At 41.6% G+C, this 288358-nt stretch overlaps 2 protein-coding genes across 4 annotated transcripts; both read left to right on the forward strand.

Annotated features, from left to right (window-relative positions):
- The first annotated feature begins 21922 nt into the window (after window positions 1–21922).
- On the forward strand, window positions 21923–216337 carry LOC110500322 (sodium/potassium/calcium exchanger 2). Of its 3 annotated transcripts, XM_021577626.2 has the most exons (11): window positions 21924–22270; window positions 39644–40802; window positions 149679–149720; window positions 153433–153541; window positions 162749–162763; window positions 196191–196289; window positions 201237–201322; window positions 208829–208963; window positions 209290–209379; window positions 210495–210661; window positions 211959–216337. In XM_021577626.2, the coding sequence occupies exons 2-11, from the start codon at window positions 39888–39890 to the stop codon at window positions 212206–212208; spliced, it is 1908 nt and encodes a 635-aa protein (XP_021433301.1). In that variant the 5' UTR covers window positions 21924–22270; window positions 39644–39887; the 3' UTR covers window positions 212209–216337. The 3 variants fall into 3 exon arrangements, with proteins under 3 accessions (XP_021433303.1, XP_021433301.1, XP_021433302.1); XM_021577628.2 differs by lacking the exon at window positions 149679–149720 and having other exon boundaries at window positions 21923–22270; XM_021577627.2 differs by lacking the exon at window positions 162749–162763.
- A 16915-nt stretch (window positions 216338–233252) lies between these two features.
- Window positions 233253–272501, forward strand: sepsecs (Sep (O-phosphoserine) tRNA:Sec (selenocysteine) tRNA synthase). The gene is made up of 12 exons (XM_021577629.2): window positions 233253–233333; window positions 233726–233850; window positions 234608–234762; window positions 234891–235009; window positions 237670–237828; window positions 240967–241120; window positions 241360–241462; window positions 242874–243003; window positions 245283–245374; window positions 266158–266251; window positions 267044–267134; window positions 271726–272501. Exons 2-12 carry the CDS (start codon window positions 233737–233739, stop codon window positions 271967–271969), a joined length of 1455 nt encoding a protein of 484 aa, XP_021433304.2. The 5' UTR covers window positions 233253–233333; window positions 233726–233736; the 3' UTR covers window positions 271970–272501.
- Window positions 272502–288358: the final 15857 nt, after the last annotated feature.

The following is a 288358-nucleotide window of genomic DNA, read 5'->3' on the forward strand; positions in this document are numbered from 1 at the left end:
CTTTGCTTGACATCATGGGAAAATCAAAGAAATCAGCCAAGACCTCAGAAAAAGTATTGTAGACCTTCCAAGCGCCTGAAGGTACCATGTTCATCTGTACAAACAATAGTACGCAAGTATAAACACCATGGGACCATGTAGCCGTCATACCGCTCAGGAAGGCGACACGTTCTGTCTACTAGAAATTAACATACTTTCGTGAGAAAAGTGCAAATCAAATCCAGAACAACAGCAAAGTATCTATATCCACAGTAAAACGAGTCCTATATCGACATAACCTGAAAGGCTGCTCAGCAAGGAAGAAGCCACTGCTCCAAAGCCGCCATAAAAAAGACAGACTACGGTTTGCAACTGCACATGGGGACAAAGATCGTACTTTTTGGAGAAATTTCCTCTGGTCTGATGAAACAAAAATACAACAGTTTGGCCATAATGACCATCGTTATGTTTGGAGGAAAAAGGGGGAGGCTTACAAGCCGAAGAACACCATCCCAACTGTGAAGCACAGGGTTGGCAGCATCATGTTGTGGGGTGCTTTGTTGCAGGAGGGACTGGTGCACTTCACAAAATAGATGGCATCATGAGGGAAGAAAAAATATGTGGATATATTGAAGCAAAATCCCAAGTTAAATCTTGGTCGCAAATGGGTCTTCCAAATGGACAATGACCACAAGCATACTTCCAAAGTTGTGGCACAATGGCTTAAGGACAACAAAGTCAAGGTATTGGAGTGGCCATCACAAAGCCCTGACCTCAATCCTATAGAAAATGTGTGGGCAGAACTGAAAAGGCGTGTGCGAGTAAGGAGGCCTTTACAAACCTGATTCGGTTACACCAGCTCTATCAGGAGGAATGGGCCAAAATTCACCCAATTTACTGTGGGATGCTTGTGGAAGGCTACCTAAAACACATTACCCAAGTTAAACAATTTAAAGGCAATGCTACCAAATACTAATTGAGTGTATGTAAACGTCTGACCCACTGGGAATGTGATGAAAGAAATAAAATCTGAAATAAATCACTCTCTACTATTATTCTGACATTTCACATTCTTAAAATAACTGGTGATCCTAACTGACCTAAAACAGGGATTTTATACAAAGATTAAATGTCAGGAATTGTGAAAATCTGAGTAAATGTCTTTGGCTAAAGTGTATGTAAACTTCCGAATTCAACTGTATGTATCTCTATGGTAGCCTATAGCTCAGAATTTTTTTTAGAACTATCATGTTGATCTCATGGAATGTCAGTCCTTGCATCTATGGCTCCATCTATGTATTTGGGTTACATTTCTCCAGCCCTATGCCTCAGCTTCCCAGGAAAAGTTGTGGGGCTGCTGTTTGGCTGAATCACAAATTAAGGATTGTGGCTTTAATATATTCCCTATTGCAAATCCAGCATTAGTTAGGCCTCCAAGGTAGAAAAAAAAATACTCAGGAGTCGAAGGATTGATTTGATTAAATCCAGACATACCAAGTCCTGGATTAACCTATTTCCTCTGTCCAACTAGTCCAATAGGGCTGTGCGCACTAATTTCACTTAAAGGCCCAGTGCAGTCAAAAACATGATATCCTGTGTTTTATTTATATTTCCACGCTGAGGTTGGAATAATACCGTGAAATTGTGAAAATGATGATAATGCCCTTTTACTGTAAAAGCTGTTTTGAAAGACTGCCTGAAATTTCAGCCTGTTTTGGTGGGATGGAGTTTTGGCCTTCCATGGTGACATCTCCATGCAGTAAATTGATTAATAGACCAATAAGAAAGGTGTGTTCCAAACTTGTCTGCCAATAACAGCTAATTTCAGTTTTCCCCTCCCCACTCAGACCACTCCCAGACATTCCTAGCAAAATTCTTGCTTGAGAATTTGCCCTTTGCTAAAAATATATTTTTGTTTATTTTTGAACATTTTAATTGAAAGCAATCACAGTAATCACATTTAATCTTTGTATAAAATCCCTGTTTTAGGTCAGTTAGGATCACCAGTTATTTTAAGAATGTGAAATGTCAGAATAATAGTAGAGAGTGATTTATTTCAGATTTTATTTCTTTCATCACATTCCCAGTGGGTCAGACGTTTACATACACTCAATCCATGTCATGATCCCAAGGAGCACAGAACCTACACACCCATGTTTCCAAATAACCCAGAAAATATTTGATATTGAGATAGAAACGACTGCATTGGACCTTTAATACACAGTCTCAGTAATCCATGTCATGATCCCAAGGAGCACAGAACCTACACACCCATGTTTCCAAATAAACACAGCCATCTGTAGGAGGTCCAACATGTCAAAAGACTGTTTGGGTCAAAAGGGAGTTGGTGTAAATACCGTGCATACCACAAACTCACTCAACTCAGGAAGTGAATATGAAGTAAAGAAAAAAATCATAATGGGCATTTTTTCATTGATATAATTGATTTGAATTATATGCATTCCCATGTGTTGAATTAATTAATTGCAAATAGGTTTTACTCACTGTCCTCATTCCAGGGTTGGACCGTCTTGTCTGAATGGTGACCACAGAAAGGAGGACTGCAATCAGGACTGTTTTACCTTAAGTGCACTTGATTACACAAACTCACTGGGCATCTCCTTAGGGCTGCCGTGTAATCTGCTGAGATTTAAACCTGCTGCTTCTGTTTAATAAATCCCACTGCGATTAAAATAGGATTAGAGCTCTGCCAATAACATTGGATCATGAAACATTTTATTTTTGCCTGGTTCTCCCTAATTTTTCAGTCATTGACATCGTCCACGACAGGGACAAATTTCCAGTTCCTGCCCCATACTTCCTATCTTCTGTCTGTGGCCCAGCAGGTTGGTCCATAGTAGTGTCGGGTGATGAAGATTAACCTTATAATACGGTGCACACTCTGAGTGTACAGAATATTAGGAACACCTTCCTGTTATTGAGTTGCACTCCATTTTATTCTCAGAACAGAACAGCCTCAATTTTGGGGCATGGACTCTACAAGGTGTCGAAATTATTCCACAGGGATGCTGGCCCATGTTGACTCCAATAATACCCACAGTTGTGTCAAGTTGGCTGGATGTCCTTTGGATTGTGGACCATTCTTGATACACATGGGAAACTGTTCAGTGTGAAAAATCCAGCAGTGTTGCAGTTCTTGACACACTCAAACCGATGTTTGTACATTCAGTGTATATCTGTATATAAAATGAAAGCTTTAGAGTGATATTTTGAATACATAACTAATACGTTATTGTAATGATTGATTTTATAGTCAGATCTGTGTAAACGTGGATGTCATTAACTATATTGGTGCACTTACTTGTAACTATGTCACTGACATTGTCAGTGACTTAGAAAAAAAATAGCATTTTGCTTTTATGCTTTGAGTGTGGACCGCAAATGTGAAATTTAAAATAGGACAATGAAATCGATAAGACGGTGCTATTCCGGTGGGGTATACTTTTCCCCCTTACTTTTTTTTACATTGAACATGCTTAGTACATGCTTAGTACATTACTTTTACTTCTAATAAGCCTGTCAAACAATAACTTCAGATGTATACAAGTACATAATGTCTTGTTCTTAACTGACTTGCTTGATTAAATAAAGGTTAAATAAAAGTTATAGAACAGTTTTCTACTTAAATAATAAAAATGACAAGGAAGCAAAACAGTTTATCACACTGAGCTCATAACAAGAACATACAAGGCCAACCATGCAATGCCATAATAAAATGAGGTATTGATGGGTATAGAACATGTTTCTACTTCAAATACAATTCTATGGATAAAAAAAACATTCATAAACAAAATGGAAAATTAACTAATGCATTTGATCTATATTCAGTATGATTTTGCTGCAAGAAGGCCCTGGCCTGTATATTGTGTTGATAATATGAAACCTATTTGGCATGCCTGTCATATTATATGGGTGATCTTGTAGGACGCTCAAAGTGACCTCAGCATTTCTGCATGCTGGTGTAATATTAGGATATAATGACTTCCATAGAGGCAATCCACTATAGAAGGAAGTAGGTGAGCAGAGACTCGAAAAAAGCATTTGTTGGTCAATGAGTGCTGAGCGAAACTATAAACTGGCAGAAACAGCAACTGTTATAGTGATTCCCAAATATACCCCCAGGGGTACGCGCAATGCAGTCGGGGGTACGTCAAATAAAAATGTGATCCACAAAAAAACATTAAAAAATATATATACAGTGGGGCAAAAAGTATTTAGTCAGCCACCAATTGTGCAAGTTCTCCCACTTAAAAAGAAGAGAGAGGCCTGTAAATTTTCATCATAGGTACACTTCAACTATGACAGACAAAATGAGAAAAAAAATCCAGAAAATCACATTGTAGGATTTTTAATGAATTTATGTACAAATTATGGTGGAAAATAAGTATTTGGTCACCTACAAACAAGCAAGATTTCTGGCTCTCACAGACCTGTAACTTCTTCTTTTAAGAGGCTCCTCTGTCCTCCACTCGTTGCCTGTATAAATGGCACCTGTTTGAACTTGTTATCAGTATAAAAGACACCTGTCCACAAACTCAAACAGTCACACTCCAAACTCCACTATGGCCAAGACCAAAGAGCTGTCAAAGGACACCAGAAACAAAATTGTAGACCTGCACCAGGCTGGAAAGACTGAATCTGCAATAGGTAAGCAGCTTGGTTTGAAGAAATCAACTGTGGGAGCAATTATTAGGAAATTGAAGACATACAAGACCACTGATAATCTCCCTCGAACTGGGGCTCCACGCAAGATCTCGCCCTGTGGGGACCTAGTGAATGACCTGCAGAGAGCTGGGACCAAAGTAACAAAGCCTACCATCAGTAACACACTACGCCGCCAGGGACTCAAATCCTGCAGTGCCAGACGTGTCTCCCTGCTTAAGCCAGTACATGTCCAGGCTCATCTGAAGTTTGCTAGAGAGCATTTGGATGATCCAGAAGAAGATTGGGAGAATATAATATGGTCAGATGAAACCAAAATAGATAAAAACTCAACTCGTCGTGTTTGGAGGACAAAGAATGCTGAGTTGTATCCAAAGAACACCATACCTACTGTGAATCACGGGGGTGGAAACATCATGCTTTGGGGCTGTTTTTCTGCAAAGGGACCAGGATGACTGATCTGTGTAAAGGAAAGAATGAGTGGGGCCATGTATCGTGAGATTTTGAGTGAAAACCTCCTTCCATCAGCAAGGGCATTGAAGATGAAACGTGGCTGGGTCTTTCAGCATGACAATGATCCCAAACACACCGCCCGGGCAACGAAGGAGTGGCTTCGTAAGAAGCATTTTAAGGTCCTGGAGTGGCCTAGCCAGTCTCCAGATCTCAACCCCATAGAAAATCTTTGGAGGGAGTTGAAAGTCTGTGTAGCAACAGCCCCAAAACATCACTGCTCTAGAGGAGATCTGCATGGAGGAATGGGCCAAAATACCAGCAACAGTGTGTGAAAACCTTGTGAAGACTTACAGAAAACGTTTGACCTCTGTCATTGCCAACAAAGGGTATATAACAAAGTATTAAGATAAACTTTTGTTATTTACCAAATACTTATTTTCCACCATAATTTGCAAATAAATTCATTAAAAATCCTACAATGTGATTTTCTGGATTTTTTTTTCTCATTTTGTCTGTCATAGTTGAAGTGTACCTATGATGAAAATTACATGCCTCTCTGATCTTTTTATGTGGGAGAACTTGCACAATTGGTGGCTGACTAAATACTTTTTTGCCCCACTGTATGTTTGAGGTGCGAATGAGCACTGATGTCTCACTTTCCCTTGTGCTGCAGTCTAATCAGCTCTAGGATTTACCGGTAAGAGACCTTCCTGTGGATTTATCGTTCCCCTAATCTCTTTAGCTGGATGACAAAAATGAATATTCACATTTCATCCCTCTCTGCTCATTGGTTTTGCTTCTCCATTCCAAATATGTATACTGTACGTCTAATATCTCAGACTGAGCAAACATTCCCCACTCTGCTCCAACTTCAAATCTCTGGTGAATAGCTGTGGGCGTCGATTGTACACCTAAACAGGCAGCTAAAGTGCAGGAATATACATACAGTATGTTAGAGGCAGAAGGCAGCATATACATTTATAAAAAAATATATATAAAAACACATTTCAGTTAATTGTAGTATGTGGTGTTCATCCAGTAAGCACAGCTGGTCTCTTACAGGCCTATCCAAGCCTCTTTGGTCAGTATTGTGGTTGAGTAGGGGGATTAGCATACAGCCATAATTTAATCCCATACCAGAGTCCCCCAGAAAGAAATCCTGTTTGGATGACCCTACACTTTTACTGTTTCGACCACCAAGCCACAAACCTTTGGCAATAATTGTGGTTAGTGAGGTTAAATTTGCTTTGGTGGCTGCATCGCTCTCTCTCTCTCTCTTCGTTGGGAAAGCTTAACAGACCCCTCCCCGCATCTATCCCCCTTTACCATTGCTGACAAATGCACACAACTATGTGGCACACAAAAGCACGGATTTAGCCGCTGGCCCAAACTAAGGGTGGTATGGGGGGTAAGGCCAGGGTGGATCATTCTGTTGTTTTGTTTCGTGCAGATTTCAGACAAATCAAAACAAGTCCCATGACCAGTCATCACTTTTATGCTGGAGATGCAGCCAGATATGTGCCACTCAATGAGGAGGAGGCTGGGTGCCCATTGTGGAAAAAGAGCTGACTTAATGTCGGGATCTCATTTGATAGGAAAAATCATTGCCACAATTGAAGAGGGGTTGGTTGTAGTCAGGAAGTGTTGTGCACACACATGCCATTGGCCATTGTTACTTTACATTACAGTTATATTCACCACATACGATGCATGGATATTGTTACCCAGTAGTGGAAATGGTCTAGATTCAGTGGGAAAACCATAGTAGGGGGGTCAGGGGACAGACCTTGAGAAAAGGTTTTCTAATGTAACAACTAAATTCTGCATTTAATGGATTGAATAGAATAGTTACATTAATTATTTACTTACTTATTATAAATATATATTTTTGGCTTGTTTAACATTCCAAGAACATCAAATCAATATTCGAGTGGAAACATATTTCAGGTACAATGTGTACATTTGTCATTTGACAGATATTTCGAACACAAATCTAGGTATTTACACTACCTTTATGAATCAAATCAAAATCAAATTTTATTTGTCACGTAGACATGGTTAGCAGATGTTAATGCGAGTGTAGCGAAATGCTTGTGCTTCTAGTTCCGACAATGCAGTAATAACCAACGAGTAATCTAACCTAACAATTCCACAACTACTACCTTATACACACAAGTGTAAAGGGATAAAGAATATGTAAATAAAGATATATGAAGGAGGGATGGTACAGAACGGCATAGGCAAGATGCAGTAGATGGTATTGAGTACAGTATATACATATGAGATGAGTAATGTAGGGTATGTAAACATAAAAGTGGCATAGTTTAAAGTGGCTAGTGATACATGTATTACATAAAGACGCAGTAGATGATATAGAGTACAGTATATACATATGAGATGAGTAATGTAGGGCATGTAAACATTATATTAAGTGGCATTGTTTGAAGTGGCTAGTGATACATTTTTACATCAATTTCCATCAATTTCCATTATTAAAGTGAGCTGGAGTTGAGTCAGTATGTTGGCAGCAGCCACTCAATGTTAGTGGTGGCTGTTTAACAGTCTGATGGCCTTGAGATAGAAGCTATTTTTCAGTCTCTCGGTCCCTGCTTTGATGCACCTGTACTGACCTCACCTTCTGGATGATAGCGGGGTGAACAGGCAGTGGCTCGGGTGGTTGTTGTCCTTGATGATCTTTATGGCCTTCCTGTGACATCGGGTGGTGTAGGTGTCCTGGAGGGCAGGTAGTTTGTCTCCGGTTATACGTTATGCAGACCTCACTACCCTCTGGAGAGCCTTACGGTTGTGGGCGGAGCAGTTGCCGTACCAGGCGGTGATACAGCCCGACAGGATGCTCTCGATTGTGCATCTGTAGAAGTTTGTGAGTGCTTTTGGTGACAAGCCGAATTTCTTCAGCCTCCTGAGGTTGAAGAGGTGCTTCTGCGCCTTCTTCACGACGCTGTCTGTGTGGGTGGACCAATTCAGTTTGTCCGTGATGTGTACGCCGAGGAACTTAAAACTTACCTCCCTCTCCACTACTGTCCCATCGATGTGGATAGGGGGGTGCTCCCTCTGCTGTTTCCTGAAGTCCACGATCATCTCCTTTGTTTTGTTGAAGTTGAATGTGAGGTTAATTTCCTGACACCACACTCCGAGGGCTCTCACCTCCTCCCTGTAGGCCGTTTCGTCGTTGTTGGTAATCAAGCCTACCACTGTAGTGTCATCCACAAACTTGATGATTGAGTTGGAGGCGTGCATGGCCACGCAGTCGTGGGTGAACAGGGAGTACAGGAGAGGGCTCAGAATGCACCCTTGTGGGGCCCCAGTGTTGAGGATCAGCGGGGTGGAGATGTTGTTAACTACCCTCACCACCTGGGGGCGGCACGTCGGGAAGTCCAGTACCCAGTTGCACAGGGTGGGGTCGAGACCCAGGGTCTAGAGCTTGATAACGAGTTTGGAGGGTACTATGGTGTTAAATGCTGAGCTGTAGTCAATGAACAGCATTCTCACATAGGTATTCCAGTGTGGTTGCGATTGTGTCGTCTGTGGACCTATTGGGGCGGTAAGCAAATTGGAGTGGGTCTAGGGTGTCAGGTAGGGTGGAGGTGATATGGTCCTTGACTAGTCTCTCTCTTTATGACCACAAAGCTGACTGAAATTAACAAGTATTTCAGTCACGGACACTTACATACAGGCCATCTATTGTGAATTGGTCCAGTGTGGCATGAGCATGGAGCTAGCATAGCCAGGTCATGGCCAAGTCCCGCGGAGATCACATACTAAAAACGGATACACACAGGAAAATGTTGAGCATGAAAAACCCAGCAGCGTTGCAGTTCTTGTCACAGTCAATCCGGTGCGCTTAGCACCTACTACCATACCCCATTCAAAGGCATTTACATCTTTCGTCTAGCCCACTCACTCTCTGAATGCAACACATACACAATCCATGTCTCAATTGTTTCAAGGCTTAAAAACCCTTCTTTAACCTGTCTCCTCCACTTCATCTATACTGATTGAAGTAGATTTAACAAGTGACATCAATAAGGGATCAAAGCTTTCACCTGGATTCACCTGGTCAGTCTAAATTATTCAGCCCCCTTAAGTTAATACTTTGTAGCGCCACCTTTTGCTGCGATTACAGCTGTAAGTCGCTTGGGGTATGTCTCTATCAGTTTTGCACATCGAGAGACTGAATCTTTCCACAGATTCTCGATTGGATTCAGGTCTGGACTTTGACTTGGCCATTGTAACACCTGGATATGTTTATTTTTCAACCATTCCATTGTAGATTTTGCTTTATGTTTTGGATCATTGTCTTGTTGGAAGACAAATCTCCGTCCCAGTCTCAGGTCTTTTGCAGACTCCATCAGGTTTTCTTCCAGAATGGTCCTGTATTTGGCTCCATCCATCTTCCCATCAATTTTAACCATCTTCCCTGTCCCTGCTGAAGAAAAGCAGGCCCAAACCATGATGCTGCCACCACCATGTTTGACAGTGGGAATGGTGTGTTCAGCTGTGTTGCTTTTACGCCAAACATAACGTTTTGCATTGTTGCCAAAAAGTTCAATTTTGGTTTCATCTGACCAGAGCACCTTCTTCCACATGTTTGGTGTGTCTCCCAGGTGGCTTGTGGCAAACTTTAAACGACACTTTTTATGGATATCTTTAAGAAATGGCTTTCTTCTTGCCACTCTTCCATAAAGGCCAGATTTGTGCAATATACGACTGATTGTTGTCCTATGGACAGAGTCTCCCACCTCAGCTGTAGATCTCTGCAGTTCATCCAGAGTGATCATGGGCCTCTTGGCTGCATCTCTGATCAGTCTTCTCCTTGTATGAGCTGAAAGTTTAGAGGGACGGCCAGGTCTTGGTAGATTTGCAGTGGTCTGATACTTCTTCCATTTCAATATTATCGCTTGCACAGTGCTCCTTGGGATGTTTAAAGCTTGGGAAATATTTTTGTATCCAAATCCGGCTTTAAACTTCTTCACAACAGTATCTCGGACCTGCCTGGTGTGTTCCTTGTTCGTCATGATGCTCTCTGCGCTTTTGACGGACGTCTGAGACTATCACAGTGCAGGTGCATTTATACGGAGACTTGATTACACACAGGTGGATTGTATTTATCATCATTAGTCATTTAGGTCAACATTGGATCATTCAGAGATCCTCACTGAACTTCTGGAGAGAGTTTGCTGCACTGAAAGTAAAGGGGCTGAATAATTTTGCACGCCCAATTTTTCAGTTTTTGATTTGTTAAAAAAGTTTGAAATATCCAATAAATGTTTTATATCTTTATGTTTGAAGCCTGAAATGTGGCAAAAGGTCGCAAAGTTCAAGGGGGCCGAATACTTTCGCAAGGCACTGTATCTACCCATCCATCAATCAAAAACTCATTTTAATTAACTTGTCTAACGGGTGAAGACATTCTCAGGAAAAAACTTTGGAGTCGGATGGCTAGGGAGCCTGATTGTGAGAGGCATTGCCCAATCCATTATGAGGAGTGAGCGCCAGTGCATAATGGTCGAGCAAAGCAATTAAACTCTGTAACACTTTGCAAATAAATCAGTGGGTTTTTGCATCGGACAGCATTCAAACCAAAGCTGAATTAGAAGTCCCTGGGAGACCATGTTGGTTTCTCCAAGGGAGAAATGTATGTTATTACACACAAGATGTGTAAAGAATCCTTGATAGCACTTCATATTAAGTCCATAGATAATGCATTAATTAAACAGACACATAATGGGTTATAATGCAGGCAAAGTGTAGTAGGCCATAGCTGAAGTCTGTCATCAGGCTATCATTACTCCTGGGAATTATTATGAAAACTCCTAATGAATGATTTTGAATAAATGTGCCATTTAGGTTGTTATGGAGGATACTGCGACACTGATAAAGGTGTTATTACCAATGTTCCCTCAAAAAAAATTCTGCTGTGCGCAAGCTTTAAAAAAAACTTCCAGCACACAGGCTGTACACTTAAAGTTTAATCTTTAAGTTACAGTTTTAACAGTGACCATGTAGCCTACTGTGGCTATTTAATCATAATATCATAATCCTACCATCAAAAACAATGGAGAAAATGCATCCCATAATATTTTAACATGGAAATAGCTGTTCTATCATTCAGCCTACAGTAGCAGCCAATGTGTGGTGTTCAATGTAGGCCTACATGCCATGGGATTTTACAAAACAAAATGCATTATTATTCCCATACCATTATTACAGAATCCTACTCCGAAGCGTTCTGCCTACAGCAAAATCTCTTGCATAGTTTGTTTTGTTTCAGTATGCCACATTGAAAGTGGCTAATATTTGGTTGATTTAACCACAATTGCCACAGTAAAGGGAAACATTGATAGTGTTAACTAACAGGGAAAACTCTAGAAAGATAAGTGATGTGTCATGGCTGATAAAAGGTGCAGCGTGGTACGTGTTCCGGATATTTTATTAAATCAGAAAACTTGAACAAAAATAACAAAGAGGAAAACGAACAGTTCTGTAAGGAAACTAAACTATACAGAAAACAACTACCCACAAAAACCCTGTGGGAAAAAGCTACCTAAGTATGGGTCCCAATCAGAGACAATGATAGACAGCTGACCCTGATTGAGAACCATCCCTGGCCAAAACAAAGAAATACAAAAACATAGAAAAAGGAACATATAATGCCCACCCAAATCACAGCCTGACCAAACCAAAATAGAGATGTAAAAAGCTCCTCTTCCTTGGCCGAGGCACCGGATACACTGGGCCGTGGTGGCGCACTGGAGGTCTCGAGCGCAGCGCTGGCACCACCCATTCTGACTGGATGCGCACTTCCACCCGGCAAATGCGGGCCGCTGGCACCGAGCACACTGGCCTGTGAAGGCCCGGGGCCTGACCAGTCACCTGCTCGCCATGGTAAGCACGGGGAGTGGGCTCAGGTCTCCAACCTGACTCCGCCACACTCCCCGTGTGCCCCCTCCCCAAAAAATGTTTGGGGGCTGCCTCTCGGGCTTCCTTGCCAGCCGTGTTCCCTCATACCGCTGGTTCCCTTTTCCTGCTGCCTCTGCTCTCCTGGCTGCCTCCACTTGTTCCCATGGGAGGCAATCCCTTCCAGCCAGGATCTCCTCCCATGTGTAGGATCCCTTGCCGTCCAGGATGTCCTCCCATGTCCAATCCTCTCTTCCACGCTGCTTGGTCCTTTGGTGGTGGGTAGTTCTGTCACGGCTGATGAAAGGAGAGGACCAAGGTGCAGCGTGGGACGTGTTCATTATATTTGATTAAATCAGAACACTTGAACAAAAATAACAAAGAGGAAAACGAACCGTTCTGTAAGGAAACTAAACTGTACAGAAAACAACTACCCACAAAAACCCTGTGGGAAAAAGCTACCTATGTATGGTTCCCAGTCATAGACAGCAGTCCCTGATTGAGAACCATACCTGGCCTAAACAAAGAAATACAAAAACATAGAAAAAGGAACATAGAATGCCCACCCAAATCACACCCTGACCAAACCAAAATAGAGACATGATGTTCAATCTCGTGCTTCTCTTCATGGGCTGATATTTCTACTGCACTCTGTGTAGCAGTCCCGGGGGAGCTGCCCGGCAGTCTCCGTTACCGTGCGCCCGCTAGCATGCACAGTTTAGAGGGAACGTTAGTTAAAACTTGTCTACTGCATGCATATTGTATACCTCCTGTTGCTGTTTTCGATAATGAGCTGAGCAACATTCATAATTAGGGCTGTCAAACAATAAAAACATGTAATCGAGTTAATCGCAGGATTTGCAGTGAATAATCACGATTAATCGCAAATGCAGAATTTGCTTAAATTTAACTGTAATTTAAGATATATATTTTTAAAGTATTATAAGAAAATTCAAATCTTGATTTTGTCCAAAATAACAGACATCATTGTTATTTTTAGCTGTATAGACGATGCATTTTGGATGTGTATTTTGAACGCTTTCAGTGAATGCAATTATTCATGGTACTACAAAATGTGTTCACTAAAATGACAAAACGTTAACTTGAGTTAATTGATTAACTCTGACAGCCCTAATAATAATAATTGTTATGATATATTTTAATATGATTTTAAAACACTTTATGGGATCTTTTATTTGGGGCAATCTGGGATTGGCACATTCATTTTTGGACATTAAATTAATTATATATACCCATCGATTCATTATTGAATAACATAACTTAGAAATGCTTCGTTCAACTGTCGTACCCCATCAGAACCCAATATATAAACTTTTTTAACTCCAATGTTTGTAAAAAATTGTAAATGTGAACAAACAATGTATAGCCTCAATTAAGGTTTAAATTTGAGAGTGGTTACATTTGTCCAGCCCCATCGCTCAGCTTTTTTTGGTGGGGTGCCTACTTTGTTATTGTTTGAACTGCATATTGCCAATCTGTGATTGGTACATACATTTTGGGGTTTCTAAATGAATGATAATGTAGCAAACGGTAGGGAAGGGACGTGAACCTGGGTGCTGGCGTGAAAGGCAAACACCCTACGCATCACGCCAATAGAGTTTGCCCACTTGGTGGGAATTGTACGTGGCTCATATAGCAAGGATCGCTACTCTTCCCAATCAAGGATCACTACTCTTGCTACTCTTCCCAATCCGAACGGGAAGGCATGTCCCCGTGCTATGACGTACCGCAATCCCACTTCATGGACACAATCCCTCTTCTGACACCAGTGTAGCAAACGACAGGGCAGGGAAGTGAATCCGGGTATCTGGCGTGAAAGGCCACACCGCGCCAATAGGGTTAACACACTTGGTGGGAATTGTAACGTGGCTCATATAGCGAGGATCGCTACAATACCCATTGATTCTTATATAATGTAACGGATCTCCTCCTCTTCGTCTGAGGAGGAGTAAGGATCGGAACAAAACGCAGCGTGGTAAGTGTCCATATTGATTCATTCAAAAATACAACTGAACACTGGAACAAAATAATAAATGTGAAATATACAAAACCGAAACAGTACCGTGTGGCCCAAACATTCACACGGAAACAAACACCCACGAAACCCAGGTGGAAAAAGGCTACCCAAGTATGATTCTCAATCAGAGACAACTAACGACACCTGCCTCTGATTGAGAACCATACTAGGCCGAACACAAACCCCAACATAGAAAAACAAACAGACTGCCCACCCCAACTCACGCCCTGACCATACTAAAACAAAGAATAAAATAACAGAACTATGGTCAGAACATGACATATACATAACAACTGTTGTATTCCATCAGAACTCCCAAAATAAGCTTGTTGTACTCCATTGTTTGTAAACCATGTACTGCTAAACAAACACTGTATAGCCTAAAATCATGAGCCAGGATTAAATACAAAATAAAAAAGCTTGTGTTCCAGCATTGTGGATGTTGCATTTGCACAGATGAGGATCTGTGAAACCCACTCAACCTGAAGTATACCCACTTGAACTGCCGAATAGCTAGCTTTTTGGTGACGCGACTAGTAAGACTTTTCAGGAAGGCAGTCTTGTGTTCGAGCTTCGGTATGAGCTGAATCAGGGGGAAGCAGTACTCACTGAACAGGCAGCATGACGTCCTTTACACATTCACGGTAAATGCGGATAAATTGGGAATTACCTTTAAAAATGGCATTGTCTGCTGTGCAGAGCACTGGCCAACAGATAGAATCCCGGCCAATGTTAAAACTATTTTGATTTCATGTCCTTGCATCCATAGTTCTGTCTATTTGAGAGTCCTTACATTATTCCAGCCCCATTCCTCAGCTGTTTACAAAAACAGTGGCAAGGTGTCTACTTTGTTGTTGTTTGAACTGCAGATTGCACCTTTGAGTAAAGTAGGGTCACCATGTTGAGAAGTTATACAATTCTTTGAAAACTGCACCTTTATGTCATTTCATTGGCCAGATTATCAAATGTAGGCATGACGTGCCAGCAATAAATGCTGCCACCACACATCCAAGTACAACTGATCAAATTATGAAAGACAAGCATTGTCATTTTGAAATCCGTAAAGTGAGTGAGGAAGAAGTGTTGTCTATCAACAATGACAAGCCACTGGGGTCTGACAAAATTACTGAGGATATTAGCGGACGATATTGCCACTCCTATTAGTCATATCTTCAATCTAAGACAACTAGAAAGTGTGTGCCCTCAGGCCTGGAGGGAAGCTAAAGTAATTTAGTAAATAGTAAAGCCCCTTTGCTGGCTCAAATAGCCGACCAATCAGCCTGTTACCAACTCTTAGTAAACTTTTGGAAAAAAATGTGTTTGACCAGATACAGTGCTAACAGACAGTTCAGCATGCTTATAGTGAAGGACATTCAACAAGCACGGCACTTACAAAAATGACTGATGATTGGCTGAGAGAAAGGTATGATAAAAAGACTGTGGGAGCTGTTTTGTTACACTTCAGTGCAGCTTTTGACATTATCAATCATAGTTTGCTGCTGGAAAAATGTATGTGTTATGGCTTTACACCACTTGCTATATTGTGGATAAAGAGTTAACTGTCTAACAGAACACAGAGGGTGTTCTTTAATGGAATCCTCTCCAACATAATCCAGGTAGAATCAGAAATTCCCAAGGGCAGCTGCCTAGACCCCTTACTTTTTTCAATCTTTACTAATGACATGCCACTGGCCTTGAGTAAAGCCAGTGTGTCTGTGTAAGCGCATGACTCAACACTATACACATCAGCTACTACAGCGAGTGAAATCACTAACCAGACACCTAGGTATTTGTAGATGTCCACATATTCTAAGTCAGAACCGTCCAGAGTAGTGATGTTGGACGGGCGGGCAGGTGCAGGCAGTGATCAGTTGAAGAGCATGCATTTAGTTTTACTTGTATTTAAGAGCAATTGGAGGCCACGGAAGGAGAGTTGTATGGCATTGAAGCTCGTCTGGAGGGCTGTTAACACAGTGTCCAAAGAAGGGCCAGAAGTATACAGAATGGTGTCATCTGCGTAGAGGTGGATCAGAGACTCACCCGCAGCAAGAGCGACATCAGTGATGTATACAGAGAAGAGAGTCGGTCCAACAATTGTTCCCTGTGTCACCCCCATAGAGACTGCCAGAGGCCCGGACAACAGGCCCTCCGATTTGACACACTGAACTCTATCTGAGAAGTAGTTGGTGAATCAGGCGAGGCAATCATTTGAGAAACCAAGGCTATTGAGTCTGCTTGCTGATGAGGATGTGGTGATTGACAGAGTCAATGAATACGGCTGCACAGTATTGTTTCTTATCGATGGCAGTTAAGATATCGTTTAGGACCTTGAGCGTGGCTGAGCTGCACCCATGACCAGCTCTGAAACCAGATTGCATAGCGGAGAAGGTATTGTGGGATTCAAAATGGTCGGTAATCTGTTTGTTGACTTGGCTTTCGAAGGCCTTAGAAAGGCAGGGTAGGATAGATACAGTGCCTTGCGAAAGTATTCGGCCCCCTTGAACTTTGCGACCTTTTGCCACATTTCAGGCTTCAAACATAAAGATATAAAACTGTATTTGTTTGTGAAGAATCAACAACAAGTGGGACACAATCATGAAGTGGAACGACATTTATTGGATATTTCAAACTTTTTTAACAAATCAAAAACTGAAAAATTGGGCGTGCAAAATTATTCAGCCCCCTTAAGTTAATACTTTGTAGCGCCACCTTTTGCTGCGATTACAGCTGTAAGTCGCTTGGAGTATGTCTCTATCAGTTTTGCACATCGAGAGACTGAAATTTTTTCCCATTCCTCCTTGCAAAACATCTCGAGCTCAGTGAGGTTGGATGGAGAGCATTTGTGAACAGCAGTTTTCAGTTCTTTCCACAGATTCTCGATTGGATTCAGGTCTGGACTTTGACTTGGCCATTCTAACACCTGGATATGTTTATTTTTGAACCATTCCATTGTAGATTTTGCTTTATGTTTTGGATCATTGTCTTGTTGGAAGACAAATCTCCGTCCCAGTCTCAGGTCTTTTGCAGACTCCATCAGGTTTTCTTCCAGAATGGTCCTGTATTTGGCTCCATCCATCTTCCCATCAATTTTAACCATCTTCCCTGTCCCTGCTGAAGAAAAGCAGGCCCAAACCATGATGCTGCCACCACCATGTTTGACAGTGGGGATGGTGTGTTCAGCTGTGTTGCTTTCACGCCGAACATAACGTTTTGCATTGTTGCCAAAAAGTTCAATTTTGGTTTCATCTGACCAGAGCACCTTCTTCCACATGTTTGGTGTGTCTCCCAGGTGGCTTGTGGCAAACTTTAAACTACACTTTTTATGGATATCTTTAAGAAATGGCTTTCTTCTTGCCACTCTTCCATAAAGGCCAGATTTGTGCAATATACGACTGATTGTTGTCCTATGGACAGAGTCTCCCACCTCAGCTGTAGATCTCTGCAGTTCATCCAGAGTGATCATGGGCCTCTTGGCTGCAACTCTGATCAGTCTTCTCCTTGTATGAGCTGAAAGTTTAGAGGGACGGCCAGGTCTTGGGAGATTTGCAGTGGTCTGATACTCCTTCCATTTCAATATTATCGCTTGCACAGTGCTCCTTGGGATGTTTAAAGCTTTAGAAATCTTTTTGTATCCAAATCCGGCTTTAAACTTCTTCACAACAGTATCTCGGACCTGCCTGGTGTGTTCCTTGTTCTTCATGATGCTCTCTGCGCTTTTAACGGACCTCTGAGACTATCACAGTGCAGGTGCATTTATACAGAGACTTGATTACACACAGGTGGATTGTATTTATCATCATTAGTCATTTAGGTCAACATTGGATCATTCAGAGATCCTCACTGAACTTCTGGAGAGAGTTTGCTGCACTGAAAGTAAAGGGGCTGAATAATTTTGCACGGCCAATTTTTCAGTTTTTGATTTGTTAAAAAAGTTTGAAATATCCAATAAATGTTGTTCCACTTCATGATTGTGTCCCACTTGTTGTTGATTTTTCACAAACAAATACAGTTTTATATCTTTATGTTTGAAGCCTGAAATGTGGCAAAAGGTCGCAAAGTTCAAGGGGGCCGAATACTTTCGCAAGGCACTGTATAGGTCTGTAGCAGTTTGGGTCAAGAGTGTCACCCCCTTTGAAGAGGGGGATGACCGCAGCTGCTTTCCAATCTTTGGGAATCTCAGACGACACGAAAGAGAGCTTGAACAGGCTAGTAATAGGGGTTGCAACAATTTCGGCAGATCATACAAGAAAGAAAGGGTCCAGATTGTCTAGCCCGGCTGATTTGAAGGGGTCCAGATTTTGCTGCTCTTTCAGAACATCAGCTGACTAGATTTGGGAGAACGAGAAATGGGGAAGGCTTGGGCGAGTTGCTGTGGGTGGTGTAGATTTATCGGTGGTGACAGTGTTTCCTATCCTCAGTGCAGTGGGCAGCTGGGAGGATGTGTTCTTATTCTCCATGAACTTTACAGTGTCCCAGAACTTTTTGAGTTTGTGTTGCAGGAAGCAAATTTCTGCCTGAAAAAGCTAGCCTTGGCTTTTCTAACTGCCTGTGTATATTGGTTTCTAGCTTCCCTGAAAAGTTGCATATCACGTGGGCTGTTCGATGCTAATGTAGAACGCCATAGGATGTTTTTGTGTTGGTTATTAAGGGCAGTCAGGTCTGGAGAGAACCAAGGGACATATCTGTTCCTGGTTCTACATTTCTTGAATGGGGCATGCTTATTTAAGATTGTGAGGAAGGCATTTAAAAAAAATAACCAGGCATTCTCTACTGACGGGATGAGATCAATATCCTTCCAGGATACCCCGTCCAGGTCGATTAGAAAGGCCTGCTCGCTGAAGTGTTTCAGGGATCGTTTGACAGTGATGAGTGGAGGTTGTTTGACCGCTGACCCATTACTGATGCAGGCAATGAGGCAGTGATCGCTGAGATCTTGGTTGAAAACAACAGAGGTGTATTTGGAGGGCAGGTTTGTATTTATAATATAATGATTTGTATATAATCATTGTAATATAATATATATAATATAATATATAATATAATGATTATAATGATTTGTATTTGGGACAAATCATTCACTAAACCCTAAATCTCAACTACATTTTGTCATAAATAATGTGGAAATTGAGCAAGTTGAGGTGACTGAACTGCTTGGACTAACCCTGGATTGTAATCTATCATGGTGAAAACATGTTGATACAACAGTAGCTAAGATGGGAGAAGTCGGTCCATAATAAAGTGCTGCTCTGCCTTTTTAACAACACAATCAACAAGGCAGAACCAACAGGCTTTAGTTTTGTCACACCTGGACTACTGTTTAGTCGTGTGGTCAGGTGGCACAAAGAGGGACCTCGGAAAATGACAATTGGCTCTGAACAGGGCAGCACAGCTGGCACTTAAGTGGACACGGAGAACTAACATTAATAATATGCATATAAATCTCTCATGGCTCAAAGTGGAGGAGAGATTGACTTCACCACTACTTGTTTTTGTAAGAAGTGTTGACATGCTGAATGCACCGAGGTGTCTATTTAAACTACTAGCACACAGCTCGGACACACATGCATACCCCACAAGACATGCCACCAAAGGTCTCTTCACGATCCCAAGTCAAGAACAGACTATAGAAGGCGTACAGTACTACATAGAGACATGGAATTCTATTCCACATCAGGTAACTGATGCAAGCAGTAGAATCATATATATTTTTTAAAACAGATAAAATTATCCTTATTGAACAGACTGTAAAATAGACACACATACACACAGACACGCACTCATGATAAGACACGCATATAGTAAATATGTGATACTGGAGTAGTGGCCTGAGGGAACACACTAAATGTATTGGGTATATAGTTATGAAATGTAATGTCATGTAATATTTTAAATTGTATATAACTGCCTTAATGTTGCTTGACCCCAGGAATAGTAGCTGCTGCCTTGGCAGTAGCTAATGGGGATCCTTAATTAATAAATACAAATACAAACATTTAAATGTGCTTCCTGTAGTGGAATATTCCGTGATCGTATCTATTTTTGCATTTAAGCCTCTGTTTTGGATTTTTCGTCAGACTCAATCTCTCCTAGTATCAGGAGTATGGGCATGGAACAGTCATGTCACCATTTTGACCTGATCAAATGAAGTCCAATACTCTTGTTAGTCATACTGTTGAATTATAGTTTGGTAACACCTCCTACGAGTACCCTGTTTATAATGTATTGTCATAATTGTCATTAATTGTCATAATGCCTTATGCTACATATAATGTAATGCATAACATAACTGTAATGTTATAGCTGCTCGTAAACATGTACAATCATTATTATCATTATACAGTAGATGATGAACAATCTTTTGATCTATTTGTTAATTTTCTTACTTTTTAACTACATTTTTGGGAAGGGCTCGTAAGCATTATTACGGTAAAGTTTACACTTGTTGTATTCAGCACATATGACAAATACAATTCGATTTGATTTAGAATTGAGCTTCATAGAACATTTTACTGAAGTGTTCTTTAATTTGCATTCTCTTTATGAAAGGCGTTTTTTTGTTAATGTGAAAAGAGTTGTGTATTTAGTAGGCTATGCATGAACAAAAATAAAATAACAAGCCACTATGGAAGTGCACAATATGTTGTTTGGAATAGTAGACAAGAGTTTAAGGCTTTGAGGGGAGAAAGCAAGCCGTCCATCTCAATTTGTAGGTCTGAGCTTCTTACACCGTGGGTGGGTCAATCGGTGTGAATTGTCCATGAACGCATCTGTCTTTCAATGGTAAGTGGATATTGATAACAGGAATGCAGACAAGTTACTGTCTGTCTCTGTGCCCATTTTGGGTTAATTGCAGGTGGGAAGGGAGGGTAATCAATTAGGTCAGTGAATCGTGATATATTATCTACCACGAGGGCATTAGTGTCACACATACCTTGTCATGCTGTGCAGAGATTGCTGTCTTATCTAACACGGCTTGTTTGGAATGTCTGCTAATGCTAAATCCTGCTGGGGGGTTTGATGTAAGAGGAACTGAAAGTAAACATGAGAAGCAGGTTTGTAGAGATGGATGTAACGTCTACTGAGGGCTGAGCAACAGACAGATCCTACAACACCAAATCCCACACACTGTTTGACCTTGAAGTCATGACTGCAGTGCATTCCTTTATGGATCTCATGTCCCAAAATCCTGATGTTTCAACCTAGTTTCAGATTAATAATATCCAGATTACCCAATGTGGTAGGCTATACCACATCAATTGATGTAATTTCAAAACACTTCAACTCATTGATGACTCACAAATTCAAAACCATCTGTGCCCATATCCACAAAGTGTTGATTTAGGATCAAGTCCCCCGTCTTATTCATTATAATAAAAGGAAAAACAGATCATAGCTCTTACTCTGCTTTGTGAATAAGGCTCTGCTTTAGCTCCATTGGTGACTACCCTTCATTGCCTATACAAAAAAGATTGCAGTTTGAAACTGCAGTAAAAGTGAACTGCAGTCAATTGGGATATTTTGGGATATTTTGGAAGCATTAATTGCAGAATAACTACTGCACTCTAACTGCAGTTACACTGCAAAATTACTGCAGTAAAAATAGTTAAATTTGGACGCAGTATTTGCAGCATACAGCAGTTATACTGCACTAACTGCCGTAGTACTGCACTCTGACTGCAATTTTTTTTCGTAAGGGTGACCTTCATATGAAGGATCACGTGCAGACCACTAAGTAACATCATTGCACGTTATTTCAAACAAATCCATCCATCTATGTCAGCCCTATCTGTGTAGTTGAAATGGTGCCATTGCTGTAACCACGGCAACTCCATCCAAGTCTAGTATTTCCGTGGTATATGGTATCATTTGACGGTTTACACTGTACGTAGTCTACCAGACAAATGGTTTGTCCGTCTGATATTGTAGGCTATAGCCTCCGTATTCACGTGGTTAGACCGACCCTACATTGGGTTACAGTCTCTTCTCTTACATTAGCAAGGTACTTTCGGATTTCTCTGTGATATGGGAGGGATGATGCTGAGGTGAGCGCAGCTTGCAACCAGTTTGTCAGAGCTCCGCATCAATCGTCGGATAGGATAGTAACATCACATTTGCTCAATGAGAGCATAAGGACACGAGAGAGGATACTGAATTTCGACCTGGTGCGATAACATTCCGTTCTATGTACCTCTATATAAGGTAAGACATTCATAATGACTCACACATTTGTCAATGTTAAGCGTTTACGCATACATTTTACACAGACAATGTTAACGAACAGCCTAATAATTACGCAGCTTTGGAGCACTATTGTTAACCGGCAGGGCGATTTTATTGAAGGACAGAGGCGCACGTTACAACAGCTGTTTGCTGGTCCTAGTATAAATGATGAGATAAAATGCTGATATTTCATTGCACGATGCAGGCTATAGGCGTACGCAAGACAAGGCCAGTATGTTTGCGTTTAGGCTATTTAATTTAAACGCAAATAGCCTAACGTTACTGACTGACTTAAACGTACATTTCCAGCAATGTTTGTTATTTAGTTGTAAAAATAAAGATTCTGCCGCAAGTAGTCTGTTGGTTAACTACGTTTGCGTCACGAAAAAAAATCGACGCAACAAAAAATGTAACATTCTGACAATAATTTATCTAGAAAATGATCGTCTCAACGCGCATATTATCCATGATGCTCTGCAGCACAAATATGGAGGTACTAATGGTACAACCCTAGTACAAAACAAACAAGTCTAAGCATCTAGGTGCCAGCCTCTTTCTCATATGGTAATGCGGTCAACCTGACTTAACAACCTCCTTGGACTGTGGCGTTGACGCAGGTGTAGGCATGTGAGTAGCCTGTGTCGCAGTCTTGTTGTGTACTTTTGTGGGTGTGGCTGAGTAAGTGTCCTGAGAATGTGACTGTGATCTCCTAGGCGAGGACTGCTGAGTCAGGGTGTCACTTAATAACAGTTCTGGACTACTCATGACTGGTGGTTCTGCTGATGTTGCTTTACTCAACAGTAACTGATATGTGTGCCTTTGACAGATGATGTCCTCTGCAGTCTGGACAGTGTAGGACACAGGACCAGTCGACCAAAGCAGGAACCCACTTTGGTTCTTTGAGGCAGTTCCTAGCTAAGACAGTTTTTCCAGCTCTGTCCTTTGCTCTGTCCTTTTCGTTCTGAGGTTGGAGTAGGTCGAAGCTTGTGCGTAGCTCTCGCTTCATGAGTCGCGATACAGGTGAAGCCTTGGTGGTTGCGTGAGGTGTGTTCCTGTAGGATAGCAGGAAGCTGTTCAAGCATTGGTGCAGTCTCCTTTGACCATGAGACGCTTTCAAGGCATGTTTCATCGTCTGTACGAACCTTTTTGCCAGCCCTTTGGTAGATGAATGATACGTCGCGGACCTGTTGTTTTGTATGCCATTCACATGTAGGAACATGGCCATTTCTTGGGACACTAGCTGCATTCTGTTGTTGCTAATGAGTGGTGATCCGAACCGACTAAACACTTCCCCAAGCTTCTTGATGTTATTCTCAGCAGTAGTAGACCTCATGATGGCAACCGTTTGCCATGAGGTTGCACGACCATGAGAAACATTCTGTCTTCGAATGGAACTGTGAAGTCGGTGTATGCGTTGCCATGCCTCCCCCGGCCAACCCCACGCATAAAAAGGTGCAAGTTGAGGTATGTTGTGACCCTTCTGACATGAGGAACATGTTTTAGCTTTCTCCTCAATGCTTCCATCCAGACTTACCATTAGGCAGGAGGGGCAATTGCTTTAGGCCTCACATCATCAAGAGGCCTCGTGAGCTGGGCATAGTTTAAAAAAATAATAATAGTGGTAATCTTTTTTTTATGAGGCCCCCCCTGCTCCACTCGAGGGGGGTTTTGCCTGGCCACTGTGCCCAGGTTAATGAGGCCGCATTGTTGACAAAAAAAGGCCCCCCCAAAAGTTTATGAATCCATTCAGCCAAATTCATAATAGATCAATAATTTATTTCCATGCATATTTCATATCAATATTAATATAATCCAAGTTTTAATAGTCAGGCTTGGGTTGGTTACTTTCTAAATGTAATCCGTTAGAGTTACCTGTCCAAAATTGTAATTACCAACATAACTTTTAGGTTACCCAAACTCAGTAACGTAATATGATTACTTTCCCCTTAAGAGGTGCAGGTTAGTAGCTGGCACAGCCACAAAGTCATAAAATCTGCTTTTAAACCTAACCTTAACCCGAACCTTAACCATACTGCTAACCCTAAACAGATGGCCCATCTAACCGAAATCGCTCAGATCCAATTCCAATTAATTTAATACCCTTGATCTTCAAGAATAGGACTTGGAAATATCGAATAGCCAACCTGTTTTATCTGAGCATAACCCCAAAACTAAGGACTAATTAGCCGACTCTGTTGTTTATGATTTTGTTGTCTCGGAGGACTGATTAGGTTCATTGCTTCGAGTGGGGGAAAAAATACTGCTCTTGGAATGGCATGCTTTGAGCACTACCGAAAAGTGCTAATTGCATAAGAAAAATGTATTCCAAATGCTGCATTTGCTATAGGCCTGTTGTTTACATTTTTGTTTGTGACACTTTGATATCTCAATAATCTGCAGCTGTTAGTCTATCAAAGTGCAAGTTGGAGTTTGAGCATCTGTCCGTTAGGTCTATGGATTTTTTTTAATAAGCACAAATTAGATTAAGCAATAAAATCATACAGTATGGAGCGCAATACTATGAGGGAGAAGGGAGAAGGGAGAGACTCAGAAGGGAGGAACTCAGACTCTTATTCCATAGGCTGGGATACGCACTATATGCGGCTGCTGCTAGAGCTAATTTTTCACTGGCTGTCCACTGGGGGGCGTAATCATTATTCTGATTCTGTTGCAAAACATTTCTTAAACCGACCGAAACGGGAAGGGACCTACCTGAATTTGTCCAATAGAAACTCTCCTTTTGCTCTGTTAGCTTCCGTTTGGTTCGTAAACAGTAAAAGTTTTCCCGTCATGAATACAACCCTGGTAGCAAAAACAATGATTGACAAGCAGTTTAAACTTCTTCAATTCAACCATTATTGGGTTAACAAATTAACATCCATCCACAACATCCACAATCTGTAAGGTGCAAATAGTTAAATGAGAGAGCAGGAGTGTGATTCACGTCAATGTGGCCTAGTTATCAATAATAAGTGATACCCATATCGCCGGTAGGCTACACCACTGCTGTCGTCCTTACCTCCAAGCATTTATTCCAGTTGGATAATCTTTGGATGCTAACAGCAGTTGCACAATTGGAAGACCTTCCGAAAGTATTCACACCCCTTGACTTTTTCCACATTTTGTTCTGTTACAGCTTGAAAAAAAAAATATTAAATTGAGTTGTTTTGTCACGGCCTACACACAATACCCCATAATGTCAAAGTGGAATTATGCTTTTACAAATGAATAAAAAATGCGTAACAAGTCACATAATATGTTTCATGGACTCTCACTCTGTGTGCAATAATAGTGTTTAACATGATTTTTGAATGACTACCTCATCTCTGTACCCCACACATACAATTATCTGTAAGGTCCCTCAGTCAAGCAGTGAATTTCAAACACAGATTCAACCACAAAGACCAGGAAGGTTTTCCAATGCCTAGCAAAGAAAGGCACCTATTGGTACTGTAGATGGGTAAACAAATAAATAAATAAAAAAAATTTAAAAAAAAGCTTAGTGGTGGCTATATCATGTTATGGGTATGCTTGTAATCGTTAAGGACTGGAGAGTTTTTCCAGGAGAAAAAAAGTATTGAATGGTGCTAAGCACAGGCAAAATCCTAGAGAAAAACCTGGTTTAGCCTGCTTTCCACCAGACACTGGGAGAGGAATTCACCTTTCAGCAGGGCAATAACCAAAAACACACTGGAGTTGCTTACCGTGAAGACCGTGAATGTTCCTGAGGGTCCGAGTTACAGTTTTGTTTTAAATCCATTTGAAAATCTATGGCAAGACCTGGAAATGGTTGTCTAGCAATGATCAACAACCAATTTGACAGAGCTTGAAGAATTTTGAAAATAATAATGGGAAGATGTTTCACAATTCAGCTGTGGAAAGCTTAGAGACTTACCCAGAAAGACTCACAGCTGTAATCGCTGCGAAAGGTGCTTCTATAAACTATTGACTCAGGAGTGTGAAAACTTTTGTAAATTAGATATTTCTGTAATGTTCAAGAAATGTGTTGAAATTTCTAATAACATGTTTTCAATTTGTCATTCTAGGGTATTGTGTATAGATGGTTGAGAAAAAACAAATTTTTAATCCATTTTGAATTCAGGCTGTAACACAACGAAATGTGGAGAGGGTATGAATACTTTCTGAAGGCACTGTAGCTTGGACTGTAGCCTACAAAAGCCAATTCCTGCTCTTTTCTTGCGATCCATCAAACACATTTGGCATGTCATCATAGTGGTCTCTGAAGTAGATAAAGGGCCTCATTGCTAAAATACCTAAGTAGCCCTTTAAACTTGCTCCTTTTTTCAATGTTAATTTGAATATCATTGAGAAAACAGAAAGGTCTCCAAAAACATATTTTCTGAATTGTTAAGTAATCCTACAAGTAATCGTTTAGTTTTTAAAACGTTTCTGTAATCTGATTACACTATTTTTGCTGGTGATGTAAAACAGGTTACAGTTTGTTTGTAATCTGTTCCATGTAACGGATTACATGTAATCCTCAATGAGGCCCTTTACATGTAATCTGTTACTCTCCAACCTTGATAATAGTAGAAACAAGTGTCATTAATCACCCATGGACTGGTTCATAATAATGAACTATTCCAGATCCAGATGCAATGAGGTTCTTTTAAGATGTAATTTGTCTGTTAAAATTCAGTAAATTAATGCATTTCTTTAGTAAAAAGACAGGTGCTGCTGATAATACTGCCAGCGTCGTCAAGACAGAATCAGAGGACATGTATGTGTAGCTCATGTATCTGATGCTGTCTGGCCAGAAAGACTGGCCTCTGCCTGGGCCTCCAAATCACCAAGTCCACCCCTGGCCACCAGAAGTAGCTTTGTGTGATTTCCATCATGTGAACCATTCCATAATGACTTGAGTGTAGCTGTTGCAAAAGGGGTTTCCTCACCGAAGGCGGAATGATAACTCTCCTCCCCCACAGAAGACAACCGGACTGTACTGACAGCTCAGTTCTCCTGGAAAGGTAAAGTTTCAGTTCCGTGGCATCCCTTGCAGCTCTGCCTTTGATGATAAGTCGTTTCTGGTGTTTCTGCGCACTTGTGTTGAAGTGACTGGTGCATTTTCCACTTCTCTGAAGTAGAAAATGTCTACTTGGCGTGACTGTTGCAATATAGTTCTGACTTGCAGTTCTTGATATCGTAGGTGTGTACTGACAACAACAAAACCCATCTTTGCATTCTGCTTACAGTAAGTGATGTAATCCCTGTATACGGTCCAAAGATGCACGCCAGTGGACGATGATCTGTAAGAAGGGTGAACTTCCTCCCGTACAGACACTGGTGAAACTTACGCACTCCAAAAACGATGCCTAGGGCTTCCCGTTCTATTTGTGCATTGTTATTTGTTCAATGTTCTCGATGCGAAAGCGATCGGCTTCTCTTCATCTGAAGGCATGATATGGTAATGACTAGGGATGGGTATCGTTAAGATTTTAATGGTACAGTGCCTTGTGAAAGTATTCGGCCCCCTTGAACTTTGCGACCTTTTGCCACATTTCAGGCTTCAAACATAAAGATATAAAACTGTATTTTTTTGTGAAGAATCAACAACAAGTGGGACGCAATCATGAAGTGGAACGACATTTATTGGATATTTCAAACTTTTTTAACAAATCAAAAACTGAAAAATTGGGCGTGCAAAATTATTCTTTTTTTAAAAATTATTTTTCCTGCAAATGAAAGTACAGTGGTATACATGTAGAGCAAAACGTGTGGGGTATGCAGGTAGGCTGCAAAAGGACTAACAGTCCTTAGTAGTTCTTCTGGAGAAAGATCAACATATTTGCCTTCTCTGGCAGAAGTCGGGACGTCTCCTGACTTATTCTGTTCCCTGCAGTCGAAAATACCCTCTCGCTAGGGGTGGAGGAGGCTCGAGCACAGAGGTAGATTGTTACAATGTTTGTGAGGAGGGACAGAGTAGCTCTCTTCTCCCACCGTCACAGGATCTTCAGCCATGGGGATGGGAGGCAGGCCTTTGTAGAGCTCGACCTCTAGGTCAACACGCTCGCTGAGGGTGCAAGGTGTCCTGTTGGATCGTCAACCTCAACTCCCTGTTCTCCTCTGAGAACAGCTCCTCCAAGGCACTCCTTGTTTTGTACAACAGAGGGACTGGACTGTCTCCTCCATTTCCTTTCCTTCAGATTGCTCCTGGTGTTGCTCCTGTCACATTGGCCTCAACAGTTGCCTTCTTTAGCCTGTCCCAGGTGGTGTCACTCACCCTTTAATTCTGGGGTCCATTGCTGTGGCCTCATGCAGGAAGGCTTGAATGTCCTCATCCTGATAGCACTCGGAGAGATTCTCCCACACCTTCACTTTGATGGTTGCCACAAACGTTATGACTTCATGCTTCACAGTGAAGTGCTCTTCCAGTTTTTGGATGATGGGTATGATCTGTCGACAGGTGGCATTCTTTTCACATGGCACACACAGTGTGGATGTATAGAGGATTGTCAAACTCCTCAGCCTTATGGAAGGTTGTCCTTGGTCATTGCTTTTCGCAATTGTGGGTCCAAGGCTGCTGCTTGGATCGCTGGAAACTGATCCATGAATCTCTCTATCATTAGATAGAGCGAGTTCCATCTGGTCTTGACATCAAGGATGAGTAAGTGTTGCGGAAGGCCTGAAACGACAACAAAAAACAACATGCATTTAATTACAGCACACTTGAATATTGAATTAAATTGTTACATTTGGGAATTTCAAAATAATACTTTAATAGATTGAACTGGCTTCTTACCAAGGAGCTGCTGCTTTTCCTTCAAGACTGTTTAGAACATTGAGGATCTCTTGAATTACACGGCCACTGCTCTGATTCGGGCTGCCCATTTATCAATTGAAGTAATATTGTCGATTTTCTTCACTGCCAGATTCAATGTGTGTGCAAAGCATCCTATTTTGATGGCAACATCCATATTGCCAGCATTATCAACAGTCACAGCTACAATCTTGCTCTGGCACTACTTCGCCAGTTTGCGATTTGTACACTGCCCTGGTATGGGGGACCTTCTGTTTTACACTGCCCTGGCTTGTGTAGTGCACCGTGACAGTGAGATAGTGGTCCTGACAGAGGCTGGTCCACCCGTCTGATGTGATGGCCAGCTTTGGCACATCCTTCAGCTCAGTGATCACATTGGCCTTTTCTACACCATACCAGGTAGGAATTATTGTGTCACTGAGGTAATTCCTGGAGGGAGGGGTATATTTGGGGTTGAGTGCCTTGCTTATCTCCCTACAGTAAAAAAAAGATAATTCAACACATGAAAACAATCATTATTGTGTTGTTGTGTATTGTGGAGTGATGGGACTAACATATAAACCTTTTATACGACTATATCCTAAAAATGAATACAACTCAATATATACTGACATACTGTTACCTAAAGCCCTTGGACTCTACTGTTGCAAATGGGTGTAGGCCTTTCACTATGAACTTGGTTAAGGCTAGGTGGCACTCATTCACCCTCTCCTCAGTCATCCTCCCACTAGCTGCCAGTGTGAAGGGGCTTTTGGCTTGGACCAGCGCAATTAAAGGGAGGAGTGGGTTGCTTCATTGTGGCTGCAACATTAACAAAAAAGTGACAAAGTCTTTAAATGGGTGATTGAATTTATGAACGCACCCATAGCTAAACAATTAGCTGGCTAATGGTTACTTTTGATCATGAACCCATGTTCGCATAATTTAGTTAACTCTGTGTGTGGGCTCTAGGCTGCTAGCATACATACCTAACGTAGATTGGGCAACGAGTGATGAACTAGGAGCTAGGCAGTCAAAAATTGTGCATTTCTCTGCCTGTACATGATGCACCTTTGATAGATGTTTGGACAGATTACAAGCAAATGTCTTGTTGCACTTGTGGCAACGAGCATTGTCCGCATCGACTCTGAAGTGTTACACACTTTTGAACGTTTAGTTCTCTCTCTCTCTACCATCGTCACTAATTAAGAGCAGGCTCTTTTGTGTGTGTGTGTGTGTGTGTGTGCGTGTGTGTGTGTGTGTGTGTGTGTGTGTGTGTGTGTGTGTGTGTGTGTGTGTGCTGTAGCGTGTGAGAGACACAGGCTCCACGCGAGAGAGATCTCTCTTCTGGATTGGGAATAGCGAAAATGCATCATAGACTAATGTTTTCATCCTATTGCAAATTAGAAACAGTTGGTGAGACAAAATGTGCAAGATAATGTTTATGTAGCAATAATAAATAGGAAATGTATTTTCTTAATTTCTCCAGTACCGAAAGCAGAACCGATAACGTGGGAGCTTATCGATACTACGGTCTTTCATAATTTAGCCCCGGGGCCTGTTTAATACCGGGTTTCGGGACCCATCCATAGTAATGACTGCTCCCACACCATAGGGACTAGGATCACAAGCTAGTTGTATTGGCAATGACCGATCAAAGTGTTTTAAGTGCCTCATTTCAGGAATGTTTGCTTGGTTTTCACGAATACTTCCTAGCATTGTTCTGTCCATTTCCATGTTTTGTCCTAACAAAGCAACTGATGCATACTACATATAAAGTGTACATAGTAATTCAGTAACCCCAGGAAAGAACACAGTTGACTGACTTTCTGAGGAGCAGGGGCGTCCAAGATGGCCTTGACCTTAGACAGAGCCTTGTGAAGGCCCATAGCATCGACAACTTGTCCAAGGTATTCAACTAGGGATGTGACAAATGGACAAATTTTCTTAACGTTTAAACACCAATTTTTTTAAAATCGGTTTTCCGTTAAAAAGATAATACAAATTCATACAATTCTACGTGAATTCACAATAGAGCTGCGATGCTGCCAGCAATGATTTGGGTTTCACGCACGGTTTGGGTCCCTTTCAGATCGTTAATCATTGCACATGTACTACCATTATTGTACCTCAATTCCACCTCTCAAAGTTTTAATTTCCTTATCATTTAACTTATCAACCTATTGCCATACAGGACTTTGCTGCTGTCGCTTGCCTTTCTCTGACATTTCTCCAACTGTTAGCGACAATGCCGAAAATCATTTATTCCTTGATTTCTTGCATATCAACTCCCGGTGTCAACTCACATTTCGTGTCAAGATTCAATTCCGCTTGTTATCGACTCTTAAGATTAAGTGTTTTTGGAATGGAGGAGACTGATTAGTTTCCATACTTCCAAGAACACAAACACTTGCATCTTTCATAGCGAGCTAGCGAGTGACAGAGAGAGAGGGGAGGGGCACAGTATAGGCAGGTTGGCCACCAGGCAGACAGTCAGAACCGTGCACTCGGCCTATCTATTGCTATGGAATGCTGTATCTTACAATTTCTTGGCTTGTCTCACAACTTCAGTAAAAGCAGGGCCTATCATCAATAAATAGGCTACGATATTCTACACGCAACAGACCGAATAATGAACACACACTGGCAAAGAGAGAGAGCAGGGTTGCAATCATTAGTCCAAACAGTTTGCAACTAAAACAAGAGTTTCTATAAGACAAATTCTTGTAGATCCCTCCCAGTTTTGTTATGTTTGCTTCTGTTCCTAAACTTTTTACAATGGAATTGGTGTAATGAATACGCCACAGGTGAGCCAGCGCGAGGGAGAGAGAGGATGTTGTAGGCAGAAATAACCATGGTGCGCATATGTTTTGGTAATCTGAACCTTGCAATGTCTCATCTTGCATGCCTCACAAATTCACCAAAGTAGCCTAAAGTTCGCCTGTTCCTGAAGTTCACCTCTCTGGTATTATTTAAATTATACAACTTTACCAGGTCGCAAAAGCCCATAGTATATATAGTTAGGCTATAACTCAGAAAATAATATGTTTTGTGATAACTGCACTGTGATTTTAATTTTGTTGGGTGAAGTTATAGATTTGTCTTCACGTTAAGGTTCCCAATGTCATTTAAACGTTTAAATGTTCACGCCCCTATATTCAACTGATGATTGGAAGAATGCACATTTGACCTTAAGAACTCGTCCTTCAATCTCTGTAAGGTTGCATCCAAGTTCTGAAGATGGTCCTCTTCATCATCTTTTCCAGTGACGAGGATGTCATCCAGGTAGCATTGCACTCCTGGCAATCCACTCAAGATCTGACTCATTGCCCTCTCGAACAGCGAGGATGCACTACCAAACGGTTGACGACAGTACCTGAAGATCCATTTGTGTGTCACGACGGTCAGCAGCTCTTTTTACTTTTCATACACAATCATCTGCGAGTAGGCTTTCCAGAAGTCAATTTGGCTCAACTTTGACCCTAAGCCTGCGAAAAGGTTGTCGATGTGTGGTAGCAGATACTGCTCAGCGGACAACACAGGGTTAACTGTGTGTGTTTCTGAATATGCATACTACCGTGCGCCACACTCTCATGCTCCAAGTGCATTCTTCGAGGACGTTCTTGTGAGGACGAGAGTGTGGAGAACGCATAAAACATTTCATTTGACAAGCACTCGCACTACCCCTACTGTATTACCTCACGCTGCATCTCCCCATTCACTGACCCTTCTTCCAGCCAGGACAATGCCTCAATAGAGATGAAACAAGAAAGCAAACATTATACTTTATTATCAGCAAGATAATCTCAGCCAAAAAATAAGTCCTCTCACTGTCTACTACGTTTATTTTCAGCAAACTTAACGTGTAAATATTTGTATGAACATAACAAGATTCAACAACTGAAACATAAACTGAACACGTTCCACAGACAGACATGAGACTAACAGAAATATAATAATGTGTCCCTGAACAAAGGGGGGGGGGGGGGGTCAAAATCAAAAGTAACAGTCAGTATCTGGTGTGGTTACCAGCTGCATTAAGTATTTGCAGTGCAGCTCCCCCTCATGGACTGCACCAGATTTGCCAGTTCTTGCTGTGAGATGTTACCCCACTCTTCCACCAGGGCACCTGCAAGTTCCCGGACATTTCTGGGGGGAAAGGCACTAGCACTCACCCTCCGATCCAACAGGTCCCAGACGTGCTCAATGGGATTGAAATCCGGGCTCTTCGCTGGCCATGGCAGAACACTGACATTCCTGTCTTGCGGGAAATCATGCACAGCACAAGCAGTATTGCTGGTGGCATTGTCATGCTGGAGGTTCATTTCAGGATGAGCCTGCAGGAAGGGTACCACATGAGGGAGGAGGATGTCTTCCCTGTAATACACAGCATTTAGATTGCCTGCAATGACAACAAGCTCAGTCCGATGATGCTGTGACACACCGCCCCAGACCATGACAGACCCTCTACCTCCAAATCGATAACGCTCCAGAGTACAGGCCTCAGTGTAACTTCCTTTGACGATAAACGCGAATCCGACCATCACCCCCGGTGAGACAAATTCGCCAGTCCTGTCTCGTCCAGCGACGGTGGGTTTGTGCCCATAGGCGACATTGTTTCCAGTGATGTCTGGTGAGGACCTTTCTCACAACAGGCCTACAAGCCCTCAGGCCAGCCTCTCTCAGGCTATTGAGGACACTCTGAGCACTGATGGAGGGATTGTGCGTTCCTGGTGTAACTCGGGCAATTGTTGTTGCCATCCTGTACCTGTCCCGCCGGTGTGCTGTTCGGATGTACCGATCCTGTGCAGGTGCTGGTACACGTGGTCTTGCCACTGCGAGGACGATCGGCTATCCATCCTGTCTCCCTGCAGCACTGTCTTAGGTGTCTCACAGTACGGACATTGCAATTTATTTCCCTGGCCACATCTGCAATCCTCATGCCTCTTTACAGCATTCTAAGGCATGTTCATGCAGATGAGCAGGGACCCTGGGCATCTTTCTTTTAGTTTTTTTCAGAGTCAGTAGAAAGGCCTCTTCAGTGTCCTAAGTTTTCATAACTGTGACCTTAATTGCCTACCTTGGTAAGCTGTTAGTGTCTTAACGACCGTTCCACAGGTGCACATTCATTCATTCTTTATGGTTCATTGAACAAGCATGGGAAACAGTGTTTAACCCCTTTACAATGAAGGTCTGTCAAGCTATTTGGATTTTTACAACAGGGTCCTGAAAAAGGGACGTTTCTTTTTTTGCTGAGTTCCTATGTGAATCGTAAACTTGCTTGTTAACAAGCAAAAATTATCTAAAGCTAATGTTATGCAAGGTAGATGTCAATTCTTTGTGGGTGGCTAGCTAAGAGTTCTTCATGTTTAGCCAGTTAGCCCGATTGACTTACCCATTCACTGAACCGTTCTTATTCAAGCCAGCAAAATGGGTATTGTACAGTGGGTATTGTAGGCAGGTTACCATGCCAAAATTAACACAGCATGTACAGTTGAAGTCGGAGTTTACATACACCTTAGCCAAATACATTTAAACTCAGTTTTTCACAATTCCTGACATTTAATCCTAGTAACAATTCCCTGTCTTAGGTCAGTTAGGATCACCACTTTATTTTAAGAATGTGAAATGTCAGAATAATAGTAAGGGGAATGATTTATTTAAACTTTTATTGCTTTCATCACATTCCCATTGGGTCAGAAGTTTACCTAAACTCAATTAGTATTTGATAGCATTGCCTTTAAATTGTATAACTTGGGTCGAACATTTCGGGTAGCCTTCCACAAGCTTCCCACAATAAGTTGGGTGAATTTTGGCCCATTCCTCCAGACAGAGCTGGTGTAACTGAGTCAGGTTTGTAGGCCTCCTTGCTCGCACACACTGTTTCAGTTCTGCCCACAAATGTTCTATTGTCACGTTCTGACCTTTATTTCTGTTTTGTATTTATTTAGTATGGTCAGGGCGTGAGTTGGGTGGGCAGTCTATGTTTGTTTTTCTATGTTTTTTGGCAGTTCTTTGTTTTCGGCCTAGTATGGTTCTCAATCAGAGGCAGGTGTCATTAGTTGTCTCTGATTGAGAATCATACTTAGGTAGCCTGGGTTGCACTGTTTGTTTGTGGGTGATTGTCTATGTTGATGGCTTGTTTCAGCACAGGTCTCATTTTGTAGCGTCACGGTCGAATTTGGTTTATTGTTTTTGTTACTCGTTTGTATAGTGTTCAGTCTTTCTTGATTAAAGATTTGCCATGGACACTTACCACGCCGCGTATTGGTCCTCAGATCCATCTCGTCTCTCCTCTTCAGATGAAGAGGAGGACGGCCGTGACATCTATAGGCTTGAAGTCAGGGCTTTGTGATGGCCACTTCAATGCCTTGACTTTGTTGTCCTTAAGCCATTTTGCCACAACTTTGGAAGTATGCTTGGGGTCATTGTCCATTTGGAAGGCCCATTTGCGACCAAGCTTTAACTTCCTGACTGATATCTTGAGATGTTGCTTCAATATATCCATATAATTTTCTTCCCTCATTACGCCATCTATTTTATGAAGTGCACCAGTCCCTCCTACAGTAAAGCAACCCCACAACATGATGCTGCCACCCCGTGCTTCACGGTTGGGATGGTGTTCTTCGGCTTGCAAGCCTCCCCTTTTTCCTCCAAACATAACGATGGTCATTATGGCCAAACAGTTCTATATTTTGTTTCATCAGACCAGAGGACATTTCTCCAAAAAGTACCATCACCAGGCTTTTTTATTGCGGTTTTGGAGCAGTGGCTTCTTCCTTGCTGAGTGGCCTTTCAGATTATGTCTCTATAGGACTCGTTTTACTGTGGATATAGATACTTTTGTACCTGTTTCCTCCAGCATCTTCACAAGGTCCTTTGCTGTTGTTCTGGGATTGATGTGCACTTCTCTAGGAGACAGAACGCGTCTCCTTCCTGAGCGGTATGACGGCTGCGTGTTCCCATGGCATTTATACTTGCGTACTATTGTTTGTACAGATGAACGTGGTACCTTCAGGCGTTTGGAAATTGCTCCCAAGGATGAACCAGACTTGTGGAGGTCTACAATTCTTTTTTCTGAGGTCTTGGCTGATTTCTTTTGATTTTCCCATGATGTCAAGCAAAGAGGCAATGAGTTTGAAGGTAGGCCTTGAAATGCATGCACAGGTACACCTCCAATTGACTCGAATTATGTCAATTAGCCTATCAGAAGCTTTTAAAGCCATAAGATAATTTTCTGGAATTTTCCAAGCTGTTTAAAGGCACAGTCAACTTAGTGTATATGAAACTTCTGACCCACTGGAATCGTGATACAGTGATTTATAAGTGAAATAATCTGTCTGTAAACAATTGTTGGAAAGATTACTTGTGTCATGTATAAAGTAGATGTCCTAACCGACTTGCCAAAACTATAGTTTGTTAACAAGAAATTTGTGGAGTGGTCGGAAAACAAGTTTTAATGACTCCAATCTAAGTGTATGTAATTTTCCGGCTTCAATTGTATTTATTAACATATCAAGATAGAATATTGCAGTCAGGTAACATATGAGGTGTATTTGCTCTCGCTTCAGCTCAAATAATGGCCCCATTTGCATAATTTGTATGTGATTGCGTCATATTTCTGTTGAAGCTTGCATCGATACATGCTTCAAAATATATACAAACGGAGTACGCATTTGGGAAGTGCCCTCCATGATCCGAGCTATTTTAATTTCTGCAGGCTCATTCAATGTGCCGCTTTTTACCACAAGCTCGGTGTTCATTGTCCTTACACAAACATGTAGACACCTGATGTCCCGATTTCCCCGTCTCTGATTTTCTGTTACTATGTACAATTTTTGTGATGAACTCAACTGGTGAGCCTCTTTAGCAGCTCGTTCCATGGAAACACTGACTTCAATAGCCTTTGCCAAGGTCTCCCTTTTCCTGATTTCTCTGTGGAACCTTTTTATTTAACAAGGCAAGTCAGGTAAGAACAAATGTTTATTTACAATGACGGCCTCGGAACATTGGGTTAACTGCCTTGTTCAGGGGCAGAACGACATATTTTTACTTTGTCAGCTTGGGGATTCAATATTGCAACCTTTCGGTTACTGGCCCAATGCTCTAACCACTAGGCTTCCTGCTGCCCTGGTTTTGGTGAAAAGTGTCCTTTAAGTATTTCCACAATTAATTTTTTATTTTTTTGTTTCACCTGTATTTAACCAGGTAGAATAGTTGAGAACAAGTTCTCATTTGCAACTGCGACCTGGTCAAGAAAAAGCAAAGCAGTTCGACACATTCAACAACACAGAGTTACACATGGAATAATCAAACATACAGTCAATAATACAGTAGAAAAAGTCTATATACAGTATGTGCTAATGAGGTAGGATAAGGCAGGTAAGGCAAACAATATAGCAATTAAACACTGGAATGGTAGATGTGCAGAAGATGAATGTGCAAGTAGTGATACTGGGGTGTAAAGGAGCAAGATATATAAATAAATACAGTATGGGGATGAGGTATTTGGATGGGCTATGTGCAGGTGCAGGGATCTGTGAACAATATCCCCATACGTCTTATTACCTGGCCTGTCTAGCTTTTGCAGGCGGCATAGTAAATTAAATGTCTTTGGTCCCATTACACAAAAACATGTGCAACTATTTTATCCTCCAACAATAACGCTTCCATCCACAGTTTTTATGCGAGTAAAGTCATGCTGTATAAAAAAATCTTATGATAAACTTCATAGGGTGGTGAAAGTGTGCAGTGATCTTGATGCTCCTTTCCAATAAATATCTAGGGTCTTATTTTAGTGACATGATGATCGATGCTTGACTGCAGTTTGACAAATAAAAATATTATTGTTCTTAGGCTATCCATAATAATCTCATGTAGACTCGCACAACCTAACCTACCTGAACTGTATCTGCTAGCTGTTGGCTAGAGCGCACGTGCCAAGACCATAGTAGGCACACTTGCTATTTAATGCAACGGTTGTTGTGACAAAACTATCTGTAGAGTTGAAAATGCAATGGAAACATATTCAAGATATTCAAGATTTTTATATGGTACATGAAAACTTAGTGCACACAAAAAAAAAATCAGCTTATGTCATAATGCAGTGATTTTTATCCACAACAAGTCCACTGGTGGGAAAATGTGCAGATTTTCTTAATGCGTTTTAATTTTTTTATAATCACATGAAAATTGGTTGCAAATTGGTTCGAAATCTATAGAATGTAATTTGCAAAATCAAAATATTCAAACCGTTCTGTACGTACAGTATATGGAGCTCCACTGCTCAATACTTTCATTAAACTGTTCAACAGTTCCAGCCATTTTTCATTTCTCAATAGTATGCTGGACACATGACATTTTTAACAACGCTTTTTTCTGATAAAAACGAGTTCATTGCATCTGCCGTATGACCATATTTCTCAGCTGCTTGCCATTGTTTTGAAGTAGTCACAAAAAATCTGGCCTTATTTTAGGGCATTCTATTGACCATCGTGGCACCAACTCGCCTTCCAAACATTCTATTCCCAGCTTATTGTTCTACGCCACAATGCCTGCTTCGCTATTGTTGGCAATGAGACCTGCTCACATTGTTTATAGTTAAATGTTAACAACAACAAAGAATGGAGTTCGTCCCATTGTTTCCTATAGGGGAAATATAGGCATGTTTGTCTATTTCACCAAATATCTCGCAATGTGTATATTTAGGTTTTTTCGGACGCCATTTTAATCATGACAATCTCCTCTTTCTAATTATGTAAGTCTGGGCAGCGAGCTCGGTTGTCATCAAATGCTAGCCCCAAAATACTTTTTGCCCTTGGAACGCTGAGATCCCCCCGTTGTTTTCCTATGGAAAGGCAGGCCTGTCTATTTCGCCAAATATCTCACAATGTGTATATTTTAGATTTTTTCAAGTCGGACACCATTTTAATCAGGATAATTTCCTCTTTGTAATTATGTTCAGTTCAACCATTTATCCAGAATGTGATCATCTCAACACACATTAGCCATAATACTCTGCATCACAACTACGGTAAGTATGGAGGTGCAAATGGTACAACCCTAATACATAACATAGACGATCTGCTTTCAACACCGCAATCCAATTGCATAGTGGGCTAGTCTGTAACTATAACCTTTATAAAGGTATCACTGAAGTTCGTTTTATTTCAAGGGCATTTGGTGCATCACATTGCGAGTAAGCCTATAATTTTGTGGAATTCTGCTATTTGCATACATTTTACCTGGATACCATGCCATTAGTAGTGTTGATTTATTTGTATGAATATTATATTATGAACCCTATTTGTCCGAGTAGGCAATTAGTATATTATGAATTCAAACATTTTCAGATTTTTTCCCCAATGTTATATGCTTATTTCTGAAAAGATAAAGTGGGATATAGCTATTGCCTCTGAACCCATGTATGGATAACTGGATAACCACTGGTCAGGACTACGTTGTGGTGTTAAATTCACTACAGAATTGAGGTAGGCATGTGACAGCTAATAGTTTGTTGCTGTGTGTGAGTTCTACATGTTGACGCTTCCTCCTTTTCTTTTTCTCTTTCATTTCTATTGAAATCTTGTTTTTAGAGGCTAATATGAAGACATCAATGGTCAAGCCAGACCCTGGAAAGCATCTGGAATCCTCCCATGTTGTTTGAAGCCTAAGGCAGGACCATGCATTGTGTCTGGTGAAAACCAGTCCACTCTCCTTCTACCAAACCATTGAGAGTGAAGACACACACACACACACACACACACACACACACACACACACACACACACACACACACACACACACACACACACACACACACACACACACACCACAGAGATGGGTTTGGACCAGCCCTGCTTGGATATGGTGGTGCAAAGGCCTTTTCTGGGTGCAACATGTAATAGGCACCGCCACCAGAACCTGCGCAGAAAGATGAGGCCCATACGAATCCTGGGTTTTGTATTCAGCATGGTAGCCATAAGCGCGATCTCATTTTCCTTCAGTGCCTTGACCTGGAGCTCAGGGACCTACTCAGAGCCGCTCCTGCCCCAGGAGGCCATCCTTCAGTCAGGCCCAACTCCACACAGGACTCTACTTTCCACACAGCACCAGAGGGACCCCAATATCTCAGCCGACATTCCCGTGGCAATGAGGTCTTCGGCAGACGGCAACGAGAGCCAGGGGGACTACCCCACGGACCTGTTCACGCTGGAGGAGAGGCGCCAGGGTGCTGTGGTGCTTCACATGTTTGGGATGCTGTACATGTTCATCTCTTTAGCCATTGTGTGTGATGAGTTCTTCGTGCCCGCTCTGACAGTCATCACAGAGAAGCTGGCCATCTCTGATGATGTGGCGGGGGCCACTTTCATGGCTGCAGGCGGGTCGGCGCCGGAGCTCTTCACTTCAATCATTGGTGTATTCGTCTCCCACAGCAATGTGGGCATCGGGACCATTGTGGGCTCAGCTGTCTTCAACATTCTCTTTGTCATTGGAATGTGCGCCATCTTCTCCAGGGAGATCCTCAATCTGACCTGGTGGCCCCTCTTCCGTGACGTCTCCTTCTACATCATGGACCTGATCATGCTCATCTGTTTCTTCCTGGATAACTACATCTCCTATTGGGAAAGTATTGTGCTACTTTCAGCCTATGCCACCTATGTGATCTTTATGAAGTTCAACAGCAACGTGGAGGGCTTCGTGAAAGGCTGCATGAACAAGAATCAAGTGGTGGAGGTGGAAGTGCAGCCCAAGGTGAGTCTATTTCCCTATTTTTCTTTATCTATCTTTCCCGACAGAGCTTAATCACCATTTCCTCTGCCTCTCTATCTTTCAAATGAATGTGACCATTTGAATCTAGCGGTTAGAATCTCAGATCACAAGTATTGTACAAAACAACAATAGACAAATGTAACAATAAAAAGTTGGCTCTGTAACGGATAGACTTGATCTTATAAGGGATAAACCCCCCCCCCCCCCCCCCCCCCCATTTAATAAAAAAAAATGTAACCTTAATTTAACTAGGCAAGTAAGTTAAGAGCAAATTCTTATTTACAATGACGGCCTACCCCTGCCAAACACTAACGCGGACGATGCTGGGCCAATTGTGCGCCACCCTATGGGACTCCATAGGGTGGCGGTGTGGCAGGGTAGCCTAGTGGTTAGAGTGTTGGACTAGTAACCGGAAGGTTGCAAGTTCAAACCCCGAGCTGTCGTTCTGCCCCTGTTCCTAGGCCGTCATTGAAAATAAGAATTTGTTCTTAACTGACTTGCCAAGTTAAATAAAGGTAAAAAGCTTGGAATCAAACCAGGGTCTGTTGTAATGCCTCTAGCACTGAGATGCAGTGCCTTAAACCGCTGCACCACTCAGGAGCCCCACCCCCAGCCACCAACCCACCACACACATGCTCACACACACAGCCTATGAAGGGATGGATCAATTCAAAATAAGTCAGTCAATTGAGGAAGTGATACCTGTTTTTCTATTATGGAATTAGAATATCAGGTTACTTCCTGAATTGACTGACTGACCTGAATTGACTGACATTTCAATTTATTTTAAATATTTATTCCATTTTGGACTTGCCTAGGCCTGTGACCTACAGACTGCAGGTGTTGTTTAAATGCCTTGAATGCTTACCTTGTGCTCTGAAATGAAAAATGTGTATTTCATGATTGTTTTACTTTATTTAACCTTTATTTAACTAGGCAAGTCAGTTAAGAACATATTTGTATTTACTATGATGGCCTTTTTTAGTACAACCAATAAATTATTGTGAAAATGCAGTCAGAGCTCCCAGAACTCCCTCTACAGGTGTTTTGGTGGACATGCAATGGTGCAAGTAAAAACAAATCCTCAAACCTCAAAATGCAAGTTTTGAAATTAAAACAATACTCCAACACACTAAGCCCTCTACTACACTATAGATTGTTTTAAAGGTAGTCATGCTGAAACAGGAAAGGGCCTTCCCCAAACTGTTGCCACAAAGTTGGACGCGCAGAATTGTCTAGCATGTCATTAGTGTTAAGATTTCCCTTTACTGGAACTAAGGGGCCTAGCCCAAACCATGAAAAACAGCCCCAGACCATTATTCCTCTACCAACAAAGTTTACAGTTGACACAATGCCTTCGGGCAGGTAGTGCTCCCCTGGCATCCGCCAAACCCAGATTTGTCCCTCAGAATGCCAGATGGTCAAGCGTGTTTGTCTTTGGCGATTGCATTGCTGTGTACTCAATTTTATACACCTGTCAGCAACGGTGTGGCTGAAATAGCCAAATCCACAAATTTGAAGGGGTGTCCACATACTTTTGTATATATAGTGTAAGTTCAGGAGTAAATATTTCTTAACAAATCACTCACTCTTTGGGAAATAAAGGTGCTTAACATTATTTTTGAATGACTACCTTATCTCAGTACCCCACACATACATCTCAGGTTCCTCAGTCGAGCAGCTAATTTCAAACACAGATTCAACCACAAAGACCAGAGAGGTTTTCCAGTGCCTCGTAAAAAAAGAAGCAGACATTTAATATACCTTGGAGCATACACGTTAGATGGTGTATCAATACACCCAGTCACTACAATGATACAGTCGTCCATCCTAACTCAGTTGCTGGAGAGGAAGGAAACCGCTTAGGGATTTCACCATGAGGTTGATGGTGACTTTTAAACAGTTACAGAGTTTAATGGCAGTGATGGGAGTAAAACTGAGGATGGATCAACAACATTGTAGTTACTCCACAATACTTACCTAAATGAAAAGTGAAAAGGAGGATGCCTGTACAGAATTTTAAAAATCCTATACATGCTTCCTGTTTACAATAAGGCTCTAATGTAAAACTGAAAAAATAAATTGGCTAAGAAATTAACTTTATGTGCTGAATACAAAGTGTTATGTTTGGGTTAAATCCAATACAACACATCACTGAGTACCAGCATGGTGGTGGCTGTATCATGTTATGGTTGTCATTGGCAAGGACTGGGAATTTTTTAGGAAAAAATAAATAAAATACAGCAATGCACAGGCAAAATCCTAGAGGAAAACCTTGTTCAGTCTGCTTTACAGCAGACACAGGGAGACAAATTCACCTTTCTGCAGGACTTTAACCTAAAACACAAAAGTCAAATATATGCTGGAGATGCGTTGAATGTTCCTGAGTGCCTAGTTACAGATTTGACATAACATCTATGGCAAGACTTGAAAATGGCTTGCCATTATGGGTTATTGTTTTCAGTTTGCCAATATGGTGTGTTGTGTGTAGATGGGTGATAATTATTCTTATTATTTTAATCAATTTTGAATTTAGGCTGTAGCACAACAAAATGTGGAATAAGTCAAGGGATATTAATACTTTCTGAAGGCATTGTATATCCTAGAAATGCACACTGTAGTTATCACATAAATGTTGGTACCAACGTCAAAAATATATCCTAGTAATAAAAAAAGGGAAATGGAAAATGGAGATTGTTTGTTTTCTTTGTATATTGTCTGATGAAAACACATCATGTACCTTTTTTGAATTTATTTTCACACAAATTGCCCAACATAGATAAAATAAATGGTGACTATCTTTATTTTAGTTTTAGATATTTTCAGACTTAGTGTTCTTCTGTTGAGATGGCATTGGCCTGTGTCACCCAAGCTGCCTCACAGTATTCCTCTGTGGGATTAATAAAAATGACAGTGTCATTCTAGGTTAAGCTGGACAAATTGTGTCCCAGTTTGACAAACAATCCCTTGAAATATATGGAAACTCTACAAACCAAATTTCATTTGACAATGTCAAAGGAAGGTCTGTTTTGAAATGGGTTTAAATATATATAAAAATGAAGATATCCAAAAGATGTTAGATATCAGTCCTTAAAGTATGATTATTAGTATGATTGCCTCATTGCAAGGAGAAGCAGTTTCTGTACACAAAATTGCCACTGTGGTACAATGGTCTTACTCCATCTGTCTTTCAGTCACTCTCATTAAGAAATTCTAAGAATCTTGAAATACTCCCTCAGGATAATTATGCTGTAAAATATTTTTTGTTTATTCACAAATGATGACTGGTATCTTCCTTGTGATACATGTATATCTATAGGAATCCATTGACTTCACAGAGCATAGAATGCTATCGTCAATGACACTGGAGGGCAAAGGGAATATATTCCATAGCAATTTGATACTGTTGTTGAGATTATCCGGATGGATTTAGGTTACTTTGTGACACGAGATGAAAATTAGTTTTTGAGATATTATCCCAGAAAGCTGTACTGTAATAAAGCTTTAAATAAATCAGGATTTACTTTAAGTAGATAAAGGATATTTCATTGGAGGTCACACAACACAATACTGGGAATCGAACATCAAATAGGTGCTTGATGCTTGATATGTTCATTCCCAAGTGAGAATCTAGTAAAGCTTTCAAAATATAAGGTCTTGAAAATGGGTGTGTTGTGTCTATAGTGATGTATTTTGGCTTCTGGCTGCTACTAGTGAGTTAAATAAACCTAATAAGAATGCAACAGGGAGTGCCAGAGCAAAGAGGAGCTTCAGTTGACCTTGAGATGCAATGCATGAGACGACTGGAGAAAATAACAGAAAAACAAGTCCAAAAAGGTGGATACACAGACGAGTCGATCAACCATGCTTGTCTCTGTTCTCATCCCCACAGCTCAATTATCACTCATGGCATGTTTAAGTCTCTCCTATCATGGCCGGCTGAGGAATGCCTCCACCACTGCCCTGTTGGCTACAGACCATATTGTGTTGGACTGTTAGATTCTGACATTATCACTAAATATCTTTATGTCGAGGATTTTACACTTGAGAGTCCTTATTCTTTGTAGAATTATGTGTACAGTGCCTTCAGAAAGTATTCATACCCCTTGACTTATTTCACATTTTGTTGTGAAATGCATTCAAAATTGATCAAATATTTTTTAAATGTCACCCAGTACCACATAATGTACACAGTACCGCATAATGGAAATGTTTTACAGTAAAATTAAAATTAAATACAGTAATATCTCATTTACATACAGTACATGCAGTACCAGTCAAAAGTTTGTACACACCTACTCATTCCATTTATTAAAAGCTATTTTCTACATTTCAGAATAATGAAGACATCAAAACTATTAAATAACACATATGGAATCATGTAGTAACCAAAAAAGTGTTAAACAAATCAAAATATATTTTATATTTGAGATTTTTCAAAGTAGCCACCCTTTGCCTTCATGACAGCTTTGCACACTCTTGGCATTATCTCAACCAGCTTCATGAGGTAGTCACCAGGAATTGCATTTCAATTAACAGGTGTGCCTTGTTAAAAGTGAATTTGTCCAATTTCTTTCCTTATTGCGTTTGAGCCAATCAGTTATGTTGTGACAAGGTAGGGGTGGTATACAGAAGATAGCCCTATTTGGGAAAAGACCAAGCCCAAGAACAGCTCAAATAAGCAAAAATAAATGACAGTCCATCATTACTTTAAGACATGGTCAGTCAATATGGAACATTTCAAAAACTTTTAAAGTTTCTTCAAGTGCAGTTGCAAAAACCATCAAGCATTATGTGAAACTGCCTCTCATGAGGACCGCCACAGGAAAGGAAGACCCAGAGTTACCTCTGCTGCAGAGGAAATAAATGCTTCATAGAATTCATCAGACACATCTCAACATCCAACTGTTCAGAGGAGACTGTGTGAATCAGGCCTTCATGGTGAAATTTCAGCAATGAATCCACTACTAAAGGACACCAATAAGTAGAAGAGACTTGCTCAGGTCAAGAAACACGAGCAATGGACATTAGACCGGTGGAAATCTGTCCTTTGTTCTGATGAGTCCAAATTTGAGATTTTTTGGTTCCAACCGCTGTGTCTTTGTGAGATGCAGAGTAGGTGTGGTTCCCACCGTGAAGCATGGAGGAGGGCATGTGATGGTCTGAGGGGGCATTTGCTGGTGACACTCTGAGTGATTTTATTTAGAATTCAAGGCACACTTAACCATCATGTCTACCACAGCATTCTGCAGCGATACGCCATCCCATCTGGTTTGCGCTTAGTAGGACTATCATTTGTCTTTCAACAGGAAAATGACCCAACATACCTCCAGGCTGTGTAAGGGCTATTTGACCAAGAAGGATAGTAATGGAGTGCTGCATCCTGACCTCCACAATTGAGATGGTTTGGGATGAGTTGGACTGCAGAGTGATGGAAAAGCACACAACAAGTGCTCAGTATATGTGGGAACTCCTTCAAGACGGTTGGAAAAGCATTCCAGGTGAAGCTGGTTGAGTGAATGCCAAGAGTTATCAAGGCAAAGGGTGACTACTTTGAAGAATCTAAAATCAAAAATATATTTGGATTTGTTTAACACTTTTTTGGTTACTACATGATTCCATATGTGTTATTTCATAGTTTTTGACGACTTCACTATTATTCTACAATGTAGAAAATAGTACAAATAAATAAAAAGTGTGTGCAAACCTTTGACTTGTACTCTAAGTATTCACACCCCTGAGACAATACTTTGTAGAAGCAGATTATACAGCTGTAAGTCTTTCTGGTTAAGTCTCTATGAACTTTCCACACCTGGATTGTTACCATTGTTCTTTTCAAAATTCTTCAAGCTCTATCAAATTGGTTGTTGATTATTGGTAGACAATCATTTTCAGGTCTTGCCATCGATTTTCAAGTGGATTTAAGTCAAAACTGTAACTCAGCCACTCACGCACATTCACTGTCTCCTCCAGTGTAGATTTGGCCTTGTGTTTTAGGTTATTGTCCTGCTGAAAAGTGAATTAATCTGCCAATGTCTGGTGGAAGCAGTCTGAACAAGGTTTTCCTTTAGGATTTTGCTTGTGCTTAGCACCATTCCATTTATTTTTTTAAACAAAAATACTCCTCAGTTCTTAATGATTTTCCCCAAGCATATATTTTGTATGCACACAGAGTGAGTCCATGCAACTTATTATATGACTTGTTAAGCACATTTTTACTTCTGATCTTAGACTCTCCATAACAAAGGAGTTGAATGCTTATTTCCTCAAGATATATTTCAGTTTTTAATTTGTAATTTATCTGTAAATACTCAGGAAAACATCATTCCACTTTAACATTATGGGGTATTGTGTAGTGGGCCAGTGACAAGAAATATCACAATTCAATCCATTTTAAATTCAAGTCCTCAACTGGCAGCTTTGTTAAACAGTACCCGCAAAACACCAGTGTTTTGCGGGTACTATTTAATAAAGCTGCCTGTTGAGGACTTGTTAGGCATCTGTTTCTCAAACTAGACACTCTAATGTACTTGTCTTCTTGCTCAGTTGTGCACCTGGGCCTTAGAGACAGTTTTCTCAGTTCTGGGAAGGGAGTAGTACACAGCGGTGTACCAGATCTTCCGTTTCTTGGCAATTTCTCGAATGGAATAGCCTTCATTTCTCAGAATAAGAATAGATTGACGAGTTTCAGAAGAAAGGTCTTTGTTTCTGGCCATTGTGAGCCTGTAATCGAACCCATAAATGCAGATGCTCCAGATACTCAACTAGTCTAAAGAAGGACAGTTTTATTGCTTCTTTAATCAGAAAAACAGTTTTCAGCTGTGCTAGCATAATTGCAAAAGGGTTTTCTAATGATCAATTAACCTTTAGAAATGATCAACTTGGATTAGCTAACACAAAGTGCCATTGGAACACAGGAGTGATGGTTGCTGATAATGGGCCTCTGTACGCCTATTCCATAAAAAATCTGCCGTTTCCAGCTACAATAGTCATTTACAGCATTAACAATGTCTACACAGTGTTTCTGATCAATTTGATGTTTTTTTAAATGGACAAAAAAAATTGATTTCTTAAAAAAAACAAGGACATTTCTAATTGACTCCAAACTTTTGAACGGTTGTGTGTGTGTGTGTGTGTGTGTGTGTGTGTGTGTGTGTGTGTGTGTGTGTGTGTGTGTGTGATCATAGTTTTGGAGACTTTCTGACCCCAAAACCCAACTAACGTCTGCAATTCACCAGCTGTGATTCTTGCAGATTTTTTGGCCACTCTAACCATCCTCCTCGCTGTGCGTGGGGTCAATATAGACACACGTCCTCTTCCAGGCCGATTGTTAACATCTCCAGTTGCTTTAGACTTCTTAATTATTGCCCTGATTGTGGAAATGGGCATTTTCAACCGTTGAGCTATTTTCTTATAGCCATTTCCTGATTTGTGCAGCTTAACAACCTTTTGTCTCACATCATTACTGGAATTCTCGTGTCTTTCCCATAGTGATGGATGACTATGGGAACTCGGCCTGTGTCACCTCATATTTATACCCCAGTGAAACAGGATGTCATGAATTACCACTTAAGTATTCCTAATCGCTCAGGTGAAATTAAGAACATAAAATATGAATGGGAATATACTTCAGTTAGATTTTATTCATAAGAATTTCTAGGGGTGCCAAAAATTGTGGCACACGCTCCTTTATTTTTTCCAATAATTTTACTTCAATTAAAGGTTACTTTTTGTGAATATTTTGAATGAGAGACCAAGAGGATAAACAGCAAAGACATTTTTGCTCATATTTACCAAGGGTGCAAATATTAGTGGAGGGCACTGTAATAGCATAGTTTAGTTTTTATGCGGCATCTGCATACCAACCATTTGATCTCAGTCAGTTTCATGGGGATATGCTCAAGATCTTCTCGAGTTATGCAGTGTTGTTTTCAATTATGTACAATCATTTTGTTTTAGAGCAGATGGTGTCAACAAACTGTAGCATAGTCTCTTTGTATTTTGCCTAGTGGCACGCTGTTGAGTTTTGTCCACATGAGTGAAAAATGCAGCGAGTTTTTGTCTTACAGTAACTAAACTATTATATTAGGTTCTGTTATGTAGAATACTATCATATGTGATCTTGCAGACATTGATCTAACTTAATTTAACAAGCACCATTATCCTGAGTAGCATGCAAAGAACATGATCCACACATGCTCAGAATGTGTGGATCACATTTACTTCGTGCCATAATGCTTGTATTCCTTATGTAAAGTCTTACTGAACTTTGTCTTTGTCTTAGACATCCTTTTAGACAACATTTGCATAAGAGCATAAATCCCCACAAGCATTTATCAGAGGTAGGACTGTAGGCCTTAGCCCAGTAACTAGACAAATATCTAGTGGAGAATGATTAAGGCATCCTCTCTTGTAGCACAAGGTCAATTACCTTTGACATGCAGTAACACGAACATCTGGTAATAATAGTGCACATGGGGTGAGGAATCCCTGAAGCAATAGCATGACAGTGTGTTGTCTCCATACAGTCTCACACAGTGCTGCCAAAAGCATAAAACAAACAGGGAGAGCAGAAGGAGGGGGGGCACATTGTGAAAACTCAGACAGCACTGAGCCTTCAGTTGGTGATTGGCATTCTGCCATCGCCATGGCGATAGACAGGCTCAGGCGAGGCGACTTGTGCTGTGATCATGAGGTTTGGAAAAAGCTGTAACACCTACAGGATGCTAATGAGAACATTGTGTGTGCCACAGAGAGTGTGAGAGCAGAATAACCTGGGAGTGCTATGGTTGATCTTATAAACTGGGCATTCGTAACTAATCTATTGGTATTTCAAAACCAGTGAAAATTATGAATCATCAGTCTTAGTTTTCAATGAAAGCGATGCATTGGAAATGGTTAGTTGAATGCAATGGGTTTTGCTAAATTTACATTGGGCAGTCCAACAGAAAACTTGGATAAAAATGTCAAGCGAGGCATTCTGATTATGGATTCATCAACCAACAACATTTCCCTCACATCAATTCTCCTTTTCTATTAATTGAGAAGTCATTGCAAATAGATGTTATTTTTTAAATGATTAGTTTACTTACTGAATTGACTGCATTCAATTGGAATTGACGTCACCCTGTTGTAGGCATCAAGGTTTGAAGGAATTAGTGCTTTTGGTCACAGCTTGGGATCCAGGAATCTGTCCAATTTCAATTCTTGATATTTACCCATTTGATTCTTGAAAATTGTATAACTTCCTCATGACCTTAGGGCAAATGCCTTTTTCATAACTGAAAATATAAGGTTTTAAATATGTTTAAAACTATCATGTTGATGTCATGGACTGACAGTCCTTGCATCTAGAGCTGTCTATGAATTTGAGACGGTGTATCATTCCCTTTTGTCCCATCTTAAAACCTGTTAAGGATATGGCAGACATACCCCTAGAGATTGGGTACCCCTAGTAAACTGGAAAAAAAATCTGTCAAAAATTGCTAATATATGCAAATAAAAATTATTATTGGATAGAAAACACTCTAAAGATTCTAAAACCGTTGGAATTATGTCTGTAAGTATAGCAGAACTCACAGGGCAGGCATTCTTCCAAACTAGTTTTTGTGGCCATGAAAGTTGGAGCAACTTTGACGTCATGGCCCCCACCCTTCCCAACCAGTTATGATTCTGGGGACACTTTCTATCTCTTCCGCTAGATGTCCTCTTTCAGTAGAGCTTTGAATCGTTCAAATCCCGCGAGAATTGACCCTATGGGAGTGAAATTAGTGCGTGCCACGAGAGAATAGGCTGTGCGTATGGGCGCGAATTGGTCCCAGCCATTCCTTTGTTCCAGCACTCAAGAGAAGAGCAGACGATGGCCGATTGAATTGAAGTTTGTTTTGCGTGTCTAAAACATCATAAAGCTTGCTTCTGCACTTAGTTTGACCTGTTTAGTCGACATATAATATGTAATTTTGAAGTTTTGATGCGCAACTTTTCCGGACCAGAGGACGTTTTGGGTGCATTTCAGCTGATGTTATTAGCAGTAGCTAATACAAAGACGCAAGACTTGAAACCAAACGATGTATTGGGTAAGTATGAAGCCTTCCAGAACATTCTGAACGAAGACCATCGAAGGTAAGGGAATATTTATGCTTAAATCTGTGTTTCTGTTGACTCCAACATTACGTGGAAATGTAGCTTGGAACTGAGCGCTGTCTCAGCATATGGAATAGTGTGCGATTTCTGTAACGTTAAAAATAAATCTAACACAGCGGTTGCATAAAGAAGCAGTGTATCTTTCTAACTATATGTAGAACATGTATATTTAGTCAAAGTTTATGATGTCTATTTACGTTATCTTGCCGCGCTACATAGATTTCCTGCGGGCATTTATGAGTAATTTCTGAACGTGAACTCACTGTAAATGGACATTTATGGATATAAATGGCATATTATTGAAAAAAAAATATGTACTGTGTAACATGTCATATTACTGTCATCTGATGAAGATTTTCAAAAGGTTAGTGAGCGATTTATTTTTTAATCCTGCGTTTGTTGATTGCATGTTTTGGCTATTGAAATGAGCTGTGTCTGGTGGTGGTTTTACATATATATGTGCTATGTTTTCGCCGTAAAACATTTTAGAAATTTGGACTTGTTAATGTGTGGAGGTTAAATATTTTTAAGAATATTTTTGCGTTCCATGCGCCACCGTTTCAGCTGAACGTGGGAGGGTTGATTCCCAATTGGGAACCAGTATCGTAGACAGGTTAAGGGCTAGGGCTGTTGCGGTGACCGTATTCCGCCACACCGGCAGTCATGAGTAATGAAGGCAGTCAAATTCCACATGACCATTTAGTCATGGTAATTAGGCTTCTCCAAGCCCTGATGCTGCAGCTGGTCATTAGTAGCCTACCGAACTTGCTAACTGCCTGGAACTCAGCACTCTATTGTCCCTCTAATCACTCTGACATCAATGCAAATGTATTCGAAAATCTAATAGACCACTTCATGAGAGCCCATGAGCTCATGTAGGCTATAGGCTATGCAATTGCGTTAGAAAACAGAGTGATGGCTACTAATAATATTCAACTTTCCTAATATTAAGCACATTGCTTATATTTACAACAGGAGTAAATATAAACCACAGGGAAAAGCATCCTCCATTCACTATTTAAGTGCATAGATGACATGTATTTTTCCCCCGCTGCCCCTGTTTTGATATAGGTGCATGATAATGGTCCATTCTAAATCCAAACAAATTTCACACATATTATTTAGTATATGTAAAGACAAGATTAAATCAAGAATAGTCTGATGGGTGACAATATTAGCCTATCACTTGTGAATGATGCCCAGCATAAGAAACAGTGCCTTGTTTTTGCGACTTGTTCGAATCATAGTCACACACCTCATGTTGCTTAGCCCACAGGCCTATATGTTTTCATAAGGTTTGCATCACAACTAAAGTGTCCAAATAACTTAAGCACATTAATCCGCTTTACAAGTGGTGTAGAGTCTCACTGGCATACAATATATAAGCAGTGTGTGAGTTTCAAGTTTGGGGAAGATCATTTTCACCATAAAAAGTCACCTTTAAAATAAAAGCAATACATGCATTATTGCATTTGCGGTCACATTTGATAACGGTGTTTTCCACTAATGGAAAATTTGTGCTTATAGCCTACTACCATGTGCGCATTGCTGCGCTTATAAAGTGATGAAATAGCCTAATAGTTTATTAGCATTTTAAGCTAAACGTTCTGATTTTATGCTAGTGGTTGTATTAATTTGGAATCTATTCCATACCACAACTGTCCCGAGACTGTTTTATTTATTTTTTTCTCATACAGAATTGAATTGGTCGACTTTTGTACTATGGGAGATAGAAGATTGACATAGGTTTGTGCTTTTGTTGTTCGTTAGGCCTACTCATCTTTTTGGTTGATAAAAAGTAAATGAGAACAGTTCATCCAATATCTTCAATATGCACCTCGAAATTGGATAAGAACGCTCGCATTAGTGTCCCCGATGTGTCTGTCTTAACTTAGCCTGTGAAAAAGACCCGATCATGTGATAGAGAGCAGTGTGAGTGAGAGATGCTTCGGATTGCGCAGCACACTCCGGGAGAAGGGCACAATGCAGAATCTTTTTTAGGGTGCATTACGAACACAAATGGGGTGCCGCTGTGAAATTCAAAGTAGGGATGCACGATATATCGGTGAACATATCGGAATCAGACGATATTAGCTAAAAATGCCAACATTGGTATCGGCCCGATGTCTAGTTTAACGCCGATGTGCAAAACCGATGTCAAAGCTGACGTGTATACCTACATAACATAGGTACATGGCGTAATGACGCCACGTAAAATTTTGCGCTACACATGCAACACAGCATTCCTAACCTTTGCCCAAAATGTCTGCTGTGTGGATCGAGTAGTCAACAAGTCTAGCTATCATTTAAAAGAGTAAAAAAGTTTCAGCGAGACAACTCAAAGTAGAAATCCGCCTTTAATGCCAAGATAATAGATTCGTTGCACTTGACAATCAACCGTTCTCTGTTGTGGGTGATGTTGGCTTTCGCAACTGGTCGAGCACCGGTACACACTGCAAAGTGCGCAATTTTTCAGATGTTGCCCTCCGGGAGTTACACAGTAATAGTGTCACTGCTATAAGCTTCACGACAAACTATGCACATGCAACACAAGTGCCACCACTACTATCAGTAGCACTATCAAGCTGTACAAAAAAGTCTGCAAACAAGCAAACACCGGCCACAAACTATGTGTTTACAATACCGCATTGGTAATAAATAATGATTTGTTTGACCGCAACTTCTGGTGTAGCTTGGTACCTAACTAGCACCAAATACAACCAGCCTGAAAACAATGACCAGTAGAAACTGCAGGAATTTTCATTATTCTTAGCAATGATTTATGAATCCTTGTGAGTAAGTATTAGCTAGGTAGACACTTGTTGTTTGTTTATTGAAATTGAACTTCAATTCATGAAAATAAACAGCTAGCCAGCTACTTAACCCTGTTGCCCAAAGCTAACGTTATAAGCAGCCAGCTTGCTTCATCTGCCTATTGAGGCTCGACCGGACATGGTTATGTGTTGTGAAGCTAGCCACAATAAGGATTAGGCAAAATGGTGGACTTTGCGGTTTGCCTTCAAAATAAATAAAAGTACCTCTTTGAAAGTGATGCAGAAGGTTACAATTGGTGGAATCATGCCATATTTAGACTAGATGTTAAAGAAGGTTGGAATGTGAATCAATGAAATGGGATATTAGTCTACTCGGTGACACCCACAGAACAGAAATTTGAAGAGTTTAGCAACTATTAGCATTATAGCTCTTATTGCGGGACTGTGACTGTGTGAAATCATCTCCCCAGTCAGCCTATTGTGTGTATGGACATTCATAGTGCACTGTACAGCTTTACCTAAGGATTGGGTATCAATGAAATGGGGTATCAACCTACTCAATAACCAGGCAATTTTTTTCCAACATCCTCCTCAGAGTTATCAGACTCTAAACATCCACGCAGTATTGTTTTTCCTCAAAGAATAGTGTACAATACACATAGGTTGACAATAAATGTGGCTCAATTCACAGATGTTTCAGAGCTACAATGCTAATGTTCTCTGGGTGTCACTGAGTAGACTGGTACCCCATGGCATTGATCCACAATCCATAGGTAAGGCTGTACAGTGAAATAAGTATGCCCCCAATGTAATTCTAAAGTATAATTAACAGATTTGTCAAATTATCAAATTATTGTCTTTTGTTGATTTTATATAACAACATTCCAACCTCGTTTAGCATGATCTAGTCAATTATGGAATAATTCTACTATTTGTATTAATTTGCATCACTGTCAATTACATACTTTTATTTTGAAGGCTAACCGGAAAGTCCACTACTGTGGCTAATCCTTATTGTGGCTTGCTTCACATAGATGGATCTGACCACCATTAATCAAATAAAAACTGCCTTATAAATTAGGGTTATTTTAGATGATGACACCTAGCTATATAGTTAGCTAGCTAACTATATAGCTACTGAAATAGATGTCATTTTGATATGTTTTTGGAAAAGAACATTGCATCCATGATCTAGCTAGCTTTTTTTTTATAACCAGCACTATAGGTGCGCAAGACAACTTCACGAGCATCATTCTTATTTACAATGACGGCCTATGGGACTCCCAATCACGGCCGGATGTGATACAGCTTGGATTCGTACCAGGGACTGTAGTGACGCCTCTTGCACTGAGATGCAGTGCCTTAGATCGCTGTGTCCATGTGTATGTGTTTTTAACTGTACTAGAATGCTTAAAAGGCTGCAAAAAATGTAAATATCGGTTAGCGGTGTCTTTCTTTTTGGCAAGGAAAATATTGGATATTTGTCATATCAGTGCATCACCAATTCAAAGCATTATCATGTGCTTATCAAATTGTGAATGAGAGACTATTAGAGTGTGTACAGCCTCCGCAAAAATGAAAGCAGAGCTTATGCCCTTCAAGCGACTTTTTTCAAATCATCATTAGTCTCATCATGCAGCCTTACAATGTATTAAAAATCTTAACATATAGCCCAATGTTTGAAAAACAACTAAAGTTACATTAATAACTCTAAAATAAGCATATATGAATACCAATTTCTTTGTTAACCATTCAACACATAATAGCTTCATGTGCGGACTCCCTCATTGTTTGGAGAAAGTATTTATATTTTATTCATCTTTGTTCAATTGGGTTCTTCATACTATAAAATAATGCCATGGAATTCTAAGCAAATCATGTCTGCTAAATGAACTAGTGTAGCCCACAGCCATTTGGCATAGCCACATCAAGACAACTCAGAGTATGCTATTATTTTCTTCTGAAATAGACTACATTTTCTTCATATGATGCTTCTTTTGACCTATCTAAAATAAATAATGGATTTATTGTGAAGGTATAGGCTATATTACATGGATTTATTAGACTTTTTAAAATAGCTTGTAAGCAATGTGTGGAAGCCAGGAGATGCTAAATGTGTTTATTTTGTGGTTAATTACCGTGAGACCGACCAGTTATTTGCTTGACAATCACCAGCTGATGAAATTCCGTGACCGCCACAGCCCTAGGCAGGGCTGCTGTTTTGTTGTTTTTTTAAATCCCAGAATGTAACTTTATCGAAGCATTCATAAACCCTTTAGTTTAAAAGACCTGCATAGATGCTTCACAAATCAACAATAAACCAAGGTCATACTATATAAGGGTGATATCATCAGGTCATTAAATCTGGTGCTTTGCAGATTGTGACATAATGTTTTTGCCACCCTTTATAGTATGACATTTTACTTTAAAAATTATGTAAATATTTGATGTAGGCCGTATAAAGGGCATATACAATGTTGTATATTATTAAGATTTACTTCTTACTGAATCTGAAAATTAGTCCGAGATGTATTTTAGATGTTCTTTTTACCCTTTTTTTCTCCCCAAGTTCGTAATATCGAATTGGTAGTTAGTCTTGTCCCATCGCTGCAACTCCCGTACGGACTAGGGAGAGGCGAAGTTTGAGAGCCAAGCGTCCTCCGAAACACGGCGCAAAATTTTAAGTAAGTATTTTATTCCCTATTGTGTAAAGTGTGGAAGTCCAGTGTTCATTTAACACCACAATTATGTTTGTTTCAATGTCTTCCATCTTTCTAGAACACAATGACATTCTGTCACTTTGCATCTTGCAAAGAGTGCACATTGCTGTAGGTCTGGGACATGAAATGGAGAAAACTGGCGGCCGTTGTCGATTACTAGACGAGTCAGTTAAGCAACTCAATTTAACCCTGGGGGTAATGCATAACACCATCAATACTTCAAACTGAAACTGTCTGTCCCCACTTACGTTTTGTGCTTGCCTCTGGAAAGCCCTCCATTGGTCATCAGTTGGTCCCCCTGCAGTGTATTAACCAGCTAAGGGTTCTATTCACACGTACTGTATCAGTATTATTGGCAGCTCACTGGGTGACAGTAGACTGTTTCCTTGCTTCATCAAATGTATTCCATGATACAGCATTCATCCAATTAACAAAACTACACAATACATAGACGTGCTGTACATTTTAATGGCTTTAAAATTGAAACCACTTGTGTGCCAGAAAGTGTACTCACGTCTGGACACTTGGTATTAAATGTAAAGGAGATTGACAAACGTTTGAGGAAAGCAATAGTAAATCAAGGGCTCGAATTGCATAGTTGATTGAATGCTTTTTCTAGGCCTTTGTGAGCACATTTCAATCTTTCAAAAAAATATATCATATTTTTATTCACAATGAATGAAAGATTACATGTAAAGACATTGTACATTTTTCCCCTTTTTGTCCGACTTTGACCTCCCCCAGAATGCCTCCAAACACATTTACAAAGAAAGGCAAAGTCATTGAGTTACATATCAGAAAACAAAACATAAGTATACAACAATGCTACTTCAATACAAGCAAAAATGTAATGGCTTAACGATTTTAGGTGATTTGGTGATCCTATAGCAGTAATCTCAAGGTGTGGGGGTGGGACCAAGAGTACCAATCTGGGGGAAGTGTTTGGAGCTGTTCAAAATAGGATATCATCGGGTCCCAGGTGAAATAAAATTAGTTGGTTGACCCTATTCATTTTCTCAAATTTTAGGAACAGCATCAGATATTTGAGCCAAAGAGAGACTAAGGGAGGATTGATAGATTTCCAATCCAATAAAATCCTTCTGCGGGCCAACAGGGAGGCTAAAGCAATGGCATCCAGCTGTCCATTGGTCAGAGAACGATTGTTGTTTGGTACTCCAAAAATAGCCATTTCTGCACTAGGCTGCAACTTTATATCAAATGCTTCAGAAAGGGTTTTAAATATAGTGGACCAAGAACATGTGGGTCAGGTCCGCCAAGGAGCCTTTACACCTGTCACATGTACCATCAATATTTGGGAAGAATTTGGATAATCTGGCCTTGCTGAAATGTATACGGTGAAGTACCTTAAACTGTATAAAGCTGAGCCGGGCACAAGAGGAGCTTCCATTTACCCTAAGTAAGGGACCATTCTAGACTTCATCAGTGATCTCTCCACCAAGTTCCCTTTCCCACTCAGATCGGATTTTATTGAGTGACAGGTTATCAAGGGACATGATTATCTAAAAAATACGGGAAATTAGTCCCTTTAGTTGAAAAGGTGTTTCCAAAAGGGCATCCAGACCTGATACGGGTGATAGAATTGGAAAGGTTGGAAAGGTTGGGCTGCCTGGTGGTTAGAGCATTGGGCTAGTAACCGGAAGGTTGCAAGTTCAAATCCCCGAGCTGACAAGGTACAAATCTGTCATTCTGCCCCTGAACAGGCAGTTAACCCACTGTTCCTAGGCCGTCATTGAAAATAAGAATTTGTTCTTAACTGACTTGCCTAGTTAAATAAAGGTAAAATAAAAAAAATAAACTGGGAGATTTGGAAATACCTATATTAACTTGAATGGGGTAGATTCAATTTGATAGTGAGGTCTTCGAAATTGGCAAAGGTGCCATCAATATAAAGATCATTAAACTTAGTAAGGCCATTCCTCTGCCACAACCTGAAAGCTGAATCCAGTTCGCCTGGAAGGAAGAGGTGATTATTACATACAGTGAGGGAAAAAAGTTTTTGATCCCCTGCTGATTTTGTTTGTTTGCCCACTGACAAAGAAATGATCAGTCTATAATTTTAATGGTAGGTTTATTTGAACAGTGAGAGACAGAATAACAACAACAAAAAATCCAGAAAAACGCATGTCAAAAACGTTATAAATTGATTTGCATTTTAATGAGAGAAATAAGTATTTGACCCCCTCTCAATAAGAAAGATTTCTGGCTCCCAGGTCAGGTGTCTTTTATACAGGTAACGAGCTGAGATTAGGAGCACACTCCTAAAGGGAGTTCTCCTAATCTCAGTTTGTTACCTTTATAAAAGACACCTGTCCACAGAAGCAATCAATCAATCAGATTCCAAACTTTCCACCATGGCCAAGACCAAAGAGCTCTCCAAGGATGTCAGGGACAAGATTGTAGACCTACACAAGGCTGGAATGGGCTACAAGACCATCGCCAAGCAGCATGGTGAGAAGGTGAAAACAGTTGGTGCAATTATTCGCAAATGGAAGAAACACAAAAGAACTGTCAATCTCCATCGGCATGTGGCTCCATGCAAGATCTCACCTTCTGGAGTTGCAATGATCATGAGAACGGTGAGGAATCAGTCCAGAACTACACGGGAGGATCTTGTCAATGATCTCAAGGTAGCTGGGACCATAGTCACCAAGAAAACAATTGGTAACAGCCTACGTCGTGAAAGACTGAAATCCTGCAGCGCCCGCAAGGTCCCCCTGCTCAAGAAAGCACATATACATGCCCGTCTGAAGTTTGCCAATGAACATCTGAATGATTCAGAGGACAACTGGGTGAAAGTGTTGTGGTCAGATGAGACCAAAATGGAGCTCTTTGGCATCAACTCAACTCGCTGTGTTTGGAGGAGGAGGAATGCCATCCCCACCATCAAACATGGAGGTGGAAACATTATGCTTTGGGGGTGTTTTTCTGCTAAGGGGAAAGGACAACTTCACCGCATCAAAGGGACGATGGACGGGGCAATGTACCGTCAAATCTTAAGTGAGAACCTTCCCTCAGCCAGGGCATTGAAAATGGGTCGTGGATGGGTATTCCAGCATGACAATGACCCAAAACACACGGCCAAGGCAACAAAGGCGTGGCTCAAGAAGAAGCACATTAAGATCCTGGAGTGGCCTAGCCAGTCTCCAGACCTTAATCCCATAGAAAATCTGTGGAGGGAGCTGAAGGTTCGACTTGCCGAACGTCAGCCTCGAAACCTTAATGACTTGGAGAAGATCTGCAAAGAGGAGTGGGACAAAATCCCTCCTGAGATGTGTGCAAACCTGGTGGCCAACTATAAGAAACGTCTGACCTCTGTGATTGCCAACAAGGGTTTTGCCACCAAGTAATAAGTCATGTTTTGCAGAGGGCTCAATTATCCATTTCCCTCATTAAAATGCAATAACATTTTTGACATGCGTTTTTCTGGATTTTTTTGTTGTTAATCTGTTTTTCACTGTTCAAATAAACCTACCATTAAAATTATAGACTGATCATTTCTTTGTCAGTGGGGAAACGTACAAAATCAGCAGGGGATCAAATACTTTTTTCCCTCACTTTATAGGACCTTGAATAGAGAAATCACAGAATTTAAAATGTTGACGGAATTGAGTCCACATGTTTTAAGTATTGATAACAATTGGATTGAATGTGTAGCGCGAAGCTGAAAGAGGGAGATTGGAGGTGACTAACACAGAACCCAAACCAGCTGCGCGCGTGCACCATCATGCGCTATCGTGCATACATTGATTTTGTTCCCCTACATCAAACGCGATCACGACACGCAGGTTAAAATATCAAAACAAATATTAATTTGGGGACAGGTCTAAAAGCATTAAACATGTATGGCAATTTAGCTAGTTAGTTTGCAATTGCTAGCTCATTTGTCCTATTTGCTGTTGCTAGCTAATTTGTCCTGGGATATAAACATTTAGTTGTTATTTTACCTGAAATGCACAAGGTCCTCTACTCCGACAATTAATCCACACATAAAACGGCCAACTGAATCGTTTCTAGTCATCTCTCCTCCTTCCTGGCTTTTTCATCTTTGAACTTATATGGTGATTGTCATCCTAGTATTACCACAACGACCGGCAAAACATTTAGTCTTTCAATCACTCACGTGGGTATAACCAATGAGGAGATGGCACGTGCGTACCTGCTTCTATAAACCAATGAGGAGATGGGAGATGCAGGACTTGCAGCGCGATCTGCGTTAGAAATAGGAATGACTTCTATTTTAGCCCTTGGCATCGCAGACGCTCGTTGGCACGCGCGAGCAGTGTGTGTGTAATAATTTAATAACTTGGATTTCAAAATGTATTTTGTGACGCTCGCGCACGCGACGTGTCCGGTCTGGTCAGCATGTAAGGCTGACAAAGAGGAGGAGAAAAAGGAGTTTGCTTCTCTTTGACACAAGTCAGTTTATGGGGTGTGAAGCCAGTAAATAATATTTTGTATAGTCACTGCCCAGTAATAATACATTAAGTTAGGAAGGGTTAATCCTCCATGTGTTCTATCTCTCTGGAGGAATGCTTTACGTATTCTTGGATTCCCACCGCCCCTTGAATAAAAATATAAGCTTATCCACTGAAGTAAAAAAAGAGGGAGACATTGGAACAAGTACAGAAATCTGGACAATACATTAATCTTGATACAATTCACTTTACCAGCTAAAGTAAATTGGAGAATAACACATCTCTGAAAGTCCAGTTTAAGTTTGTTAATCAGGGGAGTACAGTTATCATCATAGAGGGAGGTACGGGTGATATTGATCCCTAAATATTTAAAGCCAGTCTTGGACATACGAAATGGAATAGTATCCCGTGGAATTTGTAATGCTAATTCATGAATAGGAAAGCATTCACTTTGAGAAATTCAATTTATAGCCCGAAAACATACCAAACCTACGCATTACGTCCACTACCTCAGGGACACACACTTGGGGTCTGAGATATATAAAAGCAAGACATCTGCATACAAGGAAACATTGTGTTCCAGTCCCCATCTGTAGATACCATGTATTGAGGGTGTGGCCTTCAGCTTAATAGAAAAGGGTTATATTGCCAGAGCAAATAACAGAGGTGACATTGGACATCCCAGTCGTGTGGCCCTTGATAATGGGAAATACTGTGAACAAAGTTTGTTTGTAAACACTGATGCCTTGGGTGGTGAGTACAACAGTCGGACCCAGGAAATGAAGTTTGCACCAAAGCCACATTTTCCCAGTAAAGAGAATAAATATTCCCATTCTACCCTGTCAAATGCCTTCTCCGCATCTAAAGAGATAACTACTTCAGGAATGTCCGCCTTTGGACTCCCACCGCCCCTTGAATAAAAATATAAGCTTATCCACTGAAGTAAAAAAAGAGGGAGACATTGGAACAAGTACAGAAATCTGGACAATACATTAATCTTGATACAATTCACTTTACCAGCTAAAGTAAAATGTAGGAGAGTGTATGGTATTAAGTAGATGATGAATGTTAGAAAAGGAGTGGCGACCCTTAACCTCTCTTGGGTAGGGGGCAGTATTTTGACGTCCAGATGAAAAGCATGCCCAAAGTAAACTGCCTGTTACTCAGGCCCAGAAGCTAGGATATGGATATGGATTTGGATAGAAAACACTCTAACGTTTCTAAAACTGTTAAAATTATGTCTGTGAGTATAACAGAACTGATTTGGCAGGCGAAACCCTGAGGACAAACCATCCCCCCCAAAATAAATATTTCAGCCTACCACTATTTTCAATGGCTATCACCTTTATTATAAGGCAAAGTCCTCCCAGATTGCAGTTCCTAGGGCTTCCACTAGATGGAGTGTCAGGCTGGTTTTTGGAAAAATGAGCCAGAAATTGTAGTTTTTCTAGGTGGCTCCCATTTTGGCTGTAGTGTTTCCAAGCGCGTGGAAGAGAGAGCGTTCTTTGGTATTTTTCTCCGGTAAAGACAATAACAATTCTCCGTCTTAAATTGTATTGTTTATTTACATATTAGGGTACCGAAGGTTTGATTATTAACGTTGTTTGACTTGTTTGGAAAAGTTTATTAGTAACGTTTGGGATTAATTTTGATGGAGGGAAACTGGGTGGATTATTGACTGAGTTTTTCTGGATATAAAGAAGTACATTATCGAACAAAAGGACCATTTGTGACCTTTTGGAGTGCCAACAGAAGATTATCATCAAAGGTTGGCATTTTTATATCGCTATTTCTGACTTTCGTCTCGCACCTGTCTCGCGCCTGGTTGAAATATGTTTTTCATGTGTTTGTATTACTCTTGTGATTTTATGAAAGTTAAATATTCATAATACTGAAGTTTTAAATTTGCGCTCTGCAATCTCACCGGATGTTGGCCAGGTGGGACGCTACCGTCCCTCCTGCCCATAAGACGTTAATAAATAATGTCTAATCCATTGATATGATGTCTGTCATAGTGGATTCTATTCGAGAGGCAAGCAATTTCACAAATATTTTTACATCTGCATTTAAAAGTGTGATCGGTCTATATGAGCAACACATAAAAAAGTGTGATCGAAACCTCTGTCATTGTTTGGGGTAGAACATCCGGGTCCAGGGCATTTTCAAAAATTGCACCAAAGCCACATTGCAGGAGGGGGCCAAGTATGGCAGAAAACTTCTTGTAGTATTCGATTGGGTAGCCATCTGGGCCAGGGGATTTCCCACTTTGCATTGCTGTAATTTAATTAATAATCTCCTCTAACTGCAAAGGTTGATCAATTTCCTCTGTCTTCTCTGTACTAATGGTAGGACTTTCCAAATTGTCAAGAAAATCTTTCATAATTGAATTGTCTTCAGGTGATTCTGACGTGTAAAGATCTGAATATTTTTTTTGGAATGTATTATTGATTTCAGTAGGACTAACTGTTAAGACTCCCAAGGTGTTGTGAATTTGAAGGATCAGCTGTGAGGCAGATTTGCACTTGAGTTGATGAGCTAGAAGTCGACCAACCTTTTCTCCATGTTCGTAAACAAAACTGCGTGCACAGAGTGGCTGCTGCTCAGCGTTATCTGTTGATAGTAAATTGTACTGAGTTTGAAGACTCAGCCTTTCTTTGTCAGGTTCTGGTGAAAGAGAGGCGGAGTATTTTTGGTCTAATTTCAGAAGTGCAACGATCAGCTGTTGTTTAATTTTCCGATGTTTATTGAGAGGATTAGGAAATTATTTTGCCTCTAAGAACAACTAAGTGTTTCCCAAAGTGTAGATGGAGAGAGAGAGAGAGATTGTTTTATTTGTCTCAATAAAGACATCAATTGCATTCGATAGATTGGTACAGAATGAATTGTTTGAAAGTAAAGACGAGTTAAGTCTCCATGGGGGGCGATTTGTATAGTTCAATGAGAATGAGAGGTCGAGTGACAGAGCATGGTCACTAACAACAATGGCAGAGTATTCTACTTTCTTAACAGAGGGGAGACGGGTTTTATCTATGAAAAAGTCATCTATTCTAGAATAGGAGTGGTGTACATGTGAAAAGAAAGAGAATTCTTTGTTACTGGGAAAATGGAATCTCCATGGATCTACACATCCTGCCTGGCTCAAAAATGTAGACAAAGCACTGGACATTTTTTAAGGAGATAATGATCTAGAGTTTGAGTGGTCCAAGACTGCGTTGATCACACAATTCAAGTCCTCTCCAAAAATGAAATAGAGTGAGTTGAGATTGGGCAGCAAAGAAATAAATTGGTTAATACAATCAACATCATCCCAATTAGGAACATAAACATTTACAATTAAAACAGAGGTGTGAACGAGATAACCAGATACCATAACAAAGCGCCCCTGTTGATCTGAGATTATGTCAGTAGCGGTAAATTGTACTTTCTTATAAATAAGTATTGTTGTTCCCCTTGCCGTAGCATTGCATTTTGAATGGAATATTTGTTCTACCCAAATTTTACAGAGTCTACCATGATCTGCTGTACACAGATGTGTTTCTTGTAAGAATGCTATATCAGTTTTTAAATTCTTAAGATTGACAAATACTTTAGCCCGTTTAACCGGGCCGTTCATTGCCTTGACGTTCCAGCTCGTAAACCTAAAAGCTGACCCCCCAATTCCCACCCCAATATCTGAATTGTCAGTCATTAAAAGTTGAGATTACTAAATTAAAACTGGAATAGACATGAAAACCCTGTAATAAGACCACCGATCATAGCTTGTGACAAAATAAAAAGCATGCACCGAAAAGTTTGGATAAATACTGTTGAAGTAGAATATGTAAAAATCAAATGGTTAATGAAGGCAAAAAACTTCCCCCCACCCCCCTGACATAAAACTCTCAAAATAGCACAACACAATTAACACAGTATAAAATAACACTGTCCTATGCTCGCCTCTAAGGCAGACTGCAGGCTTCCCCAAATAGGGTCAAACTCCCAGTTAACCATCTGTCACTTAACATATCCTACACAAGAGGGCTCCCAATTTTTAACAGAATGATTTACACTCAATAGTCAGTCACTCAATAGTCAGTTACATCCTCAATTGGCTTTAACAAACACAAATATCCAAATAAAATGTTTCTGTTGGTCAAGACTTTCGGCCCATGGGTTGTTAGGAGCGCGTTCCACACCACGCAGCCGCACCGCGCAATTGCATCAACAGATAGTAAAATATGATACTCAGGAGCAGCGCGACCACAAAGACTACAGCAGGGAACGCACCCCACAAACACGAATGCCAAAATATTCCAACGTCAATGAATCTCTGTAGAGGCGGAAGCTAAATATATCCATACACCCACTCAAACAAATAAAGGCATTACAGTCACAGGAAAGCAAATGCAAACAAGAAAGTAACCAGAGTCAAACCCTGAGATTGTAGCATTAGCAAAAAACATTAGTCTTTAGAAAGGTAGTGTTAAATGAATAGCTAATGCCAACTTAGTTCAAACAAAAACATAAACACATATTGGATATTTAACATGTTACTAGTACCAGCTAAGCAAGTCAGCCATCCAATGTTACTTAAATGGATACAGGTCTTCGTTCAGTCGATTTTAGATGTAGCTAGCTAGGTAGTTGTCCATATGTCAAGCTATATCTCAGCTAGCTAGCCACTAGAAATGTTGAAGTGCCTTGCTAAATCCATCGCCACATTCAGATAGCCCAGTCAGTGCTTGAGCACTCCGGTTTTTGTTGTACGTAGCTAGCCATGCTAGCAAGTTAGCCCAATATTCCTGTTGTCTTAAATCTTCTCAGCCAAGTATATATGTAATAGAGATATCCCTGGGTGCTCCTGGAGTTCAGCATTCATCTTGTTGCCATGTAAAAAAACATTTTTTTTTTTTAAATGTGGCATTAGCTAGCCAGCCAGATAGTAAACAGCCAAGTGTGTCCAGCCAGCTCCCGCTAGCCAGCCAATTTGATTGTGAAGTAAAAGCTAATGTTGCCACTCACCTCAGTCAAATAAAGTAAAATAAAATAAATATGTCATCGGGTACTCCCAGAATGAGAAAAAAAAAAAAAACATTGCTTTAATGTGAAAAGTAATATCCAAGTGAATGTGATGAAAATCAGTCAGTTTCCAGCTAGCAAAGTAGCCAGCCACATATTCCTCCTGCCATGGCCAGCTAGCCGGGCCACTTCCTCTATCGACTTTACTCTATGCGCCAGACATAGAATGCTTTAGCCTCGGCCAGTGTGCCAAAAATGTGGGTCTCTCCCTCATAAAAGAAACGAAGACGGGCAGGGTGTAGGAGCTGAAACTTTATCCCCTTCTTATAGAAGGATTTTGTTGTATTTGAATTAGTCTCTTTTCTTCCCGAGATTGGCACTCAGGTCCGGGTAGAATCGTATATCTTGGCCACGGAATTTTGGTTGATGATCCCTCGCCCAGCACATTGCACGTTCCTTGTCTTGGTAATGATGAAAGCGCGCTATAATCGCCCTAGGCCTCTCCCCTGAGTTGGGATTTGGATGTGTGCGATTGGTCGAGCTCCGGTGGCTTGTCAAAGACCCCGTTACCCATCACTTCCACCAGCATGTCAGAGACAAATTTCACAGGATTGACTCCAGTCTCAATTCCCTGCATGACGCCAACGATCTGGATGTTTTCCCTTCTGGTATAAATCCAACGAATCTACCTTGGAAAGTAGAGCTGTGTTGGACATTTTTATATGAGAGACAGCTGCCTCTAGCTCGGCAATCCGCTCGGTGTTGTCAGTGGAGAAACCTTCTAGTGTACTGAGGCGTCGCCCAAACGTGTTGACCGTTTCTCAAAAGGCGTCAATGGAAGTTTGGAGAGGTGCCAGTGAAGTGCTGATGAGAGAAGCCATATCCTCCTTCAGGATACTTCTTTGTTTAGCTTGCTCAGCTACAAACGTGGTTATAGACAAGGCCCCTGACTCTGCAGGAGGGCTTGCCACAACAGCCATTTTCGGTGTTCGGGTAGTTGCTTCGGCCTTCGACAATGTGTTGGTCGTAGCAGTTGTCCTCGGGTTGGTCTTGCTCATGGTACCATGGAAATTGATATTTTTTAAATGTTTAAATTTTATTTCACCTTTATTTAACCAGGTAGGCCAGTTGAGAACAAGTTCTCATTTACAACTGCGACCTGGCCAAGATAAAGCAAAGCAGTGCGACAAAAACAACAACACAGAGTTACACATAAACAAACGTACAGTCAATAACACAATAGAAAATAAAAATAGAAAAATATATGTACAGTGTGTGCAAATGTAGAAGAGTAGGGTGTTAGGCAATAAATACGCCATAGAGGCAAAATAATTACAATTTAGAGTATATTCAGTCCGTAGGTGAAATTTGAGACAAAAAATATATGTGAAATATATACGAAGAAAAACGATATATACACGGGACGGGACAAGACAATCAAAACAGACATCCCACTGCTATCCCATCTTAGATTAGAATAATATAATAAACTAATACATCCACATAAACATTAACAACGTTAAAATTAAAGTCTAATTAGAGACCTTAAACACATCGTCTTACATCGTCGACCGGAAGTTTCTCTCCAGCACATTTCAATCTTTAATAACATCCTATAGCAAACCTTTAGTAAGAGTTTACCGCCGAGGACAACCCAATACGAAGTTAATGAGGTTGATGAGTTGGTCAGTTGGGAAGTGATTTCAAAATCAGATGATGCATAGTAGCAGAAAGAACAAACATGAAATGCACAAAAAACTGTGGACAGATACTCCGATGTTGTTTATGTGACGTGATTGGCATCTGATCTGAAAGCACCCACTGATCAGAACATTCCCCCTCTAGCGTGTCCATTGCAGATTACAGTGGCTTGCGAAAGTATTCACCCCCTTGGCATTTTTACTATTTTGTTCCCTTACAACCTGGAATTAAAATAGATTTTTTGGGAGGGTTTGTATCATTTGATTTACACAACATGCCTACCGCTTTGAAGATGTAAAATATTTGTTATTGTGAAACAAGAAATAAGACAAAAAAACAGAAAACTTGAGCGTGCATAACTATTCACCCCCCCCAAATCAATACTTTGTAGACCAACCTTTTGCAGCAATTACAGCTGCAAGTCTCTTGGGGTATGTCTCTATAATCTTGGCACATCTAGCCACTGTGATTTTTGCCAGCTCTTCAAGGCAAAACTGGGCCCAGCTCCTTCAAGTGGGATGGGTTCCGTTGGTGTACAACTGATGGTGTACAGCAATCTTTAAGTCATACCACAGATTCTCAATTGGATTGAGGTCTGGTCTTTGACTAGACCATTCCAAGACATTTAAATGTTTCCCCTTTAACCACTCAAGTGTTGCTTTAGCAGTATGCTTAGGGTCGTTGTCCTGCTTGAATGTGAACCTTCGTCCCAGTCTCAAATCTCAGGAAGACTGAAACAGGTTTCCCTCAAGTATTTCCCTGAATTTTGCGACATCCATCATTCCTTCAATTCTGACCCATTTCCCAGTCCCTGCCAATGAAAAACATCCCACCAGCGTGATGCTGCCACCACCATACTTCACTGTGGGGATGGTGTTCTCGGGGTGATGAGAGGTGTTGGGTTTGCGCCAGACATAGCATTTCCTTGATGGCCAAAAATCTACATTTTTGTCTCATCTGACCAGAGTACCTTCTTCCATATGTTTGGGGAGTCTCCCACATGCCTTTTGGCGAACACCAAATGTGTTTGCTTATTTTTTCCTTTAAGCAATGGCTTTTTCTCTGGCCGCTCTTCCGTGAAGCCCAGCTCTGTGAAGTGTACGGCTTAAAGTGGTCCTATGGACAGATACTCCGATCTCTGCTGTGGAGCTTTGCAGCTCCTTCAGGGTTATCTTTGGTCTTTTTGTTGCCTCTCTAATTAATGCCCTCCTTGCTTGGTCGGTGAGTTTTGGTGGACGACCCTCTCTTGGCAGGTTTGTTGTGGTGCCATATTCTTTCCATTTTTTTAATAATGGATGTAATGGTGCTCTGTGATATGTTCAAAGTTTCTGATATTTATTTATACCACAACCATGATCTGTACTTCTCCACAACTTTGTCCTTGACCTGTTTGGAGAGCTCCTTGGTCTTCATAGTGCAGCTTGCTTTGTGGTGCCCCTTGCTTAGTGGTGTTGCAGACTCTGGGGCCTTTCAGAACAGGTGTATATACAGTTGAAGTCAGAAGTTTACATACACCTTAGCCAAATACATTGGAAACTCAGTTTTTCGCAATTCCTGACATTTAATCCTCGTAAAAATGTCTTCGGTCAGTTAGGATCACCACTTTATTTTAAGAATGTGAAATGTCAGAATAATAGAGAGATGGATTTATTTCAGCTTGTATTTCTTTCATCACATTCCAAGTGGGTCAGACGTTTACATACACTCAATTAGTATTTGGTAGCATTGCCTTTAAATTGTTTATCTTGGGTCCAATGTTTTGGGTAGCCTTCCACAAGCTTCCCACAAAAGGTTGGGTGATTTTTGGCCCATTCCTCCTGTCAGTGCAGGTGTAACTAAGTCAGGTTGCCTCCTTGCTCACATACAGTACACTTTTTCTGTTCTGCCCACAAATGTTCTATAGAATTGAAGTCAGGGCTTTGTGATGGCCACTCCAATACCTTGGCTTTGTTGTCCTTCAGCAAATTTTCCCACAACTTTGGAAGTGTGCTTAAACAATTGCTGGAAAAATTACTAGTGATATGCACAAAGAAGATGTCCTAACTGACTTGCCAAAACTATAGTTTGTGAGTGGTTGGAAAACAAGTTTTAATGACTCCAACCTAAGTGTATGTAAACTTCCGACTCCAACTGTATACTGAGATCATGTGACAGATCATTTGACACTTAGATTGCACACAGGCGGACTTTATTTAACTAATTATGTGATTTCTGAAGGTAATTGTTTGCACCAGATCATATTTAGGGGCTTCATAGCAAAGGCTGTGAATACGTAAGCACACACCACTTTTCTATTTTTTTTAATTGAATATTTTAAACAAGTAATTTTTATAATTTCACTTCGCCAATTTGCACTATTTTGTGTATGTCCATTACTTGAAATCCAAATAAAAATCAATTTAAATTACAGTTTGTAATGCAACAAAATAGGAAAAACACCAAGGGGTGAATACTTTTGCAAGTCACTGCAGATATAACTAGGAATAAAGTGGCTTTGCAACAGTAGCAGCAGCAGCGTATGTGATGAGTCAAACAAGTTTGTGCAAAAAGGGTCAATGCGGATAGTCCGTGTAGCTATTTGTGACTAATTTCAGGAAACTTGGCTTGAGTCGTGGGCCACAACTTCACAGGAGAGGCATTTGAATATAAACTTTTTTTTAATTAAAATTAGTTTTTCTAGGCAGAAATGCCTTCTGGAACATGCCTTTATAATTTGCCTCAATAACAAACTTGTTTGCCATCTGTAAATACGAATATAATTGTTAAATTATTAGCCTAGTTGTCATGTATTGTCATGTTGTGTGTTTCTGTCCTTTCCCTTCACCCTGTCTCCCTCTGCTGGTCGTTGTTAGGTTACCTTTTCTCCTCCTCTTTCCCCCAGCTGTGCCTTGTCTCCTCCTAACTACCCATTCACCCCGTTTCCCACCTGTTCCCTTTTTCCCTCTGATTAGGTCCCTATATCTCTCTCTGTTTTTGTTCCTGTCCTTGTCGGATTCTTGTTTGTTGTGTTTCATGCCTGAACCAGACTATCGTCATGTTTGCTGTAACCTTGTCCTGTCCTGTCGGAATCTGCCGGTCTATCTGAGCCTACCTATGTTTGGTTATTAAAGAAGCTCTGTTTAAGTTAATTCGCTTTTGGGTCCTCATTCACTCACCGTAACAGAAGAATCCGACCAAGAATGGACCCAGCGACTTCGGATCCTCTCCACTCAGCCGTCGAGATCCAGGGAGCGATGCTAGGCAGACACGAGCAGGAATTGTCTGCTGCTCGACATGCCGTTGAGACCCTGGCCACCCAAGTCTCCAACCTCACAGAACAGGTTCACCATCTCCGCCTCGATCCACCGGCCACTTCCAGGGCTTTCGAATCTCCGGAGCCCAGAATCAATAACCCGCCGTGTTACTCTGGGGAGCCCACTGAATGCCGCTCGTTCCTCACCCAGTGTGATATTGTGTTTTCTCTCCAGCCCAACACTTACGCCAGGAGCACTGCTCGTGTCGCCTACGTCATATCTCTCCTTACTGGACGGGCTCGTGAGTGGGGCACGGCAATCTGGGAGGCAAGGGCTGAGTGTACTAACCAGTATCAGGACTTTAAGGAGGAGATGATACGGGTTTTTGATCGATCTGTTTTTGGGGAGGAGGCTTCCAGGGCCCTGTCTTCCCTATGTCAAGGCAATCGATCCATAACAGACTACTCTATTGAGTTTCGCACTCTTGCTGCCTCCAGTGGCTGGAACGAGCCGGCTTTGCTCGCTCGTCTTCTGGAGGGTCTCCGCGCAGAGGTAAAGGATGAGATTCTCTCCCGGGAGGTTCCTTCCAGCGTGGATTCCTTGATTGAACTCGCTATTCGCATTGAGCGACGGGTTGATCTTCGTCACCGAGCTCGTGGAAAGGAGCTCGCGTTCTCCGTTGCCCCCCTCTCCGCATCACTACCATCTTCCTCTGCCGGCTCGGGAGCTGAGACTATGCAGCTGGGAGGTATCCGCATCTCGACTAAGGAGAGGGAACGGAGAATCACCAACCGCCTCTGTCTCTATTGCGGTTCTGCTGGTCATTTTGTCACTTCATGTCCAGTAAAAGCCAGAGCTCATCAGTAAGCGGAGGGCTACTGGTGAGCGCTACTACTCCTGTCTCTCCTTCAAGATCCTGCACTACCTTGTCGGTCCATCTACGCTGGACCGGTTCGTCAGCTTCCTGCAGTGCCTTAATAGACTCTGGGGCGGAGGGCTGTTTTATGGACGAGACCTGGGCTCGGGAACATGACATTCCTCTCAGACAGTTAAGGGAGTCCACGGCCTTGTTCGCCCTGGATGGTAGTCCTCTCCCCAGGATTCAGCGTGAGACGCTACCTTTAACCCTCACTGTTTCTGGTAATCATAGCGAAACCATTTCTTTTTTGATTTTTCGTTCACCTTTTACACCTGTTGTTTTGGGCCATCCCTGGCTAGTTTGTCATAATCCTTCCATTAATTGGTCTAGTAATTCTATCCTCTCCTGGAACGTCTCTTGTCATGTGAAATGTTTAATGTCTGCTATCCCTCCTGTTTCCTCTGTCTCTTCTTCACAGGAGGAGCCTGGTGATTTGACAGGGGTGCCGGAGGAATATCACGATCTGCGCACGGTGTTCAGTCGGTCCAGGGCCACCTCTCTTCCTCCACACCGGTCGTATGATTGTAGTATTGATCTCCTTCCGGGAACCACTCCCCCCCGGGGTAGACTATACTCTCTGTCGGCTCCCGAACGTAAGGCTCTCGAGGATTATTTGTCTGTAGCTCTTGACGCCGGTACCATAGTCCCCTCCTCCTCTCCCGCCGGAGCGGGGTTTTTTTTTGTCAAGAAGAAGGACGGGTCTCTGCGCCCCTGCATAGATTATCGAGGGCTGAATGACATAACAGTTAAGAATCGTTATCCGCTTCCTCTTATGTCCTCAGCCTTCGAGATCCTGCAGGGAGCCAGGTTTTTCACTAAGTTGGACCTTCGTAACGCTTACCATCTCGTGCGCATCAGGGAGGGGGACGAGTGGAAGACGGCGTTTAACACTCCGTTAGGGCACTTTGAATACCGGGTTCTTCCTTTCGGCCTCGCTAACGCTCCAGCTGTCTTTCAGGCATTAGTCAATGATGTCCTGAGAGACATGCTGAACATCTTTGTTTTCGTTTACCTTGACGATATCCTGATTTTTTCACCGTCACTCCAGATTCATCTTCAGCACGTTCGACGTGTCCTCCAGCGCCTTTTAGAGAATTGTCTTTTTGTGAAGGCTGAGAAGTGCACTTTTCATGCCTCCTCCGTCACATTTCTCGGTTCTGTTATTTCCGCTGAAGGCATTAAGATGGATCCCGCTAAGGTCCAAGCTGTCATTGATTGGCCCGCCCCTAAGTCACGCGTCGAGCTGCAGCGCTTTCTCGGCTTCGCGAACTTCTATCGTCGTTTCATCCGTAATTTCGGTCAGGTGGCAGCTCCTCTCACAGCCCTTACTTCTGTCAAGACGTGCTTTAAGTGGTCCGTTTCCGCCCAGGGAGCTTTTGATCTCCTCAAGAATCGTTTTACATCCGCTCCTATCCTTGTTACACCTGACGTCTCTAGACAGTTCGTTGTCGAGGTTGACGCGTCAGAGGTGGGCGTGGGAGCCATTCTTTCTCAGCGCTCCCTCTCTGACGACAAGGTCCACCCATGCGCGTATTTTTCTCATCGCCTGTCCCCGTCGGAACGTAACTATGATGTGGGAAACCGCGAACTGCTCGCCATCCGGTTAGCCCTAGGCGAATGGCGACAGTGGTTGGAGGGGGCGACCGTTCCTTTTGTCGTTTGGACTGACCATAGGAACCTTGAGTACATCCGTTCTGCCAAACGACTTAATGCGCGTCAGGCGCGTTGGGCGCTGTTTTTCGCTCGTTTCGAGTTCGTGATTTCTTATCGTCCGGGCTCTAAGAACACCAAGCCTGATGCTTTATCTCGTCTCTTCAGTTCTTCAGTAGCCTCCACTGACCCCGAGGGGATTCTCCCTGAGGGGCGTGTTGTCGGGTTGACTGTCTGGGGAATTGAGAGGCAGGTAAAGCAAGCGCTCACTCACACTCCGTCGCCGCGCGCTTGTCCTAGGAACCTTCTTTTCGTTCCCGTTCCTACTCGTCTGGCCGTTCTTCAGTGGGCTCACTCTGCCAAGTTAGCCGGCCACCCTGGCGTTCGGGGTACGCTTGCTTCCATTCGCCAGCGTTTTTGGTGGCCCACCCGGGAGCATGACACGCGTCGTTTCGTGTCTGCTTGTTCGGTCTGCGCGCAGACTAAGTCCGGTAACTCCCCTCCTGCCGGCCGTCTCAGGCCGCTTCCCATTCCCTCTCGACCGTGGTCTCACATCGCCTTAGATTTTGTCACCGGACTGCCTTCGTCAGCGGGGAAGACTGTTATTCTTACGGTTGTCGATAGGTTCTCTAAGGCGGCTCATTTCATTCCCCTTGCTAAGCTTCCTTCTGCTAAAGAGACGGCACAAATCATCATCGAGAATGCAGACTGTGAGGGCTGCTAATAAGCGTAGAACTAAGAGTCCTAGATATTGTCGCGGTCAGAGAGTTTGGCTCTCCACTCAGAACCTTCCCCTTAAGACGGCTTCTCGCAAGTTGACCCCGCGGTTCATTGGTCCGTTCCGTATTTCTCGGGTCATTAATCCTGTCGCAGTTCGACTTCTTCTTCCGCGATACCTTCGTCGCGTCCACCCGGTCTTCCATGTCTCCGGTATTAAGCCCGTTCTTCGCGCCCCCGCTCGTCTTCCCCCCCCCCCCCATCCTTGTCGAGGGCGCACCCATCTACAGGGTCCGCAGGATTTTGGACATGCGTCCTCGGGGCCGTGGTCACCAGTACCTCGTTGATTGGGAGGGGTACGGTCCTGAGGAGAGGAGTTGGGTTCCCTCTCGGGACATGCTGGACCGTGCGCTGATCGAGGATTTCCTCCGTTGCCGCCAGGTTTCCTCCTCGAGTGCGCCAGGAGGCGCTCGGTGAGTGGGGGGGTACTGTCATGTATTGTCATGTTGTGTGTTTCTGTCCTTTCCCTTCACCCTGTCTCCCTCTGCTGGTCGTTGTTAGGTTACCTTTTCTCCTCCTCTTTCCCCCAGCTGTGCCTTGTCTCCTCCTAACTACCCATTCACCCCGTTTCCCACCTGTTCCCTTTTTCCCTCTGATTAGGTCCCTATATCTCTCTCTGTTTTTGTTCCTGTCCTTGTCGGATTCTTGTTTGTTGTGTTTCATGCCTGAACCAGACTATCGTCATGTTTGCTGTAACCTTGTCCTGTCCTGTCGGAATCTGCCGGTCTATCTGAGCCTACCTATGTTTGGTTATTAAAGAAGCTCTGTTTAAGTTAATTCGCTTTTGGGTCCTCATTCACTCACCGTAACACTAGTTGGCTTAGCCACTGAAAAAGAAAGGAATCTTCTCGCTAGCCATGATTGGCTGAGATAATGTGTGGGCTGGACATGCCAAGAGATGAGTTTGGTTTGGTCTCAACTTTCTGGAGGACTGAGTTTTGAAATAAGTGGAATGCCCGGTGAATTTAGAGTATGATAGCTAAGGAAATCGAGAAAATTCTGCCGTTTGATTGCAAATATGCAGGAGTCGAAAAGAACACACAGAAGGCTGCTGTATAAAACACCTGTCTCCGGATTACATCTTCAAACTAAGGGTAACCATGGCATCCGTGACAGAGATGGAGAAACGTCCTGCCATGTATACAGTAAAAGTCTAGCTAGCTACATTTTCAGATATTATACTTTTCTAATTTAGTCAGAAAGTCGTTTTCATTTCAAGTTAAAGCGTGCTAATGTTAGCTGGCAAGCGGCTTGCTAGCTAACGTTACATGTATGATCTGTGTAATAATATTATTCGTATCTCAGAGCCATTTGCATTGCTAGTTGTAGCCTAATGTTAGCTAGCTAGCTAACATTGAACCTTGTTGGTTAGCTACCTACAGATTCATGCAAGGCAGTAACATTATGAGTTGGGATTATGGTTAATTGTTTAACTAGCTAGCTAGCTACATGTCTAAACAAAAGACTCCATGTAAGTAACCATTTCATTACACCTTCTGTATCCTGTGCATGTGACCAAATCAACTTAGATTTTATTTGATGTAGTATGTGTTTACCATGAGATCAAATCAAATCAAATCAAATGTATTTGTCACATACACATGGTTAGCAGATGTTAATGCGAGTGTAGCGAAATGCTTGTGCTTCAAGTTCCGACAATGCAGTAATAACCAACGAGTAATCTAACCTAACAATTCCAAAACTACTACCTTATACACACAAGTGTAAAGGGATAAAGAATATGTACATAAAGATTCATGAATGAGTGATGGTACAGAACGGCATAGGCAAGATGCAGTAGATGGTACTGAGTACAGTATATACATATGAGATGAGTAATGTAGGGCATGTAAACAAAGTGGCATAGTTTAAAGTGGCTAGTGATACATGTATTACATAAAGATGCAGTAGATGATATAGAGTACAGTACATACATATACTGGAAGAACATGACCTGCACCAAAGTCAAATATAAGAATATAACGTTAGGCCAACGAGACCGTGTCCAAGTTTAAAATTGTCCTCTACAATGCACTGCTTTTATTTCATCACATTCACAATTCTGTAATTGGCTTGCCATGAACTTGTAAATAATGATCTTATTTTCCTCTAATAATGAAAACAAATTAGCTAAAGAGAACACGTTGTCAGCGAACTTAACATTAGCTAGCTAGCTAGCTAACAAGCTAGAAACAAACCAAAACATTGTTTAGAAAGTTGCTTTTAGTTGCCTGGTTTGCAAGATTGACATATACTAAATTAATTTCTAAGCGTGTGGTTTTATTGGTGTTAAAATACGCCAGTTATGCTATTTGGGACCACCAAATAGCATTTGGTGTCATGCAGCCTGTAGTTTTTGTGTTTCTTTTTCATGACGACAATGACAAGTTTGATGTCGGAGGACAACAGAATGTTCATGATGTCACTGTGACAAATGTCGATAGACGTAGTGTAAACCAGCCTTTAGTCTTGAAATCTTTGGTTGTTTAGTACATGGCTTCACATGTGAATCTTTAAAGAGATGGGTGGGGGTAAAGGCTTTTAAGAGGATGTAAACAATACTGAATGAGTGTAGACAAAAAGAGCTCTCCAGTAGGTTTACCAAAACATTCAAGGGACTTTCTCAAAAGTGAGGTAACAAGTTTATCAACTTTCAAAGCAAAATGACTTTCCCATTGTTCCTCAACTGTAGTGTGTGATACACTACTTTTATCCAATGTAAAAAAAAAAAAAAACGTTTACAATTTTGCTATGTTATACCGAATCGAGCCGGTCGGTCACATTTAACTAACTATTTAGCAGTCATATGGCATGAGGCAAGATGCTGTTCAGGGTCCTGTTTGTTCCAGACTTGGTATATCTGTACCGCTTGCCGTGTGATAGCAGAAAGAACAGTCTGTCTTGGGTGGCTGGAGTCTTTGACTATTTTTAGGGTCTTCCTCTGACACCGCCTGGTGTAGAGGTCTTGGAAGGCGGAGCGCTCGGCCCCAGTGATGTACCGAGCAGTAAGCTCTACCCTCTGTAGCGCCTTGTGGTTAGATGCCAAGCGGTTGCCATAACAGGTGGTGATGCAGCCAGTCAAGATGCTCTCAATGGTACAGCTGTAGAACTTTGAGGATCTGAGGGCCCATGCCAAATCTTTTCAGCCTCCTGAGGGGGAAGAAGCATTGTCGTGCCTTCTTCACAACTGTGTTGGTGTGTGTGGGCCATGATAGATCCTTCGTGATTTGGACATCGAGGAACTTGAAGCTTTCGACCTGCTTCACTACAGCCCTATAGATGTGGATAAGGGCATTCCCGGCCCTCCGCTTCCCATAGTCCACGATCAGCTCCTTTGTCTTCCTGACCTTGAGGGAGGTTGTTGTCCTGACACCACAATGCCAGTTCTCTGACCTCCTCCCAATAGTAGGGTAACGGTGGACAACCTGACTCTCAACAACATCTTTGGACTGTGGCATTGACACAGGTGTAGGCATGTGAGTAGCCTGTGTCACAGTCTTGTCATGTACTTGTGTGAGTCCGTGTCCTGAGAAAGTGAATGTGAACCCCTAGGTGATGACGGTGATGATGAGTCAGAGTGTCACACAGTAACAGTTCTGGACCATTCAATACTGGTGGTTCTGTCTGTGTTGCTTTCCTCAATAGTAGTTTATCTGTGTCCCTTTTCCAGATGATGTCCTCTGCAGTCTGGACAGTGTAGGACATAGGACCAGTATGAGCAATGACTGTTGCAGGAACCCACTTTGGTCCGTTGAGGTAGTTCCTAGCTAAGACAGTTTCTCCATGATTGAAAGTGCTGTCCTTTGACTCAGTTCACAACGTTTGATTTGACTCTTTGTGTTCTGAGGTTTGAATATGGGACATGACTGCTCCCACACCATATGGACCAGCTCCACACACCAGTTGGATGGGCAATGACAGTTCGAAATACGTTAGTGCCTCAAATTTCAGCAGTGTTTACTTGGTGTTCTTCACAAAAGTTTCCTTGCATTGTTCTGTCCATTTCCACGTTTTGTCCTGACAAAGCAACTGATGCAGTGGCTTCAGTTGTGTTGCTAAACTCAGGATAAAGTGTTCAAAATCATTCAGTAACCACCGGAAAGAACGTAGTTAACTGACGTTCTGAGGAGCTGGAGCGTTCAAGATAGCCTTGACCTTGGACAGAAGACTTATGAAAGCCGTATTATCAATTATGTGTCTGAGGTATTCAACTACAGACTGCAAGTCCTTACAAACTTGCAGTCCATAGTCCTTCAATCTCTTTAAGGTCGCATCCAAGTTCTGGAGGATGCTATCCAGGTAGCATTGTACTCCTGGAAATATACTCAAGATTTTGTCAATTTCCCTCTGCAACAGCGTTGGCGCACTTGTGATTCCAAACGGTAGACGACAGTACCTGTCGTGGCGGTCAGCAGCTTTGACTTTTCATCCATGTGCATCTGCAAGTACGCTTGGCATAGGTAGATTTTGCTGAACTTTTGACCCCCAGCTAAGCCCACGAAAAGGTTGTTGATGTATGGGAGCAGATACTACTTAAATTCTCCACATACAGTATCCTGAATCCACCATCCTTCTTAAGGACTGGTACGATGGGTGTAGCCCATTCACTCACGCTGACCGTCTCCATTGCTTAATGCTAAGTTAACTTTCATGCTACCCAGCTCTCCATTAAAGACTCCTCCATGTTTCTTTAAGATGGTGGGTAGGCCTGTGTCTCCATGTGTCATTGTAAGCACTGATGGCCAGTCCAGTGTGATTTTCTCTAGCCACGAACGTTCAGTAGTGATGGATAGTCTCCTTTCACGATGTAGAGTATCAGCTTTTCAGTTTGTCCATTTAACTGAACTGTGACCTCAGTGAGACCTCTCACGACGACTGATTCACCTGTGTGTGCTGGTTGAAGTGGAAAGTGTTTCAGTGGCTTTTTGTAGACTCAGTCTGACACGAGATACAGCTGCCCCATTGTCAACCTCCGTATGCACTGACTGCCCTTCTAGCAAGGGAATATTTTCCTCAGTCGCGTGATCTTCATTCACTTCACTCACTGACATTTCATCCTCAATATTGCTTATTAAGCAGTTAATTCCAAAGTTAGTCTTCACAGTTGAATACATTTCCTTTCCTCTGTCCTTTCCTTTACACATCATGTTCCTCCCTTTGAAACCACGTTGTTATTCCACTCTGACGCCTGCCTCAAATCCTTTTCTGCTATCCTTGACGATGCTAAATCTCTTTTAGCTAGGTCGGATATGCACTTGCCGCTGCTAGCAATACACTGTGCTAACATTAGGCTCGACTGTACCACAGAAAATAACAGTTTTAAATTTTTTGGGGCGAGGCAGAATAGTGACTTACTCGTCGCCTATCTTTTGTTATGTCTTGTGAGTTTCATAACCACATCTTTATAACAATTCAGTAATGATGAGACAGGAATTCAGTTCAGCCATTTTTCTGAACGTTCTCATGACAATACATACCCTGATGTACAACCCCATTAGATAACAGGACTGATTTCTGATACCGGTCCCTCTTAATTTTGGAAAAGCATGTCTACAACCTCAGGGTAATTAAACAAGCTATGCATGCATGTATGTCAGTAAAGATATAGCTACTAAGATAGTAAGCTATGTCAGTATCCACAAGTCAGCTAAGCAATTGATGAAGTCACTGATGTGCTTGCACATAATTATTGCAGGAACAGTGGTAGAAAAAGTATTAAATTGTCATATGCGTAAAAGTAAAGATGCCTTAATAGAAAATGACTCGCCCAGTAAAATACTACTTGAGTAAAAGTCTAAAAGTACTTTGTTTTAAATGTCCTTAACAATTAGTATTTGAACCCAGGTAGGCTGACTGTTATTGTGGAACGCACATGTTGATCTGGCTCAAGACCATTGGGTCAGTTTAAGGATTGATGAGATTTTGTGGTCAAATAAGCATTTTTGTGGTTTAAGATTAAAACCTCTACTGACTCCCCATCCCGCATGCAGGAGCGTAATCACCGCCTGACACTAATTAGCATAACGCAAACTACGTCACAATGCTGTAGAGACCTTGGGGAATACGTAGAAAGCGTAAGCTCGTTGATGGCACATTCACAGCTCAATAGGGACTCATTGGAACGCAGCGCTTTCAAAACCTGGGGCACTTCCGGATTGGATTTTTCTCAGGCTTTCGCCTGCAACATCAGTTCTGTTATACTCACAGACAATATCTTTACAGTTTTGGAAACGTTAGAGTGTTTTCTATCCAAAGCTGTCAATTATATGCATATTCTAGCATCTTGTCCTGACAAAATATTTTTTCCAAAAATGAAAATACTGCCCCTACAGGTTTTAACGTCGGTAGCCCTGCCCCCTGGTAAACAGTGTATGATCGCTGGATGATTCGTTTTAAGTCTAATACTGCGCGTAATGGAGTCGCCAATGACTAGGGTTTTCATTTTGTCAGAGCTAATGGTGGGAGGCTTCGGTATCTCAGAGCCTATAACGGGAGGAGTAGAGACCAGAGGCTCGGCCTCTGACTCCGACTCGCTGCTTAATGGGGAGAACCGTTTGAAAGATTCTGTCGGCTGAATGAGCGACACTGGTTAAGCATTCCTACAGCATTTCCCTCCAGAAGCCATGAGAAAGTTGTCCGGCTGCGGGGACCGTGCGAGGGGATTTATATTACTATCTGTACTTACTGGTGGCACAGACACTGTTTCATCCTTTCCCATACTGAAATTACCCTTGCCTAACGATTGCATCTGAAGCTGGGCTTGCAGCACAGCTATCCTCGCTGTAAGGCAATCGTTCTCCTGTATATTATGAGTACAGCGACTACAATTAGAAGGCATCGTGTTAATGTTACTACTTAGCTTCGGCTGTTGGAGGTCCAGATAAAGCGTCCGGAGTGAAAAAGTTGAATGAAAAAAAGTTGAGTGAGGGAAAAACTAAAAATATAAAAGGTAATTAAAAAGTAAAAAACGTAAAGTTGTTAGGTAGCCAAGTAAGGTTAGCAACAAAAACGCACAGTAAACAAGTCTGCAAGTTGTGACCAGAAATGACACGATTGACAAGTTGACAAAAAGCATTGAAGTTTCCTGTGAGAGCCAGGTCTGCCTACGGCCCAAGTTCATATTTTCTTCAGTAATGCAGTGGAGTAAAAGTTGTCAAAAATATAAATAGTATATTAAAGTACAGAGACACCATTTTGTTTTATTTTTTCACAATTGCATATTATAAAATTACTGTCACAACGTGCGTAGTAATTTAGATAGATATTCTGCCTGTTTCATAGAGAGTCATACGAGAGCACAGTAAGTAATTTCAGAAATTAGGAACTATGTAAAAATGTTATATGGCGAGTGCTTTCTAATATTCCATTTTGAATATGAGTTCATCGACCTACAAGACAGGTTGGTTGAGGGAGTGCCGCATAGGAGTGATGCCACCTGATATAAAACAATGGCCATGGCTTGGATTACACAGCTGCAGGGGTTGCTGCTGGAGAAGGAGATCAAAGGGATGTGGATGTAGCATATGGCTCAATGCATCGCCTTCCTGAGACCTAGAAGTCATGTCGCCAGTCATGTAAAGTGGGAGTTGGAAACTGTGCTCGAGTTGTATATAATAAGCCTGTGATTATGCTAATTATAAATGTACTATTAACCAGTATTATCCCATCTGGTTACAGTAGTAATGTCACATTCTCAGTTTAGAAAACAGGAATATTGTCACGGTCGTCCTCCTCTTCATCTGAAGAGGAGAGGCGAGAAGGATCGGAGGACCAAAATGCGGCATGGTATGCATTCATGATGAATATTTAATAAAAGAAAGCACTGAATACAAACTATACAAAAACAATAAACAAATAACGACCGTGAAGCTATAAATGAGACCTGCGCTGACACAAGCAACTAACATAGACAATCACCCACAACAAACAGTGCAACCCAGGCTACCTAAGTATGATTCTCAATCAGAGACAACTAATGACACCTGCCTCTGATTGAGAACCATACTAGGCCGAAACATACAAATCCCCAAATCATAGAAAAACAAACATAGACTGCCCACCCCAACTCACGCCCTGACCATACTAAATAAATACAAAACAAAGAAAATAAAGGTCAGAACGTGACAAATATGCATAAAGTGTAGAAAGGCTGTTGTTAGTTGAATATTTTATTTTGCTACTGTAGGCACATGTACAGTATCACATCTATAGCAAGCCAACCCCACTCATTAGATCCTAGGGTTTGCTGATTAAGAGGGGTTTCTATTTTGCACTGAGTGGTCTATGAATAGGCAGCAGCACAAGTCAGTAATTGTTTTGACCCAAATGTCAAGGCTTGGCAACACTAGCCATAGGGGTCATAGCTCAACAGGCTAAGAGTTCAAACTTTCAAGGTCATCTCTTTCAATTAATCCCCTTAATCTGATAGCTGTGCAGTTTAAGGGGACATGGTTGACTTTTGCCCACGCAGAGGTCTGACTGTGGCTCATGGGGTCACCCACCATACACATTGTGCGTAAAGGGCATCAAAAAAGGACATTTCTCACATATCAGTGTACACATTCCAGATACTACCACTACCTCATACATTACTACTGAGTGCACACACGTGATAGAATGTGGAACAGGCACTTGACCAAAGCATGATAATATCACAGTCCAAGGTCATTTTATGGCTAGCCTCATTGGCCTCATGGCAAGACATGTCAGTGGCTTACAAGCCAGATGCACTATCTAGTTTGAATGTTCCTGTGGAACTACAGTATGATTTCTTCCTGTATACCTTTCTCTCCTTGTCCTTCACTCCCATTGGTGAGGCAGCACATGCAGAGACAACCTCAGTTACTGATCCACATCCTCCCCATTATTAGTATTCCAGGCCCACATTTTTAGATTGTGCCCCTACTCTACAAGTCAATCAATGCATGACCATCTTCTCTGCCAAGCATAGCGATGTGATATGTTGGCAAGTTTATAGTTTTAATTTTGGTCACTAGCCCATTACCCTAGTCCCTTGGTTTTCAGAGATATGGAATGACTAGATATGTGAAAGAAACATGACAGAATGTTATTCCACTTACCCAATCGGAGCCTCGGTGAAGCCAATGTATGCTTACTTACACCTATCCATCTATTTGAGGTCTATGAACACCAAAGGGTGGATCTTGTAGCTATCTGTTCCCTCCTTAGACTCAAGGTATTTACATTGCCCAATGTACAGTACAAATTAAATATTGGCAGCTTTACAAGACCATGTATTCCCATGTTTTCAAGGACTAGTCTTTGTAATTCTCAATGCCATATTCTTTATTGCTGACTTCTTACCTTTTCATTCCTTGCTGCATTTCTCACAACACCTGACTCACTATACATTTCATATGGACATTGCTTGGCGATACATTAACCACCCTCATATAAAACCATTGTGTGTAAATATCCCATAATTATAGTTTCTGCAAAATAGAGACTAAAATAGTGAAAGTCGTAGCTTGTATTCAGGGTTTTAGTTGCAGTTGTTATAGTCATATTTGTAGAATGTCATACCTTGTTGTCACGTTGTGGCATCCATCAATATTGTCAATAACAACTCTCTTTAAAACAGTGTCTTTGTACTGTACACACTGTAAAAAAAAGCCAACTTAACCAATTGCTCAATCAGTATTATTCTGTGAGTTGGTTGGACTTCAGAAGGACAAGAAATTGAGCTAATATGTGAACATTTGTTCACTTAACAAACTTTGCCCACAGTGAGCTGAATGTACAAAAACTTGTTGAGTTGAATTACAAATTCATGTTTGTCTTTGGAAGATCCAGCTATATGTCCAAATGTTGAGATAATTCACCATCCTATTGCAGCTGGTTGCCTAATAATTGTATGTTGAATTTGAACAAGCTACAAGTGTATGTTTTCTCAAAACCATACCAATCATTATCATGTTTCCCAGCATGCTCTATTGCACATTGTTTTTCAGAATTGTTTGTCTTAATACCTGTGTTTTTTTCCATGTACATTGATTGGTTGATTAATCTTATGCTGCACAAAGATAAATACAATTTTTCTAAACTAATCCAATCTGTTAGTAGTTAGACTTGTTGTATCCGTTACTGAGATGGTTGTTCCAGTTCATATGATTTAGGTAGCTTCATTAGTCATTATTTTTTTTTACCCTGGCAATCATTCTCAATGCAGGTTCTGGGTGATTAAAAGTTCCAATTGTTGGATGTCTTCACACTAGCTGGATTCCAATAGGAATTGCACATCACTTTGCAAGCCAGCGTAACCGGGAGTTTCAAACCCCTGCATTAGGGTGTAACTAGGACCTCAAAGAAATGCCTTATGATGTATGTATTGTCATAAAGAGTTAAATGTTACACTCAGAAATATGCAAACAAATACTGGGTCTGGTAGATTAGCTAGCACTTTGCTCATGATGGTTTTATGAAAGACAGAGAGTACCGTTTTGGCAATGTCACGCCCTGGCCATAGAGAGGCTTTTTCTCTCCATTTTGGTTAGGCCAGGGTGTGACTAGGGTGGGCATTCTAGTTTCTTTATTTCTATATTTGACCGGGTATGGTTCTCAATCAGGGACAGCTGTCTATCATTGGGAATTATACTTAGGCAGCCTGTTTTCCCACCTGTGTTTTGTGGTTAGTTGTTTTCTGTATAGTTTATGCACCTTACAGAACTGTTTCGGTTTGTTCACTTTTATTTTGTTCACGTGTTTTGGTTAATAAAGAATCATGAACACTTACCACGCTGCATTTTGGTCCGATCCTCATTACGACGAGAGCCGTGAAAGAACTGCCACAAACGGACCAAGCGGCGTGGCCAGGAGGAGCAGCGTTTTCTGGAGGAATGGACATGGGAGGACATCCTGAATGGGAAAGGATCCTGGACGTGGGAGGAGATCCTGGCGGCAAAGGATCGCCTGCCATGGGAGCAGGTGGAAGGATGGCACGAAAGACCGGGAGGCCACTGGCAGAGTCAGGATTCAGACCTGAGCCAACTCCTCGTGCTTACCGTAAGGAGCGTGGTACTGGTCAGGCATCGTGTTATGCGGTGGACGGTGTCTCCAGTGCGCGTTCACAGCCCGGTGCGCTACATTCCAGCTCCCCGCATTGGACGGGCTAGAGTGGGGACAGATGGTGCCGGCTCAGCGCGCCTGGCCTCCAGTGCGTCTCTTCGGCCCAGCGCACTGTGTCTCCGGTGCGTCTGCACAGCCCAGTGCGTCCTGTGCCAGCGTCCCGCATTTGCCGGGCGAAGGTAACCATCCAGCCAGGACGGGTTGTGCAGGCTCTACGCTCAAGACCTCCAGTGCGCCTCCACGGTCCAGTGTATTCGGTGCCTCCTCCAGGAACCAAGCCTCCAGTATGTCTCCCCAGCCTGGAGAGTCCTGTGCCTGCTCCCAGAACCAGGCCTCCTGTATGTCTCCCCAGCCTGGTGAGTCCTGTGCCTGCTCACAGAACCAGGCCTCCTGTATGTCTCCCCAGCCTGGTGAGTACCGTGCCTGCTCACAGAACCAGACCTCCTGTATGTCTCCCCAGCCTGGTAAGCCCTGTGGCAGCTCCACGCACCAGGCTGCCTATACATCTCCTCACTCCAGTGATGATCCATGGCACGAAGCCTCCAGTGATGATCCATGGCACGAAGCCTCCAATGATGATCCATGGCACGAAGCCTCCTGTAATGGTCCATGGCCCGGAGACTGCAGTGAGGATCCATGGCACGAAGCCTCCAGTATGGATCCGCAGTCCGGAGCCTCCAATGACTGTCTCCAGTCCGGAGCCTCCAGCCGTCCGCACCTTTGGGGGGGTACTGTCATGCCCTGGCCATAGAGAGGCTTTTATTCTCTATTTTGGTTAGGCCAGGGTGTGACTAGGGTGGGCATTCTAGTTTCTTTATTTCTATGTTTTCTGTTTCTATGTTTTGGCCGGGTATGGTTCTCAAGCTGTCTATCGTTGTCTCTGATTGGGAATCATACATAGGCAGCCTGTTTTGTCACCTTAGTTGTGGGTAGTTGACTTTGTTAGTGGCCTGTATAGCCCTAGTAAGCGTCACCGGCGTTTTTGTTGTTTCTTGGTTTTGTTGGCGACATTCATAATAAAAAGGAATGTGCACTCACCACGCTGCACCTTGGTCAGGTCATTTCCCTGATGACGTTCGTGATTGGCAAGTTGGTAAGCCTGACCTTTTTGTGTGAAGGTTGATATACCAAAAGTCTAAACAATACATTACATACATTTTATGTCACAATGTTTATATTAAGACTTGTTGGCGCATGATTTAAATTGACTGTGAAACTGGGCTTTACATGATGAAGGCTGGTAAAAGTAGCTGCATATGTGTTGGGCATATTACAGTAGGACAATTGATTTTTTTTTTTCTTTATCAGATAACTTTTGTTATAAAACAACATTAGGATTCATCTTGATTTAAAATGGAAAATTATATTAAGTCCTACCATCTAGTTAGTTGTCTTAACTAGCTAGGTTAATTGAAATACCATGATATTTTTATATAAATGAAGGATCTAGCTTTTCTTCCAACAAGACATGGAAAACAATATGTCATATACAAAGTCAGGCAATTTGCAAATGTGGAAATCTTGAGAAAATATAGACAGGCTTGGAGAAAATCTGCAATCTGATTGGCTAAAATGCCGTTCAAAGCCAAACTCAGTCCTCTGGACCTCAAGGGGTGCACGTTTTGGTTTTTGCCCTTGCACTACACAGCTGATTCAAATAATCAACTAATCATCAAGCTTTGAGTGTAGTGTTAGGGCAAAAACAAAATGTGCACCCCTTGGGGTCCCAAAACACTGCATTAAAAAGTAAAGGCAAGTTGAGTGGGGACAAAAACTCATTAGTGCATGTAGGGCAAGAAACATCAAAGCTTTTATGAATAAGATGGAAGGTACATAGGAAATAGTCAAAAAGGGGTGAAAAAATCTGTAGGATTCCGTGCCAATCCACAATATTAGATGCCTGTGTCCTCCATGTTTGATAAGCCAGTGTGCTGAGGCAGATGTTGGTGCAGAGATGGAAGGTGCAACCTCCAGTGCATTACCAATCTATAAATAGAGGCACAGAAGCAATTTCCACCATCAGGATGCACTTCAAAGATTAGTTTCAAAAAGGATTGTGTGCAAGCACAGAGCACTGCAGTTCCCTCCTGCAGATTTAAACATGCGGGTACTGGTGTTGATGTTGTTTAAGTCCCACTTATCTAAAGTAAGGTATTCAGGAGATGCTAGTCAGTAATATTTTTGCTGAATCCAGTTTAACAACCATCTTAGAAGTGTGTGTGTGTGTGTGTGTGTTGCTTAATGTTTATGTTGTAAATTCAGGGCTGGGACAAAGGGGGCTGGGACAAAAAGTGAGCCCAAGAGGTGGGGTGACCTGGGAGCCTCTGAGGTACTGGAACCACCTTTATAATCACCTTTTATAATAGACCCTTGCATGCATTTTCATCGCTTTTGTGTACTGGCATAGAGCAGTAGAGTAGAGGCGCTTGCAGAAGTTGCATACATGGGGAAATTATTTTTGTAACCTAGGTTCTGGGAAAAATGTGGCCTTTATAAACGCATTTCTACATCGGGCTAGATGACTGGAGACTTTAGCAGAATCTTTTTTTGAATTCTTCACAAATGTTTGAAATTACAGGCTACTTTGACACTGACAAACCGACAAACTAAGAATCTGAGATCAATAAGAACAACCTTGTCTTGAATCCATCAATAACCTAGGGTTAGGTGTGTGGAGACACACATATTGTATAATATGAGTAGGAAATTATATTCCTAAAAAAGTTTTCCGGTTTCACTGACTCACCCAATGGTGTGGTGTTCACTCACCGCCAATGGCCACTACGCTCGTGCCAAAGCTTATCTCTCTTGTTTTCCTTTGCAAAACAATGTTGTTCGCTCAATAGTTCTATTTGGAAGTTGATAACTTGGTAGCCTACAGTCAGATTAGTCTTTCCAACCTGTGTTTTCCTGCGATTGTACACTGAACAAAAATATAAATGCAACATGTAAAGTGTTGGTCCCATGAGCTGAAATAAAAGTTCCCAGAAATGTTCCATATGCACAAAAAGCTTATTTCTCTCAAATGTTTTGCACAACTTTGTTTACATCCCTGTTAGTGAGCATTTCTCCTTTACCAAGATAATCCATCCACCTGACAGGTGTGGCATATCAAGAAGGTGATTAAACAACATGATCATTACACAGGTGCACCTTGTGCTGGGCACAATGCAATGTCACTCTAAAATATAAATTTTTGTCAAACAACACAATGCCACAGATGTCTCAAGTTTTGAGGGAGTGTGCAATTGGCAATGCTGACTGCAGGAATGTCCACCAGAGCTGTTGTGAGAGATATCTCTACCATAAGCTGCCTCTGTCATTTTAGAGAATTTGGTAGTACGTCCAACCGGACTCAGTCATGTGAAATCCATAGATTAGGCCCTAATTTATTTATTTCAAGTGACTGATTTCCTTATATGAACAGTAACTCAGTAAATAAAATCTTAGAAATTGTTGCATGTTGCCTTTATTTTTATTCAGTACATTTAAAATATTGTGAAATACCTATTTTGGATGCATGCTGTTTGTTCACTGACAGATTTAAGGCACGTTCCCAACTGTAGACATGCCTTGTGATTGGGATACTGTCACATCCTGACCTTAGTTCCCTTTGTATGTCTCTGTTTTAGTTTGGTCAGGGTGTGAGTTGGGGTGGGCATTCTATGTTTTTGTTCTAGGTTTTGTATTTCTGTGTTTGGCCTGGTATGGTTCCCAGTCAGAGGCAGCTGTCGATCGTTGTCTCTGATTGAGAACCATACTTAGGTAGCCTGTTTTCCCACTATGATTTGTGGATAGTTATTTTCTGTTTAGTGTGTTGTTTCACCTGACAGGACTGTTTTGTTTCTTTCATTCACTTTGTTATTTTGTTTTGTGTGTTCAGTTCTAGTAAATTAACATGGACACTTACCACGCTGCATATTGGTCCGATCCTTCCTACTCCTCCTCAGACGAAGAGGAGAAACGTTACAGATACACACAATCCACAGCTAGGCAAATTTTAAAAATAAGCTATTAATTTCTTAAATACGCTGTTGATATGCTAAATTATAGGCCTTACTTCTATTGTAGTATTCTGAATTATTAAATGTATTTCTGAACAGACAGCAGTAATACTATAACTTTCGCAAATGTATTTCAATTTATCAGGGGTGCTGCAGCATTTATAAGGAAATAAATGATGAAGTGCAATGCTCGAGAGATGAGAGTTGCAGGCTTATGGCTATCAGAGCAGAGAAACAGATCATAAATTGAATTTCATTCTAGTTCTGTGAGAGATACAGGTTTGCTTTTCTCTCTCACTATAGCAATAGCCACGCATTGGTCTATATACAGTAGGGTGGCAATGTTGCGCAAACCATACACAAACCAATTATTACAATATCAGTCACGTTTTCACATTACATTTTTTAGGGGGAAGCCAGGAGAATTACAGAGTAGTCAACTTGAATTAACTCTGATTGTTTTATTAGAATTTTTACATTGCAATAATTAGTCATGCCACGCGAGGTACCAGATCCTGGGAAATGGGTTCCAGCAGGAAACAGTCCAAAACAGAGGTGCCAGATTCTGTTCCAGCAGGATCTGGCTCAAATGTATATGTCAACATGGCTTATCTTTGGAGTAATTTGTTGTCATAGTCACCTCCTCGACATCGTGGATAAATGTTTTCGATCCCGACGCAACGCAATTCATGAATAGAATGATATTGTTCTATAAAGACTTTTTTAAAGTGTCTCGCAACTGGCGAGGTGATATCTTGACGTCTAATAGTGGATTTATGTTCTCCTTTAGTAGTGCAACCTATGGTCTGCCTGATTCTCTAGTGTCAGACAATGCGACAACCTTCAAGAATTCATGCAGAGAAACGGGATTCGCCATGTTCGCAGCTCTCCATTTCCGCCGGCCTTGAACGGATTAGCTGAGTGAGCTGTGCAGACACTGAAAGAGGGGCTCAAGAACACTAACATATAAATAACTCCTTTAGAAGTGCAAGTTAAACATTACTTTATCTCACAGGTCCTAGAAGTCTGAGGGCATACAAAGATAGAACATTTCCTTATGGTGTTACAAAAGGTACAAGATCCACATGGGAAGCATCCTGACCACATCGATTTAACCAATATCTTTGATATATTTCTCGTTTGTAGGTGAAGAAAAAAAATAAGCAGAATTTAAAGAGGAGTCTGATGATAATGTGCCAGTGTTTATTGACAATAGACCTGATGCCATTACGTCTATCATTGAAAGTAAGTATATAGTTTACAGAAAACTATTTATTCTGTTTTTGTTGGGATTTATTAAGTTATGGCTTCTGTTCAAGCTTTTAACTTGTTTTTGAGCTTATTGGGGTATCCTCTCAAGTGAAAACGCTCTAGGAGAGAATTTGATTTTCTATCATATCCTTTCTCTGTGTCACAGATGTGATGCAGTCTATGAAATTGGCTTACTGGTAAACCTCTTTTTAGGGGGAGATGGGGATAACTATCAGCTGTCAATATAGTATTTTTATCTGTAGGTTTTTTGTAGACTGTAGTACTTAGTGATTGTCCCTTTAACCAGTACATATAACAAATGTATATGTATAATGATTTGATGTTATTTTCCATTGTGAAGGAAATTGATTGTACTCAAGACTTAATGTAGTTTAGAAATTATTTTAATTTCGGAACCTGTCCATCAGGCCCGGCGCCACAATGCCCCCTTAGTTGGAATTTCGTGCCCCTAATCTGTTCCATAATTTGCCCCCTTCGTCATGCCCAACCAATTTGTTGTGTATGCTTCATTCATGCAACTCCCTTGCATGCATCATACGTACGTCATACACATTTTACCAGTTGAAAAAAACAACATTTTGATTGGCCTTCACAGTAGAAGGGCGGGGTCAATTTGTTAAGTACAATGAATTAAATGTTTCACCGTGCTGCTGGATGGAATTTAGCTGTTAACAGTTAGGTAGGTAGCTGATAGCCTGATGGATATTAAAAAGTGGCTTCGCCATGGCACAACGGCAGCATCGGATCAAAGTGGCAGGGAGGGGGAGAAGCCTGCCACAGAGGCCAAGGTCGCTAAGCCGACGCTAATCACCAGCAGCCTGGTGATATAGGAGGTAACCAACCCGAGGAGGGGCCTGCAGCCGCCAAGACCGAACCTAGCAGCAACGCCAGGATATTACAACCACCGACGCCTCCGTTAGTGCGTGACAACCTCGGGGATGAGGAGCCAGCGCAGGTTTGTCTGGGGAAATACCCAACACGCCCGTACTGTGGGAGCAAACGGGCATTTTGTGTGTGGTTCAAAGGCAGAGTGGCTAGAATATTCCTCAAAGGCAGATGCAGCTTTCTGCTGTCCATGGCGAAAATGTAACATCAGCTTCAATGCTAATGCCAATAAGGCATTCACCCAAACTGGATATAATAACTGGCGACATGCCATTGATAGCAACAAGGGACTGGGGAGGCACGCATCAAGCAAAGAACATTTGAGGAATGCACAGGCAGCGGAGATTTCAAGACTTGTGAATTCTGCACAGCTTTCAAGAAATCATATGTGTTATCGATTGTGGAATGTCTTGCTATCAACGAGCTTCCTCTCAGGGGAACGTTGGATGCAAGACGGGAGGGGGGCGGTGGACTATTCCTGGCTATGTTAGATTATACGCTCAGGAAAGACAAGGAACTTGCTAGTGCCTTAAGCACAATACCCTGCAATGCCACAAACACATCTCATAACATCCCAAACAAAATAATTGGACTCATGAGTGAGGTAGTCACAGAGGACATTGTGAAGGAAGTAGGTGATTCATGGAACACACTTAAAGGGGATAGGACTAAAGACCCAACTGGGTGCGAGAATGTTTCAATTGTACTCTGTAACATTGGGGAAAACAACCGTGTTTGTGAGAAGCTACTGTTAATGGCAACAAGTAAAGAATGTGATGCTTTATCGCTGACTAACTTGGTCCTGTCAGATGTCAGAGCTAACAAATTTTGGCCTTAGCACTGAGAAGATTCTTGGTCAATGTTATGATGGGGCCAGTGTGATGTCTGGTAAACATGTGGGCATGCAAAAGGTGAAAAAGTGCAGGACAAGCTAAATTGGGAAGTGCCGTATCTGCATTGCTTTAACCACCAGCTGCATTTATTCATAGTGCACGCTATGTCCTCTGAGGGTGCATTGGATTACTTTTTTAATGTATGTAATCCCCTTTACAAGTTTCTCAGGAAACCAACTCTGGCTTCGCAATATACGGGAGAGAAACTGAAACGGCTGCTTGAGCAGCGATGGACTGGTCACCTGGCCACGTTGAGTGCCTTTATAAAATCTAACAAGTTACTTCAGGCTGAAGCAACTGATCTGTACACTGGCATCCGAGGTGTCCCCAGCGCCCACAATTGCATTGAAAAACTGTGACGTGACAGTAAATTTGATGAGTTTTGGAAAAACAAGCACGTGGACACCCCCGCTCCAAGTAAACGGAAAAGAGTAGTGAGTAGTAATCTGAAAGAATATGTGGTCGAAACAACAATGGGCCAGCAAGAAGAGGATAATGAGAGGGAGTGAAAAATACTGTTTTTCAGCAATCTGGATGGATGCTGTACTGGGAGATATTTTACGAACGAAACTTCCAACTTGTTAAGGCCCTGTGTGCCTTGCACCCAGATAATGAAACCTTTATGGGTGTGGAAAAGGTGAAACCACTGCTAGACTTAATTTCAGGGGACTTTGTGGAAGCTGAGCTTACTGTTGCACGACAGTTTCTACAGACTGAAAGTGCCCGATCTGGAGAAGAAAAATGGACAAAGGCAGAGCATTGTGGATAGATACTCAGGGCCTCTAACAGTAATGCCTACTGTGATGATGGCATTGAAGCTGGGATTAACATTTGGAGCATCCACGGCAACTTGCGAGAACTCTTTTTCAACATTGAAAAACGTTTCAGTGAGCACAGACAGAGCATGTTGCACAGGAGGAAACACGGCTGATTCAACTGGCATTTGAGAGGCATCTTGCAAGCAAATTATGTGGGGAGTGGAATGAGAGACTGCCGAGGAGGTTCAACACAGCATCAAGGCGCCTGCCACTCTTTTGAATTTGGGTAACAACAGGCAGCCTGGCGGAGCTTGTATTATTTTGTTATTTGCTAGCTTTTAGAAATGCGTGGCAAATGTCAGAAGTAGATGTGATTTTCTTTATTGGCGTTGCTGCCATGTCTACTGCTTCAAATCAAGTTTTATTGGTCACATACACATGGTTAGCAGATGTTATTGCGAGATTAGCGAAATGCTTGTGCTTCTAGTTCCGACAGTGAGTAATATCTAACAAGTAATCTAACAATTTCCCAACAACTACCTAACACACACAAATCTAAAAGGGATGAATGAGAATATATACATATACAATTGAAGTCGGAAGTTTACAGACTTCAATTTAGGTTGGAGTCATTAAAACTCGTTTTCAAACCACTCCACAAATCTCTTGTTAACCAACTATAGTTTTGGCAAGTTGGTTAGGACATCTACTTTGTGCATGACACAAGTCATTTTTCCAACAATTGTTTACAAACAGATTATTTAATTTATAATTCACTGTATCACAATTCCAGTGGGTCAGAAGTTTACATACACTAAGTTGACTGTGCCTTTAACCAGCTTGGAAAATTCCAGAATATGATGTCATGGCTTTAGAAGCTTCTGATAGGCTAATTGACATAATTTGAGTCAATTGGAGGAGTACCTGTGGATGTATTTAAAACTCAGGGCCTCTTTGCTTGACATCATGGGAAAATCTAAAGAAATCAGCCAAGACCTCAGAAAAAAGAATTGTTGACCTCCACAAGTCTAGTTCATCCTTGGGAGCAATTTCCAAATGCCTGAAGGTACCACGTTCATCTGTACAGACAATAGTACGCAAGTAGAAACACCATGGGACCATGCAGCCATCATACTGCTCAGGAAGGAGACACGTTCTGTCTCCTAGAGATGAATGTACTTTGGTGTGAATCAATTTGGTGCGAATCAAGTGCAAATCAATTCCAGAACAACAGCAAAGGACCCTGTGAAGATGCTGGAGGAAACATGTACAAACGTATCTATTTTCACAGCATAACGAGTCCTATATTGACATAACCCGAAAGGCTGCTCAGCAAGGAAGAACCCACTGCTCCAAAACTGCCATAAAAAAGCCAGACTATGTTTTGTAGCTGCACATAGGGACAAAGATCGTACTTTTTAGAGAAATGTCCTTTGGTCTGATAATGACCATCGTTATGTTTGGAGAAAAAAAGGGGGAGGCGTGCAAGCTGAAGAATACCATCCCAACCGTGAAGCACAGTGGTAGTAGCATCATGTTGTGCGGGTGCTTTGCTGCAGGAGGGACTGGTGCACTTCACAAAATAGATGGTGTCATGAGGTAGGAAAATGATGTGGATATATTGAAGCAACATCTCAAACTCAGTCAGGAAGTTAAAGCTTGGTCGCAAATGGGTCTTCCAAATGGACAATGACCCCAAGCATAATTCCAAAGTGGTGGCAAAATGGCTTAAGGACAACAAAGTCAAGGTATTGGAGTGGCCATCACAAAGCCCTTTGTGGGCAGAACTGAAAAAGCGTGTGCAAGCAAGTAGGCCTACAAACCTGACTCAGTTACACCTGCTCTGTCAGGCGGAATGCGCCAAAATTCACCCAACCTATTGTGTGAAGCTTGTGGATGGCTACCCAAAATGTTGGACCCAAGTTAAACAATTTAAAGGCAATGCTACCAAATACTAATTGAGTGTATGCAAACTTCTGACCCACTGGGAATGTGATGAAAGAAATAAAAGCTGAAATAAATAATTCTCTCCACTATTATTCTGACATTTCACATTCTTAAAATAAAGTGGTGATCCTATCTGACCTAGACAGGGAATTCTTACATACCTTAAGGGAACATTTTGACATTTCGTGTAAAGTTAGTGAGAAAGTCCATATTGCAACTGTACGGTCCCTTACTAGACGTCCGAAAACGTTTGTAAAATTTGCGGTCGGCGTCGGGCCGTGTGGTAGGGCCGGACCTACCGGGAAGTCATCGAATGAACTTTCTCGGACATTCGGTTTCCGTTTAATAAAATAATCAAATTTTGGTCATTTGTCCACTGTACCGGAAATTCCCACAAGAGGGCACAATCATATTGCAATTGTACAAAACATCACGAATCACGACGGGGCCTTATCTCCAAAACGGAAAATATTTCGAAGCCGAAACTTGGTGAGCGTAGGTTTGGCATAATGGGCAGTTGGCCCCGAACAAGATGGCGTCTAGGCCTCAACGGTTTTTGAGTTATGGCCATTTCTCTGGGATTAAAGGTCCAAAATGAAAATAGAGAAATTATTTTTCCACTTCACGTCAAAGTCAAGGAGCCTCTGGTGTCAATAAAAAGAACCAGCCATTTATCTATTGTCATTTAAGAGAAATCGTACAATGACAAATTGGGAATGTTCAAAGATAAGTGGTTTTTTTTCAACAGTTACAGATCCAGTTGCAGGGTGTTCATACGAATATTTTTAAAGTGTGCTGCGGAGCTCTGCGAGATTTCTGTGATTTTCTATGATTTTCTGAAATAACACACACTCACTAAACCCTCCGTATATAACTGAGTTCTTAACGTAAAGACTTAAAACTCTGGATTATGTAAAGGCATACCCCAATCAGGATGTGAGTTTATTTATAGCTTCCTGTGCCAACCGGAAGGGCCTTAAATGGTGTCATAGTGGCTGTTTCCAAGGGTTAAAAAGGTCAGATCTTTTCAAAACTTCATATGTGTGATTAGGCAACCCCCATGAACTGTAAGTCAGTCATTTCTCCAACAGATGTCAAAGAAAAGCTCTCACACACACACACAGCAAGGATGGAGTGACAAAGTGCGGTGCTTAAAGACACAGAGAGCAGGCAATGGCATTACCATAATCCCTAGGCCGTGCCGAGTTCAACGAGATATCCCGCTTGACCGTAGCTCGCTCGGTCTAAGCGCAGCGACCATTCGAAAAGTAGGCCCAAAATGAAGCCTGCACCACAACGTCATTTGATTTTGGGTTACAGCGGCGGAACCATGAGGTTTAGAAGGACAATTCAATCACAGGAATGTTCCTAAGGTCCTCCCGATCTTTGCAAACCTTGACCGTGTGGCATTAACCCTTAACAGTAAAACAGGGTTTTTTGATCTCACAGATTACAATGACTTCTCTCCCCATAGGAATACATTGCCTGCACCCCTAATTTCAACCTCAGTCCTATGTGGGTTATGAATGCCTTATGAACCTGTCTTCGATAACAGTCCATCAGGCCACTATGAGGTCTACCTGTGTCGATTCTAAGCTTCCTGGACCAACCGGAAGTGGTTAAAATCACCCTAAAAGTGTATACCCATACTCTGCCTGCAGTTTGATAGACATAGTGCATTCAACCCTGTGATCAGTCAGTTCTTAACGTAAAGACTTAAAACTCATAATTCTGTAAGAGCATACCCCAATGAGGATGTTGACTTATTGACTTATGTTGACTTATTAAATACAAATCATGACAAAAACAAAGTGATTAACCAGTCATAACTAGCCAATGGCAATGCAGATTACACAGTAAGCAACCAATCGATTAAACACAGGATATGACATCATGGAACACCCTAAAATCTAAAATTCATTAGATACATATTTTCAAGTCCCCCCAAAAAACAACTATTTACATATACTGTATATACACAGATACTGGATTCCCATTCCTGTGCCAACCGGAAGTGCCATAATTGGTGTCTCAGGGGTTGTTTCAAAGGGTTAAAAAAGTCAGATCTGTCCAAAACTTCATATGTGTGATTAGGCAACCCCCATGAACTGTAAATCAGTCATTTTTCCCATAAAATTTCAAAGGAAAACTAAATCACACTAACACACAACTTGGAAGGAGGGACGTATTGGGGTGCGTAGAGACAGACAGTGGCTGCAACAGTTAGCTTTGTTCGAGCTAAAAAAGAACCGTCAGACCTAGAGTTCCGAAACTTTAGAAACCTGTTCTAGACCTCCGGTCGATAGTGCGTGGTGAGTTACGTGGCTCTAGAAGGTTCTCGGACCGAGAAACAGCCTCGTACATTTGCAATGACTTCAATTCATTTTGACCATTACGAAAATGACGACGTTTAGAAAAGTCTCAGAGACGCAAGGCTAGGTGCATTGCGACCGGCTCGGCCCATAGAGACGGACCCCAACGTTTCTGTCCGATAGCTCATTCAAGGACCCCGTAGCAAGGCATGGAAAAAAGTGGATTTTCAGCACCAATTTGGGTTTTACTCGGGCACCGAAGGACCTATCGAGCCGAAACTTGGGATTCGGGGTCGCCTCAGCTAGGCCTACACATAACATAGAAATGGACCCGCAGCTAGAACATAACTACGTGTTTTATGTTTTATTTTATGGTTTGAACCGAAGGCGTTGTGAATTTTGGGCCAGCCCTGAAAGTATGTCATAGTTGGCTACTAAACGAGTTGGAAAAAAAGGTTTGGTGTCAGTTTGTATCAGTTTGGTGTCAGAATGATATCTAATTGACTGATGGACTCTTGTCCACTTGACTCTTGTCCATTTGCAATATGTTTAAACAGTGAGGTACCATCACCAAAGTGACATTCTGAAATCAACCCTAACGAGCGATTGAGATGAACCAGAATCACTGCCCAGCCATCCCGAGTTCATCGGGCCAGTCAATTTCACATTCCTGCAAGATTTTTATAGCATGACAAATTCGTGATGGTACCTGCCCATTGAACCATATTGCAAATGCACAGTGACTTCGCAAAAGTGAGAAAACATAAACAAATGGACATAATGAAATCATGAAAACAATGCGTATCCATCAGAATTTTTTAAACAGTCCATAAAGCACTCAGGACGGCCCCCACTGATAGAGGGCCGTAGTAGGCACTCCCATAGTGGACATGGATGACAGGAGTACCGGTAAATGTATTTGAAACAGTATTTTCATTTTTGGGTTACCAGATGCACATTTCAAATCACCAGTTGCACGGAGGAAAATCACAATCTGCATCCATCGTCATATTTTAAACTGTCCATAAAGCACTCAAGGACGGCCCCCACTGATAGAGGGCCGTAGTAGGGTACTCCCATAGCGGGCATGGATGACAGGAGTACTGGTAAATGTACAGTGCCTTGCGAAAGTATTCGGCCCCCTTGAACTTTGCGACCTTTTGCCACATTTCAGGCTTCAAACATAAATATATAAAACTGTATTTTTTTGTGAAGAATCAACAACAAGTGGGACACAATCATGAATTGGAACGACATTTATTGGATATTTCAAACTTTTTTAACAAATCAAAAACTGAAAAATTGGGCGTGCAAAATTATTCAGCCCCTTTACTTTCAGTGCAGCAAACTCTCTCCAGAAGTTCAGTGAGGATCTCTGAATGATCCAATGTTGACCTAAATGACTAATGATGATAAATACAATCCACCTGTGTGTAATCAAGTCTCCGTATAAATGCACCTGCACTGTGATAGTCTCAGAGGTCCGTTAAAAGCGCAGAGAGCATCATGAAGAACAAGGAACACACCAGGCAGGTCCGAGATACTGTTGTGAAGAAGTTTAAAGCCGGATTTGGATACAAAAAGATTTCCCAAGCTTTAAACATCCCAAGGAGCACTGTGCAAGCGATAATATTGAAATGGAAGGAGTATCAGACCACTGCAAATCTACCAAGACCTGGCCGTCCCTCTAAACTTTCAGCTCATACAAGGAGAAGACTGATCAGAGATGCAGCCAAGAGGCCCATGATCACTCTGGATGAACTGCAGAGATCTACAGCTGAGGTGGGAGACTCTGTCCATAGGACAACAATCAGTCATATATTGCACAAATCTGGCCTTTACGGAAGAGTGGCAAGAAGAAAGCCATTTCTTAAAGATATCCATAAAAAGTGTCGTTTAAAGTTTGCCACAAGCCACCTGGGAGACACACCAAACATGTGGAAGAAGGTGCTCTGGTCAGATGAAACCAAAATTGAACTTTTTGGCAACAATGCAAAACGTTATGTTTGGCGTAAAAGCAACACAGCTGAACACACCATCCCCACTGTCAAACATGGTGGTGGCAGCATCATGGTTTGGGCCTGCTTTTCTTCAGCAGGGACAGGGAAGATGGTTAAAATTGATGGGAAGATGAATGGAGCCAAATACAGGACCATTCTGGAAGAAAACCTGATGGAGTCTGCAAAAGACCTGAGACTGGGACGGAGATTTGTCTTCCAACAAGACAATGATCCAAAACATAAAGCAAAATCTACAATGGAATGGTTCAAAAATAAACATATCCAGGTGTTAGAATGGCCAAGTCAAAGTCCAGACCTGAATCCAATCGAGAATCTGTGGAAAGAACTGAAAACTGCTGTTCACAAATGCTCTCCATCCAACCTCACTGAGCTCGAGCTGTTTTGCAAGATAGAGACATACCCCAAGCGACTTACAGCTGTAATCGCAGCAAAAGGTGGCGCTACAAAGTATTAACTTAAGGGGGCTGAATAATTTTGCACGCCCAATTTTTCAGTTTTTGATTTGTTAAAAAAGTTTGAAATATCCAATAAATGTCGTTCCACTTCATGATTGTGTCCCACTTGTTGTTGATTCTTCACCAAAAAATACAGTTTTATATCTTTATGTTTGAAGCCTGAAATGTGGCAAAAGGTCGCAAAGTTCAAGGGGGCCGAATACTTTCGCAAGGCACTGTATTTAAAACAGTATTTAAATTTTGGGGTTACCAGATGCACATTTCAAATCACCAGTTGCACGGAGGAAAATCACAATCTGCATCCATCGTCATATTTTAAACTGTCCATAAAGCACTCAGGACGGCACCCATGGATAGAGGGCCGTAGTAGGGTACTCCCATAGCGGGCATGGACAATAGGAGTCCCGGTAAATGCATTTACAACCATATTTTTATTTTTGGGTTACCAGTTGCACAACAATGCGCATGCATTTGCAATATGATTCAATAGTGAAAAAAACATCACCAAATGGACATGATGAAATCAACACAACGAGTGATGGAAAGGAACAACTATCACTGCCCGGCCATCCTGTGTTCATCAGGTCAGTCAATTTTGCAATTCTGCATGATTTTTGAGCATGCCAAATTCGTGATGGTAAATGCCCATTGAAACATATTGCAAATGCACGTGCATTTGAAATACGATTCAATAGTGAAAAAAACATCACTAAATGGACATGATGAAATCAACACAACGAGTGATGGAAAGGAACAACTATCACTGCCCGGCCATCCCGAGTTCATCAGTTCAGTCAATTTTGGCCCCAAAAAAAGTGACTTTTGACTTTGACTTTTGACTTCCTATGAAATCATATTGCAAATGGACAAATCATATTCCTTATGCACAAGTAAAAAAATAAAAATTATGATAATAACATTTTACAAAAGTATATTCATACAGTTCTTACACATGATTAATTGTCTTAAAATCGAAACAATTTCGAAAAATGGTCCAGAAAGCACTTTTTTTACGAGGGTGATAAGTTCACATTTTCGACTTTTGACTTCCTATTAAATCATATTGCAAATGGACAAAACTTATGCACAAGTAAAAAAAAAAGAAAAAAAAACAGTCCAGAAAGCACTTTAAGGATGTGTGAAGTTTTTTACAAAATTTTGACATTTTTGACTTTTGACTTTTGACTTCCTATGAAATCATATTGCAAATGGACAAAGCATATGCCTTATGCGCAAGTAATAAAATAAAAAAATATATAATAAAATTTGACAAAAGTATATTAATACAGTTCTTACACATGTGTAATTGACAAAAAAATTGAAAGAATTTCGAAAAACGGTCCAAAAGGACTTTTTTAAGGGGTGATAAGTTTTTGACAAAAAAAAAACATTTTTTCAAAATGTTGCTTTTGGATGTTGACTTGGGTTGAATTTCCAATATGAAAAACCCCGGTGGAGCGCACCGTTGGATTTTTGAAGTGTTACAACTGGCACTTGCCATATGGCATTTTGCAATCAACTTTACACAAATCAACGCCACATCGGGTGGTATTGGACATCGTGTATATGGTTTGTCCAATGCCAATGATTTGTCATTCATTTTTGTCCATTTCAGGGGGGAATTCCCTTACTAGGATTAAATGTCAGGAATTGTGAAAAACTGGGTTTAAATGTATTTGGCTAAGGTGTATGTAAACTTCCGACTACAACTGTATATGGATGAGTGATAGCCGAGTGCAAGGTGCAAAAGATGGTATAAAATACAGTATACACATATGAAATTAGTAATGTAAGCATTATTAAAATGGCATTGTTTAAAGTGACTAGTGATCCATTTTTTAAAGTGGCCAGTGATTGCGTCTCAATGTAGGCAGCAGCCTCTGAAGTTAGTGATTGCTGTTTAGCAGTCTGATGGTCTTGAGATAAAAGCTGTTTTTCAGTCTCTCTGTCCCAGGTTTGATGCAAATGTACTGACCTTGCCTTCTGGATGGTAGCGGTGTGAACAGGCAGTGGCTCAGGTGGATGTTGTCCTTGATGGTCTTTTTTGCCTTCCTGTGACATCGGGTGCTGTAGGTGTCATGGAGGGCAGGTAGTTTTCCCCCAGTGATGCATTGTGCAGACCGCACCACCCTCTGGAGAGCCTTGTGGTTGAGGGTGGTGCAGTTGCCGTACCAGGCTGTTATACAGCCCAACAGGATGCTCTCTATTGTGCATCTGTAAAGGTTTGTCAGGGTTTTGGCTGACAAGCCACATTTCTTTAGCCTTCTAATGTTGAGGAGGCGCTATTGCGCCTTCTTCACCACACTGACTGTGTGGGTGGACCATTTCAGTTTGTCTGTGATGTGTACACCGAGGAACTTGAAGCTTTCTACCTTCTACACTGCTGTCCCTTCAATGTTGATAGGGGGTGCCCCCTCTGCTGTTTCCTGAAGTCCATGATCATCTTCTTTGTTTTGTTGACGTTGAGTGAGAGGTTGTTTTCCTGACACCACACTCTGAGTTCCCTCACTTCCTCCCTGTAGGCTGTCTCATCATTGTTGGTAATCAAGCCCACTACTGTTGTGTTGTCTGCAAACTTGATGATTTAGTTGGAGGCGTGCATGGCCACGCAGTCGTGGGTGAACAGGGAGTACAGGAGGGGGCTGAGCATGCACCCTTGTGGGGCCCCAGTGTTGAGGATCAGCGAAGTGGAGATGTTGTTTCCTACCTGGGGGTGGCCTGTTAAAGTCCAGGCCCCAATTGTACAGGGCGGGGTTAAACCCAGGGCCTCCAGCATGATGAGCTTGGAGGGTACTATGGTGTTGTATGCTGACCTGTAGTCAATGAACAGCATTCTTACATAGGTACTCCTCTTGTCCAGATGGGATAGGGCAGTGTGCAGTGTGATGGCGATTGCATCATCTGTGGACCTGTTGGGGCGGTATGCAAACTGAAGTTTGTCTAGGGTGGCCAGTAAGGTGGAGGTGATATGATCTTTGACTAGTCTCTCAAAGCACTACATGATGACAGAATTGAGTGCTTTGGGGCGGTAGTCATTTAGTTCAGTTATCTTTGCCCTCTTTGGTACAGGAGCAATGTTGGCCATCTTGAAGCATGTGGGGACAGCAGACTGGGATAGGGAGCGATTGAATATGTCCGTAACACACCAGCCAGCTGGTCTGCCAATTACTCTGAGGACTTGGCTAGGGAGGCCGTCTGGGCCAGCAGCCATTGCTTTGATAGGGTTAACACATTTAAATGTTTTTCTCACGTCGGGCACCGAGAATTGTTGCCTTCCAGAGAGAAGTCTGTTAGTTGGCTGCGACGGTGGCACTGTATTATCCTCAAAGCGGGCAAAGAAGGTGTTTAGTTTGTCTGGAAGCATGACGTCAGTGTCCGTGACGTGGCTTGTTTTCTTTTTGTAGTCCGTGATTTCCTGTAGACCCTGCCACATACGTCTCGTGTCTGAGCCCTTGAATTGCGGCATTTCACTTGTTTGATTGCCTTGGGAATAAGTACACTGTTAATATTCAGCCATATTCTTTTCCTGGTAATATGCAGTAGTTCTCACTTTCAGTTTTGCACAAATGCCACCATCCATCCACGGTTTCTGGTTAGGGTAGATTTTAATAGTCACATTGGGTACAACATCTCCAATGCACTTCTTTATAAACTCACTCACCGAGTCAGCGTATAGATCGATGTTCTTATCTGAGGCTGACCGGAACATATCCCAGTCCGCATGGATCAAAACAATCTTGAAGCTTGGATTCCAATTGGTCAGACCAGCGTTGAATGGTTCTAGTCACTGGTCGTACTGTTTTGAGTTTCTGCCTATAAGACGGTAGGAGCAAGATGGCGTCGTGGTATGATTTGCCGAACGGAGGGCAGGGGAGGGCTTTGTATGCATCACGGAAGTTAGAGTAGCAGTGATTGAGTGTTTTACACCCGCACAAAGTGCAATCAATATGCTGACAGAATTTAGCTAGCTTTGTTCTCAAATTGGCTTTGTTAAAATCCCCTGCTACAATAAATGCAGCCTCAGGATATACGGTTTCCAGTTTACATGGAGTCCAGTGAAGTTCCTTGAGGGCTGTCTTGGTGTCTGCTTGAAGGGGAATGTACACCGCTGTGACGATAACTGACGAGAAATCTCTTGGGAGATAATATGGCCGGCATTTGATTGTAAGGAATTCTAGGTCGGGTGAGCAGATGGACTTGAGTTCCTGTATGTTGTTATGATTATACCATGAGTCGTTAATCATGAAGCATACACCACCTCCCGTCCTCTTCCAAGAAAGGAGTTTAACTCTGTCGGCACGATGCATGGAGAAGTCTGGAAGCAGAACTGATCCCAACAACATATTCCAAGGGAGCCATGTTTCCGTGAAACAGAGGATTTTACAATCTCTGTCTCTCTGGAAGGCATCCCTTGCTCGAATTTCATCTACCTTGTTGTCAAGAGATTGGACATTGGCGAGTAGGATACTTGGGAGCGGTGGGCGATGTGCACGTCTATGGAGCCTGATCAGGAGGCCGCACCATCTGCCCCTTCTGCGGCACCGTTGTTTTGGGTCGTCTTCTGGGATTAGGTCCATTGTCCTGGGTGGTGGTCCAAACAGTGGATCCGCTTCGGGAAAGTTGTGTTCCTGGTCGTAATGTTGGTAAGTTGACGTCGCTCTTATATCCAATAGTTCTTCCCGGCTGTATGTAATAAGACTTAAGATTTCCTGGGGTAACAATGTAATACATAAAAAAAACAAAATGCTGCATAGTTTCCTAAGGACCTGAAGCGAGGCGACCATCTCTGTCGGCGCCATCTTGCTTGATTTCTGTGATGTGATTGTATTGGAAATGTTTAGTTTATAATATAATTGGATTGTTTTTAATGTTGTTTTATATGGTAGAAGAGGTGCTTTGCATTACATTGATGAGGATGGGCAGACCGTGACTAATGGTTGAGTAACGATGTAGCTATAGTGTTGTCATAAACAACTTGTTACAATGGAATACTAATTTCTCTGTTGTCATATGCAGCGTAGTACGGCACTCTTGTGGGAAGACAGCTTGGTACCGATAAGTCTTCGTAGTGCATTGTACATTATTGTTTGCTTTCCGCGATTGGAAATACATTGTATTGGCATGGGGAAGTGTTATTACAGTAATTAGCAACTGTTTTGCATTGCATTGATGGGTATTATGCATGTAGCTGTGTAGCGTCATAACTTGCAAATCCTCATGCCGGTTATGAATGGTCCATGTTTGTAAAGCGGTGCAGTAGCCTGTATTCTTGTGGCAAGAAAGCCATGCACGGCTACAAATACATTGTGTGTAATTGTACTTTCGATTATTATCCGTCCTATGTTATCAGCAAGCGAAAATAGTTGTGCCCCCTTAGTTATTACTGATACCCCTTTGTCGAGTTAATCCTGCCTCCGGGCCTGCCGTCCAGGTCATAAAGTGATATAGCGGATAAAATATTTAACATGATCTTTGTAAGGATTATCTTCATAAATAAAATCCAATTAGAATTTCCCCATAAAGAGATTTGCATAGTTGGGAGCCAATAGAGTTCCCATTACTGTTCCAAAAAGTATGTAGATAGTAATATTTATTATTTTAGTAAGCACTAGTTGTGCAAGTTCAATTATAATTAGTAGGCACATCGCTTAAGCGGTTGGAGAGGAATAATTTGAGGGCCTTCAGCTTTCGAAATATTGGTATATAGCGATAAGACATCAAGAGTGACTAACAAATCTCCTTCACTAATAACTGGTATATACAGTGCATTCAGAAAGTATTCAGACCCCTTGACTTTTTCCACATTTTGTTATGTTACAGCCTTATTCTAAAATTGCTTAAATCGTTTTTCCCCTCATCAATCTAATGACAAAGTAAAAACACGTTTCTATACCTTTTTGCAAATGTATAAAAAATACAAACTGAAATATCACATTTACATAAGTATTCAGACCCTTTACTCTGTACATTGTTGAAGCACAATGTAAAATTAAATTAAAAAATGAAATAGTCTCCCTGCCGCTGCCACCACCATGCTTCACCTTAGGGATGGTGCCAGGTTTCCTCCAAGCGTGACGGTTGGCATTCAGGCCAAAGAGTTCAATCTTGTTTCTCATGGTCTGAGAGTCTTTAGGTGCCATTCGGCAAACTCAAAGTGGGCTGTCATGTGCCTTTTACTGAGGAGTGGCTTGCAGAGAAGGTTGTCCTTCTGGAAGGTTCTCCTATTTTCACAGAGTGACCATCGGGATCTTGGTCACTTCCCTGACCCAAAGCCCATTTCCCCAGTTTTGCCGGGCAGCGGGCTCTAGGAAGGGACTTGGCTCCTCCAAACTTCATCCATTTAAGAATGATGGATGCAACTATGTTCTTGGGGACCTTCAGTGTTGCAGAAATGTTTTGGTACCCTTCCCCAGATCCGTGCCTCGACACAATCCTATCTCAGAGCTCTATGGACAATTCCTTCGACCTCATTGCTTGGTTTTTGCTCTGACATGCATTGTCAACTGTGGGACCTTATATAGACAGGTGTGTGCCTTTCCAAATCATGTCCAATCAATTGAATTTACCACAGGTGGACTCTAATGAAGTTGTAGAAACATCTCATGGATGATCAATGGAAACAGGATGCACCTGAGCTCAATTTCGAGTATTTTAGCAAAGGGTCGGAAAACTTATGTAAAAAAAAAAACGTTTTAATACATTTACAAACATTTTGAAAAACCTGTTTCAGCTTTGTCGTTATGGGGCATTGTGTGTAGATTGAAAATGTAATCAATTTTAGAATATGCTGTAACAAAATGTAGAAAAGTCAAGGGGCCTGAATACTTTCCGAATACGCTGTACTTTGTAGTTTCATTAGAAAATCAGTGAGGTATTTTAAATAGATGGAAACTGTTTGACTAATGGATAAATTCCACATAAGACACTTTTTCTGGGAGCCAGTACCTGAAACGATAGGTCTTAATGGAGAATCAACATACAGTTGATTTGTGAACCCTAAACACACCATAAATAAATCAGAACTGTAGGTTTTGGGATAGAAAGATATTTAAAGTCTTGTTCTGTCAACCATTTCTTTTGTAGTCCTTTGAGGACATTATTCACTTAAATGTTATAGTTGGAGGTTGGATCGAAAATCAGCCAACATACTATACATTTTTTCAATATACATGTTTGTATTAGAAATCAAAATCCCACTTCCCTTATCTCTGTATATTAATCAAGTTATTCATTAAGTCATCAAATCCTGGAAAGGTTGTGTTTATGTTGTGTTAAGTGTGGACTTTCACTTTGTTTCTTTAGTTGGATGTCAATGTCACTTTCTACCAGTCGTCAAAATGTACTAACTGATGGGTTATTTACAAAAGGAATTAAAGTACTTTTAGGTCTTAAGCAGAAAAGCCACAACCCTGATTCTCTTTACAAATGCTGTTTTGAATTAAAGAAAATTCTACCTACACACTGAAGGCTGTGAAGCCGAAACGTCTGTGTACGCTATCCCTGATGCAATAAAAATGTAAAACATTGAATAATGAAGTAAGCTTCATGTGATATGTTGTTGAGTGCGAACCCATTACACGTCTTTGTATGTCTGAATTTGTGGGTTTTAAGCACCAGCCAAGCTTCTGGGAGAGCTTTTGATAGTGGTGGAAACCCAACAATATTCTGGAAAACAATCACAGGAAACATACAGTGCCTTCAGAAAGTATTCATACACCTTGACTTATTCCATATTATTTTTATTGTGTTACAGCCTGTATTCAAAATTGATTAAATATTAAACATTTTCTCACCCATCTACACACAATACCCATTATGACAAAGTTTAAACATGTTTTTAGAAATGTATTGAGAAATAAATATTGAAATATCTGTCGTGTCTTTGGCGATGCCGGATTAAGTGATATGACATGCTATTCTATAAAATAATTTCTCTGTAATTAATATTACCTGATTAAGCTAATCAGGTAGATAATTAACTAGAAAGTCGAGGCACCACAAATAATGTTTATAGAGCTGTTACCTTCCGAATAAACTCTTAATTAAAGACCTAGTAATCTTTTACATCAATAGCAGTCAATATTAATCGTCACCTTATTTCAGTCTCATCTGAACATCGTAGAATTCTTGGTTATCTTCACCAACCCTGGCTAACAAGTTGAATCAGCAATACAAACTTTGGTTTAATTCTTTATTTACTAAATAATCACACAGAATTACATAAACACAGAATGGATATGTCATACAGAAAACGTCCCTGGTGGACGGAGCCAACATGACAGCTGGTTACACACAGGAAAGGGGGTTGGGTTTTAGTGAAAGAGCGGGAAGACTGAGGAACAGAGGGAGAAGCTATGCTATTGTAAATACAGTATCTTATGCATTCTAAAACCATTTGAAAAAGGAAAAGGCAATAAATATTTACTCTTCGGTAGGTTGGTCGGAGATGCTGGCCGTGTTGCCCAACAGAGATCTTCCTTGTCCTTTGAAGAGTGTCTCTGATGGTAACTGGATACTTGGTTATATCGTGTTGTTTGTTAGAATAGATCCTTTGTCCGTCCTTTCCTAGCCCACATTTACAGCGGCCGCTGACAACTCAACGGCTAGGAGGTATCACTTCTGGAGTGAATAAGAATTCAAAGTTCATACAAAGTTGCCATACTTTTATTTAGCTCATGCAATATTCTGGCTGGTATAGTCGAAATTAATCCTTTCGGCGTGTATAGGTTGTCACCTTCACATTGAAATTCTATGCCAATTTCGTTAGGTCCTTGTCGTTCAACCAGAGCTCACACTGAGATTGGCTTAGTTCTTTAGGTGATCTTTGTCCTTTCAACGCAGGGACCGAAAGTCCTCACGTCCCTGGAACAGCTTATTATCTGAACACTTTCAACATAGGACCGTCGCCCTAATGTCATCGGAACATAAAGTTATATTTTCGTAAAGGGCTATATAAAGGAGGGGTGTCATGTTCGTCATAACGAGTAGACCAAGGCGCAGCGTGATATGAATACATAATTCCTTTAATAAAGAAAGAACACTAAACAAAACGACCGTGAAGCTATATAAAACCGAGTGCTGACAGGCAACTACACATAGACAATAACCCACAAAACCAAAATGGATACCTACATAGGATCCCCAATCAGAGACAACAATAAACAGCTGCTTCTGATTGGGAACCAATTCAGGCCACCATAGACCTACATGACCTAGACATACAAAAAACCCATAGATATACAAAAACCCTAGACAGGACAAAAACACACATACCCACCCTCGTCACACCCTGACCTGACCAAAATAATACATAAAACATAGATAACTAAGGTCAGGGCGTGACAAGAGGAGAGAAGGGCGTGTTTCGTAGTATATAACCAATGTCTCTTCCCATTGGCGGGCCACTGAGTGAGCAAAACTTTAACCTTATGAAAACCCAATTCTCTCATTTGGAAGCTAAAATTACATTTAATCTTTTCACAAATAGTTTCATATTTAAACATTTAAATTGCACAACAATTCCATGTGAATCTGATAACTATAATGTGTAGACTTTCCAAGATACAGTTTATGTCGTCATATCATTAATAGAAATGTCTCAGATGACAACCGAACTGACATCATATTCATTAAGTACCAATGCATATTTTCATCTGGTTGGATTACCGAAATATGGTTCCTTTCCCCCCACCTTTTGATGTTCCCAGACTCTATATGTTTAATGAAGGCTCTTCAAGAGTCCTTCTGTAGAGTCAAGAGAGAGAGGGAAGGGAGAAATGTATTTATGGGGGGGGGTCATAAATGTCATGACATATCTGATTTACAAAAGTAATCACACCCCTGAGTCAGTAATTTATAGAAGCACCTTTGGTGGCGATTACAGCTACATGTATGAATCTTTTTGGGCAAATCTCTAAGAACTTTGCACACCTGGATTGTAGAATATTTCCCAATTATTATTTTTTAAATTCTTCAAGCTCTGTCAAGTTGATTGTTGATCATTGGTAGAAAGACATTTTCAAGTCTGGCCATATATTTTAAAGCCGATTTAAGTGGAAACTGTAACTCGACCACTCAGGAAATTTCAATGTTGTCTTGGTAAGCAACTCCAGTGTAAATTTGGCCTTTTGTTTTAGGTTATTGCTGTTGAAATGTGAATTCATCTCCCAGTGTCTGTTGGAAAGCAAACTGAACCAGGTTTTCCTCTAGGATTTAGCCTGTGCTTATAGCAGTATTGTTTATTTTTATCCAAAAATGTATTCCATTTATTTTTTATTCTAAAACACTCACTAGTCCTTGCCCATTACAAGCATACCATAAGATGATGCAGCCACCACTATGCTTTAAAATATGAAGAATGGTACTCAGTGATGTGTTGTGTTGGATTTCTTCCTATTCAGGGCAAAAGTACATTTCTTTGCCATATTTTTTGCAGTATTACTTATTTGTATTTGTATTTATTGTGGATCCCCATTAGCTGCTGTCAAAGCTGGGGGTCCAGCAAAATTAAGGCAGTTTATACAATTTTAAAACATAACAATACATTCACAGATTTCACAACACACTGTGCCCTCAGGCCCCTACTCCACCACTACCACATATTTACATTACTAAATCCATGTGTATGTATTGTGTGTGTGTGTGTGTGTGTGTGTGTGTCTGTGACAATGTTTGTGCTGCTTCACAGTCCCGCTGTTCCATAAGTTTTTTAAATCTGTTTTTAAATAAAATTTGACTGCCTGCGTCAGTCACTTGATGTGGAATAGAGTTCCATGTAGTCATGGCTCTATGTAGTACTGTGTGTCTCCCATAGTCTGTTCCTGGGGACTTTGAAGAGACCTCTTGTGGCATGTCTTGTGGGGTATGTATGGGTGTCCGAGCTCGGTGCATTCAACATGTCAATACCTCTCATAAATAAAAGTAGGGATGAAGTCAATCTCTCCTCCACTTTGAGCCAGGAGAGATTGACATGCATATTATTAATATTAGCTCTCTGTGTACATCCAAGGGCCAGCCGTGCCGTACTGTTCTGAGCCAATTGCAATTTTCGTAAGTCCTCTTTTGTGGCACCTGACCACACGACTGAACAGTAGTCATGGTGCGACTAAACTAGGGCCTGTAGGACCTGGCTTGTTGATAGTGTTGTTAAGAAGGCAAGGCATTGCTTTATTATAGACAGCCTTCTCCCCATCTTAGCAACTACTGCATCAATATATGTTTTGACCATGACAGTTTATAATCTAGGGTTACTCCAAGCAGTTTAGTCATCAACTTGCTCAATTTCCACATTATTTATTACACAATTTAGTTGAGGTTTAGGGTTTAGTGAGTGTTTTGTTCCAAATGCAATGCTTTTAGTTTTAGACATTTTTAGGGCTAACTTATTCCTCGCCACCCACTCTGAAACTAACTGCAGCTCTTTGCTGAGTGTTGCAGTCATTTCAGTCGCTGTAGTAGCTGACTTATATGGTGTTGAGTCATCCGCATACATGGAAATGCTGGCTTTACTCAAAGCCAGTGGCATGTCGTTAGTAAAAATTGGAAAAAGCAAGGGGCCTAAACAGCTACCCTGGGGAATTCATGATTCTAACTGGATTATATTTGAGAGGCTTCCATTAAAGAACACCCTCTGTGTTCTGTTAGACAAGTAACTCTTTATCCACATTATATCGGGGTGTAAAGCCAGGACACACAAGTTTTTCCAGCAGCAGACTATGATCAATAATGTCAAAAGCTGCACTGAAGTCTAACAAGACAGCCCCCACAATCATTTTATCATCAATTTCTCTCAGCCAATCATCAGTCATTTGTGAAAGTGCTGTGCTTGTTGAGTGTCCTTCCCTATAAGCATGCTTAATTTCTGTTGTTAATTTGTTTACTGTAAAATAGCATTGTATCTGGTCAAACACATTTTTTTCCAGAAGTTTACCAAGGGTTGGTAACAGGTCAGCTATTTGAAAAAGTAAAGGGGCTTTACTATTCTTGGGTAGCGGAATGTCTTTAGCTTCCATCCGGGCCTGAGGGCACACACTCTCTAGTAGGCTTAACCTCTCTAGGATACGTGAGATTGTAGGGTGCCACCTCTTCAACAGCCAGTGAAACTGCAGGGCGCCTTAAACATACATGTATTTCACACCATTTTAAAGAAACACTTCTTGTAAATCCAACCACAGTCTCCGATTTCAAAAATACTTTATTACAAAAGCAAACCAAACGATTATCTTAGGTGAGTGCCTATTCACAGAATAACACAGCAATTTTTCCAGCCAAAGAGAGGATTCACAAAAAGCATCAGATGACACTCATAGGACTTCATGTTACACAATACATGTATGTTTTGTTCAGTAAAGTTCATATTTATATCCAAAAATCTGAGTTTACATTGGCGCCTTACCTTCAGAAGTTCCAAAACATCCTTTGATTTTGCGGGGAGCCACATACATTTACAGGAATACTCATAATAAACATTGCTAAAAGATACAACTGTTATGCATGGAATTTTAGATACACTTCCCCTTAATGCAACCACTGTGTCAGATTTTTTAAAAGCATTACGGAAAAAGCAAACCATGCAATAATCTGAGTCGGCGCTCAGAGCCCAATCAAGACACAAATATATCTGCCATATTATGCAGTCAACAAAAGTCATAAATAGCATTATAAATCTTCACTTACCTTTGCTGATCTTCGTCCCAGGACTCCCACTTCCACAATACATTTTCATTTTGTTCGGTAATGTATTTCCAAATACTTACTTTTGTTAGCACGTTTGGTAAACAAATCCAAAGTCACGAAGCGCGTTCACTAAAAGCAGATGAAATGTAAAAAAGTTCCGTAACAGTCAGTAGAAACATGTCAAACTATGTATCGAATCAATCTTTAGGATGTTTTTAACATAAATCTTCAATAATATTCCAACCGGAGAATTCCAGTGTCTTCAGAAGTGCGATGGAGCAGAGCTTCCTCTCATGTGAACGCGCATGGTCAGCTCATGGTAGACCTTACTCATTCCCTTCTCCTTCAGCCCCACTTCACAGTAGAAGCATCAGACAGTCTTTAACTGTTGACATCTAGTGGAAGCCATGGGAAGTGCAACATTACCAATTATCCCACGTTATCTTCAATAGGAGCTGAGTTGAAAATCGACCAAACTCAGATTTCCCACTTCCTGGTTGGATTTTTTTCTCAGGTTTTTGTCTGCCATATGAGTTCTGTTATACTCACAGACATCATTCAAACAGTTTTAGAAACTTCAGAGTGTTTTCTATCCAAATCTGCTAATGATATGCATATTCTAGCTTGTATGGCTTTGTAGCAGGCCGTTTACTCTGGGCATGATCAACCAGTCAACCTACCAGTGTAGTTACACACACAGGAATTAAATCATCAACATCTATTGATCATATATTTACCAACATTGCAGATATTTGCTTTAAAGCAGTATCCAAATCCATAGGATGTAGTGATCACAATACAATAGCCATATCTAGGAAAACCAAAGTTCCAAAGGCTGGGCTTAATATAGTGTATAAGAGGTCATACAATAAGTGATTCATATGTTGATGATGTGAAGAATATTTGCTGGTCTGTGGTGTGTAATGAGAAGCAACCAGAAGCTGCACTTGACGCATTTAAGAAACTACTTATTCCAGTTACTAATAAGCACGCACTCATTAAGAAAAACTGTAAAAACTGTTAAATCCCCTTGGATTGATGAGGAATTGAAAAATTGTAAGGTTGAGAGGGATGAGGCAAAAGGTATGGCAATTAAGTCTGGCAGACCAACTGATTGGCAAACGTACTGCAAATTAAGAAATCATGGGACTAAACTAAATGAAATAAAAAGTAACTACACTATGAAACAAAGATAAATTATATAAAGAATGATAGTAAAAAGCTTTGGGGCACCTTAAGGTTTGCCGTAACAAAAGGGTTGAATACTTATTGTCTCAGGACATTTCAGCTTAAAATGTTGTATTAATTTCTACAATCTTCTACAAACAAAATTCCACTTTGACATTATGGGGTATTATGTGTAGATCAGTGACACAAAAACTCAATGTAATCAATTTTAAATCCAGGCTGTAACACAACAATATGTGAAAAATGTAAAAGGGTGTGAATACTAAAGGTACTGTAGCTCTGCTCCTTTACTGCACCAACAAATCATGTCAATTTCTCATTTTGTTTCCACCTCTGAGAATTCAGCTCTACCTTATGTTTCTATGCAGACAGTGGACAGTGTGGATCCATGCAGCAGCTAAACAGACGTTCGGGATCCCTTGTTCTTGGCGCTTTACTTACTATAGATGTTAACTCCACTGGGACAGATCTATTAGATGCTGGTCTTCTAATGTTCCCAGTCCCCCTTATTGTGAAACTCATAGGCCATACCCTTAACTTTAGAAAGCAGTGCATGTTTTTCCTCTTCACAAGGGTGGGAAGCCTAGTGACCTAAATGACTACCGCCCTACATCAAAGCTTTTGTGTTTGTCTGAAATAGAATAATTGCTAAGGTCTCAACTTCATTCCTTCTCAACCAGGAACTGTTACCTAAATACCATTCTGGATTTAGACAGAGACACTATCAACTCAGCTGCATCACCTGTTGTCAATGACATTGCATGCTCTCTTGACAAAAAACAGCATTTTACTGACTTATTTATAGACATGTCAAAAGGTTTTGATAATGTGGATCAGTCATTATTATTGTAACGGTTTTCTTGTGGTGAAGGAGAGGCGGACCAAAACGCAGCGTGGTTTCTATTCATGGTACTTTAATAAAGCAACTACCCATGAACAAACTAACAAAACAAGAACCGTGAATGCCTAAACAGCCCTATCTGGTGCAAACACAGAGACAGGAACAATCACCCACAAACACACAGTGAAACCCAGGCTACCTAAGTATGATTCTCAATCAGCGACAACTAATGACACCTGCCTCTGATTGAGAACCATACTAGGCCGAAACATAGAAATACCCAAATCATAGAAAAACAAACATAGACTGCCCACCCCAACTCACGCCCTGACCATACTAAATAATGACAAAACAAAGGAAATAAAGGTCAGAACGTGACAATTATTGCATAGACCAGTGTTTCCCAACTCCGGTCCTCGAGTAACCCCAAGAACACACATTTTTGTTGTAGCCCTGGATAAAAACACCTTATTCAACTTGTTAAGGGCTTAATGATTAGTTAACAAGTAGAATCAGGTGTGCTTGTCCGGGCCCACGGAAAAAATATGTACTGTTCGCTGTACTTGAGGACCGGAGTTGGGAAACACTGTCAGACTGTCCTCTGTCGGACTTGATAGTAATGCATGCTGTTCAAAAACTACCTTCGTGATAGATCTCAATATATAGTTGCTGACTGTGTCAACTCAATTCCTCGAGGTTACAAAATGTGTCCATCTCGGGTACATTTTAGGGCCAGCATTATACACATTATATATAAATAATATTGGTTCCTTAGTGAAAAACTGCAAGCTACACTTTTATGCTGATTATCCTGTTGACCTTTAGCTGGTACTGAATGTGGATAAAACAAAGTACATGCTATTCTCTAGAATAGAGCCCACAACATGACGCCACAGACTTACATATTTCCATGTTGAATGGAGCCCAAATTGAGAGAGTCCCCTCATATAAATACCTTGGGATTTGGAACATTGACAAGTTGTCATTCAAAACACATGTAGATGAGCTAATGAAGAAATTAAGAATTAAACTGAGCTTCTTCTACAGAAATACGAAAATACCTTTTTTATTTTTTGTATTTTTTATTTCACCTTTATTTAACCAGGTAGGCTAGTTGAGGACAAGTTCTCATTTGCAACTGCGACCTGGCCAAGATAAAGCATAGCAGTGTGAACAGACAACACAGAATTACACATGGAGTAAACAATTAACAAGTCAATAACACAGTAGAAAAAAAAGAGAGTCTATATACAATTGTGTGCAAAAGGCATGAGGAGGTAGGCGAATAATTACAATTTTGCAGAATAACACTGGAGTGATAAATGATCAAATGGTCATGTACAGGTAGAGATATTGTTGCGCAAAAGAGCAGAAAAATAAATAAATACAGTGGCTTGCGAAAGTATTCGGCCCCCTTGAACTTTGTGACCTTTTGCCACATTTCAGGCTTCAAACAGAAAGATATAAAACTGTATTTTTTTGTGAAGAATCAACAACAAGTGGGACACAATCATGAAGTGGAATGACATTTATTGGATATTTCAAACTTTTTTAACAAATCAAAAACTGAAAAATTGGGCGTGCAAAATTATTCAGCCCCTTTACTTTCAGTGCAGCAAACTTTCTCTAGAAGTTCAGTGAGGATCTCTGAATGATCCAATGTTGACCTAAATGACTAATGATGATAAATACAATCCACCTGGGTGTAATCAAGTCTCCGTATAAATGCACCTGCACTGTGATAGTCTCAGAGGTCCGTTAAAAGCGCAGAGAGCATCATGAAGAACAAGGAACACACCAGGCAGGTCCGAGATACTGTTGTGAAGAAGTTTAAAGCCGGATTTGGATACAAAAAGATTTCCCAAGCTTTAAACATCCCAAGGAGCACTGTGCAAGCGATAATATTGAAATGGAAGGAGTATCAGACCACTGCAAATCTACCAAGACCTGGCCGTCCCTCTAAACTTTCAGCTCATACAAGGAGAAGACTGATCAGAGATGCAGCCAAGAGGCCCATGATCACTCTGGATGAACTGCAGAGATCTACAGCTGAGGTGGGAGACTCTGTCCATAGGACAACAATCAGTCGTATATTGCACAAATCTGGCCTTTATGGAAGAGTGGCAAGAAGAAAGCCATTTCTTAAAGATATCCATAAAAAGTGTTGTTTAAAGTTTGCCACAAGCCACCTGGGAGACACACCAAACATGTGGAAGAAGGTGCTCTGGTCAGATGAAACCAAAATTGAACTTTTTGGCAACAATGCAAAACGTTATGTTTGGCGTAAAAGCAACACAGCTGAACACACCATCCCCACTGTCAAACATGGTGGTGGCAGCATCATGGTTTGGGCCTGCTTTTCTTCAGCAGGGACAGGGAAGATGGTTAAAATTGATGGGAAGATGGATGGAGCCAAATACAGGACCATTCTGGAAGAAAATCTGATGGAGTCTGCAAAAGACCTGAGACTGGGACGGAGATTTGTCTTCCAACAAGACAATGATCCAAAACATAAAGCAAAATCTACAATGGAATGGTTCAAAAATAAACATATCCAGGTGTTAGAATGGCCAAGTCAAAGTCTAGACCTGAATCCAATCGAGAATCTGTGGAAAGAACTGGAAAACTGCTGTTCACAAATGCTCTCCATCCAACCTCACTGAGCTCGAGCTGTTTTGCAAGGAGGAATGGGAAAAAATGTCAGTCTCTCGGTGTGCAAAACTGATAGAGACATACCCCAAGCGACTTACAGCTGTAATCGCAGCAAAAGGTGGCGCTACAAAGTATTAACTTAAGGGGGCTGAATAATTTTGCACGCCCAATTTTTCAGTTTTTGATTTGTTAAAAAGTTTGAAATATCCAATAAATGTCGTTCCACTTCATGATTGTGTCCCACTTGTTGTTGATTCTTCACAAAAAAATACAGTTTTATATCTTTATGTTTGAAGCCTGAAATGTGGCAAAAGGTCGGAAAGTTCAAGGGGGCCGAATACTTTCGCAAGGCACTGTATAAACAGTTATGGGGATGAGGTAGGTAAAATTGGGTGGGCTATTTACCGATAGACTATGTACAGCTGCAGCGATCGGTTAGCTGCTCAGATAGCAGATGTTTGAAGTTGGTGAGGGAGATAAAAGTCTCCAACTTCAGCGATTTTTGCAATTCGTTCCAGTCACAGGCAGCAGAGAACTGGAACAAAAGGTGGCCAAATGAGGTGTTGGCTTTAGGGATGATCAGTGAGATACACCTGCTGGAGCGCGTGCTACGGGTGGGTGTTGCCATCGTGACCAGTGAACTGAGATAAGGCGGAGCTTTATCTAGCATGGACTTGTAGATGACCTGGAGCCAGTGGGTCTGGCGACGAATATGTAGCGAGGGCCAGCAGACTAGAGCATACAGGTCGCAGTGGTGGGTGGTATAAGGTGCTTTAGTAACAAACCGGATGGCACTGTGATAAACTGCATCTAGTTTGCTGAGTAGAGTGTTGGAAGCTATTTTGTAGATGACATCGCCGAAGTCGAGGATCGGTAGGATAGTCAGTTTTACTAGGGTAAGTTTGGCGGCGTAAGTGAAGGAGGCTTTGTTGCGGAATAGAAAGCCGACTCTAGATTTGATTTTAGATTGGAGATGTTTGATATGAGTCTGGAAGGAGAGTTTACAGTCTAGCCAGACACCTAGGTACTTATAGATGTCCACATATTCTAGGTCGGAACCATCCAGGGTGGTGATGCTAGTCGGGCGTGCGGGTGTAGGCAGCGAACGGTTGAAAAGCATGCATTTGGTTTTACTAGCGTTTAAGAGCAGTTGGAGGCCACGGAAGGAGTGTTGTATGGCATTGAAGCTCGTTTGGAGGTTAGATAGCACAGTGTCCAAGGACGGGCCGGAAGTATACAGAATGGTGTCGTCTGCGTAGAGGTGGAACAGGGAATCGCCCGCAGCAAGAGCAACATCATTGATATATACAGAGAAAATAGTCGGCCCGAGAATTGAACCCTGTGGCACCCCCATAGAGACTGCCAGAGGACCGGACAGCATGCCCTCCGATTTGACACACTGAACTCTGTCTGCAAAGTAGTTGGTGAACCAGGCAAGGCAGTCATCAGAAAAACCGAGGCTACTGAGTCTGCCAATAAGAATATGGTGATTGACAGAGTCGAAAGCCTTGGCAAGGTCGATGAAGACGGCTGTTATCGATAGCGGTTATGATATCGTTTAGTACCTTGAGTGTGGCTGAGGTGCACCCGTGATCGGCTCGGAAACCAGATTGCACAGCGGAGAAGGTACGGTGGGACTCGAGATGGTCAATGACCTGTTTGTTGACTATGCTTTCGAAAACCTTAGATAGGCAGGGCAGGATAGATATAGGTCTGTAACAGTTTGGGTCCAGGGTGTCTCCCCCTTTGAAGAGGGTGATGACTGCGGCAGCTTTCCAATCCTTGGGGATCTCAGACGATATGAAAGAGAGGTTGAACAGGCTGGTAATAGGGGTTGCGACAATGGCAGCGGATAGTTTCAGAAATAGAGGGTCCAGATTGTCAAGCCCAGCTGATTTGTACTGGTCCAGGTTTTGCAGCTCTTTCAGAACATCTGCTATCTGGATTTGGGTAAAGGAGAACCTGGAGAGGCTTGGGCGAGTAGCTGCGTGGGGGGGGGGGGGGAGAGCTGTTGGCCGAGGTTGGAGTGAGTAGCCAGGAGGAAGGCATGGCCAGCCGTTGAGAAATGCTTGTTGAAGTTTTCGATAATCATGGATTTATCGGTGGTGACCGTGTTACCTAGCCCCCCCCAGCTGGGAGGAGGTGCTTTTGTTCTCCATGGACTTTACAGTGTCCCAGAACTTTTGGGGTTAGAGCTACAGGATGCAAATTTCTGCTTGAAGATGTTGGCCTTTGCTTTCCTGACTGACTGCGTGTATTGGTTCCTGACTTCCCCGAACAGTTGCATATCGCGGGGACTATTCGATGCTATTGCAGTCCGCCACAGGATGTTTTTGTGCTGGTCGAGGGCAGTCAGGTCTGGAGTGAACCAAGGGCTGTATCTGTTCTTAGTTCTGCATGTTTTGAACGGAGCATGCTTATCTAAAATGGTGAGGAAGTTACTTTTAAAGAATGACCAGGCATCCTCAACTGACGGGATGAGGTCAATGTCCTTCCAGGATACCCGGGCCAGGTCGATTAGAAAGGCCTGCTCACAGAAGTGTTTTAGGGAGCGTTTGACAGTGATGAGAGGTGGTCGTTTGACTGCGGATCCGTAGCGGATACAGGCAATGAGGCAGTGATCGCTGAGATCCTGGTTGAAGACAGCGGAGGTGTATTTGGAGGGCCAGTTGGTCAGGATGACGTCTATGAGGGTGCCCTTGTTTACAGATTTAGGGTTGTACCTGGTGGGTTCCTTGCTGATTTATGTGAGATTGAGGGCATCTAGCTTAGATTGTAGGACTGCCGGGGTGTTAAGCATATCCCAGTTTAGGTCACCTAACAGAACAAACTCTGAAGCTAGATGGGGGGCAATCAATTCACAAATGGTGTCCAGGGCACAGCTGGGAGCTGAGGGGGGTCGGTAGCAGGCGGCAACAGTGAGAGACTTATTTCTGGAGAGAGTCATTTTTAAAATTAGTAGTTCGAACTGTTTCGGTGTGGACCTGGAAAGTATGACATTACTTTGCAGGCTATCTCTGCAGTAGACTGCAATTCCTCCCCCTTTGGCAGTTCTATCTTGACGGAAAATGTTATAGTTGGGTATGGAAATCTCAGAATTTTTGGTGGCCTTCCTGAGCCAGGATTCAGACACGGCAAGGACATCAGGGTTAGCAGAGTGTGCTAAAGCAGTGAGTAAAACAAACGCAGATTTCTGGGCATGGTTGAATATATTCAGGGCATAATGCGGAGACAGGGGTATGGTGGGGTGCGGGTACAGCAGAGGTAAGCCCAGGCACTGGGTGATGATAAGAGAGGTTGTATCTCTGGACATGCTGGTTGTAATGGGTGAGGTCACCGAATGTGTGGGAGGTGGGACAAAGGAGGTATCAGGGGTATGAAGAGTGGAACTAGGGGCTCCATTGTAAACTAAAACAATGATAACTAACCTGAACAACAGTATACAAGGCATATTGACATTTGAGAGAGACATACAGCGAGGCATACAGTAATCACAGGTGTTGATTGGGAGAGCTAGCTAAACCAGTAGGTGAGACAACAACAGCTAATCAGCTAGCACAACAACAGCAGGTAAAATGGCGTTGACTATGCAGAGAGGGTCGGATTAACTACACACAGAGCCTGAGTTCGGCTGGGGCCGACAGATAAAACATAAACAAACAGAATGGAGTACCGTGATTAATGGACAGTTCAGCAGGCATCAGCTATGTAGCCAAGTGATCACAGTGTCCAGGGGGCAGCGGTGGATGGGACAGGGAAGCTAGACTGGCGAGTACTATCCAGGCCCAAAAAAAACTGGCTGGCTGTGCAGAAGGTAAAAGCCGCTAGCAGTGGCTAACAATGACTAAATAGCTTGTAGCTAGTTAGCTGGTAGCCTTCTGGAGGTTCTTGAATGTGTTCTAAAAATAAAAAATAATAGCGATTCCATATCACATTGGGTGAGGCAGGTTACCGGAAGGTATAATCGAATTAAAAATCGAAAAGAGATTGAAAGTAAATATGGGTCCAGTGAGTGGATGGGCTGGGTGCTAACAAGCTAACAGTTAGTAGGCCGGGGCTAAACAAGCTAGCAGTTAGCAGGCCAAATTAGCAAGCAAGCAGATAGCAAGGGCTAGAAAGTTAGCCTTTGGGGCACGTCGCGATGGGGGTTAAGTCTGTTTATGCCTCTTCATGCGGTGACATCGATAGACCGGTCGTGGGTCCGGATATTGTAGCCCAGGAGTATGCTTCGGTGGTAGCACAGGAGCTCTGGCCGGGCTAGCTTCAAGCTAAGTGGATGGGAACGCTAGCCAGGAGTAGTCATCCGGGGTTGCGGTTAGCTAGTTAGCTAGTTGTGAAGATCCAGATTAAAAAAATCTGTTTGCGGTGGGAATCCGGGGATAAAAAATAATAGGTCCGTGATGCTCTGGTTAGAGTCGCGTTGTTCGAACTGGCGAGAGCTAAAGGTTAGCTGATGACCGCTAGCAATGGTTTGCTGACTGATAGCGGGTAGTTAGCTGGCTAGCTTCAGTTGAGGGGTTCCGGATCCGAAGTAAATATAAATAAAGCAGATCCACGCTACATTGGGTGAGGCGGGTTGCAGGAGAGTATTTAGATGTTGAGGTTTAGAAAAATGTTTTAAAAGATATGCGAAGAAAAATATGTAAAAAAAAACGAATATATACAAGGGACACGACACGACAAGACGTCTGACCGCTACGCCATCTTGGATCACACACCTTGCTCGCTATGGCTGAATTGTATAACCGTGTAACCGATAATTGTGAATTGTTGATTGATTATGGATGAAGACCGTCATGAAACTAAAATAATCGGCAAAAGCGCTTTAATACATTCATTTTGGAAAACTTTTTTTATAAAAAATGTTTTGTTTAAAGTCAACAAACCACCCAAAAGCAGTAAAGTAAACGTAAACCTGGTTCACATCTAACAGCCGACATGAGGAGAGGAAACAAAACTAGCCAGTTTTAGAACTTTGGGTTTTGGAACAGCTGACTGACGAGGGGACATTCAAAAAGATGAGATGCACGGTTGATTCTGTTTCCGCAGTAACATGGACTCTTTACAATGTGATGAAACTAAGTGGCTCCTTATTTTAGCAAGGTTTTGTATCAAACGAGTATCATAAAATACATGCACCCAATGGCTTACCTAAAAACAAGTCACACTGTGAGTTGACAGAGAAATATCAGCAGGTTAGGTTGCCTACACACACACACGCGCACACAACCATATTTAGACACATGCTAAAAAGATTAGCTCCAGCATATAGGATTATGCCAAAGATGGCAGACGCAGGATGCAATAGCGTCTTAAAATAGAAACGTTTGTGCTTTGAACTCAGTATGGTCTTCAGTCTTTGTCAACCATTCCAGCTTCAGCTCATCCACAGAAATCAAATCAAATTTTATTTGTCACATACATATGGTTAGTAGATGTTAATGCGAGTGTAGCGAAATGCTTGTGCTTCTAGTTCCGACCATACAGTAATATCTAACAAGTAATCTAACAATTTCACAACAACTACCTTACACACAAGTGTAAAGGAATAAATAAGAATATGTACATAAAAGTATGTCAATGAAGGATGGCCGAACGGCATAGGCAAGATGCAGTAGATGGTATAGAGTACAGTATATACATATGACTGTGACTGAGATGAGATATCACATATGACATATGACTGAGATGGCAAAGCAGTCAGGCATGCTTCGTCCTCGTCTTGTCGTGTCCCGTTTATATATATATATTTACATATTTTCCTCAATATCTTTTTAACCCGCCTCACCAATAAAAAAAAAAAAAGTATTATTCACCTCAAATCTGAAATCCACAATACAAGCCAGAAGCTAGCCAGTTTACTGGCTAACGTTAGTATTCAGCTAACCACGGTTGGTGGTCATCAGCTATCATTTAGCTTGAAAAGCTATCACCAGTCTTGTACAACGCGACTCAGACCAGAGCATATCAGACCTATTTTCTCTCCATATCCCCGGATTTCTACCGCAAGCTTCTTACACCTGGATCTTGCAGCTAGCTAGCAGCTATCCAAGTGACTATTGCTTAAGTCGGTCCCGGAGAGAACATAAATTATTCCGGAGCTAGCCAGCTGAAGAGTTCCATCAGCTACTCCTGGGCTACAATCACCTATCCGGATCCGTTTTACTGCCAACGCGGAGCCCCACCAGGCCTTCACGACTGGACCACCGACGTTATCTGCCCGAGGGAGTTATCCAACTGGCCCCTCCGTCGCAATGTTACCTGAACGCCCATCGGTGGCCCGCTAATCGTTAGCAGTCTTATCGGCTGCTATCTGAATAGGTCTATCGACAATTTTCTTGGGTCACTATAACTATATCTATTTTGCCAATTGGATTGATCCCCTTTACCACACGGAAACCCATTAATCTACCGACGGAAACGCACGAGGTGGCTAAAAACCGACCTCCATCCTCTGCTAGCTTACTACCCATGGCCCGGCTGCTGTCTGAATCGCCGTGACCCCAACCAACCTCACTACTCACTGGACCCTTATGATCATTCGGCTAAGCATGCCTCTCCTTAATGTCAATATGCCGTGTCCATTGCTGTTCTGGTTAGTGTTTATTGGCTTATTTCACTTTAGAGCCTCTAGCCCTGCTCATTATACCTTATCCAACCTTTCAGTTCCACCACCCACACATGCGATGACATCACCTGGTTTCAATTATGTTTCTAGAGACAATATCGCTTTCATCATCACTCAATGCCTAGGTTTACCTCCACTGTATTCACATCCTACCATACCTTTGTCTTTACATTGTAACTTGAAGCTATTTTATCGCCCCCAGAAACCTCCTTTTACTCTCTGTTCCGGACGTCCTAGATGACCAATTCTCATAGCATTTAGCCGTACCCTTATTCTACTCCTCCTCTGTTCCTCTGGTGATGTAGAGGTGAATCCAGGCCCTGCAGTGTCTAGCTCCACTCCTATTCCTCAGGCGCTCTCTTTTGATGACTTCTGTAACCGTAATAGCCTTGGTTTCATGTATGTTAACATTAGAAGCCTCCTCCCTAAGTTTATTTTATTCGCTGCTTTAGCACACTCTGCCAACGCGGATGTTCTAGCCGTGTCTGAATCCTGGCTTAGGAAGACCACCAAAAACTCTGATATCGCCATCCCTTACTACAACATTTTCAGACAAGATAGAATGGCCAGAGGGGGCGGTGTTGCAATCTACTGCAGAGATAGCCTGCAGAGTTCTGTCCTACTATCCAGGTCTGTACCCAAACAATTCTACCTTTAAAATTCCAACTCTATAAAAACAAGTCTCTCACTGTTGCCGCCTGCTATAGACCACCCTCTGCCCCCAGCTGTGATCTGGAAACCATATGTGAACTGATTAACCCCCATCTATCTTCAGAGCTCGTGCTGCTAGATGACCTAAACTGGAACATGCTTAACACCCCAGCCATCCTACAATCTAAGCTTGATGCCCTCAATCTTACACAAATTATCAATGAACCTACCAGGTGCCACCCCAAAGCCGTTAACACGGACACCCTCATAGATATCATCCTAACCAACTTGCCTTCTAAATACACCTATGCTGTTTTCACTGCCTCATTGCCTGCATCCGTAATGGGTCAGCGGTCAAGCGACCTCCACTCATCACTGTCAAACGCTCCCTGAAACACTTCAGCGAGCAGGCCTTTCTAATCGACCTGGCCCTTCTAATCGACCTGGCCCGGGTATGCTGGAAGGCTATTGACCTCATCCCGTCAGTAGAGGATGCCTGGTTATTTTTTTAAAAATGCCTTCCTCACCATCTTAAATAAGCATGCCCCATTCAAGAAATTTAGAATCAGGAATAGATATAACCCTTGGTTCTCTCCAGATCTGACTGCTCTTAACCAACACAAAAACATCCCATGGCGTTCTGTATTAGCATCGAACAGCCCCCGTGATATGCAACTTTTCAGTGGAGCTAGAAACCAATATACACAGGCAGTTAGAAAATCCAAGGCTAGCTTTTTCAGGCAGAAATTTGCATCCTGCAACACAAAGTCAAAAATGTTCTGGGACACTGTAAAGTCCATGGAGAATAAGAACACCTTCTCCCAGCTGCCCACTGCACTGAGGATAGGAAACTCTGTCACCACTGATAAATCCACTATAATTGAAATTTTCAATAAGCATTTTTCTATGGCTGGCCATGCTTTCCACCTGGCTACCCCTACCCCGGTCAACTGCACTGTACAGCATCTCACCCAAGCCTTCCCAATTTCTCCTTCTCCCAAATCCAGTCAGCTGATGTTCTGAAAGAGCTGCAAAATCTGGACCCCTACAAATCAGAGGGGCTAGACAATCTGGACCCTTTCTTTCTAAAATGATCTGCCAAAATTGTTGCAAACCCTATTACTAGCCTGTAAAGACCTATATCTATCCTACCCTGCCTTTCTAAGGTCTTCGACTGCCAAGTCAACAAACAGAGTACCGACCATTTTGAATCCCACCGCACCTTCTCCGCTATGCAATCTGGTTTCAGAGCTGATCATGGGTGCACCTCAGCCACGCTCAAGGTCCTAAACGATATCCCATCAATAAGAAACAATACGGTGCAGCCATATTCATTGACCTGGCCAAGGCTTTCGACTCTGTCAATCACCTCATCCTCATCGGCAGACTCAATAGCCTTGGTTTCTCAAATGATTGCCTCGCCTGGTTCACCAACTACTTCTCTGATAGAGTTCTGTGAGTCAAATCGGAGGTTGTGTTGTCCGGGCCTCTGGTAGTCTCAATGGGGGTGCCACAGGGTTCAATTCTTGGGCTGACTCTCTTCTCTGTATACATCAATGATGTCGCTCTTGCTGCGGGTGAGTCTCTGATCCACCTCTACGCAGACGACACCATTCTGTATACTTCTGGCCCTTCTTTAGACACTGTGTTAACAATCCTCCAGACGAGCTTCAATGCCATACAACCCTCCTTCCGTGGCCTCCAACTGCTCTTAAATACAAGTAAAACTAAATGCATGCTCTTCAACCGATCACTGCCTACACCTGCCCGCCCGTCCAGCATCACTACTCTGGATGGTTCTGACTATGTGGACAACTACAAATACCTAGGTGTCTGGTTAGACTGTAACCTCTCCTTCCAGACTCACATCAAACATCTCCAATCCAAAGTTAAATCTAGAATTGGCTTCCTATTTTGCAACAAAGCATCCTTCACTCATGCTGCCAAACATACCTTCGTAAAACTGACCATCCTACCGATCCTCGACTTCGGCGATGTAATTTACAAAATAGCCTCCAATACCCTACTCAATAAATTGGATGCAGTCTATCACAGTGCCATCCGTTTTGTCACCAAAGCCCCATATACTACCCACCACTGCAACCTTTACGCTCTCGTTGGCTGGCCCTCACTTCATACTCGTCGCCAAACCCACTGGCTCCAGGTCATCTACAAGACCCTGCTAGGTAAAGTCCCCCCTTATCTCAGCTCGCTGGTCACCATAGCAGCACCCACCTGTAGCACGCGCTACAGCAGGTATATCTCTCTGGTCACCCCCAAAACCAATTCTTCCTTTGACCGCCTCTCCTTCCAATTCTCTGCTGCCAATGACTGGAACAAACTACAAAAATCTCTGAAGCTGGAAACACTTATCTCGCTCACTAGCTTTAAGCACCAGCTGTCAGAGAAGGTCACAGATTACTGCACCTGTACATAGCCCATCTATAATTTGCCCAAACAACTATCTCTTCCCCTACTGTATTTATTTATTTATTTTGCTCCTTTGCACCCCATTATTTGTATTTTTACTTTGCACATTCTTCCACTGCAAATCTACCATTCCAGTGTTTTACTTGCTATATTGTATTTACTTTGCCACCATGGCCTTTTTTTGCCTTTACCTACCTCATCTCACCAATCGTTTCTTTTTGGGGAAGGTTTTAATTGTCTCTGTGGGTTCAACACTTGCTAATAAACTCGCTCACCGAATCAGCGTATTCATCAATGTTATTGTCCGACACTATGCGGAACATATCCCAGTCCACGTGATTGAAGCAATCTTGAAGCGTGGAATCCGATTGGTTGGACCAGCGTTTAACAGACCTGAGCATGGGCGCTTCCTGTTTTAGTTTCTGTCTATAGGCTGGGAGCAACAAAATGGAGCCGTGGTCAGATTTTCCGAAAGGAGGGTGGGGGAGGGCTTCGTATGCGTCGCGGATGTTAGAGTAACAGGGTTTTGCCAGCCCGGGTTGTGCATTCGATATGCTGATAAAATTTAGGGAGCCTTGTTTTCAGATTAGCCTTGTTAAAATCCCCAGCTACAATAATTACAGCCTCAGGACATGTGGTTTCCTGTTTACATAGAGTCCAATGAAGTTCTTTCAGGGCTGTCAATGTGTCTGCTTGGGGGGGGGGGGGGGGGGGGATATACACGACTGTGATTAAAATCGAAGAGAATTCTCTTGGTAGATAATGCGGTCGGCATTTGATTGTAAGGAATTCCAGGTCTGTTGAACAAAAGGACTTGAGTTCCTGAATGTTGTTATGACCACACCACGTCTCGTTAATCATAAGGCATACACCCCAGCCCTTATTCTTACCAGAGAGATGTTTGTTTCTGTCAGCGCTATGCGTGAAGAAACCAGGTGGCTGTACCGACTCTGATAACGTATCCTGAGTGAGCCATGTTTCCGTTAAACAAAGAATGTTAAAATTTGATGTCTCTCTGGAAGGCAACCCTTGCTTGAATTCCGTCTACCTTGTTGTCAAGAGACTGGACATTGGCGATGTGCCCTTCTACGGAGCCTGGCCAGAAGACCGCTCCGTCTGCCGTGCCGTTATTTTGGGTCACTGGCTGGGATCCGATCCATTGTCCTGGGTGGTGGACCAAACAGAGGATCCGCTTCGGGAAAGTCGTATTCCTGGTCGTAATGTTGGTAAGTTGACGTCGCTCTTATATCCAATAGTTCCTCCCGGCTGTATGTAATAAAACTTAAGTTTTCCTGGGGTAACAATGTAGGCCATCTCTGTCGGCGCCAGAAGAGGAGGTAGACGTGATACAGTAGACAATAATGAGTTCCCTATTGTGAGTTTACCTATCGTGGGCTGTGAGGAATTATTGCAATCCTTTCATTATATTTTCAATGGCTCTCTTTATTATCTAGACTAGAGTATCCACATGCCTTTTATTTGTGTCTTCTGCAATGGCTCTGCACTATTGATGAGTTTGAAATAGGAATAATTATTCCTCATTACTTTTATCTTATTTCACCTTTATTTATACAAGTTAATTAAGAACAAATTCTTATTTAACATGACGACCTGTCAAACACATCAATAAACAACAATTACACTATACACTATTACACTATATCTACTGTATATAGGCATACAAATCAATTGCACAATACATGAAAATAAAACACAAAACATGAAAAGCAATCATATGAAACAAACACATTCTTCAGTAAAAAGGCCCTCTAACATCTGCCTATATTGCCCTAGAGGCACCAAATCCACCAACTTTAAGGACTTTTGGAGATTATTCCACTTGAGAGTTGCAAAAAAAACTAAAGCAGATTTACCTAGCTCAGTGGAGAATGGTTTTATTGATTTATTCTGATCCAATGACTTACCAATGACCCAAGACGGGCTCAGTTAATCCCTACCATTGTGACTATGAGTCTTCATAATGCTGCATCAAATGTACATTATCCTAGGGGCGTTGTCAGACACAATGTAAGTAACTTAATTTATGTCCCACTAATTGACCTGAATACCTCTGTTGATCTTACAGCTATTGTATACAGTAATCATGAGCCTATGAACCAGAGGTACACAGTTAACACTAGGTGTGCCCTAGTAGGAAGACCACTTTGTGCAGCTCACCCTGCACTATCAGCTCCAATATAAATAACATGAGCAAGTCTACTTCTGATAAGCTTCCCAGTAATGCATTAAAAATAATCAAGCAACCCAGAAAAGTACAAAAAATATCTCATATTAACATATGCAGCCTGAGAAACAAGGTCCATTAAGTTAATAACTGCTTGTAACAGATGACATTCATATTCTGACTACCGAAAAGACAGAAATGCCAACGGGGGCGGTGTTGCGGTCTATATAAAGAACCACATTCCAGTAAGGCTTAGAGATGATCTGATGTTAAATACTGTTGAAGTAATATGGATACAGGTTCATCTGCCTCACCTAAATCCAATTATTATTAAATCCAATTGTAGACCACCAAGTGCTGACAGTCAGTATCTGGATAATATGTGTGAAATGCTTGATAATGTATGTGATATCAACAGAGTGGAAAAAACTTCAAACTGTAATCAGTGCCTGCAACCTGTTTCAGGTTGTCAGTCAACCTACTAGGGTATTTACAAATAGCACAGGAATGAAATCATCAACATGCATTGATCAAGTCTTTACTAATGCTGCAGAAATTTCCTTTAAAGCAGTATAAAAATCCATAGGACGTAGTGATCACAATATAATAGCCATATCTAGGAAAACCAAAGTTTCAAAGACTGGGCCTAATATAGTGTATAAGAGGTCATACAATAAGTTTTGTAGTGATTCATATGCTCGGAAGTCAGGGTAGCGTCCAAAAAACTCTCATCGGCTCCAGTCAATGAGGACCCGGAGAGATTTAGACTGGCTACCCCACAACAGAAAGGCAGGAACAGGGGTGCGAGCAAGGGAAGCAGGAAAGTTCTCCATATGGCCCACCAGAGTTCTCGCTCCTACCAGTGAGCCTGATCTCTTTTAAGGACAAGAGGACACAAAATTACCAAGAGTCCTTCAATACAGATGCTTCTTCGTGTTGATCCTGTATTGCCGTTCCGCTGGTGATAACCCAGCTCTACGTATTTGCATAGGCTCGGGAAGCGGCGACTCAGCCGGCTCCAGCGACTCTCGGGGCAGGTTGGGAAGCCTCGGGTTCTCTCGGCAATGGGATCATTGGGGACTACTGGGATGACTCAGATGTACGGTGAAATCCCTGGGCGTGTGAGCGAAGTGGAATTTCCTCTCCCTCCGTTGTTCCCGTAGTCGCACATCAATACGGATGGTCAAAGCGATGAGGGAATCGAGATCCGTAGGTAACTCCCGAGCAGCAAGCTCATCCATGACCTCCTCTGAGACGTCGTGCAGGAACATATTGAACAGTGCTTCCTGGTTTCAAGCGCTCTCTGCTGCCAACGTGCGGAATTCCACTGCATGGTCAGCCACACTACAGAAGTCCTGCCAAAGCTTCCGGACAGCTTCTCTCCTGGAGAACGGGGCGAAAAAAAACATCTTCACCTCTTCCCCTCCAGACTAACAGCTGTTGTACCCATACAGCAGTAGCCCAGGCGAGAGCCCTCCCGGACATCAACGTGATGAGATAGGCTACCTTGGAGCGATCCAAGAGAAGGAGGAGGGCTGAAGCACGAAAATGAGGTCGCACTGAGCTAGAAATGCTCGACAGGTGCCCGACTCTCAATTGAAGTGTTGGTGGGGTGTACACGGGGCTCCCGAGAAGGTGGAGTGGTCGATGAGACACACTGCTAGCAGCCGAGGAGCTGCGGGGTTACCATTGTGGTAGGCTGCCTCCCAGACAACCACAGAATTGCTCCAGCAAACTGTTCAATGTCCGGTCATGGCATTGAAGGCCACGAAGCAGTCCCTCGTGCCTCCCGATGGCGGCTCCTTGGGAGGAGATGGCGTCGCGCAGCTGGCCCGGGTCTGCTGGGTCAGTCATGGCCAGTTCATACTATCAGGAATCAAGGTGAGACCCAAGTGCAGACTGTGTGCAGTAACAATGTTTAATGTAACACCAGGGGCAGGTAAACAACAGGTAAAGGCAAGCATGCTCAGGGTCAGGCAGAGTTCAGTAATCCAGAGATGGGACAAAGGTACAGGACGGCAGACAGGCTCAGGGTCTGGGACGGGCAGGGTAGTCAGGCAGGAGGGTACAAGGTCAGGACAGGCAAGGGTCAAAAACCAGGAGGACGAGAAAAAAAGAGGCAGGGAAAAAGAAAGCAGCTGACAGGACAAATGCTGGTAAGCTTGACAAACAAGATGAACTGGCAACAGACAGACAGAAAACACAGGTATAAATACCCAGGTGGTAATGGGGAAGATGGGCGACACCTGGAGGGGGTTGGAGACAAGCACAAAGACAGGTGAAACAGATCAGGGTGTGACACCATTAGGAAAATGACTGTATAAACTGTTAAATCCCCTTGGATTGATGATGAATTTAAAAATTGTATGGTTGAGAGGGATGAGGCAAAAGGTATGGCAATTAAGTCTGGCAGCCCAACTGATTGGCAAACGTACGGCAAATTAAGAAATCACGTGACTAGGCAAAATAAAAGTAAACTATACTATGAAACAAAGATAAATTATATAAAGAATGATAGTAAAAAGCTTTGGAGCACCTTAAATTGTCACGTCGAAGTAACAAAAGTTTATTACTAGAACAGGGGGCAGGCAAACCGACAGGTCAAGGGCAGGCAGAGGTTGGTAATCCAGTGTGATGTGACAAGGTACAGAACGGCGGGCAGGCTCAGGGTCAGGGGAGGCAGAATGGTCAAAAGTGGGAAAAATAGGAACTAGAAACAGACAGGAGCAATGGAAAACACTGGTAGGCTTGATGAACAAAACGAACTGGCAACAGACAAACAGAGAACACAGGTATAAATACACAGGGGATAATGGGGAAGATGGTCGACACCTGGAGGGGGGTGAAGACAAGCACAAAGACAGGTGAAACAGATCAGGGTGTGACATAAATGACATTTTGGGGGGAAAAGCCATCATTCATTGAATCAGATGGCTCATTTATCACAAAACCCACTGATATTGCCAACTACTTCAATTACTTTTTCATTGGCAAGATAAGCAAACTTAAGGATGACATGCCAGCAACAAACAGTGACACTATACATCCAAGTATATCTGACCAAATTATGAAAGACAAGAATTGTACTTTTGAATTCCTTCAAGTCAGTGTGGAAGAGGTGAAACAAGTATTGTTGTCTATCAACAATGGCAAGCCAGCAGGGTCTGAAAATCTAGATGGAAAATTAAGGATATTAAGAGACAATATTGCCACTCCTATTTGCCACATCTTCAATTTAAGCCCACTAGAAATTGTGTTCCCTCAGGTAATTCCACTACCCAATAACAGTAAAGCACCCTTTACTGGCCCAAATAAGTTTACCCTTGGTAAACTTCTGGAAAAAATTGTGTTTGATATTGTACAATACAGTAAACAAATTGACAACAGACTTTCAGCACGCATATAGGGAAGGACAAATGACTGATGATTGGCTGAGAGAAATGTATGATAATGATTGTGGGGGCTGTCTTGTTAGACTTGAGTGCAGCTTTTGACATTATCGATCATAGTCTGCTGCTGGAAAAACGTATGTGTTCTGGCTATACACCCCCTGCTATAATGTGGATAAAGAGTTACTTGTCTAACAGAACACAGAGGGTGTTCTTTAATGGAAGCCTCTCAAATTTAATCCAGGTAGAATCAGAATTTCCCTAGGGTAGCTGTTTAGGCACAAACCCACCGTTGCTGGACCAAGAGGTGCTCTTCACTGACGAGTCCCGGTTTTGTCACACCAGGGGTGATGGTCGGATTCACCTTTATCTTCAAAGGAATGAGTGTTACACCGAGGCCTGACCTCTGGAGCGGGATTGATTTGGAGGTGGAGGGTCCGTCATGGTCTGGGGCGGTGTGTCACAGCATCATCGGACTGAGCTTGTTGTCATTGCAGGCAATCTGCCATGGCCAGCGAAGAGCCCGGATCTCAATCCCATTGAGCACGTCTGGGACCTGTTGGATCGGAGGGTAAGGGCGAGGGCCATTCCCCCTAGAAATGTCCGGGTACTTGCAGGTGCCTTGGTGGAAGAGTGGGGTAACATCTCACAGCAAGAACAGGCAAATCTGGTGAAGTCCATGAGGAGGAGATGCACTGCAGTACTTAATGCAGCTGGTGGCCACACCAGATACTGACTGTTACTTTTGATGTTGACCCCCCTTTGTTCAGGGACACATTATTCCATTTCTGTTAGTCACATGTCTGTGGAACTTGTTCAGTTTATGTCTCAGCTGTTGAATCTTGTTATGTTCATACAAGTATTTACACATGTTAAGTTTGCTGAAAATTAACACAGTTGACAGTGAGAGGACGTTTCTTTTTTTGCTGAGTTTACATCTTGTAATGAATAATGTGGAAATTGAGCAAGTTGAGATGACTAAACTGCTTGGAGTAACCCTGGATTGTAAACTGTCATGGTCAAAACATATTGATACAACAGTAGCTAAGATGGGGAGAAGTCGTCCATAAAAAAGTGTTGCTCTGCCTTCTTAACAACACTATCAATAAGGCTGGTCCTACAGGCCCTGGTTTTGTCGCACCTAGACTACTGTTCAGTAGTGTGGTCAGGTGCCACAAAGAGGGGCTTAGGACAATTGCAGTTGGCTCAGAACAGGGCAGCATTGCTGGCCCTTAAAAGTACATGGAGAGCTAACATTCATGACATGCATGTCAATCTCTCATGTCTCAAAGTGGAGGAGAGATTGACTTCATCATTACTTGTTTTTGTAAGAGGTGTTGACAAGCTGAATGTACCAATCTGTCTGTTTAAAATACTATCACACAGCTCGGACACCCATGCATACCCCGCAAGACATGCCACCGGAGGTCTCTTCACAGTCCCCAAGTCCAGAACAGACTATGGGAGGCACACAGTACTACATAGAGCCATGACTACATGGAACTCTATTCCACATCAGGTAACTGATGCAAGCAGTCGATTCAGATTTAAAAAGCAGGTAAAGATGCACCTTATGGGACTGTGAAGAGACATGCAAAAGTACAGAGACATGCATGCTCACAAATTGTGATATTGTTGTATGGTGGTATTGAACATTTTGTTTTGTGGATATGTGGTGGTGTCGGGATGTTATATGATGTACTGTTTTATCTTTAGCTCATTCAGTACAAACATAGTTCACTGTTTTATATTTAGCAGCCCCTGCCCCATTGGGAAAGCTATTGTACTGCCTATACAATTTCCCTCCATGCAAGAGTTGAACTGTTTAAATGCTATATGGTCCTTATTAAGGCAATAAGAGGACTGTTTAAACAGTTCAAACCATTTGGCCCGTAAGGCAACCATAAGGATGGTCTGCCGGACTCCGGCTCTTGCACAGAAGAAAATCTGCATAGGTCCAGACTGTGAGCCACTTCTCTCCCTTTGATGCTTAATGAGCATGTGTTCTGAAGTGGCCTTTTCAATTGATTTGACCATTGTTTGTCCCACTGTTGTTTTAGGCCCTGAGGACTGAGGTGTGCAGATGGTTTTGAGTATCTTTTTTTGAGTATCTTTGTCTAGCTTTCAGGATATTGTTAGATTCTTCGATAATCGTAAAAATAGTTCACAGTATAATTGTAATAGCAATGTATCAACGCCTTGAAATGATACATTTAGCTGTTTGCAGGTTTAGCAAGACATAGACTAGAGAAATCCTGGATTGCAGCCAGTTCTCTTTCATAAACAATTTATAATGCTCTATTCAATTCTGTGTCTACTCAATGATTTAGCTTTAATTGTGCAGGTGTTCTGGTTGTCATGGTATCACAATGTACAGTGCCTTGCGAAAGTATTCGGCCCCCTTGAACTTTGCGACCTTTTGCCACATTTCAGGCTTCAAACATAAAGATATAAAACTGTATAAAACTCTCTGCGCTTTTAATTTTTCAGTTTTTGATTTGTTAAACAAGTTTGAAATATCCAATAAATGTCGTTCCACTTCATGATTGTGTCCCACTTGTTGTTGATTCTTCACAAAAAAATACAGTTTTATATCTTTATGTTTGAAGCCTGAAATGTGGCAAAAGGTCGCAAAGTTCAAGTTGGCCGAATACTTTCGCAAGGCACTGTATATCCAAACACAGAACCAGGCTGATACAGATGCCTATTTGAGCACCTCATCTCAGAATAGCCTCAAAATGTTTAATCTTCATTAGGTCTAAGACACAAGACGATACAATGCAATACAGAGGGGCAATTCTCTCTTTGATAATTGTATTTAGAATGAAATGGGCCCCTCCCATGTCAAATAGGTCATAACATCAATCCATCCTGATTTGGTTGCACTTGCCTCTTTGACACATGTAAAGCCATTCTGCTGGCCTTGGTACTTTTTCAAGATTCAACGTCACACGTGGCAAGGATACTCAAGGTGAAGAACTGAGACAAATGAGAAACTGGAAGCTCAATCGATACTGGCTATTTTGAAAGCTAATGTAGCCACTGTAAAAGCACCGTCTGAAGGGCACTGGTATCCTCAGTGTTCATCCCGAGGGGATTTTGTGCTGTAATGTAGAGGTCTGAGCAGGACTGATTTCTTCATGCCGCTCCTGTCTGCACCAGCAGCTGGTCCCAAACGCAACCGCAGTCCCACAATGTTATTTTAGGCGTATGTCACTTGCCAGCCATGGTCCCAGCAATTTTGCACCCTAAGCGCAATAAACAATGTGTTTCAAAAAAAGTTTATCACATGTCCCGTTATATTATGTTATCTGTATTACTGGGCTATATCAGCCACTATGCAAAATATAGTTTGAAGAATGCAGAGTTGGAGAGACTTGCACTTTCTCTTGAGCTATTTTTATAGCTTATTTTTTAGGAATGGGAAGATTTTCAGACGGAGAAATACGGGTGATCAATACTTATTTCTAGGCAATGTAGTAAACTATAGCCTAATCATATTTATTGACTGGTTGGTTCGAGCCCTGAATGCTGATTGGCTGAAAGCCGTGGTATATCAGACCATATACCACGGGTATGACAAAAAAATATTTTTACAGCTCTAATTTTATGTTGGTAACCAGTATATATAAAAGCAATAAGGGATTCATGCTGCAGGAGGGAGCGGGTGGTCAGACAACTTTGGGATGTAAATATTTTTGTTGTCCTGCAGATTATTTGGAAACGGTCTTTCTGCTTTGTATGTGTTAGCCTACCTATTGTATTAAAAGTACGTATTTTGGACATTATTCACACAAGGAATTCGCTGCTTAAACTTTGGTAGCCTACCTCTCCTCTCTTAGTTCGGCGTGCGAGTTCAAGTGCACCTATGTGTGGTCTCATTGAAATAGAGTTGGCTGCCTACATGGGTGGAGAATCCCGTGGCAGTTAACTTAAATATGAAATTAACCTAAATATGTTTAGACTGTAGTTTACAAGTGTCTGTAAATAAATATTGATAATGGAAAGAAGTGGAAGGCGCTCAACCAACATGAGTCGAGGTGCAATCAACATTTTTATCATCAGTGAAAAAGAAAAGGCACAAAGCGCATAGGTTAGGCTACTATAGTGAGCAAGCATTGTGCCAATAACTATTGATTACCCATTTATTTGTTTCTGCCTGCAAATCCTCCTCCTAAAAGATGGGCTAAATTCTATATGCAAAATGTAGCAAGTGTCACTGTCATCATTTTTGCTGCTTCAAGTTAAGTAGCCATACATGTGAGAGCAGGTGTGTGTGTGGTCTCAAATAAATACAGTAGGCTATAGCCTATGCTTGGATGGAGAAGCATGGGGCAGTTATCTTTCCAAAGAAATGTACTTCCTAATTAAGCAATAAGCCCGAGGGGGTGTGGAATATGCCTAATATACCACAGCTAAGGCTGTTCTTTGCACAACGCAACACGGAGGGCCTGGAAACAGTCCTTAACAATGGTATATTGGCAATGTACCAGAAACACCCAAGGTGCCTTAACATCCTGACCCCGCCACAATGATCTTTGCGGGGCGCGGGCATCCTTCTATTGTAATGTTGTCGGTCTAAGCAGCACCAACCGACTGCTGTGAGAGAGGGTTAGCGTTTCAGTTTATGTTGCACATAATACACAAAATCTTAGGAGAACTACTGTGGTCACTCTTGTTTTCTTCTCTCCCATTGACTTTATGTATTGAAATCACTGTCATTCCCATGTAGCTCAACCTCTTTTGAAGTTGTTGTAGTAGCAGCCGCAGCAACGGTGGTAGTAGTAGTAGTAGTAGTAGTAGTAGTACTAATAAGTGTTACTATCGCTCAGGGGGGAGTAGGTTTTTAAGCAGATTTTTTTGCCTGTGAGCTTGGTAATATTGTAATAATGCAGTTCATACTCATCAATAAATGTGTTTGCTTTATGCATGCATTTGTGAAAATGGCACAGCATTATTTCTCCACTTGCCTCCCACCAACAAGAGCAGACTGATTCGGGGAGAGCAATTTTGGCTCAGTTTTGTTGGGCATGTGGAACGTTGCCTTGTGGGAAATCAATGATTTGGCAGCTCCTGTAATTAGTTCTGCTTGTTAGAAAAATGAAGGGGTACTAATTTGCAAGTGGCTGGCTTCTTGACTTGTTGTTCCACCCCCTAAGTTTTTCACAATTCCTGACATTTAATCCGAGTAACAATTCCCTGTTTTAGGTCAGTAAGGATCACCACTTTATTTTAAGAATGTGTAATGTCAGAATAATATAGAGAATGATTTATTTCAGCTTTTATTTATTTCATCACATTCCCAATTGTTTAAATTGGGTCAATCGTTTCGGGTAGCCTTCCACAAGCTTCCCACAATAAGTTGGAGTAATTTTGGCCCATTCCTCCTGACATATCTGGTGTAACTGAGTCCTTGCTCGCACACACTTTTTCAGTTATTTTTTTCAGTTATGCCCTCAAATTTTCTATAGGGTTGAGGTCAGGGCTTTGTGCTGGCCACTCCAATACCTTGACTTTGATTTCCTTAAGCCAGTTTTCCACAACTTTGGAAGTATGCTTGGGGTCATTGTCCATTTGGAAGACCCATTTGCGACCAAGCTTTAACTTCCTGACTGATGTCTTAAAGATGTTTCTTCAACACATCCACATCATTTTCTTTTCCTCATGAAGCCATCTATTTTGTGAAGTGCACCAGTCCCTCCTGCAGCAAAACACCCCCACAACATGATGCTGCCACCCACGTACTTCATGGTTGGGATGGTGTTCTTCGGCTTGCAAGCCTCCCCCTTTTTCCTCCAAACATAACGATGGTCATTATGGCCAAACAGTTTTTTTTTGTTTCTTCAGACCAGGGGTAGTCTGGCTTCTTTATGGCCTTCATGGAGCAGTAACTTCTTCCTTGCTCAGCGGCCTTTCAGGTTAGGTCGATATAGGACTGAATCTCTAGGAGACAGAACGTGTCTCTTCTGAGTGGTATGATGGCTGCGTGGTCCCATGGTGTTTATACTTGCGTACTATTGTTTGTACAGATGAACGTGGTACCTTCAGGCATTTGGAAATTGCTTTCAAGGATGAACCAGACTTGTGGAGGTCTACAACAAACAAAAAAATCTGAGGTCTTGGCTAATTTATTATTTTATATTACATCCACAGGTACACCTCCAATTGACGGAAATTATGTCAATTAGCCTATCAGTAACTTCTAAAGCCATGACAACATTTTCTGGAATTTTCCGAGCTGTTTAAAGACACACTAAGTTGACTGTATGTAAATGTCTGACCCACTGGAATTGTGAATACAGTGAATTATAGGTGAAATAATCTGTCTGTAAACAATTGTTGGAAAAATGACTTGTGTCATGCACAAAGCAGATGTCCTAACCGACTTGCCGAAACTATAGTTTGTTAACAAGACATTTGTGGAGTGGTTGAAAAACAAGTTTTAATGACTCTAACCTAAGTGTATGTAAACTTCAGACTTCAACTGTACATACAGTATTGGTCATTTGGTAGTTTTATCAAATTTGATTTAACCTTTATTTTATCCAGGAAATCCGATTGAGACCAAGGCTTATTTTGCTAGGGAGCCCTACATGTGCCAAATTACACAACATTTACAAATACAACGTAATAAAAACATACATTTCTTGTAAATATTGTAAGAAAAGCAATCACATTCATCAACAAGGAGGTCTTCCATTCACAACCTGAACTGCCTTAGAGTTAACAGAGCATCAAGGTGCAGAGAGCTCTGCAGATTTACCTAATAATGTAGAGGTCAACTGGACCTCTAGATTTAGCCATCCGTGTGATCGCGTTTGGTGAATCGTACTGTATATCTAATTTGACATTGAAGTAAAGTACGGCGAAAGTTTGATCGATCTACGAGACGTAGACCTTTCCACCCACAGTCCCGGTCATCCTGTATACGGTTGAAATTGGCAGGTTTTGTCATTTAAAGTTGCCTACAGTGCCTTCGGAAAGTATTCAGATCCCTTGACTTTTTCCACATTTTGTTACGTTACAGACTTAAACTAAAATTGATTAAAACCATAATGACAAAGGAAAAGCAGGTTTTTAGAAATGTTTGCAAAACTATTCAAAATAAAAAACAGAAACCTTATTTACATAAGTATTGAGACCCTTTGGTATGAGACTAAAGAAAATGAGCTCAGGTGCATCCTGTTTCTATTGATCATCCTTGAGATGTCTACCTGTGGTCAATTCAATTGATTGGACATGATTTGGAAAGGCACACACATGTAAGGTCCCACAGTTGACAGTGTATGTCAGAGCAAAAACCAAGCCATGAGGTCGAAGGAATTGTCCATAGAGCTCCGAGACAGGATTGTGTCGAGGCACAGATCTGGGGAAGGGTACCAAAAAATGTCTGTAGTATTGTAGGTCCCCAAGAACACAGTGGCCTCCATCATTCTTAAATGGAAGAATTTTGGAACAACCAAGACTCTTCCTAGAGCTGAGCGCCCGGCCAAACTGAGCAATCCGGGCAGAAGGGACTTGGTCAGGGAGGTGACTAAGAACCCGATGGTCACTATGACAGAGCTCCAGAGTTCATCGGTTCATCTGCTTGGTGGAGTGCTGCAGACAACCATCGCTGCAGCACTCCACCAATCAGGCCTTTATGGTGGAGAGGCCAGACAGAAGCCACTCTTCAGTAAAAGGCACATGACAGCGCTCTTGGAGTTTGCCAAAAGGCACCTAAAGTCTCACAGACCATAAGAAACAAGATTCTCTGGTGTAATTAAACCAAGATTAAACTGTTTGGCCTGAATGCCAAGCGTCACATCTGGAGGAAACATGGCACCATCCCTACTGTGAAGCATGGTGGTGGCAGCATCATGCTGTTGGGATGTTTTTCAGTGGCAGGGACTGTAGTTTCTGATTGATAAAATGACAAAATGTCTGTGTTTTAGAATTAGTTTCTTATTAGGATTTATATCGATGTGTTAGAATACAGCTGTTTACGTAACAAAATGTGAAAAAAGTCAAGGGGTTTTGGTCTTCATATTATTTTGGCCTTTATTCAGATTACAATCTCTCACTTTCGTTTTTTGGAGAAAAAAAAACATTAAAACAACATATCGTTATATATAGCCTACCCACTATGGTCAACTATTTCACCACCGTTTCACACTGCTCTGAGACAAGCATGGAGAAATTAAATTGTTCAATTATATTCCATAATATTCTTAAATATATTCTCACAGATCAGATATGCCCTAATGAAAAATGCCCCTTTTAAATTAATTTAGAATCCTCCAATCCTCTAAATGGAATTATAGGTGGAGAGTCACGTCCTTGAAAAAAAAAATGCTGGTGGTCAAACTAGCACTAACTAGCATTAATGGTAACAATGGCTGACAATTAAGTAACGCTCCATAGAATTACATACTGTAAATCTACCGTAGGCAACATGATTATCACTTGTGTTGAGTAATGTGCTGTTAAAAGTGGTGTAGGTCTTATTTATTTAAAAAACATACTGAAGTTAGAAGCAATAGGATTTGAAGCAATAGCCTACCTGCTGTGGTCAACTATTTCAGCACCATTTCGCACTGCTCTGAGACAAGCATGGGGACTTGATAAATCAATGAGATTTTTATTTTCACTGAATCTCTGTTTGGGTATGGGTTAGACTACAATTAGGGTATGGAAATGTTATGCTCTTAGTACTGTAGCCTACTCCCGACCATCACGTTGTACAGCTCCAGATTTTCCATTCCATCCTAACGGAAACCCTGAGGGTTTCATTTTTCTTCGAATAAAAACACCATAATATTAATCAAATTAATTAAGAAAAATGTCTTAAAATCAATCTCATATACGATGTTCTTGCAAAAAAAGGTTTTAAATTCTCTAGTACAGCCACTATTGAAGGCTATCAAATACTTCTCAAAGATGCCCTCTGGTGGACAAACTTGCACTAACTAGCATTAATGTTAACAATTAAATAACGCTCCATAGAATTATGCGGCAGCCTGCAAGGTGTGCTGCAGTATGATGCAACTTTTAAAGGAGGAACCACTGTTAGTGCTATTTGACCAAGAAGGAGAGTGATGGAGTGCTGCATCAGATGACCTGGCCTCCACAATCACCCTACCTCAACCCAATTGAGATGGTTTAGGATGAGTTGGACCGCAGAGTGAAGGAAAAGCAGCCAACAAGTGCTCAGCATATGTGGGAACTCCTTCAAGACTGTTGGAAAAGCATTTCATGTGAAGCTGGTTGAGAGAATGCCAAAAGTATGCAATGCTGTCATCAAGGCAAAGGGTGGCTGCATATATTTTTCTTTAAAAAATGTTTGGTTACTACATGATTTCCATATGAGTACTACATGATTTCCATATGAGTTCTTTCATAGTTTTGATACCTTTACTTTTATTCTACAATGTAGAAAAATAAACTTTTGACTGGTACTGTATATTTACAGTACTTTTACTTAAGTAGGACAATTGGGTACTTTTTCCACCACTGATTTCAGATAAAGATTCAATAAAACAAGTCTCAAATATAAGGAAAATGTCTATACTTTTCAGCTGTTTCAAAAACATTGCTCTCGTATTAATATTTTTACTGTAGGAGCATTTGGCTGCACGAGACAATTCTGTTTACATCCAATGCCTCGGAGGGGGTGACTCTCAAGCAAAACTCGCCCAGCAGGGTTATTCAACTCTAATCCTACGAGGTCCGGCGCCTGCTAGTTTTCTGCTCTATCTGATAATTAATTGTACCCAGCTGGTATGCCAGGTCTAAATCAGTCCCTAACTAGAGGTGAACAATGCCACAAGCAGTGGAACTGGCCTCGAGGTCCAGAGTTGAGTTTGAGGGCTCTAGAGAATCTTTCATAGTGAGAATACAGTCTTAGCCTTAATCACAGCCCTGCTATTCATTTGCAAATTAAGGTACATACATTACAACTTATTTTATTTATCATGATCAAATGGCCTCTGATAGTGTATTTACTGAGGTAGTTTGTGTGCAGTAAGAGCCTTGATTTTTGCACTTAGGCCCTACTTCCAGTCCCAGGTATTATTCAAAACATTTCAGACAATTCTGAGATATTCCAATGTTGCAGACTTCTTTCTAATTATCTTGAATACTAAAATGGCTAATTAGCTTAAGTTGTTATCTAGTTCATTCCACATTATTTTATGTCCGTCGGACATTGTGTGTAAATTGTGTTAAAACACTACATGTAACAGTTGGATTACATACATGTACAGTATGCTCTAACTACTGTAAACCAAATCCCAATGTTGGCGTTGTCCCACGTAATATTTTATCCAAATTCTATGAAGAATTTAATCCACTTTACCCAAGATTGTCCCAAAGTCGTCACCATTATTGCGAAGCCCTAGTTATTTTGTTTTTATGGGAAAGTCTGGAGATTTAGTTATCATTAGTGATTAATTTAAATTTGTCCCCCAGGTTTAAGGTCAGTCCTGTAACTTGAACTGAACTTTCGTTTTAATATAGTAAAATTATATTCAAAAAACATGAAATATATAAAAGTCAAATCAAAGTGCAAAAACGGGAGCTGCTTCTACTCTTTTTGGACATTTTCTGGTGTTATGTGGTGGAAAATGGAATGCATCGAGCATAACCCGATCGGCTAGAAATGTTTTAACAAGTACAAATATTGTTGTTAAGCTTGCATTCAATCCCCCCTCCCGCGTTGCACACAACAAGCTTTCATTCCCCGTCCCCTTGTCACATGAGGAGTTATGGCTGATTTAAGATTAAATCCTCAACCCTGTTATGTCACTTTTATAGTCACTTCTGGCAATTGTCTCTTCAACCATGTTTCCTTGACATCAATTTCTCATCAACCATGTAATTTGCTATGACAGGATTGACACTTGCGTAACAAATATGTTTCTTAAAAATACAATATTCTTGGCAACTACAAAGTTTATTCCAATACATTTGTGTAGAGAAAGAGGATATTAAAAAGCCATTGAGTAGATGTGGAATTCAGATCACTATGAATCCTCTACTTTCAGTACTTTTTAAGAGGAGCTGAGCGAAAGAAACAACTTCTATGGTTGAAAATGGCCTATGTGGCATCGATATTAGTGAGAAACGTATTTTATTGCCAAAATTGACTACAAAGTGTAAATAGTATCATTTTGGTCATAAAGTCAAGTTGTCATGCTGCGTCACACAGCTGCTAAGCTATTCTTCACGATCAGGTGGCTGTTTGAGATATTTTAAGGAACACAAAATGGTAGAGAACATTACACACCCACTTCAAACTCATAGCATTTCTTAATGAAAAGTGAGGCGAAATTATTGAGTTCAGCCCCCATTTAATGGATAGTTGTGGACAGGAGGTCTGTTTTACACGTAATACTTTTGCTTTCATCGAGGATGTTTCCATGATCCGTTTCCTGGAATGATCCTGATGTGACATTACATAAGAAGTGGAACCAGAGCTATTCGGATTAGCACGCACAGTGACTCCAGAAGACGTGCTAATCTCCCTGTGATTATTAGTCATGATATTTAACACTAGTTTAATGAGAGAAACAGATTATCTGACATTCTCCTGTTCTATCTGCCTCTCTGGGTTGCCTTTAAGAAAGGTACAAATAATTTAAATGGATTTATTTTAAAATCAGGGATTATTCAAAAAATATGGAATGGCAGAAGAAGGTTTTAGCGGTTTAGTCCTGATAAATCTGGACTAAAAGGGAGGTCCAGGTCCTTTTGAAAGATAAAATGTTCAGGTGTTGGACTGGTTGAGTGGGTAACACCTCTGGAATCATATACTTTCCCCTGTGGCAGGTTTGATCCCGAGATGAGCCCTATGCACTTCTGCTACCTCCAGGGCCTGGAGAAGTGCCTGGAGAAGTGGATATACTAAAATATTTCCCAAACTGGCCACCCATGGAAGGAATGGTGCTCTGTGTGAAACAGTGTACTATGAATGACTTAAAATACAAATGTGTTTGTTTATTAGGTACACCCATCTAGTACCTGGACGGACCCCCCTTTTCCTCCAGAACAGCCTGAATTAGTCGGGCATGGATTCTACAGGGTGTGGCGTTCAAACGTTGCTCAATTGGTATCAAGGGACCTAACATGTGCCAGGAAAACATTCCCCACACCATTTCATCAACGCCGCCAGCCGGCACCATTGACATAAGGCGGGATGGGGCCATGGACTCTGACTCTGCCATGAGCATGATGCAACAGGGACCAGGATTTGTCAGACCAGGCAATGTTTTTCCACTCCTCAATTGTCCACTGTTGGTGATCACATGCCCCCTGGAAACCCACTTCTTATTTTAATCAATCAAATTCAATCAAATGTATTTATGAAGCCCTTTTTAAATCAGCAGATGTCAAAGTGCTATACAGAAACCCAGCCTAAAACCCCAAACAGCAATAAATGCAGATGTAGAAGCAGGGTGGCTAGGAAAAACTCCCTAGAAAAGGCAGGAACCTAGGAAGAAACCTAGAGAGGAACCAGGCTCTGAGGGGGTGGCCAGTCCTCTTCAGGCTGTGTCGGGTGGAGATTATAAGAGTACATGGCCATTCAAGGCCAGATTGTTCTTCAAGAAGTTCAAATGTTCATAGATGACCAGCAGGGTCAAATAATAGTCAGTGCTTGTAGAGGGTGCAACAGGTCAGCACCTCAGGAAAAATGTCAGTTGGCTTTTCATAGCCGAGCATTCAGAGTTTGAGACAGCAGGTGCGGTAGAGCGAGAGAGAGTCGAAAACAGCAGGTCCGGGACAAGGTAGCACGTCCGGTGAACAGGTTCCTTAGCCACAGTCAGAACAGTTCAACTGGAGCAGCAGCATGACCAGGTGGACTAGGGACAGCCAGAAGTCACCAGGCCAGGTAGTCCTGAGGCATGATCCTAGGGCTCAGGTCCTCCGGGAGGGAGAGCTGATAGGAGATGAGCCCGGTGTGGTCGTGTGCTGCAATAGCCCATCCGTGACAAGGACCGGCAAGTTGTACGTTCCGAGATGCTGTACTGCACCGTTATTTGCCTGTTTGTGGCCCAGCTGTTAGCTTGCACTAGTCTTGCCATTCTCTTTCGACTGCTCTCATCAAAGAGCTGTTTTCACCCATAGGACTGCAGCTGACTGGATGTGATTGTGCACCATTCTCGGTAAACCCTGGACACTGTCGTGCGTGTGAAGACCAGGAGGCCGGCTGTTTCTGAGCTATTGGAACCAATGTGCCTGGCACCGACAATCACTCCATGCTCAAAGTCACTTAGGTCACTCGTTTTGCCCATTCTATCATTCAGTCAAACCGTAACTAAAAGCCTCGATGCCTGTCTGCCTGCTTTATATAGTAAGCCACGGCCACGTGACTCACTGTCTGTACTGGCCACTGAGTGTATTTGTAAACCTGTAGTAACCTTAGAACAATTGGCTGAGACTGAGAATTTGGTTCATGGGTAATTGGATTGGTTCATGCTCATACATTCTGAATGGCCACTTGATTAATGATTCATCTTTGTTTTTGATTGGAGATGCCTTGTGTCAATTACAGAACATTTCATAGGATTTTCTACCTGCAGCGACACTAGCGGGATATTACTGGAAATACCGGTAAAAGCACACTGCCTTATGAAATTGTCCAAAACACAGGGCCCTACTCATGGGAGATGTGACTCACTGTGCCCAAGGGCTTTACCTAATCTCAAGCAGAAAATAAATCACAATAAGCCAACCAGACCATGTACACAGTGGCTGGACCATGGCAAAATACCTGCTGTCAAATCACTATTTGTTTACTTATTTCCCATGTCATTCAAATACAGCAATATATAAGCGCAGAGCTTCTCTTAGTATGCAACTGATAGAATGTGTAAGCACAGTGCAATGTATGTACTGTGTATGTAACGAGATGTGTACGCTCTTAGAAAAAATGGTTCCTCGGCTGTCCTCATAGGAGAAGCCTTTTTGGTTCCAGGTAGAACCCTTTTTGGTTCCAGGTAGAACCCTCTGTTTAAAAGGGTTCTACCTGGAACCAAAAATAGTTATTCAAAGATTTCTCCTATGGGGACAACCGACATGGCACTGCACTTGACTTGAAGAATGTTTTCGGTATGTCATGGATGGAACCACAGAATCAGCCTTAACCCTTAGAAACCCAGACCCAGTTTTCCTTGCATGTAAATTAAGCAGTGATTACGACTACAAATAACATTTCTGGATATTATTTTTTAAACACTCCTAGCAATAGTTATGCAAGGGCACACGACAACACTGAACAACACATGAGACCTGAGCAACTGGCCCAGTCCACAGAGGAACATAAATGGTAATCCAGAAGGTGATCCCAATAAGCCCAATCAGGGTCACCTGGATACTAGAGAAAACCCACTCTCTCCACTGCTCTCCAGTGGCAACCACAGGTAGTACACTCCAGGAAGAAACCCTGACCTGTGACACATTCAAGATTAGGAACATAAAAAAGATAGTCTTTGGAAATTAAGGCCTGTGAGGTGGCTCATTGATATAAATGAGGTGGCTGATGTAGGTAGCACTCAATCAGGTTGGAGATGACAGAGGACAGATGGATGGCTTGACCGTCAGTTGTAGGGCAGATGTTTCCAGCACTGGCGACCTGCTTGGGTGTCCCAATAAGCATAGCCTCAGTCTTAATGCTGTCCTGCTGGAGGAATTTTTTTTTCATCCATACTCTGATGTCATAAGGCAGCTGCCAAGTTTTCCTAGGGCTAAGATGGTGCCTGTTTTGGTGTTAATATATACTTCAGTATCGTCAGCGTATGATGTTATAGATATTATAGTCTCTGAGAATTTGAGAATTTGACTGAGAGGGAGCATGTAGATTAAGAACAGAATAGGCCCCAAAAAGGACTCCTGTTGGACACTAGACTCCACCGATCTGGACTCCAATCGTTATGTGTTGCTTCCTATTGGAGAGGTAGGAGGAGAACCAGGTCAGAGCAGTTCCAGAGACTGCAGTGTGCTCTCTGAGATGCCACAGGAGGGTATTGTGGTCAACGGTGTCAAAAGCAGCACTGAGATCTAAAAGGAGAAGGAGCCTAGGTGATCCAGAATCTGCATCCATTAGTAGGTCGTTGGTAACTTTCATCAGAGCTGTTTCGGCGCTGTTTGCAATGATTGGAAGCCAGACTGGAAAACTTTGTATACCTGCTTGGAAGACAGATGGGATTGATAGAAAAGGGAGGTTGGAGAGGATGTCCTGTAGTTGGATAGGATGTCCTGATCAAGGTTGGGTTTCTTCAGTAAGGGGGTGACTGCGGCTGTTTTGAAGAGTGATGGTACCTCCCCGATCAGCAGGTGAAGATGGTGACAAAAAATAAAATCTGATCGTACAGCATAGCAGCTTGCTTGGTGGTCTTTGTTGGCCAGTAGATGGACAGTGAGGCCGTCCTTCCTCCAACGCCTCTAAAGCTTACAGCCATGAGTCTTAATTCACAGCAGTTCTTCAGTGAACCAGGGTGAAGAGCGTTAGAAGGTTACTTTTCATGTTTTTTGGGGGGGAGCAAGGATGTTCTGGGTAGTACTCAGAGTGCTGTTATACAGGTTGACCATGTCGCAGAGTGCCAGCTCAGTGCAGTGTGGGCTGTATGTGTGCCAGGAAGAGGGATGTGTTGGGCAGTGGAGAGGAGTGGGCACAGTCAGAGACAGTGTCACAGCCTTGTGGTCATATATGCCAAGTTTGAGGACATCTAAGTCATCGCCAGTGATAATGAGGTCCAATGTGTGTCCACGGTTGTGGGTGGGGACATTAACATGTTGCACAAGGTTTTGACAGTCCAGCAAGTTAGGGAAGTCAGCAGCCATAGTAGACTTGGATGAGTCAACATGGATGTTACATTTTACCTAAATCACAATGTTGGAGATGGTGGGGCAAATCAATCCCAGAACAACAGCAAATGATCTTGTGAAGATGCTGGAAAACAGGAACAAAAGTATCTATATCCACAGTAAAACGAGTCCTATATCGACATAACCTGAAAGGCCGCTCAGCAAGGAAGAAGCCACTGCTGCAAAACCGGCATAAAAAGCAAGACTACGGTTTGCAACTGCACATTGGGACAAAGATCGTATTTTTTGGAGAAATGTCCTTTGGTCTGATGAAATAAAATATAGAAATGTTTGGCCATAATGACCATCATTATGTTTGAAGGAAAAAGGGGTAGGCTTGCAAGCTGAAGGACACCATCCCAACTGTGAGACACGGGGTGGCAGCATCATGTTGTGGGGGTGCTTTGCTGGAGGAGGGACTGGTGCACTTCACCACTTCACCTCCTCCTTTGCTGGAGGAGGGACTGGTGCACTTGAAGCAACATCTCAAGACATCAGTTGGTGCAAATGGGTCTTCCAAATGGACAATGACCCCAAGCATACTTCCAAAGTTGTGGCAAAATGGCTAAAAGGACAACAAAGTCAAGGTATTGGAGTGGCCATCACAAAGCCCTGACCTCAATCCTATAGAGGGCAGAACTGAAAAAGTGTGTGCGAGCAAGGAGGCCTTACAAACATGACTCTGTTACGCCAACTCTGTCAGGAGGAATGGGCCAAAATTCACCCAACCTTTTGTGGGAAGCTTGTGGAAGGCTACCCGAAACGTTTAACCCAAGTTAAACCATTTAAAGGCAATGCTACCAAATACTAATTGAGTGTATGTAAACTTCTGACCCACTGGGAATGTGATGAAAGAAATAAAAGCTGAAAATAAATCACTCTCTACTATTATTCTGACATTTCACAATCTTGAAATAAAGTGGTGACCTAACTGACCTAAGACAGGCAATTTTTACTAGGATTAAATGTCAGAAATTGTGAAAAACTGAATGTATTTGGCTAAGGTGTATGTAAACTTCCGACTCCGACCAATTACATGAATGCTAGGTTTACCTTTTCCTCTATTTGTTTGAGTCGGTTGGGGTCCTGCAGAGTTAAATGGTCTGTGAATAGAATGGTTTTCCATGTGGCTGATGAATCTCAAAAGCCTGATGAGAAGAACATTTTTACCATAAGCCTATCTTGGTCTGCTAGATAGTGAGTGACACAGCACAGCGGTGGTGTCAGTCTCTTGAATCTGTCTATGTCAAATCATCATCAATACGACAATGGAATGTCTCTCTACTGTCTTTTCATCTGTCTATCTGTGGTTTGTAAGACATGCTTCACATCTATGTGCTCTTTCTCTTTCTCCCTCTTTCACTTTTTCCTCTCTCTTTTCTTGGATATGAAGGCTGTGAGTCCCGGGGCACCAGAGGATGAGAGCAAGCTGTCGGTAGGTCCTGTCTGGTTTGTCTATGTTTGTGTTTGTGTCTATGTAGCTACTCTAACTTTTTTCTCTCCTTCCCTACTATACTCAAGAACCATGCGCTCTCTGTTTTCTAGATCCAACCTCCGTGTGTGCCTGTAGTATCTCCGTCTGTCCTTGCAATTCTAAAATTACTCTCTCAGTAGGTCACTAGTGAGTTAGCATGCAATGACACCTCCAGTTTCAAACGCTTGAACAACAGTTTATACATCCAAAATGCTAAAAACAAAGTTCTTGATCAGTGAGTGTTTTGCTATAGTTCCTTTCAAATATATATATATATATATATATATATATATATATATATATATACAGTACCAGTCAAAGGTTTGGACACACCTACTCCCTCTAGGGTTTTTCTTAATGCTTACTATTTTCTACATTTTAGAATAATATTGAAGACATCGAAACTATGAAATAACACATATGGAATCATGTACGAAAGTACGAAAGTATTCGGCCCCCTTGAACTTTGCGACCTTTTGCCACATTTCAGGCTTCAAACATAAAGATATAAAACTGTATTTTTTTGTGAAGAATCAACAACAAGTGGGACACAATCATGAAGTGGAACGACATTTATTGGATATTTCAAACTTTTTTAACAAATCAAAAACTGAAAAATTGGGCGTGCAAAATTATTCAGCCCCCTTAAGTTAATACTTTGTAGCGCCACCTTTTGTACCTTTCGTATGTCTCTATCAGTTTTGCACATCGAGAGACTGAATTTTTTTCCCATTCCTCCTTGCAAAACAGCTCGAGCTCAGTGAGGTTGGATGGAGAGCATTTGTGAACAGCAGTTTTCAGTTCTTTCCACAGATTCTTGATTGGATTCAGGTCTGGACTTTGACTTGGCCATTCTAACACCTGGATATGTTTATTTTTGAACCATTCCATTGTAGATTTTGCTTTATGTTTTGGATCTTTGTCTTGTTGGAAGACAAATCTCCGTCCCAGTCTCAGGTCTTTTGCAGACTCCATCAGGTTTTCTTCCAGAATGGTCCTGTATTTGGCTCCATCCATCTTCCCATCAATTTTAACCATCTTCCCTGTCCCTGCTGAAGAAAAGGAGGCCCAAACCATGATGCTGCCACCACCATCTTTGACAGTGGGGATGGTGTGTTCAGGGTGATGAGCTGTGTTGCTTTTACCCCAAACATAACGTCTTGCATTGTTGCCAAAAAGTTCAATTTTGGTTTCATCTGACCAGAGCACCTTCTTCCACATGTTTGGTGTGTCTCCCAGGTGGCTTGTGGCAAACTTTAAACGACACTTTTTATGGATATCTTTAAGAAATGTCTTTCTTCTTGCCACTCTTCCATAAAGGACAGATTTGTGCAATATATGACTGATTGTTGTCCTATGGACAGAGTCTCCCACCTCAGCTGTAGATCTCTGCAGGTCATCCAGAGTGATCATAGGCCTCTGGGCTGCATCTCTGATCAGTCTTCTCCTTGTATGAGCTGAAAGTTTAGAGGGACGGCCAGGTCTTGGTAGATTTGCAGTGGTCTGATACTCCTTCCATTTCAATATTATCGCTTGCACAGTGCTCCTTGGGATGTTTAAAGCTTGGGAAATCTTTTTGTATCCAAATCCGGCTTTAAACTTCTTCACAACAGTATCTCGGACCTGCCTGGTGTGTTCTTTGTTCTTTATGATGCTCGCTGCTCTTTTGACGGACCTCTGAGACTATCACAGTGCAGTTGCATTTATACGGAGACTTGATTACACATAGGTGGATTGTATTTATCATCATTAGTCATTTAGGTCAACATTGGATCATTCAGAGATCCTCACTGAACTTCTGGAGCGAGTTTTCTGCACTGAAAGTAAAGGGGCTGAATAATTTTGCACGCCCAATTTTTCAGTTTTTGATTTGTTAAAAAAGTTTGAAATATCCAATAAATGTCGTTCCACTTCATGATTGTGTCCCACTTGTTGTTGATTCTTCACAAAAAAATACAGTTTTATATCTTTATGTTTGAAGCCTGAAATGTGGCAAAAGTTCACAAAGTTCAAGGGGGCCGAATACTTTCGCAAGGCACTGTAGTAACCAAAAAAGTGTATGTTTGGTGGGAAGTTGAGGGAATATTCTCTTAAAACACAGAAAACTGGACACATGAGTGGTCTTGCAAAGCTCCCATTAAACGTGTTTAGAAAATATACAGTACCCCGCCCTCCTTATGGCCTTTCACAAAGTGCAGACAGTCTGTCTGACCCCCCCCCCCCCCCCACCCGCCCGCTCAAACCCAGATAGCCTAGTGGTTAAACTAGTCACTGCCACCAACCACTAGTATTAGCATTTTCTTATCAAAACCCCTCAAAAAGTAAAATGTCCCCTGTTAGCATGCTTTTGCATGCTTTTGCATTTGCCCATTGTGTACAGTAGTTCAATGAGTTGGGTTGAAATTATTTTGATATGATTTGGGCATGATATTTGAGTTCAAATCAAATCAAATTTGATTTGTCACATACACATGGTTAGCAGATGTTAATGTTAGTGTAGCGAAATGCTTGTGCTTCTAGTTCCGACCATGCAGTAATATCTAACACGTAATCTAACAATTTCACAACAACTACCTTACACTTGTGTGTATGAAGGAATGAATAGGAATTTGTACATAAAAATATATATGGATGAGCGATGGCCGAACGGCATAGGCAAGATGCAGTAGATGGTATTGAGTACAGTATATACTGTACATATGAGATGAGTAGTGTAGGGTATGTACACATTATATAAAGTGGCATAGTTTAAAGTGAATAGTGATACATTTATTACATCCAATTTTTAATTATTAAAGTGGCTAGAGATTGAGTCAGTATGTTGGCAGCAGCCACTCAATGTTAGTGATGCTGTGGTGGCCTTGAGATAGAAGCTGTTTTTCAGTCTCTCGGTCCCAGCTTTGATGCATCTGTACTGACCTCGCTTTCTGGATGATAGCGGGGTGAACAGGCAGTGGCTCGTGTGGTTGTTGTCCTTGGTGATCTTTTTGGCCTCGGGTGGTGTAGGTGTCCTGGAGAGCAGTTCTGGAGATGTAACATGTCACTTAGTTATTTGACTGGTTTCATGGAAAGGACTTGCACATTGTTTCACCTAAAGACACAATTAAAGGCAACATACATTTTTTTAAACCAATGGGATGTCACAGGTGGGATCTGAACCTGGGGCTCTCACAGGAAAAACAAACATCTTGACTGTTAGACCAAGGGGAAATTCCCTCTTGGGCCCAGGGTGACACTAATTTTGAAGTCACAGTTAGGGCTATTTCATCACAAGACCATGAGCCCTATTGATGGTCACTAGATTCACCCCCTTTTGACCTCATCCTCGATGAGACACCGTCCTACAGTTGGGTGCCATTGTCACAGGCAGGATCTGAACCCAGGTCTCTCAAAATCTTGACTGTTAGATTAAGAGGACATTCCAGGGCAGAGAATTTCCACTACAGGGACAATCAAACTTTAGACCTGATACAGATAATGACCTAAGAAGAGGGCCAGCACTCTGCATTTTGCTTTGGAAATGATGATACTGCATTATTTTGTATGAGAAATACAGCTAACACTACAGTGTTATAGTGTCCTTCAGGTATTTCCTTAGGGGAACCACCAAGGACTAGAAAGAGTTGTGTAATGGTGCCATTGTTTGTGTAACGGCAATGTGCTCCTCTTGCAGGCTAGGCCCCGGCTTCAGAGAGGTGGTAGCTCAGCCTCCCTGCACAACAGCCTGATGAGAAACAGTATCTTCCAACTTATGATCCACACACTGGACCCTCTCAGTGAAGGTAAGCTGTTATCCAACACACAAAATGGTCACTGTTTCTCTACCTCTGTTTTTCTAGAGTTTACGCAAAGCAACATGGAATGCTTTTGTTTATCTTTGCCTGGTTCCACTTCCATACAGAGCCAGAAGGTTAAGAGGCAAACTGGTGCTCATAATTCCGGTCATTTGTAGGTTAACCCAGGTTAACGTTTCTCTGCCAACATTCAATGAAGATAGTTCTTGCACATACTGGACGTTTTTGCTATTAGATGGATTCTGATAGAACTGTCTTCTTCATGAGCTATTTATTAAAGAAATTAGGAACACATCATAAAGCCTAGAAAGGGCTAGGAGAATATTCAATCAACATCCCATAGAAAACTGGGCACAAATGTTCTTGCAATGTTTCCATGAAACATGTCTAGAATCTTGATATCCTATATTCTGAGAACATGGTAACCATGTGTATGTTTGGTGGGAAGTTGAGGGAATATTCTCTTAAAACACATAAAACTGGACACATGAATGGTCTTGCAACGTTCCCATGAAATGTGTCTGTCACATTGGCATGAAGGATCGGGAGACAGACGCAGGAATGCGTAATAGTTTTTTTGTATTGTACCCAAATTATGGCGTGCCATGTAAAGGCATGGGGACGAAGACCAAACAAACACTATACAAAAACACAGGGTCGAATTTATGGATTACAGGCAGTATCCACGCTAGATAGAGCTACTGCTTTCCATTAATGGGACACATACAAGAAATCCTGCTACGACCTCCAATGAGCCATCAAACATGAAAATATAGGGATAAAATAGAATCCTACTACACCGGCTCTGACGCTTGTCGGATGTGGAAGGGCTTGTAGATGATTACGGATTACAAAGGGAAACCCATTCGTGACTTGCCCAGTGACGCAGGCCTCTCAGGCAAAATAAATGCCTTCCATGCTCGCTTTGATGTAAACAACACTGAGTCATGCAGGTGAGTCTTTGCTGTTCCGGACGACTGTGTGATCTCGCCATGGGCCATGTGAGTAAGACTTTTAAGTTTGTTATTACTCGCAAAACCGCTGGGCCAGACGGAATACCAGGGCGCGTTGTCAGAACATGCGCAGACCAGCTGGCAAGTGTCTTCACAGACATTTTCAACCTCTTCTTGTCCCAATATTCTGTAATCCCAACACGTTTCAAACTAAACCTAATTGTTATTGTTCCCAAGAACTCCAGGGTAACCTGCCTGAGTGTGCCAGAGCGCAGAATAACTTATTAATGCTCAACACCTATTGAATATGGCCGGTGTCAGTAAACGTTGACAAAAAAGTGTCATTAAATTGTTGCCAGCAGCACAGTTACAGTCACCAACACTGGATAACATGAAAACAGCCTAACCAGCTCTGCTAGGGTGAGGAAAATGGTCAGAGTGGGGTGTTGTCTCATTTGTGTCTGGAAGTAGCTAGCAAGCTAGCCAATGTTAGCCAGTTAGCTTGCAGGCTTGACTGTCATTGTGAGGTCAGAACATTCTGATCAACCCTGCTCATCAGGCAGAGTGTCCAGTGTGCGCTCTGAACGCTCCGAAAGCTAAACGCTTTGAATTTATGAACAGACAATCTGACAGACAGTTAAAGTCACCAACGCTGTGGATAACATAACAGCCTAACCAGCTCTGCCATGGCAAGTAATGTTCAGTGACCTGTTCTCTCATTTGTGTCCGGAAGTAGCTAACCAGTTAGCTTGTGTGCTTGACTGCTGTTGTTAGTACAGAATGCACGGATCTACCCTTGAAGATATGGGAGTGGCTAAAATTTAAGAGGGTGTGAATGATTCTGGATGGGTGTAGACAAAGAAGTGGTCTCCAGTAGTAGAACCAAAACATTCAAAGGCCATTTACTCAAAAGTGAGTTTACAAGTTTATCAACTTTCAAAGCAGAATTACTTTCCCATTGTTCCTCATCTGTCGTGTATGATATACAATTTTCTAGCTCTGAGTCTCTACGTTTATCCAATGTGAAAAACACAATTTCAAATTTTGCTACATAAGACAGATTTGAGCCAGTCAGTCACAAATCACTATTGTCTCATAGCACTCACATCTGTAATCACAAAGTACTTTGAAAGATTGGTCATGGCGCACATCAACACCATCATCCCAGACACCCTGGACCCACAGTAATTCATATAGCGCCCCAACACATCCACAGATGTGCACTTCGCACTGGTCTATCCCACCTGGACAAGAGGAATACCTATGTAAGAATGCTGTTCATTGAATACAGCTCAGCATTATCATCAGCAAGCTCAGATCCTGGGACTGAACACCTCCCTCTGCAACTGGATCTTGGACTTCCCGACAGGCCGCCTCCAGGTGGTGAGTGTAGGCAACACCTCCACTACACTGACCCTCAACATGGGGACCCCACAGGGGTGTGTGCTTAGTCCCCTTCTGTATTCCCTGTTCACCCACGACTGCATGGCCACGCACAACTCCAACGCTGATGACACGACAGTGGTAGTCTTGATCACCGACGACGAAGAGACAGCCTACAGGGAGGTCAGAGAACTGTTATCTTCTCCCTCACCATCAGTAAGACCAAGTAGCTGATCATGGACTATAGGAAACAGGGGGGTGAGGACACCCCCATCCACATCAACAGGGCTATAGCGGAGCGGTTTGAGACCTTCAAGTTTTTCAGTGTCCACATCACAAAGGGTTAAACATAGTCCACACACACACTGCACAGACGTGAAGAGGGCACTACAGTGCCTCTTCCCCCTTAGGAGGCTGAAAAGATTTAGCAAAAAGTTATTCAGCTTCACCTTGAGAGAATCTTGACTGGACGCATCACCGCTTGGTATGGCAACTGCACCACTCTCGACCTCAAAGCGCTACAGAGGGTGGTGCAGGTGGCCCAGTACATCACTAAGGCCGAGCTCTCTTCCATCTAGGACCTCTATATCATGCGATAATTTGCCAAAGACTTCAGCCACCCAAGCCATAGACTGTTCTCTCTACTACCATCTGGCAAGCAGCACCGGAGCATCGGGTTTCGGACCAACAGACTCCGAGACCGCTTCTATCCCCAAGCCATAAAACTGGTAAATAGTTAGTCTGGGTAACCATTTGATTATCTGCATTGACCCCATTTTGGGCCACTGACTCTATGCACACTCACACACAAACCCACACACACTCACACACACACTCATACACTATATATGCACACACACACATAACACACATATGCACATACTGACACCACACACACACACATCTTCCTCAACTACCTTAGACCCCTGAAAATGTAAATGGTACTCCCTGTATATAGCATCATTCTTGTGTGTTTTATTCCTCTTGTGTTATTATTTAATAAATTGTTCTTATTTTTAACTCTGCATCGTTGGGAAAGGGCTTGTAAGTGAGCATTTCACTGTAAAGCACCTGTTGTATTCGGCACATGTGACATATACAATGTGATTTGATTTATACTTTATATTTATACATTCCATTCATCCCATTCCTGCCTTTACTATGAGCCCATCCTCCAATTTAAAGTTTCACCAACCACCACTGACTGCAGTACCCTCTGTGAGTCATGGTGTCAAAAAACGAGGTCTTTTAACTGTGAGCACCTCACTTCCCCCATGTGAGATGAGGTCTTAATTTCCTGTTGTTATCTCATATCTGCAGGGGAGGATGGAGTCCTATAAGACACCTGCTGGTTTAGCTGTATGTAATTTAACTTTTTGCAGTTTATAAGGCTTTAGGCATTCTCTGTTTAGGATTGATCTTGGCCATGGATTAGATTGCAGTTATTTTCCAATAGCTGCTGTCTATCTTCAAACCAATAGGGCATCAGTAAGGATTTTTTTCATTATTATTATTTTTGACAGGGAAGTCAAGCTGAGACCAAGGTCTCTTTTACAGGTGAGCCCTGTAGATACAAAAATATACACATCTATTCAATAAAAGCACTTAAATATACACAAAAATACACACAATCATACACACAAAACAATCATAAAAACAAATACGTTCATCAATGAAAAAAGTCTGATGTCTGAAAAGCCCTATCGGCACCAATTCCTCCAATTTCAGGGTGTTTTGGAGATTGTTCCACATGAAAGGTGCAGAAAAATTAAAAGCAGATCTACCCAATTCATTGGAGGTTGAAGGGATCTCCAACGTTAGCCATCCCTGAGCCTGGGTCAGGTAGCCCGTATGCCTGTACTTCAACAATGTAGTAAGGTAAAGCGAGAGTTTATGTAAGAGGACTATATAAACAAAGAGAATGCAGTGCATTGATCCACGATACTTCAAAGAGTTCCAACCTACTTACTGATACAAAATGCAGTGATGTGTGCTGAACCTATTGCCCCTAATAAAGCTTAATGTGCTATGGTACACAACATCTAATGGCTTCAATACAATTGGCAGCTGCATTCATATAGATCAGTGGTCACCAACCTTTTCTGAGTCAAGATCACTTTGGCAGTCAAAAAGTAAGCTGAGATCTACTGCTCAGATTTTTTGTTGTTGTACATTAACCTCACACAAACAGTTTTGTAGGAATGAGGTTTGGGCAGTAGGCCTAATACATTATCATAGCATATTGGCTATATGATTGGCCTGCCAATATTGTAAATAAGACCATATTATATTTCAAAATGTGAACTTTGATAACAAAATAGATCTGTTGGTTTAGCACTTGTGAGGCACTGTGGAGCATGAATTGAAAAAATTAGCTTTTTTATTTTACTGGACTGATGGTACCTGCATCTGATGGTCAACGAGGTCAAAGCACGACGTCAGTGATCTTCAGGTTTCGAAAAGTCAGAGCTCTAGAAAGATGGCCGATCGACCGGTTAGCGACCACTGATATAGATGATATCGCCATAGTCAATAACCAGAATAAATGTTGACTAAATTATTTTCTTTCTGCTATTTAATGAAAGGCATGATCTGCTCCTGCATAGGAAGCCTATTTTAATTTTCAATTTCTTAACTAACTTAACATGTTTTTTGTAAAAAGCCCAGACATGTATACTCAGGGACATGATCAATGAGTGCACCATTCAATGTACGTATGCATAAATAATCAGCAACATTTTTATGTGATTTAGAAAATAGCATATACATGGTTTTACATTCATTGAGAACCAGTTTCAGTTCAACAAAGGCTTTCTGCAGGGAAGTAAAGACAGATTGAAGCTCAGAAAGAGCCTGCTCAACCGTGAGGCCAATAGCACATACAACAACTGCATACAAGTGAATGGTAAAACAATTTGCAGAGAGAATAATATTGTTTATATAGACATTAAATAGATAAATACACTGGGGAAGATGTGCAACACCTGGAGAGGGGTGGAGACAAGCACAAAAACAGGTGAAACAGATCAGGGTGTGACATATGCGCAATACCACAATGTCAAAGTGGAATTATGTTTTTTGAAATTTGTACAAATTTATAAAAATGTAAAGCTGTAGTAATGCCTAAAGTCAATAAGTATTCAACACCTTTGTTATGGCAACCCTACATAAGTTCAGGAGTAAAAATGTGCTTAACTAGTCACAAAATAAGTTGCATGGACTCACTCTGTGTGCAATAACAGAGTTTAACATGATTTTTTAATGACTACCTCATATTTGTACCCCACACTTACAATTATCTTTAAGGTCCCTCAGTCGAGCAGTGAGTTTCGAACACAGATTCAACCACAAAGACCAGGGCTTGCAAATTTAAAAAAATAAAAGCAGACATTGAATATTCCTGAGCTTGGTGAAGTAATTAATTACACTTTGGATGATGTATCGATGCAAGCAGTCACTACAAAGATAGAGATGTCCTTCCTAATCAGTTGCCAGAGAGGAAAGAAACCACTCAGGGATTTCACCATGAGGTTGATGGTGACTTTAAAACAGTTACAGAGTTTAATGGCTGTGATAGGAGAAAATTGAGGATGGTGTGGCAGTTAATTACTTTACTATCAAATGAGGAGAGACAAACTTATCACACAAGTCAGAGTTATACTTAAACTAAATTTTATTCACCTATTAATAAGGCAGCAGGTCAATACAACACACACATATAAAGTGAATCGATTGAGTGCTCTGCAATAATGATGGCTGGTCGACGAATCACCCTCAGATGATTTGTTGAGAGCCTCGAGACAAAGGTACAAAGGTATTTTATAGCCAAGATACAGTCTACATAACAAACAACAGATGCATGGAATGGGTCACAAGTACAAAATATACTTATAATTTACAGACAGTATCTGCTGTAAAAAAGGCCTCATTGTGTGGAAACCAGGGTCTGGCCCCGAGCCATCTCACCCTAGTACCTTCCAGTCAGGCACACAGACACTAATCATGCAATGGAATGCAGTCTTGTTAGGTTTATCACCAATCCATCGTAAATCCACTATCAGTGTTAAATCTCCCAGAGGCCCACTTTCAGTTCATACAGACACAATATAGTTAAGAACCCTCTATTCTGTTGCATAAAACAACCATTTAATGCAATAACAGTATTATAACATAATCTTGCAATTTCTGTTCTGACAATGGATCGACAATGTTATAGTTACTCCACAATACTTGCCGAATTGACAGAGTGAAAAAAAGGAAGGCTGAATAAAACTATTCCAAAACATGCATCCTGTTTGCAACAAGGCACTAAAGTAAATCTGCCCTGAATACAAAGTGTTACAGTATATTTGGGGCAAATCCAATACAACACATTACTGAGTACAACTCTGCATATTTTCAAACATAGTGGTGGCTGCTTCATGTTATTGGTATGCTTGTAATTGGTAAGGACTGGAGAGTTTTTCAGGTTAAAAAATAAACATAATGGAGCATAGCACAGGCAAACTCCTAGACTGGTTCAGTCTGCTTTCCACCAGACACTGAGAGATGAATTGACCTTTTAGCAGGACAATAACCTAAACCACAAGGCCAAATCTATACTGGAGTTGCAGTGGCCGAGTTAGATTTTTGACTTAAATCAGCTTGAAAATCTATAGCAAGACTTGAAAATGGTTGTCTAGCAATGATCAACAACCAATTTGATCGAGCTTGAAGAATATTGAAAATAATAACGTGCAAATGTTGCACAATCCAGGTGTGGAAAGCTCCTAGAGACTTACCCAGAAAGGTGCTTCTACAAAGTATTGACTCAGGGGTGTCATTCTTATGTAAATTACGTATTTCTCTATTTCATCTTCAATACGTTCGCTAGAATTTCTAACCATATGTTTTCACTTTGTCATTATGGGGTATTGTGTGTAGATGGATAAACATTTTTTTTAATCCATTTTGAATTCAGGCTGTAACACAACAAATGTGACGACCGGCTCAAATCGGTCTGATGTAGCAAAATTTGAAATTGTGTTTTGTACATTGGATAAAAGTAGAGACTCAGAGCTACAAAATGGTATATCATAACACTACAGTTGAGGAACAATGGGAAAGTAATTTTGCTTTGAAAGTTGATTTAATTTGTAAACTCACTTTTGAGAAAATGGCCTTTGAATGTTTTGGTACTACTATTGGAGAGTCCTTCTTTGTCTACAATCATTTAGCATCGTTCACACCCTCCTAATAGGGCTAGGTGTCCCGTCAGCGGGACCTGTCGACAATTTCCAGTGAAATTGGAGGGCATGCAATTCAAATAAATAATCATACAATTATGGATATTAAACATCTAGGTACATACAAGTCTCTTATATCGGTTAGAAGCGTAAATTCTTGTTAATCTAACTGCATTGTTCGATTTACAATAGGCTTTACAGCGAAAGCATGCCATGCGATTGTTTGAGGACGGCGCCCCACAACATATTTTTGCAACCAGCACAGGCTTCATAAAATTGCAAATAGCGATTAAATAATCCCTTACTTTTTGAAAATCTTCCTCTGATTTGCAATCCAAAGGGTCCCAGCTACAACATGCATGGTCGTTTTGTTGGATAAAATCCTTTTTTATATCCCAAAAAGTCAGTTTATTTGGCACCATCGATTTGAGTTCAACATGCAGACAAAGGAATCCAAAAAGCTACCGCTAAACTTTGTTAAAACAAGTTAAACTGCATTTCTATTTAATACTCAGGTACCCTAAAATGTAATTAATCTATAATATGTTATACGGAAAGAAGTATGTTCAATAAAAAAGTAAAATGAGCAAGTCCGCGTCATGTTCGTTTTTTTTTTAACCTTTGAACAAAGACTGCTGACATCTAGTGGAAGCCATAGGAATTGCAATCTGGGAGCTGGAATTGCATAGCTTTCCATTGTAAGAGCATGGGATCTCAAACAAAAAAAATTCTGGTTGGTTTTTCTTTGGATTTTCTCCTACAATATCAATTGTGTTATAGTCTCATACATTATTTTAAGATTTCTACAAACTTCAAAGGGTTTTCTATCCAATGGTACCAATTATATGCATATCCTGGCGTCTGGACCTGAGTAACAGGACATTTACAATGGGCACATCAGTCATGCGGAAGGCATTTCTGCCAAAAAACGCATTTTGGTACAAAAAAACTAGACATACGCCTAGTTTCCTGAAACAGGTCACAGATGTGGAATAAGTCAAGGGGTATGAATACTTTCTGAAGGCACTATATATATTAGATCATTCATCAATTATGTTTTAAATGATTATATTAGATTGAGTTCATTAGGCACATGCACATAACTTGTAAATAAATAATCGTAACAGTCATGGGAGCCTGGGACATGATAAACCGGACATCTACATCCAACAAGAGTTGAAGGGCAGAGGGATGCACTAGCTAGAACCTTCTCATCGTGGATCTGGTAGGACAAAAAAGCATGTCGGTGGCTTAATTCCCCCCCCCCCCCCCCCCCCCCATGTTGTTCATCAGGGTCTACTGTAGGTGACAGAGCGATATGTTGTGTGGACTCAAGCACCATAAAACCAGGTGTATCATGAAACCATGATAAAATTAATTAGAACAGCATGTAGAACAGTATGTAGTACTTTTTTTTTACCACGATGCTGGATGCTCTTCTCCGTTTCATAAACAAAACAAAAACTATAAAAAATGCATCTGGGGCGACCAGTGGCACTGTTTCACCTTATGCAGATCTCAGCTTTAAGGTCCAATGTTTTATCATGTTTTATCTGCTTGTACATAATCTGGTTGATCTTTTCCCTCTCCCTTTCTATCTCTTTGTATCTCTTTTTCTTCCTCTGTCTCCTCAGAATTTGCTGATTCTGGTGAGTTACTTTTCTAATTATCTTTGCCAAAATGCTGTTCATTATCATCTCCACAGCTTGGAAGCAACTTTTTGCCAAACTTTCCTCTTAGTTTGTACCGCTCCCTGATTGCAGTTACATTGCTTTCAGAAAGCATAAACACCCCTTGACTTATTCCACATTGTTGTGTTACAGCTTGAATTAAAATGCATAACATTTTGTTTATTTGTCACTGGGCTACACACAATACCCCATCATGTCAAAGTCAAAATTTTTACCAATTATCTGTAAGGTCCCTCAGTCGAGCAGTGAATTTCAAACATAGATTCAACCACAAAGACCAGGGAGGTTTTCCAATGCCTCGCAAAGAAGGGCACCTATTGGTAGATACATATACAGTGAGGCAAAAAAATATTTAGTCAGCCACCAATTGTGCAAGTTCTCCAACTTAAAAATATGAGAGAGGCCTGTAATTTTCATCATAGGTACACTTCAACTATGACAGACAAAATAAGAAGAAACAAATCCAGAAAATCACATTGTAGGATTTTTTATGAATTTATTTGCAAATTATGGTGGAAAATAAGTATTTGGTCACCTACAAACAAGCAAGATTTCTGTCTCTCACAGACCTGTAACTTCTTCTTTAAGAGGCTCCTCTGTCCTCCACTCATTACCTGTATTAATGGCACCTGTTTGAACTTGTTATCAGTATAAAAGACACCTGTCCACAAGCTCAAACAGTCACACTCCAAACTCCACTATGGCCAAGACCAAAGAGCTGTCAAAGGACACCAGAAACAAAATTGTAGACCTGCACCAGGCTGGGAAGACTGAATCTGCAATAGGTAAGCAGCTTGGTTTGAAGAAATCAACTGTGGGAGCAATTATTAGGAAATGGAAGACATACAAGACCACTGATAATCTCCCTCGATCTGGGGCTCCACGCAAGATCTCAACCCGTGCGGTCAAAATGATCACAAGAACGGTGAGCAAAAATCCCAGAACCACACGGGGGGACATAGTGAATGACCTGCAGAGAGCTGGGACCAAAGTAACAAAGCCTACCATCAGTAACACACTACGCCGCCAGGGACTCAAATCCTGCAGTGCCAGACGTGTCTCCCTGCTTAAGGCAGTACATGTCCAGGCCCGTCTGAAGTTTGCTAGAGAGCATTTGGATGATCCAGAAGAAGATTGAGAATGTCATATGGTCAGATGAAACCAAAATATTACTTTTTGGTAAAAGCTCAACTCGTCGTGTTTGGAGGACAAAGAATGCTGAGTTGCATCCAAAGAACCCCATACCTACTGTGAAGCATGGGGGTGGAAACATCATGCTTTGGGGCTGTTTTTCTGCAAAGGGACCAGGACGACTGATCCGTGTAAAGGAAAGAATGAATGGGGCCATGTATCGTGAGATTTTGAGTGAAAACCTCCTTCCATCAGCAAGGGCATTGAAGATGAAACGTGGCTAGGTCTTTCAGCATGACAATGGTCCCAAACACACCGCCCGGGCAACAAAGGAGTGGCTTTGTAAGAAGAATTTCAATGTCCTGGAGTTGCCTAGCCAGTCTCCAGTTCTCGAACCCCATAGAAAATCTTTGGAGGGAGTTGAACGTCCGTGTTGCCCAGCAACAGCCCCAAAACATCACTGCTCTAGAGGAGATCTGCATGGAGGAATGGGCCAAAATACCAGCAACAGTGTGTGAAAACCTTGTGAAGACTTACAGAAAACGTTTGACCTCTGTCATTGCCAACAAAGAGTATATAAGAGATACACTTTTGTTATTGACCAAATACTTATTTTCCACCATAATTTGCAAATAAATTCATAAAAAATCCTACAATGTGATTTTCTGGAGAAAAAAAATCTAATTTTGTCTGTCATAGTTGAAGTGTACCGATGATGAAAATTACAGGCCTCTCTCATCTTTTTAAGTGGGAGAACTTGCACAATTGGTGGCTGACTAAATACTTTTTTTGCCCCACTGTATACAGTACTAGTCTAAAATGTAGATACACATACTCATTCATTTCCAAGAGTGTGCAAAGCTGTCATCAAGGCAAAGGGTAGCTACTTTGAAGCATCTCAAATATAAAATATATTTTCATTTGTTTTTTAACACACTTTTGGTTACTACATGATTCCACATGTGTTATTTCATAGTTGTGATGTCTTCACCATTGTTCTACAATGTAGAAAATAGTAAAAATAAAGAAAAACCCTGGAATGAGTAGGTGTGTCCAAACTTTTGACTTGTAATGCATATACAGTGGGGAGAACAAGTATTTGACACAATGCCGATTTTGCAGGTTTTCCTACTTACAAAGCATGTAGAGGTCTGTAATTTTTATCATAGGTACACTTCAACTGTGAGAGACGGAATCTAAAACAAAAATCCAGAAGATCGCATTGCATGATTTTCAAGTAATTAATTTGCATTTTATTGCATGACATAAGTATTTGATCACCTACCAACCAGTAAGAATTCTGGCTCTCACAGACCTGTTAGTTTTTCTTTAAGAAGCCCTCCTGTTCTCCACTCATTACCTGTATTAACTGCACCTGTGTGAACTCGTTACCTGTATAAGAGATACCTGTCCACACACTCAATCAAACAGACTCCAACCTCTCCACAATGGCCAAGACCAGGGAGCTGTGTAAGGACATCGGGGATAAAATTGCAGACCTGCACAAGGCTGGGATGGGCTACAGGACAACAGGCAAGCAGCTTGGTGAGAAGGCAACAGCTGTTGGCACAATTATTAGAAAATGGAAGAAGTTCAAGATGACGGTCAATCACCCTCGGTCTGGGGCTCCATGCAAGCTCTCACCTCGTGGGGCATCAATGATCATGAGGAAGGTGAGGGATCAGCCCAGAACTACACAGCAGGACCTGGTCAATGACCTGATGAGAGCTGGGACCACAGTCTCAAAGAAAACAATTAGTAACACATTACGCTGTCATGGATTAAAATCCTGCAGCGCACGCAAGGTCCGCCTGCTCAAGCCAACACATCCCAGGCCCGTCTGAAGTTTGCCAATGACCAACTGGATGATCCAGAGGAGGAATGGGAGAAGGTCATGTACCAAATATTAAGTTCTGCTTTTCTGATGTATCAAATACTTATGTCATGCAATAAAATGCAAATGAATTACTTGAAAATCATGCAATGTGATTTTCTGGATTTATGTTTTAGATTCCGTCTCTCACAGTTGAAGTGTACCTGTGATAAAAATCAGACCTCTACATGCTTTGTAAGTAGGAAAACCTGCAAAATTGGCAGTGTATCAAATACTTGTTCTCCCCACTGTATATTTTTAAACATACATTGCATATCTCTTTGAGCATGGTGAATTTATGAATTACATTTTGGATATATCAATACACCCAGTCACTACAAAGATACAGGCGTCCTTCCTAACTCAGTTGCCGGAGAGGAAGGAAACCGCTCAGGGATCTCACCATGAGGCCAATGGTGAGTTTAATGGCTGTGATAGAAAACTGAGGATGGATCAACAACATTGTAGTTAGTCCACAATACTAACCTAATTGACAGATGAAAAGAAGGAAGCCTGTACAGAATAAAAATATTCCAAAACATGCATCCTGTTGTAACCATGCACTAAAGTAATACTGCAAAAAATGTGGCAAAGCAATTCACTTTTTGTCCTGAATACAAAGTGTTATATTTGGAGCAAATCCAATATAACACATTACTTCGTACCACTCTGCATATTTTCAAGCATAATGTTATGGGTGTGCTTGTAATCATTAAGGACTGGGGAGTTTTTCAGGATAAAAAATACAGAATGGAGCTAAGCACAGGCAAAATCCAAGACAAAAACCTGGCTCAGTCTGCTTTCCACCAGGCACTGGGAGATTCATTCACCTTTCATAACCTAAAACACAAAGCCAAATATACACTGGAGTTGCTTACCGAGAAGACAGTGAATGTTCCTGAGTTGCCTAGTTACAGTTTTGACTTAAATGTACTGTGGCAAGACCCAAAAATGGTTATCTAGCAATGATCAAGCTCTTAGAGACTTACCCAGAAAAACTCACAGCTGTAATCGCTGCCAAATGTGCTTCTACAAAGTATTGACTCAAGGGTGTGAATACTTATGTGAATGAGATATTTCTGTATTTCATTTTCAATAAATTTGCAAACATTTGCAAAAACATGTTTTTACTTTGTCATTATGGGGTATTGTGTCATAATGTTTTAAATATTTAATCAATTTTGAATTCAGGCGGAAACAACAAAATGTGGAATAATTTCTGATGGCACTGTACAGGTATGTCAATGAATGTCCAAACATAAGTTTCTATGCAGACATATTTTTACTATTTTATGTGAATGTATACCTCTGTAACCATTTTTGTTTTCTCCATTATCCTTTCCATCTCCCCTCTTGTTTTACCCCATGTAAGCTAACCATTGTAACAATACATATTATACTAACTATCTCGCATGCATGGGGCTGGGAGATACATTGGGACCAAACACTGAAAGAGCTGACTACATGTTTTGTTCTTTGACACACATTAAAAAAACATAGAGGACACAGGACCAACGATCGACCGAAAAGAGTCAGTGTCTGACAGGGTTGGGGAGTAACTGATTACATATAATCAGTTACATGTAATCTTTTTTTATTTTATTTTTTGTAATCCCTTACGTAATGTAAGCAAAAAGATGAAAATCATATTACAAATACTTTTAAAAAAATGTAAATGAAAAAAATGTTTGAGAAAAAATACATTGTAACACATATCTGTTTCTCAATTGACATTAAATTCAGCATTGAAAAAAGGCGCAAGTTTAAGTTTGTTCCACCTGAGCGAGTCTGTCGACAAGTCAGAATCCACTGTGATGACACACCAAATGCGTTTCATGGATCCTTTTCGTCTTCTTCTAATGCCTCTTAAGGGGAAAGTGAACTAAAATTGACTAAAAGTCATCAGATTACGTTTACTGAGTTTCGGTAATCCAAAGTAACGTTACTGATTACAATTTTGGACTGGTAACTAGTAACTCTAACGGAATACATTTAAAAAGTAACCTACCCAACCCTGGTGGCCGACCATTACCCACTGTATCTGTGGTGTGTTTGCACAGTTGCTTTCCACTTTGATTCCTTAACACTAGAATCTACAAGTAACTGCCAAGATAATGGAAATACTTGAATAAATAACAGTGTGGTACCTGAGTTAATTAAGTAATTAACATCCCATTATGCTTTGGGTCATGTATCGAAATGCTTGTCAGGCCATTATTTTGGTTACCATGGCTATCTCCCATAGTATGACAATTACACCATCCACAGGGCATGAGTGATCACAATGGTTTGATGAGCATGAAAATGATGTAAACCATATTCCATGGCCATCTCAGTCACCAGAACTCAACTGAATTGAACACTTATGGGAGATTCTGGAGGGGCACATGAGACAGCTTTTTCACCACCATTAACAGAACACCAAATTATGACATTTCTCATAGAAGAATGGTGTCGCATCCCTCTAATAGAGTTCCAGTCACTTGTACAATCTATGCCAAGTTGCATTGAAGCTGTTCTGGCTCGTAGTGGCCCAACACCCTATTCAGTCACTTTATGTTGTTTACTTTTTCCAAACTCTAAATACAAAACTCTAAACTGATAACACTTATGTTCATAACCTTTGATTGTGCATTGGAGTTGGAGTTGAACACATCTTTCACCCCTGAGTTATTCATGCAAAATTGATGTTTTCTGTGAAATACCATGAGAACATTTAGTTTATCCACCAATACATCCGATAATGATAGGCTCACCACTTAGTCATTTTAACTACCATTTAAATGTTTTATCAATCGCTTTAGTGCTATTTTCACAAGTATGTGGTGATTTTTCAAAACTCTTAGTACAAAAAAACTCCAAACTGGTAACAGTTTTGTATTCCAAACCTATTATTGTGCATTCGTTTTGTTTGGAGACATCTTTCACCACACAACCATTGATCCAAAATATAAGATTACTGTGAAATACCATGAGAACATTGATGTAATCACCAAAGCAATATCTTCTGAATTTAGTCATTTTAACAACCAATTAATCCAATATTTTTTTTAAAGTAAGATACATGTTTCAAAATTGCCCTTTGAATGTTATATGCTACAGTACTGTAATTTACAGAACATTGTTTTTTTCACATTAGGCAATATACTATCACTGAAAATCATATTTCCATAATTTCTATCCCATGTATTATCAATGGTGTAATCATTGAAAACATCTTTCCCAATCATTGATGCAAAAAATAAATCACAAAATGAGTGTACTGTAATCAAATTAACAAATTGAATGAATTAAGGAAACATAACATTTAGTAGGCACTAGTTTGTATATCAAGCCTGCATTTGGCCATAGGTTCTCATTGACATTGCAGTAAATGTCCTCATTGTTCATTCACCTGGGGAAAAACCTTTTGGCATGGCGAATCCAAGCCTGATATACTGTAGGTCTGGATTGATGCCATTGCATTCCTCATCCATGGCCTGGAGGAGGGTGGCACGCTCATTGGGGTGGCGATCATACACCTTCCACCTATATTGTAATCAAGTATTTTACAGTATTGTACTTACACATTGTAGCTGTCCTGTGAGGCTCTGTTAGTAAGAGCATGGCATTAGCAACAATATAGTTGTAGGTTCTATTCCCACTGGGGTTACATATACAAAAATGTATGTATAAAAATGCCTGCTATATAACTGACATATTTTACCGTTTTACAGTACTGTTTTGGCCAATGCAATTATTGTAAATCCGTGTGAAATTATTCCATAAAAAAAACGTCATTTTGGATACATATTTACTGTATAGTGGATGCATTACATACAGTACATGCCATCATAATAGTACATTACAATATACATCATAAATACTTTTTATGTTTATACTTTACAAACATACATTTTCATTATGTAATTCTCAAAATCTGTTGTAGACAAACCATTTTAAAATATATAGGCGTGATTATCAATTAAGAGCAGTCAGATTAAGTAATAGTAAAATGTATTTTAACAAATGAGAAGACAATCATGTCAAAAGTAAATGTGAGCATTGCATTGTGAAAAGAAATTACTTTATATGAACATGTATTGCAATGTGAAACGTAGTTCTAGATTAAAGGGTCATTCCACGAAATGGGTGCCCTTTGATATGTCAGTAGACATTGTGCATCAATATTGAATTTTAAAAGCCTGTTTTGTTAAATGAAGTGCCCTTTAATATAGACCACATGGGCTGTGTTTTCACATGCAGCCCAATTCTGATATGTTTCCACTTATTTGTCTTTTGACCAATCACATCAGTTTTTTTCACACCAGATCTTTTTCAGAGCTGATCTGATTGGTCAAAAGACCAATTTGTGAAAAAAACATCAGAATTGGGCTGCCTGTCTAAATCCAGCCATGGATAATTCAATAACTTCGATGTTTCATATGAATAAAGACTTGCTAAAGTGTCAAAATTCATCATGTCCCTCCATCAACCCTGTATCCCCTCGAAGAAGATTGTTTAACCCACTTAACCCCAAAATGTCAATATAAAGCACTAGTTATTTTGTTGCATTGAAAGTTATTTCTGAAGATTATTGTTACCATTTTAAGGTTACGTGAAATTAATTATTGTTTTGATATGGTGAAACTATTACTTTTTAAATATTGTTTTCAAAAGAAACATGGACATCTACAAGTGAAATCATAGTGCAAGTGAGCTGGTTCTTCACTTTTTGTAAATTTTCTGGTGTTGTGTGGTGGAAAACTGAGCAGGTTGAGCGTAACACATCAACCCTGTTACCGCTAGATTGATAGCCTAGACATGTTTTAACAATAAAAAGAAATGTGAAGCTTGCATTTAATTGCCAAATACCATGAGAGTCAAATACACTCCCTGTTGCACACAACAATCTTCCATTCCCATGTCACAAGTGGACTTATGGCTGATTTATGATTACATCGTCAACCCTGTTATGGTCAACCCTGTTATGGTCAACCCTGTTACTTTATTTGCCACTTACTATGCACTAGTATTTTTTTATTTAACATCTTGAGATGGGAAACTTGTTTTTTAGGGTGTTGAAAATGTGTTATTTGTGCTAATTTTAACATTCTAAGTGAATTTAATTTTTTTTTTTTACGAAGTTACACTTCACAAAAGCCACCGAATTGGTGGAATGAACCTAAACATTTCTTAAGTTTAGTGAAAAAGTGAATTTGTGTGTTTGTAGTTTTTAAACAACAATGTTTTTAATGATCTGTTTTGAGTTTTGTACTAAGCATTGTGGAAATTTACCACATACAGTACTTGTGAAAATTGCACCAAAGCAATTGAAAAAATCCAAGATACAAATGTCAAACTGTTCTTTTTGAAATGCTGAATAGACAGATAGTAGATGATAAAAATAATTTTCATACAGTATTTGACTACATTTGGCTATAATTTATAAATAATTTTTATCAAATGGAAAATCGAATCAAATGTCACATGTTTCATAAACAAGTGAACTAACAGTGAAATGCTTACTTACGGGCAATTTTCAAAAATGCAGAGAGAAGTAAAATAAAGAAATAATAGAAAAGTAAAACACATAATAATAAATAATGATAGATACACAATGAGTAACGATAACTTGACTATATAGAAGGGGTACCAGCACCGAGTCGATGTGCAGGGGTACGAGGTAATTGTGGTAGATATGTACAGTCGTGGCCAAAAGTTTTGAGAACGACACAAATATTAATTTTCAAAGTTTGCTGCTTAAGTGTCTTTAGATATTTTTATCAGATGTTAATATGGAATAATTAAGTATAATTACAAGCATTTCATAAGTGTCAAAGGCTTTTATTGACAATTACATGAAGTTGATGCAAAAAGTCAATATTTGCAGTGTTGACCCTTCTTTTTCAAGACCTCTGCAATCCGCCCTGGCATGTTTGTCAATTAACTTCTGGGCCACATCCTGACTGACGGCAGCCTATTCTTGCATAATCAATGCTTGGAGTTTGTCAGAATTTGTGGGTTTTTGTTTGTCCACCCGCCTCTTGAGGATTGACCACAAGTTTTCAATGGGATTAAGGTCTGGGGAGTTCCTGGCCATGGACCCAAAATATCGGTGTTTTGTTCCCCCAGCCACTTAGTTATCACTTTTGCCTTATGGCAAGGTGCTCCATCATGCTGGAAATGGCATTGTTTGTCACCAAACTGTTCATGGATGGTTGGGAGAAGTTGCTCTCGGAGGATGTGTTGGTACCGTTCTTTATTCATGGCTGTGTTCTTAGGCAAAATTGTGAGTGAGCCCACTCCCTTGGCTGAGAAGCAACCCCACAAATGAATGGTCTCAGGATACTTTACTGTTGGCATGACACAGGACTGATGGTAGCGCTCACCTTGTCTTCTCCTGACAAGCTTTTTTCCGGATGCCCCAAACAATCGGAAAGGGGATTCATCAAAGAAAATTACTTTACCCCAGTCCTCAGCAGTCCAATCCCTGTACCTTTTGCAGAATATCAGTCTGTCCCTGCTGTTTTTCCTTGAGAGAAGTGGCTTCTTTGCTGCCCTTCTTGACACCAGGCCATCCTCCAAAAGTCTTTGCCTCACTGTGCGTGCAGATGCACTCACACCTGCCTGCTGCCATTCCTGAGTAAGCTCTGTACTGGTGGTGCCCTGATCCCGCAGCTGAATCAACTTTAGGAGACGGTCCTGGCGCTTGCTGGACTTTCTTGGGCGCCCTGAACCTTCTTCACAACAATTGAACTGCTCTCCTTGAAGATCTTGAAGATCCGATGAATGGTTGATTTAGGTGCATTCTTACTGGCAGCAATATCCTTGCCTGTGAAGCCCTTTTTTGTGCAAAGCAATGATGACGGCACGTGTTTCCTTTCAGGTAACCATGGTTGACAGAGGAAAAACAATGATTCCAAGCACCACCCTCCTTTTGAAGCTTCCAGTCTGTTATTTGAACTCAATCAGCATGACAGAGTGATCTCCAGCCTTGTCCTCGTCAACACTGTGTTAACGAGAGAATAACTGACATGATGTCAGCTGGTCCTTTTGTGGCAGGGCTGTAATGCAGTGGAAATGCATTTTTGGGGATTCAGTTAATTTGCATGGCAAATAGGGATTTTGCAAGTAATTGCAATTCATCTGATCACTCTTCATAGCATTCTGGAGTATATGTAAATTGCCATCAAACAAACTGAGGCAGCAGACTTTGGGAAAATGTACATTTGTGTCAGTCAAGACTTTTGGCCACGACTGTACATATAACTAGGAATAAAGTTACAGATAGTAAACAGTACCAGCAGCGTATGTGACGAGTCAAAAAAGTTACTGCAAAATGGGTCCATGCAGATAGTTAATTAAATAGTTAACCAAATAGGACTATGTAGCAGACATATGTTTTGGGGGTAGAATCTGTTCAGGTTCCTGTTGGTTCCAGACTTGGTGCATCAATACCACTTGCTGTGCGGAAGCAGAGACAAGTCTTCACTTGAGTGGCTGGAGTCTTTGACAATATTTAGGGTTGTCCTCTGACACCGCCTGGTATAGAGGTCGTGGATGGCAGGGTGGGAGCTTGCCCCTCTGTTTCCTGTAGTCCACATTCAGCTCCTTTGTCTTGCTGACGTTGAAGGAAAGATTGTTGTCCTGGCACCACACTGCCAGGTCTCTGACCTCCTCCCTATAGGCTGTCTCATCATTGTCGGTGATCAGGCCGATCTACCACCGACGTCTTGTCGGCAAACTTAATGATAGTGTTAAGATCAGTGCAGATGTTGCTTGTAATCAATGGCTTCTGGTTGGGTTATGTAAAGTTGAAGTTGGAAGTTTACATACATACTTAGTTTGGAGTCATTAAAACTTGTTTTTCAACCACTCCACAATTTTTTTGTTTACAAACTATTCGTTTTGCTATTTTGTGCATGACACAAGTCATTTTTTAAACAATTGTTTACAGACAGATTATTTCACTTATAATTCACCGTATCACAATTCCAGTGGGTCAGAAGTTTACATACACTAAGTTGACTGTGCCTTTTAAAAAGCTTGGAAAATTCCAGAAAATTATGTCATGGCTTTAGAAGCTAATGATAGGCCAATTGACACCATTTGAGTCAATTGGAGGTGTACCTGTGGATGTATTTACAGGCCTATCTTCAAACTCAGTGCCTCTTTGCTAGACAATCATGGGAAATTATGAAGAAATCAGCCAGGACCTCAGAAAAAAATTGTAGACCTCCACAAGTCTGGTTCATCCTCGGGATTAATTTCCAAATGCCTGAAGGTTGGACGTTCATCTGTACAAACAATAGTACGCAAGTATAAACACCATGGGACCACGCAGCTGTCATACCGCTCAGGAAGGAGACACGTTCTGTCTCCTAGACATGAACGTACTTTGATGCAAAAAGTGCAAATCAATCCCAGAACAACAGCAAAAGGACTTGTGAAGACGCTGGAGGAAACAGGTACAAAAGTATCTATATTCACAGTAAAACGAGTCCTATGTCGACATAACCTGAAAGGCCGCTCAACACTTTTTGGAGAAATGTCCTCTGGTCTGATGAAACAAAAATATAACCATTGTTATGTTTGTAGGAAAAAGGGACGTTTCTGAGCCGAAAAACACCATCCCAACCGTGAAGCACGGGGTGGCAGCATCATGTTGTGGGGGTGCTTTGCTGCAAAAGGGACTGGTGCACTTCACAAAATAGATGGCATCAGGAGGAAGCAAAATTATGTGGATATATTGAAGCAACATCTCAAGACATCAGTCAAGTTAAACTTCTTATGGCTGGGGGCAGTATTGAGTAGCTTGGATGAATAAGGTGCCCAGAGGTGTCCAGAGTAAACTGCCTGCTACTCAGTCCCAGAAGCTAAGATATGCATATTATTGGTATATTTGGATAGAAAACACTGAAGTTTCTAAAACAGTTTGAATGATGTCCAACCAGGAAATGGGAAATCTGAGGTTTGTAGTTTTTCAACTCTTTCCCTATCGAATACACAGTGGGATATTGGTCATATTGCACTTCCTAAGGCTTCCACTAGATGTCAACAGTCTTTAGAAACTTGTTTGATGCTTCTACTGTGAGGTGGGGGCGAATGAGAGGGGAATGAGTCAGAGGTCTGGCAGAGAGCCACGAGCTCAGTTTCACGTGCTCACGTGAGAGCGAGCTCTGTTCCATTGCATTTCTACAGACAAATGAATTCTCCGATTGGAAAATTATTGAAGATTTATGTTAAAAACATTCTAAAGATTGATTCTATACTTCGTTTGACATGTTTCTACGACCTGTAATATAACTTTTTGGACTTTTCGTCCGTACTTTCCACTGGACTTGCACACATGTCGTGAGTTTGGATTTGTTTACCAAACGCGCTAACAAAAGGAGGTATTTGGACATAAATGAACTTTATTGAACAAATCAAACGTTTATTGTGGAACTGGGATTCCTGGGAGTGCATTCTGATGAACATCATCAAAGGTAAGTGAATATTTATAATGCTATTTCTGACTTCTGTTGACTACACAACATGGCGGATATCTGTTTGGCTTGTTTTGGTCTCTGAGCGCTGTACTCAGATTATTGCATGGTTTGCTTTTTTGGTAAAGCTTTTTTGAAATCGGACACAGCGGTTGCATTAAGGAGAAGTTTATCTAAAGTTCCATGTATAACACTTTTATTTTCATCAACATTTATGATGAGTATTTCTGTAAATTGATGTGGCTCACAAAATCACTGGATGTTTTTGGAACTACTGAACATAACGCACAAATGTATATTGAGACTTTTTTATATAAATATGAACTTTATCGAACAAAACATACATGTATTGTGTAACATGAAGTCCTATGAGTGTCATCTGATGAAGATCATCAAAGGTTAGTGATTAATTTATCTCTATTGCTGCTTTTTGCGACTCCTCTCTTTGGCTGGAAAAATGGCTGTGTTTTTCTGCGAATAGGCACTCACCTAACATAATAGTTTGTGGTGCTTTCGCCGTAAAGCCTATTTGAAATCGGACACTGTGGTGGGATTAACAAGAAGTGTATCTTTAAAATTGTGTGAAATAATTGTATGTTTGAGGAATTTTAATTATGAGATTTCTGATGTTTGAATTTGGCGCCCTGCACTTTCACTGGCTGTTGTCATATCGATCCTGTTAGCGGGATCTCAGCCATAAGAAGTTAACAAAGTGACACACACCACCCCTTGAGCTTACCTGATGCTGCCGTTCTGTCCTGCTGATGCATAAAAAAAATCTGCTTATATTATCCATGTCCTTGTTCAGTCAAGTTTCATATAAACATAGGATAATACAGTTCTTCAGTACCTATTGACAGGATTGTCTTGAATGGAGCTTGTCCAGTTTGTTCTCCAGTACATTCGTCAATAGAACAGAGGGTAGAGGCGGTTTATTTACTTGCCGTCATAATTTCATCAGGGTGCCCTGACGGCGGCCTCTATATCGCCGTCTCGTTCTCTTCTGAGTGTCGGGGATTAAAGTCTGGTCCTGGGTGAGCTGTATCCTGCGCCGCCGACCCGTTGATGTATAAATCTTAATCTAAATCGAGGTTAGTGATCACTGTTCTGATGTCCAGAAGCTGTTTTCGGTCATAGGTTTCATAGGAAACATTATGCACAAAAAAGTTTAGATCAGTGGCAGCCTAGCGGTTAAGAGGTTGGGCCAGTAACCGAAAGGTAGTACATAGAGTGACTCTTTCCTATGGTCCTTCATCTTAAAGCACACTGGCTGATGGAGAATGAGGATGATGTAGTATTTACAGCTACATCCATATATTATTTAAAATATCGGCTAAAGAAAGGTTAACAGAAAAATACAAGATTGTTTTGACCTTACAATATAAATTGATGTCAATTGATAGATTGATGATGTAATATAGAATTTTAGTGTTCAGCATTTATCAAAATATATCAGTTATCTAGGCACTATATAACTTTGGTTCTGTTTTGAGCAGTTTGATTGAGTTATAGTTACATGTATTGTTCACAAATGACAAGAAAATCATATCAAAATTCATGTGAATATTGCATTTGAAAAGCAGATAATTATGTATCCAATTTGTATTTATTATTTTAAATTGAACCTTTATTTAAATAGGGAAGTCATTTAAGAACAAATTATTATTTACAATGACAGCCTACCCGAGGCAAATCCAGATAACTACGCTGGGCCAATTGTGCGCCATTCTATGGGACTCCCAATCACGGCCGGATATGATACAGCCTGGATTTGAACCAGGGACTGTAGTGACACCTATTGCACTGAGATGCAGTGCCTTAGACCGTTGCGCCACTTGGGAGAAAGATTGATTTGGTGCAGTGAACCAGTGACTTTTAGAATTTATTTGTTGTACTCAGTCAATTGAATATGTGCTTAGAGTTTTGAAGCATGAGCCATTTTGATGACCTGTTTGTATTTTCTGTGCTTAGAGATGTGAAAATGGTCCACATACAGTGAGGCAAAAAGTATTTAGTCAGCCACCAATTGTGCAAGTTCTCCCATTTAAAAAGATGAGAGAGGCCTGTAATTTTAATCATAGGTACACTTCAACTATGACAGACAAAATGAGAAAAAAAATCCAGAAAATCACATTGTAGGATAGTTTCCAACTATCCCTCATCTGGAACAATGATCACATATACGCCATCTAGAAAACTTATTGACTTGAACAGTGAAGAGAGAGAATACAATTTTAATAGTTTCACTCCACCCTTGATGAGATTGGGGCAAGGTCCGTCCATCGGTCCTGTCCTATGCTTCACTGGGCTCCTATGAAAATGTGTTCCCTGTTGGTTATCCCACTCACTTTTATGCAGTCTTCATCCTCATCTTCAAGTGTCAAAGCAAGACGCAGACTACTGGCCTTTAGACTAGTTGAGTATCTGGAGCATCAGCATTTATAGGTTTGATTACAGGCTCAAAATGGCCAGAAACAAAGGTCTTTCTTCTGAAACTCATCAGTCTATTCTTGTTCTGAGAAATTAAGATTAGTCCATGCAAGAAATTGCCAAGAAACTGAAGATCTCATACAACACTGTGTACTACTCCCTTCACAGAACAGCTCAAACGGGCTCTAACCAGAATAGAAAGAGTAGTGGGAGGCCCTAGTGCACTACTGAGCAAGAGGACAAGTACATTAGAGTGTCTAGTTTGAGAGTGTCTAGTGTCTAGTCTTCAACTGGCAGCTTCATTAAATAGTACCCGCAAAACACCAGGTCTCAACATCAACAGTGAAGAGGTGACGCCGGGATGCTGGCCTTCTAGGCAGTTCCTCTTTCCAGTGTCTGTGTTCTTTTTCCCATCTTAATGTTATTTTTATTGGCCAGTCTGAGATATGGCTTTTTCTTTGTAACACTGCCTAGAAGGCCAACATCCCGGAGTCGCCTTCTCACTGTCTACACTTTATTTCTGATCAATTTTATGTTATTTTAAACGCTAGAGTCCCACCTGGCCAACATTCAGTGAGGTTGCAGAGCGCCAAATTCAATTACAGAAATGCTCATTATAAAAATTCAGAAAACAAAACATATTTTACATAGGTTGAAAGATTAACTTCTTGATAAACCAACCAAAGTGTCATATTTATAAAATGCTTTTCGGCGAAAGCATACCTAGCTCAGAACATGCCTAGCCCAGTTGACAAATTATTACTAACAGTAACCAGCCAAGCAGAAGCATTACAAAACTCAGAAATAGAGATAAAATGAATCCCTTACCTTTGATGATCTTCATATGGTGACAATCAGAAGACATTCATTTACTCAATAAATGTTCCTTTTGTTCGATGAAGTCTCTTTATATCCAGCGTTTTCTTCAGTAATCCACAGGCTCAAACTTGGTCAAAACAATCAGACAAAAAATCCAAATTGTATCCGTAAAGTTCATAGAAACATGTCAAACGATGTTCATATTTAATCCTCAGGTTGTTTTTTAGCCTAAATGATCTATAATATTTCAACCGGACAATAACGTTGTCAATATAAAAGGTAAACAAGAAATGCACATGCGCCTGAAAAAAAACTCTGCAACACGTTAGGGTCCACTCGTTCAGACTGGTCTTACTCCCTCATTTGTAAGCATACAAGCCTGAAACGATTTTTAAAGAATGTTGACATCTAGTGGAAGGCATAGGAATTGCAAATGGAGTACTAAGTCAAGGGAAACTGTAATGGCATTGAATAGAAAACTACAAAACCAAAAAAAGAACTACTTCCTGAATGGATTTATCTCACGTTTTCGCATGCTAAATAAGTTCTGTTATACTCACAGACACTATTTTAACAGTTTTGGAAACTTTAGAGTTTTCTATCCAAATCTACCAGTTATATGCATATCATATATTTTGGGCCCGAGTAGCAGGCCGTTTAATTTGGGCATGCATTTCATCCAAAATTCTGAATGCTGCCCCCTACCCTAGAGAGGTTAAGTCCTGTGCTTGTTGAGTGTCCTTCCCTATAAGCATGCTTAAATTCTGTTGTCAATTTGTTTACTGTGAAATAGCATTGTATCTGTTCAAACACAATTTTTTCCAGAAGTTTACTAAGGTTTGGTAACAGGCTATTTGAGCCAGTAAAGATGGCTTTGCTATTCTTGGGTAGTGGAATTACTTTAGCTTCCCTCCAGGCCTGAGGGCACACGCTCTCTAGTAGGCTCACATCAACACCATCATGCCGGAAACCCTAGACCCACTCCAATTCGCATACCGCCCCAAAAGATCCACAGATGACTCAATCTCAATCAAACTCCACACTGCCCTTTCCCACCTGGACAAAAGGAACACCTACTGTATGTGAGAATGCTGTTCATTGACTACAGCTCAGCATTCAACACCATAGTGCCCACCAAGCTCATCACTCAGCTAAGGACCCTGGGACAAAACACCTCCCTCTGCAACTGGGTCCTGGACTTCCTGACGGGCCACCCCAGGTGGTAAGGATAGGCAACAACACATCTGCCATGCTGATTTTCAACACTGGGGCCCCTCAACAAGGCTGCGTGCTTAGTCTCATCCTGTACTCTTTATTCACCCACGACTGCATGGCCAAGTACGACGCCAGCACCATCATTAAGTTTGCTGATGACACAACAGTGGTAGGCTTGATCACCGACAACGATTAGGCAGCTCATAGGGAGGAGGTCAGAGACCTAGCAGTGTGGTGCTAGGTCTATCAGGATATTGAAAAGAGATGGAATGGGTCCCCAGATCCTCAAAAAGTTATACAGCTGCACCATCGAGAGCATCCTGACCGGTTGGCGCTACAGAGGTTGGTGCATACGGCCCAGTACATCACTGGGGCCAAGCTTCCACCATCTATATACTAGGCAGTGTCAGAAGAAGGCCCAAATAATTGTTAAAGACTCCAGTCACCCAAGTCATAGACTGTTATCCTCCCCCTTTGTTTTTACACTGCTGCTACTCGCTGCTTATTATCTATGCATAGTCACTACAAATTACCTCAACTAATCTGTACCCCCACAAATTGACTCGGTACCAGTACCCCCTGTATATAGCCTGGTTATTGGTAATGTAATTTTCTTGTTATTTAAAAAAAAAAAAATACTAGTTAATTTAGTAAATATTTTCTAAACTCTATTTCTTCAACTGCATTAAAGGTTTGTAAGTAAGCATTTCACTGTAAGTTTGTCAGTGACAAACAACATTTGATTTGAAGAGAAAATGTACATTTTGGTAGTATTCACTATGCTAAATCTTAAATCAGCAACACAAACATTTTAATTACAGACAAAACAAAGCATGATAACTTCATTAATCATTTGTGTTTTAATGCATCCCCATGATTACAGCATATACTATAACCAATCTCCGTTGGATGTTCAATGCCCTGTGTTTGGCTGTGCCAATTCTAAACCTGTTACCTTTTAGAATCCATTCCCCTGTCATTTCGCATAGCTTATCCAACCCCATAATAGGTTCCACACCCATTGCCATGTAAAATCATCCTCTCGCCGAACCACAATCGAACGTATAGAGGCCAGCCAGCCCTATGTGAAGTTTTCCTGTCCCGCTGTCTCCAAGAGAGTTCACCGCTGCTCGTCTATTAATGCTGCAAATGCCTTCATCTTAGTATTCCCTCCAAAGGCAGTGGGTGCAGTAGGCTCCCGTACCATCCCACACTCCATTTTCCAATGACCAACAGCCCCACACCTAAAACAGGGCTCTGATGCCTTGCGCCTTTGGACCAATTCACTGCCTTTTCCTCCCTGTGTCTTTGTCTTACCTTGGCCATTGACTTTCCCTGTGGCTGTATTAACCACACGCACTGCTGCAAAGTGAGCGGAATTAGATTCCACTCTCAAAGCTGTCTTTACTATCTCATCCCAGTGAAAATGTTGGTCCCCTACCCCCGCATTAGCCGTTTTGATAACAGGTTTCAAACCTGCCATCAAAGCAGACCTAAAAATTATATCAAGGTACCCATTCCTTTTGACGCTGAGTACATAAAATGCCGGTGTATGGAGCTTTTGATATTTATTTTATGTCATTATGCCGTATCACAATAGCATCTCTGAATTATTTATTAAATTGGAATTTTCTGTCAGCAGGGAAATGCTGACCAATTTAATTCCATTTGCTCAAATGTTTAGATTTCCTCACTCACAGCTTTAATACATGCCCTCTATTAATAATTTTCCAAGGTAGTGATACCCACTTCCCCGGAGACTAGTTATGGTATTTGTGCCTATTAATTGGTCACCTGATACCTTGTATTCAAACCAATACTGAAGCGTCTGCCAATTTACTACTGGAAAATACAGGGAGACCTAATGTCTTGTACCAGTGTCACGCTTCAAATATCGCTGTTGTTGACAACACACATTATCAAAATTATTCACAGTTGTCTTCCTATTTCCACATAATCTGTCATGGTTCCTCGCGTAAATAAGGCATAAACCAACCTCTCTCTTATTGCTACTGCTAATAAACTCAAATAATGTTCAAACAACATTCAAATATCCTTTGGCATTTCTAACCATGAATGAGGCACTCCTCCATAACTTGTAGGCAACCTTTTATCACCATCCACATTGCCACTCACTGACAATGTTTCATCTCAAGATATATTCTCAGATATCTCCTATTCTCCAGCGAACGCACTTCCTTCCTTTGTCCTTCTACATGGACTACTTCTCTACAACCTTTCATACTAGTATACAAGCATGACAATTTATCCGTAAACAAACACTCTACGGCCTTACGACCACCGCGGCTGGGACTTTTGTCCCACTTCGGACCTCGCAGGGGAATACCCCCCCGAGGGACCTATCCTACACGGAACCTACCCTGCACTGTGGTGTCACTCACGGATCTCTTAGAGAACTATCTCCACTTGGGACCTATCCTTATGCAACCTACCCTAAACCATTTATTTCTATGGATCTCGCAGAGGAACACCCCGTCAGGACCTATCCTTACGGAACCTACCCTAAACCATATATTTTTTGACAGGTCATTCCACAATGGGCCTACTGAATAAACTCAGGCTTTCTAGGTCTGCATCCTATAATTATTTCAGAATAAGTGGTAACAGGTGTAGGAACTGTACCTACATTGTTTTTAGTTTCGGCTCCTGTTTCACTGATTTGGACTGTAGTTCGACTGTAAATCGTGGTGAATCCTGCCGACAACGCCAACTGTTAGGTTCTGAACAAACAGAGTAAAAACTCACGGACAACTAGTAAAAGTTCAAATCAAGTTTATTCACCCACTGGGTCAAACAACTGCAAAGACAAAGATACGTTTCCCCCAGCACAAGTATGTATACCCTCCTACGAGGCAGAGGCAACTCCTTGCACATGTAAACAGCCATAACATCTCTGCTGCTAGGCAGGAACTTAAGGGTGTAATAGGACAGTTCCTTCTCACTTCATCTGACCTCGGCCTGAATTCTTCACTCCTCCCTAATCCACGGCATCCAGTGATTGCCTTTTTCATCACTCAGTAATTTTCTATACCCTTAGTTCTTATCCACCCTCTATTGACCCCACCATATACATTCCTTAAATATGTAATCAACAACTTATAGTATGGTAAGTATATTTCAAGCTAGAATCCAACAAGAGAGTTTGGGTACCATTAATTGACTATTTAGCAGTCTGGCTATTTAAATTCAGATTTTGGTTTCCCAAAGCATCTTAAGGCTAAGTTTATCATTCAAAGCTTTGGAGGAGCGTTGTTAAATCTCTGATCTGTTGCCCAAAACCATCATTATTAACGTTACACTTGGAAATGCTCATAATCTACCACTCATAGAAGAGCTAAGTGCATCGTTAGATGCTCCCCCCCCCCCCCCCTCCTGCGTCACTTTATCCATAGAAGATCTCCACTAAACATTTAATCACATTGTTTATCTGGCTCTCTGTGACTGCCTATAACTCCAGAACAAAGTTGAGTACAAATACAAAGTTATAAAATATGATTAAAATGAAAACCGAGATCACTGCCTTCAAATATAAACAGTAGGCGGTATTTCAGTATTTCATGCTCAATCAATTGAGTTCTATTTTGCTACTTGTAGGCTACTGTGTGTAATTTGTCTCCATATACTTCATGTTATGTAGCCTGAAATGTGTGCAATGATGTGCCAAATCAGTGATTTAGTGAATTTGTATTATCTCTATATGAGATGTTTTGGGAAACGCATGTTACATCTTTGTCTGTTGTAAGAGATATCCATCTTTAAAACACTCGTAAGTCTATGTTCCAAGCCCTGGACTCGCTGGCCACTCAAGAACATACCAGAACATGTGTGTTTGGGGTTGTTGCCCTGCTGGAAGACCCACAACCTTCTACAGAGACCTAGTTTTTGGACATTCTACTTAAAAAAAACTGCTGATTTCATGATGTATTGCACACATTCAAGGCCCCAGGTACCGGAGGCACCAAAGCAACCCCACAGCATTATTAAACCTCTCCCATGTTTGATTGTGGGGAGAGTGTTTTCTTTGAATGCTTCATTTGGTCGTTAATAAACATAGCAAGACACCACTGCTGAAGGAAGCACAAGAAAGCCTTATTTAACTTCTCATAAACCCACCTAAACAAGCCTAAATCCTGGGAGAAATGTTCTATGGACCAGTGAAACAAAATTAAGCACTTTGGCATTATAAATCAGCACTGTGTTTACTGACAACCGAATTAAGCATTCAATGAAAATAACACCCACCTTATAATCAAAGACGGGGAGGTTTGATAATCCCGTGGGGTTGCTTTGCTGCCTCTGGTACTAGGGGCCTTGAATGTACACAATGCATCATGAAATCAGCAGATTATCAGGTGTTTTGCAGTCCAATATTCAACCTGGTGTCCAAAAACTGGGTCTCCATAGAAGGTTGTGTGTCTTCCAGCAAAACAACGACCCCAACAAACATCAAAAAGCACCAAGGAATGGTTCAAGAAGAGATGCTTGACCATTTTTGGGTGGCCAGCAAAGACTCAGATCTGAATCACATCCAAAAGCTATGGTGAGATCTGAAAACAGCAGGTAGTGTAGGGCCACTTATAAAGCAGTTTGATGCTAAAAAAGTGGGCCAAATTCCAGTAAAAAGGTGCATCAAGCTCGTTGATAGCTACTAGAAGAATTTGTCTGCAGTTGTCTTGTCCAAGGGCTGTGCAACCAAGTACGATTTCCGGGGTGCCAATACTTTTGTCCATACCATTTGTTTTTATTTTCTTAATAAAAATATATAATTGGTGCTGCGATGTTGAAAATCAAAAACAAGGTGTTGTGACCAAATATGTGTATATACAGGTATATACAGTATCTTTTTTCTACTTATTTGAGAATAAATAGCAAATTAATTAAGAAAAGTGCAAGGGTGCCAATATATAAGTCATGTTATCATTGCAACACAATGTGAATGACAGTGTTGGCTATATATCACAGAGCAAGCTCTGGCAGAGCATATGGTGGAGAACAGCAACGCTATGCTGGTACTGCATGCTGTGAAACGACGTGGGAAGCAGCTGAGTAGCGAATATTTCTTTAGAAATCAACAACTTTGGTTAGTCATTACCTAATACAATACAATTTGGTGCTTTATCTTGGAGGGACAAAGGCCAAACTGAAGTTTGAGTAGGTATGCAGTACAAGCCCTTCCTTCAGTGATGGTCTGCCACTGGCGATAGGGTCATAAAGTGACAGGCTCCTCTTTGGTTTCTTTTTAATACCCCATTATGTAGTAAAAGGATACTAGATAGTTGCTGCATTGTGGTGTGGACATGTTGTTGCTGTTATCATTGCTATATGGCATTGACCATTGCTGAACAGACCAGACAAGGCTGTCTAGTTTACCATGAATTGTTCATCCCTCAACACACACACATACACCAAAACTACATCTTGTCACGCAATCAAAATAATTAATGTTTCAACAAAGAGTGGCTTTTCTGCTAGATTTGATTCGAACTGTTAATATACAATTTTTTACAAACAATCAATTGGTTATAAAAACAAAACTGAGTAAAGGGAGATAACAGATCACTATTTGATTATATGTTCTATATACTCTATATTCCACATTAAATATTTGATATTGTACCAGAAAGTTAAATAGTAATGCAACTTTCATGCATCATGCTATATATAAAACCCATGTCAAATGTGGCAAAGTGTTCTTAACCTTGGCCACTGTATGTTGTCTGCAACTACCCTACATCATTGCATTTGTGGCCCATGTCTGGCATGTATCCGGTCATAGTGTGTGGTTGTTGTCGCACCTGTACTGTGTTATGACCCAGAACTAATTTATCACGAAGCTGAATCAGTGCCCCATGCCCTGTTCAGTGTCCACCATCCACGCATACTTGTTTTAGGAAAACTGCAGTCTTGCTGCTACAGCCATTCAGTGCTCCCAGGCCTTTACTACCCCACACATAAATAGTTAGATGAATAATTGGGCCTTGACAAAGTTATGTAACCCCCCCCCCCCCCAACTCGTTGAAATAATCAATGTTAAAAGCCTTCTGCTCCAGTACAGACTAATTTTCATGACGTAAAAAACAACTGCAGCAGAGAGGTCATGCCACAAGGACAAAAAGCCATTTGATAAACAGCTAAAAGTTATTATGTCCTGTAACAAAGGGCAAACAAACATGGTAGTGATTTGTTAATAAGGTATATTTCTCCATAAGTGGCAACAGTGGATAACAACACCATTAGGAAGGTTAGCAACTTAAACTTAACACTGAGCTCCCTTTTCCCAGCATTAATATACCCAGATATAATTTAGCTGCTGCTTTGTTTTCACAACTCCATCACCTGCACCTCTCCACTTCCTGGAAGTAGGACTCTAATGGACTCAACAGGTCTCATTTCCACAGAACCTTTTCAAATTATAGAAGCCTCTCAAAACACTTTTAAACACAGATAAACAAATACAACTCTTGATTTGGATGAGTGTCCATCTCATCCACTCAGCACCAGTTGGATAGGAACCTTTCTAGTAAAGGTTCCTCCTGAACATTTGAATATGCATTCCAAAATGTAATTTATTTTGGTTTCTCATAGTTACACGTGTTACAGATAAGTTTAGACAGCTGACTCATTAATTCTGATGACTGGGCGAAATAGAATATTTTCAGTAAGGGAAAGAAGCACGGTTTTCCAGACAAAGCATCCTGACAGTGGGGCAAAAAAGTATTTAGTCAGCCACCAATTGTGCAAGTTCTCCCGCTTAAAAAGATGAGGCCTGAAATTTTCATCATAGGTACACTTCAACTATGACAGACAAAATTAGGGAAAAATATCCAGAAAATCACATTGTATGATTTTTTATGAAGACCCACTTGAATTGTGATATAGTGAATTATAAGTTAAATAACCTGTCTGTAAACAATTGTTGGAAAAATGACTTGTGTCATGCACAAAGTATAGATGTCCTATCCGACTTGCCAGAACTATAGTTTGTTAACAAGACATTTGTGGAGTGGTTGAAATACGAGTTTTTAAAGACTCTGACTTCACCTGTACATACTGTATACATATAAACACACACATACATACATACATTTGTCTATAATTTCTTGAGGTGCTATACGCCTTTTAGAGCCTCTATTTACATTAACTATACCAAACATTAGGAACACCTTCCAAATATTGAAAACCCCAGCAGCGTTCAGTTCTTGACAAATTGAAACTGGTGCGCCTGGCACCTACTACAATACTCTGCACTTTATATATTTTTTCTTGCCCATTCATCCTATGAACGACACACATACACAATCCATTTTAATTGGCTCAAGGCTTAAAAATCCTTCTTTAACCCGTCTCCTCCTCTTCATATACTACACTGATTTGAAGTGGATTTAACAAGTGAAATCAATAAGGGATCATAATTTTCACCCGTATTCATCTGGTCAGTTCATGTCATGGAAAGAGAAGGCATTCCTAATGTTTTGTATACTCAGTTTTTATTGAGATCTCTGCAACCACCGATTTGATTGAACATGTAGCTACTGCATATGTATCTCGGATACGAAAATGTTACTCATTCAAAGTAGTTGTGAGGATTCAATCGTTTTTTGGTAGTCCTTGCTGCTTGGTTTTGCACTTATACAGGGATGTCTTGGTGTGAGAGATAATTTTACTGTCCTTGTGTATTGTGTGTACGATGATAAACCTTCAGAATTTCTTGACCTTTTCCATTTCTGTCATAATTGCCTTACCCTTGTCTTTTACTGTAATGTTGTAGAACTTGTGACTTATGGAAAAGTAAAATATTATCAAACAATGACCGAGGAAGGTAAGCTTTTTCAACAGATTCTTTGAGTCACTTTTCCCATCTGTTTTATTTTTCTCTCCATTTTGATTACTTTGACTTATGCTTCATTATTTTGTGATTGTTATGTATGCTTTTACTTGTTTGATTACCTCTCTCTACGAGATTTCACTGACATAAGTGCAAATCATTTTCCAATGCTTGGACATCTACATGTTTGGACATCTACATTATATTTTCTTTTTCTTCATGCTCAGAGGTATTTAACTCTTGCTTGTTTTAGTGTTTCGTGATTGATAGCATTTGTTAACGTGTATAATTGTGTTTTGTTTGTCTAATAGTATAAAAAAATGTGTCAAACTGAAGTTAATAGGTGTAGTGTCAACCATACAGTTATTGAAAAGTTTGTGTGAGATTTTTCACCCACTCTTTTTAGATCTTCTAAAGGGTTTTGCCTGATGGTTCAAAATATGACTAATTTAGCAGGCAGAAGTGCTAAGTTATTTTCCAACTACAGATCTGCTTGTGAGTGGATATGTACTGTCCTGGTTTGGGGTTACTTTCAGCCCCAGGGCCTTGTCATTGACCATAGAAGATTAGTATGGGTATCTGACTCTTTTCCACGTTAACATATATACACAAACATGCCTGCAAGAACATACGCAAGGACACACACAGACTCCCCGAAAAAACATTGGAACATCACATCAGTCCTTTCTCTCTTTCATCTTGGAGACACAAAATCGGCCATGCCTCCGCACACAATCTGCAATGAGAACGGAACAGAGTATGCAAGTAAGATTTACGTCACTGATTTTGGCAAAGTGGAGTGACTCATCCACCCTGGAATTGCATAACAGGCGTCACTGTCAGAAAACCTAGTAACCAAAGAGAGATAATGTAATAATGATAACTGGGAAAGGGCTGTCCTCCAATGGTGAGTCAGGCTAGAAGCAGTAGACGTGGAGGGTGTGTGATCCATATCAGTGTGTCAGAATGTATTAACGAGTGTGTGTGCCGAGCAAGGGTGTTGATTGCTACAGACAGCGGAAAGAGAAAGAGGGTGGAGAGCTCTGTGGCACTGGATTGCTGTTGAACAGTTAATGATTTCGCTGGAAGGTCACACATGGTGACAAGGTACAGCTCGATGACTCACCACAGCAGTCCTGACAAATTAGCCGACCTTGGAAGCTTTCATGTTGATTGAAATGCACCAGCCTGATTGAAAGTATGACCAACATGCGTGCACTGACTTTCATGCAGCATGCATGAAACGTGTGATGTAGTTCTGACCCCTACACACAAAACCCTTCAATGACAAAGCAAAAACAGGTTTTTAGATATGTTTGCAAATATATTAAAAGTGAAAAACAGAAATACCTTATTTACATTCAGACCCTTTGCTATGAGACTCGAAATTGAGCTCAGGCGCATCCTGTTTCCATTGATCATCCTAGAGATGTTTCTACAACTTGATTTGAGTCCACCTGTGGTTAAATTCAATTGATTGGACATGATTTGAAAAGGCACACACCTGTCTATTTGAGGTCCTACAGTTGACAGTGCATGTCAGAGCAAAAACCAAGCCATGAGGTCAAAGGAGTTGTCTGTAGAGCTCCAAGACAGGATTGTGTCAAGGCAGAGATCTGGGAAAGGGTACCAATACATTTCTGCAGCATTGAAGGTCCCCAAGACCACAGTGGCCTCCATCATTCTTAAATGGAAGAAGTTTGGAACCACCAAGACTCTTTCTAGAGCTGGCCGACCGGCCAAACTGAGCAACCAGGGGAGAATGGCCTTGGTCAGGGAGGTGACCAAGAACCCGATGGTCACTCTGACAGAGCTCCAGAGTTCACCTGTGGAGATGGGTGAACCTTCCAGAAGGACAACCATCTCTGCAGCACTCCACCAATCAGGCCTTTATGGTAGAGTGGCTAGACAGAAGCCACTCCTCAGTAAAAGGCACATGACAGCCTTTTACATTGGAGTTTGCCAAAAGGCACCTAAAGGACTCTCAGACCATGAGAAACAAGATTCTTTGGTCTGATGAAACCAAGCTTGAACTCTTTGGCCTGAATGCCAAGCGTCATGTCTGGAAGAAACCTGTCACCATCCTTACGGTGAAGCATCATGGCTGTGGGATGTTTTTCAGCAGCAGGGACTGGGAGATTAGTCAGGATCGTGGGAAAGCTGAATGGAGCAAAGTACAGAGAGATCCTTGATGAAAACCTGCTTGAACATATTACTGAGTAAAGGGTCTGAATACTTAAGTAAATGTGATATTTTATATTTTTTTATTGTCATTATCAGGTTATTGTGTTTAGATTGATCAGGGAAAAAACGACTTAACAAATTTTAGAGTAAGGCTGCAATGTAACAAAATGTGGAAAAAGTCAAGGGGTTTGAATACTTTCTGATTGCGCTGTATATTCCATTTTGCAGACACTTTTATACAAAGCGCACTATAGTCACGTGTGCATACATTTTACGTATGGGTTGCCCCAGCAGGAATCGAACCCACAACACTTGGCGTTGCAAAAAACACGCTCTATCGACTGAGCCACACAGGACCACTGCCTGGACTACTGCCAGAGCTGTTCTGAAGGAAGTTTTCAAGGAAGTGAGTTTGTGTTTATACAGGGTCTCCCGCCCTCACCTTCCGTCAACCAATCATGTCAATGCAGAGCTATACGGAGCCCTCCGTATTGTTACCACATTTTAGAGGTGCATGGCGATGCAGTACGGAGCTCAATTTGGCGTCTGGAGGCTCCACAATTGCGTCACACCATCCATACTGTGCCTCTGACCACATTTTCGGGTTAAGCATACATTTATTCTCATGCAATAATGGGGATTTCCAGCAAACTCAGCTTTTACACCTGCTAATATACAGCAGCCTTATTGATGTGCAGGCCAAAATTAAGTTTTAGGTGCTCATATGAATTTTATAGCCAATCAGCGTTGATCTAAACTGAGTGAATTCAGCTGTGACTGGTCTTTGAGCACCAAAAAAAATGTGTAAAGGGAAGCCAGTTTGAATTTGGCTTCAAACCAATCACATCACATCAATAGCCAAACATCATTGACAGAAAAAAACTTGAATTGTTCCATTTCATTGTGTTGTTGTCCTCTGGTGGCTAGCTAGCTAAAATCAGCCCTTTTCTAAATTAGCCATGGATGGTGTTGTGGAAATTCATACTGAGAGACTTTGGCATTTCTTCAAACAATTATCTTTATTTAATATTGATTAATTATTGCAATACTGACTGTTGGACTGAGCAGTCTAACCTTCACATAAATGCAGAGTTCTTTATATAGCTGACACCAAGAATGCTTAGTCATGGCTGGTTCCACCCCTCCGAAGCAGATTGGGGTAACATAAGCCACTCTGGGTTCATCGTGTCGTTATCTGCACGGGTGGTATTGTCTTAACCCCACCCTGGCTTAGTTTCCCAGATGCCAGGATGATTATGAGACAATGAGGGATCATTCTAAACCTAAGCTATCTCTAGTAAAACCCATTCTTCACTATACACCCAGATTAGCTTCAGGGACCTAGAGTGGAGACCATAAAAACACATCATTAGTAGAACTGAAATGTCTTACTTTTTGTTACGTATTAATTGTTAACCATTAATATCAAATCAATCAGGTAAATACATTATTTTTCTCTCACAATGGAGATAAGGATATTGACTTGTGATTTTACGTAATTCTCCATACTGACCAATGATTATAGTAGTGGTTCTGATCCAACCTTACATTCATTCATTCATTGTGCCTGTAGCCTGAGAAGATGGAAGTTCAACATGTAGCTAGATGTAGTATGCTAATGTTAACTAGCTGGCCTGGCGCATCATTGCCCATGAAAGGAAGTTAGGCTACCGATCAAGAATCTTAGCCAGGTAGCCTAGGACAACATAAACTAAAAGCATGTAATGTATGACAGAGTTATAGACCGTTTTAGGAAACATGAAAGAGGAGGATGGCAATGACGTTACTCTACAAGTAGGGTGAGTCAACATGTTTTTTCGACATGCATGCACTTACATGCACACACACAGAAATCAGTAGCATGGACAGCCACATCATATTTAGTTTACATTGATTGGACAAAATACATTTTGGTATCTTTGTTTTGTCACTGTATTAGATTAAGCATAGGTGATTAGATGTGGAAATGTTGAAGTTTAATTTTCCTGTGCGAGCACCATTATGAATATCAAGAGGGTGTGTCTTGCATAGGTAAGTTATCTCTAAAGAAAAGCCATGGACATTCAAACTGTTGCTTGTGCAAAGCACATTTTCACTGTGAATGTATTATTGCGCCAAAAAGTCTGTTATCAACACACATGGCAGTCCATTCAAAATGGCAACAATGGAACATGTGGTTTTTGATATGCATCTATTTCAAAGCAGACCTTTGGATGGGGTTTAAACACATCAAGGTGATATTCAGACATTATTTGATGGATTTTGACAATTCTAAAAGCGTTGAGTATCTTACATTTATCAGAACTGTATTGTTGACCTTTTATCAATTTTGACAACCGTTGCTGCTTACATACACTAGCGGTCAAAAGTTTTAGAACACCTACTCATTCAAGGGTTTCCTTTATTTGTACTATTTTCTAGTGAAGACATCAAAACTATGAAATAACATATATGGAATCATGTAGTGTGAAATAAATCAAAATACACTACCATTCAAAAGTTTGGGGTCACTTAGAAATGTCCTTGTTTTCCATGAAAACATACTTGAAAATAGGAAATATAGTCAAGATGTTGACAAGGTTATAAATAATGATTTTTTTATTGAAATTATCATTGTGTCCTTCAAACTTTGCTTTCGTCAAATAATCCTCAATTTGCAGCAGTTACAGCCTTGCAGACCCCATGCTCCCTGAAGCACCTCCCACAAGTTGGATTGGCTTGATGGGCACTTCTTACGGTCAAGCTGCTCCCACAACAGTTCAATAGGGTTGGGATCCGGTAACTGTGCTGGCCACTCCATTATAAACAGAATACCAGCTGACTGCTTCTTCCCTAAATAGTTATTGGAAAGTTTGGAGCTGGGCTTTGGGTAATTGTCCTGTTGTAGGGGGAAATTGGCTCCAATTAAGCACCGTCAACAGGGTATGGCATGGCGTCTCAAAATGGAGTGATAGCATTCCTTCTTCAAGATACCTTTTACCCTGTACAAATCTCCCACTTTATCACCACCAAAGCACCCCCAGACCATCGCATTGCCTTCACCATGCTTGACAGATGGCGTCAAGCACTCCTCCAGCATCTTTTCATTTTTTCTGTGTCTTGCAAATGTTCTAATTTGTGATCCGAACACCTCAAACTTCGATTCGTCTGTCCATAACACTTTTTTCCAATCTTCCTCTGTCCAGTGTCTGTATTCTTTTGCCCATCTTACTCTTTTATTTTTATTGGCCTGAGATATGGCTTTTTCTTTGCAACTCTGCTTAGAAGGCCAGCATCCTGGAGTCGCATCTTCACTGTTGACGTTGAGACTGGTGTTTTGTGGGTACTATTTAATGAAGCTGCCAGTTGAGGACTTGTGAGGTGTCTGTTTCTCAAACTAGACACTAATGTACTTGTCCTCTTGCTCAGTTGTGCACCGGGGCCTCTCACTCCTCTTTCTATTCTGCTTAGAGCCAGTTTGCTCTGTTCTGTGAAGGGAGTAGTACAAAACATTGTACGAGATTTTCAGTTTCTTGGCAATTTCTAGCATTGAATAGCCTTCATTTCTCAGAACAAGAATAGACTGACGACTTTCAGAAGAAAGGTCTTTGTTTCTAGCCATTTTGAGCCTGTAATCGAACCCACAAATGCTGATGCTCCATATACCCAACTAGTCTAAGGAAGGCCAGTTGTATTGCTCCTTTAACCAGAACACAGTTTTCAGCTGTGCTAATAAAATTGCAAAAGGGTTTTCTAATGATCAATTAGCCTTTTAAAATTATAAACTTGGATTAGCTAACACAACGTGCCATTGGAACACAGGAGTGATGTTTGCTGATAATGGGCCTCTGTACTTCTATGTAGATTTTCCATTAAAAAATCTGCCGTTTCCAGCTCCAGTAGTCATTTACAACATTAGCCATGTCTACACTGTATTTCTGATCAATTTGATGTTATTTTGATGGACAAAAAAATTGCTTTTGGACAAAAACAAGTACATTTCTATGTGACCCAAAACTTTTGAAAAGTAGTGTATATTTTATATTTGAGATTCATTAAATAGCCACCCTTTACCTTGATGACAGCTTTGCACACTCTTGGCATTTTGTCAACCAGCTTCACCAGCTTCATGCTTTTCCAACAGTCTTGAAGGAGTTCCCAAGTATGCTGAGCACTTGTTGGCTGCTTTTCCTTCACTCTGCGGTCCGACTCATACTAAACCATCTAAATTGGGTTGAGGTTGGGTGATTGTGGAGGCCAGGTCATCTGATGCAGCACTCCATCACGCTCCTTCCTGGCAAAACAGCCCTTACTCAGCCTGGAGGTGTGTTGGGTCATTGTCCTGTTGAAAAACTAAGTCCCTCTAAGCCCAAACAAGATGGGATGTCGTGTTGCCTACAGAATGCTGTGGTAGCCATGCTGGTTAAGTGTTCCTTGAATTCTACATAAATCACAGACAGCAAAGCACCCCCACACCATAACACCTCCTCCTCCATGCTTTACGGTGGGAAATACACATGCGGAGATCATCCGTTCACCCACACCACGTCTCACAAAGACATGGCGGTTGGAATCAAAAATATCAAATTTGGACTCATCAGACCAAAGGACAAATTTCCACCCGTCTAATGTCGATTGGTCATGTTTCTTGACCCAAGCAAGTCTCTTCTTATTGGTGTCCTTTAGTGGTGGTTTATTTGCAACAATTAGACCATGAAGGCCTGATTCACAGTCTCCTCTGAAAAGTTGATGTTGAGATGTGTCTGTTACTTGAACTCTGAAGCATTTATTTGGGCTGCTATTTCTGAGGCTAGTAACTCAAATTAACTTATCCTCTGCAGGAGAGGTAACTCTGGGTCTTCCATTCCTGTGGCGGTCCTCATGACAGCCAGTTTCATCATAACTCTTGATGGTTTTTGCGACTGCACTTGAAGAAATGTTAATGTCTTTATTAAAGTAATGATGGACTGTCATTTATCTTTGCTTATTTGAGCTGTTCTTGCCATAATATGGACTTATGTATACCCCCATACCTTGTCACAACACAACTGATTGGCTCAAAAGCATTAAAAAGGAAAGAAATTGCACAAATTAACTTTTAACAAGGCACACCTGTTAATTGAAATGCATTCCAGGTGACTACCTCATTAAGCTGGTTGAGAGACTGCCAAGAGTGTGCAAAGTTGTCATCAAGGCAAAGGGTGGCGATTTGAAGAATCTCAAATATAAAATATATTTTGATTTGTTTAACACTTTCTTGGTTACTACATGATTCCATATTTGTTATTTCATAGGTTTGATGTCTTCACTATTATTCTACAATGTAGAAAATAGTAAAAAAAATCTAGAAAAACTCTTGAATGAGCAGGTGTTCTAAAACTTTTGACCGGTAGTGTAAGCTAGCCACCAATTTAAAACAGATAATGTTGGTTACCATCTTTATTAAATTGTCCAATATGATCTGATCTACATCCTTATTATTTAAAGTAGTAAAGTAAGGACATTTTGACCTCTATGTTGAATGTCATTATTTTTGCATTCTGTTTATGCCATTACTGTCTTTTGTATTACAATATTTTGGTACGTAGTATGTGAATACGGTGACAAGAAGAGGTTACTAATGATCATAGATGGACCTCATCAAGACACATTTATTAAGAATTTGCCTGGTGCAAAGTTGGCAGTCGGCAACCCCGAAAGAATATCTTGCGGCAGCTACTATAAGTTCTGAGGGGAGCTGTATGAGAAAATATATTAAAACGAGGAGCGGAAGAAGGGCGATAGCTCCACCCCCCTTGCTCTTCAAGTTTCTCTAAAGTCTATGGGTAAAAATTTTAAAGATGCTCACACATGCTAAATCGTCATTTGTACAACTAATCAGTGACGAAAAACCATCCCACTGGAACAACTGTTGCTCGTTTATTGTTGCATCCCAGTCTTTTGACACACATTACGATACCATATGTTACATAGTCTGTCCACGAAAAATTAGTAACAAAATGTTTTTTCTGAAATGGATATCATCAAGTGCAATATCTTAATCAGTCTCTTAAATTGTATGTAACTGTTTTGTTCTATCTTTTAGACTAAATGCTATGCCTCCAGAAAATAAAAGTGTACAAATTTAGGTTCAACTAACGTAAAGGCTTAGTAGACCTGGTCATAGATTGGGTGTGACCGATTATGCTTCATAAAGTGTTCTCTCCCACTGGCATGCATCTAGGACATTGCTGGGTCATTAGTACATTATATGACATTGACTTCAAACTGTAATTTGAATAGTGATATGAAAACTTGCTTCTGTTTTCCTTTGAACTTAGATAGGTCTGGAACCATGAGAAAGGCAGAGGAGCCCTGAGTCCAGGCAATGGACCTGTGAAGGTGACACAGGGCTTTACGTCCCCTACTGTAGTTAACTCCCTGATGGTTATGTTGCAGGACAATTCAGAGAAAAGGCATCCATCCTTCATAAGATTGCCAAAAAGAAATGCCAAGTAGAGGACAGCGAGAAGGCTAATGGAGTAGCCAGCCGATCAGGTGAGTGGTCTCTACTCCGGGGGGGGGGGGGGGGGGGGGGGGGTCTAGTGTACTCCCATGTGTTAACACAAGTGAATGATATCAGAAACGCACACAAGTTGAAGAGTGATCTCTTCAAATATTTGTATGTTTAGAAGTTGGCTAAACAGACAGCAGTTGGCTAAACATTTGTATGTTTGGCAGTTGGCTAAACATTTAAATATATCCATTCAATGCTCTATATTGTTTTGAAACCATGTAATTGTTAGATATTTGTTATTATATAACAGGTTCGGAAAAATCTACTATCTGATGAAATGCAGGTCGAAGCTATTCAATAATCTCCAATAACCACACAGGCAGAGATCATCACTATTTGGCCATGTTACAAAGTACAGAAGTTCCAAACAGTCATTATGCCTGTCCTTACTAGCATGCCCATCTAGTGATTACCACTCTGTCGAAGGCGTGCCAGTTGTAACTTGATACATCCAATCTCAATATGCCAACTCCAGGCTCTGACGAAAACAAAAAACATGGTGAACATTTTGCCATGCTCTGTGTCTGTAACCACCAACTTCAGTTTAATGTATCTTAAATTAACAGACTAATCTAACATTCCTACACCCTACTCGCATAACCCCTGATGCTGGATTGCTACCACCTTGAGGTTTTGCCTGCTCTCCTGCGTTTTCTAAAACAGCTCACTAGCTTTTGAGAAACGCAAATACCATTGCCATTGTTTTGTTCGCATATGTACAAATATACATTTTTGTACACAGTCATGGGTTACTTGATACAAATATGTTGTCTTCATTTGACCAGTTTCTCACAGCAAGAAAATAATCCAGCAGCAACAGGAAATGTGAATTATTATGTGAATTACAATTAATGGACATTTTTGTAGGGGTTAATACAGTTGTTCTTCCTTTAACAGTTGTGTCATACTTCAGCACAGCTTACAGGCTGCCGCAGAATTCTATGGCGCGTTATTTAATTGTCAGCCATTGTTACCATTAATGCTAGTTAGTGCAAGTTTGACCACCAGATGGCATCTTTGAGAAGCATTTGGATAACCTTCAAAACTGGCTGTACTAGAGAATTTTAAAGCTTTTTTGTAAGAACATAGTATATGGGATTGATTTTAAGAAATTTTGCTTAATTAATTTGATTAATATTATGGTGTTTCTATTCCAAGAAAAACAAAAAACAAAACCCTCAGGATTTCTGTGAGGATGGAATGGAAAATATGGCACTGTTCAACGTGACGGTCGGGAGTAGGCTACAGTACTAAGAGCATAACATTTCCACACCCTAATTGTAGTCTAACCCATACCCAAACAGAGATACAGTGAAAATAGACATCTCATTGATTTATCAAGACCAGTCCCCATGCTTGTCCCAGAGCAGCGTGAAACGGTGCTGAAATAGTTGACCATACGTGGGTAGTCTATTGCTTCAAGTCCTATTGCTTCTAACTTCAATATGCTTTTTAAATAAATAAGACCTAAACCACTTTAACCTCTCTAGGTTACGTGGGACGCTAGCGTCCCTTCTGGCCAACATCCAGTGAGGTTGCAGAGCGCCAAATTCAATTACAGAAATGCTCATTATAAAAATTCAGAAAACAAAACATATTTTACATAGGTTGAAAGATTAACTTCTTGATAAACCAACCACAGTGTCATATTTATAAAATGCTTTTCGGAGAAAGCATACCCAGCCCAGAACCTAGCCCAGTTGACAAATTATTACAAACAGTAACCAGCCAAGCAGAAGCGTTACAAAACTCAGAAATAGAGATAAAATTAATCCCTTAACTTTGATGATCTTCATATGGTGTTAATCAGAAGACATTCATTTACTCAATAAATGTTCCTTTTGTTCGATGAAGTCTCTTTATATCCAAAAACCTCCGTTTTGTTAGCACGTTTTCTTCAGTAATCCACAGGCTCAAACTCAGTCAAAACAATCAGACAAAAAATCCAAATAGTTTCCGTAAAGTTCATAGAAACATGTCAAACGATGTTTATATTCAATCCTCAGGTTGTGTTTTAGCCTAAATGATCTATAATATTTCAACTGGACAATAACGTCGTCAATATCAAAGGTAAACAAGAAATGCAGATGCGCCTGAAAAAACTCTGCAACACGTTAGGGTCCACTCGTTCAGACTGGTCTTACTCCCTCATTTATAACAATTACAAGCCTGAAACAATTTCTAAAGACTGACATCTAGTGGAAGGCAAATGGAGTCCTAAGTTAATCGATACTGTAATGGCATTGAATAGAAAACTACAAAACCACAAAAAAACGACTTCCTGAATGGATTTTTCTCAGGTTTTCGCCTGCTAAATCAGTTCAGTTATACTCACAGACACTATTTTAACAGTTTTTGAAACTTTAGAGTGTTTTCTATCCATATCTACCAGTTATATGCATATCATATATTCTGCGCCCGAGTAGCAGGCCGTTGAATTTGGGCATGCTTTTCATCCAAAATTACAAATGCTGCCCCCTACCCTAGAAAGGTTAAACAGCACATTACTCAACACTAGTGATACTCATGTCGCCTACGCTAGGCCTCCAGTATATCAGAAAATATTTTTTCTTGCCGATGCAAATTTACATTTAAATAAATATATATAAATTGACCCAATTTAGTAACTTTAAATATTACTATTATATATTTTATACATACAAATTATACCCATCCACAAAAAAAAACATTTTGTGTTAGAGGAAACACCATACACCTGGTAACCGTGTCAGCGTGCATGCGCCTGGCCCGCCACAGGAGTCCCTACAGCACGATGGGACAAGGACATCCCGGTCGTCCAAACCCTTCCCTAACTCGGACGATGCTGGGCCAATTGTGTGTCGCCTCATTGGTCTCCCGGTCGTGGCCGGCATGGGACTCGAACTAGCATCTGTAGCAACGCAGTTTGCACTGTGATGCAGTGTCTTAGACTGCTGCGAATCTCAGGAGGCGCCATCCACAAAGTTTTTTATGCTTATCAACTACCTTGTACAAAATGTTTTGTTAGGTCAAATCTGATCTGTGAGAATATCTAAGGGGCTTTTATATAATTCTAAATGAATTGATAATAATTGTGCGGCACCCTATGGTACTCCCAATCACAGTCAGATGTGATACAGCCTGGATTTGAACCAGGGACTGTAGTGATCCCTCTTGCACAGAGTTGCAGTGCCGTAGACCACTGTGCCACTCAGGAACCATGATCAATATATATTGTGCTGCTAATAGCCCATCCTAGAAACGTTGTTTGCAGAATTCACAGCCTGCTGTGCTTGTAGAAAACAGGGTTAATAATAATAATACTTTCTTCCTTCCACTTGTTAAAGGTTCCAATTGATAATAGTTTTTTTACAGAACAAATAATACAACTAATATTGTGGTTAAACTCAAATATACTCATTATATTTGAGTTTAACCACAATATTTGTTGTATTATTTGTTCTGTCTTTTCTGGTGGATTAAACTGTCATTGTAACCAACTTTCTATGACCTGTTTATAAACTAACGATATTTTGGAGATGATTTCATTTTCAAATAACCTAAAGTGAGCGTGTAAAAGGCCATTCTTGAACATGGGGTGGCCCACTCCTCCATACAGACCTTCTCCAGATCCTTCAGGTTTCGGGGCTGTCTCTGGGCAATATGGACTTTCAGCTCCCTCCAATGATTTTAAATTGGGTTCAGGTCTGGAGACTGGCTAGGCCACTCCAGGACCTTGAGATGCTTCTTACGGAGACACTCCTTAGTTGCCCTGGCTGTGTGTTTCGGGTCGTTGTCATGCTGGAAGACCCAGCCACGACCCATCTTCAATATTCTTACTGAGTCTAGGAGGTTGTTGGCCAAGATCTCGCGATACATGGCCCCATCCATCCTCCCCTCAATACGGTGCAGCCGTCCTGTCCCCAAAGACAGGAAAAGAAACAAAGAAAAGCATCCCCAAAGAATGATGTTTCCACCTCCATGCTTCATGGTTGGGATGGTGTTCTTGAGGTTGTACTCATCCTTCTTCTTCCTCCAAACATGGCGAGTGGAGTTTAGACCAAAAAACTCTATTTTTGTCTCATCAGACCACATGACCTTCTCCCATTCCTCCTCTGGATCCTCCAGATGGCCATCAGCAAACTTCAGACGGGCCTGGACATGCGCTGGCTTGAGCAGGGGGACCTTGCCTGCGCTGCAGGATTTTAATCCATGACGGTGTAGTGTGTTACTAATGGTTTTCTTTGAGACTGTGGTCCCAGCTCTCTTCAGGTCATTGACCAGGTCCTGTCGTGTAGCTCTGGGTTGATCCCTCACCTTCCTCATGATCATTGATGCCCCAAGAGGTGAGATCTTGCATGGAGCCCAGACCGAGGGTGATTGACCGTCATCTTGAACTTCTTCCATTTTCTAATAATTGCACCAATAGTTGTTGCCTTCTCACCAAGCTGCTTGCCTATTTTCCTGTAGCCCATCCCAGCCTTGTGCAGGTCTACAATTTAACCCTAATGTCCTTACACAGCTCTCTGGTCTTGGCCATTGTGGAGAGGTTGGAGTCTGTTTGATTGAGTGTGTGGACAGGTATCTCTTATACAGGTAACGAGTTCACACAGGTGCAGTTAATACAGGTAATGAGTGGAGAACAGGAGGGCTTCTTAAAGAAAAACTAACAGGTCTGTGAGAGCCAGAATTCTTACTGGTTGGTAGGTGATCAAATACTTATGTCATGCAATAAAATGCAAATTAATTACTTAAAAATCATACAATGTGATTTTCTGGACTTTTTTCTGTCTCTCACAGTTGAAGTGTACCTATGATAAAAATTACAGACCTCTACATGCGTTGTAAGTAGGAAAACCTGCAAAATCGGCAGTGTATCAAATACTTGTTCTCCCCACTGTATACCACAATTACATTAATTGCTCTCCATGTTTTCTCTTTTATTGCAGATAAAAATCTTCCAAACAGCTCAAATGTTGAGGTGGAAGTCACACCACCAATGAATGGCACTACAGGACAAGAAGGGGAAGCTCTGGTAAGAAACCAATTTTAGGGGCACACACACACACACACACAAACCCCCATAGACCCGACCGCAAACAAGTGGGCACACAACTCAATAATTCCCATACCTCCCACTTGTGCACATAGTTACTAAGGTACTGGTCAGATACAGTAGAACCTTGACGATATTAACCTTAGAGTTATGTAATGCCGAACCTGAACAATAATTAAATGGAAAAAAACAGTATTACTGCAGGTTACAGACTAACTTAAATGTTGCTTTCATGTGAAGCATAAAAAGACTCTTCAGATAGGGTCTTCACTCACATGCTGCTTGCTCATATCACGGATTCCCCCGGTACTGCTGCTCATTCCGTGCACCAGTTCCCGGAGGTCTACTTCACCGGCCTCTAGCCGTCCCTGCACTGTCTCAATACACACACCTGATTCAAATTCCCTCGATTAGTAATTGTATATAATGTGCCCTCTGTTCACCATTGTCTTGTCGGTTATTGTTCCCATGTCTGTTGGTCTGTGAGTACCTGTGCGTTGTTTTTTCGGCTTTCGTGCAGCGTGTATTGTGCACTTGTTATTACGGGTCTCGCCCCGTGTAGTGTCTTGCAGGTATATATTAGGTTTAACCTCGCTCTTTTGTTTGGGTTACCTCCCTGTGTTTTTGTACACGTGTTTGTTTTGGGCTTCATCCCCGTGCCTTTTCATGGCATGTTGTATATTTTGGGTGGAATATTATGAATTCCTGCGCCTGTCTCCAATCATTAAAATGTAATGTTTAAGCACAGATTAAGCCCACTTTAAGCACTTTGGAAAAAAGTGTCTGCTAAATGGAGTGCCTGGACACAGCCCTTAACCGTGGTATATTGGCCATATACAGTATCACAAACTGCAGATGTGCATTATTGCTTTTATAAACTGGTTACCAATGTAATTAGAGCAATAACAATAAATGTTTTGTCATACCTGTGGTATACAGTCTGATATACCATTGCTGTCAGCCAATCAGCATTCAGGGCTTGAACCACACAGTTTATAATATATATCATCCCCAAAGACTAGAAGTGGAAACCAAAAAAATGGCATCAGAATATATTGGTTCGCCTGATTATAGCACGGTTGTGGACGCCATGCTATTGATAACAATTCAATCATCTGGATGTGGAGAGGGAGGAAGAGAATAGCCCTTTTGTTTTACTGCTGTTTCATCGCCAAGGTTACAAGCAAGTCTCTTGTCAGCGCCAACGGTCATGGCAGATTAAGCAGCCTGAGCTGTCATCAGGTCCATCTTCTATAGTGCTCCAACCCGCTTAATATGCCACGTAGGTACTTCATCTTGAACTTTTTTACATTTCAAACCCAACGAATGAACCTTTGTCTCATTAGAACAGGATATCATACCCCTACGTTTGAAAACAATCCTGTTTTTTTGCATACATCATTGTCCAGAGCCAGGGACAGACTTGGCTGACAGCAATAGTCCTTAGTGTGTTCTACATTGATTGGCGTGTGAGGACCTGTTCTCCAGCAGTCCCAAAGGGGGTCCTGGTCCACCTCTTTAATTGGATACAAGGGAATCTGAGACTACTTTCCACTCTCAAAAGGGTGTGTTTGTGCTCTTTCCTTATTTTAAATTATGGTACCATAACTGCTTTAATGTTGCTGGACCCCAGGAAGAGGCAGCAGCTAATTGGGATCCTTAATAAATACTTAATTCATGATAGATGTTTTTATATACCAGCTACAGTCATAAATGTCACCTTTTAACTGGTTGATAAAAAAAATCTATAACTTTTACATTCAGTTTATTTCCGATTACAATATTCCGAGAGTGCAGGAGTCTGGTCTAGTGGTAGCGCTGCCGACACCAGATCACATATCCCCTTGGCGATGTACGTACAAATTTAGTCTCACCCCTTCCCACACTATAAAAGTAATTAGTTCTGCTAATTAACATTTTTTTGTGAAAACCTGTTGCCTAGAACCAGTCAAGTAACCCAACTCAAAGTATTGCAGTGTTCAATACTTAAAGTAATATAGTGACATCACCACCAATTTGGTTATCTTTTTAAGTTGTAAATACTTAGCAGTTTTGTGTTTACACTAAATTGCATTATGTACTCAACTATAACAATTGAAGTTTATTAATATTTATTCTCGGGAACATAAAAATGTAGGGTCCCATTTCCTTAATTAATACCAATTAAGTACCTTACAGTTGATTGTTTTAAATGGTAAATAAACTAGCTTTTTAGCAAAGAGCAATTTCTCAAGCAAGAATATTGAGATGACTGTCTGTGGGAGGGGAAAACAGAAAACTAGCTGTTATTGGCAGAAAGGTTTGGGACTTTGTCTATAAACTCATTTACTAAAACAGGCAAATTGCAGGGTCTCTTTTCAAACAGCTCTTACACTAAAAGAGCATTATCAACATTTTCACGGTATTATATAAAACAGGCAAATCACGTTTGACTGCACTGGGCCTTTAAATTATTATTTTTTTCAAGCGTTAGTAGTTCTGATTAGTAATTTTTAGTGGTCATGTCTTAATTTTTAACATTCTTTTATGGATTTGACAATTTGTCATTTTAACCCACCTTGGTAAGCATTGTTGAGCACAATGATAATTTCTCTAGGAATAGTTGGAGGTAGAGCTGTAAGCATTGCAGGATGCTGCAATAGCCTTTGTCATTTAGAGCGGAGTGACCTTGGTGGGAATGGCTTGTCTGAGTTGTCTCATTATTGAACGTCAATTTACCCTGGTTTTAATCTGTTCATCGTGATCCTTTACACCTCATAGTACAAACTGCTTAATACTATTTTAGAAATATTTTAAAAATCCTACAACATTGTTTAAAAGTATCATATAGTCCCAAAAACATGTATTACCCACAATCCTTTCAAAAACGGAGCAAAATAGCACTATTCATAACTTAAAAACATAATTCTTTATCAGCACAACACAAATAAACCAAGTGTTTTTTACTCAAATAGCAATGTCTGACTACTCCTTTATTTTAAGTAAAACATAAAAGAATCAAGTAAAAACAACTTATTTAATAAATGTTAGATTGACTTTAAAATATTAAATAATCATAACTTGCAACATCTCAATAACTTTAGATTAGCAGAGCACAAATAGTTATATTTACTCAATAACCTAACATTTGCTAATAGTAATGAAAAACATTAAGTGATAAGAAATCTTTTTGACATCCGATTTACCACTTTTATGATTTGAGTTCTACTGACCATTGGAGATGTTTGAGTAGCCACTACTCAATGTCTTTAATGGGTTAGGCAGTGTCACGATCGTCATATTGAGGACACCAAAGCGCGGTGTGAATACATACTTTTAATTGTAGACAAAAAAAAAAAAAGTACACTAAACAAACTAACCATACGACCGCTATAGCAACTGAGTGCTAACATGCAACATCACATAGACAATAACCCACGAAATACCCAAAGAAGATGGCTGCCTAAATATGGTTCCCAATCAGAGACAACGATAAACAGCTGCCTCTAATTGAGAACCAATCTAGGCAACCATAGACATACATTAACACCTAGATGGTAAACAACCCCATAAACCTACAAAACCCCTAGACAGTACTAAAACGCATACATCACCCATGTCACACCCTGACCTAACCAAAATATATAAAGAAAACAAAGAATACTCAGGTCAGGGCGTGACAGGCAGTTACTTTTATGATACATATGTCTACTGCTCTACATGTAGGTCTATCTATCTCCCTCTCTCATTTCTTACTGTCCTGTGAAATAAATGATTAAAAAAATACAATCTGTTGTAACACACTCTGTTTCACAGAAACATGGCTCTCTCGGGATACATTGTCTGAGTCGGTCCAGCCATCTGGATTCTCAGTTCATTGCGCCAACATGAATAAACATCTCTCTGGGAAGAAGAAGGGCGGGAGTCTATGTTACATGATTAACGACTCATGGTGTAATTGTAATAGCATACAGGAACTCATCCTTTTGTTCACCCGAACTCGAGTACCTTACAATCAGTATTATCTCCCAAGAAAAAATTATTTGGTTATGGTCACAGCCGTGTTTCTCCCCCTCAAGCCGATACCATGACGGCGCTGAAGGAACTTCACTGGACTTTTTGCAAACTGGAAACCATATGTCCTGAGGCTGCATTTATTGTAGCTGGGGATTTCAACAAAGCAAATTTGAGGAAAAGGCCACATAAATTCTATCAGCATATCAACTGTAGTACTCACACTGGAAAAACACTCAACCATTGTTACTCCAACTTCCGGGATGCATACAAGGCCCACTCCCGCCCTCCTTTTGACAAATCTGACCACGACTCCATTTTGCTCCTCCCTTCCTATAGGCAGAAACTCAATCAGGAAGTACCCATGCTAAGGACTATTCAACGCTGGTCTGACCAATTAGAATCAATGATTCAAGATTGTTTTGATCACACGGGCTGGGATATGTTCCGGGTAGCTTCCGAGAATAATATTGACGTGTATACTGAGACGGTTACTGAGTTTATCAATAAATATATAGGAGATGTTGTACCCACTGTGACTGTTAAAACCTACCCTAATCAGAAACCGTGGATAGATGGCAGCATTTTGCGTAAAACTGAATGCGTGAACCACCGCATTTAACGGCAAGGTGACTGGGAATACAGCAGAATACAAACAGAGAGGGCAATCAGACAGGCAAAACGTCAGTATAGAGACAAAGTGGAGTCGCAATTCAATGGCTCAGACACAAGACATATGTGGCGGGGTCTACAGACAATCACACACCACAAAAGGAAAATCAGCCATGTGTCGGACACCAACATTTTGCTTACGGATAAGCTAAGCACATTCTTTGCCTGCTTTGCGGATAACACAGTGCCACAGACACGGCCAGCTACCAAGGATTGTGGGCTCTCCTTCTCCGTGGCCGACGTGAGTAAGACATTTAAACGTGTCAACCCTCGCAAGGCTACCAGCCCAGAGGGCATCCCTATCCCTAGCTGGCTGGTGTGTTTACGAACATATTCAATATCTCCATATCCATGTCTGCTGTCCCCACATGCTTCAAGATGGTCACCATTGTTCCTGTACCCAAGAAGGCCAAGGTAACGGAACTAAATTACTATCGCCCCGTAGCAGTCACTTCTGTCATCATGAAGTGCTTTGAGAGGCTAGTCAAGGACATATCACCTCCACCTTACCTGTCACCCTAGACCCACGTCAATTGGCTTGCTGCCCCAATAGGTCCTCAGACGATGCAATTGCCATCACGATGCAATCGCCATCACACTGGATCCTATCCCATCTGGACAAGAGGAATACCTATGTAAGAAGGCTGTTAATTGTCTATAGCTCAGCATTCAACACCATAGTACCCTCCAAGCTCATCATTAAGCTCGAGCCCCTGGGTCTGAACACCGCCCTGTGCAACTGGATCCTGGACTTCCTGATGGGCCGCCCCCAGGTGGTGAAGGTAGGAAACAACATCTCCGCTTCGCTGATCCTCAACACTGGGGCCCCACAAGGGTGCGTGCTTAGCCCCCTCCTGTACTCCCTGTTCACCCATTACTGCATGGCCATGCGCACTTGCAACTCAATCATAAAGTTTGCAGACGACACAACAGTAGTAGGCTTGATTACCAATAATGACGAGCCTACAGGAAGGAGGTGAGGGCTCTGGGAGTGTGGTGTCAGGAAAATAACCTCTCACTCAACGTAAACAAAACAAAGGAGATGATTGTGGACTTCAGGAAACAGCAGAGGGAGCACCCCCCATCTACATCGATGGGACAGCAGTAGAGAAGGTGGAAAGTTTTAAGTTTGAGAGCTTCTTGTCGGGCTGTATCACCGCCTGGTACGGCAACTGCACCGCCCACAACTGTAGGGCTCTCCAGAGGGTAGTGTGATCTGTACAACGCATCACCGGGGGCAAACTACCTGCTCTCCAGGACACCTACAGCACCCGATGTCACAGGAAGGCCAAAAAGATAATCAAGGACAACAACCACCCGAGCCACTGCCTGTTCACCCCGCTATCATCCAGAAGGTGCATCAAAGCTGGGACCAGAGAGACTGAAAAAACAGATTATATCTCAAGGCCATCAGACTGTTAAATAGCCTTCACTGCTGCTGCCTATATACTGTACACAGACTTGAAATCATTGGCCATCCATATATTTATATATTGTTAATTACATTCCTTTACTTATATTTGTGTGTATTAGGTATTTGTTGTGAAATTGTTAGATATTGCTGCACTGTCGGAACTAGAAGCACAAGCATTTCCCTTCACCCGCAATGACATCTGCTAAACATGTGTATATGACCAATAAAATGTATTTAATTTGTATGACTATGTCCTTTAACTCCAATTTGCTGATGAAAGTTGTACAATAAAATACTAAAATCACATACCCAGATAGGGAAGTTAGCTCAAATTAATGCATTGATAATGTTATATATTATGTATAATTTACAGTATATCATGACATTATACATTTTTTTTACTATGTGATCAGCTTAAATGCAGACTACATCTTGCTCTCTCGGGTCTGTTCTGGTGGACTTTCAATACAATCACTTATTGCGAACTTTGTAAAAATGTCTAGTTAGCTGCAGTACAAAATCAATGACCTATCAAAGTCAAAACTATAATTTCATATTTGGAAATTAATCCAACACGCTCTACACGTCTGGAATCCCTTTTGCAAGTACCGCAAGTACACAGTACATTTTCTGCTCCACCTTTGTTGGTGTAGGCTAGATGTTGTCAAGATCTGTGCAGATGCACCTGCAGATGAGCCGAAAATACCTAACTCGTCATTGCTCAGGTTCTTAAGCTTCTTCCGCGTGTTTTAGGGAGAGGAAAATGTCTTCAATATTGTGACAATAATGCAATATATCAGGTAACTGGGTCTGGAATTTTGGCCAGAAGAGGCCTGCTTGGATTAATGTCATGTGGTGAGACAGATTTCTGTGTTAAAGTGAGCCACTGCCTACTTATCTTTAGAAGTTGAGGTATCTCACTTGTTTGGCATTCTGATGACCACACTGAAGGTGCAGCAGTCCAGACATTTGATCGTGTGCCATGTATGAGCACCTGATGAGTAGAGTGTCAGGCTCATCCAGGCTTGGAGCAAACCACTGTCATCAAACACCCCTCTCTCAAGGTCACAGAGAGTGAGGGAATGCCAACCAACTCTATAATCATTTCCGAAGGCCTTAGTTGTCATTATTATTTATTATCATCATCATAGTATTCATATTTTTTTTTCCCCAGAAAGGCCTGGCTGACCCTGACTGCACCACAATTTGAGCACAGATCTCCCAATTTCTCCAAACCAATTTCACATTTAACTGTACCAATACTGCAGGTTTCTCTTTTCTTTGAATTTATTGCATTATTCCGACGCACCTGCAACGAGAACTCAGATGTACAAGTGCTGTATTTAATTTTGAAACTGTATCGATACAGAAAGCCTCTCTTTTCCACACTTGCTCTCTTTTCTTAGGCTGAGGATGAGGAGGAAGAGGACCAGCCTCTGAGCCTGTCCTGGCCAGATACCATGCGCAAGCGTTTCACCTACCTCATCATCATGCCCATCGTCTTCCCTCTGTGGCTAACACTGCCTGATGTCAGGAAACCAGTAAGTTATTCCCCTCCATTTCTATCTCTTACTGTTCCAGTTTGTCAGATAGAGAAATAGCCCCAAATGGAACCCTATTCCCTATATAGTGCTCTACACACTATGGGCCCTGCTCAAAAGTAGTATAGGGAATAGGGTGCATTTGGGACACAGGCATAGAAAGACTCATGTTTGGTATGAATTGTATCTGTCTATACTTATTTAGCTATAACTGGTCAATAATAAGTGTGATGTGTTGTTTGCTTTAGATACCTGTAGAACAATAATGTTCATTTGTCATTTACGCCTTTAGAGTAACCATAGCCTTTTCCTCCTTTGTCTAACAGACTGCAAAGAAGTTCTTTCCCATCTCATTTCTGGGTTCTATCTGTTGGATTGCTGGATTCTCCTACTTAATGGTGTGGTGGGCTCACCAGGTACGTGGGGTGCACTGGGGGCTAAATTAATTGAACCATTAAGGGTTTTTCACACTACTGAGCCAAGCTGTACTGAGCTGGCCTAGTTTTGCATCCACCATAGTTGCTGAAAAATTTGAGATTAGAACAGTACTATACTGAACAAAGATATAAACGCAACATGTTGGTTTTATGAGCTGAAATAAAAGATCCCAGAAATGTTCCATTCGCAAAAAAAGCTTATTTCTTTCAAATGATAAAAAAGAAACAAATATTCTCCATCCACCTGACAGGTATGGCATATCGAGAAGCTGATTAAACAGCATGATCATTACACAGGTACACCTTTGTCACACAACACAATGCCACAAATGTCTCAAGTTGAGGGAGTGTGCAAATGGCATGCTGACTGCAGGAATGCCCACCAGAGCTGTTGAAAGATGATTGAATGTTCATTTCTCTACCATAAGGCGCCTCCAACGTCATTTTAGAGAATTCGGCAGTACGTCCAACCAGACTAAAAACCGCAGACCACATGTAACCATGCCAGCCCTCCACATCCGTCTTCTTTACCTACGGGATCGTCTGAGACCAGCCACCTAGACAACTGGCATTATTTCTGTCTGTAATAAAGCCTTTTTGTGGAGGAAAAACTAACTGTGCACCCCTGCCCAGTCCATAGATTAGATTATTTCAATTGACTGATTTCCTTATATGAACTTAAATTCAGTAAAATCTTGAAATTGTTGCATTTATATTTTTGTCCAGTATACATTTAGTGAAATCATGTTTCCTTTTGTAAAGATGCTAAACCACCTCACACAGACCAGAACACAAGCATGTTCACAAGCAAGTGACAGGACGTAAAGGTAGTTAGAAAAGGAGAGGGATATTCAGATGGTTAGAACACTGTGATATTGTTATCAGCAGCCTTCCGCTTTTTGGCCTGTGTAACTACACCTCTCAATCAAAGCTAGACCACATTAAATAGTCAGAGTTCATGAATACAGGGATTTCAGCAGAATATGAAAAAAGAAAACCCCAAAATATGTCAAAGTATAGCTGTTTAATTCCTTAAACCTCACCTCCACTTAAAATATTTATTTACCCCATTTTTTTCTGTTTACTCTTTACAGGTTGGAGAGACCATTGGGATTACAGAAGAGATTATGGGCTTGACTATATTAGCAGCTGGTACCTCCATCCCTGACCTAATCACCAGTGTCATTGTTGCACGGAAGGGGCTGGGGGATATGGCCGTGTCCAGCTCTGTGGGCTCCAACATCTTTGACATCACTGTTGGGTACGCTTTTGTCATCAGTACTGTATTCACTCTAATTTCTAATTACCGTAAAATTGCAATTAATAGCAAGGGTATTTATTTGCTTAAATCACTGATCACTGGGTCTGTACCCACTAAATAGTTTACTGTTTTTGTGCTTGCCAGTTAGCTAGCAGTTCTCAGCGGCTACCAGTTTCTTACTGGCAATAAAAACGTATGATTGCCATCATTTTTTTTGTCATTACTGAATTATTTAACGTAACAAATCAAACATTAAACCTTGTAAACAATTCATGGTAATTTATGGTAACCTTGTAAACAATTCATCAAGAACTGGCGTTTATTTGAAACAGCTGTTTATTTGCTGAAATGAACGCTGTTGCCTGACTATTAAAAAGATACCAACGGATATTTGAGACACTGCCTTTAATTTAAAGATGCACTATGCAAAATGTTGAATAGTTCGCCTAATTTCAATTTATGTGACAAAACAAGCAAGTCTTGTGTAGAGAATAATTGTTCCATCTAAACCGCTGTGAAATATATTTTCCATAACCAAAAATCTTGTATTTTCAGCTGTTTCAAGCTGGTGTACAAAACCGAAAGTAAAAGACGCAAAAATGTCATTTTTGCACGGAAATCATATAAATAGTGCACATAGAACAGATATACCGTTCTTAGACTTGCTTTCAATGACAATGACATATTTATCTCACATTTCTATGTGAATTTGGTTGGGTTGCCCAAAAAGTTACTTTTTGCAGCTTTAAATTTTACAGTACTAATTTATTTTAATATATGTTCCTTTCACATTTTGAACATTGTTTATTATTAGATGATTCTTATTAGCATTTTTGCAGTGCTGGGGTATGTTTTTACATATTACATAGTAACAGTCTTACAGTATTACTTTGTTTTTATCCTATAAGTAGCTTTCGGTTTCATTGGGATTAATTAAAACCACACTTCACATAATTTTGATAACAATTATTACCAGATTTATGATAAATGCTTGGTAGACACCAGATACTTTATAATAGGATGTAAAAGTTAATTGAACTTAATTGAACTGTTGTATTCTCGAATTTATTCATTTGAATAAGGTTTGCCCATCGGTGGTGACATGGAAGTTCCCACTGTGGACATTTTGCCAAGGGACTTTATTCATTACAACCCAGAGGCGTCCATTCTCAGGTCTAAACTGAACAATAGCTATTATCTAGATTTATTACACAGATGTATGTGATGCTGAAAGATAAACGTTAAGTATGGCTGAAGACCATGTAACACGTGTGTCTGTTTATTTTGTGTGTTTCAGCCTGCCGTTCCCATGGCTCCTATGGTCCATTATCAACAACATGCGGCCTGTGGCGGTGAGCTCTAACGGGCTGTTCTGCGCCATTGTGCTGCTCTTTCTCATGCTCATCTTCGTCATCATCTCGATTGCTGCCTGCAAGTGGCGGATGAGCAAGCTGCTGGGCTTCATCATGTTCGTGCTCTACTTAGTTTTCCTGGTGGTCAGCGTTATGCTGGAAGACAAGATCATCGCCTGCCCTATATCCATCTGAGACCCCTCCACTCCTGCCACAAAATGTTCACTCCTTCTACAGGATACAAGAAGCATGGGGATGGGATAGAGGAAATACACAAAAAAATACTTTCAGAATAAGGGCGCGTGATTAGGCTCGGCTGATTCACTGGACGGCTAGACCTGAGCGGAAGTAGATCATATTAATAATAATAATAATCATCATCATCATCATCATCATCATCATAATGATAATAATAATAGTAACAATACAAAATAATATTATTATTTTGGGGCGGGTGGTTGGGGGTTGTAGATGGCCGGGGATGTAGTTTTTTGGGATGGGGGGTGTATTAGCCAGGTAGAGGAGCAACTATGCCGTCTTATGCATGTCACTTGTTTTACTCAGTGGACTACTCAGTGGAATACTCAGTAGATTGAGGAGGCTGAAGGAAGTACACAAGAGACTTCTGACAAAGCTGTGGTGGCTGAGCCTGGCATGAAACACCAGAGGTGCAACAATAATGCTTTCTGCTTCAGGACAGATTGTGAGAAACCTTTTTGAATAAAACTTTGGATGACACTCTTTAGCTGGTTTCACTGACTGACCGGATGACTTCACTCGACTTGTCACTCCAGTGTTTGTTGTATAGTGAGTTTGATGATGATGAAGGGATGTTGCTGATACTCCACACAATGTGTGGATTCACACAAGACTAAAATATGGTTTGGAGCCATGATTATCTCCTCTCTTGTGTACTTAGTGACAGAGCATCAAAATACGAAGCAGTCCAAGCAGTTTTGAATGCAGAGCTGGAGATAGGAACTGATTTTGGCAAATGTATCTTTTGCTTTGTCCAAAAGACTAAAGTTCAAATATTCCATCTCCCCTTCTGGATGTCATTGCTCAACATGTCTGTTCAGAAGATTCATGTATTATTTTTGGATCGACACTATAGCTCTAATTACTAAAATAGTAGTAGCCCAGTTGTACTGTAGCAGTAACATGTACTCTAGGTGTTGGATCTTGCCTCTTCCTGGGTCCTGATAGGCCTACTTATGATCTTATCCACTTCTCCACCCGCCATTGGACATAAGAGTTCATATTGTACAGAGCTTGCCATGCTTCACACACCAATTGGAAATGTAAACTCTACTGGAAATGTTTAACTTGAAACCCAATTCAATCAATTGCAGATAAATGAAAAAACATAACATAATTGACTCAATGTTTAAGCTGGAATATAAGGACAGATGTGGTTGCACATCAATATACAAAGACTACAGATACGATTAAAAATTGAGATAAGCGAATGAAACTGATACTTTTGTATGAATAATTTTTTCTGATCTCAATTTGGAATAACGCCAAGAGATTGGGGTTGTGTCCATTTTCAAACATTTAACAACTCTGACACACAGGTGTAAAAATTCAGAGTAAAACCACAGGGTAGTTTTAAAAAAATCTGCACTTGATTATATTGGCCTTATCTGCAGCCTCTCAAAATATATATTAGCTTCCAATATTCTTCACTCTGAATAAACAAAGCATGTGTAGACTCCGATAGGACACTCATAACCAATATGTAAAGTCAAAATACGGTAGTAGATAAGATAACTGGCACTTGATGTTTGAAATAGTCATAAAATGCTATACTTAGATTAGTGAATGTTTAGCACACTCTTGAAATTAAGACTTTAATATGCAGGCTCCTAGAGAAGTTTAGAGGAGCAGTAAAATGCATGACACATTTTCTTGTTATACCTGCCAGAATAATCACTACCCAAAAAATTATGAATTCTCAAATATTTAGCATTTCAATATTTCTTTGACGCAAGAGTGTTTGGCTTCTATGTACAAAACTACAACAATATGTATGGTTAATGTCTATCAACCTTGTGCAATTTATTTTCAATTGAAGGGTGCTTTTGTCTGCATGTGGGAAGTCTGTATACTCTGCCATGTAAAAATGGACATTTGATTAACAAAAAGTTATACAGTAATAACAAATGAATGGAGGTTACCAGTATTTTGCAGCAAATGGAAACTTATTATAGAAATCTATAATTATCTATATAGTCAGCAAATCTCATGCAGTCATTTTCACAGTCACCCATAAACTACAGTACATGGAACATTGACATCACAAAACTAACAGCAATATACTGTATACTGTATGTCAGGGTTGGGGTCAATTCTGATTTAAAAAAATGTTTTAAAGGAGAGTGGAATTCCATTATCCATAAGTATCTTCTGAATCTTTATTTAGAAATTGAAGAATTAGATAGGGAACACAGGCAAGGAGGAGGGAAGTCAGCAAGGTTAAGGGGGGAGGGGGGGGGGGTTAAATCAGTGACCGTCAGGATTGTACATGTGTGCTTTCTGCTTTCTGCGAGTATTACCATTGGACCACACAGTCCAATTCAATTCCAGAATTGTATTGGCCACACCCCACAGGAAGAAGAATTTGAATTGAATTAAGTGGAATTGAATTGAATAAAATTCTATGAAATTCAAATGGAAATGTAATTTAATTAAATCCAGAAATTCAGAATCGGCCCAAACCCTGGTATGTGTCATTAATAATTGCATTTCCATCCATTTGACTGCTGTACTTGTCGTGACATCTATCGTGACCTCTATACCTATACATTTAAAAACGATTTCTCCTGAAATCCTCCAAAATGTCTCCACGTGGCTCACTTTCAGACATCTAAACTGGCCAGACACACCTGCATTACCTCAGTTCTCTCTCTGTATATTAGCAAGAATTGACTGTAAAATATGAATAACTAAATAATGTGAATGTATGAGGAAAAGTGCATGTGAGGAATTTGGGCTGGTTACCCATGGGCGGCACACATGAAGTGGAATTATGTACTGTACGTTAACCTTATGCATAACGCAAAATACGTAGAAAATACATGTAAATAGAAAATATGCCTTTATAAGATTCCTTACTTGAACCAATCTAGAACAAAACTCCTTGGTTCAGGTTTGTATTGTGTTAAAAAATAGTATTTAATGTTTCAGTGGTAAGAAAACTTTTATCTTTCAGAATATTGATATAGTAAGCTTGTTCTCATATTATCATAGTATTTTTTTTTAAACAATCAAATATGAAGTCACCCTCAACACTTCAAGGATTCAGTAATATCATGATTGATTGGTTGGATACTTCACCTGTGTGTACACCACGTTTGTGTATTGTTTTGCTAGTATAAAAAATTAGGGCTTTAGATACCACATTGCCTCCTGATATTTATTTGTCTATTACCACTACTATTTATACCACTACTATTACCACTATTTTTTTTCCTTTTACCTCTACCTGTCTTTAAAGTGTAGGTGCAAAAGTCAAGGGGCAGATTGGGCTGTCACTGCCAAGGAACCATTTCTTCTTCCCTGCACGCATGCACACACATGAAAACACAAGTTAGAAAGCTAAGACATAAGTTGTGAGCATCCCCTCATTCACATTTAGATAACAAGATAACAGATGTTTTCCACACACACCTTTTTTTAAATCTTCGCTATATAGTGCCCATTGCCTTATCCTGTAGTACGATCCAGAGAAAAGGAGAACTGTGTTTGTGTGGCTAAAATACAGTACATGAATGTGTCAGGCATATTCTGTCATTGAATCCCTCCTACCCACACTCTCATTAGTCTTACCTCACCAAACCACTTGTTCTTAACCTTTTTCTCTTAGGTAGGGGTTGATTTCTTGAGATCAAACTTCCCCAACCTTAGTGAAACTGCCATTTCATAGTGCACTTGTACTTTTCATTCAGCCTCACTTTTCCAGATTCCCTCGGTGACATTTATGTCTGGTGTCGAAGGTACTGTCAAATAATATCCTATGAGCAGAGGCACTGTTTCCAAAGTTACATGGTATATTGTGTGCAAGCAAGAATGCAAAAAATGCAAAAACAACCAGTTTAGCATGTGAGACTGACATTGATTGCAGATTATAGGGTGAGTCAAACACTAATACACATTTTTAACTGTAAATGTTTTTATTTTATTGGTGTTAATGTAAGATTTATTTAAGGTGTACATATATACAGACAATTAACCATATAATCTAGATGTGTAAAACCACTATGTAAAATTACTGTAAAACACAAAGTATCTAATACAATGAATAAAGGTAACAAGGAAATTATTCAAACTTGAACTTTTGTTTTATTTTCCATTATGTTAAAGCTGCAGTCTGGGATTAGAAAAACAACAGAACTGCCACCCTGCCACTTGTTTTGGTAAACAGCTGAGGGATAGGGCTGCAGAAATATAACCACTCAAAGTTCATAAATGGGTCCCTAGAGATGGTCTGGCGGTTAAGGCATACGGCATACGGCATATGACAGATCCCCCTGCGCATCCCGGAGCATGTGACAAAGTCAATGGTACAAAGCCAAAGATATTGATCTGTTTTAAGCAATCAATCTTATGTCATCGTGATGACTATAAATCAAATCAAATGTATTTATATAGCCCTTCGTACATCAGCTGATATCTCAAAGTGCTGTACAGAAACCCAGCCTCAAACCCCAAACAGCAAGCAATGCAGGTGTAGAAGCCCGGTGGCTAGGAAAAACTCCCTAGAAAGGCCAAAACCTAAGAAGAAACCTATAGAGGAACCAGGCTATGTGGGGTGGCCAGTCCTCTTCTGGCTGTGCCAGGTGGAGATTATAACAGAACATGGCCAAGATGTTCAAATATTCATAAATGACCAGCATGGTCCAATAATAATAAGGCAGAACAGTTGAAACTGGAGCAGCAGCATGGCCAGGTGGACTGGGGACAGCAAGGAGTCATCATGTCAGGTAGTCCTGAGCCCATAGTCCTAGGGCTCAGGTCCTCAGAGAGAGAGAGAAAGAAAGAGAGAAAGAGAGAATTAGAGAGAGCACACTTAAATTCACACAGGACACCGAATAGGACAGGAGAAGTACTCCAGATATAACAAACTGACCCTAGCCCCCCGACACATAAACTACTGCAGCATAAATACTGGAGGCTGAGACAGGAGGGGTTTCAGGAGACACTTTGGCCCCATCCGAGGACACAGGGCCTTCCCACAGGAAGGATATAACCCCACCCACTTTGCCAAAGCACAGCCCCCACACCACTAGAAGGATATCTTCAACCACCAATTTACCATCCTGAGACAAGGCTGAGTATAGCCCACAAAGATCTCCGCCACGGCACAACCCAAAGGGGGGACGCCAACCCAGACAGAATGATCACATCAGTGACTCAACCCACTCAGGTGACGCATCCCTCCCAGGGACGGTATGAGAGATCCCCAGTAAGCCAGTGACTCAGCCCGTGTAATTGGGTTAGAGACAGAGAATACCAGTGGAAAGAGGGGAACCGGCCAGGCAGAGACAGCAAGGGCGGTTCGTTGCTCCAGAGCCTTTCCGTTCACCTTCCCACTCCTGGGCCAGACTACACTCAATCATATGACCCACTGAAGAGATGAGTCTTCAGTAAAGACTTAAAGGCTGAGACCGAGTTTGCGTCTCTGACATGGGTAGGCAGACCGTTCCATAAAAATGGAGCTCTATAGGAGAAAGCCCTGCCTCCAGCTGTTTGTTTAGAAATTCTAGGGACAATTAGGAGGCCTGCGTCTTGTGACCGTAACGTACGTGTAGGTATGTACGGCAGGACCAAATCAGAGAGATAGGTAGGAGCAAGCCCATGTAATGCTTTGTAGGTTAGCAGTAAAACCTTGAAATCAGCCCTTGCTTTGACAGGAAGCCAGTGTAGGGAGGCTAGCACTGGAGTAATATGATCAAATTTTTTGGTTCTAGTCAGGATTCTAGCAGCCGTGTTTAGCACTAACGGAAGTTTATTTAGTGCTTTATCCGGGTAGCCGGAAAGTAGATTATTGCAGTAGTCTAACCTAGAAGTGACAAAAGCATGGAATAATTTTTCTGCATCATTTTTGGACAGAAAGTTTATGATATTTGTTACGTAGATGGAAACTAAACTACTTTTAAACTAACATCACCAATCTGAGGTAAAAGGATGTGTAACTCCACTTAATGTTATTGAATTTATTTTATTTTGGGGAACAGACATATACAACAAAATGTACAATGTGGACCCAGAGGATATCACTTAAAAGCATTAATTACAGTGCCTTGCGAAAGTATTCGGCCCCCTTGAACTTTGCGACCTTTTGCCACATTTCAGGCTTCAAACATAAATATATAAAACTGTATTTTTTTTGTGAAGAATCAACAACAAGTGGGACACAATCATGAAGTGGAACGACATTTATTGGATATTTCAAACTTTTTTAACAAATCAAAAACTGAAAAATTGGGCGTGCAAAATTATTCAGCCCCTTTACTTTCAGTGCAGCAAACTCTCTCCAGAAGTTCAGTGAGGATCTCTGAATGATCCAATGTTGACCTAAATGACTAATGATGATAAATACAATCCACCTGTGTGTAATCAAGTCTCCGTATAAATGCACCATCACTGTGATAGTCTCAGAGGTCCGTTAAAAGCGCAGAGAGCATCATGAAGAACAAGGAACACACCAGGCAGGTCCGAGATACTGTTGTGAAGAAGTTTAAAGCCGGATTTGGATACAAAAAGATTTCCCAAGCTTTAAACATCCCAAGGAGCACTGTGCAAGCGATAATATTGAAATGGAAGGAGTATCAGACCACTGCAAATCTACCAAGACCTGGCCGTCCCTCTAAACTTTCAGCTCATACAAGGAGAAGACTGATCAGAGATGCAGCCAAGAGGCCCATGATCACTCTGGATGAACTGCAGAGATCTACAGCTGAGGTGGGAGACTCTGTCCATAGGACAACAATCAGTCGTAAAGTCGTATACAAATCTGGCCTTTATGGAAGAGTGGCAAGAAGAAAGCCATTTCTTAAAGATATCCATAAAAAGTGTTGTTTAAAGTTTGCCACAAGCCACCTGGGAGACACACCAAACATGTGGAAGAAGGTGCTCTGGTCAGATGAAACCAAAATTGAACTTTTTGGCAACAATGCAAAACGTTATGTTTGGCGTAAAAGCAACACAGCTGAACACACCATCCCCACTGTCAAACATGGTGGTGGCAGCATCATGGTTTGGGCCTGCTTTTCTTCAGCAGGGACAGGGAAGATGGTTAAAATTGATGGGAAGATGGATGGAGCCAAATACAGGACCATTCTGGAAGAAAACCTGATGGATTCTGCAAAAGACCTGAGACTGGGACGGAGATTTGTCTTCCAACAAGACAATGATCCAAAACATAAAGCAAAATCTACAATGGAATGGTTCAAAAATAAACATATCCAGGTGTTAGAATGGCAAAGTCAAAGTCCAGACCTGAATCCAATCGAGAATCTGTGGAAAGAACTGAAAACTGCTGTTGACAAATGCTCTCCATCCAACCTCAATGAGCTCGAGCTGTTTTGCAAGGAGGAATGGGAAAACATTTTAGTCTCTCGATGTGCAAAACTGATAGAGACATACCCCAAGCGACTTACAGCTGTAATCGCAGCAAAAGGTGGCGCTACAAAGTATTAACTTAAGGGGGCTGAATAATTTTGCACGCCCAATTTTTCAGTTTTTGAATTGTTAAAAAAGTTTGAAATATCCAATAAATGTCGTTCCACTTCATGATTGTGTCCCACTTGTTGTTGATTCTTCACAAAAAAATACAGTTTTATATCTTTATGTTTGAAGCCTGAAATGTGGCAAAAGGTCGCAAAGTTCAAGGGGGCCGAATACTTTCGCAAGGCACTGTAAATCACTTGTTTCCAAAGTGGTCCTCTATGGTAAAAACAATAACACAATACAGTGGCAAGAAAAAGTAAGTGAACCCTTAGGAACTATCTGTATTTCTGCATAAATTGGTCACACAATTTGATCTGATCTTCATCTAAGTCACAACAACAAACAAACACAGTCCGCTTCAACTAATAACACACACATTATTGTAATTTTCTTGTCTAAATTGAATACATCATTTTAACATTCACAGTGTAGGTTGGAAAAAGTATGTGAACCCCTAGGCTAATGACTTCTCCAAAAGCTAATTGGAGTGAGGAGTCAGCTAACCTGGAGTACAATCATTGAGATGAGATTGGAGATGTTGGTTAGAGCTGCCCGGCCCTATAAAAAAACACTCACAAAATTTTTGTTTGCTATTCACAAGAAGTATTGCCTGATGTGAACCATGCCTCGAACAAAAGAGATCTCAGAAGACCCAAGATTAAGAATTGTTGACTTGCATAAAGCTGGAAAGGGATACAAACGTGTCTCTAAAAGCCTTGATGTAAAACAAATGGTCTATAAATGGAGAAAGTTCAGCACTGTTTCTACAACTGTTCCTCCTTTAAAAGTTGCATCATGCTGCGGCACACCCTGTGTGCTGCTGCAGCGTTTGTTTAAATAAAACAAATATTGAACCTTTATTTAACCAGGTAGGCTAGTTGAGAACAAGTTCTCACTTACAACTGCGACCTGGGGAAGATAAAGCAAAGCAGTGCTGCACAAACAACAACACATGGAATAAACAAACACGCAATCAATAATACAATAGAAAAAATGTCTATAAATAGGCCATAGTGCTGAAATAATTACAATATAGCAATTAAACACTGGAGTGATAGATGTGCAGGAGATGAGTGTGCAAAGGAGCAAAATAAATCAAATAAATAACCGTATGAGGGATGCGGTAGATGGATGGGCTATTTACAGATGGGCTATTTACAGGTAAAGTGATTTGTGAGCTGCTCTGACAGCTGGTGCTTAATGTTAGTGAGGGAGATATGAGTCTCCAGCTTCAGTGATTTTTGAAGTTCGTTCCAGTCATTGGCAGCAGAGAACTGGAAGGAAAGGCGGCCAAAGGAGGAGTAGGCTTTGGGGGTGTCCGGGGAGATATACCTGTTGTGCTACGGGTGGATGCTGCTATGGTGACCAGTGAGCTGTGATTAAGGTGGGGCTTTACAGAGGAAAAACTTATAGATTACCTGGATCCAGTGGCTTTGGCGATGAATATGAAGAAAAGGCCAGCCAACGAGAGCATACACGTCGCAGTGGTGAATATTATATGGGGCTTTGGTGACAAAACGAATGGCATTGTCCACATATTCTAAGTCAGAACCGTCCTGAGTAGTGATGCTCGACGGGCGGGCAGGTGTGCACAGCAATGGGTTGAAGAGCATGCATTTAGGAGAAGTTGGAGGCCACGGAAGGAGAGGTGTATGGCATTGAAGCTCATCTGGAGGTTTGTTAACACAGTGTCAAAAGAAGGGCCAGAATTATACAGAATGGTGTCGTCTGCGTAGAGGTGGATCAGAGAATCACCAGCAGCGAGAGCAACATCATTGATGTATACAGAGAAAAGAGTCGGCCCGAGAATTGAACCCTGTGGCACCCTCATAGCGACTGCCAGAGGTCCGGACAACAGGCCCTCCGATTTGACACACTGAACTCAGTCTGAGAAGTAGTTGGTGAACCAGTCGAGGCAGTCATTTGAGAAACCAAGGCTGTTGAGTCTGCCGATAAGATTGTGGTGATTGACAGAGTCGAAAGCCTTGGCCAGGTCGATGAATACAGCACAGTATTGTCTCTTATCAATGGCAGTTATGATATCATTATGGACCTTGAGCATGACTGAGGTGTATCCATGACCAGCTCGGAAACCAGATTGCATGGCGGAGAAGGTACGGTGGGATTCGAAATGGTCGGTGATCTGTTTGTTAACTTGGCTTTCGAAGACCTTAGAAAGGCAGGGCAGGATAGATATCGGTCTGTAATAGTTTGGGTCTAGAGTGTCATCCGCGTGTCATGACCGCGGCAGCTTTCCAGTCTTTGGGGATCTCAGACGATACGGAAGAGAGGTTGAACATGCTAGTAATAGGGGTTGCAACAATTTCGGTGGATCATTTTAGAAAGAAAGGGTCCAGATTGTCTAGCCCGGCTGATTTGTAGGGGTCCAGATTTTGCAGCTTTTTCAGAACATCAGCTATCTGGATTTGGGTGAAAGAGAAATGGGGGAGGCTTGGGCGAGTTGCTGTGGGGGGTGCAGTGCTGTTGACCAGGGTAGGAGTATCCAGGTGGAAAGCATGGCCATCCGTAGAAAAATGCTTATTGAAATTCTCAAATATGGTGGATTTATCAGTGGTGACAGTGTTTCCTATCTTCAGTGCAGTGGGCAGCTGTGAGGAGGTGTTCTTATTCTCCATGGACTTTACAGTGTCCCAGAACTTTTTTGAGTTAGTGTTGCAGGAAGCAAATTTCTGCTTGAAAAGCTAGCCTTGGCTTTTCTAACTGCCTGTGTATAATGGTTTCTAGCTTCCCTGAACAGCTGCATATCACGGGGGCTGTTCGATGCTAATGCAGAACGCCATAGGATGTTTTTGTGTTGGTTAAGGGCAGTCAGGTCTGGGGAGAACCAAGGGCTATATCTGTTCCTGGTTCTAAATTTCTTGAATGGGGCATGCTTATATAAGATGATTAGGAAGGCAATTAAAAAAAATACCCAGGCATCCTCTACTGACGGGATGAGATCAATATCCTTCCAGGATACCCCGGCCAGGTCGATTAGAAAGGCCTGCTCGCAGAAGTGTTTCAGGGAGCGTTTGACAGTGATGAGTGGAGGTCGTTTGACCGCTGACCCATTACGGATGCAGGCAATGAGGCAGTGATCGCTGAGATCTTGGTTGAAGACAGCAGAGGTGTATTTAGAGGGCGAGTTGGTTAGGATGATATCTATGAGGGTGCCCGTGTTTTAAGGCTTTGGGGAGGTACCTCGTAGGTTCATTGATAATTTGTGTGAGATTGAGGGCATCAAGCTTAGATTTTAGGATGGATGGGGTGTTAAGCATTTTCCAGTTTAGGTCGCCTAGCAGCACGAGCTCTGAAGATAAATGGGGGCCAATCAGTTCACATATGGTGTCCAGAGCACAGCTGGTGGCAGAGGGTGGTCTATAGCAGGCGGCAACGGTGAGAGACTTGTTTTTAGAGAGGTGGATTTTTAAAAGTAGAAGTTCAAATTGTTTAGGTACAGACCTGGATAGTAGGACAGAACTCTGCATGCTTTCTTTGCAGTAGATTGCAACACCGCCCCCTTTGGCAGTTCTATCTTGTCTGAAAATGTTGTAGTTTGGGATGAACATTTCAGAATTTTTGGTGGTCTTCCTAAGCCAGGATTCAGACACAGCTAGAACTAGGTTGGCAGAGTGTACTAAAGCAGTGAATAGAACAAACTTAGGGAGGAGGCTTCTAATGTTAACATGCATGAAACCGAGGCTTTTACGGTTACAGAAGTCATCAAAAGAGAGCGCCTGGGGAATAGGAGTGGAGCTAGGCACTGCAGGGCCTGGATTCACCTCTACATCGCCAGAGGAACAGAGGAGTAGTAGGATAAGGGTACGGCTAAAAGCAATAAGAATTGGTTGTCTAGAACGTCTGGAACAGAGAGTAAAAGGAGGTTTCTGAAGGCGATAAAATAGCTTCAAGGTATAATGTACAGACAAAGGTATGGTAGGATGTGAAAACAGTGGAGGTAAACCTAGGTATTGAGTGATGAAGAGAGAGATATTGTCTCTAGAAACATCATTGAAACCAGGAGATGTCATCGCATGTGTGGGTGGTGGAACTAATAGGTTGGATAAGGTATAGTGAGCAGGATTAGAGGCTCTACAGTGAAATAAGCCAATAAACACTAACCAGAACAGCAATGGACAAGGCATATTGACATTAAGGAGAGGCATGCTTAGTCGAGTGATCAAAAGGGTCCAGTGAGTAGAGAGGTTGGTTGGGGTCACAGCTATTTAGACAGCTAGTCGGGCCATCAGTAGCAAGCTAGCATTGGATGGAGGTCTGTTATTAGCCACCTCATGCGTTTCCGTCGGTAGGATTAGTGGGGTTCCGTGTGGTAGAGGGCATGAATCCAAATCACACAAAAAAACAATAGATATAGTTATAGAGGCCCAAGAAAAAATTAATAAATAAATTGTCCGATAGGTCTATTCAGATAGCAGCCGATAAGACAGCTAACGGTTAGCGGACCGCAGATGGGCGTTCAGGTAACGTCGCGACGGAGGAGCCAGCCGGATAACTCCTTCGGGTAGATAACGTCGGTAGTCCAGTTGTGAAGGCCCAGTGGGGCTCCGCGTTGGCAGTAAAACGGGTCCGGATAGGTGATTGTAGCCCAGGAGTGATTGATGGAACTCTTCAGTTGGCTAGCTCCGGAATAATTTATGTTTGCTCCGGAATCGACAAAAGCCGATAGTCACACGGATAGCAGCTAGCTAGCTGCGAGATCCAGGTATGAATGTCCAGAGTTAGCGGTTGAAGTCCAGGGACATGGAGAGAAAAATAGGTCCGGTATGTTCCGGTCCGAGCCGCGCCATACAAAACTGGCAATATGAACTATGATAGCTGAGGTTCATAGATTGGTATGAATATTAGTTCAGAACTTAACTTTTCAGGGTCCATACACGGATCGGCTACATACTGCAACTAGCTACACATCCATAAGCATGCAGTTATTTTTATCCTCCACTACACAATAGGCAAGTAAATAGTTAGCTAGCTATGTTACTTCAGCTGCATTGCACAGCAAGCTTACACAATTGTACATTCAATTTGCAGGAAATGCTTTAGCTAGCTAGATTCTTTACATCCACTGTTTCACAAGACGACAGCCTGGTTTGCTGGTTTTCTCAGGATTCCCTAAAACATTAAACAACACGAATTACAAATTAATTTGCCTAACACTAGCTAGCTAGCTAACGTTAACTAGCCAGATAACTAGCTAACTAGCGATTTTCGTAAATTAACTTTATGACAAAAAAATATGCACAAACGTTTGTCTCTACATTAACTAACATATTCCTCTCATTTGTACATTTGTTCCTTAACTCGTTACGATGTTATAACAACTTACATCTGGTTCTACTGTAATGTTTTCTCAGACATCTTTGTTGAAGAACGCCACAAAGGCAAGGGTGGCTCGTGTCAAAATTCGTCATTGGAACCACTTGATATGATTGATCATATAAAAACCTTGGGACCCAAAAGCATAATGAGTGCTCTCTCCCCCTTGTGGTGGTCTGGAGCAATGAAGCCATGACACTGGGTACCTCTAAGTCCAGCGGTGCAAACTCACAACTTTTAAAGGAGGAACCACTGTACTGTCCGTAGGAGTGGCCGTCCTGCAAAGATGACTGCAAGAGCACAATGAGTGCTCAATGAGGTTTAAGAAGAATAGAGTGTCAGTTAAAGACTTACAGAAATCTCTGGAACATGCTAACATCTCTGTTGACTAGTCTACGATATGTAAAACACTAAACAAGAATGGTGTACATGGGAGGACACCACAGAAGAAGCCACTGCTATCCAACAAAAAACATTGCTGCACGTCTGAAGTTTGGCAAAGAGCATCTAGATGTTCCAAAATATTTTGTGGACAGATTAAACTAAAGTTGAGTTGTTTGAAAGGAACACACAACACTATGTTGGAGAAAAAAAGTCACAGCACACCAACGTCAAAACCTCATTCCAACTGTAAAGTATGGTGAAGGGAACATCATGGTTTGGATTTGATTTGCTGCCTCAGGGCCTGGACAACTTGCTGTCATCGACGGAAAAATCAATTCCCAAGTTTATCAAGACACTTTGCAGGAGAATGTAAGGCTATCGGTCTGCCAATTGAAGCTCAACATAAGTAGGGTGATGCAACAGGACAATGACCCAAAACACAGAAGTAAAACAACAACAGAATGGCTTCAACAGAAGAAAATACGCCTTCTGGAGTGGCCTAGTCCTGATCTCAACCCGATGGAGATGCTGTGGCAAGACCTCAAGAGAACGATTCACACCAGACATCCCAAGAATATTGCTGAACTAAAACAGTTTTGTAAAGAGGAATGGTCCAAAATTCCTCCTGACCGTTGTGCAGGTCTGATCCGCAACTACAGAAAACGTTTGGTTGAGGTTATTGCTGCCAAAGAAGGGTAGGGTTTCCAAGTGGCGCAGCAGTCTAAGGTGCTGCATCTCAGTGCAAGAGGCATCTTGACAGTCGCTGGTTTGAATCCAGGCTGAATCGCATCCGGCCTTAATTGGGAGTCCAATAGAGCAGGGCACAATTGGCCCAGCGTCGCCTGGGTTTGGCTGGGGTAGGCCGTCAATTGTAAATAAGAATTTGTTCTTAACTGACTTTCCTAGTTAAATAAAAGTTTAAATATTAAATCCAAGGGTTCACATTCTTTTCCCACCCTGCACTGTGAATGTTTAAATGGTGTGTTCAATAAAGACATGAAAACGTATAATTGTTTGTGTGTTATTAGTTTAAGTATACTGTTTGTCTATTGTTGTTACTTAGATGAAGATAACATTTTATGACCAATTTATGCAGAAGTCCAGGTAATTCCAAAGGGTTCACATAATATTTCTTGCCACTGTATAATGATTAAAAGGAAATACAAAAGTACATATATTTATTTATATGGACATCCTACCTAGAAAGTGGCAATATTCACTCCACTTCTCCCTAACCTTATGGGGGGGGGGGGGGGGGGGGGGGACACAAGGGGCAGTGGAATGGTTTCTCTCACTTTGTCTGCTTTTTAAAGCTATTTCTACTTTTTCTTTGCTTGATCTCCAAGGGGAGGCTATTCCATAGAATGCCTTCATAGAACAACGTGCCCCTCGCAGTACTGTTTACTATTGGGTAGACATAACACTGCCTCTGGTATTGTAAACGTGTTAGTTATAGACCATATAAATACAGTTTTTCATATGACCTGGGGCACGATCATTTAAGATATAAAAAATATGATTACGCTTATTTTCTCAAAAATGTGTTTACATCCCTCTTAGTGAAGGTAACCCATCCACTTGACAGGTGTGGCATATCAAGAAGCTGATTAAACAGCATGATTATTACACAGGTGCTGGGGACAATAAAAGGCCACTTTAAAATGTGCAGTTTTGTCACACAACACAATTCCTTATATGAACTGTTACTCAGTAAAATCTTAGAAATATAAAATTTATATTTTTGTTCAGTATAGATGGTAGAATGATTCTCTACACAATGACTGCTTGTTTTGTCACATAAACTGATATTAGTCAAACTATTCAATTTTTAGCAAGCAGGAAATGGCGGTGTGATTTCTGCATAGTGCATCTTCAATGTAAATGTATAGCATGTCTCTGTACGAGCCATTGGGCTAAGCAATTAACAAAACATCATACTCTGTACTCTCACACAGGTTCAGAGTGTTAAGTGCTAAAATGGTACTGACCTGTTTAAAAATGCTATAACATTAAAGGGCTTAATATTATGTTTTTCATCAATATACCATTGCAGGGACTGTCGACAGCCAAACAAAGAAAGTGTTTGACCATGTTATGTTGGTCATGCGTCTGACAGAGGAGAAGCAAATTCTTCTGAAGGAGATAGGACAGCACTGCCAGTACCTGAGGGAATAGGTCCAAACTGTCAAAAGTCTGATGTCCACCATTACAGAGGACACACAAAGTAAATAAGTATTATCCCGAGGTGGCATTTCAAAACTATCATTGGTAATGTGTCTTTCTTTGAGGGTCCAACCAAGGGACATGGTTGACCAGCATCCCATTGACAGTTACAACTAAGGGCATACCCTCAAATGGACCCCGACCTTATTGTTACTACCAACCAGGATACAGGTTTAGAAATGATGGCGTTAGTTTTGTATCCGGGCTACTTCCACTCCTCAGCTCAAGCCGTGTGTCCAGTTCTAAGCTGACTGTGCACATTTCGCTGCATTGGCGGCATTATTAGTGCAGCATTATTGGTGCAGCTCCATAATAGCTGTATTGGCGACTCCATAACAGCAACAATTTACAACCACCGCTAGTCCACTTTACATTTTGGCCCAGCCTACTAGTAAAAATTGTATACTTTTTAGCCTACATTGTTTTGTTAAATTGTAACAGGGGAAACAGTCAAGATTTTTATCTGGCCAACTTTCAAATGCAGAGACAGGCATAACGCTCCAATCGAGCATCTTCATAGCTATGTTCATTGGCCTATACGTCTAGGCTACTTACAGTGCCTTGCGAAAGTATTCGGCCCCCTTGAACTTTGCGACCTTTTGCCACATTTCAGGCTTCAAACATAAAGATATAAAACTGTATTTTTTTGTGAAGAATCAACAACAAGTGGGACACAATCATGAAGTGGAACAACATTTATTGGATATTTCAAACTTTTTTAACAAATCAAAAACTGAAAAATTGGGCGTGCAGTCTCAGAGCAGCGCGAAACAATGCTGAAATAGGTGGCCACAGCGGGAAGGCTATGTATTCTGTGCCCATCTCTTTTCGGTTACACATTCTTGGAATAGCAGAACAGCATAACGGTCCGGGTGGCCCTAGCTGTGCCTGGTGGTCAAGTTGGCCATGTTCTGTTAGAAGAGGAATGGAAATGTCAGGGTGAAGCGAAAACCTGACCAACCCGCCACGTACTGTATGTTGACTCTGCCTGTTTGAGGTGAAGTTCCAGAGCTCAGGGGTGTGCCTGGCATGGATTGTGACTCCATCTCGTTCCTTTTCAACGCGTGAGTGAGTCAATGACTATTCAAGCCATTGACTCACTGGCGAATGATGATAAGCGATCGGCAAAGACAATCTGTTAGCTGCGGGCATCACGGATCGGTAAGAGATGTTTTATATATTTTAAAAAATTTAACTCTCAGAACATTAACCGTGTGTTCACTTGTTTTGTACTGTTCTGTAGTTTTGACCCAATGATTTGCTTCTTGCAGGCACAGGCATGGCTCAAAGCTGGCGAGACATTCAATAACGTGATCTTCAGACAAATCAACCGTGGCCTTTGAGCAATTTGCTCAAAATTGCTACAGAAAGATTAACGAAAGCATAGAGATGTTGATGAAGAAATGCTGTTTTGAGTTACAAATGTAACACAGTCCTTAAGCATTGAATACATTGCATGTTGATGGATTTTCACAACAGTAGCCGGGATATAAAAAGTATATTGTCCGCCTCCCGGGTGGCGCAGTGGTTAAGGGCACTGTACTGCAGCGCCAGCTGTGCCACCAGAGACTCTGGGTTTGCGCCCAGGCTCTATTGCAACCGGCCGGGACCGGGAGGTCCGTGGGGCAACGCACAGTGTCATCCCGGGTTAGGGAGGGCTTGGTAGGGATGTCCTTGTCTCATCGCACACCAGCGACTCCTGTGGCGGGCCGGGCGCAGTGCAAGGTTGCCAGGTGCAACCACATTGGTGCGGTTGGATGCGCGCTGTGTTAAGAAGCAGTGCACACTGCTTCAAGGGTGGACGCATGACCTTTGTCTCTCCCGAGCCCGTAGCAACTTACCCTGAAAATTAGTTGACAACACTGGCTTCATCCACAAATTGTGGAGAATAGCCACTTCTTAGAAACCTATTGCGCATCTCCGCTGCTTTTTCCGCTTTTTCACACCTAGCTCTGCTATTAGACAATTGTAAAGGTTGAATAGTCTATTGTTCAGCTAATAGCCCGTCCTGGGCTATGCTATGCTTATGCTATGCTTGTGAAGAACTAATAATAATACTTCTTCCTCTTTCCAATTGATCCAAGTGTTTCTTAGCCACAATCGGCCCCAACCCCAATTAATACATTTGGGCACAGTCGATAGCGTGCTGGACTTTGGGCTAGAATGTTGAGGGTTCGAAACCTGCTCCCTGCTTGCTATAACGAATGAGTTTGATAACCTGGTATTGGATATGGCTGAAAAAAAAGTTACTAAATAGCGAATTTCATCAATTTACTTCATGACAAATATGCACCATCGTTTGTCTCTACACTAACTGACATATTCCTCTCAATTGTAAATGTTTTGATTGACTCGTTATGACGATATAATTACTTAAATTAGCTTCCCCATAATGCTTTGTCAGCCATATTTGCTGAAGTCACCAGGGATGGGTGGCCCGCGTAAAATTCGTCATTGGAACCACTCTATATGATTGGTCATATAAAAACCTTGGGACCCAAATGCGCATAATAAGTGCTCTAACTTCCCCTTGTGGTGGTCTGGAGCAATGACGCCGTGACGCTGTGTACCTTTTGAGTCCCGCGGTGTAAACTCAACTTTTAAAGGAGGAACCACTGTACAAACGCTTGGTGTGGCCTTATTACTCGTTTGTACCCTGTAGTATAACTTTATGCAGCCGGGAGCGCTATTTTGTGGGCTCCCAGTCCCCACCTGCTGATAAACTCAGAAGACAATGCCTAAGAAGTAATAAAAATGTGAGAGAAGAAATTAGCATTACAGCAGCAATATTAAGCATATTTTAAGAACTTTAGGAAATAATGTCTGGAGGGTGAAAATCCCAAAACATTCTGGATGATTCACAACAGTAGCCGGGATATATGATGACATTAAGCTATATGCTTAACCTTTCGGTTTTCCGATTTTGCATTCAAAATAAAATTATGCGGTAGAACGATATGTGTATGATACGGAATCAATAATTTTGGAGCTTTGCATAGTACATAATGTTACCACATTTACGTAACTACATCACTGGAAAATCGAAACTAAAGAGAGTTACTACTTTATATAAGGTGGAGCACATTGAAAAATGGTTGGAGATTAAGGTAATGAATGTAAAGAACATAATATTCTACAGACCTTATTGATATATGGTGTTATTTCTTGAGGGACTATGGTCTAAATACCCAGCAGCTCTTTCTACTCCATTCATTCCATTTGTCCCAATCCAAGACAGTGTAGACCAATAGATGACATATTGTCTTATAGAGAAAACACTATTATGTGTTGATGTAAAGGTTTGGTTGGGAATACTCAGTATATGGTGTCATTTCATGGGGCTCTGAATAATACAAAATGTTGCTGGCCTTTTACTGTGGTCAAACAGCTTAAAATTGGGTATCAGGACACTATAGGAAAAACAATTATCTGTGCCAATGTAAAAGTGGGTAGGGAGTACTCCGTAGGGTCTGTGGAATCTATATTATGGTGTCATTTCACGGGGGCTCTGAATAATGCTGAGTGTTGCTGACCTTTTACTTTGCCCATTACATTGGACACAATACAAATGACTGTATTTGCATAACACATTGGCTTATGGAGAAAAAACTATTATTTGTGCCGATGTACAAGTGGGGTAGGGAGTACTCAGTAGGATCTGTAGAATCTATATAGTGTAATTTCATGGTGGACTGTGGTTAATATGCTCAGCAACACTTTCTACTCCACCCACTCAGAAAGAAGTGGTAGATATTTTGAAAAGTTCTCATTGGTATGCCTATTTGAACCCATGAGAAGCAGGGTCCAGAAAAGTTGAATCCTCTGCTTCGACCTTTTAGAAAACAGTAGCAGTTGTGTTTATGTGTGCTTGTTCTCTAAAGTAGTCTTATGAGAGGGCAATGTAAATGAGCTTTTTCACAATGGCATGCGAGACTGTTTTACATGCGTTATCGGAGAGTAAATTACTTAGTTGAAAGAAGTTAAGGTTTAAGCTTATATTTAAATATCAATATCGAATCGAAAAATGCTACTGATATCGAACATAGATTTTCCATATCGGTGTCCAATCACTAATTTAATGGATTTATTTGATGAGAGATTGAAATGACAATGTCAGACCATACATTTTTTACTGACAAATTTAAAGAAATATTTAATTGAAATGAATGAATGTATCCTAGAGTGTTTGACCATGAACTTTAACCGACACATTTTACAAAATTGGTGACTGTACCCATAGCCTGGTTGATATTCATTATGTTTAAATTGTAAATAAATGTTTTTTTTTTTTTTTTTTTTTACATAACCCAATATGTATAGGCCTACAGTGTGTTGTATTGTCTCATCACTGCAACTCCCGTACGGAATGGGGAGATGCAAAGGTCGAGAGCCGTGCGTCCTCCGAAATACAACCCAACCAAGCCGCACTGCTTCTTGACACAATGCCCACTTAACACAGAAGCACCAATGTGTCAGACCTTGTCAACTAGTGCGCAATGGGACAAGCACATCCCTGCCGGCCGAACCCTCCCCTAACCTGGACAATGCTGGATCAATTGTGTACCACCCCATGGGTCGCCACCAGCTGCGACAGAGCCCAAACGCGATCACGATACGCTGGTTAAAATAGCAAAACAAACTCTGAACCAATTACATAAATTTGGGGACAGGTAGAAAAGCATTAAACATGTATGGCAATTTAGCTAGTTAGCTTGCACTTGCTAGCTAATTTGTCCTATTTAGCTAGCTTGCTGTTGCTAGCTAATTTGTCCTGGGATATAAACATTGAGTTGTTATTTTACCTGAAATGCACAAGCTCCTCTACTCCGCCAATTAATCCACACATAAACGGCCAACCGAAACGTTTCTAGTCATCTCTCCTCCTTCCAGGCTTTTTCATTGGATTTATATGGTGTTTGGCATCTAAACTGTCATAGTATTACCATGACTACCGGCAAAACATTTCATCTTTCAATCACCCATGTGGGTATAACCAATGAGGAGATGGCACGTGGGTACCTGCTTCTATAAACCAATGAGGAGATGGGAGAGGCAGGACTTGCAGCACGATCTGCGTCAGAAATAGAAAGGAGTTATATTTTAGCCCTTGGCAACCAGACTCTCGTTGGCACGCAATAATTGAATAACATGGATTTCTAAATTTATTTTGCGAAGTGTCTGGTCTGGTCAGCATGTTAGACCACTGCGCCACTCAGGAGGTCCAAGTGTATTGCACGAATGAAGTGGATGGAGAATAAAGTGTTTCTGGGTATTTAGACCTCAGTCCGCCATGACATAACACCATTTATAAATTCCACAGACCCTACTGGGTATTCACAACTTTTACTGCAACACCAATAATACTTTTTGCTCTATAAACCAATATATTCCATATACAGTGATTTGCATTGTGGCCATTTATTTGACATTGGAACATGTTTAAATATCACATGTAAGGCAAATGTCACTTAAATATGAACAAATATGAATCATTGTTAATGTTCCGACAATAAATGTTTTCTACTATTACATGGGACTTTATTTTAGGATGTTTCCGAAATTATGTGACCCGGAAGTACTTTTTTTTTTGTGAAGAGAAGGAGATCTCTAGCGACTGGTTCGTGACAGTGAAAACCGAAAGAAAGGTAAAGCAGATTAAAAAGATAAACGCTACAATCAAGATTTTCAGAAACGGTGCTGAGCGTCACTTGGATTCGTCGTTTGAACTGAATAAACCACTCGTTCTAGCCTACACACTACACCCAGATTCTGGATTAGTCGTAGCATAGCTTCGTCCTGCTACTAGCCATTTAAGACACCATTTATATTTACAAATAGCCATCTGTAACATAAAATACAATTCTAAATTGTTAATGTAAAGGGTAATTTAAATGGCTAGTTGCGCGACGAAGCTAGTCGTCGCATAACGTTAGACGCAGGTTGTACTTTGTACTTGAGTTTCGTGCGGAACACGTTCCCTAAAGTACACGTTTATACTGACGAATTGCGTATGTTAATCTACACATCTATTTGACAGCAATTGTTGAGATGAATAGTGAAAACTTTTCCATAAGTGAGAAGATTGTGTCGCCATCATACATTCGCCAGGGGTCACAGGCACGTCGCAGTCATGAGCAACTGATTAGACTGCTTTTGGAACAGGTATTATCCGATTTACCGACCTTAGAATTATCTGAATAGGGACGTCAAACATTCAGCCTGCTGCACAGACCCTATTGACGACCTAGTCTAGAGCGCCTGGTTAAATTCTGTTTAAGAGCATTTAAAAAATAAACGATTTTAAATGGTTAATACTAAGACGTATGTGATTATTGAACAAATGTGTGAATTTGCTTAATTTACTATCATCCTAAATTAAGATATTAAGACAAAACAAATCTAACATGTCAATTTAGGATGATAGTATATGTTGTCCACTCACAAGCTATTGCAACAATTACACCTATTTGTCAAAAAATGTAGAGTGTTTAAAAATGCTCTCGAACACGGTTTAACTGGCTCCTCTAGACTAGAGCTCCATAGTCTGTACAGCAGCTTGAATGTTCGATGGCACTACTAGTATTGGACAAATTCAGGTATGTCCCTCCCCGTTTCTTTCTGTTTACTTACCAACTTTTGGTTCTTAAACGATTTCCGTTGCAAGACGTAATGGAACCAAGCAGAAACAAATGAGGAAGGACCTATCTAAATGTATCCAATAGAAACTCATTTTTATTGCATAACGCAACAGTTTGGACTAATGATTACATCCATGATGTGAATGGAGATGGAGTGCACAACAACCATAACTTAGATGGATACTACACATACATTTGTTTACAGTTCTATTTAGCCTACATAATTCAGGTGTTGTGGCTGAAGCATGTACCTTGTTGCGTATACTCAATGTACCTTATAGGGCAAATGTCCAGAGGAGGGATGGAGCGAGAGCACAATAGAACTTTTCCTGAATGAACTGGCTGTGATGGACAGCAACAACTTCTTGGGAAATTGTGGCGTTGGCGAGAGAGAGGGCAGAGTGGCCTCTAGTCTGGTGGCCCGACGACATTACAGGTTATCAGCTGTTACTTGGAGCATTTTCAAAATAGACAAATTTACTTTAGCTTTGCTAAATTCCAAGTAGCCTTCAGTTTTGTCACACATGTCATGATCATGAGATCTGTGTTTATTGCTTTACACAGGTTAATCCATGGGATAGGACGATCTGGAGACATTGCTGCAATTCAACCCAAGGCTACAGGTTCCAGTCTGCTGAACAAGCTGACTAATTCAGTTGTGCTGGACATTTTAAAACTTTCAGGTGTGTAACTAAGTTTCCATTCAGCCTACTGATAAATTGATGGGGGAAAAAATCGATAGTATGCCAACATATCACAATATTATTTTGGACAATATTATATCGATACTTTCACTCCCAAGTATCTATTTGTTTATTTATTTTTTAATAGTATGATTATTATAAACTCTTAACATGTGTAAACATTTGTATGAACATAACAAGATTCAGCAACTGAGACATAAACTGAACAAGTTCCACAGACATGTGACTTTGCAGAAATGGAATGTGTCCCTGAACAAAGGTGGGGTCAAAAGTAACAGTCCGTATCTGGTGTGGCCACCAGCTGCATTAAGTACTGCAGTGCATCTCCTCCTCATGGACTGCACCAGATTTGCCAGGTCTTGCTGTGAGATGTTGCCCCACTCTTCCACCAAGGCACCTGCAAGTTCCCGGACATTTCTAGGGGAAATGGCCCTAGCCCTCACCCTCCGATCCAACAAGTCCCAGATGTGCTCAATGGGATTGAGATCCAGGCTCTTTGCTGGCCATGGCAGAACACTGACATTCCTGTCTTGCAGGAAATCACGCACAGAACAAGCAGTATGGCTGGTGGCATTGTCATGCTGGACGGTCATGTCAGGATGAGCCTGCGGTAAGGGTACCACTTGAGGGAGGAGGATGTCTTCCCTGTAACGCACAGGGCTGAGATTGCCTGCAATGACAACAAGCTCAGTCCGATGATGCTGTGACACACTGCCCCAGACCATGACAGACCCTCCACCTCCAAATCGATCCCGCTCCAGAGTACAGGCCTTGGTGTTACGCTCATTCCTTCGACGAGAAATGCAAATCCGACCATCACCCCTGGTGAGACAAAACCGTGACTCGTCAGTGCACTTTTTGCCATTCCTATTTGGTCCAGCGATGGTGGGTTTGTGCCCGTAAGCGAAGTTGTTGCCAGTGATGTCCGGTAAGGACCTGCCTTACAACAGGCCTACAAGCCCTCAGTCCAGCCTCTCTCAGCCTATTGCGGACAGTCTGAGCACTGATGGAGGGATTGTGCATTCCTGGTGTAACTCGGGCAGTTGTTATTGCCATCCTGTACCTGTCCTGCAGATGTCATGTTCGGATGTACCGATCCTGTGCAGGTGTTGTTACACATGGTCTGCCACTGCGAGGACGATCAGATGTCCGTCCTGTCTCCCTGCTGCACTGTCTTAGGCGTCTCTCAGTACGGACATTGAAATGTATTGCCCTGGCCACATCTGTAGTCCTCATGCCTCCTTGCAGCATGCCTACGGCACATTCACACAGATGAGCAGGGACCCTGGGCATCTTTTCTTTTGGTGTTTTTTTAGAGTCAGTAGAAAGGCCTCTTTAGTGTCCTATAGCTTGTTCTCTATCTTCTTTTTAAGTAGTGAGCAAACATGTTTTCAGCACATTTATTTCCATGACTTGCTGCAGTAGACATTAACAGATATGTTTGGAACATCAAATCGTCATAAAATTGCAGTATTGATTTTAAATATCTATAGAATAATTTATTTTATTTTATCTGCACCTACAGTGCATTCGGAAAGTATTCAGACCCCTTGACTTGTTCCACATTTTGTTACGTTACAGCCTTATTCTAAAATGGATGATATTGTTTTTTCCCCCTCATCAATTTAGACACCATACCACCCATAATGACAAAGCAAAAACAGTATTCAGACCCTTTACTCATTACTTTGTGAAAGCAAATTTGGCAGCGATTACAGCCTCAAGTCTTCTTGGATATGACGCTACAAGCTTGGCACAGCTATATTTGGGGAGTTTTTCCCATTCTCTGCAAATCCTCTCAGTTAAATAAAAAATAAATAAAATACAGATCCTCTCAAGCTCTGTCAGGTTGGATGGGGAGCGTCACTGCACAGCTATTTTCAGGTCTCCAGAGATATCCGGGCTCTGGCTGGGCCACTGAAGGAAATTCAGAGACTTGTCCCAAAGCCACTCATGCGTTATTGTGGCTGTGTGCTTAGGGTCATTGTCCTGTTGGAAGGTGAACTTCGCCCCATTCTGATGTCCTGAGCGCTCTGGGGCAGGTTTTCATCAAGGATCTCCCTGTACTTTGCTCCGTTCATCTTTCTCTTGATCTAAGAGAGCCAATATTCTATGCCAGGCATAATCTCACATTAGCTCATTGTTATGGAGGTATCCCCAAAAAATCTATAGAAAACCACTTAAACGTGAATGCAGCACCTTTGGTGTTGTTCTGGCTTTTTTGTTTGACGTGACTGTCATAGCTAAAGTTGGCTAGCTAGCAAGCAAGGTATTAGAACGTTGTCAGCCATCATGGCAACGGAAAATTTAGAACGAATGACTTGGTTGCTTAACAACGGTCTCGTCTCTGGTAACCTATTAGAACGAACGACCAGCCGGCATGGGTAGCAACCCTAGATTTGTGCCAGGACTATATCTTGTGGAAGTATGAAATAGTATCAATAAATTCATCAAAATAATGTTCTGTAAATAATTGTTTGAATATGTTGGAGACCTGTTGTATTAAAGTAATAATGCCCTCAAAGCCAGTGTTTGGAGGATATATTGGCACGGTTTGCCGGCCAACAAAAACAAACCATGCCAATATATCCTCAACACCGGCTTCTCGGGCATTATCACTTAATTGTCTGTGTTTGCAGGTGTGCGAAGTGTGACCAGTTGTTTCGTAGTTCCAATGGCAACAGGGATGAGCCTGACACTGTGCTTCCTAACACTTCGCCACAAGAGACCAAAGGGGCGCTACATCATCTGGCCCCGCATTGACCAGAAGTCCTGTTTCAAAGCCATGATCACTGCAGGTTAGGCACTAACATTAACATGAAAGTATGTTCTGCTCTTAAAACTATCCATCAACAGTTTATTGTACTCTACATTCATGCTCTGATTTGTTATTCTTGCAATAGATTTACCTATTAGTTCAGTTGGGTTTGAAAAAAGTACTTCTCTTTTCTAAGAGCTGCTTAACATGCATATACTCGAGGCGTAGGGTCTAACTTTTGCAGAGTGTGACATGCTCCTATTAATTACAATGAAACCTGGGCATGAGCAGCATGGGTCAATTAGAGACTCGCCCTGCTCAGCACAAAATTACTCTTGGTTTCTAATTTCAAGAATAAGTCTCACGGCTAGGGTTGCACATTTTGGTGGAAACTTTCCGTGGGAATATATGGGAATTAACGGGAATATATGGGTTATTAATGGAAATATATGCAAATTAATACTATTTCAATTTAATGTTTTTTGCATTGGATATATTTACCATATCATATGGAGACAGAAACATAAACCTTTTACCTTATTATAAGTTGACATTATTGCAAATGATTAAATCCTTCCAATATAAATAAAAGTTAACTCTTCACATGGGATAATTTCACAGAACAACAAAATAAAGGGAATATTGAGTGATCCCCAATGATCCATCTCATCTCCCAAAAACTTTTTCAACATAAAGCTGCAAAATGATAGTCTAGAAACTAAAGCTTTGGTTGTCTTCCTCTCAGGCTTCCATGTCTTCTACCTGGACCACCTCAATGTCCACTTCTTGAACATCAGACTCTGAGGCCTCATCTTCACTGTCATTTTCTAACCTTGTTGAGGATGGCTCATTGTCAGGCTCAAAAAGACTCCAATTTACCCGGATTGCCACCAATTTTTCAACCCTTGTATTGGTCAGCCTGTTGTGTGCTTTGGTGTGTGTGTTTCCAAACATGGACTAGTTGCGCTCTGAGGTAACTGATGTTGGTGGGATTTGGAGGATGATGGAGGCAACATGGGAAAGAGCCTCAGATCCACAAAGTCCCTTCCACCAGGTGGCTGATGAGATGTTGGCACGACTGCCATATTGCATCTTCATCCCAAAGCCCTTGTTTGGAAGTGTACTTCGCCAGACTGCCAAGAACCATCCAGGCCAAGGTTGGCGAGACACGGTAGTGATGACACCATAGACCTTGTTGATCTCTGCACCAGTCAGGATGCTCTTGCCAGCATACTTGGGGTCCAACATGTACGCTGCGGTGTGTATGGGCTTCAGGCAGAAGTCTTCACGCTTTCTGATGTATTTCAGAACTGCAGTTTCCTCTGCTTGGAGCAACAGTGAAGTGGGCAGGGCAGTATGGATTTCTTCTCTTACATTCAGAAGCGGAGTCTGAACATCAGACAGGATGGCATTGTCTCCCTCAATCCGTGCAATGGCTACTGCTATAGGTTTCAAGAGTTTCAGGCTGCTACCACTCTCTCCCGAAATACATCATCCAGGAGGATCCTCTTAATGGGGCTGTACATATCGACCGACTGTGATATCCAGGAGACTGTCAAACATGATTACAACACCACCCCAGCGGGTGTTGCTGGGCAGCTTCAATGTGGTGCTCTTTTTCTTCTCACTTTGCTTGGTGAGGTAGATTGCTGCTGTAATTTGATGACCCTACACATACCTAACCATGTCCTTGGCTCTCCTGAAGTGTATCCATTGTTTTCAGTGCCATGATGTCCTTGAGGAGCAGATTCACCAGTGCAAATACCTTCTGTGGTTCAAGGTCATTGATGACTTCCTTCAGCTCATCTGCAATGTGGAGATGTTGTAGTTAATTATTCCTGGCCCACAAACATCTGACCACTCATCAGAGATGGTTGCAATACAGTCTGCTTTCTCTATGATTTGCTTGACCTTCACTTGAACTCTGCATCCAGCAAATGAGTAGATAAAGCATGTCTGGTTGGAGGGGTGTAAGCTGGGCGAAGAACATTCAGAAATCTCTTCCAATACACATTGCCTGTGAGCATCAGAGGTGAACCAGTTGCATACACAGCCCGAGCAAGTCATTCATCAGCATTTCTCTGACCATGTTCTTCCATTGAGTCAAAAAAACGTATGATTCCAGGAGGACCATGAGCTGTTGCTATCGATAAGGTGTCTGATTCATCATTTTCATCTTGAGTAGAAGTAGAGGGACTTTTGTCAGAAGTTCCTTGTTCTGAGCACTGAGGGAACTTTATGCACTTGGCCAGATGATTTTGCATCTTTGTTGCATTCTTCACACATGATTTGGCACAGTATTTGCAAATGTACACAGCTTTTCCTTCTACATTAGCTGCAGTGAAATGTCTCCACACATCAGATAGTGCCCGTGACATTTTCCTGTAAAGAATAGAAAAAAAATGAGTAAAAAAAACAACAAATACAATTCCATGTACAGATTAACAGTTAAGCAGTTAGATTAAAAATGTCCTTTGTTTGATAAATGTTTTAAATTGAAACATGTATGGAAACGGGTGAATTAACACTCCTCAGTTAGCAGGCTCAAGCAAGCTAAAAACCCACATGGTAGCAAAAAACGAACTAGCATAAATTGTTAGAAATTATTTAAACACGCATTACTGTAGGCTACTATTTACTAGTTAACAAAAAATAATGTATGTCATATACAATATATTCACCCCACCCAGTATTTTAATCAAAATTTACCAGAAAGTATTGTTGTCCTTGGCTCAGAGAGTGTAGTAGTGTGAGCTCAATAGAATCTCATTAGTGTGCAAGATCTTGAGAATCAGCTGTACATGTGATGGAAGAGTGCACTGTGCATGCAGAGGGTTGCAATTCCATTGACTTGGTGATAGTTTAACCAAAATATGCCGCAAGCCTTATGTATATCCCACAAAAAAGGTTCACTATTATAAGCAAACTTTTTTGATGAATTTAAGCAAAATTCCCGGGCTTAACTCCCCATGGAAAATTTCCGGAAAGTTTCCGACCTTTTGCAACCCTACTCACAGCTCACGCCTGTGAATGCTTGATCAAGTATCTTGCTCTCTTGCTCAATTTATGCATCCACTGTGGCAGCTAAAAACCTACTGTTTTTGCGCTGCCCCAGTGTAGTTCACCATGAGGCAACCCCAACATTGACAACTCTCTTGCTCCTTGTAACCATGGACAGGGTTTGAACCAGTGGTGGTTGAGAACATTTTGGAGGGTGATGAGCTGAGAACAGATATGGAAGCTGTGGAACGTAAGGTGCAAGAGCTGGGAGCAGAGAACATCCTTTGCATCCACTCCACTACATCTTGCTTTGCCCCACGTGTTCCCGACAGGTATGCCTTGTCCTCAAGCCATCCAATCATGGTTCAGTAGAGCTGTGAAAGGTAGATGTGCATGTCCAATTATCATGTGCTATAATAAATGGTATGACTTGAAACAAATGTTATTTGTGTAATCTGCATGTTGTTTATTATATCTAATTCATGACATTATTGACAAACATACACTGGAGTAATGTATGTTAGGTCAAGAGTACGAGGGCATTATTGATGACTTTTCTCTGTTCTTGCAGATTGGAGGAGCTAGCCACTATGTCTGCCAAATATGATATCCCCCATGTTGTCAACAATGCTTATGGAGTGCAGTCATCCAAGTGTATGCACCTTATTCAGCAGGTACCAACTCATACCCCCCACCCCAACCCCAAAAAAAGTATTCAGACCCCTTGATTTTTTTCTAAATGTGTTACATTTTATTCTACAGCCTTATTCTAAAATGTATTAAATATTTTTTCCCCCTCATCATTCTACACAATATCCTAAATGGACATTTTTAGATTTTTTTTCATATTTCACATTTTTTTAAGAGAGGTTTTTTATTCTTCATAAATGTGAGGGAAAAAAATCACATTTACATACACTGCCGTTTAAAAAAAATGTAACCTTTATTTAACTAGGCAGTTAAAGTTAGTTAAGAACAAATTCTTGTTTAAAACGACGGCCTAGTGGGTAAACTGCCTTGTTCAGGGGCAGAATGGCAGATTTTTACCTTGTCAGCTCGTGGATTCGATCTAGCAATCTTTCGGTTACTGGCCCAACGCTCTAACCACTAGGCTACCTGCCACCCCACCCCAAAAGTTTGGGGTCACTTAGAAATGTCCTTGTTTTTGAAAGAAAAGTAAAACATTTTGTCCATTAAAATAACACCAAATTGTTCTGAAATACAGCGTAGACATTAATGTTGTAAATGACTATTGTACCTGGAAACGTCAGATTGTTTTTACGGAATAGGCGTACGGAGACCCATTATCAGCAATCGTCACTCCTGTGTTCCAATGGCACGTTGTGTTAGCTAATCCAAGTTTATTATTTTAAAAGGCTAATTGATTATTAGAAAACCATTTTGCAATTATGTTAGCACAGCTGGAAACTGTTGTTCTGATTTAAAGAAGCAATAAAAGTTTCCTTTAGACTAGTTGATTATCTGGAGCATCAGAGACATTGTCCCGAAGCCACTGCTGCGTTGTCTTGACTGTGTGCTTAGGGACCATCAATGCTGCAGAATTTTTTTGGTACCCTTCCCCAGATCGGTGCCTCCACACAATCCTGTCTCGGAGCTCTACAGACAATTCCTTTGACCTCATGGCTTGGTTTTTTCTCTGACATGAACTGTCAACTGTGAGACCTTATATAGACAGGTGTGTGCCTTTCCAAATCATGTCCAATTAATTGAATTTACCACAGGTGGACTCCAAGTTGTAGAACATCTCAAGGATGATCAATGGAAACAGGATGCACCTGAGCTCAATTTCGAGTCTCATGACAAAGGGTCTGAATACTTATGTAAATGAGGTTTTTCTGTTTTTTATTTTTAATACATTTGCATAAATTAAAAAACAGTTTTTGCTTTGTCATGATGGGGTATTGTGTGTAGATTACTGAGGGAATCAAATTATGTAATACATTTTAGAATAAGGCTGTAATGTAACAAAATGTGGATAAAAGGATGGGGTTTGAATACTTTCCAAATGCACTGTATATTATTTTTATACATAGCAAAGTTAGTTTTTTTCTATAATCTCATTAGGGAGCTCGTGTTGGAAGAATCGATGCCTTTGTACAAAGCCTGGACAAAAACTTCATGGTTCCAGTAGGTGGTGCCATAATTGCAGGTTTCAATGAGTCTTTCATTCAGGAGATCAGCAGAATGTATCCAGGTTAGTGCTGTTTAAAATTCCTAAGGGCCATATGCGTTTGAACCAGGGCTGCAACCTTTTTGTGTAAAGTTGCCATTATCTGGATTAGTTACTAGTCTGTTATCATGTGAGGCTCATGTAGTGTAATTGTTCTGCCAGCCATCAGTGGTTGTATTTCTGTGTGTGTATTATATACAGTGGGGCAAAAAAGTATTTAGTCAGCCACCAATTGTGCAAGTTCTCCCACTTAAAAAGATGAGAGGCCTGTAATTTTCATCATAGGTACACTTCAACTATGACAGACAAAATGAGAATTAAAAATCCAGACAATCACATTGTAGGATTTTTAATGAATTTATTTGCAAATGATGGTGGAAAATAAGTATTTGGTCAATAACAAAAGTTTATCTCAATACTTTTGTTATATACCCTTTGTTGGCAATGACAGAGGTCAAACGTTTTCTGTAAGTCTTCACAAGGTTTTCACACACTGTTGCTGGTCTTTTGGCCCATTCCTCCATGCAGATCTCCTCTAGAGCAGTGATGTGTTGGGGCTGTTGCTGGGCAACATGGACTTTCAACTCCCTCCAAAGATTTTCTATGGGGTTGAGATCTGGAGACTGGCTAGGCCACTCCAGGACCTTGAAATGCTTCTTACGAAGCCACTCCTTCATTGCCCGGGCGGTGTGTTAGGGATCATTGTCATGTTGAAAGACCCAGCCACATTTCATCTTCAATGCCCTTGCTGATGGAAGGAGGTTTTCACTCAAAATCTCACGATACATGGCCCCATTCATTCTTTCCTTTACACGGATCAGTCGTCCTGGTCCCTTTGCAGAAAAACAGCCCCAAAGCATGATGTTTCCACCCCCATGCTTCACAGTAGGTATGGTGTTCTTTGGATGCAACTCAGCATTCATTGTCCTCCAAACACGATGAGTTGAGTTTTTACCAAAAAATTATATTTTGGTTTCATCTGACCATATGACATTCTCCCAATCTTCTTCTGGATCATCCAAATGCTCTCTAGCAAACTTCAGACGGGCCTGGACATGTACTGGCTTAAGCAGGGGGACACGTCTGGCACTGCAGGATTTTAGTCCCTGGCGGCGTAGTGTGTTACTGATGGTAGGCTTTGTTACTTTGGTCCCAGCTCTCTGCAGGTCATTCACTAGGTCCCCCCGTGTGGTTCTGGGATTTTTGCTCACCGTTCTTGTGATCATTTTGACCCCACGGGGCTATTGCAGATTCAGTCTTCCCAGTCTGGTGCAGGTCTACAATTTTGTTTCTGGTGTCCTTTAACATTTCTTTGGTCTTGGCCATAGTGGAGTTTGGAGTGTGACTGTTTGAGGTTGTGGACCGGTGTCTTTTATACTGATAACAAGTTCAAACAGGTGCCATTAATACAGGTAACGAGTGGAGGACAGAGGAGACTCTTAAAGAAGATCTCACAGGTCTGTGAGAGCCAGAAATCTTGCTTGTTTGTAGGTGACCAAATACTTATTTTCCACCTTAATTTGAAAATAAATTAATTAAAAATCCTCTCATTTTGTCTGTCATAGTTGAAGTGTACCTATGATGAAAATTACAGGCCTCTCTCATCTTTTTAAGTGGGAGAACTTGCACAATTGGTGGCTGACTAAATACTTTTTTTGCCCCACTGTACGTCTGTCTGATGTTGGTGACAAATTCTGTTTCCCCTCTGGAATATTGAAAGTTAATTAATTTTGGTAGCTCACGGTCTTGATCCAACTTCAATCCTGGGGAGCTACTTGTTGTGCAGTATTGTTTTCCAGCCCAGACGTAACTCACCAGTTTAAAATAATCAACATGTCATAAAATCAGGTATGCTTGTGCTAGGCCATAATAAAGACCTGCATGTGGCTAGTATGTGTTGTAGTTGGATATGTTGCCTAAAAGATCAGTAGAATAAAGAATAGAAGAAGAAACAGACTTCCATTTCCAACTATATCAAGTGAGTGTTTATCCTCTTTTTCTTTGTGATCGACTGTTGACTTCAAGCACCCTTTTTCTGTTTATGCAAGAATATAGACTTGAGCACATTCCTTCCATTTAGCTATAATAAAGTTCTCCATGAATTGGAGTTAGATTTTAAGCATTCAAAGCCATAATAATGAGCTTATATTTTCAATTATTGTATGAATTGGAACCATTAAGGAACCAAATCGTTAAGAGGAATTGATATTGTTACCGAAATCGATAGAATCCTAGGAAGGGTTCAGATTCGAAAGTGTTTGTCTGTCCCCTTTAGTATGACACTGACTTCCCTCCGTTTCCAGGTCGCGCATCAGCCTCACCCTCCCTAGATGTGCTCATCACCCTGCTCACCCTGGGAGCCAGCGGCTACAGGAAACTCCTGGCAGAGCAGAAGGTTGGGGCCTAATTTAATATTCATTCAGTTTAGGAAATAAAGTGAAACTGATTAGCATGTATTTTAATTTAGTGAAACATCTCAGTACAACAAGGGTGTAAGTCAGCCGCTATCCGTTTTTTCTCCGGTTGTCAGCACTGTGTCTTCTCTACATGTAAACTCCAGAGATAAAAATACAATTTAAGTAGAGGGGGAGGGCGAAAGCAAGGAGAAATCCATTCAAGTGAAGGAGAGGAGTTTCCAAAATAGTCCCTGTTGGCTCCATTTACTAAAATAGAGCTAACAATACAGTATACTAAAATGCGTTATGTACTACACCATTCCCAGACACTCCTAGGCAATATACGTGGAAAATCAGACTTGTGAAAGGGATAAAAAAACGTCCCTTTTTCAGGACCATATCTTTCAAAGATAATTAGTAAAAATTCAAATAACTTCCCAGATCTTCATTGTAAAGGGGTTAAACACTGTTTCCCATGCTTGTTCAATGAATCATAAACAATTAATGAACATGCACCTGTGGAATGGTCGTTAAGACACTAACAGATTACAGACGGTAGGCAATTAAGGTCACAGTTATGAAAACTTAAGACACCAAAGAGGCCTTTCTACATACTCTGAAAAACACCAAAAGAAAGATGCACAAGGTCCCTGCTCATCTGCGTGAACGTGCCTTAGGCATGCTACAAGGAGGCATGAGGACTGCTTATGTGACTAGGGAAATAAATTGCAATGTCTGTACTGTGAGACGCCTAAAACAGCGCTACAGGGAGACAGGATGGACAGCTGATCATCCTCGCAATGGCAGACAACGTGTAACAACTGCAACTGCATCACAACTGCAGGACAGGTACAGGATGGCAACAACAACTGCCTGAGTTACACCAGGAACACACCAGGAACGAACGCACAATCCCTCCATCAGTGCTCAGACTGTCCGCAATAGGCTGAGAGAGGCAGGACTGAGGACTTGTAGGCCAGTTGTAAAGGCAAGTCCTCACCAGACATCACCGGCAACAACGTTGCCTATGGGCACAAACCCACCGTCACTGGACCAGACAGGACTGGCAAAAGTTTTCTTCACTGACGCGGTTTTGTGGGGGTGATGGTCGGATTTGCATTTATCGCCGGATTTGCATTTATCGCCGAAGGAATGAGCATTACACCGAGGCCTGTACTCTGGAGTGGGATCGATTTGGAGGTGGAGGGTCCGTCATGGTCTGGGGCGGTGTGTCACAGCATCATCGGACTGAGCTTGTTGCCTGCAATGACAGTTACAGGGAAGACATACTCCTCCCTCATGTGGTACCCTTCCTGCAGGCTCATCCTGACATGACCCTCCAGCATGTGTGTGTGATTTCTTGCAAGACAGAATGTCAGTGTTCTGCCATGGCCAGTGAAGAGCCCGGATCTCAATCCATTGAGCACGTCTGGGACCTGTTGGATCGGAGAGTGAGGGCTAGGGCCATTCCCCCCCAGAAATGTCTGGGAACTTGCAGGAGCCTTGGTGGAAGAGTGGGGTTACATCTCACAGCAAGAACTGGCAAATCTGGTGCAGTCCATGAGGAGGAGATGCACTGCAGTACTTAATGCAGCTGGTGGCCACACCAGATACTGACTGTTACTTTTGATTTTGACACCCCCCCCCCTTCGCCCTTTGTTCACGGACACATTCCATTTCTGTTAGCGACATGTCTGTGGAACTTGTTCAGTTTGTCTCAGTTGTTGAATCTTATGTTCATACAAATATTTACTCTTGTTAAGTTTGCTGAAAATAAACGCAGTTGACAGTGAGAGAATGTTTCTTTCTTTGCTGAGTTTAGCTCTTGTATTTTGCACTGGCAATGGTGCGCTGGTCTCCCCAGACAGCATTTGGTTACTTCTAACATGGTTCTTCTGTGTCACCATGAAATGTTGATTCCTATGGTATGCCATACAATGACCAAAATGCTATCAGGTTAATGTTTGCTCAAATCCTCCCAGGAAATACCGCTTGCCACCACATGACCCGACACTGCCAGAGTTGATTGATTTCAATTGATCCTGATCATACATTTTTTTTATGTCTGAACCAGATTATGGCCGTGTTAGAACGAATCAAAGCCGTATCATGGATCAATTGTGACTGACTGACTGATCTACAAATAATAATGAGAAGATGTTTTGTAGATTAGTCTGTCTTAACTCTCCTTCAAAGTCGGCTGCAATGTTGAACACGCCCGTTAATACCATCTGCAGCTTACTGATTTCAAAGCATACCCTTGCGATTCAACAGCTTTGAATAATTTGTCATAAAAGGACTCTTTCTCATTATTAAGAGCTGGTATACCTTTAGCTTAGGAAGTGAGCACTGTAAAGTCGCCCACAGTCCCAGGGTTTGTGTTCCGCACCATTCCCAGTGGTTGGCTGACTTTGCTGATTCAACAATCTTGGTTAGCATTCGGTGTGAAAAGACATCCAAAAAAACATCTTGCCAACATTAGAAAAAGAGTAAGGTTAACTTTAAGTATTAGCCAATTAGTCTGCATAGTGTCACGGGATAGAACGCTACGTTGTAGCTGACCCCATCAGAAAACCTGGCACACGTTAACATCACCAGGTGGCAGTTCCTGTAAAAACGTCCTCATCAGCTTATCAAAGACGTTAAACGTTTTCTCCACAAGTCAATGGCATTTCTTAAAATGGGTCAACTCAGCCGCCAGAGGGATTTTGTAAACCTCAAGTCAAGGTGTACTTTTGTTGCAATTACCTTCAGCCTGCTAGTGAGCAACCGTGGCAAAATTGGTTTGACTTTGGATCTCCTGGACTAGTTGGGGACCATCAATAAGTTACAAAATGTAAATGAGACAATTTTCATGTTGCACACCTTTTAGTTTTCTCATTAAATGTTTCAATATTTCTATATCAATTTATAGAATGTATATTTGGTTTAAGGTTAACTCATTGAGATTTGAAGCTATTGAATTTTAACATATTGTCCCATGTACATTGTGTAATTTACTGATTTGTCCCAAACTTGCACCATAGGGATATCCAAAGTATACCCGTATTTATCAGAAGTATTATGGTTGGGTCGTGTGTAGCTGCAATCTGAATTGATGGTTACTTGTGTGCTGCCAGCTGTCAGCATGTGGGCAGGATTGAAACCAACCCAACCTTCATTTACATTGTGACACAGTCATGACCACAAGTCTCGCAAAACTCAGTTTTGGATGAGTCTCACTTTATGACAAAACAAAATATATTATTTTCTCCCCAGTTTCGTGATATCCAATTGGTAGTTAGTCTTGTCCCATCGCTGCAACTCCCGTGCGAACTCGGGAGAGGCGAAGGTCGAGGGACATGCGCCTCCGAAACAGAACCCTGCCAAGCTGCACTGTTTCTTGACACACTGCTCGCTTAACCCGGAAGCCAGCCGCACAAATGTGTCGGAGGAAACACTGTTCAACTGACAACCAAAGTCAGCCTGCAGGCGCACCACAAGGAGTCGCTAGAGCGTGATGAGCCAAGTAAAGCCCCCCCCCGGCCAAACCCTCCCCTAACCCGGACGACGCTGGGCCAATTGTGCACCGCCCTATGGGACTCCTGGTCACGGCCGGTTGTGATCGAACCCCAGGTTGTAGTGAAGCCACAACACTGCAATGCAGTGCTTTAGGCCGCTGCGCCACTCTGGAGGCCCTTTTATCACCATGTCTTTATTACCAGTCTTTTGGAGCATTATTGCCATGACCGAGAATAGGGTAGTGTATTTGCAACTAAATAGCTGTAATTGGGAATACTTTTTATGGTGGTCTTAAATTAATATGATTGGGCAGTACAGAGACTGTAGGCGTTACCATAAAAGATCAGACACACCAGTAAGATTATCAAACGTTTGCCTGCCAACAATACTTAGCACCCCCTGAGTGTCAGCAGTCAATCTCTTTTTTGTGTTCATACAGCAAAGACCTTGAAGTCATTGTTAATATACTCCAAACCAGAAGGAGTCAGTAGCGTCGTTTGGCAATGCATATCCGCGTGAGTTTCTTAGTCAGAGAGGAAGAGGCAAAGTGAGAGGTTTCAGTCTCGCCAAAATCTGTACAAAATGCGTTTCTGTGGGCTTATTTTGGACCTAAGCTTGTTGCCTGCCTTCCTGCCTTTGGGACAACGACTCCCATTGTTAGGGCAGAGACATGAGCATTTTGTCATTATATACAGATTACTGGCTTAGTTAATGGTCTATATTCCAACGTTAACTAGCTAACTATGCTAATGTTGCTATTTTGTAGAACACCTTTGTTCATACTAGCCAGATGGACACAGCTAGATAACTACCTAGCAAGATGATGAAGAAACAATTTAATTCACTCGCCGTAGTCCCATACTGCCAGCGCCAGTCCGTAGCCAAATGTTTAGCTAGCTAATGTTAGCATGTTCACTAGCTAGCACAACATAGTTAGCTAAGGACACTGCACTACCTCAGCAGTGGACACGAGAAGGGTCAATCTGCAGACCTTGTTTACTACATGTCATGCCCACAACGTGCTGCGCCCAGTACGCACGTGTGTCACTTACTACATGCTGAGGCCACTGCCATTGAGGCTGCTAGCGATACTACAAAAGTATGTGGACACTCCTACAAATTTGTGGAGTCGGCTATTTCAGCCACACCCGTTTCTGACAGGTGTATAAAATAGAGCACACAGCCATGCCTTCTCCATAGACAAACATTGGCAGTAGAATGTCCCGTACCGAAGAGCTTTCTGCCCTGGTAGAACTGCCCTGGTCAACTGTAAGTGCTGTTATTGTAAAGTGGTAAGTGCAGCCACGAAGTGGTAGGCCACACAAGCTCATAGAATGGGATTGCTGAACCCCGTAGAGCGTATCAAATGCCTGTCCATGGCTGCAACACTCACTACCAAGTTCAAAACTGCCTCTGGAAGCAACGTCAGCACAAGAACTGTTCGTCGGGAGCTTCATGAAATGGGTTTCTATGGCCGCGGAGACGCACACAAGCCTAAGATCGCCATGCGCAATTCCAAGCATTGTGCTATAACTAGCTACTTCCCTCGCCGTAACATTAACAGAACTGTGGGAAAGCAGTGCTCAGCTGGCGGAGGCAAAGGACACTACACCGGTGTAGCTAGCTAGCAGCCTCCTTCTTCTGTGGGGTTTTTCGGCAGTTGGCATTCAACGTTGGTGCATTACCGCCACCTACTGTGCTTGGAGTGTGGGCCAGAGACGGCGCTAGTAGCCTCAATGGCAGTGGGTGCGGCATGTAGTAACAGCAGTCTGCAGATTGACATTATTGGCTAACACAGGCAGCTGTTTCATAGGAACTAATCTATAGTGACTTAATTATGTCAATGCTAGCTGCAGTGGTTAGCTAACTTGGAGGAAGTACAGTGCCTTCAGAAAGTATTCATAACCCTTGACTGAATTCAAAATTGATTAAATACATTATTTTTTTCTTACCCATCTACACACATACACCCCATAATGACGAAGTGAAAACATGTTTTTTGATATTTCTGCAAATTTATTGAAAATGAAATACAGCCATGTCTTATTTACATAAGTATTCACACCCCTGAGTCAATACTTTGGAGAAGCACCTTTTAGCAGTGATACCCAAGACTACTCAAAGCTGTTATGTCTGTATCAGCTTTCCACATCAGCATTTGGGGATTTTCTCCCATTCTTCATTGCATATTTTCTCAAGCACTGTTAAGTTAGGTGAGGATCAGCAGTGAACAGCAATCTTCAAGACTTTCCACAGATTTTCAATGGATTTCAAGTCTGGGCTTTTGTCTGGGCCACTCAATGACTTTCACATTCTTGTTCTGAAGCCATTCCAGCATTGCTTTGGCTGTATGCTTGGGGTCATTGTCCTGTTGGAACACACATCTTCGCCCCCAGTCTAAGGTTGTTTGCACTCTGAAGCAGGTTCTCATCAAGAATTTGCCTGTACTTGGCTGCATTCATTGTACCCTCTATCCTTACCAGTCTCCCAGTCCCTGCCACTGAAAACCATTCCCACGGCATGTTGCTGCCACCACTATGCTTCACGGTAGGGATGGTGTTAGACGGTGATGAGCTGTGCGTTGGATGCACTGAGAGTTATTTAAGATACTCTTCAATGAGGTAGGGTTTCAGATGTTTTCGAAAGATGGGCAGGGACTCCACTGTCCTGACTTTAGGGGGAAGCTTCTTCCACCATTGGGGTAACAGGACAGAGAGACCAGAGGTAGCAGAATGGAGTGCTTGGGCTGGGATGTAGGGTTTGAGCATAGCCAGAAGGTAAGGGTGTGCAGTTCCCCTTGCTGCTCCATCAGCAAGCATCAGGGTCTTGAAGATGGTGCAAGCTTTGACTGGAAGCCAGTGGAGTGTGCAGAGGAGTAGGTTGACATGGAAGAACTTAGGAAGATTGAACAACAAGCAGGATGCAGCATTCTAGAAAGATTGCAGGGGTTTGATGGCACAAGCGGGGAGCCCAGCCAACAGCGTTGCAGTAGTTTAGATGGGCAATGACAAGTGCCTGGATTGGGACCTATGCTGCTTCCTGTGTGAGGAAAGGTCATACTCTACGGATGTTGTAGAGCATGAACCTGAAGGAACAAGTCACTGCTTTGATGTTTGCAGAGAATGACAGGGTATTGTTCAGGGCACGCCAAGTTTCTTTGCACTCTCAGAGGGGGACACCATGGAGTCGTCAACTGTGATGTTTAGGTCCTGGGCAAGCTGAGATGTCTGCCAGTCACACAGAGATGCGTGTCGCCACCTGAGTGTCAGAAGGGGGGGAAGGAGAAAAATAGTTAAGTGTCATCCGCATAGCAATGATAGGAGAGACCATGTGAGGATATGAAGGGCCGAGTGACTTTGTGTGAAGAGAAAAGAGGAGAGCGCCTAGAACCGAGCCCTGGGGGACACCAGTAGAGCGAGCAAGTTGTGCAGACACAAATCCTCTACATGCCACCTGGTAGGAACGACCTGCCAGGTAGAATGCAATCCAGGAGAGTGCAGAGCCTGAGACACCCAAACCTGAGAGGGTGGAGAGGAGGATCTGATGGTTCACGGTGTCAAAGGCAGTTGATAGAGCTAGGATGATAAGAACAGAGGAGAGTGTCAGCTTTGGCAGTGTGGAGAGCCTCTGTGACACAGAGGAGAGGAGTCTCAGTTGAGTGATCTGCCTTGAAGTGGGACTAGTTAGGGTCAAGAAGATCGTTCTGAGAGAGATAACTAGAGAGTTGGTCAGAGACAGCACATTAAATTGTTTTGGAAAGAAAAGAAAGAAGGTATACCGGTCTGTAGTTTTTGACGTCAAGGGTCGAGTTGGTTTCTTGGGGAGGGGCCAACTTGAAGTCAGAAGGGACACAGCCAGTGATCAAGGGATGAGTTGATGAGGAATGGGAGGAGAGGATGTAGTCAAGTGGGCAGGTTGTCGGGCAGCCAGACATCACTAGTCGCAGGATTTCATCTGGAGGGAGAGGGGAGAAAGAGGTCAAGGCCACAGGAGGCTGCTGAAGGGAGAACAGCTCATAATAATGGCTGGAACAGTGCAAATGGAATGGCATGAATCATCTGGAAACCATGTGTTTGATGTATTTAATACCATGCCACTTATTCCGCTTCAGTCATTACCACGAGCCCGTTCTCCCCAATTAAGGTGCCACCAGCCTCCTGTGGTCAAGGCATATGGCAAAATCAACTGTTCACAGGAGACTGAGTGAATCAGGCCTTCATGGTCGAATTGATGCAATGAAACCACTACTAAAGGACACCAATAAGAAGAAGAGACTTGCTTGGGCCAAGAAACACGAGCAATGGACATTAGACAATTGAAAATCTGTACTTTTGGTCTAATGAATCCAAATAAGAGGTTTTTGGTTCCAACCGCTGTGTCTTTGTGAGATGCAGAGTAGGTGAACGGATGATCTCCGCATTTGTGTGGTTCCCACCGTGAAGCATGGAGGAGGAGGTGTGATGGTGTGGGTACGCTTTGCTGGTGACACTGTCTGTGATTTATTTAGAATTCAAGGCACACTTAACCAGCATGGCTACCACAGCATTCTACAGCGATACACCATCCCATCTTAGTGGGACTATCATTTGTTTTTCAACTGGACAATGACCCAACACACCTCCAGGCTGAGTAAGGGTTATTTGACCTAGAAGGAGAGTGATGGAATGCTGCATCAGATGACCTGGCCTCCACAATCACTCGACCTGAACCCAATTGAGATGGTTTGGGATGAGTTGGACTGCAGAGTGAAGGAAAAGTAGCCAATAAGTTCTCAGTATATGTGGGAACTCCTTCAAGACTGTAGGAAAGTATTCCAGTTGACAATGGTTGAGAGAATGCCAAGAGTGTTCAAAACTGTCAAGGCAAAGGGTGGCTACTTTGAAGAATCTTTGTTTTAACACTTTTTTGGTTACTTCATGATTCCATATGTGTTATCTCATAGTTTTGATTTCTTCACTATTATTCTACAATGTAGAAAATAGTAAAAATAAAGAGAAACCCTTGAATGAGTAGGTGTGTCCAAACTTTGGACTGGAACTGTATTTTAATAGATGTGGCCTAAAGATGAGATTAAATTAATAACCGTGTGATGGTGTCAATATTATCAATTGTAAAATTGAGAATGAAGAGACTGATGACCAGCGCTGTGTGCATTGACAAAGAAAAGAATGGAGTTTTCCAAGTAAGCTCTTCTTCCATATCATCCTACAGAGGTCCATGCAGGACAGACATTTTGATTGCTATACCCTATAAAAAAGAGCAGATTACAAGGTTTCTAATGAACCTGTTTTGCCAAACAACATCATCAAATCAAAGTGTATTTGTCACGTGCTCCGAATACAACAGGTGTAGACCTCACAGTGAAATGCGTACTTACAAACCCCAACCAACAGTGCAATTTCTAAGGAAAAAATAGGTATTAGGTAAACAATAGATAAATAAGTAAATAAATAAAGACATTGAAATGACAGTGAAAATAACAGTATGCAGGGTCACCGGTTAGTCGGGCTAATTGAGGTAATATGTACATGTAGGTATAGTTAAAGTGACTATGAATAAATGATAAACAGAGCAGCAGCAGCGTAAAAGAGGGGGTTGAAGGGACACAGTGCAAATAGTATGGGTAGCCATTTTATTACCTGTTCTGGTGTCTTATGGCTTGGAGGTAAAAGCTGTTGAGAAGCCTTTTGGTCCTAGACTTGGTGCTCCGGTACCGATTGCCATGTGGTAGCAGAGAGAAAAGTCTATGACTGGAGTGGCTGGGGTCTTTGACAATTTTTAGGGCCTTCCTCTGACACCACCTGGTATAGAGGTCCTGGATGGCAGGCAGCTTAGCCCCAGTAATGTACTGGGCAGTACGCACTACCCTCTGTTGTGCCTTGCGGTCGGAGGCCGTGCAGTTGCCATGCCAGGCAGTTGCCATGCCAGGCAGTTATTCAAACCAGTTGCAGCTGCAGAACCTTTTGAGGATCTGAGGACCCATGCCAAATCTTTTCAGTCTCCAGAGGGGGAATAGGTTTTGTTGTGCCCTCTTCACGACTGTCTTGGTGTGTTTGGACCATTCTAGTTTGTTGATGTGGACACCAAGGAACTTAAAGCTCTCAACCTGCTCCACTACAGCCCCGTTGATGAGAATGGGGGCGTGCTGAGTCCTCTTTTTCCTTTAGTCCACAATCATCTCCTTTTGTCTTGATTACGTTGAGGGATAGGTTGTTATTCTGGCACCACCCGGCCAGGTCTCTGACCTCCTCCCTATAGGCTGTCTCGTCATTGTCAGTGATCAGGCCTACCACTGTTGTGTGGTCTGCAAACTTAATGATGGTGTTGGAGTCGGCGCCTGGCCATCCAGGCATGACTCGGCATGAACGCCGAGCTGTAGTCAATAAATAGCTTTCCTCATGTAGGTGTTCCTTTTGTCCAGGTGGGAAAGGGCAGTGTGGAGTGCAATAGAGATTGTATCATCTGTGGATCTGTTTGAGCGGTATGCAAATTGGAGTAGGTCTAGGGTTTCTGGGATAATGGTGTTAATGTGAGCCATTTACCAGCCTTTCAAAGCACTCGATGGCTACGGACTTGAGTGATACGGGTCTGTAGTCATTTAGGCAGGTTACCTTAGTGTTATTGGGCACTGGGACTATGGTGGTCTTCTTGAAGCATGTTGGTATTACAGACTCAATCAGGGACAGATTGAAAATGTCCTTCAATAGAAGAAGACATCTGCCAGTTGGTCATCACATGCCTGGAGCACACGTCCTCCTCCATAATCCGTCTGGCCCAGTGGCCTTGTGAATGTTGACCTGTTTAACCTCTCTGGGATATGTGGGACGGTAGCTTCCCACCTTCTTAACAGCCAGTGAAATTGCAGGGCACCAAATTCAAAACAGAAATCCCATAATTAACCTTCCTCAAACATACAAGTATTTTACATCATTTTAAAGATAAACTTGTTGTAAATCCAGCCATAGTGTCCAATTTCAAAAAGGCACACCAAACGATTGTTAGGTCAGTACCTAGTCACAGAAAAACACAGCCATTTTTCCAGCCAAAGAGAGAAATAGAGAAAATGAATCACTAACCTTTGATGATCTTCATCAGATGACACTCATAGGACTTCATGTTACACAATACATTACACCACATATGTCAGAGTCAAGGCCCGCGGGCCACATCCGGCCCGCAAGAAGGTTTTTTACGGCCCCTGGGATGATCTTGATTTATTATTAGAACCGGCCCGCAGCAAGCCGGCAGCCCGCAGATCTTTTACACGCACCAATACTACATTTCCCACAATGCAAAGGTGACGCACCGAGCAGTAGGCTGCTTCATTTCAATATTTATTGGCACAGCAGTCGTCAGCATCACAGTAAAATTAACTTTCAGATACCCATCAAAAATGGCAAAACGGAAGGTGGATACTGAGAACCGGGGGTTTCAAACAAGGTGGGAGTCGGAGTATATGTTCACGAAGGTAGCTGGAAAACCTGTGTGTCTTCTGTGTGGAGAAAGTGTGGCGGTACTGAAAGAGTATAATCTGAGACGACATTATGAAACGAAACACGCGGACAAAAACAAGAATATGGACATGGAACAAAGGCTACAAAAGGCAGAGGAATTAAAACGAGGCCTCAAATCTCGACAGGCTCTGTTCAAAAAAGCCAAATCACAAGGCCAGGCTGCTGTCAAGGCCAGTTTTATTTTGGCAGAAGAGATCGCTAAATCAGCCCGGCCATTTACGGAGGGGGATTTCATCAAAAACTGCATGATTAAAGTTTGTGACGAAGTTTGCCCAGAAAAAAGGCAACTCTTTTTAAATGTGAGTCTGAGCAGAAACACCATTGCCGAGAGAGTAGACCAGTTGTCCATCAATCTAAAAGAGCAGCTTGTGAAAAAGGGAAAAGATTTTATTGCATATTCCTTGGCTGTGGATGAGAGCACCGACATTTCTGACATTGCCCAGTTGTCAATTTTCATCCGCGGAGTGGACTCCAGCCTAAGCGTGACAGAGGAGTTTTTGGCTTTACGTCCTATGCATGGCACAACTACGGGGCATGATTTGTATGAAGAGGTGTCAAGATGTGTAAATGAGATGGAGCTGCCTTGGGAAAAACTTGTGGGTTTGACAACCGACGGAGCACCTGCGATGTGTGGACACAGGAGCGGACTGGTGGCGAAGATACGGGAAAAGATGCAAGAGGAAAACGCGACAGGTGAGCTGACAGCTTATCATTGTATCATACACCAGGAAGCGTTGTGCGGTAAAGCCTTGAAAATGGAGCATGTAATGAGCATCATCACGCGCACAGTTAACTTTATCAGAGCCAAAGGTTTGAATCACCGCCAGTTCAAGGCATTTCTGACGGAGTTAGAAACGGAGCATGGTGATTTGCCTTATCACACAGAGGTGCGATGGCTAAGCCAGGGAAAGGTGCTTCAAAGATGTTTCGAGCTTCGTGAGGAGATTTGTCTATTCTTGGACAGCAAAGGGAAAGACACAACACAACTCCGAGACGAAATGTTTCTGTGTGAAATGGCTTTTCTGTGTGACATTACGAGTCATCTGAATGCAATAAACTTGCAGCTGCAGGGTCGGGATCGTGTCATCTCTGATATGTACAGTACAGTGAAGGCATTTAAAACCAAACTGACTCTGTGGGAGACGCAGATGCGGAAAGAAAATTTGAGCCACTTTCCCAGCTGCCAGACCATGAAAGAGAAGCTCTCTACCAGTGCGTTCCCGAGCACACAGTTGGCTGATAAAATAGGTATGCTTACCACTGACTTTCGACGCCGATTTGCTGACTTTGAAGCACAAAAAAGCAGGTTGGAACTGCTCGGTAACCCATTTGCTGTTGACGTGGAAAGCTCACCACCAAACCTCCAAATGGAGTTGATTGACCTCCAATGCAATGATGCACTGAGGGAAAAATATGCGGCAGTGGGTGCTGCGGAGTTTGCCCGTTTCCTCCCCGGCACAATGCCCCAGCTGCGCATCCAGGCTGCTCAAACGTTGTCTATGTTTGGCAGCACATACCTGTGTGAACAACTGTTTTCTTTGATGAACCTGAACAAAACATCACACAGAAGTCGACTTACTGCTGAACACCTCCACTCAATTCTGAGGATTTCTTCAGCTCAGAGCCTTACCCCGAACATTGATGAACTTGTGGAAAAGATGGGACACCACCAAGTATCACCCTCAACCTCAAACAAGTGAACATTACTGTGCAATCACATATTTAGAGTTTTTACTCAGTTCAAGTTTAAAAGTTAAAATTTAATATTTGTTTTCACTGCATGTTACTTCTCCTTAAACAAAGTGTTGTTTTTGATTAATAGATTTTTGCACTTTATTTTTTTGTATTTCAATCCAATTATATTTTAAAAATATTTCAGTTGAGTGGATGATAGAAAATTGCTATTATTGTTTTTTCTTTGAAGTAAATTTAGCCCACTTTTGCTAAAATAGAAAATATAGTCTACTGATGGTGCCTTGAATACCGGTTTCTTTCATTTAATGTTCATGTTATGGGGATATTTATATAAAGGAAATTTGTCTTTTGTGTCTGTTGAAAATTAAAGATTACTGACAGAGCCATAAGAAAATATTGCTTTATTTATCTGATCATATTGTAATATATTTGTTAGGTTTTCAGTAGGTTCAATTAGGTTCACTAGACTATATGCGTCATTTAAAAATTTTTCAATGAACATTCGAACAGTCCGGCCCTCGTCTTGTAGCTGATTTTTTTATTTGGCCCTCCGTCCATTTGACTTTGACACCCCTGCATTACACGATAAAGTTCATATTTATATCAAAAAATCTCAGTTTACATTGGCACATTATGTTCAGTAGTTCCAAAACATCCAGTGATTTTGCAGAGAGCCACATCAATTTACAGAAATACTCATAATAAACATTGCTAAAAGATACAAGAGTTATGCATGGAATTTTAGAGCCACTTCTCCTTAATGCAACCACTGTATCAGATTTCAAAAAAACTTTACGGAAAAAGCAAACCATGCAATAATCTGAGTACGGCGCTCAACACAAAAACAAGCCATGCAGATACCCACCATGTTGTGAAGTCAACAGAAGTCAGAAATAGCATTATAAATATTCACTTACCTTTGATGATCTTCATCAGAATACACTCCCAGGAATCCCAGTTCCACAATAGATAAAGTCCATAATTTATGTCCAAATAACACAATCCAAACTCACGAGGCGCGGGCAAGTCCAGGCGAAAGTTCAGACGAAAAGTCATGTTACAGTCCGTAGAAACATGTCAAACGAAGTATAGAATCCATCTTTAGGATCTTTTTATCATAAATCTTCAATAATGTTTCAACCGGAGAATTCCTTTGTCTGTAGAAATGCAATGGGACGCAGCTAACTCTCGTGAGCACGCGTGATCAGCTCATGCCACTCTGGCAGACCCCTGAGTCATTCAGCTCTCATTCCCCCCTCCTTCACAGTAGAAGCCTCAAACAAGGTTCTGAAGACTGTTGACATCTTGTGGAAGCCTTGGGAAGTGCAAAATGACCCCATAGACACTGTATATTCGATAGGCAATGACTTGAAAAACAACAAACCTCAGATTTCTCACTTCCTGGTTTAATTTTTTTCTTTTTGCCTGCCATATGAGTTATGTTATACTCGCAGACATCATTCAAACAGTTTTAGAAACTTCAGAGTGTTTTCTATCCAAATATACTAATAATATGCATATTCTAGCTTCTGGGCCTGAGTAGCAGGCAGTTTACTCTGGGCACCTTATTCATCCAAGCTACTCAATACTGCCCCCCCAGTCCCAAAGAATTTTAAAGGTCTTACTCGCTACGGAGAGCATAATCACACAGTCGTCCGGAACAGCTGATGCTCAAATGCATGCCTCAGTGTTGCTTGTCTAGAAGCGAGCATAGCAGTGATTTAGCTCGTCTGGTAGGCTTGTGTCACTGGGTAGCTTGCGGCTGTGCTTCCCTTTTGTAGTCTGTAATAGTTTGCAGGCTCTGCCACATTCAACGATTGTCGGTGCCTGTGTAGTACAATTCAATCTTAGTCCTGTATTGGCGTTTTGCCTATTTATGATTTGTCGGAGAGCATATCAGGATTTCTAATAATCTTCCGGGTTAGTCCCGCACCTTGAAAGCGGCAGCTCTACCATTTAGCTCAGTGCGAATGTTGCCTGTAATCCATGGCTTCTGTTTTGGGGTATGTACGTACAGTGACTGCGGGGACGATGTCCTCGATGCACTTATTGATGAAGCCAGTGACTGATGTGATGTACTCCTCAATGGCATCGCAAAACAGTCCTATAATTTAGCATCTGCTTCATCTGACCACTTTTTTTATATACCAAGTCACTCGTGCTTGCTGCTTTTCATTTTTGGTTGTAAGCTGGTCGGATTTGCCAAGTGGAGAGTGAGGGAGAGCTTTGTACGCATCTCTGTGTGTGGAGTAAAGGTGTTATAGATTTTTTTCCCTCTGGTTGCACATTTAAAGTTAGTGAGGGAGATATGTCTCCAGCTTCAGTGATTTTTGCAATTTGTTCCAGTCATTGGCAGCAGAGAACTGTAAGGAAAGACGGGAGATAAGGCGGAGCTATACCTAGACATTTCGATGACCTGGAGCCAGTGGATTTGGCGACGAATATGAAGCAAGGGCCAGCCAACGAGAGCATACAGGTCGCAGTGGTGGGTAGTATATGGATGGGCCTTTCGTGGCAAACGGATGGCACTGTGATAGACTACATCCAATTTGCTGAGTAGAGTGTTGGATGCTATTTTGTAGATGACATCGCCAACGTCAAGGATCGGTAGGATAGTCAGTTTTACGAGGGTATGTTTGGTAGCATGAGTGAAGGAAGTCAGAACCGTCCAGAGTAGTGATGCTGGACAGGCGGGCAGGTGCGGGCAGCGATCGATTGAAGAGCACGCATTTAGTTTTACTTGCATTTAAGAGCAGTTGGAGGCCACGGAAGGAGTGTTGTATGGCATTGAAGCTTGTTTGGAGGTTTGTTAACAGTGTCCAAAGAAGGGCCAGAAGTGTACAGAATGGTGTTGTCTGCGTAGAGGTGGATCAGAGAATCACCAGCAGCAAGAGCAACAACATTGATCTATGTAGTCAAAAGAGTCGGCCCGAGAATTGAACCCTGTGGCACCCCCAGAGACTGCCAGAAGTCCAGACAACAGGCCCTCTGATTTTACACACTGAACTCTATCAGAGAAGTTGTTAGTGAACCAGGCAAGGCAGTCATTAGAGAATCCAAGGCGGTTGAGTCTGCCAATAAAAATACTGTGATTGACAGAGTCGAAAGCCCTGGCCAGGTCGATGAAGACGGCTGCACAGTACTGCACAGTGCTGTCTTTTATCGATGGCGGTTATGATATCGTTTATGACCTTGACGTGGCTGAGGTGCACCCGTTACCAGCTTGGAAACCAGATTGCATATCGGGGAAGGTACTGTGGGATTCGATATGGTTGGTGATCTGTTTGTTCACTTGGCTTTCGATGTTTAGGCTACTGATATTTTCTGATGTTTTCTTAATTGACCGTGCATCTTAATGACCGTGTGTCTTGGTGGTTTGGGTATTTTATTTGTCAAAAATACACTTACTGTGTTCCAACGCACATGCTCTTTGTTTCATAGTTGTCACGAAGGTATCCAACCTTTTTACATGCTGTATATCCTACAGTAACAAAGTAAGGAAAATGTCATGTTCTTTCAAATATTTAGATTTAACATTCTGTTACCTAAGACCTATATAAACACAACCAAATGACATTGGCACGAATGGGGGGAGGGGCAGGGGGTCCAACTTCATGCCGCTTTGAGGATGAAATGTTCAACGTTTTTGTGTTCTATGATATTTGTCTCAAAGCACTGCTAGAGTGTAAAATACATATTTAGGAAGAGTCAGGGACAGGTAGGTGGGTTCAAGGTTTTTATTGAAATTAAGTTCTTGACGGTTCTTGTGTTAAATGCTTAATAAAAATGGAGGACAAATGTATCTTTGTCATATAAACCATATTGCTTACAGTAAATTACAATGGATTAAGAGCTATTGCTCCTTTTTATATTTATTTAACCTTTATTTAACTAGGTAATTCAGTTAAGAACAAATTCTTATTTTACAATGACGGCCTACCACGACCAAACCCTCCCCTAACCCGGACGATGCTGGGCCTATTATGCGCCTACATCTACAGTATCCTATTTGACTGGTTGGGCTTGCATAACTGTTGTTATATTTACTTTTCGATAAGTCGGGGTGGGTATTTACATTACCCACCCCGACTTATCCAGGTCTGCTAACTAAACTGTAAAGGTCTGACATTTTTTGCTGTTTTGTTTTAGTTCATTTTGTAATACCTGCTAAGAGACTCCATTACAGGGAGGGGTCTTCTGGGTGGGGAACCACCAATGGAATAATTTTAATTTAACTTAAATTTAAGAATTTGTTCTTAACTATTCTTAACTGCCTAGTTAAATAAAGGTAATAAAAAAATGGGTATGTTTCCCTGTGGGCCCTGCTTTTTGTTACACATCCATGGGCTTATCAACGCTAAAGATAACAATTATATAATTAATATAACGGTCCTTTATGAAAAACAATGCTAATGCTATTCTCTTTGAATTTGAAAGGCCAAAATGTTCCTAATAAACGCTCCAGCTGTCTTCATATCCTAGCAAGAAACCATTATTGATATAGTAATGCTCCAAGAAACACACCTGCTCCTTAGTTAACTTAAGGGGGCTGAATAATTTTGCACGCCCAATTTTTCAGTTTTTGATTTGTTAAAAAAGTTTGAAATATCCAATAAATGTCGTTCCACTTCATGATTGTGTCCCACTTGTTGTTGATTCTTCACAAAAAATACAGTTTTAAATATCTTTATGTTTGAAGCCTGAAATGTGGCAAAATCAGCCCCAAACCAAACTAAAGGTGTAATCATAGTTATACATGAGAAACTCAATCACCGTCTTGGGTTAAGACGAAGACCAAGAAGGCATAAATGTATCCATAATGTAAAGAAAATGACCTTTTATTAGTGTGTACACTCCGAATTCATATAATTTTGATTGTCTGAACAGCATATTGTTAGAATGAACTGAATTTCATCTGGTTATTGGGAAAGATATGAATGTAATTTTGGACATGCGAGTCAAATCTAATAAGACCAACTGCATTCCACAAGCAACCAAGGCTCTCCAGCATATACTCTCTGATTACAACCTCATTGATGCATGGCGAACACATAATCCTAAGCAAAAGAGTACACTTTCAACTCAAACAGGGATAAAACATTATCACAAATACATTTCCTACTATTTGCTACATCTCTATTTTGTTTTATCAAGAAAATAGAAATTCGACATACTGGATGACCACCACGTTTACTACTGTCAACTTCAAATCTTGGATATCTGCTATTCTCTGCCTTGTTTTAAAATATTTTTTGTTACCAGGTCTTAACCTTTTAGAGGCGTTCCAGAGGATTGCAAACAACCTTGTTATTTACACCCTATTTTGGACTCGAAGTGTCAATGTATGGTTCATACATACATAATAAAACATCTGCAGTCCTCTCCCAGCGGTGAAAGGCACAGAATCATTACATTTTTACCTGGCATCATTTAGTGCATGAGACACGCTCTTGTTCATGTCATGTAGCCTAGTGAGGCATGTGATCTGAAGCGAGTGGGATTGCCTGACTACATGGGTTTAATATTAGTTATTTTCATAACAGCGAAAATACATAGATTTATTCAATCAAATCCACGCATCATAAGTTAGATCTATTTGACCTTGTTGTTTTTGAATTTCACTCTTTCAATAGGCTAAATTGATCTGAAAAACAAGCACAAAATGTGTGCAAGAAATTGCATTTTAGCTAGGCACATACATTAGAAGACAATTGTCAAACTGATCAGAAACACTATGCTCACAATCTGTATCTCCTAAATGGTGTCGCTGGTGTATTTAGTTAGAATTTGGGAATAGATTGCGCAATAGACTAGGGTTTTTACCGGGCGTGAATCTCAACACAACAAACATAACTTTGATGTGCTAGAGAAATGTATACTTCCAAATTTCACCCACTTTTCAGATGAAAATACATAACCCTACCTTTCTGTTGTTTCAACCATCCATATCATATAATTCCATGCCATTTGTCCTTATAGACATACACACAGGTATTCCATGATATGTGTTAAAAATCCAGCACTGCAGTTAATTGCCAGCGATCGTAATTCATCACGTATGCAAATGCAATATATAATCATTACACTACTTTCAAGGAATCGGGCAATTGATGCAAACATGTAAGTAGGCATTAACTTTTCCTTTATATGAAATGCATTCTCACAATCGCTTGCTTGCCATACTAGTCTACAACAAGGGATTAGCCAGCCACAACCAAACTTTGAGAGACCATGTTGATTGGCAGGTGGAATGATGTTCCAATGATGTTGCAAGGTTAAAGACCAAATAGTTAAAAAGTATAAGATTGATGGTGTTCTTAATTTTGTCTCTGAGCTCTACAGACAATTCCTTCAACCTCATGGCTTGTTTTTTGCTCTGACATATATAGCCAACTGTGGGACCTTATACAGTGCGTTCGGAAGGTATTCAGAACACTTGACTTTTTCCACATTTTGTTATGTTACAGCCTTTTTCTAAAATAGATTAAATAGTTTTTTTTTCTCATCAATCTATACACAATTACCACATAATGACACATTTTTGCAAATGTATTAAAAATAAACTGATATATTACATTTACATAAGTATTCAGACCCTTTACTCAGTAATTTTTTGAAGCACCTCTGGTAGCGTTTACAGCCTCGAGTCTTCTTGGGTATGACGCTACAAGCCCGGCACTCCTGTATTTGGGAAGTTTCTCCCAGTCTTCGCTGCAGATTCTCTCAATCTCTGTCAGATTGGATGGGGAGCGTCACTGCACAGCAATTTTCAGGTCTCCCCAGAGATGTTCGAACGGGTTAGAGTCCGGGCTTTGGCTGGGCCACTCAAGGACATTCGCCCACTTGTCCCAAATCCACTCCTGCGTTGTCTAGGCTGTGTGCTTAGGGTCGCAGTTCTGTTGTGAGGTCCTGAGCGCTCTGGAGCAGGTTTTCATCAAGGATCTCTCCGTTTATCTTTCCCTCGATCCTGACTGGTCTCTCAGTCCCTGCTGCTGAAAAACATCCCCACAGCATGATTCTGCCACCACTATTCAGTCCAAAGAGTTCATTTTTGTTTCTCATTGTCTAAGAGTCCTTTTGATAAACTCTAAGGGGGCTGTCATGTGCCTTTTACTGTGGAGTGGCTTCCGTCTGGCCACTACCAGTGGTGGAAAAAGTACCCAATTGTCATACTTGAGGAAATTATACCTTAATAGAAAAGAAACTCACCCAGTAAAATACTACTTGAGTAAAAGTCTAAAAGTATTTGCTTTTAAATATACTTTAGTATCAAAAGTAAATGCAATTGCGAAAATATACTTTTAAAAGTAAAATTATAAATAATTTCAAATTGCTTATATTAACTGAACTGCACAATTGGTTTGTTTTTGTTAATTTACCAATAGCTAGGGCAACACTCCAACACGAAGACATAATTTGCAAACAAAGCATATGTGTTTAGTGAGTCCGCCAGATCAGAGGCAGTAGGGACAAAATAACGTAACAAAATGTGGAATAAGTCAAGGGGTCGGAATACTTTCCGAAGGCACTGTATACTTGGGATATTGTTTTTCAACAGGAAAAGTAAAAAGAAATAGCTGGATTTTGTCTTTAATGTCAGACCAGGCAAGACTGAACGTGCATTATAAAGAAAGGAAAAGCTGCACACTAGTAGATCCAATGCATTAATCTATTCAACAATGTTTGACAGCTAAACTGTCTTAATCAGGGTACATAGATCCCCAAATTTATATTAGTGTATTTATTTTTAAGTGTCTTAGATTCTGTTTGTAATGAAAAGCGCTATATAAAATAAATGTATTGTTATAATGCTAGCACAGTTTGGGAACGGGAGTTAAAAGGAGTGAAAACTAGCACTTGAGAACTGACTAAATCAGTCTGGTAACCATCTGAGGGACTGGTCAGCATCATCCCAGGGACCGGTGTCGGTCACAGACCAGAGGTTGAGAAACACTGGTCTACGTGGAGGAAAACTGATAGATAAGTAATAAACAGCCCTCTGTTTATAAGGCTGAGGGAGAGAGTGGGAGCGTAATGCTATTTATATCTATCTCTGTTTGCATGGCCTGAAGGAGATGTACACCTACCTGGCACAGGAGCTGAAAAGGCTTGCTGCGGCTCATGGGGAGAGACTGCTGCACACCCCACACAACCCCATATCACTGGGTAAGATACAGCGCACACAACCCCATATCACTGGGTAAGATGCACCCTCACACATCCCCATATCACTGGGTAAGATACAGCACACCATATCACTGGGTAAGATGCACCCTCACACAACCCTATAACTAGGGAAGATACAGCGCACACAACTCCATAGCAGTGGTTAAGATGCATCTTACACAACCCTTGTCACACTTAAGAATTGCATACCTCAGATCCAGTAATTTAGGGATAATCCAGAGATAAGAAATTAGCCCAGAGATTCATCCAGAGATCTCTAGATTAGCCCTAAATTACTGGATCTGAAGTATTGCAATTCTTAAATCGGAGTAAAGTTGCTTTCACATTACACAATATTCGCCTGAAATTTCATGTTCGTGCAATATTCTTAGTTTGGGGCATCCTATGAGAATGTTGGAGCAAAATTTGTGTGGTGTGAAAGTTTCTACGAATGCTGTCTACGTCCGAAATCTAAACATGCTTGATTGACCCCAATGCAAATTTCATTCTACATTACAAATTAGTGTGTAGAGTGGAAGGTAATATCTTTCAAAATGTGTATTAGTAGCTATTTTCTCTCCATAGTCAGTCCTTGTAAACTTGCAACTAATCTAAAGCTTTAACCCCAGTAAAGTTCAAACAAGCTAGCGTATGCATGTCACAGCACTTTTCTGCTTGTCACATGCTGGGTGAATATTGCTTCTATGTCTGTAAAATTGTGACTTATGACAAAGTAAAAGATGTGAATTCCAATGTTGTGTTGACCTTTTGTCTGTGCATGTTTTCATGTAGCCATGTCTCTGGATGGCCTCCAGGCACAGAGCGGCAAGTCTGTGACTCAACTGGGCTCCATGCTGTTCACCAGGCAGGTGTCTGGGGCCAGGTAATTATTTAACTAGGCAAATTCTTATTTACAATGATGTCCTACCCCGGCCAAACCCTAACCGGGGTGACGCTGGGCCAATTGTGTGCCGTCCTATGGGACTTCCAATCACGGCCGGTTGTGATACAGCCTGGAATCGAACTAGGGTCTGTAGTGACGCCTCTAGCACTGACATGCAGTGCCTTAGACCGCTGCGCCAAACGAAAAGTATTTTTCCCCAGCTCAGTGGAGACCTGCGGGACAATTTAATATGTGAGTTGAGGTAGTGGTGGGGGGAGTCTCTGAAGAACCTCATTGTTTACAAAAAGTAGCCAGTGCTGGGCCCTTCTGGTAGTCAGAGACTACCAGCCAACAGAACTATACAAAATGCAGTGATGTGTAAGAAAATTGTCCCGAGTGACAAAACGCAGTGCTGAGTGATAGTCTAAAGTCTTTAAAACAGAGGCTGCCGCATGCATGTAGATTATATCAAGTACTGGTAGAAGCATTGCTTGAACAATCTTCCTCATACTTTCCAAAGTGAGGCAGGATTTATTTCTATAAAAGAAACCAATCTTAATTCTCTGCTTTTTTTGTCCGTTTTTCAATGTGTGTTTTAAAAGAGAGTTTATCGTAAATTCAAATACCGAAGTACTTATAATGGAGAACTTACTCAATTTGGGCTCCCTTTAAAAGAGGCTGCGAATTTTTGCAGCTTTTTGTTAAAAATCGCGCAACATTTCAACGTCCTGCTACTCATGCCAGGAATATAGTATATGCATATGATTAGTATGTGTGGATAGAAAACACTCTGAAGTTTATAAAACTGGTTAAATCATGTCTGTGACTATAACAGAACGTGTTTAGCAGGAAAAATCCCAAGGAAAACTGTTCACAAAAAAAACCCAAAAATATCCCTCCGCCAGTCTCTGTATTGTCTATGGCAAGGGAAAATAGATAGGGCCCTGTTTACAATGCCTACAGCTTCCACACGATGTCTCCAGTACTGTCAATTGATTTTAAATTAATCCTTGGTAAAATAGTCGTCGAGCACACCAGAGGAAGTTATGAAAGAAAGAATGTGGACCATGATTTCAAAACGTGCTGCTATTGAATACAGATCGCCCCGTGATCAATTTGATCGATTATTAACGTTTACTAATACCTAAAGTTGGATTACAAAAGTAGTTTGAAGTGTTTTGTCAAAGTTTATAGTCAACTTTTTTAATTTTAAAAAATGACGGTGCGTTTTGGAACGGTGCTTTTTCATGGATCAGACGGGCTTCATAAATGGACATTTTGGGTATACATGGACGGATTTAATCGAAAAAAAGACCCAATTGTGATGTTTATGGGACATATAGGAGTGCCAACAAAGGTAATTAATGTTTTCTATTTTATTTCTGCGTTTTGTGTAGCGCCGGCTACGCTAATTATTTTGTTTACGTTCCCTTTGGGTATTTCGGGGGTTGCATGCTATCAGATAATAGCTTCTCATGCTTTCGCCGAAAAGCATTTTAAAAATCTGAAATGTTGGCTAGATTCACAACGAGTGTAGCTTTAATTGAGTCCCTGCATGTGTGTTTTAATGAAAGTTTGAGTTGTATCGAGTACTATTAGTTGTCACTCTGAAATTTCCGCTGATGTTGATCCCTGTACAGGGACAGCAGCCGTAATTAATGTGCAAATACACATGTCCTCAGGGTCAATATTACAAGACCTAGAGACAACATAAATGTGGTTTTATTAGGATTTAGAACTAGTTTAAGATTAGTATGCATTTTTTTTTTAAATGAGTCAAAACCGTGATGGTCATGAATGGCCTGCTGTATTGAGTGGGCACAGGAGTAAATAACTATCATCCGCGTAGAGATTAATGTTACAGGTTTTATCAGATAGACTAATATTATTTATATAAATAGCGAAGAGAACAGGGCCCAAATTTTGACCCTGCGGCATACCTTTTGTATTATTGAGGAAACTGCATTTGATACCATCAGTAAGCACACATTGTGTCCTGTCCATTAAATTGTTTTTGAACCAATTGCAAGATGCCTAATCTAGGCCTATTTCAGACAACCTTTGAACAAGTATGAAATGGTCAACTGTATCAAACGCCTTTGACAGGTCAATAAATAAGGCTACACAATGATTTTTATGGTTGAAGTAATATAGCACATAATTTAAGATAAGAAGATGAAAAAAATATGCATATAAAAAAATAACAAGTACTGGTAGATAGAACAGTCCAAATAAACCAAGACAACAGCCATATTTGTAAATTAATAAAGAAAATACAATCCTCAACATGTCTCTTAATAATGTCTTGAAGTGACCAAAAAACACTTGGGAGTCTGATTTTAGGGTATTTTTGAATACATTCCAGTTATGGGCATGTAAAAACTAAAAGCTGTTTTACCTAGGTCAGTAGGGTCAAAGGTTTAAAAAACCAAACTATTTGCCATTCATGGGCGCGAATGAGGTATTTCTTCTGTATGTCATGATCGATGTGAGTTAGTATGGTAGTTTCTGCAGGAGAGCTTTGTAAAATATATCCTGGTTTACAGTGGGGGCAGAAGAGTGAAGCACCGTGTCATCGGCATAAAAGTGTTGCTTACAGTTCTTCATTAAGGAACCAATATCGGTAAAATAAAACGTGAACAGAACTGTCCCTAAAATGGACCCCTGAGGAACACCTTTTGTGTCCTCTAGGAATATTGATGTTTCAAATGTTATTAGTCATTTGGAATGTGCATGGTATACATGCAAGTTCCTTCTCGACAATGCAACCACAATTAAGATATAATGAAATATAAGAAAACAAACATAAAGTAAATGGCAGCAACTATACATTAAGATATATCCATCCGTAAGGTAGTTATTGACCATGCACATGCATTTCGATCAAGTCTACTAGAGGACAATCTACGCAGTAAAATCCACAGTACAATTTTTTTTTTTTACATTTTTATCTTCAATAACATTATCAACAAAGAAAGCAGCTGAGATGGTATTATGTCCCTGTCTAAATCCTGATTTGATACAGTTGATGTCGGAAGTTTACATACACCTTAGCCAAATACATTTAATCCTAGTAAAAATTCCCTTCCACAACTTTGGAAGTATGCTTGAAAGACCCATTTGCGACCAAGCTTTAACTTTTGTCTTGAGATGTTGCTTCAATATATCCACATAATTTTCCTTCCTCATGATCTCATCTATTTTGTGAAGTGCACCAGACCCTCCTGCAGCAAAGCACCCCCAAAACATGATGCTGCCACCCTCGTGCTTCACGGTTGGGATGGTGTTCTTCGGCTTGCAAGCCTCCCCCTTTTTCCTCCATACATAACAATGGTCATTATGGCAAAACAGTTTTATTTTTGTTTCATCAGACCAGAGGACATTTCTCCAAAAAGTACAATCTTTTTCCCCATGTGCAGTTGCAAACCATAGTCTGGCTTTTTTTTTATATGGCGGTTTTGGAGCAGTAGTTTCTTCCTTGCTGAGTGGCCTTTTAGGTTATGTCGATTTTGGACTCGTTTGACTGTGGATATAGATACTGTTGTTCCTGTTTCCTCCTCATCTTCACAAGGTCCTTTGCTGTTGTTCTGGGATTGATTTGCACTTTTTACACCAAAGTACGTTCATCTCTAGGAGACAGAACACGTCTCTTTCCTGAGTGGTATGACGGATGCGTGGTCCCATGGTGTTTATACTTGAGTACTATTGTTTGTTCATATGAACGTGGTACCTTCAAGCGTTTGTAAATTGCTCCCAAGGATGAACCAGACTTGTGGAGGTCTACAATTATTTTTCTGAGGTCTTGGCTGATTTCTTTTGATTTTCCCATGATGTCAAGCAAAGAGGCAATGAGTTTGAAGGTAGGCCTTGAAATACATCCACAGGTACACCTCCAATTGACTCAAATTATGTCAATTAGACTATCAGAAGCTTCTAAAGCCATGACATTTTCTGGAATTTTCAAAGCTGTTTAAAGGCACAGTCAACTTAGTGTATGTAAACTTCTGACCCACTGGAATTGTGATAGGATGAAATAATCTGTCTGTCTAAACAATTGTTGGAAAAATTACTTGTGTCATGCACAAAGTAGATATTTTAACCGACTTACGAAAACTATAGTTTGTTAACAAGACATTTGTGGAGTGGTTGAAAAACTCGTTTAAATGACTCCAATGTAAGTGTATGTACTTCCGACTTCAACTGTATGTGTTCAGAATACAGTTCCTGGATAAGGAGGAATGAAGTTGAGTTTATGAAGAGTACATTCAATTGAGCACATTTTATGCATTTTTACCACAGGTTTACCCCCTATTTCCCTGGAAGTGAACACATTCATTTTCAATGTTTCAAAGAAATGAATCTGTCATACAATAATTGTATAGCCTAGTACAGCTGAAATAACATTTTCCCCTTTTCAGATATTCATTAGCTTTGCCTGTTTGTTCAAATAGGAAGCAATGTTGTAGTATGGGATAAATTTGCTATCCCTTTCTCTTTTGTGGGCGTTTCTTCCAAGCATCTTTTTAAACTTGCTTGTTTCAAGACAATTTCTGCATGCAGAAGGTGTGGTAATGGTAATGTCTGTTTTCAGGGTGGTTGCCCTTGGTAACAAACAGATGGTGAGCGGTCACATGTTCTGCGGCTTCATGTCCCACTCAGAGGCCTACCCACATCCCTATCTCAATGCCGCCTCGGCTGTTGGCATCACACGGGATGACGTGACACTCTGCATCAAAAGACTGGACAAGTGCCTGAAGAGCCTCAGGAAGGAAAGCAGTGCAAGAAGTGGTTCACCAATACCTCTCACAGGCCAGGAGGACCATGCTGGAGAGTGAATAAAAATATGTAGGGAAAAAGTGCTCATGTACTTTTTCAGATAGTAACATTTTATGCCTAGTGAAAATCTTCAATCCCCTTGCTTTCACATTTGTCATATTTTGCTGCCTGAAATGTGAATCTTAAAAAGGATTACAATTACAGAAATCTTCTCAAATTATAAAAAAAACAAAGTTGTATTAATTGCATAGGTCTTCACACCTCTTGCTGTGGCGTATCTAAGTAAGTTCAGGAGCAAATAAATGTGACACCTGTGGTGTGAAGACACTATGAGCTTAAACCTGAAATAATGATTGTTGGTCCATGGAAGTATAGGTCTTATAACATGTCACCATCATTAACACATGACAATACTGCATTCCAGCGGCACTGTGGAAAACAAGTTCTGTGTGACTAATGCTATTTGCTTGTACAGATTTATACTGATAAGTTATCCAATGTCTGTATGAATTGGTTGCATTCATTGAAGACTCCACTGATCATAATGACATTGAGGCAATAGTGTGGTCTATATAAAGTACCTTGAAAGTATTCACGCCCCTTGACTTTTTCCACATTTTCTTGTTACAGCATGAATTTCAAATGGATGTAAAACATTTTGTCACTAGTCTACACACAATACCCCATAATGTCAAAGTGGAATTATGTTTTTAGATATGTTTACAAATGTAATAAAAAATGAAAGGGTTGAGCCAATAAGTTTAACCCCTTTGTTAGGGCAAGCCTAAATACTTACCCAGAAAGACTCACAGCTGTAATTGCTGCCAAAAGTGATTCTAACATATCGTCTCGGGTGTGAATACTTACACTAAATAGCCAAAAGTATGTTGAACATCTCATTCCAAAATCATGGGCATTAATATGGAGTTGGTCCCCCTTTTCTGCTTTAACAGCCTCCACTTTTCTGGGAAGACTTTCCACTATACAGTGGGGCAAAAAAGTATTTAGTCAGCCACCAATTGTGCAAGTTCTCCCACTTAAAAAGATGAGAGAGGCCTGTAATTTTCATCATAGGTACACTTCAACTATGACAGACAAAAGGAGAAGAAAAAAATCCAGAAAATCACATTGTAGGATTTTTAATGAATTTATTTGCAAATTATGGTGGAAAATAAGTATTTGGTCAATAACAAAAGTTTATCTCAATACTTTGTTACAGTGCCTTGCGAAAGTATTCGGCCCCCTTGAACTTTGCGACCTTTTGCCACATTTCAGGCTTCAAACATAAAGATATAAAACTGTATTTTTTTGTGAAGAATCAACAACAAGTGGGACACAATCATGAAGTGGAACGACATTTATAGGATATTTCAAACTTTTTTAACAAATCAAAAACTGAAAAATTGGGCGTGCAAAATTATTCAGCCCCCTTAAGTTAATACTTTGTAGCGCCACCTTTTGCTGCGATTACAGCTGTAAGTCGCTTGGGGTATGTCTCTATCAGTTTTGCACATCGAGAGACTGACATTTTTTCCCATTCCTCCTTGCAAAACAGCTCGAGCTCAGTGAGGTTGGATGGAGAGCATTTGTGAACAGCAGTTTTCAGTTCTTTCCACAGATTCTCGATTGGATTCAGGTCTGGACTTTGACTTGGCCATTCTAACACCTGGATATGTTTATTTTTGAACCATTCCATTGTAGATTTTGCTTTATGTTTTGGATCATTGTCTTGTAGGAAGACAAATCTCCGTCCCAGTCTCAGGTCTTTTGCAGACTCCATCAGGTTTTCTTCCAGAATGGTCCTGTATTTGGCTCCATCCATCTTTCCATCAATTTCAACCATCTTCCCTGTCCCTGCTGAAGAAAAGCAGGCCCAAACCATGATGCTGCCACCACCATGTTTGACAGTTGGGATGGTGTGTTCAGCTGTGTTGCTTTTACGCCAAACATAACGTTTTGCATTGTTGCCAAAAAGTTCAATTTTGGTTTCATCTGACCAGAGCACCTTCTTCCACATGTTTGGTGTGTCTCCCAGGTGGCTTGTGGCAAACTTTAAACAACACTTTTTATGGATATCTTTAAGAAATGGCTTTCTTCTTGCCACTCTTCCATAAAGGCCAGATTTGTATACGACTATACGACTGATTGTTGTCCTATGGACAGAGTCTCCCACCTCAGCTGTAGATCTCTGCAGTACATCCAGAGTGATCATGGGCCTCTTGGCTGCATCTCTGATCAGTCTTCTCCTTGTATGAGCTGAAAGTTTAGAGGGACGGCCAGGTCTTGGTAGATTTGCAGTGGTCTGATACTCCTTCCATTTCAATATTATCGCTTGCACAGTGCTCCTTGGGATGTTTAAAGCTTGGGAAATCTTTTTGTATCCAAATCCGGCTTTAAACTTCTTCACAGTATCTCGGACCTGCCTGGTGTGTTCCTTGTTCTTCATGATGCTCTCTGCGCTTTTAACGGACCTCTGAGACTATCACAGTGCAGGTGCATTTATACGGAGACTTGATTACACACAGGTGGATTGTATTTATCATCATTAGTCATTTAGGTCAACATTGGATCATTCAGAGATCCTCACTGAATTTCTGGAGAGAGTTTGCTGCACTGAAAGTAAAGGGGCTGAATAATTTTGCACGCCCAATTTTTCAGTTTTTGATTTGTTAAAAAAGTTTGAAATATCCAATAAATGTCGTTCCACTTCATGATTGTGTCCCACTTGTTGTTGATTCTTCACAAAAAAATACAGTTTTATATCTTTGTTTGAAGCCTGAAATGTGGCAAAAGGTCGCAAAGTTCAAGGGGGCCGAATACTTTCGCAAGGCACTGTATATACCCTTTGTTGGCAATGACAGAGGTCAAACGTTTTCTGTAAGTCTTCACAAGGTTTTCACACACTGTTGCTGGTATTTTGGCCCATTCCTCTATGCAGATCTCTAGAGCAGTGATGTTTTGGAGCTGTTGCAGGGCAACACAGACTTTCAACTCCCTCCAAAGATTTTCTATGGGGTTGAGATCTGGAGACTGGCTAGGCCACTCCAGGACCTTGAAATGCTTCTTACGAAGCCACTCCTTCGTTGCCCGAGCGGTGTGTTAGGGATCATTGTCATGCTGAAAGACCCAGCCACGTTTCATCTTCAATTCCCTTGCTGATGGAAGGAGGTTTTCACTCAAAATCTCACAATACATGGCCCCATTCATTCTTTCCTTTACACGGATCAGTCGTCCTGGTCCCTTTGCAGAAAAAAAGCCCCAAAGCATGATGTTTCCACCCCCATGCTTCACAGGAGGTATGGTGTTCTTTGGTTGCAACTCAGCATTCTTTGACCTCCAAACACGACGAGTTGAGTTTTTACCAAAAAGTTATTTTGGTTTCATCTGACCATATGACATTCTCCCAATTTTCTTCTGGATCATCCAAATGCTCTCTAGCAAACTTCAGACGGGCCTGGACATGTACTGGCTTAAGCAGGGGGACACGTCTGGCACTGCAGGATTTTAGTCCCTGGCGGCGTACTGTGTTACTAATGGTAGGCTTTGTCACTTTGGTCCCAGCTCTCTGCAGGTCATTCACTAGGAACCCCCGTGTGGTTCTAGGATTTTTGCTCACCGCTCTTGTGATCATTTTGACCCCACGGGGTAAGATCTTGCGTGGAGCCCCAGATCGAGGGAGATTATCAGCTGTCTTGTTTGTCTTCCATTTCCTAATAATTGCTCCCACAGTTGATTTCTTCAAACCAAGCTGCTTACCTATTGCAGGTTCAGTCTTCCCAGCCTGGTGCAGGTCTACAATTTTGTTTCTGGTGTCCTTTGACAGCTCTTTGGTCTTGGCCATAGTGGAGTTTGGAGTGTGACTGTTTAAGGTTGTGGACAGGTGTCTTTTATACTGATTCAAGTTCAAACAGGTGCCATTAATACAGGTAACGAGTGGAGGACAGAGGAGCTTCTTAAAGAAGAAGTTACAGGTCTGTGAGAGCCAGAAATCTTGCTTGTTTGTAGGTGACCAAATTCTTATTTTCCACCATCATTTGCAAATAAATTCATTAAAAATCCTACAATGTTATATTCTGGATTTTTTTTTTCCTTTTGTCTGTCATAGTTGAAGTGTACCTATGATGAAAATTACAGGCCTCTGTCATCTATTTAAGTGGGAGCACAATTGGTGGCTGACTGAATACTTTTTTGCCCCACTGTATGTTGGGACATTGCTGAAGGGACTTGCTTCCATTCAGCCACAAGAGCATTAGTGAGGTCGGGCACTGATGTTGAGTGATTAGGCCTGGCTCGCAGTCGGCATTCCAATTCATCCCATAGGTGTTCCATGGGGTTGAGGTCAAGGCTTTGTGCAGGCCAGTCAAGTTCTTCCAAACGAATCTCGTATGGACTTTGCTTTGTGCACGGGGGCATTGTCATGCTGAAACAGGAAAGGGCCTTCCCCAAACTATTGCCACAAAGTTGGAAGCACAGAATCATCTAGAATGTCATTGTATGGTGTAGCATTAAGATTTCCCTTCACTGGAACTAAGAGACCTAGCCCGAACCATGAAAAACAGCCCCAGACAATTATTCCTCCTCCACCAAACTTTACATTTGGCACTTGCATTGGGGCAGGTAGCGTTCTGACGGACGGAGAAGCGTGATTCATCGCTCCAAAGATTTTAGGTTTGTGTACGGCTGCTCGGCTTTGAAAACCAGACAAACAGTTATTGTGCTGATGTTGCTTCCAGAGGCAGTTTGGAACCCGGTAGTGAGTGTTGCAACCGAGGACAGACGTTTTTTACAAACTCAACAAAAAAAGAAACGTCCCTTTTTTAGGACCATGTCTTTCAAAGAAAATTCGTAAAAATCCAAATTACTTCACAGATCTTCATTGTAAAGGGTTTAAACACTGTTTCCCATGCTTGTTCAATGAATCATAAACAATTAATGAACATGCACCTGTGGAACGGTCGTTAAGACAGGAACAGCTACCAGACGGTAGGCAATTAAGGTCACAGTTATGAAAACTTAGGACACTCGAGGCCTATCTACTGACATCCTCCTTCCTCATGTGGTACCCTTTCTGCAGGCTAATCCTGACATGACCCTCCAGCATGACAATGCCACCAGCCATACTGCTTGTTCTGTGTGTGATTTCCTGCAAGACAGGAATGTCAGTGTTCTGCCATGGCCAACGAAAAGCCCAGATCTCAATCCCATTGAGCACGTCTGGGACCTGTTGGATTGGAGTGTGAGGGCTAGGGCCAATCTCCCCAGAAATGTCTGGGAACTTGCAGGTGCCTTGATGGAAGAGTGGGGTAACATCTCACAGCAAGAACTGGCAAATCTGGTGCAGTCCATGAGGAGGAGATGCACTGCAGTGCTTAATGCAGTTGGTGGGCAATCTGTAGAGCCAATTGGAAGCTGGGGATGATTAGGCGGCCATGATGGTCAGATTGAGAATTTAGCCGGGACACCAGAGTTAACACCCTTACTCTTACGATAAGTGCCATGGGATCTTTAGTGATCACAGAGAGTCAAGACACCCGTTTAACAACCCATCCAAAAAGCGGCACCCTACACAGGGCAATCATTGCCATGGGACATTTTAATTTTTACCAAAGGAAAGAGTGCTTTCTACTGGCCCTCCAACACAATTTATAGCGCATCTGGTCTCCCATCCAGGGACTGACCAGGAACAACTTTGCTTAGCTTCAGAAGCAAGCCAGCAGTGGGATGCAGGATGGTATGCTGCTTTCTCTGAACAAGAATGAAAACAATAACATACATTTTTGTGAGGGGCAGCATTTCAGGTAGTACTATGGGATGTTTTCACACAGAACATTTCATTTTAAAGAGATACAACCAACCATAGAGGACTCATCTTTATATCTGTGCCATTATAGCATCTGTGACAGCATGGGCAGCGCTGTTGAGGATATCTCCATTTTGAAATAGTTAATTTTGCAGGTAAATACAGGCAAATATATTGATAAGTCACCTTGTCCTAGAGAGATTTACACAGTTATCAAAACGTCCCGTCAGTGTGACCTCTAGGTTTTATGGGTATTATGACCCATACTGTGGTACTCTATACCCATAAAACCTAGCGGTCAAACGGAAATGGTTCCAATAATTTTTCCACCATTGATTTTTCCCATAGGGGACAAGAGAAACACTTAAAATAAGGGCTGTTACACTGGCATGATGTTTTGATAACTGTGTAAACAGTGGTTTAAGGTACTTAAGTAAAAATACTTTAAAGTGCTACTTAAGTAGTTTTTTGGAGGTATCTGTACTTAACTATTTATATTTTTGACTACTTTTACTTCAGAAAATATTGTACTTTTTACTCCATACATTTTCCTTGACACCCAAAAGTACTTGTTACATTTTGAATGCTCAGCAGCACAGGAAAATAGTCAAATTCACACACATATCAACCGAACATCCCTGGTCATCCCTACTGCCTCTGTTCTGGCGGACTCACTAATAACAAATTATTGGTTTGTAAATTATGTGTTGGAGTGTGCCCCTGGCTTTCCGTAAATAAAAAAATTTAAAAAATGGAAAATGGTGCCATCTGGTTTGCTTAATATAAGGAATTTGAAATTATTTCTACTTTTACTTTTGATACTTAATTAAGTATATTTGAAAACAAATACTTTGTAGACTTTTACTCAAGTAGAATTTTACCGGGTGACTTTTACATTTACTATTATTTATTTATTATTTATTTGATTTACCTTTATTTAACCAGGTAGGCAAGTTGAGAACAAGTTCTCATTTACAATTGCGACCTGGCCAAGATAAAGCAAAGCAGTTCGACAGATACAACGACACAGAGTTACACATGGAGTAAAACAAACATACAGTCAATAATACAGTATAAACAAGTCTAAATACAATGTGAGCAAATAAGGTGAGAAGGGAGGTAAAGGCAAAAAAGGCCATGGTGGCAAGGTAAATACAATATAGCAAGTAAAACACTGGAATGGTAGTTTTGCAATGGAAGAATGTGCAAAGTAGAAATAAAAATAATGGGGTGCAAAGGAGCAAAATAAATAAATACATTAAATACAGTTGGGAAAGAGGTAGTTGTTTGGGCTAAATTATAGGTGGGCTATGTACAGGTGCAGTAATCTGTGAGCTGCTCTGACAGTTGGTGCTTAAAGCTAGTGAGGGAGATAAGTGTTTCCAGTTTCAGAGATTTTTGTAGTTCGTTCCTGTCATTGGCAGCAGAGAACTGTAAAGAGAGGCGGCCAAAGAAAGAATTGGTTTTGGGGGTGACTAGAGAGATATACCTGCTGGAGCGTGTGCTACAGGTGGGAGATGCTATGGTGACCAGCGAGCTGAGATAAGGGGGGACTTTACCTAGCAGGGTCTTGTAGATGACATGGAGCCAGTGGGTTTGGCGACGAGTATGAAGCGAGGGCCAGCCAACGAGAGCGTACAGGTCGCAATGGTGGGTAGTATATGGGGCTTTGGTGACAAAACGGATTGCACTGTGATAGACTGCATCCAATTTGTTGAGTAGGGTATTGGAGGCTATTTTGTAAATGACATCGCCAAAGTCGAGGATTGGTAGGATGGTCAGTTTTACAAGGGTATGTTTGGCAGCATGAGTGAAGGATGCCAATTCTAGATTTAACTTTGGATTGGAGATGTTTGATATGGGTCTGGAAGGAGAGTTTACAGTCTAACCAGGCACCTACGTATTTGTAGTTGTCCACGTATTCTAAGTCAGAGCCGTCCAGAGTAGTGATGTTGGACAGGCGGGTAGTTGCAGGTAGCGATCGGTTGAAGAGCATGCATTTAGTTTTACTTGTATTTAAGAGCAATTGGAGGCCACGGAAGGAGAGTTGTATGGCATTGAAGCTTGCCTGGAGGGTTGTTAACACAGTGTCCAAAGAAGGGCCGGAAGTATACAGAATGGTGTTGTCTGCGTAGAGGTGGATCAGAGACTCACCAGCAGCAAGAGCGACCTCATTGATGTATACAGAGAAGAGAGTCGGTCCAAGAATTGAACCCTGTGGCACCCCCATAGAGACTGCCAGAGGTCCGGACAACAGACCCTCCGATTTGACACACTGAACTCTATCAGAGAAGTAGTTGGTGAACCAGGCGAGGCAATCATTTGAGAAACCAAGGCTGTCGAGTCTGCCGATGAGGATGTGGTGATTGACAGAGTCGAAAGCCTTGGCCAGATCAATGAATACGGCTGCACAGTAATGTTTCTTATCGATGGCGGTTAAGATATCGTTTAGGACCTTGAGCGTGGCTGAGGTGCACCCATGACCAGCTCTGAAACCAGATTGCATAGCAGAGAAGGTATGGTGAGATTCGAAATGGTCGGTAATCTGTTTGTTGACTTGACTTTCGAAGACCTTAGAAAGGCATGGTAGGATAGATATAGGTCTGTAGCAGTTTGGGTCAAGAGTGTCCCCCCCTTTGAAGAGGGGGATGACCGCAGCTGCTTTCCAATCTTCGGGAAGACATTAAGGTATCTTTACCTTTTCTCAAATATGACAGTTGGGTACTTTTTCCACTACGTGTAAATCTCTCTACGACAAGATGACTTATCAATATATTTGCCTATATTTACCCCCTAAAAATGAAATGATAATTAGCTGCTAATGTGGTTATCATAAATAACTACAAATTCCATGATGATCTGGGCAAGACTGCTGAAACGAAGCAAAGGTAAGAATATGTGTATTAACTATCTAATGTTATCTAAATGTAGTGAATAAATTGGCAACATTTCTTTAAACGGACTGTTAACTGTCTTGTTCAAGTTTTAAATTGATACAATACCTGTAAACAAAGGTGTCAGCTAGAGATGACGTGGAGGAGTTTGCAGGGATTTGTCATTTTGCACGGTCTACTTTGATGCCATAAGGGGGAAAAGAGGGAAACTCATTCGGTTCATAAAATGTATAGCTGTGTAACGGCGTTCGTCTGTAGGAGGAGGAGAAGTGGACCAAAGCGCAGCGTGGTGGTTATTCATGTTCTTTAATGAATGAATGACGATACATGAAATAACTAAATGAATACGAAAACAACAAACGGAACGTGAAACCTAATACAGCCTATCTGGTGAACACTACACAAAGACAGGAACAATCACCCACAAACACACAGTGAAACCCAGGCTACCTAAGTATGATTCTCAATCAGAGACAACTAATGACACCTGCCTCTGATTGAGAACCATACTAGGCCGAAAACATAGAAATGCCCCAAAACATAGAAAAACAAACATAGACTGCCCACCCAACTCACGCCCTGACCATACTAAATAAATACAAAACAACAGAAATAGAGGTCAGAACGTGACAGTACCCCCCCCCCAAAGGTGCGGACTCCGGCCGCAAAACCTTGACCTATAGGGGAGGGTCTGGGTGGGCGTCTGTCCGCGGTGGCGGCTCTGGCGCAGGACGCGGACCCCACTTCACCATTGTCTTAGTCCGCCTTATTGTCCGCCTCCCTGGCTTACTCACCATGGCCACCCCTCTCAATGACCCCACTGGACAGAGGGGCTGCTCGGGACAGAGGGGCAGCTCGGGACAGAGGTGAAGCAGCTGCTCGGGACAGAGGGACAACTGCTCGGGACAGAGGGGCAGCTGCTCGGGACAGAGGGGCGATAGCAGCTCGGGACAGAGGGGCGATAGCAGCTCGGGACAGAGGGGCGATAGCAGCTCGGGACAGAGGGGCGGCAGCTGCTCGGGACAGAGGGGCAGCTGCTCGGGACAGAGGGACAGCTGCTCGGGACAGAGGGACAGCTGCTCGGGACAGAGGGACAGCTGCTCGGGACAGAGGGGCGGCAGCAGCTTGGGACAGAGGGGCGACAGCTGCTCTGGACAGAGGGGCAGCTGCTCGGGCGGCCCCTGGCTGACTGACGGCACTGGCGGCCCCTGGCTTACTGGCGGCCCCTGGCTGACTGGCGGCACTGGCGGCCCCTGGCTGACTGGCAGCACTGGCGGCCCTGGCTGACTGGCGGCACTGGCGGCCCCTGGCTGACTGGCGGCACTGGCGGCCCCTGGCTGACGGGCGGCACTGGCGGCCCCTGGCTGACGGGCGGCACTGGCGGCCCCTGGCTGACGGGCGGCACTGGCGGCCCCTGGCTGACGGGCGGCACTGGCGGCTCCTGGCAGACGGGCGGCACTGGCGGCTCCTGGCAGACGGGCGGCACTGGCGGCTCCTGGCAGACGGGCGGCACTGGCGGCTCCTGGCAGACGGGCGGCGCTGGGCAGACGGGCAGCACTGGCGGCGCTGGGCAGACGGGCGGCGCTGGGCAGACGGGCGGCACTGGCGGCGCTGGGCAGACGGGCGGCACTGGCGGCGCTGGGCAGACGGGCAGCACTGGCGGCGCTGGGCAGACGGGCGGCACTGGCGGCGCTGGGCAGACGGGCGGCACTGGCGGCGCTGGGCAGACGGGCGGCGCTGGCGGCGTTGGGCAGACGGGCGGCGCTGGCGGCGCTGGGCAGACGGGAAGCTCCGGCAACGCTGGGCTGAGTAGCTCTCCTAGCGCCGAACAGGCGGGAGACTCCGGCAGCGCTGGAGAGGAGGAAGGCTCTGGTAGCGCCGGAGAGGCGGGAGACTCCGGCAGCGCTGGAGAGGAGAGAGCCCCTGCAAGGATGGGCCGGAGAGACAGCCTGGTACGGGGAGCTGCCACCGGAGGGCTGGTGCGTGGAGGTGGTGACGGATAGACCGGGCCGTGCAGGCGCACTGGAGCTCTTGAGCACCGAGCCTGCCCAACCTTACCCGGTTGAATGGTCCCGGTCGCCCTGCCAGTGCGGCGAGGTGGAATAGCCCGCACTGGGCTATGCAGGCGAACCGGGGACACCGTGCGCAAGGCTGGTGCCATGTAAGCCGGCCCAAGGAGACGCACTGGAGACCAGATGCGTAGAGCCGGCTTCATGGCACTTGGCTCGATGCCCACTCTAGCCCGGCCGATACGTGGAGCTGGAATGTACCGCACCGGGCTGTGCACCCGCACTGGGGACACCGTGCGCTCCACAGCATAACACGGTGCCTGCCCGGTCTCTCCAGCCCCCCGGTAACCACAGGAAGTTGGCTCAGGTCTCCTACCTGGCGTAGCCATACTCCCTGTTAGCCCCCCCCCAAGAAATTTTTGGGGCTGACTCCCGGGCTTCCATCCACGACGCCGCGCTGCCTCCTCATACCAGCGCCTCTCCGCTTTCGCCGCCTCCAGTTCTTCTTTGGGACGGCGATATTCTCCTGGCTGAGCCCAGGGTCCTCTTCCGTCTAATTCCTCCTCCCATGTCCATACCTCCTCGCGCTGCTCCTGCTGCTGCTTTCTCCGTTGCCCATTACCACACCGCTTGGTCCTGTTGTGGTGGGTGATTCTGTATGTTGATGGCTTGTTTCAGCACAGTCCATATGATTAGCTTCACGGTTGTTATTTTGTTTACTGGTTTTGTATAGTTTTCAGTGTTCACTACTTTCTTTATTAAAGATTGACCATGGACACTTACCACGCCGCGTATTGGTCCTCAGATCCATCTCGCCTCTCCTCTTCAGATGAAGAGGAGGACGGCCGTGACAGAATCACCCACCAACCAAGGACCAAGCGGCGTGGTAGAAAACAGCGACGACAGCAGCAGCAGCAGCAACAACAGCGGCCGGTATCACAGGACTCCTGGACATGGGAGGAGATACTGAACGGAGAGGGACCCTGGGCACAGACTGGGGAATATCGCCGCCCCAAAGCAGAGCTGGAGGCAGCGAAAGCTGAGCGGCGGCGATATGAGGAGGCAGCACGGCAGTGCGACAGGTACGAGAGACAGCCCCAAAAATGTTTTGGGTGGGGGCACACGAGGGGTGGAGCTAAGCCAGGTAGCAGACCTGCGCTCACTCCTTGTGCTTATTATAAGCAGCGTGATACTGGGCAGGCACCGTGTTATGCGGTTAAGCGCACGGTGTCGCCAGTACGTGTCCATAGCCCGGTGCGCTATAGGACAGCCCCCCGAGAGTGTCATGCGAGTGCGGGCACCGAGCCAGGGCGTATGGTGCCTGCTCAGCGGGTCTGGTCGCCGGTACGCAGTTTTGGTCCAGGGTATCCTGCGCCGGCTCTGCGTGCTGTGTCTCCGGGGCGCTGGGAGGGTGCAGTGCGTCCTCTGCCTGCGCTCCGCTCGTGCCGGGCGAATGTGGGAGTGGAGCCTAAGGGAGAGGTGCGTGTAGTAAGCACTAGATCTCCCGTGCTTACCCACAGCCCGGTTCAACCTGTGCCTGCACTCTGGAGGGTCCGGGCTAGAGTGGTTATCCAGCCTGGGGAGGTGGTGCCAAGGTTGCGCACCAGAGCTCCAGTGCTCCCCCACAGCCCGGTCCTTCAGGTGCCTCCTCCTAACCCCAAGCCTCCTGAAGGGCTCCCCAGCCTGGTGGTTCCTGTGGCAGCCCCACGCACCAGGCTGTCTCTCTGTCTCCTCCCTGCAGGTGGTCCCGCCTGTCCGGCGCCGCTGCCGGAGTCTCCCGCCTGTCCGGCGCCGCTGCCGGAGTCTCCCGCCTGTCCGGCGCCGCTGCCGGAGTCTCCCGCCTGTCCGGCGCCGCTGCCGGAGTCTCCCGCCTGTCCGGCGCCGCTGCCGGAGTCTCCCGCCTGTCCGGCGCCGCTGCCGGAGTCTCCCGCCTGTCCGGCGCCGCTGCCGGAGCCTCCCGCCTGTCCGGCGCCTCTGCCGGAGCCTCCCGCCTGTCCGGCGCCGCTGCCGGAGCCTTCCGCCTGTCCGGCGCCGCTGCCGGAGCCTCCCGCCTGTCCGGCGCCGCTGCCGGAGCCTCCCGCCTGTCCGGAGCCTCCCGCCTGTCCGGAGCCTCCCGCCTGTCCGGCGCCTCTGCCGGAGCCTCCCGCCTGTCCGGCGCCTCTGCCGGAGCCCCTCTGTCCCGAGCAGCTGCCCCTCTGTCCCGAGCAGCTGCCCCTCTGTCCCGAGCAGCTGCCCCACCTCTGTCCCGAGCTGTCCCTCTGTCCCGAGCAGCTGCCCCACCTCTGTCCCGAGCTGCCCCTCTGTCCCGAGCAGCTGCCCCACCTCTGTCCCGAGCTGCCCCTCTGTCCCAAGCAGCCCCTCTGTCCAGTGGGGTCATTAAGTAGGGTGGGTGATTGTCTATGTTGATGGCTTGTTTCAGCACAGTCCATATGATTAGCTTCACGGTTGTTATTTTGTTTACTGGTTTTGTATAGTTTTCAGTGTTCACTACTTTCTTTATTAAAGATTGACCATGGACACTTACCACGCCGCGTATTGGTCCTCAGATCCATCTCGCCTCTCCTCTTCAGATGAAGAGGAGGACGGCCGTGACAAGCTGGGGAGGTGACAACTACAAGAGGGTGGGGACCAAAAGGAGGGAAGAGTATAAGATGTTTTGTGAACTTTCTAAATGTATGCACACAGTTGACTGTATCCTTGGTATTAAACACTTGAAACTTCTCTTGAGATTTTGGTCTTAATTCCTTATTGCAAAGAGGTTGCAATAGCATTTTTCTTTTTAACACATGGTTATCAAAACGTCACGCCAAGGTAAGCCTACACGAAACAGCCCTTATTTTAAGTGTTTCTAAAATCCCCAAGTAAAATAATGAATGGTGGAAAAACTATTGGAACCATTTCTGTTTGACTGCTAGGTTTTATGGGTATTATGACACCTCCAATGTGGGGCTCTATGGTCTATGCTAAAATGGCCTCTATCATGCTCTATGGATACAACCTAATAATACCAGGTGGGTACAGTAAATCAATTACCTTGGCTAGTATTTCAACCAGTCTGTAAAGAAGCATGTAAACACTTTTTTACTTTAGTAATGTGGAAGACATTGAAAGCTTTTGCATACGTAATTTCTGTGTTCAATATTTGCAATTACAATCCTTGCCAAACCTTTCAAAGGGAACATTATGCCATAGACATGTCAGAAAACCATAGTGATATGCAAAAATTGTTTACTCAGTGGTTTAACATGGAGGAATTTCCTTTATCTGCCACAATTGTGAGATTCCTTCTACTTTTGTCCAATAAATTCAATAACTTTTTGTTGCCACTGGATTTCAAATAATCAAACAGATTGGATAATGTAAAAAACAACTGTTTTAATTTGAAATGTTTTCTGCTGGACATAAATACTTTGGAATGAGATACAGTGTACATCCAAACATAATCCCATTCAGATCACATGCCTCTGATGTAAACGTCATGCATGTGCAAATGTAAATCTTAGGAAGTCTATCTGCCACTATAGTTTCATTTAAAGAAGCACTTAAAGAAGCAATATCCCACATATAAATACAGTAATGTACACATGCTTAAGGGTAAACTAATATGTTTTGACCAATATTTTCAAAAACTTAATGGAGTAGGCCATTCAAGGAGTTGGTCTAATGGTTCCTTCTGATGAGAAATAGACAAGCTTGTGTATTGTGTGAAGGCGTTAGGCGCACACTTCTGTCCAGGTGTTACTTATGCCTGCCAGATCGTACAACGCCTGGATAGGTATTTTGCGTATCAGCTAACCATATCATATATTATAGCAATATGTCCGTCAGTGAAACAGTCGATGACATGGCACGCAACCATTGGTTGATGCATGCAACATCTGAGCTGGAGAACGCGATCATCAAATCATGTATTGCTTGAGTGGACTTTATGCAAACTGGAAACCACATATCCTGAGGCTGCATTTATTGTAGCTGGGGATTTTAACAAAGCAAATTTGAAGAAAATGCTACCGAAGTTCTAACAACACAGACTGCAGTACTCGTGCTGCTAAAACACTCGACCACTGATACTCCAACTTCCGGGATGCCTACAAGGCCCTCCCTTCGGCAGATCATACCACGACTCCATATTAGCTCCTCCTTTCCTATAGGCAGAAACTCAAACAGGAAGTACCCATGCTAAGGACTATTCAACGCTGGTCTGACCAATCGGAATCCGCGCTTCAAGATTGTTTTGATTATGTGGACCGGGATATGTTCCGGGTAGCCTCTGACAATAACATAGACAAATACACTGATACGGTGACTGAGTTTATCAGGAAATGTGTAGGAAGAAGAATTATAGTAGACGGTTTGTGTTCGAAAGTGATTGATGACCTGTTTTATGTGTCACGTGGTTATGCCCATTTATAAACATCTGGTCCGGATGTTCTCACGTTATCGAGTGAGTGCTTATGTAACCTGATAGTGGAGCTGTTTGGGTAAAGCCTGTGTTTGCACTAAAGCTGTCCTGGTGAATGTTGTGTAGTGACCTTGTTGAACTGTGGAATGTGTTTGAACATTTGAAAGAGTTGTGAATTCGTTTTTTTGTAGTGAGCTTATGTCTCTGCTGTTTAGTGATCTTGTATATGAAACAGTAATTTCCGGGGGGGTAGGTATGCCTCAGTATAAGTAAAGAGCTGTGAACACTACGCGCGACAAGAAACCTCAAGAGAGATAAACCACAGAAGACCAATTGTTGGTGTATTGTGTCCTTCGTGTCATGAACAAAATTACAAAACCATCGAAGCCATTCTTTGTGAGACCATTGATTGTTTTAATGCTGTGGTGGATATGAGTGACGGACATATGGGTTACATTTTCCAACCGGACAATTCAACAGTGAAGATTTTCACAAACGGCTGCCTCAACACCCTTTTTCAAGTTTTTCTCCTGCATTGGGGATGAGAGAATGACTTAAGTAAACACTTGCTCTTGTTTAGATCGAACAGGCCCTCAGTGGAACATCCCTCCCGGGGTACGCATTGGAAGAGGCAGTCTGTGGGCGAGATGATTTGAAAGCCATAACAATCTCTTCAGTGGCATATAGTCCAAACTCCAAAGTGACAATTTTAGGTTGTGCCGAATTCAATTGTTCAAATGCAACCAAATCCGTTAGTTCGTATGTATTTTCAAAAGCCTAGAGGTCAACTATTTTGTGCCTGTCTTTAGCTTTAGGTGGGGAGATTACTTTAAAGTCCTTGAAATCATGAAACAAGTGGAAAATCTTTTCCAACATTGTGAACAATTAAGTTGATGGGCCCTTCTGTCTTCATGATATAACATGGGCCTAAAGGCAAGAAGGCTGATCTATCAGGGAAAAGAAAACATATGAAACCTGGAATGCGCTAGAGATCAAGGGGGGAAGAGACAGTGTCGGAACCGGTCACATCTTGACGATGGGGATTTAGAGACAGATGGTAGTGTAGGCTTACAATAGATCATTCACAAGGCCTTTTTCTCTAAGAAAGGAATTAAAGAAGAATTACGTGTAAACAGTTGTATGAACAGTTGAAGACGGGAGTTTACATACACCTTAGCCAAATACATTTAAACTCAGTTTTTCACAATTCCTGACATTTAATCCTAGTAAAAATGTCCTGTCTAGGCCAGTCAAAAAATTGAAATGTCCGAATAATAGTAGAGAGAATGATTTATTTCAGCTTTTATTTCTTTCATCACATTCCCAGTGGGTCAGAAGTTGAC

The sequence above is a fragment of the Oncorhynchus mykiss genome, chromosome 21, assembly GCF_013265735.2.
Source record: "Oncorhynchus mykiss isolate Arlee chromosome 21, USDA_OmykA_1.1, whole genome shotgun sequence".
NCBI classification, from domain to species: Eukaryota; Metazoa; Chordata; class Actinopteri; order Salmoniformes; family Salmonidae; genus Oncorhynchus; species Oncorhynchus mykiss.

Bases quoted from the DNA above. Each gene is read 5' to 3' on its own strand.
- LOC110500322 (XM_021577626.2), top strand. From the start codon at position 39,888: ATGGGTTTGGACCAGCCCTGCTTGGATATGGTGGTGCAAAGGCCTTTT. The intron at 149,721-153,432 runs GTAGGTCCTGTC...CTCCTCTTGCAG, and splicing joins AGGATGAGAGCAAGCTGTCG to GCTAGGCCCCGGCTTCAGAG. The intron at 208,964-209,289 runs GTAAGTTATTCC...TTTGTCTAACAG, and splicing joins TGCCTGATGTCAGGAAACCA to ACTGCAAAGAAGTTCTTTCC.
- sepsecs (XM_021577629.2), top strand. From the start codon at position 233,737: ATGAATAGTGAAAACTTTTCCATAAGTGAGAAGATTGTGTCGCCATCA. The intron at 241,121-241,359 runs GTATGCCTTGTC...CTGTTCTTGCAG, and splicing joins GCCCCACGTGTTCCCGACAG to ATTGGAGGAGCTAGCCACTA. The intron at 243,004-245,282 runs GTTAGTGCTGTT...CTCCGTTTCCAG, and splicing joins GATCAGCAGAATGTATCCAG to GTCGCGCATCAGCCTCACCC.